The sequence below is a fragment of the Castor canadensis genome, chromosome 13 (assembly GCF_047511655.1).
Source record: "Castor canadensis chromosome 13, mCasCan1.hap1v2, whole genome shotgun sequence".
In the NCBI taxonomy this organism is placed as follows: Eukaryota; Metazoa; Chordata; class Mammalia; order Rodentia; family Castoridae; genus Castor; species Castor canadensis.
Genome location: NC_133398.1, coordinates 63997741 through 64241533, shown reverse-complemented (window position 1 = coordinate 64241533; position 243793 = coordinate 63997741). Strand labels below are relative to the sequence as shown.

The window sequence follows — 243793 nt, the reverse complement described above, 5'->3', positions numbered from 1 at the left end:
TTTTGCAGCCCTTATCTGCATGAGGGATGGAGGTTCCGCAGGGCTGAATGTTGGAGGCTCTTACAGGTATGAAAAACAAACATTTACTCATTGCTTCAGTACAGGTAGTCTTATTACAGAGATAAGATGGGAAACTCAGCCCGCAGCTGTGTCTCTCAGTGTGGAGGAAGGTGGTTCCTAGGAAGAATCTCAGCCTCATGGAAACAGCTGACAATGGGAGGTTCTTCATGTGACCTGCTTATGCTGTTGGGCCCTCACCCTCAGCTCACTGACCTTTAACATTTTTTAACATCTGCAATCACCTTCTTCACCTTTCTTTCGAAGGCCTCTGTTGCCACATGGCCTCTGCTCCTAATCAACCTTCTGTGTTTGATTTTTTTTCAGCTTCTGCTCCTAATACCACTCAGTTGACTCTAAACATCCAGGCAGTTAGAATGAAAGAAAGTGCGAATGGATACACAGGGAGATGGCTCATCCGCCAGCACAGCGTTTATTGTGGAGAAGTGGCCCTGCGGAGGGGGACCCCAGTCGCTTACAGAGTAGAGGTGGATAAAAGAGGTGGGTGGAGAAGCCTCAAGAAGGTCACTAAATAGGATAATCCTCAATGACCCTCTGACCTTCCTGAGATAATGACTTATGGGTGGGTCATGGCTTAAGGCAGATGTCTATTTTTCTGTAGGGCCGGTTGGAGAGTTTTCAGTAAGTCACCTTCAAGGGGTAGAAGGTCCAGTTCCAATATGGCTTTCTTTTGTTCACTCTAGCATTCTTGTCTTTTGATATATAGGAAATGGTGTGCCAATGTTCCTCTATCTGCTTCGTGCTGAGCGGGGGCATCACAGTCTTTTAAGGGAAAGGGATATCAGCAGGGTTTTCTTGCTTTAGGCAACTGTAGTGGACTTGTTGGAAGAATAGAACTGCATTGATCTGTTTGTGAGTAGTGTCCTGGACATAACAGCTCCAAGACACTGTTAGGAGTAGTGTCTGCAGCATCTGGAAAACAAAGTGTTTGAAGAAGGCAAGGCCATGATGGGCAAAAATAAGGGGTCCCAGCAGAGGGAGAACCCAGGGCATCCACTTAGCCCAGGAAGACCACTGTTTCCAAAGTTATCAGTGGAAAGTTAAGTCTTCCAGGTTATGGATTTTTTTCTCTTTTGTTTATTGATCTATGACTGAAACCAGAGTTTTGGACCCAAGTCCCAAACTCCAAAGATTCCATATGCCAGGTCTGGCTACCCACCCCTAAATACCAAATAAAGAAGCATGATGAAGGCAGAGAAAGGAAGTTTATTACACAGCCCAGGACATGCTGTAGGAAGAGGCATAGTAAGCACTCAGTTCATCTTCAGTTATCTTTGGGGTACAGACATGAGCTATAGGTTTAAGCAGACAAAAGAATTGGGGTTAGGGGCAAAGGTATGCGTAATTAAATAGTCCCAGTCACAGGTGTGTTCTGGTTGCCCATTATCTCAGTCCAAGGATTCCCAGAGAGGTTCCAGAGAAGATGTTATCACTGTCATCACTTGAGAGAAGCGATCTGGTTCCCATGAGACAAGTGCTCCTGCTCCAGGGTAGAGCCTCATCATTGTAGGTAATTGTCCTCATTTGGAGAGGTGGTTTGTCCTTCAGATCTCTGCATTCCTTATGTGAAGTTTCAGTCCCTTGTCATAAAGATGTTGTTCTGTTCTTTCTGGGATCCAAGGTGATTGCAAAGTGACTGCAAAGGGAATGGCTTAGAGCAAAGACAGGTACAAAATGGAGGCAGGGATGCCAAGCTTCTCCTGTTTTTAGTTAATGTGTATGTCCAAGGAAGGAGACAGTGCTTTTCAGCAAAAGCAATTTGAGGGCCTCTTTCTTACATGACTACTACTTAATAATTAATCAAAACTCTTGGACAAGTTATTTAGGCTTTCTATACCTCATGTTTTTTTTAACTTCAAAATGGAGATAATAATAGCAGCTAACTTATAGGATTGTTATGAGAATTAAATGAATTAATACTTGTAAAACATATAGATTCTGCCACAGAATACATGCAGTAGAAGTATCCCTTCATTAAGATTTTTTTAAAAAAGGTCTGTACGTACTTAGTGCTTAATAAATATATGTGGAATAAATTAAATAAATTTCTTGAAGAATGACATTGGCTTTCTTAATTGTCCTTTCCCTACTCGAGAACTATTATTACAGGTTGCCTCAGATTCTCCTTTAGCCTTTAACTGACTCCCCTTGGGTCAAGTTCCCACATTACATTACCAGCAGGATGACTTATACAGATGGGACTCCCTAAAAGAAGCACCTGGGGTATAGTTATGGAACCATGGCTGAGGACATCACACTACACTCAAGAGCATCGTTTTTTCCAATGATTGTGTACAAACGCATGCACCTGACTCCTGCCTTAGAACAATTCTTTCTCAGAGGGTTCTTGGTCTCTCTTGCTAAGATACATGTGGTGGTCTCTCCATTGGTTCTTCAAATAGGTTCAGTAAGTATTCTCTTACTCTCAGTGGTAAATAAAATGCTGAGACTCTTGTTATACAGCTCTCTTCTTCCTCCTGTCATTCTTTGACCTTCTGTAACCCACAGACCTTCAGATTTCAGAAAATAGGCTTCTTCCTCTGTGTGCTACTGTGCATTCATACACATATACCTGCTTAGATGCTAAGTCGCTCCCTCTTTCACCTAAACATATTTGGCTTTTTATTTCCTAGCCAGAAGGCCACCTGAGAGCTGGTGATAACAATTCTGGGGCTGCCAATCAGAGATGGAGTAGGGCTTTTTAATACTCTTTCCTTCTGGCTCTTAAGAGCCAAGTTCCATGATAAGTCTAAGTTATCAGGAAAGAAGTTTTTCAATTTAATTTTTTTCAGGAAGTTGAATCTCTGAAGTCTCCCATGTTGAAAGGGAGCAGTGGAAGGAGCTGACAAGGGAGTCTTCATTATGTCAGTGGGCAGACCCAGATAATGGGGACAGAAGTGAAGTCTGAGGAGGGTCACAGGAAGATATGCAAGAGATAGAGCTATTTGCTTTGACTGTGCAGGCTGGGAGAACTGCTATCTGGAAAGCTAAATTATCACATTCTGGGAACTGCCATTTGATTATCCATGCCTTGAAGCCTGGGGAGCCCTCCAGACCACTTCTGGGCCTTTCAGGGCAGTGGTTCTCAATCAAGCTACATACCAGTATCACCTAGAGAGCTATTAAAAAAATAGAGATTCTTGGGCTATACTGCAGACCTTATAAATCAGAATCTCTTGGAGTTGGGGGTCTAGGAATCATGTGATGCTTTAATCTACTACAGAGGGTATGAATGCTGTCACGGGCCAGTCTGTGCATTAGGAGGGAAACAAATCCAATCCCACTGGATAGGATGCCATTCTGAACTAAAAAGTCAGAAACATTGCGACTTGTGGAAATTATGGGCCAAAGAAAAGCACTAGCTTTGGCATTCCAAGAGCTAAGTTTGAGTCTCATGTCTGCCACTAAGTTGGACTGCCCTCGCTATGTCATTCAACCTCTTTGAGCCTTATACTGTTGGTGGGAATGTAAACTAGTACAACCACTCTGGAAAAAAATTTGGAGGCTACTTAAAAAGCTAAACATTGATCTACCATTTGATCCAGCAATACCACTCTTGGCTATATATCCAAAAGACTGTGACACAGGTTACTCCAGAGGCACCTGCACACCCATGTTTATTGCAGCACTATTCACAATAGCCAAGTTATGGAAACAGCCAAGATGCCCCACTAATGATGAATGGATTAAGAAAATGTGGTATCTATACACAATGGAATTTTATGCAGCCACGAAGAAGAACGAAATGTTGTCATTCGCTGGTAACTGGATGGAACTGGAGAACATCATTCTGAGTGAGGTTAGCCTGGCCCAAAAGAACAAAAATCGTATGTTCTCCCTCAGATGCAGACATTAGATCAAGGGCAAACACAACAATGGGATTGGACTTTGAGTACATGATAAAAGCGAGAGCACACAAGGAAGGTGTGAGAATAGGTAAGACACCTAAAAAATTAGCTAGCATTTGTTGCCCTTAACGCACAGAAACTAAAGCAGATACCTTAAAAGCAACTGAGGCCAATAGGAAAAGGGGACCAGGAACTAGAAAAAGGTTAGATCAAAAAGAATTAACCTAGAAGTTAACACCCACGCACAGGAAATCAATGTGACTCAACTCCCTGTATAGCTATCCTTATCTCAACCAGCAAAAACCCTTGTTCCTTCGTATTATTGCTTATACTCTCTCTTCAACAAAATTAGAGATAAGGGCAAAATAGTTTCTGCTGGGTATTGAGGGGGTGGGGGAGAGAAAGAGGGGGTGGAGTGGGTGGTAAGGGAGGGGGTGGGGGCAGGGTGGAGAAATGACCCAAGCATTGTATGCACATATGAATAATAAAACAATAAAAAAAGTAGATATATGAAGAGAACATGTAATATGAAAGGCAGAGACAAAATCAAATAAGTAAGATTTGATTGGAGAATTGTAACTCAAAAAGAGAGAGACTTAAAAACAAAACAACCAAAAAACCCTAGCATTACCATCCTCAGGAAAAAAAGAGAAGATATTACATCCATAAAACAACACCAACTGCTTCGAAAAGGAACATTCATAGAAGCCAATTCTTTTTTTTTAATTTTTATTTTTTTATTATTCATATGTGCATAAAATGCTTGGGTCATTTCTCCCCCCTGCCACAGTCCCTTACCACCTAACACATTCAGAAACTATTTTGCCCTTATCTCTAATTTTGTTGTAGAGAGAGTATAAGCCATAATAGGAAGGAACAAGGGTTTTTGCTGGTTGAGGTAAGGATAGATATACAGGGAGTTGACATACATTAATTTCCTGTGCGTGTGTGTTACCTACTAGGTTAATTCTTTCTGATCTAACCTTTTCTCTAGTTCCTGGTCCCTTTCTCCTTTTGGCCTCAGTTGCTTTTAAGGTATCTGCTTTAGTTTCTCTGCATTGAGGGCAACAAATGTTAGCTAATTTTTTAGATGTCTTAACTATCCTCAACCCTCCCTTGTGCGCTCTTGCTTTTATCATGTGCTCAAAGTCCAATCCCCTTGTTGTGTTTGCCCTTGATCTAATGTCTGCATATGAGGGAGGGAGAACATACGACTTTTGGTCTTTTGGGCCAGGCTAACCTCACTCAGAATGATGTTCTCCAATTCCATCCATTTACCAGCAAATGATAACATTTCGTGTTTTCTTCTTCATGGCAGCATAAAATTTCACATTCCACCACATTTTCTTAATCCATTTGTCAGTAGTGGGGCATCTTGGCTTTTTCCATAACTTGGCTATTGTGAATAGTGCTGCAATAAACATGGTTATGCAGGTGCCTCTGGAGTAACCTGTGTCACAGTCTTTTGGGTATATCCCCAAGAGTGGTATTACTGGATCAAATGGTAGATCAATGTTTAGCTTTTTAAGTAGCCTCCAAATTTTTTCCAAGTGGTTGTACTAGTTTACATTCCCACCAACAGTGTAAGAGGGTTCCTTTTTCCCCCGCATCCTTGCCAACACCTGTTGTTGGTGATGTTGCTAATGATGGCTATTCTAACAGGGGTGAGGTGGAATCTTACTGTGGTTTTAATTTGAATTTCCTTTATTGTTAGAGATGGTGAGCATTTTTTCATGTGTTTTTTTGCCATTTGAATTTCTTCTTTTGAGAAAGTTCTGTTTAGTTCACTTGCCCATTTCTTTATTGGCTCATTAGTTTTGTGTGAATTTAGTTTTTAAAGTTCCCTATATATTCTGGTTATCAGTCCTTTGTCTGATGTGTAGCTGGCAAATATTTTCTCCCACTCTGTGGGAGACAATTTCTTTTGATGAGCAGAAGCTTTTTAGTTTTATGAAGTCCCATTTATCTATGCTATCTCTTAGTTGCTGTGCTGCTGGGGTTCCATTGAGAAAGTTCTTACCTGTACCTACTAACTCCAGAGTATTTCCTACTCTTTCCTGTATCAACTTTAGAGTTTGGGGTCCAATATTAAGATCCTTGATCCATTTTGAGTTAATCTTGGTACAGGGTGATATACATGGATCTAGTTTCAGTTTTTTGCAGACTGCTAACCAGTTTTCCCAGCAGTTTTTGTTGAAGAGGCTGCTATTTCTCCATCATATATTTTTAGCTCCTTTGTCAAAGACAAGTTGGTTATAGTTGTGTGGCTTCGTATCTGGGTCCTCTATTCTGTTCCACTGGTCTTCATGTGTGTTTTTGTGCCAGTACCATGCTGTTTTTATTGTTATTGCTTTGTAATATAGTTTGAAGTCAGGTATCATGATACCTCTAGCATTGTTCTTTTGACTGAGTATTTTCTTGACTATTTGTGGCCTCTTGTGTTTCCATATAAATTTCATGGTAGACTTTTCAATCTCTTTAATGAATGTCATTGGAATTTTGATGGGAATTGCATTAAAGATGTAGATTACTTTTGGGAGTATAGACATTTTTACTATGTTGATTCTACCAATCCATGAGCATGGGAGATCTCTCCGCTTTCTATAGTCTTCCTCAATCTCTTTTTTCAGAAGTTTATAGTGTTCCTTAGGAGGTTATTCACATCTTTTGTTAGGTTTACACCTAATATTTGATTTTTTTTGAGGCTATTTTAAATGGAATGGTTTTCATATATTCTTTCTCAGTTTGTTCATTATTAGTGTATAGAAATTTTATATCCTACTATCTTCCTATAGCTATTGATGATGTCTAGAAGCTTCTGAGTAGAGTTTTTTGGGTCTTTAAGGTATAGGATCATGTCGTCTGCAAATAGGGATATTTTGACAGTTTCTTTACCTACTTGTATTCCTTTTTTTCCTTCTTCTTGCCTAATAGCTCTGGCTAGGAATTCCAGTACTATGTTGAATAGGAGTGGAGATAGTGGGCATCCTTGTCTGGTTCCTGATTTTAGAGGGAATGTTTTCAGTTTTTCTCCATTAAGTACAATGCTGGCTATAGGTTTGTCATATATAGCTTTTATAATGTTGAGGTACTTTCCTTCTAATCCTAATTTTCTTAGAGCTTTTATCATGAAATGGTGTTGGATCTTATCAAAGGCTTTTTCTGCATCTATTGAGATGATGAAGTGGTTTTTGTCTTTGCTTCTGTTAATGTGGTTTATTATGTTTATTGATTTTCGTATGTTGAACCACCCCTGCATTTCTGGGATGAATGCTACTTGGTCGTGGTGAATAATCTTTTTGATGTGTTGTTGAATTTGGTTTGCCATTATTTTGTTGAAATCTTTTTTTTTTAATTTTATTATTCGTATGTGCATACAAGATTTGGGTCATTTCTCCCCCCTGCCCTCACCCTCTCCCTTACCACCCACCTCACCCCCACCCTCTCCCCCCCACCGCCTCAATACCCAGCAGAAACTATTTTGCCCTTATTTCCAATTTTGTTGTAGAGAGAGTATAAGCAATGATAGGAAGGAACAGGGTTTTTGCTGGTTGAGATAAGGATAGATATACAGGGCATTGACTCACATTGATTTCCTATGCATGTGTGTTACCTTCTAGGTTAATTCTTTTTGATCTAACCTTTTCTCTAGTTCCTGGTCCCCTTTTCCTATTGGCCTCAGTTGCTTTTAAGGTATCTGCTTTAGTTTCTGTGCGTTAAGGGCAACAAATGCTAGCTAATTTTTTAGGTGTCTTACCTATCCTCACCCCTCCCTTGTGTGCTCTCGCTTTCATCATGTGCTAAAGTCCAATCCCCTTGTTGTGTTTGCCTTTGATCTAATGTCTGCATATGAGGGAGAACATATGATTTTTGGTCTTTTGGCCAGGCTAACCTCACTCAGAATGATGTTCTCCAATTCCATCCATTTACCAGCAAATGATAACATTTTGTTCTTGTTCATGGCTGCATAAAATTCCATTGTGTATAGATACCACATTTTCTTGATCCATTCGTCAGTGGTGGGGCATCTTTTGCTGTTTCTATACCTTGGCTATTGTGAATAGTGCCGCAATAAACATGGGTGTGCAGGTGCCTCTGGAGTAACCTGTGTCACAGTCTTTTGGGTATATCCCCAAGAGTGGTATTGCTGGATCAAATGGTAGATCGATGTCCAGCTTTTTAAGTAGCCTCCAAATTTTTTTCCAGAGTGGTTGTACTAGTTTACATTCCCACCAACAGTGTAAGTGGGTTGCTTTTTCCCCGAATCCTTGCCAACACCTGTTGTTGGTGGTGTTGCTGATGATGGCTATTCTAACAGGGGTGAGGTGGAATCTTAGCGTGGTTTTAATTTGCATTTCCTCTATTGCTAGAGATGGTGAGCATTTTTTCATGTGTTTTTTTGCCATTTGAATTTCTTCTTTTGAGAAAGTTCTGTTTAGTTCACTTGCCCATTTCTTTATTGGTTCATTAATTTTGAGAGAATTTAGTTTTTGAAGTTCCCTATATATTCTGGTTATCAGTCCTTTGTCTGATGTATAGTTGGCAAATATTTTCTCCCACTCTGTGGGTGTTCTCTTCAGTTTAGAGACCATTTCTTTTGATGAACAGAAGCTTTTTAGTTTTATGAGGTCCCATTTATCTATGCTATCTCTTAGTTGCTGTGCTGCTGGGGTTCCATTGAGAAAGTTCTTACCTGTACCTACTAACTCCAGAGTATTTCCTACTGTTTCCTGTATCAACTTTAGAGTTTGGGGTCTGATATTAAGATCCTTGATCCATTTTGGGTTAATCTTGGTATAGGGTGATATACATGGATCTAGTTTCAGTTTTTTGCAGACTGCTAACCAGTTTTCCCAGCAGTTTTTGTTGAAGAGGCTGCTATTTCTCCATCGTGTATTTTTAGCTCCTTTGTCAAAGACAAGTTGGTTATAGTTTTGTGCCTTCATATCTGGGTCCTCTATTCTGTTCCACTGGTCTTCATGTGTGTTTTTGTGCCAGTACCATGCTGTTTTTATTGCAACTGCTTTGTAATATAGTTTGAAGTCAGGTATCATGATACCTCTAGCATTGTTCTTTTGACTGAGTATTTTCTTGACTATTTGTGGCCTCTTGTGTTTCCATATAAATTTCATGGTAGACTTTTCAATCTCTTTAATGAATGTCATTGGAATTTTGATGGGAATTGCATTAAAGATGTAGATTACTTTTGGGAGTATAGACATTTTTACTATGTTGATTCTCCCAATCCATGAGCATGGGAGATCTCTCCACTTTCTATAGTCTTCCTCAATCTCTTTCTTCAGAAGTGTATAGTTTTCCTTGTAGAGGTCTTTGATTTTTTTTGAAGCTATTGTAAATGGAATTCTTTTCATGTATTCTTTTTCAGTTTGCTCATTATTAGTGTATAGAAATGCTAATGAGTTTTCTATGTTGATTTTATATCCTGCAACCTTGCTATAGCTATTGATGATGTCTAGAAGCTTCTGAGTAGAGTTTTTTGGGTCTTTAAGGTATAGGATCATGTCGTCTGCAAATAGGGATATTTTGACAGTTTCTTTACCTACTTGTATTCCTTTTATTCCTTCTTCTTGCCTAATAGCTCTGGCTAGGAATTCCAGTACTATGTTGAATAGGAGTGGAGATAGTGGGCATCCTCGTCTGGTTCCTGATTTTAGAGGGAATGTTTTCAGTTTTTCTCCATTAAGTATAATGCTGGCTATAGGTTTGTCATATATAGCTTTTATAATGTTGAGGTACTTTCCTTCTATTCCTAGTTTTCTTAGAGCTTTTATCATGAAATGGTGTTGGATCTTATCAAAGGCTTTTTCTACATCTATTGAGATGATCAAGTGGTTTTTGTCTTTACTTCTGTTAATGTGGTTTATTACGTGTATTGATTTTCATATGTTGAACTACCCCTGCATCCCTGGGATGAAGCCTACATGGTCGTGGTGAATAATCTTTTTGATGTGTTGCTGAATTTGGTTGCCATTTTTTGTTGAGGTTTTTTGCGTCAATGTTCATTAAGGAGATTGGCCTATAGTTCTCTTTTTTGGAGGTGTCTTTGCCTGGTTTTGGGATAAGTGTAATACTGGCTTCATAAAATGTGTTAGGCAGTTTTCCTTCCCTTTCTATTTCATGGAACAGTTTAAGGAGGGTTGGTATCAGTTCTTCTTTAAAGGTCTGATAGAATTCAGCAGAGAATCCATCAGGTCCTGGACTTTTCTTTTTGGGGAGACTCTTGATTGCTGCTTCAATTTCATTTTGTTTTATAGATCTATTCAGGTGATTAATTTCCTCTTGGTTCAGTTTTGGATGATCATATGTATCTAGAAATCTGTCCATTTCATTAAAATTTTCAAATTTATTTGAATAAAGGTTCTCAAAGTTGTCTCTGATGATTTCCTGGACTTCCATGGTGTTTGTTGTTATCTTCCCTTTTGCATTCCTGATTCTACTAATTTGGGTTTTTTCTCTCCTCATTTTAGTCAGGTTTGCCAGGGGTCTATCGATCTTGTTTATTTTTTCAAAGAACCAACTTTTTGTTTCATTAATTCTTTGTATGGTTTTTTTGGTTTCTATTTCGTTGATATCAACTCTTATTTTTATTATTTCTCTCCTTCTATTTGTTTTGGGATTTGCTTGTTCTTGTTTTTCTAGGAGTTTGAGATGTATCATTAGGTCATTGATTTGGGATCTTTCAGTCTTTTTAATATATGCACTCATGGCTACAAACTTTCCTCTCAGGACTGCCTTAGCTGTGTCTCATAGGTTCCAGTAGGTTGTGTTTTCATTTTCATTGACTTCCAGGAACTTTTTAATTTCCTCTTTTATTTCATCGATGATCCATTCTTCATTAAGTAATGAGTTATTTAGTTTCCAGCTGTTTGTATGTTTTTTGTCTTTACTTTTGTTGTTGAGTTCTAGTTTTACCTCATTGTGATCAGATAGAATGCACGGTATAATTTCTATTTTCTTATATTTGCCAAGACTTGCTTTGTGCCCTAGGATATGATCTATTTTGGAGAAGGTTCCATGGGCTGCTGAGAAGAATGTATGTTGTGTAGAAGTTGGATGAAATGTTCTGTAGACATCTACTAGGTCCATTTGATCTATTGCATATTTTAGATCTTGGATTTCTTTATTGATTTTTTGTTTGGATGACCTGTCTGTTGATGATAATGGGGTGTTAAAGTCTCCCACAACCACTGTGTTGGCATTTATATATGCTTTTAGGTCTTTCAGGGTATGTTTGATGAAATTGGGTGCATTGACATTGGCAGCATACAGATTGATAATTATTATTTCCTTTTGGTCTATTTCCCCTTTTATTAGTATGGAATGTCCTTTTTTATCTCATTTGATCAATGTAGGTTTGAAGTCTACTTTGTCAGAGATAAGTATTGCTACTCCTGCCTGTTTTTGGGGGCCATTGGCTTGGTAAATCTTCTTGCCTTTCATCCTTAGCCTATGCTTATTTCTGTCAGTGAAATGGGTCTCCTGTAAGCAACAAATTGTTGGATCTTCCTTTTTAATCCATTTCATTAAGCAGTGCCTTTTGATGGGTGGATTAAGTCCTTTAACATTAAGCATTAGTACTGATAGGTATGTGGTGATTCCTGTCATTTAGTTGTCTTAGTTTTTTGAAGGTTTGATTTGTGTATCCAAGTTGAGGTTACTCTCTACTGTCTTGCTTTTTCTTTTCCTGTGGTTTGGTGCTGCCTGTCTTTACATGGTTAAGTTGGGTTTCACCTTCTGTGTGCAGAATCCCTTGAAGAATCCTTTATAGTTGTGGCTTTGTGGTTACATATTGTTTTATTTTCTGCTTATCATGGAAGACTTCTATTGCTCCATCTATTTTGAATGATAGTTTTGCTGTGTATAGTATCCTGGGGTTGCAGTTATTTTCATTCCGTGCCCGGAAGATCTCACCCCATGCTCTTCTTGCTATAAATGTTTCTGTTGAGAAGTCTGATGTGATTTTGATGGGTTTACCTTTGTATGTTACTTGTTTTTGCTCTCTTACAGCCTTCAATATTCTTTCCTTAGTTTCTGAACTTGTTGTTTTAATGATGTTATGTCGTGGGGTAGTTCTATTTTGATCTGGTCTGTTTGGTGTCCTGGAGGCCTCTTGCATCTGTATGGGAATATCTTTCTCTGGATTTGGGAAATTTTCTGTTATTATTTTGTTGAAGATATTACACATTCCTTTTCTTGCACCTCTTCTCTTTCTTCCATGCCCATGATTCTCAGCTTTGGTGTTTTGATGGAGTCAGTGAGTTCTTGCATTTTCTTTTCACAGATCTTGAGTTGTTTAATTAATAGTTCTTCAGTTTTTCCTTTAATTACCATTTCATCTTCAAGTTCTGAGATTCTGTCTTCTGTTTGTTCTATTCTGCTGGATTGGCCTTCTGTTTTGTTTTGCGGTTCTGTTTCATTCTTTTTTCTGAGGTTTTCCATATCCTGGGTGGTTTCCTCTTTAATGTTGTCATTTTTTGTCCTGAGTTCATTTGTCTCTTTATTAATCATGTTCTCTGTTTCACTTTGGTGTTTATACAGTGCTTCTATGGTTTCCTTTATTTCTTCTTTTGCTGGTTCAAATTCTCTATTGTTGTTGTTTTTGAATTTCTTGAGTGTCTCCTGTACATTTTGGTTGACCACATCCAGTATCATCTCTATAAAATCTCATTGAGTACCTGTAGTATGTCTTCTTTTAAATTATTCATAAGGGCTTCATTGGGTTCTTTGGCATAGTTTATCTTCATTTTGTTGGAGTCTGGTTCTGAGTATCTGTTTTCTTCATTTCCCTCTGGTTCCTGTACTAATTTTTTGCTGTTGGGAAACTGGTTTCCCTGTTTTTTCTGTCTTCCCATCATTGCCCTTGGTGTTGTTATTTTCCCTGTACTGTGTAATTAAGTATTTTCTGGCTGTAATAATAGCACTAGTGATCTTTAGAGTGGAAGGGTTAGAGGGGATGGAACGCAAAGAAGTTAAAGGAAAAGGGAAAAACAAATAATGAAGTAGAAAGAAAGAAAACCAAACAAAGCAAAGAAGCAAACAAAAAAAGTTTCAAAGATATAAACAGGGAGAGACAGTGTACTAATCAACCGTAAGCTGTAAAGGCATTAGAGAGACAGAGAGAGGATTGAAAAGAAAAAATAAAAAGAATAAAGATAAGAATAAAAATAAAAAATAAGTAAATGAATGAAAAAAATATATAAAATTTAATAAAAATAAAAAAATATAAAAAAATAAAAAATAAATTAAAAAAACAAACAAAACAAAAAAAAACTTCCAAGTTCAAATGCAATGAAGTTTCAGTCTTAGTAATTTTGGTGTTTTTCCCTCAGCCTCCAATCCTGGAGATGGTGCCTCAGATGTTGTTCTGTAGTTGTCTCATGAAAGGGGTAACATAAAATAGAATAAAACCGCAGAAAACAAGAAAAACCCACAAAGTGTCCCAAGTTCAAATGCAATACCGTTTCAGTAAGTTTTTCAGCATGCAGGTGTAGTTTGGTTGTTTTCTCATCAAAGGTAGGGAGAGAGAAAAAAGAGTCTGGAGACAGGTCTGTGAATGGCTATCGGAGGTTGTGTCTTGCCTGCCTGCTGCTGTCAGCCTGCTGTTGCTGGAGGCATTATTTATGCAGATCTCTCGGTTGAGCTTAGCACTCACCTGGACCCTCAGGCTTTGTTTACTCAGAGTTCTGTGAGTGATGCCACTGCTACAAGCTTTCCCCTTTCCAAGAACATTGGGGGAGGTGACACTGCAGCTTTCTCAGTCTGGTGTGTTTATTTACAGCTCAAGTGGGAGGTGGGTCTTCCCCCCTCTCCTGTGGAGTTTTCCTCCCTCCGCCACTCTCACAAGTTTTCCCACTCCTGGTCGCTGGGCGTGTGCCCCTGCTCCCGCCCTCTCCAACCAGGCCTGGCTTGTTTATTTCCAGTTCCAAGAAGGATTCCCCTCCCCTCCTCTTTGGTGCACAGGGTGCTCCACCTCTTTGCTATGTGTACCTTTATTGTTCTTATTGCTTATTACTCAGTTTCTCTCTTTTCCCCGGGTGGGGGTTGGTCTGTCCAGGGGGCTTATGCTGATCTAGCCCAGGGTTGTCTGTGGAAGTATCACACACCATTTAGCTCACCTTGTGGTCCGCGTCTTCCAAGCCATCTGGGGGCCAGCGACTGGCGGTAGCCTGGGGGCCCTCCTGGTTTTCTGTTCAACATGAAGTGGAGATGCTCTGTGCAGGCTGGAGGATTGGAGGGGTCAAAGTTTTGCCTCTTCTCGGTGGCCTTTCCTGCAAGGTGTGTTTCCAGCATCTCTCCAAGATTTCACTTTAGGAGGCATGCTTTCTGCTTCCTCCCTCTAGCTGCCATCTTAGAAATCCCCCCCAAATGAGTTCTTAAAAGTTAATATAAGATTATCTGAATTTCTTTAAAAAAAAACCAAAAACAAAACAGAGTGATACAGAAGATAAAGTGAAAGAGGAACAAAAAGATTTTTATACAAATGAGTCTCAGAGTTAAACATTCAAATAATTAGAATTCTAGACAGGGAAAAACAAGTAAGAATTCACAGTTGAAATAATTCTAGAAAAATTTCCAAACTTATGGACATAAAAATTTAAATCCTAAGGTTTCATTGAGTACCCAACATTCAGTGAAAAAACACCTATACCAAAGTCATCATTTCAGAAATTTCAGAATTGTGGGTCTAAAAGTAAGCCCTTCTAGGTTTTACTCAAAGAATCAGCTATTAGAATGGCATGAACTTTTTCAAATGCATGAATAGAATCTCGAAGACAAGGACATAAAGAGGAGAAATTATTTCCAAACTTGAATTCTATATACAGCCAAACTATGAACTTGGTTTGATATAGGAAGGCATTTTCCAGCCATACAAAGACTTTAGCTTTATTTTTAATTATCGGGTCTCCCTATGTAGCCCAGGATAGCCTGGAACTTGTAACCCTCCTGCCCCAGCTTTCTGAGTGCTTGTATTATAGGTGTGCACTACCTTGCCCAGTAAGACTTTAGTAATTTGCTTCTCATGTGCCCTTTCTTAGAAAGCTACTGGAGACTATGCTTATTGAAACAACAGAGCAAGCCTCCTCCTCCAAAGACATGGTTTTCTAGTTGTACTTCATTTGCCTGTTCAGATCTCTTCTCTACCCTTCTCTGGATGGAAGGAAACATATCTCTATGGAGCACATTTCCTGGTCTCCCTTGCTGGCTGATCTACCCTTCGTTTTAATTAATAAAGGTAGTGGCAGAGAGCATCAAGATGGGACTTAGGCTGCTTCCTCCCTGCTGAACCTCAGAATGACAGATGCTGTTTCTACCTAAGACCATGATTCCTATAGGGTGACTCCTTTTCTATGGCTCCAGCTCTTAACAGGTTCAGATAACTGTCTCCTCCTTTTGCTATTATGGCTTTTCACTGCTGCTGTGTAGCAGAACTAGAGATCAACCAGTCCTGATTCAAATAAGCCAAAATGCTTTGGCATCTGAAAACAAAAGAATGCTCACTGTCATAGAAGGTCCTAAGAAGAAGACATAGCCAGAGGACAGACTTGGAGCTGAAATAGTAATCAGAATGTAAAAAAGAGCAATTGAGAAGTAAAAAAATTCTGAAAAGACAAAAAGTTGTACTAGAAAGGAAAAGCAATTGTAGTATATACTACATGGCTTAGCTATAACACTTCTATAGTCATTGAATGCCATTCTAGCCAAAATTACCGTATGACTCACTGGAAATAGAAGTGAAGAGTGATGTGTTTGTGGTGACAGCTGGTGATTATAGTGGCCATAACTGAGATTTACATCCTCATCTTTCACAATTAAATGTCAGTAATTTTAAAACTAAAATTAAAGTAATAGAATATACTATAGACAGCAGAAATAATATTGTTTAAAGTAACGCCAAAAGAATAAACTAACTGTCTTTGGGAAAAGCAAAGTAGTGCAATGAAGAATTGCTGGTGTGTGTGTTTTAAACAGACACACAAAACTATTTTCTCTACACTATTGTCAGGTGCATGTTCAATAAAAGCAAATCTTTCTTTAAAAGAGAAAAGCAACTAACTTACCAATTTTTTACTTCAAATATTAGAATCTCCCAAACCTTTAAGCTGCCTTCCAGGAGAATAGAACCTAAGACAAAAAAGGTTCAGCAACAAGTTGGCTTGGAGAATGGGAAGGCTTTGTTTGTGCCATCCTACTGGGATGGCTGAGGACTCACTAGTGACAGAGAGGGGCAGCAGATGGAACCTACACCCAAGAAAGCTCAAAAGAGAAATCAGCAAAGGACACGAGCAGAACAGGCTGAGCTGTTCTAGACATCAAGAGATAACCCCAGAGGAAGGAGCACAAGAATTGCACAGAAGGCAAGGTTCTGTTAACAGGGCCTCAAATCTGCTGCCAAACTCTCACAGCTAAAATCCCAAACTGGGGCACGAACTGTTACATAATCCTCATGATCACAAAGAATTATGGAACTTTCCTCAGGGGAGGAGGAAGAGCTTTTCTTAGCAGTAAATTCTGAAAGAAATATCTTCTGTGGGGTTGTTATAGGACACATTAAATGTTGTAAATGACAAGACCCACAGAGATTATGCTACAGTAAGTATAAGGATCAGTTTCCTATGGCTTCCTTTGACAAAATCCCAAGGCAGAGTTTTATAGGAATGCATGTAAAAACTAATAGCCTGTATATGGGCATGCAAGAGGAAGTGCTTAAGGATGTCTGGCTGTGGAGCTAATTATCAAAGGTGGAGATTATGTGTTTAAAATCTGAGGAACATGGAGACTGGTGTGAACAGCGATGAAGCAGATTCTGAGAGCAGTTGTAAAGCTAGAGAGGCAAAGCAGGAAAGTGAGAGGAGCATTATGTAGGAATGAGAAGAACCAGGATGTCTGAAGGCTGCTTGGAGAGGAGTCAATCTAAGGTTTAGACAGAAAGCCCTCTGCTTCCCCAGAGACTAAGAAGAAGCAAGGGAAACCACTGAAGGCTTAGCTGCTGTCTTGGGAATGAAGCACCGGGCTGGAACGGGCTGGGTCTACTGATTCTGCAGGGGTGGCTTAATTGTGTGCTGTGTCCTTTTCAGTGTATTCTTACGCACTGAGCATTCTAAACATGACAGAAAGGTTATTATGCCTTTGACTTGCTTGCACTTCAAAAGGTGACATAAGAAACCAGAGAGCCTTTTGGATTCATTAACCGTAAAAGTGTTGTGGGAGTTAAGAGGGTGATGTTTTATCCTGATTTGGAGGTTGGAGAGACTCCTGGAGGAGGTGGCTTTTTGATTTAGACTTGAGGGATTGGGAGTACATTGACACTAGTGGCATCCCATGTAATCCACAAGGACTCAGGGACAGGAAAGATAACAGTAGAGGCTGTAGTCAGGTATGAAGGAAGTGCACAGAGATGAAGATTGAAAACAAGACCAGGACATGCTCTGGAGGATGCCGAATTCTGGGCCAGACGAGCAATAGAGCACTCAGCGGTGGACACCAATTCTCATGGGTAGTGGCAGGGCTACAAATTCAGTAGCAGGGTGGTGGTGGTTGATGTGTGTTAGGAAGTTGACTTCTCTCTTTCCTATGTCCATTGCCTAAGTACCATATCTAGTGTCCTGATCAGCCAGACTGGAATCTCCTTAACAACTGCTAACTTTAAACTCACACTGTGAGTCCAGGCATTGTGTTGAAGGCCTTATATTTATCTTCATTCAATGAAGTAGATTCTGCTTTATTATACTTTAACATAAAGGCTGATAACCCAGGGCATTTTGCTGAAAACCACATAGCTGGTAATGGTGAAACTGGGATCAAGACCCACACATGCCCTTGTCAATTAGCCCTCAGTACTCTCCTTGAAACACCAGCCCGTTTTTTTTATGGACTCACTGAACCCAGCAATCAGGTGCCTCCTGACTGCCACCAATATGACATCTCTGGAGAAGGATGCTGGGAAGGTCAGCCTGCTCATGCAGAGGGGTTCCTTCGCTGGAGGCTGGCTGGGGATCAGCTGCTGGGGTAGCAGCAACTTTGGTCTCCTGATCTGTTCTATTTGCCCCTCTTAAGCTCTGGGAACTCACCCAGTTGCCTTTAAAGTCCTCTTTCTAAGGAAAGGGGCCAGAAGGACAGTTGGTGACTGGCTACATTTTGCTATGATATGAGAAGGGCCTCTGGCCCTCCTCTTGGCTTTTAGACATTGAGGTGAAGCAGGGCTAAGCTTTGCTGTTCTAGTTGAAATCTAGGAGTTGTTGTTCTTAGGGACCATGACCTCTGAAACTCTAAGTTTGTACCTGCTGAAGAAGGGATTCATGTCAGTGCAGACATTAACCATGAGATTTTCTGTTCTCAGTTTTGGTTTGGTTCAGGCTGGTATAGAAAGCAATAATATGAACTGTTTATGATAATTCCTACTCAGTTACAAGAAGCCTGACCACAGGACCAGCCTTATCAGGCAGACAGTGGGCACTGAAGTTTCCCTTCACTTCCTATCATGGCACCGAAAATTTGATAACTAGAAACCTGTAACATTTTTTGCCATTGGAGCGTCCTATTAAAAAGCAGATGCTCCTGGCAAAGACTATCTTTTAAATACTGATTGCCTGACTTCTCAGCTAGGAATATCTGTAAGAGTAGTTACGGGAAACCAGGAGTAAGACAGGTAAGTGTGTGGGATAGAGGAAGGTTGAAGAAGAATACAAGAAGCATGGAGGGAGGACATCAGAGAATCTTGAAGCCCCAGGGAGAACTCTATGTCACCATGCCAGTGAGAACAAGTGCCAAGATTGCAGAGGTTCTTGACCCGAAAAGGCTCAGGAAAGGAATGAACAGACAAGAGACAAATTAACAGGACCAGAAGGCTGATGAACAACTGGCAAATTTATTTTTTTTTTGCATCAGGCTTATAAGCAGTACAAAGTAGAAAGTTATACAATGTAAGAAGAACTTCTATGCCTGGGAAACAGGGCCCTCGCTCCAACCTCCCTGGTTTCGTAAACAAAACCCAGACCTCCCTAGTTTCACCTAGTTTCATATACACAAAACCCAGGCCTTGGTTGCCAAGGATATGTTGCCCTTTTCCTAACCTTTCTGTCTTGCTCATACTAAACAAATACCTTCAGGTTATTAATGTGTCTATTCTCCAGGCAAAGAAAGCCACTCCATGTTCCCTCAAGAATCCCAGTGAGAGATGTGGTACACCTGCAGTCTCTGACCTTGTCTGGATCCTGGATGATTGTGGATCATGGCTCCCAACAAACAAGGTCTAGGGTTTAAATAAAACAAAACAAATTAATCAAAAAAGTTATCAACCCAGTAATAGGAAGGTAATTCATCCATCCTTCAAACCTATAACACTAACCTGCTTCCTGACTTTGTGCCAGGCACTGGGCCAGGAGCTAGAGGACTTACTTAGAGAATTTGCATTTGTTCTTTTCCTTCCCTCAAGGAGTTTCTAGTTTTTGTGGAATTAAGAGAGAAGAGATGAGACTCGAGTAAAGATGACCCCCAAACAAGCTAGTAAGTGTTAAGGCTCACAAGAAACAGAAGCAGATAGTGCTATGGGAATTCTGAGGTGGGTGAGTGCAGCGATACCAGGCAAAGCTTCCTGGAGGTGGTGGCATCTGAACCAGGCCTTGAAGAATGGAGCTAAGGAAGAGCAGCTGGACATAGAAAGGGAATATGGAGAGAAAAGGAGACAGGAAATGGCAGAGAATATTAAGGGACTAGGCAATGACCTGGACTTTATGGAGCTATGAAGGAAACATTGGGAGATAAGGTGGAAGGGCTCTGGGTTTGACTCTGAGAAGTCTTGAGGGTTTTGGATCAGGATGGACTCTGTTCTCAGGAGGGAGTTTGCTTTGCTGTTGTTCTTGGGCAGTGCTCTATAAGACATACAGATGATAGAAAGGGAGGAGGAGGGAGGGATTTTTAAGAGTTAGACAGGCCTAAAGGGGATTTCTGGTTTGTTTTTATTTTGCTGAGAAATTTAGAGCAAGCTACTTTTTCCATTTCTAAAAATCTGTTGCTAGAGGAAAATATTTAACATAACTAGACCTAAAATGTTCTCAAATACCAGTGAACCCCATGGTACACTCCAAATTTTTTAGCCTTTGAGAGTTCCAGAAAGTGTAGAAGCAGTGTCCGTTTCAATTCTCCAGTGCCCTACCTGGCAAAGAAAGGCCAGATTCCTCTGGTTGGTGGGCCTGCAGTTGGAGGAAGTGACATGGAGGACCAAGTGATTCTTCCCACCTATGCTCTGTGTCTTGATTGTACAGAAAGATTCTAGTCTTAGTGGGGAGATGAAGCCCAGAAGAGGCTTAAGGTGACTTCTGTAAGAAGCTCACTGTCAAGGTATCAGAATTTAAGAACCTTACTTAGCCACGTGTAGTTTCACATGCCTTGAATCCCAACACTTGGGAGTTTGAGGCCACTCTGGGCTTTGGAGCTACATAGTAAGAACTTGGGGTGGGATGGGGAAAGCTGGCTTTTCGTTTTTCATAACAATGAAAACTTGGAAATATAACAGCCTCTCTGTCTATACAGATGACCTCAGCTTCTCTGTTCCTCTTGCATTCCACATCAATGCATCAGCAAATCCTGCTGGTGCTATCTGAACTCTGCTCTGAGTGCTGGTAACACCCTAAGGCATTCTCTGAATCTGACTCCTTATCACTCCACAGCTCTTAGCCTAGTTTAAGCTACCCACGATATTCTCTTTCTTATCCCACCCAGTCTTGCTGCCTCCTCCCCTGTGCTTTCTGCATAGCAGCCACACTTGTTCTTAAGCCATTCACCTCTGCTTACAGCTCTCTATTGCATTCTAGTACACAAAATAAACCTGAAGTCCTTACCCCACACATAAGGCCCTGTGATTGCGCCCCTCTACCTCTCTGACCTCACTCCCATCCCTTATCTCTTGCTTGCTCTGCTCTGCTCACACCAGTCCCTGTGCTGTTCCTTAGTCATGCTCCAGAACATTTCTGCTTAGGATTGTTTCATTTGCTATTCCTCTACTTGAAAGTCTGTCCTTTCAGATTCTTGCTGAACTCATTCTCTCTTGCTAGGTAACACCTAAACATTCCTTAATCAAGAGGCATTTTCTGATCTCCTATTCATAAAATAATATTCTTCCTGCCAGTTTATGTCTCCTATTGTGACTCATCATGTGTAGTACAGGTTGTGCATGGCCCAGCTTCTGGGGATGTCATTCACATTGACTGCAGTGTAATTGGCTCTCCTTGGAGTTCTACAGTGCACAACCTATGTAGCTGTTTATAGCAGCCCTGCTAACACACGTTATAATACAAATTTTGTATTTGTTTATTTTATGACTCCACTACTTGAATATAAGCTCTTCACAGATGACCATGCTATGCCCCAGCACATAGAACAGTGTTTAAAACACGTGCTCAAAAATTATTTGATGTATGAATGAAATGTGTGTGGTGTAGTGATGTGTCTACATGGATGCCGAGGGGAAGAAGATCTAAAAAGACATACCCCACGTGTGGATAGGATTTACATCTCAGCAATGAAATTACGTGTGATTTTTCACTATCTTTTTGTCCTTTCCTTTGGGCATGGATATTTTAATAAGAAGAATATTATTTTTACAAAGATGAACATATTTTACAGTCCAGATTGAGTTCTGGCTCTGCTCCTCACTTATTGTATAACCTCAGGCAAATGTCTTACGTCTCTGTGTCTCTTTAAAATGGAGGTGCTAGTTCACTGAGTTATTGTAAAGATTAAATAAAGCATGTATGTCAAAGCTTGACACAGCACCCACCTGAGAATAAGCTTTCAGTAGCTAGTATTCCTACTTCTCTTAATTATCATGTGTGTATAGAGGTCACAGAGATGTAAATAAAAGTCTCCAAACCTTGAGGGATGAACTGGTCTATATTTAACTCTCAATATCCTTCCCTGAAAGAAGGAAAGGAAAGATGCAAGTAGCAAGAAGGATAGCAAAGATGATCAGTGGCCAAAAGGTCTAATTAGCCAAGTGTCTTCAAACCAAAAGAAGCTTCGCCTCAAACCTTGAACCTACATGTCTCTCCTTAGACATAATTAATGACACATAAAGAAGACTTTGCTCCTGACCATCTACATGCATTCCCAGGGATCCTGTCTTTCAGTCTTTTTCCTTTCTGAAGAACAGGAGAGAAGATAAGGAAATGAGTGTCCTTCCTTGGCCTCAAAGCAGGGCATGCCAAAAATGTCTGTCATGGTGTCTGTCATATTCGTACCTTTTTCTGAAAGAAACTGCCCTACTGTAGCATTGTGTTTCAACCAGCATTAATGTTCCCACCACAGCTAGAGCTAGTTGTACAAGGAGTAGGGACCCAACCCAAAGGCAGTGGAATCATTGGTCCATGAAGTGGTGTGGTGTGAGAAACTCTGCTCCAACCGGAAGGAGCAGAGGCAGGGAGATTTTTACCCTCTGGAATTTTCAAGCCAAGTGGGGGTCATTAACCAGCTGACATTGGAATAAATCAAAATTATAAGAAGAGAGAAGGCATGATATAGAGGAGATATGCTAAAGGTGTTGAGGTAGTTGGTGGGCTGTTGGAAGAGGAGTGGAGGAGGAAACAAACACTGTTACTAGGGATCCATCATCCCCAGTAGAACTATTTGTGCATTGACAGTTTAGTAGTTGTAACGTTGAGCACCTCCATGAACTGACTCCCAGTCATGGAAGCTAGTTTTTCCAGACTTTCTTTCTGTAGCACAAAGAAGAGGTAGTGTCAGTGCCCTTGGGCCCTTAATCATCCAGCACACATTACCAGCACATTCTCAGTGTTAACAATCAGTCTTGGCAGTACACAAAGATATTTTCCACTGGACTCCTTTGGGCTTACATGAAGATGACATTAAAGATACTTTCCATTTTCCCTGTCTGGCTTGATATAGTTTTGAGCCACAGCCTGTACAATAAGACAGGCGGATTCTCTTACCTTTGAGTGTTCCCACATTCCTCCAGGGTGAAGCCCTGGTGGATTCATGGCCTGGCAAGCACATTTTACATGTGGTAATAGAGCCCCCAGGGATGATGTGTGGAAGGATGCAGCAGAGATAAAATCTCCTCAGACACTTTGGTGTCTTCACTCCCTGGTTTGTTTGGGTTTTTTTTGTCTTTAATTATGCCCATAAAATATCCTATGTGCTGCAACCAAGAAAATCAAGAGGGTCATTGGAGGTCATTTTATGACCTTCACCCTAATAGAGAAAAGATTAAAAGATTGTAGGAGTTGCTATAGTTCAAAGGTTTTCAAGAATACACATAAAAACATTTTATATCTTTCAAAAGCCAAAGAATTGCAAAATTTAATCAATTCATCTGGCAAGTTGGGTAGGTAGGTGGGGCCAATTTTTCTGAAAAGTTGAAAGAATTGGAAAATGGTCCCTATCATTGACACATTGGATGCATATGTCTCATCAATGTCGTGCATAAATTTGGTCACCATTCCACATAGGACTTCTTTGGTAGTTAATATGTCATAGCAAGAGGGGATGGAAACTTCAAAAATATTTAGGAAGATACCTCCAAATTGCGTGGGATTATATAAACTAGCATCTTTCAAATGCAGCTTTAGAATTAAGAGAATTTTTAAAGAAAATCAAATATAAATTATTAATATTTTGTATTAAAGAACATGTGCTTATTTAGTATTTTGTCATTTCCAAACTTAAAAGAACTTAGCCTATTAGAATAAAGTCTTGTTTGGTAATTTTAATTTTATATGTTTATTTGAGTACATTTATTTAAATTTGTGCTTATGTTGAAATTACTTCATAAATTGTACCAGCTGTGTGAAAATTAATATTTGTTCAACTTACAAATTTAAGTTATAGCTTTACAAGGGCTAAGTACTAAGTTTTGTATGCTAAATCAGAACACTGGTACACTTAAAAGACTATAAGATGCAATGATGAGGATTTAATATCCATATAGCTTCATTCCCTTTTGGAAAATGTACTGAAATTATAGCAAAGGGATTATTTTCTTAAAAAACAACAACCCATAAGGATGGGGAAAAAAGGCAAGGAGACAATGACAATAGATTTAGGAAGCCTAAAGTAGTATGACTACTTACTTTTAGTAAGTATGACATCTTACTAAAACAGATGTTTGAAATAAGAATCTTAAGCATGAAGCAGAGCAAGACAGGAATAACCTGATTTAAATTGCAGAACCCTCAAAAACACTTAACAGAAACTGAGCAGGAAGGTGGTAGTAGTGGCAGTATGGCGAAAAAGGGGGATTGGTTCAAAGTAGTGAGAGCCCTAGGTCTGACCCCCCACAGCAGTCCTGTAGGTGAGTGCCTATTTTTGGCAGAATAAATGTGGAGCTTTCTTTTCTGGGCTGAACAAACAGAGGGTCTTTAGAATGGACAACATCAAGCCACAGGTGGCAATGTGCCAAAGAAAGAATAAGTGAATGTGACAACTGTGTGTGGAGTGCTGAGAACCCTGCTCCCACACAAGCACCCATATTCCCACCCTACCCAGTCTTTCTTCTCCATGCAGATCCAGGAACACTGAGAGCTAAGCTTCCATTCCCTAGTGGGATAGGATGCTTATGCTCTGGAAACTGACCAACTCAAGAGGAACGACCTGGAGACAGTGGCATCATTCCTCATTAAATGGTTCAGCCCAAGCCATAAATGGAGCTTTGAGTTGACAAACACCACCCACAATGCTCAGGACTACCAAGTACCTTTTTATTTCCTCACTTTTAAACGTGAGCAGGTTAACAAGGCTTGATAAGGTCTGAGGAAAGAAACTACTGTGGAAGACAGAGACCAAGACAAACAGGAATCAGCTACTTGGAGGGATTAGAGACGACACAGGAGAAGAAAGCTTACAACAACCAAGATTATTAAAATAATCAATGAGATAATAAAGCTGTTGTCTCCATAAAACAAGAACACATAGTATAGAAAGGAAAATCAGGGAATGAAAAAAGCTCTTGGCACTGAAAAATACAAAAAGGTGAAACAAATCAAAAGAAGAGTTAGGACACAGTGGTGAGGACTTCCTCTAGATGATGAGCAAAGAGGTGAAAAAGAGAGGATAAAAGAAAGCAATAGTAGACCAGATTTAAAAGCCTACATCTAAATAATGGAACTTATAGAAAGAGAGGAATAGAAAAGGAAAACATAGGTGAGTTAATTATCAAAGAAATCGTTACAAAAATCCTCCAGATCTCTAAGACGTGTTTTGGGTTAAAAGAGCTCATCAAGTTTCCAGCACAATGGATGACATTAGTCTACACTGGGACACAGCGTGGTAGAACATCAGAATTGTGAGGACCCATAGGCGGTCTACTAGAAAGAAAACATTTTTAAGTTTTAAGAATGAACAACTGGAAGAAACTTTGCAACAGCTGGAAACTAGAGGCCAATTATACAATGGCTTCAACACTTGGAGCAAAAGTAATTAACAACTCAGAATTTTCTACCCAGACAGAACACATATTAAAATATATATGTCCCACGAACATGCTCCCAGGAAACTACTAGAGGATGTGTGTCGTTAAAACAAGGGAATCAACTATTTTCCCTATCAAGAAACTATTGGAAACGTCGGGTTCCAATACTGTGATTTATCTCTTAGTGTGAGAAAGTGGGCCACTTATTTCTGCATTTGAATGTTGGGCATTTGAAAATTACCAGGATTTAAATAGGCCAAGATAGAATTTCTTGTTATATAAATTATACACGTATAAGAAAACTGAAGGTTAGCAAAGGACTGAGGTAGAGTGAATCCCCAGATTATGTTGAAAGACAATGTCAGGAAGACTGCTGAGCTCCAGACTGAGAGGACCCCCACTCAAACCCAAGCAGCAAGACTTCAGAGGCCGTCAGATTAATGATTGTCCTCACCACATCATTGGCTATCATATGTTCTTTTTAAAATAGGCTTTACTTTTTAGAGCAGTTTTATGTTCACAGCAAAATTGAACAGAAGGTACAGGGATTTCCCATACAGCTCCCGCCCCTACACTTGCACAGCTTCTCTCATTATCAACATCCCCACTAGAGTAGTACATTACAATTTCAATTACATTTATTAATTTTACATTACATTTTCAATGTACACTAAAATAGAACATTTTTTATAATCGATGAATCCACACTGACACATCATTATCACTCCAAGTTCATAGTTTGTTAGGATTCACTCTTGGTACACCCAAATCTAAACAGTTTGGATGAATGGATAATGGCATGAATCTACCAACAGTAGGTTTCACTGCCTTAAAGATCCTCTGTGTACTACTGATTCACTCCTCCCTCTCCTGTAACTCCTGGCAACTACTGATCTTTTTCTGTCTCCATGGTTTTGCCTTTTCCAGAATGTCATGTAGTTGGAAATCACAGAATATGTAGTCTTTTCAGATTGCCTTCTTCACTTAGCAATATACATTTAAGGTTCCTTGCTATCTTTTCTTTTTTTTTTTTTTTCATTTTTCTTTTATTATTCATATGTGCATACAAGGCTTGGGTCATTTCTCCCCCCTGCCCCCACCCCCTCCCTTACTACCCACTCCACCCCCTCCCGCTCCCCCCCCCCATACCCAGCAGAAACTATTTTGCCCTTATTTCTAATTTTGTTATAGAGAGAGTATAAGCAATAATAGGAAGGAACAAGGGGTTTTGCTGGTTGAGATAAGGATAGCTATACAGGGCATTGACTCACATTGATTTCCTGTGCGTGGGTGTTACCTTCTAGGTTAATTCTTTTTGATCTAATCTTTTCTCTAGTTCCTGGTCCCCTTTTCCTGTTGGCCTCAATTTCTTTTAAGGTATCTGCTTTAGTTTCTCTGCATTAAGGGCAACAAATGCTAGCTAGTTTTTTAGGTGTCTTACCTATCCTCACCCCTCCCTTGTGTGCTCTCGCTTTTATCATGTGCTCATAGTCCAATTCCCTTGTTGTGTTTGCCCGTGATCTAATGTCCACATATCAGGGAGAACATACGATTTTTGGTCTTTTGGGCCAGGCTAACCTCACTCAGAATGATGTTCTCCAATTCCATCCATTTACCAGCGAATGATAACATTTCGTTCTTCTTCATGGCTGCATAAAATTCCATTGTGTATAGATACCACATTTTCTTAATCCATTCGTCAGTGCTGGGGCATCTTGGCTGTTTCCATAACTTGGCTATTGTGAATAGTGCCGCAATAAACATGGATGTGCAGGTGCCTCTGGAGTAACAGTCTTTTGGGTATATCCCCAAGAGTGGTATTGCTGGATCAAATGGTAGATCGATGTCCATCTTTTTAAGTAGCCTCCAAATTTTTTTCCAGAGTGGTTGTACTAGTCTACATTCCCACCAACAGTGTAAGAGGGTTCCTTTTTCCCCGCATCCTCGCCAACACCTGTTGTTGGTGGTGTTGCTGATGATGGCTATTCTAACAGGGGTGAGGTGGAATCTTAGTGTGGTTTTAATTTGCATTTCCTTTATTGCTAGAGATGGTGAGCATTTTTTCATGTGTTTTCTGGCCATTTGAATTTCTTCTTTTGAGAAAGTTCTGTTTAGTTCACTTGCCCATTTCTTTATTGGTTCATTAGTTTTGGGAGAATTTAGTTTTTTAAGTTCCCTGTATATTCTGGTTATCAGTCCTTTGTCTGATGTATAGTTGGCAAATATTTTCTCCCACTCTGTGGGTGCTCTCTTCAGTTTAGAGACCATTTCTTTTGATGAACAGAAGCTTTTTAGTTTTCTGAGGTCCCATTTATCTATGCTATCTCTTAGTTGCTGTGCTGCTGGGGTTTCATTGAGAAAGTTTTTACCTATACCTACTAACTCCAGAGTATTTCCTACTCTTTCTTGTATCAACTTAAGAGTTTGGGGTCTGATATTAAGATCCTTGATCCATTTTGAGTTAATCTTGGTATAGGGTGATATACATGGATCTAGTTTCAGTTTTTTGCAGACTGCTAACCAGTTTTCCCAGCAGTTTTTGTTGAAGAGGCTGCTATTTCTCCATCGTATATTTTTAGCTCCTTTGTCAAAGATAAGTTGCTCATAGTTGTGTGGCTTCATATCTGGATCCTCTATTCTGTTCCACTGGTCTTCATGTCTGTTTTTGTGCCAGTACCATGCTGTTTTTATTATTATTGCTTTGTAATATAGTTTGAAGTCAGGTATTGTGATACCTCCTGCATTGTTCTTTTGACTGAGTATTGCCTTGGCTATTCGTGGCCTCTTGTGTTTCCATATAAATTTAACAGTAGATTTTTCAATCTCTTTGATGAATGTCATTGGAATTTTGATGGGAATTGCATTAAACATGTAGATTACTTTTGGGAGTATCGACATTTTTACTATGTTGATTCTACCAATCCATGAGCATGGGAGATCTCTCCACTTTCTATAGTCTTCCTCAATCTCTTTCTTCAGAAGTGTATAGTTTTCCTTGTAGAGGTCTTTCACATCTTTTGTTAGGTTTACACCTAGGTATTTGATTTTTTTTGAGGCTATTGTAAATGGAATTGTTTTCATACATTCTTTTTCCGTTTGCTCATTGTTAGTGTATAGAAATGCTAATGATTTTTCTATGTTGATTTTATATCCTGCTACTTTGCTATAGCTATTGATGATGTCTAGAAGCTTCTGAGTAGAGTTTTTTGGGTCTTTAAGGTATAGGATCATGTCGTCTGCAAATAGGGATATTTTGACAGTTTCTTTACCTATTTGTATTCCTTTTATTCCTTCTTCTTGCCTAATTGCTCTGGCTAGGAATTCCAGTACTATGTTGAATAGGAGTGGAGATAGTGGGCATCCTTGTCTGGTTCCTGATTTTAGAGGGAACGGTTTTAATTTTTCTCCGTTAAGTATAATGCTGGCTGTAGGTTTGTCATATATAGCTTTTATAATGTTGAGGAACTTTCCTTCTATTCCTAGTTTTCTTAGAGCTTTTATCATGAAATGATGTTGGATCTTATCAAAGGCTTTTTCTGCGTCTATTGAGATGATCAAGTGGTTTTTGTCTTTGCTTCTGTTAATGTGGTTTATTACGTTTATTGATTTTTGTATGTTGAACCACCCCTGCATCCCTGGGATGAAGCCTACCTGGTCGTGGTGGATAATCTTTTTGATGTGTTGCTGAATTCGGTTTGCCATTATTTTGTTGAGGATTTTTGCATCAATGTTCATTAAGGAGATTGGCCTATAGTTCTCCTTTTTGGAGGTGTCTTTGCCTGGCTTTGGGATAAGTGTAATAGTGGCTTCATAAAATGTGTTTGGCAGTTTTCCTTCCCTTTCTATTTCATGGAACAGTTTAAGGAGGGTTGGTATCAGTTCTTCTTTAAAGGTCTGATAGAATTCAGCAGAGAATCCATCAGGTCCTGGACTTTTCTTTTTGGGGAGACTCTTGATTGCTGCTTCAATTTCACTTTGTGTTATAGGTCTATTCAGGTGATTAATTTCCTCTTGGTTCAGTTTTGGATGATCATATGTATCTAGAAATCTGTCCATTTCTTTTAGATTTTCAAATTTATTTGAATATAGGTTCTCAAAGTAGTCTCTGATGATTTCCTGGATTTCCATGGTGTTTGTTGTTATCTCCCCTTTGCATTCCTGATTCTACTAATTTGGGTTTTTTCTCTCCTCATTTTAGTCAGGTTTGCCAGGGGTCTATCGATCTTGTTTATTTTTTCAAAGAACCAACTTTTTGTTTCATTAATTCTTTGTATGGTTTTTTTGGTTTCTATTTCGTTGATTTCAGCTCTTATTTTTATTATTTCTCTCCTTCTATTTGTTTTGGGATTTGCTTGTTCTTGTTTTTCTAGGAGTTTGAGATGTATCATTAGGTCATTGATTTGGGATCTTTCAATCTTTTTAATATATGCACTCATGGCTATAAACTTTCCTCTCAAGACTGCCTTAGCTGTGTCCCATAGGTTCTGGTAGGTTGTGTTTTCATTTTCATTGACTTCTAGGAACTTTTTAATTTCCTCTTTTATTGCATCGATGATCCATTCTTCATTAAGTAATGAGTTATTTAGTTTCCAGCTGTTTGCATGTTTTTTGTCTTTACTTTTGTTGTTGAGTTCTACTTTTACTGCATTGTGGTCAGATAGTATGCACGGTATTATTTCTATTTTCTTATATTTGCTGAGGCTTGCTTTGTGCCCTAGGATATGATCTATTTTGGAGAAGGTTCCATGGGCTGCTGAGAAGAATGTATATTGTGTAAAGGTTGGATGAAATGTTCTGTAGACATCTACTAGGTCCACTTGATCTATTGCATATTTTAGATCTTGGATTTCTTTATTGAGTTTTTGTTTGGATGACCTATCTATTGATGATAATGGAGTGTTAAAGTCTCCCACAACCACTGTGTTGGCGTTTATATATGCTTTTAGGTCTTTCAGGGTATGTTTGATGAAATTGGGTGCGTTGAAATTGGGTGCGTACAGATTGATGATTATTATTTCCTTTTGGTCTATTTCCCCTTTTATTAGTATGGAATGTCCTTCTTTATCTCGTTTGATCAATGTAGGTTTGAAGTCTACTTTGTCAGAGATAAGTATTGCTACTCCTGCTTGTTTTCGGGGGCCATTGGCTTGGTAAATCTTCTTCCAGCCTTTCATCCTAAGCATATGCTTATTTCTGTCGGTGAGATGAGTTTCCTGTAAGCAACAAATTGTTGGATCTTCTTTTTTAATCCATTTTGTCAAACGGTGTCTTTTGATGGGTGAATTAAGTCCATTGACATTAAGTGTTAGTACTGATAGGTATGTGGTGATTCCTGCCATTTAGTTATCTTAGTTGTTTGAAGGTTTGATTGTGTGTACCTAACTTGATGTTACTCTCTACTGTCTTGCTTTTTCTTATCCTGTGGTTTGGTGCTGCCTGCCTTTTCATGGTTAAGTTGGGTGTCACTTTCTGTGTGCAGGATCCCTTGCAGAACCTTTTGTAATGGTGGCTTTGTGGTCACATATTGTTTTAGTTTCTGCTTATCATGGAAGACTTTTATTGCTCCATCTATTTTGAATGATAGCTTTGCTGGGTAGAGTATCCTGGGGTTGAAGTTATTTTCATTCAGTGCCCGGAAGATCTCACCCCACGCTCTTCTTGCTTTTAATGTTTCAGTTGAGAAGTCTGCTGTGATTTTGATGGGTTTACCTTTGTATGTTACTTGTTTTTTCTCTCTTGCAGCCTTCAATATTCTTTCCTTAGTTTCTGAACTTGTTGTTTTAATGATGATATGTCGTGGAGTAGTTCTATTTTGATCTGGTCTGTTTGGTGTCCTGGAGGCCTCTTGCATTTGTATGGGAATATCTTTCTCTAGATTTGGGAAATTTTCCGTTATTATTTTGTTGAATATATTACGCATTCCCTTCGCTTGCACCTCTTCTCCTTCTTCGATGCCCATGATTCTCAAGTTTGGTCTTTTGATGGAGTCGGTGAGTTCTTGCATTTTCTTTTCACAGGTCTTGAGTTGTTTAATTAATAGTTCTTCGGTTTTTCCTTTAATTACCATTTCATTTTCAAGTTCTGAGATTCTGTCTTCTGTTTGTTCTACTCTGCTGGATTGGCCTTCCGTTTTGTTTTGCAGTTCTGTTTCGTTCTTTTTTCTGAGGTTTTCCATATCCTGGCTGTTTTCTTCTTTATTGTTGTCTATTTTTGTCCTGAGTTCATTTATCCATTTATTCATTGTGTTCTCTCTTTCACTTTGGTGTTTATACAGTGCTTCTATGGTTTCCTTTATTTCTTCTTTTGCTTTTTCAAATTCTCTATTTTTATTGTCTTGGAATTTTTTTTTTTTTCTGTCTTTTTTTTATTTTTTATTTTTTTTTCATTTTCTTTTATTATTCATGTGTGCATACAAGGCTTGGTTCATTTCTCCCCCCTGCCCCCACCCCCTCCCTTACCACCCACTCCGCCCCCTCCCGCTCCCCCCCTCAATACCCAGCAGAAACTATTTTGCCCTTATCTCTAATTTTGTTGTAGAGAGAGTATAAGCAATAATAGGAAGGAACAAGGGGTTTTGCTGGTTGAGATAAGGATAGCTATACAGGGCATTGACTCACATTGATTTCCTGTGTGTGGGTGTTACCTTCTAGGTTAATTCTTTTTGATCTAACCTTTTCTCTAGTTCCTGGTCCCCTTTTCCTATTGGCCTCAGTTGCTTTAAGGTATCTGCTTTAGTTTCTCTGCGTTAAGGGCAACAAATGCTAGCTAGTTTTTTAGGTGTCTTACCTATCCTCACCCCTCCCTTGTGTGCTCTCGCTTTTATCATGTGCTCATAGTCCAATCCCCTTGTTGTGTTTGCCCTTGATCTAATGTCCACATATGAGGGAGAACATACGATTTTTGGTCTTTTGAGCCAGGCTAACCTCACTCAGAATGATGTTCTCCAATTCCATCCATTTACCAGCGAATGATAACATTTCGTTCTTCTTCATGGCTGCATAAAATTCCATTGTGTATAGATACCACATTTTCTTAATCCATTCGTCAGTGCTGGGACATCTTGGCTGTTTCCATAACTTGGCTATTGTGAATAGTGCCGCAATAAACATGGATGTGCAGGTGCCTCTGGAGTAACAGTCTTTTGGGTATATCCCCAAGAGTGGTATTGCTGGATCAAATGGTAGATCGATGTCCATCTTTTTAAGTAGCCTCCAAATTTTTTTCCAGAGTGGTTGTACTAGTCTACATTCCCACCAACAGTGTAAGAGGGTTCCTTTTTCCCCACATCCTCGCCAACACCTGTTGTTGGTGGTGTTGCTGATGATGGCTATTCTAACAGGGGTGAGGTGGAATCTTAGTGTGGTTTTAATTTGCATTTCCTTTATTGCTAGAGATGGTGAGCATTTTTTCATGTGTTTTCTGGCCATTTGAATTTCTTCTTTTGAGAAAGTTCTGTTTAGTTCACATGCCCATTTCTTTATTGGTTCATTAGTTTTGGGAGAATTTAGTTTTTTAAGTTCCCTGTATATTCTGGTTATCAGTCCTTTGTCTGATGTATAATTGGCAAATATTTTCTCCCACTCTGTGGGTGTTCTCTTCAGTTTAGAGACCATTTCTTTTGATGAACAGAAGCTTTTTAGTTTTATGAGGTCCCATTTATCTATGCTATCTCTTAGTTGCTGTGCTGCTGGGGTTTCATTGAGAAAGTTTTTACCTATACCTACTAACTCCAGAGTATTTCCTACTCTTTCTTGTATCAACTTAAGAGTTTGGGGTCTGATATTAAGATCCTTGATCCATTTTGAGTTAATCTTGGTATAGGGTGATATACATGGATCTAGTTTCAGTTTTTTGCAGACTGCTAACCAGTTTTCCCAGCAGTTTTTGTTGAAGAGGCTGCTATTTCTCCATCGTATATTTTTAGCTCCTTTGTCAAAGATAAGTTGCTCATAGTTGTGTGGCTTCATATCTGGATCCTCTATTCTGTTCCACTGGTCTTCATGTCTGTTTTTGTGCCAGTACCATGCTGTTTTTATTGTTATTGCTTTGTAATATAGTTTGAAGTCAGGTATTGTGATACCTCCTGCATTGTTCTTTTGACTGAGTATTGCCTTGGCTATTCGTGGCCTCTTGTGTTTCCATATAAATTTCACAGTAGATTTTTCAATCTCTTTAATGAATGTCATTGGAATTTTGATGGGAATTGCATTAAACATGTAGATTACTTTGGGGAGTATCGACATTTTTACTATGTTGATTCTACCAATCCATGAGCATGGGAGATCTCTCCACTTTCTATAGTCTTCCTCAATCTCTTTCTTCAGAAGTGTATAGTTTTCCTTGTAGAGGTCTTTCACATCTTTTGTTAGGTTTACACCTAGGTATTTGATTTTTTTTGAGGCTATTGTAAATGGAATTGTTTTCATACATTCTTTTTCCGTTTGCTCATTGTTAGTGTATAGAAATGCTAATGATTTTTCTATGTTGATTTTATATCCTGCTACTTTGCTATAGCTATTGATGATGTCTAGAAGCTTCTGAGTAGAGTTTTTTGGGTCTTTAAGGTATAGGATCATGTCGTCTGCAAATAGGGATATTTTGACAGTTTCTTTACCTATTTGTATTCCTTTTATTCCTTCTTCTTGCCTAATTGCTCTGGCTAGGAATTCCAGTACTATGTTGAATAGGAGTGGAGATAGTGGGCATCCTTGTCTGGTTCCTGATTTTAGAGGGAACGGTTTTAATTTTTCTCCGTTAAGTATAATGCTGGCTGTAGGTTTGTCATATATAGCTTTTATAATGTTGAGGAACTTTCCTTCTATTCCTAGTTTTCTTAGAGCTTTTATCATGAAATGATGTTGGATCTTATCAAAGGCTTTTTCTGCGTCTATTGAGATGATCAAGTGGTTTTTGTCTTTGCTTCTGTTAATGTGGTTTATTACGTTTATTGATTTTCGTATGTTGAACCACCCCTGCATCCCTGGGATGAAGCCTACCTGGTCGTGGTGGATAATCTTTTTGATGTGTTGCTGAATTCGGTTTGCCATTATTTTGTTGAGGATTTTTGCATCAATGTTCATTAAGGAGATTGGCCTATAGTTCTCCTTTTTGGAGGTGTCTTTGCCTGGCTTTGGGATAAGTGTAATAGTGGCTTCATAAAATGTGTTTGGCAGTTTTCCTTCCCTTTCTATTTCATGGAACAGTTTAAGGAGGGTTGGTATCAGTTCTTCTTTAAAGGTCTGATAGAATTCAGCAGAGAATCCATCAGGTCCTGGACTTTTCTTTTTGGGGAGACTCTTGATTGCTGCTTCAATTTCACTTTGTGTTATAGGTCTATTCAGGTGATTAATTTCCTCTTGGTTCAGTTTTGGATGATCATATGTATCTAGAAATCTGTCCATTTCTTTTAGATTTTCAAATTTATTTGAATATAGGTTCTCAAAGTAGTCTCTGATGATTTCCTGGATTTCCATGGTGTTTGTTGTTATCTCCCCTTTGCATTCCTGATTCTACTAATTTGGGTTTTTTCTCTCCTCATTTTAGTCAGGTTTGCCAGGGGTCTATCGATCTTGTTTATTTTTTCAAAGAACCAACTTTTTGTTTCATTAATTCTTTGTATGGTTTTTTTGGTTTCTATTTCGTTGATTTCAGCTCTTATTTTTATTATTTCTCTCCTTCTATTTGTTTTGGGATTTGCTTGTTCTTGTTTTTCTAGGAGTTTGAGATGTATCATTAGGTCATTGATTTGGGATCTTTCAATCTTTTTAATATATGCACTCATGGCTATAAACTTTCCTCTCAAGACTGCCTTAGCTGTGTCCCATAGGTTCTGGTAGGTTGTGTTTTCATTTTCATTGACTTCTAGGAACTTTTTAATTTCCTCTTTTATTGCATCGATGATCCATTCTTCATTAAGTAATGAGTTATTTAGTTTCCAGCTGTTTGCATGTTTTTTGTCTTTACTTTTGTTGTTGAGTTCTACTTTTACTGCATTGTGGTCAGATAGTATGCACGGTATTATTTCTATTTTCTTATATTTGCTGAGGCTTGCTTTGTGCCCTAGGATATGATCTATTTTGGAGAAGGTTCCATGGGCTGCTGAGAAGAATGTATATTGTGTAGAGGTTGGATGAAATGTTCTATAGACATCTGCTAGGTCCACTTGATCTATTGCATATTTTAGATCTTGGATTTCTTTATTGAGTTTTTGTTTGGATGACCTATCTATTGATGATAATGGAGTGTTAAAGTCTCCCACAACCACTGTGTTGGCGTTTATATATGCTTTTAGGTCTTTTAGGGTATGTTTGATGAAATTGGGTGCGTTGACATTGGGTGCGTACAGATTGATGATTATTATTTCCTTTTGGTCTATTTCCCCTTTTATTAGTATGGAATGTCCTTCTTTGTCTCGTTTGATCAATGTAGGTTTGAAGTCTACTTTGTCAGAGATAAGTATTGCTACTCCTGCTTGTTTTCGGGGGCCATTGGCTTGGTAAATCTTCTTCCAGCCTTTCATCCTAAGCATATGCTTATTTCTGTCGGTGAGATGAGTCTCCTGTAAGCAACAAATTGTTGGATCTTCTTTTTTAATCCATTTTGTCAAATGGTGTCTTTTGATGGGTGAATTAAGTCCATTGACATTAAGTGTTAGTACTGATAGGTATGTGGTGATTCCTGCCATTTAGTTATCTTAGTTGTTTGAAGGTTTGATTGTGTGTACCTAACTTGATGTTACTCTCTACTGTCTTGCTTTTTCTTATCCTGTGGTTTGGTGCTGCCTGCCTTTTCATGGTTAAGTTGGGTGTCACTTTCTGTGTGCAGGATCCCTTACAGAATCTTTTGTAATGGTGGCTTTGTGGTCACATATTGTTTTAGTTTCTGCTTATCATGGAAGACTTTTATTGCTCCATCTATTTTGAATGATAGCTTTGCTGGGTAGAGTATCCTGGGGTTGAACTTATTTTCATTCAGTGCCCGGAAGATCTCACCCCACGCTCTTCTTGCTTTTAATGTTTCAGTTGAGAAGTCTGCTGTGATTTTGATGGGTTTACCTTTGTATGTTACTTGTTTTTTCTCTCTTGCAGCCTTCAATATTCTTTCCTTAGTTTCTGAACTTGTTGTTTTAATGATGATATGTCGTGGAGTAGTTCTATTTTGATCTGGTCTGTTTGGTGTCCTGGAGGCCTCTTGCATTTGTATGGGAATATCTTTCTCTAGATTTGGGAAATTTTCCGTTATTATTTTGTTGAATATATTACGCATTCCCTTCGCTTGCACCTCTTCTCCTTCTTCGATGCCCATGATTCTCAAGTTTGGTCTTTTGATGGAGTCGGTGAGTTCTTGCATTTTCTTTTCACAGGTCTTGAGTTGTTTAATTAATAGTTCTTCAGTTTTTCCTTTAATTACCATTTCATCTTCAAGTTCTGAGATTTTGTCTTCTGTTTGTTCTATTCTGCTGGATTGGCTTTCCGTTTTGTTTTGCAGTTCTGTTTCGTTCTTTTTTCTGAGGTTTTCCATATCCTGGCTGTTTTCTTCTTTATTGTTGTCTATTTTTGTCCTGAGTTCATTTATCCATTTATTCATTGTGTTCTCTCTTTCACTTTGGTGTTTATACAGTGCTTCTATGGTTTCCTTTATTTCTTCTTTTGCTTTTTCAAATTCTCTATTTTTATTGTCTTGGAATTTCTTTTTTTTTTTTCCTGTCTTTTTTTTTTAGTTTTTATTTTTTTTTTCATTTTTCTTTTATTATTCATGTGTGCATACAAGGCTTGGTTCATTTCTCCCCCCTGCCCCCACCCCCTCCCTTACCACCCACTCCGCCCCCTCCCGCTCCCCCCCTCAATACCCAGCAGAAACTATTTTGCCCTTATCTCTAATTTTGTTGTAGAGAGAGTATAAGCAATAATAGGAAGGAACAAGGGGTTTTGCTGGTTGAGATAAGGATAGCTATACAGGGCATTGACTCACATTGATTTCCTGTGTGTGGGTGTTACCTTCTAGGTTAATTCTTTTTGATCTAACCTTTTCTCTAGTTCCTGGTCCCCTTTTCCTATTGGCCTCAGTTGCTTTAAGGTATCTGCTTTAGTTTCTCTGCGTTAAGGGCAACAAATGCTAGCTAGTTTTTTAGGTGTCTTACCTATCCTCACCCCTCCCTTGTGTGCTCTCGCTTTTATCATGTGCTCATAGTCCAATCCCCTTGTTGTGTTTGCCCTTGATCTAATGTCCACATATGAGGGAGAACATACGATTTTTGGTCTTTTGAGCCAGGCTAACCTCACTCAGAATGATGTTCTCCAATTCCATCCATTTACCAGCGAATGATAACATTTCGTTCTTCTTCATGGCTGCATAAAATTCCATTGTGTATAGATACCACATTTTCTTAATCCATTCGTCAGTGCTGGGACATCTTGGCTGTTTCCATAACTTGGCTATTGTGAATAGTGCCGCAATAAACATGGATGTGCAGGTGCCTCTGGAGTAACAGTCTTTTGGGTATATCCCCAAGAGTGGTATTGCTGGATCAAATGGTAGATCGATGTCCATCTTTTTAAGTAGCCTCCAAATTTTTTTCCAGAGTGGTTGTACTAGTCTACATTCCCACCAACAGTGTAAGAGGGTTCCTTTTTCCCCGCATCCTCGCCAACACCTGTTGTTGGTGGTGTTGCTGATGATGGCTATTCTAACAGGGGTGAGGTGGAATCTTAGTGTGGTTTTAATTTGCATTTCCTTTATTGCTAGAGATGGTGAGCATTTTTTCATGTGTTTTCTGGCCATTTGAATTTCTTCTTTTGAGAAAGTTCTGTTTAGTTCACATGCCCATTTCTTTATTGGTTCATTAGTTTTGGGAGAATTTAGTTTTTTAAGTTCCCTGTATATTCTGGTTATCAGTCCTTTGTCTGATGTATAATTGGCAAATATTTTCTCCCACTCTGTGGGTGTTCTCTTCAGTTTAGAGACCATTTCTTTTGATGAACAGAAGCTTTTTAGTTTTATGAGGTCCCATTTATCTATGCTATCTCTTAGTTGCTGTGCTGCTGGGGTTTCATTGAGAAAGTTTTTACCTATACCTACTAACTCCAGAGTATTTCCTACTCTTTCTTGTATCAACTTAAGAGTTTGGGGTCTGATATTAAGATCCTTGATCCATTTTGAGTTAATCTTGGTATAGGGTGATATACATGGATCTAGTTTCAGTTTTTTGCAGACTGCTAACCAGTTTTCCCAGCAGTTTTTGTTGAAGAGGCTGCTATTTCTCCATCGTATATTTTTAGCTCCTTTGTCAAAGATAAGTTGCTCATAGTTGTGTGGCTTCATATCTGGATCCTCTATTCTGTTCCACTGGTCTTCATGTCTGTTTTTGTGCCAGTACCATGCTGTTTTTATTGTTATTGCTTTGTAATATAGTTTGAAGTCAGGTATTGTGATACCTCCTGCATTGTTCTTTTGACTGAGTATTGCCTTGGCTATTCGTGGCCTCTTGTGTTTCCATATAAATTTCACAGTAGATTTTTCAATCTCTTTAATGAATGTCATTGGAATTTTGATGGGAATTGCATTAAACATGTAGATTACTTTGGGGAGTATCGACATTTTTACTATGTTGATTCTACCAATCCATGAGCATGGGAGATCTCTCCACTTTCTATAGTCTTCCTCAATCTCTTTCTTCAGAAGTGTATAGTTTTCCTTGTAGAGGTCTTTCACATCTTTTGTTAGGTTTACACCTAGGTATTTGATTTTTTTTGAGGCTATTGTAAATGGAATTGTTTTCATACATTCTTTTTCCGTTTGCTCATTGTTAGTGTATAGAAATGCTAATGATTTTTCTATGTTGATTTTATATCCTGCTACTTTGCTATAGCTATTGATGATGTCTAGAAGCTTCTGAGTAGAGTTTTTTGGGTCTTTAAGGTATAGGATCATGTCGTCTGCAAATAGGGATATTTTGACAGTTTCTTTACCTATTTGTATTCCTTTTATTCCTTCTTCTTGCCTAATTGCTCTGGCTAGGAATTCCAGTACTATGTTGAATAGGAGTGGAGATAGTGGGCATCCTTGTCTGGTTCCTGATTTTAGAGGGAACGGTTTTAATTTTTCTCCGTTAAGTATAATGCTGGCTGTAGGTTTGTCATATATAGCTTTTATAATGTTGAGGAACTTTCCTTCTATTCCTAGTTTTCTTAGAGCTTTTATCATGAAATGATGTTGGATCTTATCAAAGGCTTTTTCTGCGTCTATTGAGATGATCAAGTGGTTTTTGTCTTTGCTTCTGTTAATGTGGTTTATTACGTTTATTGATTTTCGTATGTTGAACCACCCCTGCATCCCTGGGATGAAGCCTACCTGGTCGTGGTGGATAATCTTTTTGATGTGTTGCTGAATTCGGTTTGCCATTATTTTGTTGAGGATTTTTGCATCAATGTTCATTAAGGAGATTGGCCTATAGTTCTCCTTTTTGGAGGTGTCTTTGCCTGGCTTTGGGATAAGTGTAATAGTGGCTTCATAAAATGTGTTTGGCAGTTTTCCTTCCCTTTCTATTTCATGGAACAGTTTAGGGAGGGTTGGTATCAGTTCTTCTTTAAAGGTCTGATAGAATTCAGCAGAGAATCCATCAGGTCCTGGACTTTTCTTTTTGGGGAGACTCTTGATTGCTGCTTCAATTTCACTTTGTGTTATAGGTCTATTCAGGTGATTAATTTCCTCTTGGTTCAGTTTTGGATGATCATATGTATCTAGAAATCTGTCCATTTCTTTTAGATTTTCAAATTTATTTGAATATAGGTTCTCAAAGTAGTCTCTGATGATTTCCTGGATTTCCATGGTGTTTGTTGTTATCTCCCCTTTGCATTCCTGATTCTACTAATTTGGGTTTTTTCTCTCTTCATTTTAGTCAGGTTTGCCAGGGGTCTATCGATCTTGTTTATTTTTTCAAAGAACCAACTTTTTGTTTCATTAATTCTTTGTATGGTTTTTTTGGTTTCTATTTCGTTGATTTCAGCTCTTATTTTTATTATTTCTCTCCTTCTATTTGTTTTGGGATTTGCTTGTTCTTGTTTTTCTAGGAGTTTGAGATGTATCATTAGGTCATTGATTTGGGATCTTTCAATCTTTTTAATATATGCACTCATGGCTATAAACTTTCCTCTCAAGACTGCCTTAGCTGTGTCCCATAGGTTCTGGTAGGTTGTGTTTTCATTTTCATTGACTTCTAGGAACTTTTTAATTTCCTCTTTTATTGCATCGATGATCCATTCTTCATTAAGTAATGAGTTATTTAGTTTCCAGCTGTTTGCATGTTTTTTGTCTTTACTTTTATTGTTGAGTTCTACTTTTACTGCATTGTGGTCAGATAGTATGCACGGTATTATTTCTATTTTCTTATATTTGCTGAGGCTTGCTTTGTGCCCTAGGATATGATCTATTTTGGAGAAGGTTCCATGGGCTGCTGAGAAGAATGTATATTGTGTAGAGGTTGGATGAAATGTTCTATAGACATCTACTAGGTCCACTTGATCTATTGCATATTTTAGATCTTGGATTTCTTTATTGAGTTTTTGTTTGGATGACCTATCTATTGATGATAATGGAGTGTTAAAGTCTCCCACAACCACTGTGTTGGCGTTTATATATGCTTTTAGGTCTTTTAGGGTATGTTTGATGAAATTGGGTGCGTTGACATTGGGTGCGTACAGATTGATGATTATTATTTCCTTTTGGTCTATTTCCCCTTTTATTAGTATGGAATGTCCTTCTTTGTCTCGTTTGATCAATGTAGGTTTGAAGTCTACTTTGTCAGAGATAAGTATTGCTACTCCTGCTTGTTTTCGGGGGCCATTGGCTTGGTAAATCTTCTTCCAGCCTTTCATCCTAAGCATATGCTTATTTCTGTCGGTGAGATGAGTCTCCTGTAAGCAACAAATTGTTGGATCTTCTTTTTTAATCCATTTTGTCAAACGGTGTCTTTTGATGGGTGAATTAAGTCCATTGACATTAAGTGTTAGTACTGATAGGTATGTGGTGATTCCTGCCATTTAGTTATCTTAGTTGTTTGAAGGTTTGATTGTGTGTACCTAACTTGATGTTACTCTCTACTGTCGTGCTTTTTCTTATCCTGTGGTTTGGTGCTGCCTGCCTTTTCATGGTTAAGTTGGGTGTCACTTTCTGTGTGCAGGATCCCTTACAGAATCTTTTGTAATGGTGGCTTTGTGGTCACATATTGTTTTAGTTTCTGCTTATCATGGAAGACTTTTATTGCTCCATCTATTTTGAATGATAGCTTTGCTGGGTAGAGTATCCTGGGGTTGAAGTTATTTTCATTCAGTGCCCGGAAGATCTCACCCCACGCTCTTCTTGCTTTTAATGTTTCAGTTGAGAAGTCTGCTGTGATTTTGATGGGTTTACCTTTGTATGTTACTTGTTTTTTCTCTCTTGCAGCCTTCAATATTCTTTCCTTAGTTTCTGAACTTGTTGTTTTAATGATGATATGTCGTGGAGTAGTTCTATTTTGATCTGGTCTGTTTGGTGTCCTGGAGGCCTCTTGCATTTGTATGGGAATATCTTTCTCTAGATTTGGGAAATTTTCCGTTATTATTTTGTTGAATATATTACGCATTCCCTTCGCTTGCACCTCTTCTCCTTCTTCGATGCCCATGATTCTCAAGTTTGGTCTTTTGATGGAGTCGGTGAGTTCTTGCATTTTCTTTTCACAGGTCTTGAGTTGTTTAATTAATAGTTCTTCAGTTTTTCCTTTAATTACCATTTCATCTTCAAGTTCTGAGATTTTGTCTTCTGTTTGTTCTATTCTGCTGGATTGGCTTTCCGTTTTGTTTTGCAGTTCTGTTTCGTTCTTTTTTCTGAGGTTTTCCATATCCTGGCTGTTTTCTTCTTTATTGTTGTCTATTTTTGTCCTGAGTTCATTTATCCATTTATTCATTGTGTTCTCTCTTTCACTTTGGTGTTTATACAGTGCTTCTATGGTTTCCTTTATTTCTTCTTTTGCTTTTTCAAATTCTCTATTTTTATTGTCTTGGAATTTCTTTTTTTTTTTTCCTGTCTTTTTTTTTTATTTTTTATTTTTTTTTTCATTTTTCTTTTATTATTCATGTGTGCATACAAGGCTTGGTTCATTTCTCCCCCCTGCCTCCACCCCCTCCCTTACCACCCACTCCGCCCCCTCCCGCTCCCCCCCTCAATACCCAGCAGAAACTATTTTGCCCTTATCTCTAATTTTGTTGTAGAGAGAGTATAAGCAATAATAGGAAGGAACAAGGGGTTTTGCTGGTTGAGATAAGGATAGCTATACAGGGCATTGACTCACATTGATTTCCTGTGTGTGGGTGTTACCTTCTAGATTAATTCTTTTTGATCTAACCTTTTCTCTAGTTCCTGGTCCCCTTTTCCTATTGGCCTCAGTTGCTTTAAGGTATCTGCTTTAGTTTCTCTGCGTTAAGGGCAACAAATGCTAGCTAGTTTTTTAGGTGTCTTACCTATCCTCACCCCTCCCTTGTGTGCTCTCGCTTTTATCATGTGCTCATAGTCCAATCCCCTTGTTGTGTTTGCCCTTGATCTAATGTCCACATATGAGGGAGAACATACGATTTTTGGTCTTTTGAGCCAGGCTAACCTCACTCAGAATGATGTTCTCCAATTCCATCCATTTACCAGCGAATGATAACATTTCGTTCTTCTTCATGGCTGCATAAAATTCCATTGTGTATAGATACCACATTTTCTTAATCCATTCGTCAGTGCTGGGACATCTTGGCTGTTTCCATAACTTGGCTATTGTGAATAGTGCCGCAATAAACATGGATGTGCAGGTGCCTCTGGAGTAACAGTCTTTTGGGTATATCCCCAAGAGTGGTATTGCTGGATCAAATGGTAGATCGATGTCCATCTTTTTAAGTAGCCTCCAAATTTTTTTCCAGAGTGGTTGTACTAGTCTACATTCCCACCAACAGTGTAAGAGGGTTCCTTTTTCCCCGCATCCTCGCCAACACCTGTTGTTGGTGGTGTTGCTGATGATGGCTATTCTAACAGGGGTGAGGTGGAATCTTAGTGTGGTTTTAATTTGCATTTCCTTTATTGCTAGAGATGGTGAGCATTTTTTCATGTGTTTTCTGGCCATTTGAATTTCTTCTTTTGAGAAAGTTCTGTTTAGTTCACATGCCCATTTCTTTATTGGTTCATTAGTTTTGGGAGAATTTAGTTTTTTAAGTTCCCTGTATATTCTGGTTATCAGTCCTTTGTCTGATGTATAATTGGCAAATATTTTCTCCCACTCTGTGGGTGTTCTCTTCAGTTTAGAGACCATTTCTTTTGATGAACAGAAGCTTTTTAGTTTTATGAGGTCCCATTTATCTATGCTATCTCTTAGTTGCTGTGCTGCTGGGGTTTCATTGAGAAAGTTTTTACCTATACCTACTAACTCCAGAGTATTTCCTACTCTTTCTTGTATCAACTTAAGAGTTTGGGGTCTGATATTAAGATCCTTGATCCATTTTGAGTTAATCTTGGTATAGGGTGATATACATGGATCTAGTTTCAGTTTTTTGCAGACTGCTAACCAGTTTTCCCAGCAGTTTTTGTTGAAGAGGCTGCTATTTCTCCATCGTATATTTTTAGCTCCTTTGTCAAAGATAAGTTGCTCATAGTTGTGTGGCTTCATATCTGGATCCTCTATTCTGTTCCACTGGTCTTCATGTCTGTTTTTGTGCCAGTACCATGCTGTTTTTATTGTTATTGCTTTGTAATATAGTTTGAAGTCAGGTATTGTGATACCTCCTGCATTGTTCTTTTGACTGAGTATTGCCTTGGCTATTCGTGGCCTCTTGTGTTTCCATATAAATTTCACAGTAGATTTTTCAATCTCTTTAATGAATGTCATTGGAATTTTGATGGGAATTGCATTAAACATGTAGATTACTTTGGGGAGTATCGACATTTTTACTATGTTGATTCTACCAATCCATGAGCATGGGAGATCTCTCCACTTTCTATAGTCTTCCTCAATCTCTTTCTTCAGAAGTGTATAGTTTTCCTTGTAGAGGTCTTTCACATCTTTTGTTAGGTTTACACCTAGGTATTTGATTTTTTTTGAGGCTATTGTAAATGGAATTGTTTTCATACATTCTTTTTCCGTTTGCTCATTGTTAGTGTATAGAAATGCTAATGATTTTTCTATGTTGATTTTATATCCTGCTACTTTGCTATAGCTGTTGATGATGTCTAGAAGCTTCTGAGTAGAGTTTTTTGGGTCTTTAAGGTATAGGATCATGTCGTCTGCAAATAGGGATATTTTGACAGTTTCTTTACCTATTTGTATTCCTTTTATTCCTTCTTCTTGCCTAATTGCTCTGGCTAGGAATTCCAGTACTATGTTGAATAGGAGTGGAGATAGTGGGCATCCTTGTCTGGTTCCTGATTTTAGAGGGAACGGTTTTAATTTTTCTCCGTTAAGTATAATGCTGGCTGTAGGTTTGTCATATATAGCTTTTATAATGTTGAGGAACTTTCCTTCTATTCCTAGTTTTCTTAGAGCTTTTATCATGAAATGATGTTGGATCTTATCAAAGGCTTTTTCTGCGTCTATTGAGATGATCAAGTGGTTTTTGTCTTTGCTTCTGTTAATGTGGTTTATTACGTTTATTGATTTTCGTATGTTGAACCACCCCTGCATCCCTGGGATGAAGCCTACCTGGTCGTGGTGGATAATCTTTTTGATGTGTTGCTGAATTCGGTTTGCCATTATTTTGTTGAGGATTTTTGCATCAATGTTCATTAAGGAGATTGGCCTATAGTTCTCCTTTTTGGAGGTGTCTTTGCCTGGCTTTGGGATAAGTGTAATAGTGGCTTCATAAAATGTGTTTGGCAGTTTTCCTTCCCTTTCTATTTCATGGAACAGTTTAGGGAGGGTTGGTATCAGTTCTTCTTTAAAGGTCTGATAGAATTCAGCAGAGAATCCATCAGGTCCTGGACTTTTCTTTTTGGGGAGACTCTTGATTGCTGCTTCAATTTCACTTTGTGTTATAGGTCTATTCAGGTGATTAATTTCCTCTTGGTTCAGTTTTGGATGATCATATGTATCTAGAAATCTGTCCATTTCTTTTAGATTTTCAAATTTATTTGAATATAGGTTCTCAAAGTAGTCTCTGATGATTTCCTGGATTTCCATGGTGTTTGTTGTTATCTCCCCTTTGCATTCCTGATTCTACTAATTTGGGTTTTTTCTCTCTTCATTTTAGTCAGGTTTGCCAGGGGTCTATCGATCTTGTTTATTTTTTCAAAGAACCAACTTTTTGTTTCATTAATTCTTTGTATGGTTTTTTTGGTTTCTATTTCGTTGATTTCAGCTCTTATTTTTATTATTTCTCTCCTTCTATTTGTTTTGGGATTTGCTTGTTCTTGTTTTTCTAGGAGTTTGAGATGTATCATTAGGTCATTGATTTGGGATCTTTCAATCTTTTTAATATATGCACTCATGGCTATAAACTTTCCTCTCAAGACTGCCTTAGCTGTGTCCCATAGGTTCTGGTAGGTTGTGTTTTCATTTTCATTGACTTCTAGGAACTTTTTAATTTCCTCTTTTATTGCATCGATGATCCATTCTTCATTAAGTAATGAGTTATTTAGTTTCCAGCTGTTTGCATGTTTTTTGTCTTTACTTTTGTTGTTGAGTTCTACTTTTACTGCATTGTGGTCAGATAGTATGCACGGTATTATTTCTATTTTCTTATATTTGCTGAGGCTTGCTTTGTGCCCTAGGATATGATCTATTTTGGAGAAGGTTCCATGGGCTGCTGAGAAGAATGTATATTGTGTAGAGGTTGGATGAAATGTTCTATAGACATCTACTAGGTCCACTTGATCTATTGCATATTTTAGATCTTGGATTTCTTTATTGAGTTTTTGTTTGGATGACCTATCTATTGATGATAATGGAGTGTTAAAGTCTCCCACAACCACTGTGTTGGCGTTTATATATGCTTTTAGGTCTTTTAGGGTATGTTTGATGAAATTGGGTGCGTTGACATTGGGTGCGTACAGATTGATGATTATTATTTCCTTTTGGTCTATTTCCCCTTTTATTAGTATGGAATGTCCTTCTTTGTCTCGTTTGATCAATGTAGGTTTGAAGTCTACTTTGTCAGAGATAAGTATTGCTACTCCTGCTTGTTTTCGGGGGCCATTGGCTTGGTAAATCTTCTTCCAGCCTTTCATCCTAAGCATATGCTTATTTCTGTCGGTGAGATGAGTCTCCTGTAAGCAACAAATTGTTGGATCTTCTTTTTTAATCCATTTTGTCAAACGGTGTCTTTTGATGGGTGAATTAAGTCCATTGACATTAAGTGTTAGTACTGATAGGTATGTGGTGATTCCTGCCATTTAGTTATCTTAGTTGTTTGAAGGTTTGATTGTGTGTACCTAACTTGATGTTACTCTCTACTGTCGTGCTTTTTCTTATCCTGTGGTTTGGTGCTGCCTGCCTTTTCATGGTTAAGTTGGGTGTCACTTTCTGTGTGCAGGATCCCTTGCAGAATCTTTTGTAATGGTGGCTTTGTGGTCACATATTGTTTTAGTTTCTGCTTATCATGGAAGACTTTTATTGCTCCATCTATTTTGAATGATAGCTTTGCTGGGTAGAGTATCCTGGGGTTGAAGTTATTTTCATTCAGTGCCCGGAAGATCTCACCCCACGCTCTTCTTGCTTTTAATGTTTCAGTTGAGAAGTCTGCTGTGATTTTGATGGGTTTACCTTTGTATGTTACTTGTTTTTTCTCTCTTGCAGCCTTCAATATTCTTTCCTTAGTTTCTGAACTTGTTGTTTTAATGATGATATGTCGTGGAGTAGTTCTATTTTGATCTGGTCTGTTTGGTGTCCTGGAGGCCTCTTGCATTTGTATGGGAATATCTTTCTCTAGATTTGGGAAATTTTCCGTTATTATTTTGTTGAATATATTACGCATTCCCTTCGCTTGCACCTCTTCTCCTTCTTCGATGCCCATGATTCTCAAGTTTGGTCTTTTGATGGAGTCGGTGAGTTCTTGCATTTTCTTTTCACAGGTCTTGAGTTGTTTAATTAATAGTTCTTCAGTTTTTCCTTTAATTACCATTTCATCTTCAAGTTCTGAGATTTTGTCTTCTGTTTGTTCTATTCTGCTGGATTGGCTTTCCGTTTTGTTTTGCAGTTCTGTTTCGTTCTTTTTTCTGAGGTTTTCCATATCCTGGCTGTTTTCTTCTTTATTGTTGTCTATTTTTGTCCTGAGTTCATTTATCCATTTATTCATTGTGTTCTCTCTTTCACTTTGGTGTTTATACAGTGCTTCTATGGTTTCCTTTATTTCTTCTTTTGCTTTTTCAAATTCTCTATTTTTATTGTCTTGGAATTTCTTTTTTTTTTTTCCTGTCTTTTTTTTTTAGTTTTTATTTTTTTTTTCATTTTTCTTTTATTATTCATGTGTGCATACAAGGCTTGGTTCATTTCTCCCCCCTGCCCCCACCCCCTCCCTTACCACCCACTCCGCCCCCTCCCGCTCCCCCCCTCAATACCCAGCAGAAACTATTTTGCCCTTATCTCTAATTTTGTTGTAGAGAGAGTATAAGCAATAATAGGAAGGAACAAGGGGTTTTGCTGGTTGAGATAAGGATAGCTATACAGGGCATTGACTCACATTGATTTCCTGTGTGTGGGTGTTACCTTCTAGGTTAATTCTTTTTGATCTAACCTTTTCTCTAGTTCCTGGTCCCCTTTTCCTATTGGCCTCAGTTGCTTTAAGGTATCTGCTTTAGTTTCTCTGCGTTAAGGGCAACAAATGCTAGCTAGTTTTTTAGGTGTCTTACCTATCCTCACCCCTCCCTTGTGTGCTCTCGCTTTTATCATGTGCTCATAGTCCAATCCCCTTGTTGTGTTTGCCCTTGATCTAATGTCCACATATGAGGGAGAACATACGATTTTTGGTCTTTTGAGCCAGGCTAACCTCACTCAGAATGATGTTCTCCAATTCCATCCATTTACCAGCGAATGATAACATTTCGTTCTTCTTCATGGCTGCATAAAATTCCATTGTGTATAGATACCACATTTTCTTAATCCATTCGTCAGTGCTGGGACATCTTGGCTGTTTCCATAACTTGGCTATTGTGAATAGTGCCGCAATAAACATGGATGTGCAGGTGCCTCTGGAGTAACAGTCTTTTGGGTATATCCCCAAGAGTGGTATTGCTGGATCAAATGGTAGATCGATGTCCATCTTTTTAAGTAGCCTCCAAATTTTTTTCCAGAGTGGTTGTACTAGTCTACATTCCCACCAACAGTGTAAGAGGGTTCCTTTTTCCCCGCATCCTCGCCAACACCTGTTGTTGGTGGTGTTGCTGATGATGGCTATTCTAACAGGGGTGAGGTGGAATCTTAGTGTGGTTTTAATTTGCATTTCCTTTATTGCTAGAGATGGTGAGCATTTTTTCATGTGTTTTCTGGCCATTTGAATTTCTTCTTTTGAGAAAGTTCTGTTTAGTTCACATGCCCATTTCTTTATTGGTTCATTAGTTTTGGGAGAATTTAGTTTTTTAAGTTCCCTGTATATTCTGGTTATCAGTCCTTTGTCTGATGTATAATTGGCAAATATTTTCTCCCACTCTGTGGGTGTTCTCTTCAGTTTAGAGACCATTTCTTTTGATGAACAGAAGCTTTTTAGTTTTATGAGGTCCCATTTATCTATGCTATCTCTTAGTTGCTGTGCTGCTGGGGTTTCATTGAGAAAGTTTTTACCTATACCTACTAACTCCAGAGTATTTCCTACTCTTTCTTGTATCAACTTAAGAGTTTGGGGTCTGATATTAAGATCCTTGATCCATTTTGAGTTAATCTTGGTATAGGGTGATATACATGGATCTAGTTTCAGTTTTTTGCAGACTGCTAACCAGTTTTCCCAGCAGTTTTTGTTGAAGAGGCTGCTATTTCTCCATCGTATATTTTTAGCTCCTTTGTCAAAGATAAGTTGCTCATAGTTGTGTGGCTTCATATCTGGATCCTCTATTCTGTTCCACTGGTCTTCATGTCTGTTTTTGTGCCAGTACCATGCTGTTTTTATTGTTATTGCTTTGTAATATAGTTTGAAGTCAGGTATTGTGATACCTCCTGCATTGTTCTTTTGACTGAGTATTGCCTTGGCTATTCGTGGCCTCTTGTGTTTCCATATAAATTTCACAGTAGATTTTTCAATCTCTTTAATGAATGTCATTGGAATTTTGATGGGAATTGCATTAAACATGTAGATTACTTTGGGGAGTATCGACATTTTTACTATGTTGATTCTACCAATCCATGAGCATGGGAGATCTCTCCACTTTCTATAGTCTTCCTCAATCTCTTTCTTCAGAAGTGTATAGTTTTCCTTGTAGAGGTCTTTCACATCTTTTGTTAGGTTTACACCTAGGTATTTGATTTTTTTTGAGGCTATTGTAAATGGAATTGTTTTCATACATTCTTTTTCCGTTTGCTCATTGTTAGTGTATAGAAATGCTAATGATTTTTCTATGTTGATTTTATATCCTGCTACTTTGCTATAGCTGTTGATGATGTCTAGAAGCTTCTGAGTAGAGTTTTTTGGGTCTTTAAGGTATAGGATCATGTCGTCTGCAAATAGGGATATTTTGACAGTTTCTTTACCTATTTGTATTCCTTTTATTCCTTCTTCTTGCCTAATTGCTCTGGCTAGGAATTCCAGTACTATGTTGAATAGGAGTGGAGATAGTGGGCATCCTTGTCTGGTTCCTGATTTTAGAGGGAACGGTTTTAATTTTTCTCCGTTAAGTATAATGCTGGCTGTAGGTTTGTCATATATAGCTTTTATAATGTTGAGGAACTTTCCTTCTATTCCTAGTTTTCTTAGAGCTTTTATCATGAAATGATGTTGGATCTTATCAAAGGCTTTTTCTGCGTCTATTGAGATGATCAAGTGGTTTTTGTCTTTGCTTCTGTTAATGTGGTTTATTACGTTTATTGATTTTCGTATGTTGAACCACCCCTGCATCCCTGGGATGAAGCCTACCTGGTCGTGGTGGATAATCTTTTTGATGTGTTGCTGAATTCGGTTTGCCATTATTTTGTTGAGGATTTTTGCATCAATGTTCATTAAGGAGATTGGCCTATAGTTCTCCTTTTTGGAGGTGTCTTTGCCTGGCTTTGGGATAAGTGTAATAGTGGCTTCATAAAATGTGTTTGGCAGTTTTCCTTCCCTTTCTATTTCATGGAACAGTTTAGGGAGGGTTGGTATCAGTTCTTCTTTAAAGGTCTGATAGAATTCAGCAGAGAATCCATCAGGTCCTGGACTTTTCTTTTTGGGGAGACTCTTGATTGCTGCTTCAATTTCACTTTGTGTTATAGGTCTATTCAGGTGATTAATTTCCTCTTGGTTCAGTTTTGGATGATCATATGTATCTAGAAATCTGTCCATTTCTTTTAGATTTTCAAATTTATTTGAATATAGGTTCTCAAAGTAGTCTCTGATGATTTCCTGGATTTCCATGGTGTTTGTTGTTATCTCCCCTTTGCATTCCTGATTCTACTAATTTGGGTTTTTTCTCTCTTCATTTTAGTCAGGTTTGCCAGGGGTCTATCGATCTTGTTTATTTTTTCAAAGAACCAACTTTTTGTTTCATTAATTCTTTGTATGGTTTTTTTGGTTTCTATTTCGTTGATTTCAGCTCTTATTTTTATTATTTCTCTCCTTCTATTTGTTTTGGGATTTGCTTGTTCTTGTTTTTCTAGGAGTTTGAGATGTATCATTAGGTCATTGATTTGGGATCTTTCAATCTTTTTAATATATGCACTCATGGCTATAAACTTTCCTCTCAAGACTGCCTTAGCTGTGTCCCATAGGTTCTGGTAGGTTGTGTTTTCATTTTCATTGACTTCTAGGAACTTTTTAATTTCCTCTTTTATTGCATCGATGATCCATTCTTCATTAAGTAATGAGTTATTTAGTTTCCAGCTGTTTGCATGTTTTTTGTCTTTACTTTTGTTGTTGAGTTCTACTTTTACTGCATTGTGGTCAGATAGTATGCACGGTATTATTTCTATTTTCTTATATTTGCTGAGGCTTGCTTTGTGCCCTAGGATATGATCTATTTTGGAGAAGGTTCCATGGGCTGCTGAGAAGAATGTATATTGTGTAGAGGTTGGATGAAATGTTCTATAGACATCTACTAGGTCCACTTGATCTATTGCATATTTTAGATCTTGGATTTCTTTATTGAGTTTTTGTTTGGATGACCTATCTATTGATGATAATGGAGTGTTAAAGTCTCCCACAACCACTGTGTTGGCGTTTATATATGCTTTTAGGTCTTTTAGGGTATGTTTGATGAAATTGGGTGCGTTGACATTGGGTGCGTACAGATTGATGATTATTATTTCCTTTTGGTCTATTTCCCCTTTTATTAGTATGGAATGTCCTTCTTTGTCTCGTTTGATCAATGTAGGTTTGAAGTCTACTTTGTCAGAGATAAGTATTGCTACTCCTGCTTGTTTTCGGGGGCCATTGGCTTGGTAAATCTTCTTCCAGCCTTTCATCCTAAGCATATGCTTATTTCTGTCGGTGAGATGAGTCTCCTGTAAGCAACAAATTGTTGGATCTTCTTTTTTAATCCATTTTGTCAAACGGTGTCTTTTGATGGGTGAATTAAGTCCATTGACATTAAGTGTTAGTACTGATAGGTATGTGGTGATTCCTGCCATTTAGTTATCTTAGTTGTTTGAAGGTTTGATTGTGTGTACCTAACTTGATGTTACTCTCTACTGTCGTGCTTTTTCTTATCCTGTGGTTTGGTGCTGCCTGCCTTTTCATGGTTAAGTTGGGTGTCACTTTCTGTGTGCAGGATCCCTTGCAGAATCTTTTGTAATGGTGGCTTTGTGGTCACATATTGTTTTAGTTTCTGCTTATCATGGAAGACTTTTATTGCTCCATCTATTTTGAATGATAGCTTTGCTGGGTAGAGTATCCTGGGGTTGAAGTTATTTTCATTCAGTGCCCGGAAGATCTCACCCCACGCTCTTCTTGCTTTTAATGTTTCAGTTGAGAAGTCTGCTGTGATTTTGATGGGTTTACCTTTGTATGTTACTTGTTTTTTCTCTCTTGCAGCCTTCAATATTCTTTCCTTAGTTTCTGAACTTGTTGTTTTAATGATGATATGTCGTGGAGTAGTTCTATTTTGATCTGGTCTGTTTGGTGTCCTGGAGGCCTCTTGCATTTGTATGGGAATATCTTTCTCTAGATTTGGGAAATTTTCCGTTATTATTTTGTTGAATATATTACGCATTCCCTTCGCTTGCACCTCTTCTCCTTCTTCGATGCCCATGATTCTCAAGTTTGGTCTTTTGATGGAGTCGGTGAGTTCTTGCATTTTCTTTTCACAGGTCTTGAGTTGTTTAATTAATAGTTCTTCAGTTTTTCCTTTAATTACCATTTCATCTTCAAGTTCTGAGATTTTGTCTTCTGTTTGTTCTATTCTGCTGGATTGGCTTTCCGTTTTGTTTTGCAGTTCTGTTTCGTTCTTTTTTCTGAGGTTTTCCATATCCTGGCTGTTTTCTTCTTTATTGTTGTCTATTTTTGTCCTGAGTTCATTTATCCATTTATTCATTGTGTTCTCTCTTTCACTTTGGTGTTTATACAGTGCTTCTATGGTTTCCTTTATTTCTTCTTTTGCTTTTTCAAATTCTCTATTTTTATTGTCTTGGAATTTCTTTTTTTTTTTTTCCTGTCTTTTTTTTTTAGTTTTTATTTTTTTTTTCATTTTTCTTTTGTTATTCATGTGTGCATACAAGGCTTGGTTCATTTCTCCCCCCTGCCCCCACCCCCTCACTTACCACCCACTCCGCCCCCTCCCGCTCCCCCCCTCAATACCCAGCAGAAACTATTTTGCCCTTATCTCTAATTTTGTTGTAGAGAGAGTATAAGCAATAATAGGAAGGAACAAGGGGTTTTGCTGGTTGAGATAAGGATAGCTATACAGGGCATTGACTCACATTGATTTCCTGTGTGTGGGTGTTACCTTCTAGGTTAATTCTTTTTGATCTAACCTTTTCTCTAGTTCCTGGTCCCCTTTTCCTATTGGCCTCAGTTGCTTTAAGGTATCTGCTTTAGTTTCTCTGCGTTAAGGGCAACAAATGCTAGCTAGTTTTTTAGGTGTCTTACCTATCCTCACCCCTCCCTTGTGTGCTCTCGCTTTTATCATGTGCTCATAGTCCAATCCCCTTGTTGTGTTTGCCCTTGATCTAATGTCCACATATGAGGGAGAACATACGATTTTTGGTCTTTTGAGCCAGGCTAACCTCACTCAGAATGATGTTCTCCAATTCCATCCATTTACCAGCGAATGATAACATTTCGTTCTTCTTCATGGCTGCATAAAATTCCATTGTGTATAGATACCACATTTTCTTAATCCATTCGTCAGTGCTGGGACATCTTGGCTGTTTCCATAACTTGGCTATTGTGAATAGTGCCGCAATAAACATGGATGTGCAGGTGCCTCTGGAGTAACAGTCTTTTGGGTATATCCCCAAGAGTGGTATTGCTGGATCAAATGGTAGATCGATGTCCATCTTTTTAAGTAGCCTCCAAATTTTTTTCCAGAGTGGTTGTACTAGTCTACATTCCCACCAACAGTGTAAGAGGGTTCCTTTTTCCCCGCATCCTCGCCAACACCTGTTGTTGGTGGTGTTGCTGATGATGGCTATTCTAACAGGGGTGAGGTGGAATCTTAGTGTGGTTTTAATTTGCATTTCCTTTATTGCTAGAGATGGTGAGCATTTTTTCATGTGTTTTCTGGCCATTTGAATTTCTTCTTTTGAGAAAGTTCTGTTTAGTTCACATGCCCATTTCTTTATTGGTTCATTAGTTTTGGGAGAATTTAGTTTTTTAAGTTCCCTGTATATTCTGGTTATCAGTCCTTTGTCTGATGTATAATTGGCAAATATTTTCTCCCACTCTGTGGGTGTTCTCTTCAGTTTAGAGACCATTTCTTTTGATGAACAGAAGCTTTTTAGTTTTATGAGGTCCCATTTATCTATGCTATCTCTTAGTTGCTGTGCTGCTGGGGTTTCATTGAGAAAGTTTTTACCTATACCTACTAACTCCAGAGTATTTCCTACTCTTTCTTGTATCAACTTAAGAGTTTGGGGTCTGATATTAAGATCCTTGATCCATTTTGAGTTAATCTTGGTATAGGGTGATATACATGGATCTAGTTTCAGTTTTTTGCAGACTGCTAACCAGTTTTCCCAGCAGTTTTTGTTGAAGAGGCTGCTATTTCTCCATCGTATATTTTTAGCTCCTTTGTCAAAGATAAGTTGCTCATAGTTGTGTGGCTTCATATCTGGATCCTCTATTCTGTTCCACTGGTCTTCATGTCTGTTTTTGTGCCAGTACCATGCTGTTTTTATTGTTATTGCTTTGTAATATAGTTTGAAGTCAGGTATTGTGATACCTCCTGCATTGTTCTTTTGACTGAGTATTGCCTTGGCTATTCGTGGCCTCTTGTGTTTCCATATAAATTTCACAGTAGATTTTTCAATCTCTTTAATGAATGTCATTGGAATTTTGATGGGAATTGCATTAAACATGTAGATTACTTTGGGGAGTATCGACATTTTTACTATGTTGATTCTACCAATCCATGAGCATGGGAGATCTCTCCACTTTCTATAGTCTTCCTCAATCTCTTTCTTCAGAAGTGTATAGTTTTCCTTGTAGAGGTCTTTCACATCTTTTGTTAGGTTTACACCTAGGTATTTGATTTTTTTTGAGGCTATTGTAAATGGAATTGTTTTCATACATTCTTTTTCCGTTTGCTCATTGTTAGTGTATAGAAATGCTAATGATTTTTCTATGTTGATTTTATATCCTGCTACTTTGCTATAGCTGTTGATGATGTCTAGAAGCTTCTGAGTAGAGTTTTTTGGGTCTTTAAGGTATAGGATCATGTCGTCTGCAAATAGGGATATTTTGACAGTTTCTTTACCTATTTGTATTCCTTTTATTCCTTCTTCTTGCCTAATTGCTCTGGCTAGGAATTCCAGTACTATGTTGAATAGGAGTGGAGATAGTGGGCATCCTTGTCTGGTTCCTGATTTTAGAGGGAACGGTTTTAATTTTTCTCCGTTAAGTATAATGCTGGCTGTAGGTTTGTCATATATAGCTTTTATAATGTTGAGGAACTTTCCTTCTATTCCTAGTTTTCTTAGAGCTTTTATCATGAAATGATGTTGGATCTTATCAAAGGCTTTTTCTGCGTCTATTGAGATGATCAAGTGGTTTTTGTCTTTGCTTCTGTTAATGTGGTTTATTACGTTTATTGATTTTCGTATGTTGAACCACCCCTGCATCCCTGGGATGAAGCCTACCTGGTCGTGGTGGATAATCTTTTTGATGTGTTGCTGAATTCGGTTTGCCATTATTTTGTTGAGGATTTTTGCATCAATGTTCATTAAGGAGATTGGCCTATAGTTCTCCTTTTTGGAGGTGTCTTTGCCTGGCTTTGGGATAAGTGTAATAGTGGCTTCATAAAATGTGTTTGGCAGTTTTCCTTCCCTTTCTATTTCATGGAACAGTTTAGGGAGGGTTGGTATCAGTTCTTCTTTAAAGGTCTGATAGAATTCAGCAGAGAATCCATCAGGTCCTGGACTTTTCTTTTTGGGGAGACTCTTGATTGCTGCTTCAATTTCACTTTGTGTTATAGGTCTATTCAGGTGATTAATTTCCTCTTGGTTCAGTTTTGGATGATCATATGTATCTAGAAATCTGTCCATTTCTTTTAGATTTTCAAATTTATTTGAATATAGGTTCTCAAAGTAGTCTCTGATGATTTCCTGGATTTCCATGGTGTTTGTTGTTATCTCCCCTTTGCATTCCTGATTCTACTAATTTGGGTTTTTTCTCTCTTCATTTTAGTCAGGTTTGCCAGGGGTCTATCGATCTTGTTTATTTTTTCAAAGAACCAACTTTTTGTTTCATTAATTCTTTGTATGGTTTTTTTGGTTTCTATTTCGTTGATTTCAGCTCTTATTTTTATTATTTCTCTCCTTCTATTTGTTTTGGGATTTGCTTGTTCTTGTTTTTCTAGGAGTTTGAGATGTATCATTAGGTCATTGATTTGGGATCTTTCAATCTTTTTAATATATGCACTCATGGCTATAAACTTTCCTCTCAAGACTGCCTTAGCTGTGTCCCATAGGTTCTGGTAGGTTGTGTTTTCATTTTCATTGACTTCTAGGAACTTTTTAATTTCCTCTTTTATTGCATCGATGATCCATTCTTCATTAAGTAATGAGTTATTTAGTTTCCAGCTGTTTGCATGTTTTTTGTCTTTACTTTTGTTGTTGAGTTCTACTTTTACTGCATTGTGGTCAGATAGTATGCACGGTATTATTTCTATTTTCTTATATTTGCTGAGGCTTGCTTTGTGCCCTAGGATATGATCTATTTTGGAGAAGGTTCCATGGGCTGCTGAGAAGAATGTATATTGTGTAGAGGTTGGATGAAATGTTCTATAGACATCTACTAGGTCCACTTGATCTATTGCATATTTTAGATCTTGGATTTCTTTATTGAGTTTTTGTTTGGATGACCTATCTATTGATGATAATGGAGTGTTAAAGTCTCCCACAACCACTGTGTTGGCGTTTATATATGCTTTTAGGTCTTTTAGGGTATGTTTGATGAAATTGGGTGCGTTGACATTGGGTGCGTACAGATTGATGATTATTATTTCCTTTTGGTCTATTTCCCCTTTTATTAGTATGGAATGTCCTTCTTTGTCTCGTTTGATCAATGTAGGTTTGAAGTCTACTTTGTCAGAGATAAGTATTGCTACTCCTGCTTGTTTTCGGGGGCCATTGGCTTGGTAAATCTTCTTCCAGCCTTTCATCCTAAGCATATGCTTATTTCTGTCGGTGAGATGAGTCTCCTGTAAGCAACAAATTGTTGGATCTTCTTTTTTAATCCATTTTGTCAAACGGTGTCTTTTGATGGGTGAATTAAGTCCATTGACATTAAGTGTTAGTACTGATAGGTATGTGGTGATTCCTGCCATTTAGTTATCTTAGTTGTTTGAAGGTTTGATTGTGTGTACCTAACTTGATGTTACTCTCTACTGTCGTGCTTTTTCTTATCCTGTGGTTTGGTGCTGCCTGCCTTTTCATGGTTAAGTTGGGTGTCACTTTCTGTGTGCAGGATCCCTTACAGAATCTTTTGTAATGGTGGCTTTGTGGTCACATATTGTTTTAGTTTCTGCTTATCATGGAAGACTTTTATTGCTCCATCTATTTTGAATGATAGCTTTGCTGGGTAGAGTATCCTGGGGTTGAAGTTATTTTCATTCAGTGCCCGGAAGATCTCACCCCACGCTCTTCTTGCTTTTAATGTTTCAGTTGAGAAGTCTGCTGTGATTTTGATGGGTTTACCTTTGTATGTTACTTGTTTTTTCTCTCTTGCAGCCTTCAATATTCTTTCCTTAGTTTCTGAACTTGTTGTTTTAATGATGATATGTCGTGGAGTAGTTCTATTTTGATCTGGTCTGTTTGGTGTCCTGGAGGCCTCTTGCATTTGTATGGGAATATCTTTCTCTAGATTTGGGAAATTTTCCGTTATTATTTTGTTGAATATATTACGCATTCCCTTCGCTTGCACCTCTTCTCCTTCTTCGATGCCCATGATTCTCAAGTTTGGTCTTTTGATGGAGTCGGTGAGTTCTTGCATTTTCTTTTCACAGGTCTTGAGTTGTTTAATTAATAGTTCTTCAGTTTTTCCTTTAATTACCATTTCATCTTCAAGTTCTGAGATTTTGTCTTCTGTTTGTTCTATTCTGCTGGATTGGCTTTCCGTTTTGTTTTGCAGTTCTGTTTCGTTCTTTTTTCTGAGGTTTTCCATATCCTGGCTGTTTTCTTCTTTATTGTTGTCTATTTTTGTCCTGAGTTCATTTATCCATTTATTCATTGTGTTCTCTCTTTCACTTTGGTGTTTATACAGTGCTTCTATGGTTTCCTTTATTTCTTCTTTTGCTTTTTCAAATTCTCTATTTTTATTGTCTTGGAATTTCTTTTTTTTTTTTCCTGTCTTTTTTTTTATTTTTTATTTTTTTTTTCATTTTTCTTTTATTATTCATGTGTGCATACAAGGCTTGGTTCATTTCTCCCCCCTGCCCCCACCCCCTCCCTTACCACCCACTCCGCCCCCTCCCGCTCCCCCCCTCAATACCCAGCAGAAACTATTTTGCCCTTATCTCTAATTTTGTTGTAGAGAGAGTATAAGCAATAATAGGAAGGAACAAGGGGTTTTGCTGGTTGAGATAAGGATAGCTATACAGGGCATTGACTCACATTGATTTCCTGTGTGTGGGTGTTACCTTCTAGGTTAATTCTTTTTGATCTAACCTTTTCTCTAGTTCCTGGTCCCCTTTTCCTATTGGCCTCAGTTGCTTTAAGGTATCTGCTTTAGTTTCTCTGCGTTAAGGGCAACAAATGCTAGCTAGTTTTTTAGGTGTCTTACCTATCCTCACCCCTCCCTTGTGTGCTCTCGCTTTTATCATGTGCTCATAGTCCAATCCCCTTGTTGTGTTTGCCCTTGATCTAATGTCCACATATGAGGGAGAACATACGATTTTTGGTCTTTTGAGCCAGGCTAACCTCACTCAGAATGATGTTCTCCAATTCCATCCATTTACCAGCGAATGATAACATTTCGTTCTTCTTCATGGCTGCATAAAATTCCATTGTGTATAGATACCACATTTTCTTAATCCATTCGTCAGTGCTGGGACATCTTGGCTGTTTCCATAACTTGGCTATTGTGAATAGTGCCGCAATAAACATGGATGTGCAGGTGCCTCTGGAGTAACAGTCTTTTGGGTATATCCCCAAGAGTGGTATTGCTGGATCAAATGGTAGATCGATGTCCATCTTTTTAAGTAGCCTCCAAATTTTTTTCCAGAGTGGTTGTACTAGTCTACATTCCCACCAACAGTGTAAGAGGGTTCCTTTTTCCCCGCATCCTCGCCAACACCTGTTGTTGGTGGTGTTGCTGATGATGGCTATTCTAACAGGGGTGAGGTGGAATCTTAGTGTGGTTTTAATTTGCATTTCCTTTATTGCTAGAGATGGTGAGCATTTTTTCATGTGTTTTCTGGCCATTTGAATTTCTTCTTTTGAGAAAGTTCTGTTTAGTTCACATGCCCATTTCTTTATTGGTTCATTAGTTTTGGGAGAATTTAGTTTTTTAAGTTCCCTGTATATTCTGGTTATCAGTCCTTTGTCTGATGTATAATTGGCAAATATTTTCTCCCACTCTGTGGGTGTTCTCTTCAGTTTAGAGACCATTTCTTTTGATGAACAGAAGCTTTTTAGTTTTATGAGGTCCCATTTATCTATGCTATCTCTTAGTTGCTGTGCTGCTGGGGTTTCATTGAGAAAGTTTTTACCTATACCTACTAACTCCAGAGTATTTCCTACTCTTTCTTGTATCAACTTAAGAGTTTGGGGTCTGATATTAAGATCCTTGATCCATTTTGAGTTAATCTTGGTATAGGGTGATATACATGGATCTAGTTTCAGTTTTTTGCAGACTGCTAACCAGTTTTCCCAGCAGTTTTTGTTGAAGAGGCTGCTATTTCTCCATCGTATATTTTTAGCTCCTTTGTCAAAGATAAGTTGCTCATAGTTGTGTGGCTTCATATCTGGATCCTCTATTCTGTTCCACTGGTCTTCATGTCTGTTTTTGTGCCAGTACCATGCTGTTTTTATTGTTATTGCTTTGTAATATAGTTTGAAGTCAGGTATTGTGATACCTCCTGCATTGTTCTTTTGACTGAGTATTGCCTTGGCTATTCGTGGCCTCTTGTGTTTCCATATAAATTTCACAGTAGATTTTTCAATCTCTTTAATGAATGTCATTGGAATTTTGATGGGAATTGCATTAAACATGTAGATTACTTTGGGGAGTATCGACATTTTTACTATGTTGATTCTACCAATCCATGAGCATGGGAGATCTCTCCACTTTCTATAGTCTTCCTCAATCTCTTTCTTCAGAAGTGTATAGTTTTCCTTGTAGAGGTCTTTCACATCTTTTGTTAGGTTTACACCTAGGTATTTGATTTTTTTTGAGGCTATTGTAAATGGAATTGTTTTCATACATTCTTTTTCCGTTTGCTCATTGTTAGTGTATAGAAATGCTAATGATTTTTCTATGTTGATTTTATATCCTGCTACTTTGCTATAGCTGTTGATGATGTCTAGAAGCTTCTGAGTAGAGTTTTTTGGGTCTTTAAGGTATAGGATCATGTCGTCTGCAAATAGGGATATTTTGACAGTTTCTTTACCTATTTGTATTCCTTTTATTCCTTCTTCTTGCCTAATTGCTCTGGCTAGGAATTCCAGTACTATGTTGAATAGGAGTGGAGATAGTGGGCATCCTTGTCTGGTTCCTGATTTTAGAGGGAACGGTTTTAATTTTTCTCCGTTAAGTATAATGCTGGCTGTAGGTTTGTCATATATAGCTTTTATAATGTTGAGGAACTTTCCTTCTATTCCTAGTTTTCTTAGAGCTTTTATCATGAAATGATGTTGGATCTTATCAAAGGCTTTTTCTGCGTCTATTGAGATGATCAAGTGGTTTTTGTCTTTGCTTCTGTTAATGTGGTTTATTACGTTTATTGATTTTCGTATGTTGAACCACCCCTGCATCCCTGGGATGAAGCCTACCTGGTCGTGGTGGATAATCTTTTTGATGTGTTGCTGAATTCGGTTTGCCATTATTTTGTTGAGGATTTTTGCATCAATGTTCATTAAGGAGATTGGCCTATAGTTCTCCTTTTTGGAGGTGTCTTTGCCTGGCTTTGGGATAAGTGTAATAGTGGCTTCATAAAATGTGTTTGGCAGTTTTCCTTCCCTTTCTATTTCATGGAACAGTTTAGGGAGGGTTGGTATCAGTTCTTCTTTAAAGGTCTGATAGAATTCAGCAGAGAATCCATCAGGTCCTGGACTTTTCTTTTTGGGGAGACTCTTGATTGCTGCTTCAATTTCACTTTGTGTTATAGGTCTATTCAGGTGATTAATTTCCTCTTGGTTCAGTTTTGGATGATCATATGTATCTAGAAATCTGTCCATTTCTTTTAGATTTTCAAATTTATTTGAATATAGGTTCTCAAAGTAGTCTCTGATGATTTCCTGGATTTCCATGGTGTTTGTTGTTATCTCCCCTTTGCATTCCTGATTCTACTAATTTGGGTTTTTTCTCTCTTCATTTTAGTCAGGTTTGCCAGGGGTCTATCGATCTTGTTTATTTTTTCAAAGAACCAACTTTTTGTTTCATTAATTCTTTGTATGGTTTTTTTGGTTTCTATTTCGTTGATTTCAGCTCTTATTTTTATTATTTCTCTCCTTCTATTTGTTTTGGGATTTGCTTGTTCTTGTTTTTCTAGGAGTTTGAGATGTATCATTAGGTCATTGATTTGGGATCTTTCAATCTTTTTAATATATGCACTCATGGCTATAAACTTTCCTCTCAAGACTGCCTTAGCTGTGTCCCATAGGTTCTGGTAGGTTGTGTTTTCATTTTCATTGACTTCTAGGAACTTTTTAATTTCCTCTTTTATTGCATCGATGATCCATTCTTCATTAAGTAATGAGTTATTTAGTTTCCAGCTGTTTGCATGTTTTTTGTCTTTACTTTTGTTGTTGAGTTCTACTTTTACTGCATTGTGGTCAGATAGTATGCACGGTATTATTTCTATTTTCTTATATTTGCTGAGGCTTGCTTTGTGCCCTAGGATATGATCTATTTTGGAGAAGGTTCCATGGGCTGCTGAGAAGAATGTATATTGTGTAGAGGTTGGATGAAATGTTCTATAGACATCTACTAGGTCCACTTGATCTATTGCATATTTTAGATCTTGGATTTCTTTATTGAGTTTTTGTTTGGATGACCTATCTATTGATGATAATGGAGTGTTAAAGTCTCCCACAACCACTGTGTTGGCGTTTATATATGCTTTGAGGTCTTTTAGGGTATGTTTGATGAAATTGGGTGCGTTGACATTGGGTGCGTACAGATTGATGATTATTATTTCCTTTTGGTCTATTTCCCCTTTTATTAGTATGGAATGTCCTTCTTTGTCTCGTTTGATCAATGTAGGTTTGAAGTCTACTTTGTCAGAGATAAGTATTGCTACTCCTGCTTGTTTTCGGGGGCCATTGGCTTGGTAAATCTTCTTCCAGCCTTTCATCCTAAGCATATGCTTATTTCTGTCGGTGAGATGAGTCTCCTGTAAGCAACAAATTGTTGGATCTTCTTTTTTAATCCATTTTGTCAAACGGTGTCTTTTGATGGGTGAATTAAGTCCATTGACATTAAGTGTTAGTACTGATAGGTATGTGGTGATTCCTGCCATTTAGTTATCTTAGTTGTTTGAAGGTTTGATTGTGTGTACCTAACTTGATGTTACTCTCTACTGTCGTGCTTTTTCTTATCCTGTGGTTTGGTGCTGCCTGCCTTTTCATGGTTAAGTTGGGTGTCACTTTCTGTGTGCAGGATCCCTTACAGAATCTTTTGTAATGGTGGCTTTGTGGTCACATATTGTTTTAGTTTCTGCTTATCATGGAAGACTTTTATTGCTCCATCTATTTTGAATGATAGCTTTGCTGGGTAGAGTATCCTGGGGTTGAAGTTATTTTCATTCAGTGCCCGGAAGATCTCACCCCACGCTCTTCTTGCTTTTAATGTTTCAGTTGAGAAGTCTGCTGTGATTTTGATGGGTTTACCTTTGTATGTTACTTGTTTTTTCTCTCTTGCAGCCTTCAATATTCTTTCCTTAGTTTCTGAACTTGTTGTTTTAATGATGATATGTCGTGGAGTAGTTCTATTTTGATCTGGTCTGTTTGGTGTCCTGGAGGCCTCTTGCATTTGTATGGGAATATCTTTCTCTAGATTTGGGAAATTTTCTGTTATTATTTTGTTGAATATATTACGCATTCCCTTCGCTTGCACCTCTTCTCCTTCTTCGATGCCCATGATTCTCAAGTTTGGTCTTTTGATGGAGTCGGTGAGTTCTTGCATTTTCTTTTCACAGGTCTTGAGTTGTTTAATTAATAGTTCTTCAGTTTTTCCTTTAATTACCATTTCATCTTCAAGTTCTGAGATTTTGTCTTCTGTTTGTTCTATTCTGCTGGATTGGCTTTCCGTTTTGTTTTGCAGTTCTGTTTCGTTCTTTTTTCTGAGGTTTTCCATATCCTGGCTGTTTTCTTCTTTATTGTTGTCTATTTTTGTCCTGAGTTCATTTATCCATTTATTCATTGTGTTCTCTCTTTCACTTTGGTGTTTATACAGTGCTTCTATGGTTTCCTTTATTTCTTCTTTTGCTTTTTCAAATTCTCTATTTTTATTGTCTTGGAATTTCTTTTTTTTTTTTCCTGTCTTTTTTTTTTATTTTTTATTTTTTTTTTCATTTTTCTTTTATTATTCATGTGTGCATACAAGGCTTGGTTCATTTCTCCCCCCTGCCCCCACCCCCTCCCTTACCACCCACTCCGCCCCCTCCCGCTCCCCCCCTCAATACCCAGCAGAAACTATTTTGCCCTTATCTCTAATTTTGTTGTAGAGAGAGTATAAGCAATAATAGGAAGGAACAAGGGGTTTTGCTGGTTGAGATAAGGATAGCTATACAGGGCATTGACTCACATTGATTTCCTGTGTGTGGGTGTTACCTTCTAGGTTAATTCTTTTTGATCTAACCTTTTCTCTAGTTCCTGGTCCCCTTTTCCTATTGGCCTCAGTTGCTTTAAGGTATCTGCTTTAGTTTCTCTGCGTTAAGGGCAACAAATGCTAGCTAGTTTTTTAGGTGTCTTACCTATCCTCACCCCTCCCTTGTGTGCTCTCGCTTTTATCATGTGCTCATAGTCCAATCCCCTTGTTGTGTTTGCCCTTGATCTAATGTCCACATATGAGGGAGAACATACGATTTTTGGTCTTTTGAGCCAGGCTAACCTCACTCAGAATGATGTTCTCCAATTCCATCCATTTACCAGCAAATGATAACATTTCGTTCTTCTTCATGGCTGCATAAAATTCCATTGTGTATAGATACCACATTTTCTTAATCCATTCGTCAGTGCTGGGACATCTTGGCTGTTTCCATAACTTGGCTATTGTGAATAGTGCCGCAATAAACATGGATGTGCAGGTGCCTCTGGAGTAACAGTCTTTTGGGTATATCCCCAAGAGTGGTATTGCTGGATCAAATGGTAGATCGATGTCCATCTTTTTAAGTAGCCTCCAAATTTTTTTCCAGAGTGGTTGTACTAGTCTACATTCCCACCAACAGTGTAAGAGGGTTCCTTTTTCCCCGCATCCTCGCCAACACCTGTTGTTGGTGGTGTTGCTGATGATGGCTATTCTAACAGGGGTGAGGTGGAATCTTAGTGTGGTTTTAATTTGCATTTCCTTTATTGCTAGAGATGGTGAGCATTTTTTCATGTGTTTTCTGGCCATTTGAATTTCTTCTTTTGAGAAAGTTCTGTTTAGTTCACATGCCCATTTCTTTATTGGTTCATTAGTTTTGGGAGAATTTAGTTTTTTAAGTTCCCTGTATATTCTGGTTATCAGTCCTTTGTCTGATGTATAATTGGCAAATATTTTCTCCCACTCTGTGGGTGTTCTCTTCAGTTTAGAGACCATTTCTTTTGATGAACAGAAGCTTTTTAGTTTTATGAGGTCCCATTTATCTATGCTATCTCTTAGTTGCTGTGCTGCTGGGGTTTCATTGAGAAAGTTTTTACCTATACCTACTAACTCCAGAGTATTTCCTACTCTTTCTTGTATCAACTTAAGAGTTTGGGGTCTGATATTAAGATCCTTGATCCATTTTGAGTTAATCTTGGTATAGGGTGATATACATGGATCTAGTTTCAGTTTTTTGCAGACTGCTAACCAGTTTTCCCAGCAGTTTTTGTTGAAGAGGCTGCTATTTCTCCATCGTATATTTTTAGCTCCTTTGTCAAAGATAAGTTGCTCATAGTTGTGTGGCTTCATATCTGGATCCTCTATTCTGTTCCACTGGTCTTCATGTCTGTTTTTGTGCCAGTACCATGCTGTTTTTATTGTTATTGCTTTGTAATATAGTTTGAAGTCAGGTATTGTGATACCTCCTGCATTGTTCTTTTGACTGAGTATTGCCTTGGCTATTCGTGGCCTCTTGTGTTTCCATATAAATTTCACAGTAGATTTTTCAATCTCTTTAATGAATGTCATTGGAATTTTGATGGGAATTGCATTAAACATGTAGATTACTTTGGGGAGTATCGACATTTTTACTATGTTGATTCTACCAATCCATGAGCATGGGAGATCTCTCCACTTTCTATAGTCTTCCTCAATCTCTTTCTTCAGAAGTGTATAGTTTTCCTTGTAGAGGTCTTTCACATCTTTTGTTAGGTTTACACCGAGGTATTTGATTTTTTTTGAGGCTATTGTAAATGGAATTGTTTTCATACATTCTTTTTCCGTTTGCTCATTGTTAGTGTATAGAAATGCTAATGATTTTTCTATGTTGATTTTATATCCTGCTACTTTGCTATAGCTATTGATGATGTCTAGAAGCTTCTGAGTAGAGTTTTTTGGGTCTTTAAGGTATAGGATCATGTCGTCTGCAAATAGGGATATTTTGACAGTTTCTTTACCTATTTGTATTCCTTTTATTCCTTCTTCTTGCCTAATTGCTCTGGCTAGGAATTCCAGTACTATGTTGAATAGGAGTGGAGATAGTGGGCATCCTTGTCTGGTTCCTGATTTTAGAGGGAACGGTTTTAATTTTTCTCCGTTAAGTATAATGCTGGCTGTAGGTTTGTCATATATAGCTTTTATAATGTTGAGGAACTTTCCTTCTATTCCTAGTTTTCTTAGAGCTTTTATCATGAAATGATGTTGGATCTTATCAAAGGCTTTTTCTGCGTCTATTGAGATGATCAAGTGGTTTTTGTCTTTGCTTCTGTTAATGTGGTTTATTACGTTTATTGATTTTCGTATGTTGAACCACCCCTGCATCCCTGGGATGAAGCCTACCTGGTCGTGGTGGATAATCTTTTTGATGTGTTGCTGAATTCGGTTTGCCATTATTTTGTTGAGGATTTTTGCATCAATGTTCATTAAGGAGATTGGCCTATAGTTCTCCTTTTTGGAGGTGTCTTTGCCTGGCTTTGGGATAAGTGTAATAGTGGCTTCATAAAATGTGTTTGGCAGTTTTCCTTCCCTTTCTATTTCATGGAACAGTTTAGGGAGGGTTGGTATCAGTTCTTCTTTAAAGGTCTGATAGAATTCAGCAGAGAATCCATCAGGTCCTGGACTTTTCTTTTTGGGGAGACTCTTGATTGCTGCTTCAATTTCACTTTGTGTTATAGGTCTATTCAGGTGATTAATTTCCTCTTGGTTCAGTTTTGGATGATCATATGTATCTAGAAATCTGTCCATTTCTTTTAGATTTTCAAATTTATTTGAATATAGGTTCTCAAAGTAGTCTCTGATGATTTCCTGGATTTCCATGGTGTTTGTTGTTATCTCCCCTTTGCATTCCTGATTCTACTAATTTGGGTTTTTTCTCTCCTCATTTTAGTCAGGTTTGCCAGGGGTCTATCGATCTTGTTTATTTTTTCAAAGAACCAACTTTTTGTTTCATTAATTCTTTGTATGGTTTTTTTGGTTTCTATTTCGTTGATTTCAGCTCTTATTTTTATTATTTCTCTCCTTCTATTTGTTTTGGGATTTGCTTGTTCTTGTTTTTCTAGGAGTTTGAGATGTATCATTAGGTCATTGATTTGGGATCTTTCAATCTTTTTAATATATGCACTCATGGCTGTAAACTTTCCTCTCAAGACTGCCTTAGCTGTGTCCCATAGGCTCTGGTAGGTTGTGTTTTCATTTTCATTGACTTCTAGGAACTTTTTAATTTCCTCTTTTATTGCATCGATGATCCATTCTTCATTAAGTAATGAGTTATTTAGTTTCCAGCTGTTTGCATGTTTTTTGTCTTTACTTTTGTTGTTGAGTTCTACTTTTACTGCATTGTGGTCAGATAGTATGCACGGTATTATTTCTATTTTCTTATATTTGCTGAGGCTTGCTTTGTGCCCTAGGATATGATCTATTTTGGAGAAGGTTCCATGGGCTGCTGAGAAGAATGTATATTGTGTAGAGGTTGGATGAAATGTTCTATAGACATCTACTAGGTCCACTTGATCTATTGCATATTTTAGATCTTGGATTTCTTTATTGAGTTTTTGTTTGGATGACCTATCTATTGATGATAATGGAGTGTTAAAGTCTCCCACAACCACTGTGTTGGCGTTTATATATGCTTTTAGGTCTTTTAGGGTATGTTTGATGAAATTGGGTGCGTTGACATTGGGTGCGTACAGATTGATGATTATTATTTCCTTTTGGTCTATTTCCCCTTTTATTAGTATGGAATGTCCTTCTTTGTCTCGTTTGATCAATGTAGGTTTGAAGTCTACTTTGTCAGAGATAAGTATTGCTACTCCTGCTTGTTTTCGGGGGCCATTGGCTTGGTAAATCTTCTTCCAGCCTTTCATCCTAAGCATATGCTTATTTCTGTCGGTGAGATGAGTCTCCTGTAAGCAACAAATTGTTGGATCTTCTTTTTTAATCCATTTTGTCAAACGGTGTCTTTTGATGGGTGAATTAAGTCCATTGACATTAAGTGTTAGTACTGATAGGTATGTGGTGATTCCTGCCATTTAGTTATCTTAGTTGTTTGAAGGTTTGATTGTGTGTACCTAACTTGATGTTACTCTCTACTGTCGTGCTTTTTCTTATCCTGTGGTTTGGTGCTGCCTGCCTTTTCATGGTTAAGTTGGGTGTCACTTTCTGTGTGCAGGATCCCTTACAGAATCTTTTGTAATGGTGGCTTTGTGGTCACATATTGTTTTAGTTTCTGCTTATCATGGAAGACTTTTATTGCTCCATCTATTTTGAATGATAGCTTTGCTGGGTAGAGTATCCTGGGGTTGAAGTTATTTTCATTCAGTGCCCGGAAGATCTCACCCCACGCTCTTCTTGCTTTTAATGTTTCAGTTGAGAAGTCTGCTGTGATTTTGATGGGTTTACCTTTGTATGTTACTTGTTTTTTCTCTCTTGCAGCCTTCAATATTCTTTCCTTAGTTTCTGAACTTGTTGTTTTAATGATGATATGTCGTGGAGTAGTTCTATTTTGATCTGGTCTGTTTGGTGTCCTGGAGGCCTCTTGCATTTGTATGGGAATATCTTTCTCTAGATTTGGGAAATTTTCCGTTATTATTTTGTTGAATATATTACGCATTCCCTTCGCTTGCACCTCTTCTCCTTCTTCGATGCCCATGATTCTCAAGTTTGGTCTTTTGATGGAGTCGGTGAGTTCTTGCATTTTCTTTTCACAGGTCTTGAGTTGTTTAATTAATAGTTCTTCAGTTTTTCCTTTAATTACCATTTCATCTTCAAGTTCTGAGATTTTGTCTTCTGTTTGTTCTATTCTGCTGGATTGGCTTTCCGTTTTGTTTTGCAGTTCTGTTTCGTTCTTTTTTCTGAGGTTTTCCATATCCTGGCTGTTTTCTTCTTTATTGTTGTCTATTTTTGTCCTGAGTTCATTTATCCATTTATTCATTGTGTTCTCTCTTTCACTTTGGTGTTTATACAGTGCTTCTATGGTTTCCTTTATTTCTTCTTTTGCTTTTTCAAATTCTCTATTTTTATTGTCTTGGAATTTCTTTTTTTTTTTTCCTGTCTTTTTTTTTTATTTTTTATTTTTTTTTTCATTTTTCTTTTATTATTCATGTGTGCATACAAGGCTTGGTTCATTTCTCCCCCCTGCCCCCACCCCCTCCCTTACCACCCACTCCGCCCCCTCCCGCTCCCCCCCTCAATACCCAGCAGAAACTATTTTGCCCTTATCTCTAATTTTGTTGTAGAGAGAGTATAAGCAATAATAGGAAGGAACAAGGGGTTTTGCTGGTTGAGATAAGGATAGCTATACAGGGCATTGACTCACATTGATTTCCTGTGTGTGGGTGTTACCTTCTAGGTTAATTCTTTTTGATCTAACCTTTTCTCTAGTTCCTGGTCCCCTTTTCCTATTGGCCTCAGTTGCTTTAAGGTATCTGCTTTAGTTTCTCTGCGTTAAGGGCAACAAATGCTAGCTAGTTTTTTAGGTGTCTTACCTATCCTCACCCCTCCCTTGTGTGCTCTCGCTTTTATCATGTGCTCATAGTCCAATCCCCTTGTTGTGTTTGCCCTTGATCTAATGTCCACATATGAGGGAGAACATACGATTTTTGGTCTTTTGAGCCAGGCTAACCTCACTCAGAATGATGTTCTCCAATTCCATCCATTTACCAGCGAATGATAACATTTCGTTCTTCTTCATGGCTGCATAAAATTCCATTGTGTATAGATACCACATTTTCTTAATCCATTCGTCAGTGCTGGGACATCTTGGCTGTTTCCATAACTTGGCTATTGTGAATAGTGCCGCAATAAACATGGATGTGCAGGTGCCTCTGGAGTAACAGTCTTTTGGGTATATCCCCAAGAGTGGTATTGCTGGATCAAATGGTAGATCGATGTCCATCTTTTTAAGTAGCCTCCAAATTTTTTTCCAGAGTGGTTGTACTAGTCTACATTCCCACCAACAGTGTAAGAGGGTTCCTTTTTCCCCGCATCCTCGCCAACACCTGTTGTTGGTGGTGTTGCTGATGATGGCTATTCTAACAGGGGTGAGGTGGAATCTTAGTGTGGTTTTAATTTGCATTTCCTTTATTGCTAGAGATGGTGAGCATTTTTTCATGTGTTTTCTGGCCATTTGAATTTCTTCTTTTGAGAAAGTTCTGTTTAGTTCACATGCCCATTTCTTTATTGGTTCATTAGTTTTGGGAGAATTTAGTTTTTTAAGTTCCCTGTATATTCTGGTTATCAGTCCTTTGTCTGATGTATAATTGGCAAATATTTTCTCCCACTCTGTGGGTGTTCTCTTCAGTTTAGAGACCATTTCTTTTGATGAACAGAAGCTTTTTAGTTTTATGAGGTCCCATTTATCTATGCTATCTCTTAGTTGCTGTGCTGCTGGGGTTTCATTGAGAAAGTTTTTACCTATACCTACTAACTCCAGAGTATTTCCTACTCTTTCTTGTATCAACTTAAGAGTTTGGGGTCTGATATTAAGATCCTTGATCCATTTTGAGTTAATCTTGGTATAGGGTGATATACATGGATCTAGTTTCAGTTTTTTGCAGACTGCTAACCAGTTTTCCCAGCAGTTTTTGTTGAAGAGGCTGCTATTTCTCCATCGTATATTTTTAGCTCCTTTGTCAAAGATAAGTTGCTCATAGTTGTGTGGCTTCATATCTGGATCCTCTATTCTGTTCCACTGGTCTTCATGTCTGTTTTTGTGCCAGTACCATGCTGTTTTTATTGTTATTGCTTTGTAATATAGTTTGAAGTCAGGTATTGTGATACCTCCTGCATTGTTCTTTTGACTGAGTATTGCCTTGGCTATTCGTGGCCTCTTGTGTTTCCATATAAATTTCACAGTAGATTTTTCAATCTCTTTAATGAATGTCATTGGAATTTTGATGGGAATTGCATTAAACATGTAGATTACTTTGGGGAGTATCGACATTTTTACTATGTTGATTCTACCAATCCATGAGCATGGGAGATCTCTCCACTTTCTATAGTCTTCCTCAATCTCTTTCTTCAGAAGTGTATAGTTTTCCTTGTAGAGGTCTTTCACATCTTTTGTTAGGTTTACACCGAGGTATTTGATTTTTTTTGAGGCTATTGTAAATGGAATTGTTTTCATACATTCTTTTTCCGTTTGCTCATTGTTAGTGTATAGAAATGCTAATGATTTTTCTATGTTGATTTTATATCCTGCTACTTTGCTATAGCTATTGATGATGTCTAGAAGCTTCTGAGTAGAGTTTTTTGGGTCTTTAAGGTATAGGATCATGTCGTCTGCAAATAGGGATATTTTGACAGTTTCTTTACCTATTTGTATTCCTTTTATTCCTTCTTCTTGCCTAATTGCTCTGGCTAGGAATTCCAGTACTATGTTGAATAGGAGTGGAGATAGTGGGCATCCTTGTCTGGTTCCTGATTTTAGAGGGAACGGTTTTAATTTTTCTCCGTTAAGTATAATGCTGGCTGTAGGTTTGTCATATATAGCTTTTATAATGTTGAGGAACTTTCCTTCTATTCCTAGTTTTCTTAGAGCTTTTATCATGAAATGATGTTGGATCTTATCAAAGGCTTTTTCTGCGTCTATTGAGATGATCAAGTGGTTTTTGTCTTTGCTTCTGTTAATGTGGTTTATTACGTTTATTGATTTTCGTATGTTGAACCACCCCTGCATCCCTGGGATGAAGCCTACCTGGTCGTGGTGGATAATCTTTTTGATGTGTTGCTGAATTCGGTTTGCCATTATTTTGTTGAGGATTTTTGCATCAATGTTCATTAAGGAGATTGGCCTATAGTTCTCCTTTTTGGAGGTGTCTTTGCCTGGCTTTGGGATAAGTGTAATAGTGGCTTCATAAAATGTGTTTGGCAGTTTTCCTTCCCTTTCTATTTCATGGAACAGTTTAGGGAGGGTTGGTATCAGTTCTTCTTTAAAGGTCTGATAGAATTCAGCAGAGAATCCATCAGGTCCTGGACTTTTCTTTTTGGGGAGACTCTTGATTGCTGCTTCAATTTCACTTTGTGTTATAGGTCTATTCAGGTGATTAATTTCCTCTTGGTTCAGTTTTGGATGATCATATGTATCTAGAAATCTGTCCATTTCTTTTAGATTTTCAAATTTATTTGAATATAGGTTCTCAAAGTAGTCTCTGATGATTTCCTGGATTTCCATGGTGTTTGTTGTTATCTCCCCTTTGCATTCCTGATTCTACTAATTTGGGTTTTTTCTCTCTTCATTTTAGTCAGGTTTGCCAGGGGTCTATCGATCTTGTTTATTTTTTCAAAGAACCAACTTTTTGTTTCATTAATTCTTTGTATGGTTTTTTTGGTTTCTATTTCGTTGATTTCAGCTCTTATTTTTATTATTTCTCTCCTTCTATTTGTTTTGGGATTTGCTTGTTCTTGTTTTTCTAGGAGTTTGAGATGTATCATTAGGTCATTGATTTGGGATCTTTCAATCTTTTTAATATATGCACTCATGGCTGTAAACTTTCCTCTCAAGACTGCCTTAGCTGTGTCCCATAGGTTCTGGTAGGTTGTGTTTTCATTTTCATTGACTTCTAGGAACTTTTTAATTTCCTCTTTTATTGCATCGATGATCCATTCTTCATTAAGTAATGAGTTATTTAGTTTCCAGCTGTTTGCATGTTTTTTGTCTTTACTTTTGTTGTTGAGTTCTACTTTTACTGCATTGTGGTCAGATAGTATGCACGGTATTATTTCTATTTTCTTATATTTGCTGAGGCTTGCTTTGTGCCCTAGGATATGATCTATTTTGGAGAAGGTTCCATGGGCTGCTGAGAAGAATGTATATTGTGTAGAGGTTGGATGAAATGTTCTATAGACATCTACTAGGTCCACTTGATCTATTGCATATTTTAGATCTTGGATTTCTTTATTGAGTTTTTGTTTGGATGACCTATCTATTGATGATAATGGAGTGTTAAAGTCTCCCACAACCACTGTGTTGGCGTTTATATATGCTTTTAGGTCTTTTAGGGTATGTTTGATGAAATTGGGTGCGTTGACATTGGGTGCGTACAGATTGATGATTATTATTTCCTTTTGGTCTATTTCCCCTTTTATTAGTATGGAATGTCCTTCTTTGTCTCGTTTGATCAATGTAGGTTTGAAGTCTACTTTGTCAGAGATAAGTATTGCTACTCCTGCTTGTTTTCGGGGGCCATTGGCTTGGTAAATCTTCTTCCAGCCTTTCATCCTAAGCATATGCTTATTTCTGTCGGTGAGATGAGTCTCCTGTAAGCAACAAATTGTTGGATCTTCTTTTTTAATCCATTTTGTCAAACGGTGTCTTTTGATGGGTGAATTAAGTCCATTGACATTAAGTGTTAGTACTGATAGGTATGTGGTGATTCCTGCCATTTAGTTATCTTAGTTGTTTGAAGGTTTGATTGTGTGTACCTAACTTGATGTTACTCTCTACTGTCGTGCTTTTTCTTATCCTGTGGTTTGGTGCTGCCTGCCTTTTCATGGTTAAGTTGGGTGTCACTTTCTGTGTGCAGGATCCCTTACAGAATCTTTTGTAATGGTGGCTTTGTGGTCACATATTGTTTTAGTTTCTGCTTATCATGGAAGACTTTTATTGCTCCATCTATTTTGAATGATAGCTTTGCTGGGTAGAGTATCCTGGGGTTGAAGTTATTTTCATTCAGTGCCCGGAAGATCTCACCCCACGCTCTTCTTGCTTTTAATGTTTCAGTTGAGAAGTCTGCTGTGATTTTGATGGGTTTACCTTTGTATGTTACTTGTTTTTTCTCTCTTGCAGCCTTCAATATTCTTTCCTTAGTTTCTGAACTTGTTGTTTTAATGATGATATGTCGTGGAGTAGTTCTATTTTGATCTGGTCTGTTTGGTGTCCTGGAGGCCTCTTGCATTTGTATGGGAATATCTTTCTCTAGATTTGGGAAATTTTCCGTTATTATTTTGTTGAATATATTACGCATTCCCTTCGCTTGCACCTCTTCTCCTTCTTCGATGCCCATGATTCTCAAGTTTGGTCTTTTGATGGAGTCGGTGAGTTCTTGCATTTTCTTTTCACAGGTCTTGAGTTGTTTAATTAATAGTTCTTCAGTTTTTCCTTTAATTACCATTTCATCTTCAAGTTCTGAGATTTTGTCTTCTGTTTGTTCTATTCTGCTGGATTGGCTTTCCGTTTTGTTTTGCAGTTCTGTTTCGTTCTTTTTTCTGAGGTTTTCCATATCCTGGCTGTTTTCTTCTTTATTGTTGTCTATTTTTGTCCTGAGTTCATTTATCCATTTATTCATTGTGTTCTCTCTTTCACTTTGGTGTTTATACAGTGCTTCTATGGTTTCCTTTATTTCTTCTTTTGCTTTTTCAAATTCTCTATTTTTATTGTCTTGGAATTTCTTTTTTTTTTTTCCTGTCTTTTTTTTTTATTTTTTATTTTTTTTTTCATTTTTCTTTTATTATTCATGTGTGCATACAAGGCTTGGTTCATTTCTCCCCCCTGCCCCCACCCCCTCCCTTACCACCCACTCCGCCCCCTCCCGCTCCCCCCCTCAATACCCAGCAGAAACTATTTTGCCCTTATCTCTAATTTTGTTGTAGAGAGAGTATAAGCAATAATAGGAAGGAACAAGGGGTTTTGCTGGTTGAGATAAGGATAGCTATACAGGGCATTGACTCACATTGATTTCCTGTGTGTGGGTGTTACCTTCTAGGTTAATTCTTTTTGATCTAACCTTTTCTCTAGTTCCTGGTCCCCTTTTCCTATTGGCCTCAGTTGCTTTAAGGTATCTGCTTTAGTTTCTCTGCGTTAAGGGCAACAAATGCTAGCTAGTTTTTTAGGTGTCTTACCTATCCTCACCCCTCCCTTGTGTGCTCTCGCTTTTATCATGTGCTCATAGTCCAATCCCCTTGTTGTGTTTGCCCTTGATCTAATGTCCACATATGAGGGAGAACATACGATTTTTGGTCTTTTGAGCCAGGCTAACCTCACTCAGAATGATGTTCTCCAATTCCATCCATTTACCAGCGAATGATAACATTTCGTTCTTCTTCATGGCTGCATAAAATTCCATTGTGTATAGATACCACATTTTCTTAATCCATTCGTCAGTGCTGGGACATCTTGGCTGTTTCCATAACTTGGCTATTGTGAATAGTGCCGCAATAAACATGGATGTGCAGGTGCCTCTGGAGTAACAGTCTTTTGGGTATATCCCCAAGAGTGGTATTGCTGGATCAAATGGTAGATCGATGTCCATCTTTTTAAGTAGCCTCCAAATTTTTTTCCAGAGTGGTTGTACTAGTCTACATTCCCACCAACAGTGTAAGAGGGTTCCTTTTTCCCCGCATCCTCGCCAACACCTGTTGTTGGTGGTGTTGCTGATGATGGCTATTCTAACAGGGGTGAGGTGGAATCTTAGTGTGGTTTTAATTTGCATTTCCTTTATTGCTAGAGATGGTGAGCATTTTTTCATGTGTTTTCTGGCCATTTGAATTTCTTCTTTTGAGAAAGTTCTGTTTAGTTCACATGCCCATTTCTTTATTGGTTCATTAGTTTTGGGAGAATTTAGTTTTTTAAGTTCCCTGTATATTCTGGTTATCAGTCCTTTGTCTGATGTATAATTGGCAAATATTTTCTCCCACTCTGTGGGTGTTCTCTTCAGTTTAGAGACCATTTCTTTTGATGAACAGAAGCTTTTTAGTTTTATGAGGTCCCATTTATCTATGCTATCTCTTAGTTGCTGTGCTGCTGGGGTTTCATTGAGAAAGTTTTTACCTATACCTACTAACTCCAGAGTATTTCCTACTCTTTCTTGTATCAACTTAAGAGTTTGGGGTCTGATATTAAGATCCTTGATCCATTTTGAGTTAATCTTGGTATAGGGTGATATACATGGATCTAGTTTCAGTTTTTTGCAGACTGCTAACCAGTTTTCCCAGCAGTTTTTGTTGAAGAGGCTGCTATTTCTCCATCGTATATTTTTAGCTCCTTTGTCAAAGATAAGTTGCTCATAGTTGTGTGGCTTCATATCTGGATCCTCTATTCTGTTCCACTGGTCTTCATGTCTGTTTTTGTGCCAGTACCATGCTGTTTTTATTGTTATTGCTTTGTAATATAGTTTGAAGTCAGGTATTGTGATACCTCCTGCATTGTTCTTTTGACTGAGTATTGCCTTGGCTATTCGTGGCCTCTTGTGTTTCCATATAAATTTCACAGTAGATTTTTCAATCTCTTTAATGAATGTCATTGGAATTTTGATGGGAATTGCATTAAACATGTAGATTACTTTGGGGAGTATCGACATTTTTACTATGTTGATTCTACCAATCCATGAGCATGGGAGATCTCTCCACTTTCTATAGTCTTCCTCAATCTCTTTCTTCAGAAGTGTATAGTTTTCCTTGTAGAGGTCTTTCACATCTTTTGTTAGGTTTACACCTAGGTATTTGATTTTTTTTGAGGCTATTGTAAATGGAATTGTTTTCATACATTCTTTTTCCGTTTGCTCATTGTTAGTGTATAGAAATGCTAATGATTTTTCTATGTTGATTTTATATCCTGCTACTTTGCTATAGCTATTGATGATGTCTAGAAGCTTCTGAGTAGAGTTTTTTGGGTCTTTAAGGTATAGGATCATGTCGTCTGCAAATAGGGATATTTTGACAGTTTCTTTACCTATTTGTATTCCTTTTATTCCTTCTTCTTGCCTAATTGCTCTGGCTAGGAATTCCAGTACTATGTTGAATAGGAGTGGAGATAGTGGGCATCCTTGTCTGGTTCCTGATTTTAGAGGGAACGGTTTTAATTTTTCTCCGTTAAGTATAATGCTGGCTGTAGGTTTGTCATATATAGCTTTTATAATGTTGAGGAACTTTCCTTCTATTCCTAGTTTTCTTAGAGCTTTTATCATGAAATGATGTTGGATCTTATCAAAGGCTTTTTCTGCGTCTATTGAGATGATCAAGTGGTTTTTGTCTTTGCTTCTGTTAATGTGGTTTATTACGTTTATTGATTTTCGTATGTTGAACCACCCCTGCATCCCTGGGATGAAGCCTACCTGGTCGTGGTGGATAATCTTTTTGATGTGTTGCTGAATTCGGTTTGCCATTATTTTGTTGAGGATTTTTGCATCAATGTTCATTAAGGAGATTGGCCTATAGTTCTCCTTTTTGGAGGTGTCTTTGCCTGGCTTTGGGATAAGTGTAATAGTGGCTTCATAAAATGTGTTTGGCAGTTTTCCTTCCCTTTCTATTTCATGGAACAGTTTAGGGAGGGTTGGTATCAGTTCTTCTTTAAAGGTCTGATAGAATTCAGCAGAGAATCCATCAGGTCCTGGACTTTTCTTTTTGGGGAGACTCTTGATTGCTGCTTCAATTTCACTTTGTGTTATAGGTCTATTCAGGTGATTAATTTCCTCTTGGTTCAGTTTTGGATGATCATATGTATCTAGAAATCTGTCCATTTCTTTTAGATTTTCAAATTTATTTGAATATAGGTTCTCAAAGTAGTCTCTGATGATTTCCTGGATTTCCATGGTGTTTGTTGTTATCTCCCCTTTGCATTCCTGATTCTACTAATTTGGGTTTTTTCTCTCTTCATTTTAGTCAGGTTTGCCAGGGGTCTATCGATCTTGTTTATTTTTTCAAAGAACCAACTTTTTGTTTCATTAATTCTTTGTATGGTTTTTTTGGTTTCTATTTCGTTGATTTCAGCTCTTATTTTTATTATTTCTCTCCTTCTATTTGTTTTGGGATTTGCTTGTTCTTGTTTTTCTAGGAGTTTGAGATGTATCATTAGGTCATTGATTTGGGATCTTTCAATCTTTTTAATATATGCACTCATGGCTATAAACTTTCCTCTCAAGACTGCCTTAGCTGTGTCCCATAGGCTCTGGTAGGTTGTGTTTTCATTTTCATTGACTTCTAGGAACTTTTTAATTTCCTCTTTTATTGCATCGATGATCCATTCTTCATTAAGTAATGAGTTATTTAGTTTCCAGCTGTTTGCATGTTTTTTGTCTTTACTTTTGTTGTTGAGTTCTACTTTTACTGCATTGTGGTCAGATAGTATGCACGGTATTATTTCTATTTTCTTATATTTGCTGAGGCTTGCTTTGTGCCCTAGGATATGATCTATTTTGGAGAAGGTTCCATGGGCTGCTGAGAAGAATGTATATTGTGTAGAGGTTGGATGAAATGTTCTATAGACATCTACTAGGTCCACTTGATCTATTGCATATTTTAGATCTTGGATTTCTTTATTGAGTTTTTGTTTGGATGACCTATCTATTGATGATAATGGAGTGTTAAAGTCTCCCACAACCACTGTGTTGGCGTTTATATATGCTTTTAGGTCTTTTAGGGTATGTTTGATGAAATTGGGTGCGTTGACATTGGGTGCGTACAGATTGATGATTATTATTTCCTTTTGGTCTATTTCCCCTTTTATTAGTATGGAATGTCCTTCTTTGTCTCGTTTGATCAATGTAGGTTTGAAGTCTACTTTGTCAGAGATAAGTATTGCTACTCCTGCTTGTTTTCGGGGGCCATTGGCTTGGTAAATCTTCTTCCAGCCTTTCATCCTAAGCATATGCTTATTTCTGTCGGTGAGATGAGTCTCCTGTAAGCAACAAATTGTTGGATCTTCTTTTTTAATCCATTTTGTCAAACGGTGTCTTTTGATGGGTGAATTAAGTCCATTGACATTAAGTGTTAGTACTGATAGGTATGTGGTGATTCCTGCCATTTAGTTATCTTAGTTGTTTGAAGGTTTGATTGTGTGTACCTAACTTGATGTTACTCTCTACTGTCGTGCTTTTTCTTATCCTGTGGTTTGGTGCTGCCTGCCTTTTCATGGTTAAGTTGGGTGTCACTTTCTGTGTGCAGGATCCCTTACAGAATCTTTTGTAATGGTGGCTTTGTGGTCACATATTGTTTTAGTTTCTGCTTATCATGGAAGACTTTTATTGCTCCATCTATTTTGAATGATAGCTTTGCTGGGTAGAGTATCCTGGGGTTGAAGTTATTTTCATTCAGTGCCCGGAAGATCTCACCCCACGCTCTTCTTGCTTTTAATGTTTCAGTTGAGAAGTCTGCTGTGATTTTGATGGGTTTACCTTTGTATGTTACTTGTTTTTTCTCTCTTGCAGCCTTCAATATTCTTTCCTTAGTTTCTGAACTTGTTGTTTTAATGATGATATGTCGTGGAGTAGTTCTATTTTGATCTGGTCTGTTTGGTGTCCTGGAGGCCTCTTGCATTTGTATGGGAATATCTTTCTCTAGATTTGGGAAATTTTCCGTTATTATTTTGTTGAATATATTACGCATTCCCTTCGCTTGCACCTCTTCTCCTTCTTCGATGCCCATGATTCTCAAGTTTGGTCTTTTGATGGAGTCGGTGAGTTCTTGCATTTTCTTTTCACAGGTCTTGAGTTGTTTAATTAATAGTTCTTCAGTTTTTCCTTTAATTACCATTTCATCTTCAAGTTCTGAGATTTTGTCTTCTGTTTGTTCTATTCTGCTGGATTGGCTTTCCGTTTTGTTTTGCAGTTCTGTTTCGTTCTTTTTTCTGAGGTTTTCCATATCCTGGCTGTTTTCTTCTTTATTGTTGTCTATTTTTGTCCTGAGTTCATTTATCCATTTATTCATTGTGTTCTCTCTTTCACTTTGGTGTTTATACAGTGCTTCTATGGTTTCCTTTATTTCTTCTTTTGCTTTTTCAAATTCTCTATTTTTATTGTCTTGGAATTTCTTTTTTTTTTTTCCTGTCTTTTTTTTTTATTTTTTATTTTTTTTTTCATTTTTCTTTTATTATTCATGTGTGCATACAAGGCTTGGTTCATTTCTCCCCCCTGCCCCCACCCCCTCCCTTACCACCCACTCCGCCCCCTCCCGCTCCCCCCCTCAATACCCAGCAGAAACTATTTTGCCCTTATCTCTAATTTTGTTGTAGAGAGAGTATAAGCAATAATAGGAAGGAACAAGGGGTTTTGCTGGTTGAGATAAGGATAGCTATACAGGGCATTGACTCACATTGATTTCCTGTGTGTGGGTGTTACCTTCTAGGTTAATTCTTTTTGATCTAACCTTTTCTCTAGTTCCTGGTCCCCTTTTCCTATTGGCCTCAGTTGCTTTAAGGTATCTGCTTTAGTTTCTCTGCGTTAAGGGCAACAAATGCTAGCTAGTTTTTTAGGTGTCTTACCTATCCTCACCCCTCCCTTGTGTGCTCTCGCTTTTATCATGTGCTCATAGTCCAATCCCCTTGTTGTGTTTGCCCTTGATCTAATGTCCACATATGAGGGAGAACATACGATTTTTGGTCTTTTGAGCCAGGCTAACCTCACTCAGAATGATGTTCTCCAATTCCATCCATTTACCAGCGAATGATAACATTTCGTTCTTCTTCATGGCTGCATAAAATTCCATTGTGTATAGATACCACATTTTCTTAATCCATTCGTCAGTGCTGGGACATCTTGGCTGTTTCCATAACTTGGCTATTGTGAATAGTGCCGCAATAAACATGGATGTGCAGGTGCCTCTGGAGTAACAGTCTTTTGGGTATATCCCCAAGAGTGGTATTGCTGGATCAAATGGTAGATCGATGTCCATCTTTTTAAGTAGCCTCCAAATTTTTTTCCAGAGTGGTTGTACTAGTCTACATTCCCACCAACAGTGTAAGAGGGTTCCTTTTTCCCCGCATCCTCGCCAACACCTGTTGTTGGTGGTGTTGCTGATGATGGCTATTCTAACAGGGGTGAGGTGGAATCTTAGTGTGGTTTTAATTTGCATTTCCTTTATTGCTAGAGATGGTGAGCATTTTTTCATGTGTTTTCTGGCCATTTGAATTTCTTCTTTTGAGAAAGTTCTGTTTAGTTCACATGCCCATTTCTTTATTGGTTCATTAGTTTTGGGAGAATTTAGTTTTTTAAGTTCCCTGTATATTCTGGTTATCAGTCCTTTGTCTGATGTATAATTGGCAAATATTTTCTCCCACTCTGTGGGTGTTCTCTTCAGTTTAGAGACCATTTCTTTTGATGAACAGAAGCTTTTTAGTTTTATGAGGTCCCATTTATCTATGCTATCTCTTAGTTGCTGTGCTGCTGGGGTTTCATTGAGAAAGTTTTTACCTATACCTACTAACTCCAGAGTATTTCCTACTCTTTCTTGTATCAACTTAAGAGTTTGGGGTCTGATATTAAGATCCTTGATCCATTTTGAGTTAATCTTGGTATAGGGTGATATACATGGATCTAGTTTCAGTTTTTTGCAGACTGCTAACCAGTTTTCCCAGCAGTTTTTGTTGAAGAGGCTGCTATTTCTCCATCGTATATTTTTAGCTCCTTTGTCAAAGATAAGTTGCTCATAGTTGTGTGGCTTCATATCTGGATCCTCTATTCTGTTCCACTGGTCTTCATGTCTGTTTTTGTGCCAGTACCATGCTGTTTTTATTGTTATTGCTTTGTAATATAGTTTGAAGTCAGGTATTGTGATACCTCCTGCATTGTTCTTTTGACTGAGTATTGCCTTGGCTATTCGTGGCCTCTTGTGTTTCCATATAAATTTCACAGTAGATTTTTCAATCTCTTTAATGAATGTCATTGGAATTTTGATGGGAATTGCATTAAACATGTAGATTACTTTGGGGAGTATCGACATTTTTACTATGTTGATTCTACCAATCCATGAGCATGGGAGATCTCTCCACTTTCTATAGTCTTCCTCAATCTCTTTCTTCAGAAGTGTATAGTTTTCCTTGTAGAGGTCTTTCACATCTTTTGTTAGGTTTACACCGAGGTATTTGATTTTTTTTGAGGCTATTGTAAATGGAATTGTTTTCATACATTCTTTTTCCGTTTGCTCATTGTTAGTGTATAGAAATGCTAATGATTTTTCTATGTTGATTTTATATCCTGCTACTTTGCTATAGCTATTGATGATGTCTAGAAGCTTCTGAGTAGAGTTTTTTGGGTCTTTAAGGTATAGGATCATGTCGTCTGCAAATAGGGATATTTTGACAGTTTCTTTACCTATTTGTATTCCTTTTATTCCTTCTTCTTGCCTAATTGCTCTGGCTAGGAATTCCAGTACTATGTTGAATAGGAGTGGAGATAGTGGGCATCCTTGTCTGGTTCCTGATTTTAGAGGGAACGGTTTTAATTTTTCTCCGTTAAGTATAATGCTGGCTGTAGGTTTGTCATATATAGCTTTTATAATGTTGAGGAACTTTCCTTCTATTCCTAGTTTTCTTAGAGCTTTTATCATGAAATGATGTTGGATCTTATCAAAGGCTTTTTCTGCGTCTATTGAGATGATCAAGTGGTTTTTGTCTTTGCTTCTGTTAATGTGGTTTATTACGTTTATTGATTTTCGTATGTTGAACCACCCCTGCATCCCTGGGATGAAGCCTACCTGGTCGTGGTGGATAATCTTTTTGATGTGTTGCTGAATTCGGTTTGCCATTATTTTGTTGAGGATTTTTGCATCAATGTTCATTAAGGAGATTGGCCTATAGTTCTCCTTTTTGGAGGTGTCTTTGCCTGGCTTTGGGATAAGTGTAATAGTGGCTTCATAAAATGTGTTTGGCAGTTTTCCTTCCCTTTCTATTTCATGGAACAGTTTAGGGAGGGTTGGTATCAGTTCTTCTTTAAAGGTCTGATAGAATTCAGCAGAGAATCCATCAGGTCCTGGACTTTTCTTTTTGGGGAGACTCTTGATTGCTGCTTCAATTTCACTTTGTGTTATAGGTCTATTCAGGTGATTAATTTCCTCTTGGTTCAGTTTTGGATGATCATATGTATCTAGAAATCTGTCCATTTCTTTTAGATTTTCAAATTTATTTGAATATAGGTTCTCAAAGTAGTCTCTGATGATTTCCTGGATTTCCATGGTGTTTGTTGTTATCTCCCCTTTGCATTCCTGATTCTACTAATTTGGGTTTTTTCTCTCTTCATTTTAGTCAGGTTTGCCAGGGGTCTATCGATCTTGTTTATTTTTTCAAAGAACCAACTTTTTGTTTCATTAATTCTTTGTATGGTTTTTTTGGTTTCTATTTCGTTGATTTCAGCTCTTATTTTTATTATTTCTCTCCTTCTATTTGTTTTGGGATTTGCTTGTTCTTGTTTTTCTAGGAGTTTGAGATGTATCATTAGGTCATTGATTTGGGATCTTTCAATCTTTTTAATATATGCACTCATGGCTGTAAACTTTCCTCTCAAGACTGCCTTAGCTGTGTCCCATAGGTTCTGGTAGGTTGTGTTTTCATTTTCATTGACTTCTAGGAACTTTTTAATTTCCTCTTTTATTGCATCGATGATCCATTCTTCATTAAGTAATGAGTTATTTAGTTTCCAGCTGTTTGCATGTTTTTTGTCTTTACTTTTGTTGTTGAGTTCTACTTTTACTGCATTGTGGTCAGATAGTATGCACGGTATTATTTCTATTTTCTTATATTTGCTGAGGCTTGCTTTGTGCCCTAGGATATGATCTATTTTGGAGAAGGTTCCATGGGCTGCTGAGAAGAATGTATATTGTGTAGAGGTTGGATGAAATGTTCTATAGACATCTACTAGGTCCACTTGATCTATTGCATATTTTAGATCTTGGATTTCTTTATTGAGTTTTTGTTTGGATGACCTATCTATTGATGATAATGGAGTGTTAAAGTCTCCCACAACCACTGTGTTGGCGTTTATATATGCTTTTAGGTCTTTTAGGGTATGTTTGATGAAATTGGGTGCGTTGACATTGGGTGCGTACAGATTGATGATTATTATTTCCTTTTGGTCTATTTCCCCTTTTATTAGTATGGAATGTCCTTCTTTGTCTCGTTTGATCAATGTAGGTTTGAAGTCTACTTTGTCAGAGATAAGTATTGCTACTCCTGCTTGTTTTCGGGGGCCATTGGCTTGGTAAATCTTCTTCCAGCCTTTCATCCTAAGCATATGCTTATTTCTGTCGGTGAGATGAGTCTCCTGTAAGCAACAAATTGTTGGATCTTCTTTTTTAATCCATTTTGTCAAACGGTGTCTTTTGATGGGTGAATTAAGTCCATTGACATTAAGTGTTAGTACTGATAGGTATGTGGTGATTCCTGCCATTTAGTTATCTTAGTTGTTTGAAGGTTTGATTGTGTGTACCTAACTTGATGTTACTCTCTACTGTCGTGCTTTTTCTTATCCTGTGGTTTGGTGCTGCCTGCCTTTTCATGGTTAAGTTGGGTGTCACTTTCTGTGTGCAGGATCCCTTACAGAATCTTTTGTAATGGTGGCTTTGTGGTCACATATTGTTTTAGTTTCTGCTTATCATGGAAGACTTTTATTGCTCCATCTATTTTGAATGATAGCTTTGCTGGGTAGAGTATCCTGGGGTTGAAGTTATTTTCATTCAGTGCCCGGAAGATCTCACCCCACGCTCTTCTTGCTTTTAATGTTTCAGTTGAGAAGTCTGCTGTGATTTTGATGGGTTTACCTTTGTATGTTACTTGTTTTTTCTCTCTTGCAGCCTTCAATATTCTTTCCTTAGTTTCTGAACTTGTTGTTTTAATGATGATATGTCGTGGAGTACTTCTATTTTGATCTGGTCTGTTTGGTGTCCTGGAGGCCTCTTGCATTTGTATGGGAATATCTTTCTCTAGATTTGGGAAATTTTCCGTTATTATTTTGTTGAATATATTACGCATTCCCTTCGCTTGCACCTCTTCTCCTTCTTCGATGCCCATGATTCTCAAGTTTGGTCTTTTGATGGAGTCGGTGAGTTCTTGCATTTTCTTTTCACAGGTCTTGAGTTGTTTAATTAATAGTTCTTCAGTTTTTCCTTTAATTACCATTTCATCTTCAAGTTCTGAGATTTTGTCTTCTGTTTGTTCTATTCTGCTGGATTGGCTTTCCGTTTTGTTTTGCAGTTCTGTTTCGTTCTTTTTTCTGAGGTTTTCCATATCCTGGCTGTTTTCTTCTTTATTGTTGTCTATTTTTGTCCTGAGTTCATTTATCCATTTATTCATTGTGTTCTCTCTTTCACTTTGGTGTTTATACAGTGCTTCTATGGTTTCCTTTATTTCTTCTTTTGCTTTTTCAAATTCTCTATTTTTATTGTCTTGGAATTTCTTTTTTTTTTTCCTGTCTTTTTTTTTTATTTTTTATTTTTTTTTTCATTTTTCTTTTATTATTCATGTGTGCATACAAGGCTTGGTTCATTTCTCCCCCCTGCCCCCACCCCCTCCCTTACCACCCACTCCGCCCCCTCCCGCTCCCCCCCTCAATACCCAGCAGAAACTATTTTGCCCTTATCTCTAATTTTGTTGTAGAGAGAGTATAAGCAATAATAGGAAGGAACAAGGGGTTTTGCTGGTTGAGATAAGGATAGCTATACAGGGCATTGACTCACATTGATTTCCTGTGTGTGGGTGTTACCTTCTAGGTTAATTCTTTTTGATCTAACCTTTTCTCTAGTTCCTGGTCCCCTTTTCCTATTGGCCTCAGTTGCTTTAAGGTATCTGCTTTAGTTTCTCTGCGTTAAGGGCAACAAATGCTAGCTAGTTTTTTAGGTGTCTTACCTATCCTCACCCCTCCCTCGTGTGCTCTCGCTTTTATCATGTGCTCATAGTCCAATCCCCTTGTTGTGTTTGCCCTTGATCTAATGTCCACATATGAGGGAGAACATACGATTTTTGGTCTTTTGAGCCAGGCTAACCTCACTCAGAATGATGTTCTCCAATTCCATCCATTTACCAGCGAATGATAACATTTCGTTCTTCTTCATGGCTGCATAAAATTCCATTGTGTATAGATACCACATTTTCTTAATCCATTCGTCAGTGCTGGGACATCTTGGCTGTTTCCATAACTTGGCTATTGTGAATAGTGCCGCAATAAACATGGATGTGCAGGTGCCTCTGGAGTAACAGTCTTTTGGGTATATCCCCAAGAGTGGTATTGCTGGATCAAATGGTAGATCGATGTCCATCTTTTTAAGTAGCCTCCAAATTTTTTTCCAGAGTGGTTGTACTAGTCTACATTCCCACCAACAGTGTAAGAGGGTTCCTTTTTCCCCGCATCCTCGCCAACACCTGTTGTTGGTGGTGTTGCTGATGATGGCTATTCTAACAGGGGTGAGGTGGAATCTTAGTGTGGTTTTAATTTGCATTTCCTTTATTGCTAGAGATGGTGAGCATTTTTTCATGTGTTTTCTGGCCATTTGAATTTCTTCTTTTGAGAAAGTTCTGTTTAGTTCACATGCCCATTTCTTTATTGGTTCATTAGTTTTGGGAGAATTTAGTTTTTTAAGTTCCCTGTATATTCTGGTTATCAGTCCTTTGTCTGATGTATAATTGGCAAATATTTTCTCCCACTCTGTGGGTGTTCTCTTCAGTTTAGAGACCATTTCTTTTGATGAACAGAAGCTTTTTAGTTTTATGAGGTCCCATTTATCTATGCTATCTCTTAGTTGCTGTGCTGCTGGGGTTTCATTGAGAAAGTTTTTACCTATACCTACTAACTCCAGAGTATTTCCTACTCTTTCTTGTATCAACTTAAGAGTTTGGGGTCTGATATTAAGATCCTTGATCCATTTTGAGTTAATCTTGGTATAGGGTGATATACATGGATCTAGTTTCAGTTTTTTGCAGACTGCTAACCAGTTTTCCCAGCAGTTTTTGTTGAAGAGGCTGCTATTTCTCCATCGTATATTTTTAGCTCCTTTGTCAAAGATAAGTTGCTCATAGTTGTGTGGCTTCATATCTGGATCCTCTATTCTGTTCCACTGGTCTTCATGTCTGTTTTTGTGCCAGTACCATGCTGTTTTTATTGTTATTGCTTTGTAATATAGTTTGAAGTCAGGTATTGTGATACCTCCTGCATTGTTCTTTTGACTGAGTATTGCCTTGGCTATTCGTGGCCTCTTGTGTTTCCATATAAATTTCACAGTAGATTTTTCAATCTCTTTAATGAATGTCATTGGAATTTTGATGGGAATTGCATTAAACATGTAGATTACTTTGGGGAGTATCGACATTTTTACTATGTTGATTCTACCAATCCATGAGCATGGGAGATCTCTCCACTTTCTATAGTCTTCCTCAATCTCTTTCTTCAGAAGTGTATAGTTTTCCTTGTAGAGGTCTTTCACATCTTTTGTTAGGTTTACACCTAGGTATTTGATTTTTTTTGAGGCTATTGTAAATGGAATTGTTTTCATACATTCTTTTTCCGTTTGCTCATTGTTAGTGTATAGAAATGCTAATGATTTTTCTATGTTGATTTTATATCCTGCTACTTTGCTATAGCTATTGATGATGTCTAGAAGCTTCTGAGTAGAGTTTTTTGGGTCTTTAAGGTATAGGATCATGTCGTCTGCAAATAGGGATATTTTGACAGTTTCTTTACCTATTTGTATTCCTTTTATTCCTTCTTCTTGCCTAATTGCTCTGGCTAGGAATTCCAGTACTATGTTGAATAGGAGTGGAGATAGTGGGCATCCTTGTCTGGTTCCTGATTTTAGAGGGAACGGTTTTAATTTTTCTCCGTTAAGTATAATGCTGGCTGTAGGTTTGTCATATATAGCTTTTATAATGTTGAGGAACTTTCCTTCTATTCCTAGTTTTCTTAGAGCTTTTATCATGAAATGATGTTGGATCTTATCAAAGGCTTTTTCTGCGTCTATTGAGATGATCAAGTGGTTTTTGTCTTTGCTTCTGTTAATGTGGTTTATTACGTTTATTGATTTTCGTATGTTGAACCACCCCTGCATCCCTGGGATGAAGCCTACCTGGTCGTGGTGGATAATCTTTTTGATGTGTTGCTGAATTCGGTTTGCCATTATTTTGTTGAGGATTTTTGCATCAATGTTCATTAAGGAGATTGGCCTATAGTTCTCCTTTTTGGAGGTGTCTTTGCCTGGCTTTGGGATAAGTGTAATAGTGGCTTCATAAAATGTGTTTGGCAGTTTTCCTTCCCTTTCTATTTCATGGAACAGTTTAGGGAGGGTTGGTATCAGTTCTTCTTTAAAGGTCTGATAGAATTCAGCAGAGAATCCATCAGGTCCTGGACTTTTCTTTTTGGGGAGACTCTTGATTGCTGCTTCAATTTCACTTTGTGTTATAGGTCTATTCAGGTGATTAATTTCCTCTTGGTTCAGTTTTGGATGATCATATGTATCTAGAAATCTGTCCATTTCTTTTAGATTTTCAAATTTATTTGAATATAGGTTCTCAAAGTAGTCTCTGATGATTTCCTGGATTTCCATGGTGTTTGTTGTTATCTCCCCTTTGCATTCCTGATTCTACTAATTTGGGTTTTTTCTCTCTTCATTTTAGTCAGGTTTGCCAGGGGTCTATCGATCTTGTTTATTTTTTCAAAGAACCAACTTTTTGTTTCATTAATTCTTTGTATGGTTTTTTTGGTTTCTATTTCGTTGATTTCAGCTCTTATTTTTATTATTTCTCTCCTTCTATTTGTTTTGGGATTTGCTTGTTCTTGTTTTTCTAGGAGTTTGAGATGTATCATTAGGTCATTGATTTGGGATCTTTCAATCTTTTTAATATATGCACTCATGGCTATAAACTTTCCTCTCAAGACTGCCTTAGCTGTGTCCCATAGGTTCTGGTAGGTTGTGTTTTCATTTTCATTGACTTCTAGGAACTTTTTAATTTCCTCTTTTATTGCATCGATGATCCATTCTTCATTAAGTAATGAGTTATTTAGTTTCCAGCTGTTTGCATGTTTTTTGTCTTTACTTTTGTTGTTGAGTTCTACTTTTACTGCATTGTGGTCAGATAGTATGCACGGTATTATTTCTATTTTCTTATATTTGCTGAGGCTTGCTTTGTGCCCTAGGATATGATCTATTTTGGAGAAGGTTCCATGGGCTGCTGAGAAGAATGTATATTGTGTAGAGGTTGGATGAAATGTTCTATAGACATCTACTAGGTCCACTTGATCTATTGCATATTTTAGATCTTGGATTTCTTTATTGAGTTTTTGTTTGGATGACCTATCTATTGATGATAATGGAGTGTTAAAGTCTCCCACAACCACTGTGTTGGCGTTTATATATGCTTTTAGGTCTTTTAGGGTATGTTTGATGAAATTGGGTGCGTTGACATTGGGTGCGTACAGATTGATGATTATTATTTCCTTTTGGTCTATTTCCCCTTTTATTAGTATGGAATGTCCTTCTTTGTCTCGTTTGATCAATGTAGGTTTGAAGTCTACTTTGTCAGAGATAAGTATTGCTACTCCTGCTTGTTTTCGGGGGCCATTGGCTTGGTAAATCTTCTTCCAGCCTTTCATCCTAAGCATATGCTTATTTCTGTCGGTGAGATGAGTCTCCTGTAAGCAACAAATTGTTGGATCTTCTTTTTTAATCCATTTTGTCAAACGGTGTCTTTTGATGGGTGAATTAAGTCCATTGACATTAAGTGTTAGTACTGATAGGTATGTGGTGATTCCTGCCATTTAGTTATCTTAGTTGTTTGAAGGTTTGATTGTGTGTACCTAACTTGATGTTACTCTCTACTGTCGTGCTTTTTCTTATCCTGTGGTTTGGTGCTGCCTGCCTTTTCATGGTTAAGTTGGGTGTCACTTTCTGTGTGCAGGATCCCTTACAGAATCTTTTGTAATGGTGGCTTTGTGGTCACATATTGTTTTAGTTTCTGCTTATCATGGAAGACTTTTATTGCTCCATCTATTTTGAATGATAGCTTTGCTGGGTAGAGTATCCTGGGGTTGAAGTTATTTTCATTCAGTGCCCGGAAGATCTCACCCCACGCTCTTCTTGCTTTTAATGTTTCAGTTGAGAAGTCTGCTGTGATTTTGATGGGTTTACCTTTGTATGTTACTTGTTTTTTCTCTCTTGCAGCCTTCAATATTCTTTCCTTAGTTTCTGAACTTGTTGTTTTAATGATGATATGTCGTGGAGTAGTTCTATTTTGATCTGGTCTGTTTGGTGTCCTGGAGGCCTCTTGCATTTGTATGGGAATATCTTTCTCTAGATTTGGGAAATTTTCCGTTATTATTTTGTTGAATATATTACGCATTCCCTTCGCTTGCACCTCTTCTCCTTCTTCGATGCCCATGATTCTCAAGTTTGGTCTTTTGATGGAGTCGGTGAGTTCTTGCATTTTCTTTTCACAGGTCTTGAGTTGTTTAATTAATAGTTCTTCAGTTTTTCCTTTAATTACCATTTCATCTTCAAGTTCTGAGATTTTGTCTTCTGTTTGTTCTATTCTGCTGGATTGGCTTTCCGTTTTGTTTTGCAGTTCTGTTTCGTTCTTTTTTCTGAGGTTTTCCATATCCTGGCTGTTTTCTTCTTTATTGTTGTCTATTTTTGTCCTGAGTTCATTTATCCATTTATTCATTGTGTTCTCTCTTTCACTTTGGTGTTTATACAGTGCTTCTATGGTTTCCTTTATTTCTTCTTTTGCTTTTTCAAATTCTCTATTTTTATTGTCTTGGAATTTCTTGAGTGTCTCCTGTACATTTTCGTTGACCCTATCCAGTATCATCTCTATAAAATTCTCATTGAGTACTTGTAGTATGTCTTCTTTTAAATTATTCTTGTAGGCTTCATTGGGTCCTTTGGCATAGTTTATCTTCATTTTGTTGGAGTCTGGCTCTGAGTTTCTGTTCTCTTCATTCCCCTCTGGTTCCTGTACTAATTTTTTGCTGTGGGGAAACTGGTTTCCTTGTTTTTTCTGTCTTCCTGTCATTGTCCTTGGTGTTGTTACTGTCCCTGTACTGTGTGTAATTAAGTATTTTCTAGCTTGTAATAATAACAATGGTAATATTGAGAACGGAAGAGTGAGCTGAGATGGAAAGCAAGAAGTTAAAGAAAAGGGGAAAACAAATATACAGACAAGAGGGAGAAAGCAGAACAAGGTATCAGACAAGAGAGTTTCAAAGGTATAAACAGGGAGTGTTAGTGTACTAATCGACAGTAAGCTGAACAGACAATAGAGAGACAGAGAGAGGATTGAAAATCAAAGATAAAAAAATAAAAAATAAGTATATGAAAGTAATATCTACTTATAAAAATGAATTAAAATAAAATGGAAAATAGGAAATTAAAAAAAAAAAAAAAAACCAAAAAACGTCCAAGTTTATATGCAATGCAATTTCAGTCTTAATAATTTGGATGTCCGTCTTAATCTCCAGTCCTGGAGTTGGTGCCTCAGATGTTGTTCTGTAGTTGTCTCATCAAAGGGGATGCATAAAGTAGAACAAAACTACACTCACACACACACAGAAGAAAAAATAAAAAAAAAGCCCCACCAAGTGTCCCCAGTTCAAATGCAATAGTTTCAGTAAGTTTTTCGGCTTGCAGGTGTAATTCGGTTGTTCTCTCATCAAAGGTAGGGAGAAAAAGAAAAAAAAGCGTCTGGAGGCAGTTCTGAGAGTGGTATCTGCAACTGTGGCTTGCCTGCCTGCTGCTCTCAGCCTGTAGCTGGCGGCGTTATTTATGCAGATCTCTGGGGTGAGCTTAGCACTCACCTGGTCCCACAGGCTTTGTTTGCTCAGAGTTCTCCTGTGCGGGGGAGGGGGGCCTCTGCTACAGGCTTTTCCCTTTCCAAGCACTGGGAAAGGCGACACTGCCCCACGTTGTCAGGCCTGCGTGTTTATTTACAGTTCACGTGGGAAGTGGGTCTTCCCTCCTCTCACAAGCATCCCCGCTCCTGGTTGCTGGCGCACCCCGCTCCCGCCAGAGCCTCTCCGGCCCGCCCGGCTCGTTTCTTTACAGTCCCGGGAAGGCTTCCCTTCCCCCAATCTTCAGCGCTCAGGGCGCCCCACCCTCTTTCCAGCGTGTCTTAACTGTTCTTATTGCTTAGTACTCAGTTTCTCTTTTTTTCCCGGGTGGAGGTCAGTCTGTCCAGGGGGCTATGCTGCTCTGGCCCAGGCTTGTCTGTGGGGGAACCGCGGTACCGCGAAGCTCACCTGGTCCGCGTCTTCCCAAGCCGTATGGGCGCCGGCCACTGGCGTCCCCGGGGGCCTCCTCGGTTCTCCGTTTAACGTGAAGTGGAGATTCTCTGCACCGGCTGGAGATGTGGAGGAGTCAAAGTTATGCCTTTTCTCGGTGATTATGCCTGCAAAGTGTGTCTCCAGCGTCTCTCCAAGATTTCACTATAGGAGGGTCGCTTTCTGCTTCCTACCTCTAGCTGCCATCTTGGAATCTCTGTCTTGGAATTTCTTGAGTGTCTCCTGTACATTTTGGTTGACCCTATCCAGTATCATCTCTATAAAATTCTCATTGAGTACTTGTAGTATGTCTTCTTTTAAATTATTCTTGTGGGCTTCATTGGGTCCTTTGGCATAGTTTATCTTCATTTTGTTGGAGTCTGGATCTGAGTTTCTGTTCTCTTCATTCCCCTCTGGTTCCTGTACTAATTTTTTGCTGTGGGGAAACTGGTTTCCTTGTTTTTTCTGTCTTCCTGTCATTGTCCTTGGTGTTGTTACTGTCCCTGTACTGTGTGCAATTAAGTATTTTCTAGCTTGCAATAATAACAATGGTAATATTGAGAATGGAAGAGTGAGCTGAGATGGAAAGCAAGAAGTTAAAGAAAAGGGGAAAACAAATATACAGACAAGAGGGAGAAAGCAGAAGAAGGTATCAGACAAGAGAGTTTCAAAGGTATAAACAGGGAGTGTTAGTGTACTAATCGACAGTAAGCTGAACAGACAATAGAGAGACAGAGAGAGGATTGAAAATCAAAGATAAAAAAAATAAAAAATAAGTATATGAAAGTAATATCTATTTATAAAAATGAATTAAAATAAAATGGAAAATAGGAAATTAAAAAAAAAAAAAGAAAACCAAAAAACTTCCAAGTTTATATGCAATGCAATTTCAGTCTTAATAATTTGAATGTCCGTCTCAATCTCCAATCCTGGATTTGGTGCCTCAGATGTTGTTCTGTAGTTGTCTCATCAAAGGGGATGCATAAAGTAGAACAAAACTACACTCACACACACACAGAAGAAAAAAAAAAAAAAGCCCCACCAAGTGTCCCCAGTTCAAATGCAATACAGTTTCATTAAGTTTTTCGGCTTGCAGGTGTAATTCGGTTGTTCTCTCATCAAAGGTAGGGAGAAAAAGAAAAAAAAGCGTCTGGAGGCAGTTCTGAGAGTGGTATCTGCAACTGTGGCTCGCCTGCCTGCTGCTCTCAGCCTGTAGCTGGCGGTGTTATTTATGCAGATCTCTGGGGTGAGCTAGCACTCACCTGGTCCCACAGGCTTTGTTTGCTCAGAGTTCTCCTGTGCGGGGGGCCTCTGCTACAGGCTTTCCCCTTTCCAAGCACTGGGAAAGGTGACACTGCCCCGGTTGTCAGGCCTGCGTGTTTATTTACAGTTCATGTGGGAAGTGGGTCTTCCCTCCTCTCACAAGCGTCCCCGCTCCTGGTTGCTGGACGCGCCCCGCTCCCGCCAGAGCCTCTCCGGCCCGCCCGGCTCGTTTATTTACAGTCCCGGGAAGGATTCCCTTCCCCCAATCTTCAGCGCTCAGGGCGCCCCACCCTCTTTCCAGTGTGTCTTAACTGTTCTTATTGCTTAGTACTCAGTTTCTCTTTTTTTCCCGGGTGGAGGTCAGTCTGTCCACGGGGCTATGCTGCTGTGGCCCAGGCTTGTCTGTGGGGGAACCGCGGTACCGCGAAGCTCACCTGGTCCGCGTCTTCCCAAGCCGTATGGGCGCCAGCCACTGGCGGCCCCGGGGGCCCTCCTTGGTTCTCCGTTTAATGTGAAGTGGAGATTCTCTGCGCCAGCTCTAGCCGCCATCTTGGAATCTACCCCTTGCTATCTTTTCATGGCTTGATAAACTCATTTCTTTTTAGTGCTGAATAATATTCTGTTGTCTGGATGTGTCATAGTTCATTTAACTACTCACCTGCTAAAGAGCATCTTGGCTGTTTACAAGTTCTGGCAGTAATGAATAAAGCTGCTATAAGCATCTGTGTGCAGGTTTTTGTGAAGATATAAATTTTCAAATCCCTTGAAGAATGATTGCTAGGTCAAATGGTAGGAGTATGTTTAGTTTTGTTAGAAACTGCCACACTGTCCTCTAAAGTGGCTGTATCATTATGTACTCCACCAGCAATGAATGAGAGTCTTTCTGCTCCACAACCTTGCCAGCATTTGGTGTCGTTAGTGTTCTGGACTTTGGTCATTTTAATAGGTGTGTAGCTCATTGTTTTAATTTTTCATTTCACTGATGACACATGACCATTTCCTATGCTTATTTGCATTGTATCACTGCTTAAACTAGATAAGCTACTAGATAGTGTGCTTCAACAAGATGAGATCCAAGAAACAGGACGTCCTCCTCATAAGACAGAGGGAATTACTGGGATGAGGGCAGAAGAGCAGTTAGAGGGCTGACAGTATTTGGCTGGTCTTCAACAGCTCTGGAAAATGAAACTCTGGGAAGATCTCCAAGGGGGAAAAGTCCATTTGTGTCATGTTAGATCCTGACCTGATAAAATTTATGTAATATTTTGGGAAATTTGTGGAATATTGAGAGATTCATGGAAATTATGGGAATAATTTGCAATATGTGAAAACCAAACATACAGCAAACCTACCAAAGCAAATAAACAGGGCAAGTCATTGTCTACTTCAGAAAAAAATGAATAAAATCATAGTGCCCTATAATGTTCAGTTTAGAATAACATTAACATAGACAAATAACATGATCAACAAGGATTGCTTTAAACAAACATCTCAAAAAAATCAAAGTTCCCTCATATGTGGAAGCTAGACCTTAACTTATAAGTTAATTGTATATATAGAAACATATATGATCATATATGCACACACACATACACTCACACGCAGTAAGAAAGAGAACAAAATTGTATTAGTGGGTCTGTCTGCGGAGGCTATGGAAGGTAGGAGAGATAAAGAAAATATTAGAGAATGAAAAATATTGCAACAACCCATCAATATATTAATATAATATAATGCACTGTACAGCAAGCTGTTGAATATTATGGGAGCATGGTGATAGGGAATGAATAAATAACAGGAAGAGGGCGTTAATTTGATTAAAGCAGGATAAATACAGACCTGAAGTACCAAGGTGAAACCCCCTTGGACTATCAGTATACACTTAATTTAAAAAATGAGGAGTAGGAGGGAAAATAAATCTTTTCCATGAAAGGGTACCAGTGGGAGGTGGATTGGCACATGGGGGGAATGAATGTGAACATAGTAGATGGAGCGTGTATCCATATATGAAAATAGAAGAATGAAATCTGTTGAAATTGTTCTAAGAAGGGGGTAGGGGAGAAGAGGGAGAATGATGGAGGGGGCAAATCTAACAAAGATATGTTGTAAGCACACTTGTAAATATCACAATGTATCCCCCTGTACAACTATCATATGCTAATAAAATCATAAAATAAAGATCTTGATGTAGCTACAAGGATTCCATGGGTTTGAGAAACACAGGGGAGGTGGGGGATGAAAGCTAAATCCTCATCTGATGGGTTAGGAGAAAGGGTCAAAACTAGTTGCATCTGCAAAGGCAGAGAGGGACAGTTGGAGAGGTGCATCAAGGAAGTGATGGCTTGAATATTTCTTGTTCCCTGTGAAACTCAGGTTGAAATGTAATCCTCATTGTGCGATACTGTGTAGTGGTGCCAGGTGAGATCTTCAGGAGATGATTGGGGGTTCTGCTTTCATGAATGGATTAATCCACTCCCATGGTTAATGGATTAATGGACTAGTGAGTGATATCAAGGTGAGAATCTACTATAAAAGCCACTTCGGCTACTTTTCTCACACTCCTGTCTCTTGCTGGGTGATGCCCTATACCATCTCAGAACTTATGTCAGCAATGAGGTCACATGTGGTCCTGTGGTCCTGAGCTAGAACCACAAGCCAAAATAAACAACTTGCCCAGTCTGTGGTATTGTGTCATTAGCTACAGAAAGCAGACTAAGACAAGACTTCTCATGGTTTTTGTGAATTAAGTACATGTGCTACTTTAGCAAATATACAAATTAATTCAAAAAACCAAAATGGAATATACTAAATTTATAAATGCTATTTAAAATGCTTAAGTTTGTAGAATGAGACCAAGTTTAGTCAAAGGCCCTAAAAGGCCTTTTCAGGCTTCCCAGAGTTATATATAAAATGATAAAGTTTAAAAGTTTGAATTTAAAAGCTTAAGGAAGAATTAGTTTCAATTGGCTTAAATAAATTGAATATTATTTTTAAAAACCAAAGTAACTCCTTTCCTATGCCCCAAAACCAGTCTTGTAGATATAAAATTCCTTCATATTGGTAGATTTAAAGGCCTGTGTTGGGCTGAGCACAGGGGTTTGAGCCTATAATCCTAGCTACTTGGGAGGCAGAGAGGGGGAGGATTGTGGTTTGAGGCACAGGCAAAAAGTTTGTGAGACCCCGTCTTAACCAACAGCTGGGTGCACTGGTATTGCACCTGCCATTCAAAGCTACTTGGGGAAGTACAAGTAGGAGGATTGTGGTCCAGGCTGGCTTGAGCAAAACCCAAGACCTTATCTCAAAATTAATCAAAAGCAGAAGGGGTTGTCAATGCAGCTCAAGTGGTAGAGTGCCTATCGAGCAAGCATGAAACTTTGAGTTCAACCTCTAGAATGCTACAAACAAATAAATAACAAAATCCAAGCCTGTACTGGATGCTGGAGGAGGGAGGAGAGATGTGCAGAGTAATGCAGGTGACTGCTTTGGAAAAAGCCGAGTCTACAGCTGTGGGCTTTTCTCCCCATGCATGAGGAGATGGACTGAGGTGGGCACCGCAATGGCTTCCCCCAGCCAGGAAGGGAAGCTGGCCCCCTCCAAGCTGGTCTCCATCAAGTATCCACTAATGGTGGGAGCAGGGGTGGTATTTGATGTCAAAACTGTGTCTGGTCACTCTGTGAATCAGATTCAGAACTGAGCAGCCTTCTGCACAGTTCTTGGCAATTTTCTATGGGATATGTACTGAGGCTGACAAATTGCCTTCTCAGTCCTCTTAGTGACTTTCCCTGCCTCACTGTCATCCTGCTTTGGGGAAATGAACAGTGGCTGCTAATTAGGAATAGACTTGGTGGGCAGGGGAATAGGAAAGCAGCAGGGGATGGGTGATGAACTAGAACATGGCTCAGAGATTTCTTTCCAAAGAAGTCCACTAGAGAGGGTCTCCAGCCCTTCTTCAGGATGTGTGATGGGAAAGGCTGAGTGTGAATGTACAGGGCAATGCGACAGCACTATCTTGAGGACTTCAGAAGGACTCCTTAGATCAGAGTTCTGCAAATATGTTCTTCAAAGGACCACATAAGCTGGGTGCCAGTGGTGCACGCCTATAATCCTAGCTATTCAGGAGGCAGAGATCAGGAAGATCACTGCTTGAAGCCATCCCGGGTAAATAGTTCTATGAGACCCTCTCCTGAAAAAACACTTCACAAAAAAGGGCTGATGGAATGACTTAAGGTGTAAGCCCTGAGTTCAAGCCCTAGTACCATTTAAAAAAAAAAGGACCACATAGGAAGTATTTTAACATTGTGAGCTCTGTCCCAATGTTCAACTTCTGTCATTTTAGTCCCAAAGTAGCCATAAACAGTAAGTAAACGTTTCATTAAAACTTTATTTATAAAAATAAGTGGTGGTCCAGAATTGGCCAGAGGAGTGTAGTTTGCTGATCTCTGATGTATGAAACCACATGAGAAGGTAGAAATACTAAACAATGCGTCTCTAGTGGTGGGATTTCAGGCTGTTTGGCAAGTGGGTGAGTTTCAGTCAGAATCTTTCCTAACTTGGTTAAGCCAAAGAAGGGAGTTTATAACTGAAAATTCAGAGGGAGATTAGTTTTGGGAGTTGCTGGTTATAGGGACTTGAGTGACTTTTTATCACATACTTTTTTGCTGAGCACATGCTCAGTCAGCTTCTCTTCTGATTTTAAGAAGAGAAGCTGGCTGCTGCCAAGGCTGAGTCCTTCCAGATTCACATCCAGTAGACAGAGCATCCTGTAGAAAGAGCATGGAATTCCTGGCAGAAGTCTTGAGGTACACTCACATTACCTTAGCTGAAGTCAGGTGCCTCCTCCATCTCCCTATTGGGACAAGGCTCCCTTCTCTTCCTTTCTTCAGAAAGGTTCTGGTTACTTTAATGTCATACTTATTCCTCCACATAAACATCACAATCATTCATCAAGCCTCATTAAAAAAAAAACACCTCACTGGAGTTTTGACTGGAAAGATATTAAGTCTGTAGACCAATTTGAAGAGACCAAGATCTCAACAATACTGAGTCTTCATATTAATTAATGTGGCATAGCTTCTCCATTTACTTAGGTTTTCCTTAATAACTCTCAATAATGATTTATAATCTTCCCTGCAGAGCTCTTTGATATGTTTTGTTAGATTTTCCCAAGATTCTTGATATTTTTTGATATGACTGGAAATGTTATCTTTACTAGTTATCTATTGTTGGGTACCACTCCAAAACATAGAGACTTAAAACAGTGATAAACATTTTTTATACTCATAGTTTCTGAGGGTCAGGAATTTGGGAGAGCTTAGCTGGGTTTTTCTAACTCAGATTTTTTCTGACAACTCTGTCAAGGTCTTGGCCAGGGCTGTAGTCAGCCAAAGGTTTAACTGAAATGACAGCATCACTTCCAAGGTGGCCTGCCCACATGGGTGTAGGTGGGAGGCCTCAGCTTCCCTCATACTAGGTTGATTTTCAAGATTGGGGAATTAGGTACCATACTTTGAATCTCAGATGGAAAAAACACAACATCGCTACAATCTTTTTCCTCTCTTTGTTCTAAACATAGATATCATTTTCTCTGGGAAGCTTATCCTCAGCTGAGTCTGGGTAGGGTCCCATTGCACCTATACTTCCCATTGCACCTATACTTCCACCTTCAGAATGTTAACTGTACTATAGTGCAAGGGTTCTTAAACTCTTGACCTTGGGCAGTGTCAGCACCACCAGTACATTTACTAGAAATGTATATTCTTGGTCCCCACCCATAGTCTCTGAATCAGAAACTGTGAGGTGGAACCCAGAAATCTATGCTTTAATGAGTGCTCCTGTTGACTGTAGTGTTCACAAAGTTTGACAACCACTGCTCACACTAATGTGATTGCCTGTTTACTGTTGGGATCCCAATACCAAATGTTAGCTCCATGGGGCAGGTCCTGCACCTATCCTATTCACCATGCCAAGCCCACAGTAGGTGGTCTGTCAAGTGTATGTTGTGGAATTCAAAAGATAAAGGCAAGAAACAGTGAGGTGATACAGTCAGAAATAGCTGCCAAATGTCAGACCTGTGCCTTTGTGCTTCCTCTTTCTTCCACCTATCTCTAAAGTCAGCCATCTGAGATGTTCCAACCTTTTTGTTTGTTGGCTTGCTTGTTTGTTTATTTATTTATTTATTCCTTTTTTTTTTTTTTGCAATGCCTTGGGATTCATTACTTCTCAAATAAATTTGTCTTTGAAGAAGCCAGAGAGCAGTCTGGGATCCTAGACAGGCACCATTAGCTTGAGGAAGCACCCTGAGACAGGGCAAATTCCCATACAGGCTGGGGCGAGTGGTGAGCTCTATGTTAGCAGCAGGATTTGGCAGAACTCTCTCTGGGCACATCTGACAGCTTGTGGTGGGCAGGTGCATTCTCTTCTCCATGGGACCCTATAACACAGCACAGGAAGAACAATGAGGCAGGGCAGAAGCCAGATGACTAAGAGAGAACTAAGAAGACCACCAGGGGAACAGAGATGGCAACAACCAGGGACAACGGCTAGGTTGCCGCAGCAGGACTTTTTTTTCTAAATTTTTTATTAGTATACATTCATTGTACAGGGGAAAATTTGTAGTGACAATTCCAATTAGTCTTATACTGTACATTATTTACATTGCCACTATCATCTCCCTCTCAGCCTCTCCCCACCTTACTTAAAGCAATTTTTCTGTTTCATATAGATATGTGAAGTCCATCAACCATTTACCATCACCTTAATCTCCTTCCTTCACCCTCCCCCTCACACTAGTTACCCCTCCACACACACACTGTGCCTATTCTATAGTCCTGGTTTTCATAATTAATATTTGAGTTGTCGTTCAAAAGGGTGTCTCAATGTATGCCCACTGTGGGTGTGCTTTACTTTGGTCTGTTCAATCCCTTCGAATACTCTCCCTTACCCCTTTACCTCCCACCCCCTGTTTTTCAACTGCATTCAATATACATCTTTATGTCCTCTACCTTCCCATCTTATGGTATGTGATCTTCCTGATGCTCTATCATTCTCTTTTCCTTTTCCTCTTTCCCCAAGTTCCATAGAGTAGTTCCACTGTTACAAACATGTTCTACATCTGAGTTTGTATTTTTGTGTATATGTTAATCTTTGGTTCTATCTTCCACATATAAGAGAAAACATGTGTCTTTTGTGTTTCTTATCCTAGCTAACTTCACTAACATTATGTCCTCCAATTGCATCCGTTTACCTTCAAACCCCATGTCATTATTCCCCGTGGCTGAGTAATACTCCATTGTGTGTATATAAGCCACAATTTCATGATTCCTTTATCAGTTGTAAGGCATCTGGTTTGTTTCCAGAGCTTGGCTATTGTGAATAGTGTTGCAATGAACATCAGTGTACAGTTGTCTCTACTGTGTCCTGTCTTATGTTCCTTTGGGTAGACTCCCAGGAGTGGTATCACTGGATCATATGGCAGTTCTACCTGTAGTTTTTTGAGGAATCTCCATACTGCTCTCTGTAGTGGTTGGACGAATTTGCATTCCCACCAGCAGTGTATGAGGGTTCCTGTTTCACTACATCATCTCCATCATTTTTTGTTGTTATTACCCTTGATTATGGCCATTATAACTGGAGTGAAATGAAATCTAAGTGTTGTTTTGATTTGCATCTCTTTTATAAACAGGGAAGTTGAACACTTCTTCATGTATTTACTGGCCGTTTGTACCTCTTCCTTTGAGAATTCCCTGTTAAATTCATGTGCCCATTTCTTCATAGGCATGTTCATTCTTTGGGGTTGAGTTTTTTGAGTTCCCTGTAGATTCTAGATATTAGTCCCTTATCAGATGAGTAGCTGGCAAAGATTTTCTCCCATTCTGTGAGTTGTCTCTTAAGTCTGGTGACTGTTTCCTTTGCTGTGCAGAAGCTCTTTAGTTTGATGCAGTCCCATTTGCTCATTGTTTCTCCTAGATGCTGAGCCTTTTGAATTCTGTTTAGGAAGTCGTTCCCTATACCTATCTGTTCCAGTGTATTTTCTACTGCTTCTTGGAGTTGTTTCAAAGTTTTAGGCCTTATATTAAAGTATTTTATCTACTTCGAATTGATTTCAGTACAGAGTGGAAGACAGGGATCTAGTTTCAGTCTTCTACATGTGGATATCCAGTTTTCCCAGCAGCATTTGTTGAAGAGGCTACCTTTTCTCCATTGTGTGGCTCCTTTGTTGAAGATCAGTTGGCTATAGATCCGTGGGTTTATGTCTGGAACTTCTGTTCTGATGTATTGCTCTTCCTCTCTGTTTTTGTGCCAATACTATGCTGCTTTTATTGTTATGGCTCTGTAGTATAGTTTGAAGTTGGATCTTATGATGCCCCCAGCACTGGACTTTTTGCTCAGAATTGCTTTGGCTATTTGAGGTCTTTTGTGTTTCCATATGTATTTCAAAACTGATTTTTCTATTTCTGTGTGGAATGTCATTGGAATTTTGATAGGGATTGTGTTGAACATGTAGATTGCTTTTGGTGGTATGGCCATTTTCACAATGTTGATTCTACCATTCCATGAGCATGGAAAGTCTTTCCAACTTCTGATGTCTTTTTCAATTTCTCTCTTCAGTGGTTTATAGTTTTCATTTAAAAAGTCTTTGGTTTATCTTGTTAAATTTATTCCAATGGATTTTATTGTTTTTGAGGCTATTGTATCTGGGATCGTTTCCCTGATTTCTTTCTTAGTCTGTGCATTGTTGCTATATAGGTCCCGGGGTCTTCTTTGTAGGGAGACTTTTTAGTACTGCTTCAATTTCATTGCAGGTAATAGGACTATTTAGGTGGTTAATACTGATTTCTGTATGTTAATTTTGTATCCTGCTACTTTACTGAAAGAGTTTATGATTTCTAGTAGTTTTTTGGTAGAGTTTTTGGGGTCTCTTAGGTATAGGATCATGTAATCTGCAAATAGGGATAGTTTGACTTCTTCCTTTCCTATTTGAAACTGTTTTATTTCTTTTTTTATTCATTTATTCACATGTGCATACATTGTTTGGGCCATTTCTCCCCGCCCCCCCGTCCCCACCCTCTTTCTCTCCTCCCACCCTTCTTGCTTCCAGGCAGAAATTGTTCTGCCCTTATCTCTAATCTTGTTGAAAAGGAAACATAAGCAATAATAAGAAGGACAAAGTAGTTTTGCTAGTTGAGGTAAGGATAGCTAAACAGAGAGAATCCTAGCATTGCTTCCATGTACGAATGTGTTACAACCCAAGTTGATTCATCTCTACCTGACCTTTTCACTAGTTCCTGATCTCCTTCTCATATTGACCTCTGTCAAGTTTCTGTATCAGTTCCTCTGCAGTGGGGACATCAAACACTTTAATATTTTGGGTTTCTTACCTATCCCCATACCTCCCATATGTGCTCTCTCCTTATTATGTGACCCAAGTCCAACCACATTGCTGTATTTGGCCTAGATCTAAAGTCCACATACGAGGGAGAACATATGATTTTTGGTCTTCTGAGCCTGGCTAACCTCACTCAGAATAATACTCTACAGTTCCATCCATTTACTTGCAAATGATAAGATTTCATTCTTCTTCATGGCTACGTAAAATTCCATTGTGTATAAATGCCACATTTTCCTAATCCATTCGTCAGTAGTGGGGCATCTTGGTTGTTTCCATAACTTTGCTATTGTGAATAGCGCTGCAATAAACATGGGTATACAGGTGCCTCTGGAGTGTCACATTCCTTTGGGTTTATCCCCAGGAGTGGGATTGCTGGATCATATGGCAGATCTATGTTTAGATTTTTAAGAAGCCTCCAATTGTTTTTCCAGGGTGGTTGTACCAGCAGTGTATGAGGGTTCCTTTTTCTCCACATCCTCCCCAACACCTGTTGTTGGTGGTGTTTTTGATGATGGCTATTCTAACAAGGGTGAGATGGAATCTTAGTGTGGTTTTGATTTGCATTTCCTTTATGGCTAGAGATGGTGAGCATTTTTTCGTGTGCTTTTTTGGCCATTTGAATTTCTTCTTTTGAGAAAGTTCTGTTTAATTCAGTTTCCCGCTTCTTTATTGGTTCATTGCTTTGGGGAGAGTTTAGTTTTTTAACTTCCCTATATATTCTGGTTATCAGTACTTTGTCTAATTTATAGCTGGCAAATATTTTCTCCCACTCTGTGGGTGGTCTCTTCAGTTTAGAGACCATTTCTTTGTTGTGCAGAAGCTTTTTAGTTTTAGTTTTATGAAGTCCCATGTGTCCATCCTTTCTCTTAGTTGCTGAGCTGCTGAGGTTCTATTGAGGAAGTCCTTGCCTATACCTATTACTTCCAGAGTGTTTCCTGCTCTTTCCTGTACTAACTTCAGGGTTTTGGGTCTGATATTAAGGTCCTTGATCCATTTTGAATTGATAACTAGTACAGGGTGATAAACATGGATCTAGTTTCAGTTTTTTGCAGGTGGATAGCCACTTTTCGCAACAACATTTGTTTAAGAGGCTGTCTTTTCTCCATTTTATATTTTTAGTGTCTTTGTCAAAAATAATGTGGGCATGATTGTGTGGATTCATATCCGGGTCCTCTATTCTGTTCCACTGGTCTTCATGTCTGTTTTTGTGCCAGTACCATGTTGTTTTTATTGCTATTGCTTTGTAATATAGTTTGAAGTCGGGTATTGTGATACCTCCAGCATTGCTCTTTTTGCTGAGTATTGTCTTGGCAATTCACAGTCTCTTGTGTTTCCAAATGAACTTTACGGTAGATTTTTTAATCTCTGTGATGAATGTCAATGGGATTTTGATGGGAATTGCATTAAACATGTAGATTGATTTTGGTACTATAGGCATTTTTCCTATGTTGATTCTACCAATCCATGAGCACGGGAGATCTCTTCACCTTCTGTAGTCTTCCTGAATCTCTTTCTTCAGGGGTTTATAGTTCTTCTTATAGAGGTCATTCACACCCTTTGTTAAGTTTACACTTAGGTATTTGATTTTTTTTTGAGGCTATTGTAAATGGAATTGTTTCCATATATTCTTTCTCAGTTTGTTCGTTATTGGTGTATAGGAATGCTAATGATTTTTGTAAGTTGATTTTGTATCCTACCACCTTGCTATAGCTGATTATGGTGTCTAGGAGTTTTTGGGTAGAGTTTTTTTGGTCTTTAAGGTATAGGATCATATTGTTTGCAAATAGGGATATTTTGACAGTTTCTTTACCTATTTGTATTCATTTTATTTCTTCTTCTTGCCTAATTGCTCTGGCTAGGAATTCCATTACCATGTTGAATAGGAGTGTGGATAGTGAGCACCCTTGTCTCATTCTTTTTTTTTTTTTTCATTTTTCTTTTACCTTGTCTCATTCTTGACTTTAGGGGAAATGGTTTCAGTTTTTCACCATTAAGTATGATGTTGGCTGTAGGTTTGTCATATATAGTCTTTACAATGTTGAGGTACTTTCCTTGTATTCCTAGTTTTCTTAGAGCTTTTATCATGAAGTGGTGTTGGATCTTGTTGAAGGCTTTTTCTGCATCTATTGAGATGATCAAGCGGTTTTTTGTCTTTGCTTCTATTGATGTGCTTTATTACATTTATAGATTTGCATATGTTGAACCACCCCTGCATCTTGGATGAAGCTGACTTGGTCATGGTGTATGATCTTTCTGATATATTGTTGGATTCAGTTTGCCATTATTTTATAGGGGATTTTTGCATCAATATTCATTAAGGAAATTGGCCTGTAGTTCTCCTTTTTGGAGGTGTCTTTATCTGGTTTTGGGATGAGAGTAATATTGGTTTCATAAAATGAGTTAGGCAGTGTTCCTTCCCTTTCTATTTTGTGGAACAGTTTAAGGAGGGTTGGTATTAGTTCTTCTTTAATTGTCTGATAGAATTCAGCAATGAATCCGTCAGGTCCTGGACTTTATTTTTTTGGGAGACTCTTTATTGCTGTTTCAATTTCATTTTGTGTTATAGATCTATTCAGGTGATTAATGTCCTCTCAGTTCAATTTTGGATGGTCATAGTATGTAGAAATCTGTGCATATCTTCAAGATTTTCAAATGTATTAGAATATAGGTTCTCTGATGATTTCCTGGATTTCCATGGTGTTTATTGTTATCTCTCCTTTTGAATTTTTGATTTTGCTGATTTGGGTTTTTCTCTTCTCATTTTAGTCAGGTTTGCCAGGGGTCTGTCAATCTTACTTATTTTTTCAAAGAACCTACTTTTTGTTTCACTGATTCTTGTGTGTGTGTGTGTTTGTTTGTTTCTACTTCATTGATTTCAGCCCTTATTTTTATTATTTTTCTCCTTCTATTTGTTTTGGGATTTGCTTGTTCTTGTTTTTCTAGGATTTTGAGATGAAGAATTAGGTCATTGATTTGAGATCTTTCTGTCCTTTTAATATATTCACTTATGGCTATAAACTTTCCTCTCAGGACTGCCTTTGCTGTGTACCATAGGTTCTCGTAGATTGTTTTTTCATTTTCATTAATTTCCAGGAACTTTTTAATTTCCTTTTTTATTTTATAAATGGCCCATTGATCATTGAGCAGTGTGTTGTTCAGCTTCCAAATGTTTGCATATTTTTTACTGTTGTTTTTGTTGTTGAATTCTAGTTTTAATGCATTGTGATCAGATAGAATGCACGGTATTATTTCTATTTTCTTATATTTTCTGAGGCTTGCTTTGTGTCCTAAGATATGATAAATTTTGGGGAAGTTTCCATGGACTGCTGAGAAGAATGTATATTGTGCAGAAGTTGGATGAAATATTCTGCAGACATTGGCTAGGTCCATTTGATCTATAGTGTGATTTAGATCTAGAATTTCTTTATTGATTTTTTTCTTTGGATGACCTATCTATTGGTGATAGGGGGGCATTAAAGTCTCCAGTACCACTGTGTTGGAGTTTATATATGTTTTTAGGTCCTTCAGAGTATGTTTGATGAAATTGGGTACATTGGCATTGGGTGCATATAGGTTGATAATTGTTATTTTGTTTTGGTGTATTTCCCCTTTTATTGGTATGGAATGTCCTTCTTTATCAATGTAGATTTGTCTGAGATAAGTATTGCTCCTCCTGCCCATTTTCAGGGGCCATAGACTTGGTAGATCTTCTTCCAGCCTTTCACCATAAGCCAGTGCTTGTTTCTGTCAATGAGATGGGTCTCCTATAAGCAACAGGATCTTCCTTTTTAATCCAGTTTGCCAAACGGTGTCTTTTGATGGGGGAGTTAAGTCCATTAACATTCAGTGTTAGTATTGATAGGCATGCAGTGACTCCTGTCATTTAGTTGTTTTTGTTATTTAAGGGTTTGATTGTTTGCAGCTGAATCAGTGTTACTCTCTACTTTCTTGTCTTTTCTTCTCCTGTGGTTTGGTACTGCCTATCCTTTCATGGTTTTGTTTGCTTTCATTTTCTGTGTTCAGAATTCCTTGAGGAATCTTTTGTAGTGGTTGCTTGGTGGTCATATATTATTTTAATTTCTGCTTATCATGGAAGGCTTTCACTGCTCCATATATTTTGAATGATAGTTTTGCTGTATAGAATATCCTAGGGTTGAAGTTCTTTTCATTCAGTGTCCAGAATACCTCACTCCATGAACTTCTTGCTTTTAAGGTTTCTGTTGAGAAATCTCCTGTGATTTTGATGGGTTTACCTTTGTATGTTGTTTGTTTTTTCTCTCTTACAGCCTTCAATATTCTTTCTTTATTCTCTGTGCTTGTTGTTTCAATGATAATATGTCATGGGATAGTTCTATTTTGGTCAAGTCTGTTTGGTGTACTGGAGGCTTCCTGTACATGAATGGGCATAGTTTCCTCTTGGTTTGGGAAATTTTCTGTTATTATTTTGTTGAATATATTATGAATTCCTTTGCTTGCACCTCTTCAACTTCTTCAATGCCCATGATTCTCAGGTTTGGTCTTTTGATGGAGTCAGTGAGTTCTTGCATATTCCTTTCACAGGTCTTGAGTTGTTTGAATAATAGCTCTTCAGTTTTTCCTTTAATTTCCATTTCATCTTCAAATTCTGAGATTCTGTCTTCTGCTTGTTCTAGTCTCCTGGAGTGGCCTTCCATTGTGTTTTGTATTTCTGTTTCATTCTTTTTTCTGAGGTTTTCCATGTCATGGGTCACTTCCTCTTTAATATTGTCAATTTTCATCCTTAATTCATTTATCTCTCTATTTATGGTGTTCTCTGTTTCACTTTGGTATTTACTTAGGGCTGCTATGAATTCATTTATCTGTTTTTGTGTCTTCTCATATTCTTTGTTTTTGTTGTCTTGGAATTTCTTGAGTCTCTCCTGTATGTTTTGGTTAACCCTTGTCTAGTAACATCTCCATGAAATTCACAGTGATTTCTTCCAGGATTTCTTCTTTCAGAGTGTTCTTATGGGCTTTGTTGGATTCCTTGGGATAGTTTATCTTTGTTTTGTTGGAGTCTGGAATTGAATATCCATTTTCTTCATTTCCCTCTGAATCCTGTACTAATTTATTTTTGGATAGAGAATTGTTTTCATCCCTTTTTCATCTTCCCATCATTCCACTTGGTGCTGTTTCTGTACCTGTTCTGTGTGTAATTTAGTATTAGCTAACTTACAATAGTAAAACTAATGAAACCAAGAAATAAAGAGAAAAAAGAAAAAGAAAAAAAAGAGAGAACCAAAGAAATCAACAGGGAGAGATGGTGGAAAAACAAACAGCAAAAAAGACAAACAAACACTTAGAGAGAAAAAAAAATTCCAGGTTCAGGAACAATAGAATTTCAGTCTTAGTAGTTCTGGTGTTATTCTTTCAGCATCCAGTCCTGGTGTTGTATTTAAGCAGAAGCTCTGTCTTAGTCTTGCCAGGTGGTTGGGGAGACTGGCTAGTTTTTTGTTTGTTTGTTTGCTTTGTTCTTTCAGTGGCAGCTGCTTAGTCAGCTCCTCCTTCAGTGAGATGTGGCTTGTCCTCAGGTTTCGGAGATCAGCTCTGAGGTTCACTACCCATCCTGTTTTGGAGTTGGGTTCTTGCTGTGTTGGTTTATTTGGGGCTTGTTACTTTGCTTTATGCCTTTTCTCCGGGGCAAGGTCAGAGATCCATCAGCCAACTCTCTGCTGTCCATGTGTTATGCTGGTTTGTTGATTGTTTTTCAATTTTGCAATATCTTTTGACTTTGGATGTAGCTCACTGGTTTGGGAGATGAGCTTTGTGGACTGTTATCTGCCCTATTTCAGGCAGCGGCTCATCACCTGCCCACTGTCAACCCATCTGCCTTTCCAGACTTTGTTTACTGAAAGTTCACGTGGAGATCAGCTCCTTGCTCCTCCCCACTTCTTTGATGCAGTGACTTGTCAGCCTGTCTTCCTTTCCAGGCTTTGTTTACTAACAGTTCTTGCAGAGATCAGCTCCTTGCTTCTCCCCTCTTCTCCAGTGCACTCAGTGCACCCTGCCCCCTCTGCTATGTGTTCCTTTTCAGTTCCTTGTTTATTATTCAGTTTTTTTTTGGGGGGGGGGGCAGAGGTCAGTCTGTCCAGGGGGCTATGCTGGTTTATCCCAGGAGTAGCTGTGGGAATACTGCGTGTTGCTTATTTGGTCACCTGATGGTCTGGCAGGTTTGGAGTGGGCGTCTGGTGGCATGGGAGCCCTCCTGTTTTTTCAGTGTAATGTGGTGTGGAGAAGCTTTGTATGGGCTGGGGGTTCAGGGTGTTGGAGTTTTGCTTCTTCTTGGTGTTTTTTTCTGCCAAGTGTGGCTCTTGCATCTCAGCAAAATTTTTTATTTATGGAGCTCACACTGTCTGCTTCCTCCCTCTAGTCACCATCTTGTGTTCCTCCCATCTCTTTTTTTTCTTGCTCTATCTTATTGCTATGGCTAGGAATTCCAAATTGAGTAGGAAGTGTGGAAAGCCTGACAGCCCTGTCCCATTCCTGACCTTAAGGGGACAGGTTTCAGTTGTTCTCCATTTAGTATGATTTTGGCTGTAGGTTTGTCATGTATAGCCTTTATTATGTTGAGGAACGTTCCTTTTATTTCTAGTTTCTTCCATGCTTTTATCATGAAAGGGTTTTGGATTTTTCCAAAGGCTTTTTCTGCATCTACTGAGAGGATCATGTGGTTTTTGTCCTTGCTACTGTTATATACTGTATTCCGTTTATGGATTTATGTATGTTGAACCATCTTTGCATCCCTGAAATGAAAGTGACTTTTTCATAGTGTATGATGTTTTTGAGGTGTTGTTGAATTCTTTTGCCAGTATTTTGTTGAGGATATTTGCATCTATATTTATTAAAGATATTGGTCTACAATTCTCTTTTCTGGTTATGTCTTTATCTTTGCATCCCTGAAATGAAAGTGACTTGGTCATAGTGTATGATGTTTTTGAGGTGTTGTTGAATTCCTTTGCCAGTATTTTGTTGAGAATATTTGCATCTATATTTATTAAAGATATTGGTCTATAATTCTCTTTTCTGGTTATGTCTTTATTGGGGTTTTGGAATGAGTGTAATGTTGGCTTCATAGAATGAATTTGGTAGGGTTCCTTCCTTTCTATTTCTTAGAAAAATTTGAAGAGTATTGGTGTTAGTTCTTCTTTAAGGGTTTGGTAAAATTTGTCCATGAATCCATCAGGTCCTGGGGTCTTATTTATAGGGAGACTTTTTATTGCTGCTTCAATTTCACTGCATGTAATAGGACTATTTAGGTGGCTAATATCTTCTTGGTTCAATTTTTGGTATTTTTCGTTTCTAGGAATTTATCCATTTGGTCTAGATTTTCCAGTTTACTTGAATACAAGTTTTCAAAATACTCTCTAATGATTCTCTGTATTTTGTATGTATTTGTGGTTGTGTTCCTTTTTTCATCTCTGATTTTGTACATTTGTGTGTTCTCCTTCCTCCATTTTGTCATGTTGGCTAAGGGTTTGTCAATATTGTTATCTTTTCAAAAAACCAACTTTTTGTTTCATTGATTCTTTGTATAGTTTGTTTGTTTTTGATTTCATTAATCTCAGCCCTGATCTGTATTATTTCTCAGCATCTGATGGTTTTGGGTTTGATTTGTTATTGTTTTTCTAGGAGCTTAAGGTGCATGATTATATTATTTGAGAGGTCTTTTTTTTTTTAGCGTAGGCACTTCTAGCTATAAACTTCCCCATTAGCATGGACTTTGCTCTGTCCCACGGATTATAGTAGGCTGCATTTTCATTTTCATTGGATTCCAGGAACTTTTTGATTTTTTCCCTTATTACTTCAGTCACCATTTGGGTTTTTAGGAGTGTGTTTTTTAGTCTCCATGTTTTTGAATATTTTCTGGGATTTCTTTTGTTGTTGAGTTATAGTTTTATTCCATTATGATCTGATATGATGTAAGGGGTTATTTTGATTTTCTTTAATTTGTTGAGACTTGCTTTGTGTCCTAAAATGTGATCTATTTTGGAGAAAGTTCCATGAACTGCAGAAAAGAATGTGCATTGCCTGGTTGTTGGGTGAAATACTCTGTAGATATCAACCATGTCTATTTGGTCTAATGTGTGGAGTACTCTGAAGTTTCTTTGTTGATCTTTTGTCTGGATGACCTATCTATTGGTGACAGTGGGGTATTCAGATCTCTCACTATCTCTGTGTTAGTGTCTATCTGTGCTCTTGGGGTCATTAGAGATTTTTTAAAATGTAGATGAATACCCCTGTGTTTGGTGCATAGATGTCAAGGATTGATATTTCCTCATGATGAATTGTTCCTTTCCTTAATGTGAAATGACCTTTATTGTCTCTTCTGGTTGATTTTAGTCTGCAGTCTACTTTGCCAGATATGAGTATAGCTACTCTTGCTCATTTATGGGGTCCATTTGCTTGGAGAACTTTTTTCCCACCCTTTCACTCTAAGCTAGTGTTTATTTTTTTCCATTAGATGAATCTCTTGTAAGTAACACCTGGTTAGTTCTGTTTTTTAAATCCAGTTTGCTATTCTATGTCTCTTGATTGGGGGCATTGAAGCTATTTACATTCAGTGTTAATATTGAGAGGTGCCTGTTTTTTCCAGTCATTTTTGCTTGCCTGTTTAGTTTTACCTATTCCTTGTTTACTGGTCTGCTTGCTCAAAAGGATTTATTCTTTCTCACTCTAGTTTCTTCTTCTATATGTAAAGGTCCTTTAAATATCTTCTATAGTGCTGGCTTGGTGGTTGCAAATTCTTTTAGTTTTTCCTTGTTGTGGAAAGTATTAATTTTTCCTTTAATTAGGAAGGATAGTTTTGCTGGGTAGACAAGTCTAGGTTGAGCGTTGCTTTCTTTCAGGGCCTGAATTATGTCTTTCCATGACCTTCTTGCATTTAGAATGAGTTAAGAAATCTGCTGTTATTCAATGGGTTTGCCTTTATATGTGACTTGTCTTTTCTCTTTTGCAGCTTTCAGAATTCTTTCTTTTTTCTGTGTGCTGAGTATTTTGATTATGATGTGTCTGGGGTGTTTCTCTTTTGGTTCTGATGGTTTGGTGTTCTATAAGCTTCCTGTACCTGGGTGACTCTTGCTTTCTTGAAGTTAGGAAAGTTCTCTGTATTATTCTGTTGAATAGGTTGTCAGTGCCTTTAGTTTGTATCTTTTCTCCTTCACCCATGATTCATAGGTTTGGTCTTTTTCATGGTGTCCCAGATATCTTGCATGTTCCAATTGTATTTTCTTAGCATTCTTTCATGATCTTTTACTGTTTGGTCTAATTCCTCTACTTTGTCTTCTGTTCTGATACTCTATTATCAGCTTGCTCTACTCTGTTTGTCCAGCTTTTGATTGTGATATTTATTTGGGGTATTGAGTTGTTTATTTCATATTGATTATTTTTCAGGGTTTACATACCTTTATTGATTTCCTCTTTCATATTTTGGATAGTCTTCTTGATTTAATTCATCTGTTTGTATTTTCTTTTAGATCACTTAATTGTTTATTCACATCCTCTTTGAGGTCAGATACTAACTTTTGTGTTTTTTCTTTGAGGTCATTAATTATTTTTTACTACTGTTTTTTGGAATTCATTATTTGATAGCTCTTCCTCCATGCAGGTGTTTGGATCCTTAGTGGTGGAATTGGCTTTTAATGGAGAGCAGTTGTCTTGCTTTTTCACTTTGCATTGAGATTTACACATCTGGAGTTGGTTTTGGTTTTAGTCTCTTGTGTCCCTATTGTTGGCGTTTTGAGTTATTTTTTTTCTCCTGGAGCTCCAGCAGTGTTCCTCAGAGAGGGGTATGCTTGATATGTTACCCCTTGCAGAGTTCTTGTTGCAGTGCCAGTTGCCTCCTTTCTACCCTCAGTGAGGAGGCTAGTGTTCCCATTCTTTGATGGGGGCACAAGGGCTCTCCTGTAGTCACAGTGGGAAGAGCTGGGTCTCTATGCACTGTGGGGGGAAGGCCTCCTAGCACCAGAAGTGTAGCAGATTGCCACTTGGTGGAAGAGCTGGGATTCCTACTCTTCGACAGGATAGACATGACTTTCCTGCAGGGAGGTACAGTGTGAAGTTCTGGGTTTCTGAGTACCTTGGGGGAACAGGGCTTCTGGTGCTGCCTGCAGATTAGCAGGTTATAGCTTTCCTCTCTTTAGTGGGGAATCTGGCATTCTTGCTCTTTCATGGGGGAACAAGGACTCTCTTGCTGTCAGGGACAATGAGGAGTGCTGAGCCTCTGCTATGTGGGGAGGGAAGCCTCCTGGCACCAGCATATTAGCAAGGTCTAGAGCCTGGGGTTCACTTGGGTGTATAGTGGCAGGCTCCCAGCACTGCATAGCAAGTTGAGTGTACCCATGGGACAGCAAGGCCAGCAGGCTTGACTCGTATAGTGCCCACTAGGCAGCAGAGGCCCTGGGGTCTACTTGCATTGGGGAGCAGACTTCCAGGAGCCATGGCAGCTGCTGCAGGCTAGGAGAACAAAGCCTGAGAGCAGCAGGAGTTTGGGGGCCTGATTTCCTGCAGGGGCTTCAGGGACTGCAGTTCTGTGGCATTGCTGCCCACTTGGGAGAGCCAAACCTGCAGGTAGCAGGACTTTTGGGGCCTGATTTCCTGAATGGACTTCAGGAAGCACAGTCCTGTGGCATAGGTCTTGGCTTAGGAGAACAAAGCTTGTGGGCAGGAGGAGTTTTCTGGCCTGATCTCCCACAAAGGCTTCAGAGAGCTCAGTTCTGTGGCACTGTTGCTGGGTGAACAGAGCCTTCTGGCTTATTCCTTTGGTTACCTGTGGAGCAGTGGGAGCAGTGGATCCTGCTTACACAGGGGCACCAGTTTCCTGGCATTTCAAGGTGAAAGTAGCAGGTCCTATATTAGGGCAGAGTGTGGAGTTCCAAGTTCCCCTGTGTGCCAGGAAGCAGAACTTACTGCTGAGTAATGGAGCCTGGAGCCATGTGGTGACTTCAGGCATGGTGGATCGGGAGTGTTGAGTTGCAAATCATTCTTCCCATTCTCCCCGTGGTTAGTTGTTTCTCTATTTGCAGATTTGGAGAGGGCTTTGCTTCTTGCTGGTTATGTGACTCCATGGGTGCCTTTTGGGGTCTTCTGACCTTCCCTTTTTGAGTACTTGGTCACTGCTGGACTGTAGGAATATGAACAATCTCCCATCTCGCTCCCTCCCCTCTGGACTTTTAACTTTGTTCATTCTGAGTTTTTTCCCTTGTCTGCTTGCTGTCCTACTCATCTCTCATTGTTTCTCTTTCTGTCCATTCTTGATATCCCCATCATCTGTGATCATTTTAAGATAGGACACTGGAATATTTAATGAGGCAAAATATTCACTGTGCAGTTTTAGATTGTGATTTTTGAAGAGCAGGCTTCCCTGGGTGTATGGAGGAACAAATTCCCTCTTTTCATTTCCAGACTGGTATCTGTGATACTATTCCTGTCTACTCCCATGTGAATATAAAGGTTATCGTGTGCATTCTTATAGATGTCCAGTGGCAGCCTGTGGAGCAGGAGGCCATCTCTTTGATTTCTCCTGAAGGGAGGCTATATTATTGTTTTCAATCACTGTGAATGCACTGTGGTGAGGATGCTACAGGGTGTTAGGTGTTAAAGACAGAGTCCACCATTGAAGGCCAGGCTTCCCCAAATGAATTGGAGTAAGCCAGCTCCCACATGCTCAATTATCTAGTTCAGGGGCTGGCAAACTATGGCCTGAGAGCTTCTGTTTATAAACAATGTTTTATTGGTACATAGTTGTGTCCATTCATTTATATATTCTCTATGGTTGCTTTAGTGCTATAAAGACCAAGTTAAGTAACTTCAACAGACCACTTTGAGTTTGCAAATATTCTGAAATAGTCTTGAAATATTTATTACCTGTCCCTTTACAAAGCTTGCCATTCTGCTGGTGGAATGCTGATTTCTTCTTGGTATCTCCAGCCCCTGGGTATGTTTAAAGGGTCTAGCTTATTTTATTTTAATCTATGCTAGTGGGCTTAAATATTTAAAAAATCTTTTACTTAGAAATAAGATAAAATTTGTAGAAAAGTTATAAGAATAATATACTACAAAGAATATTATATGCCCCTTATCAAATTACCATATTATTAACATTTTATGCTTTTTGCTTTATAATTTGTACTCATCTTTATATATATATATATGCATAGAATTGGGATAGTCTGTAAGAATTGAGACATTCTTTTTTATAATAAAGGAGTTTTCAACTTTAGTAGAGTTAATATTGATACAATACTTTTATCTATTCTACCATCTAATTCCAGTAGATGTCTTCTGAATCATTTCCCCCCATCCACACAAGATTCAGGGACAATAATTGCATTTAGTTGCTATAAGCTTTAGGCTTTTCTGGTTTGTCTATTAAAGAATGAATCACTTCTGCTATAGTTCAACTCTCAGAAAAGTGTAAGGAAAGCCTAGCCTTCTCTCCAGTCCTTTAGAGGTTATACATCAGGAGTACCTTGAATAGCCAGGGAAATTTCTAGGTATAAGTTCATAGCGCAGGACTTCTAAAAAGCCAGGTTCCTACACTGATGTTCCCATCATCTGAGTGAAGTGGAAATATTTGGAGAACAGATGGGTATCCAAATGACCCCAGGGAGTTGGATTTCTAGCTGAACTGCTCCATTCTATCTGCGATAGACTATAGAAACCTCTTACCATGATGGACTCCTGCTCCACATGCATATTCTATGCATGTTCTCAGAAGACATGCAAATTCTCATTTTGAGAATTTGGAGAAATGGGATGACCAAGGAGCCTAGAAACTGTATGGGTTTGGAAGCTGTAGATCTGGGAAGAATCAGAGCATGGAAACTTAGTAAGGAGCAAACATTCGGACAAATTAAAGTGGATTTTCTCAATCAAAGCTACCACTTAAAGCACAATTAGTGATCCTTTTAGAATAAAAGGAGATACTTTTTGTTTATATAAATAAGTTAAGTAAAAGTGTGCTTCTACTAAATGCAATAGCTTGTTTTTACATATGTGTAATATATATCCAGGTAATCTTATAGAAGTGAATATATATATATACAAGTACCATTCATTTAATCATTTATTCATTGTTTTCATCAATGATTTATTGAGTCTATTGTGTGCTAAGGACAGGGAATAGAGAAATGAATCACACATTCCTGGGTCCACTGGAAAGAGCCATTTTGTTGTATTCAAGAATTTGTACTTACCTTTCAGAAAGCATAATTCTCACTGGCTCTGGCCTGGACTAAGTGCCTGCAGGTTTGAAATTTTGAGCTTTTGGGGGAGGTGGCAATGGTCTTTTGCAAAACATGAGGCCTGGCAATTGTCTGCAGCTGAACTGAAAACATTGGTAAAGGGTTTAAGACTCTTAATGACTCTTCCAGAACAACCACCCTGACAATGAGTAATATGCAGTTTGATGTGAAAATTAGAAAACTGGCAGAAGAACCTGCAAGAGGGAAATTGGATTTCCAGAGAGACGAATGGGAGGCCATGCGGCTGAATAGAGTTCATAAGATGCAAACACATGCAGGGGGGTCACAAACCTCCCTCCTTCCAGCGTGCAAAATAAGTCCCTGCGCTGTGTGCCTATTATTTATTTATTTATTGGTGAAAAGCCAAAGTTCCATAGTCTTGGTGTTTGTTATCAGAATGGATGGATTCAACATCAAGCAATGATGTGTTCAAAATGAAAGCCACACCATTAAATGCCACAGGTGTTTATTAACAGTTTCCTCCTTAGTTGAATAAAACCGACATTATCCCACCAGGTCTTACATGATTCTCTCTTGCCTTTTTTTTTTTTTGTCAGAATTTGGCAGAGTCTCACTTTCTGGGAGGCAGCTTGGCCGAAAGCAAATCTGGGAAAAAGCAGAGGTACACAGGGCAGTTAATGAGAAATGGAAAACACCTAAGTGGTGGTTTTAACCTGAAGAGCTCTATCTTCTGAAAGTCTAAGTGTAGTCTGTTACTTACTGCTCTCTCTTGTGGTCCTCCCTCACCTGTACCTTAGCTTTTAGCTTACCCATTTCCTGTTTCTTTTTCTCCTCTCTCACTATATAGTATTGAATCAAAAAACAACTTCCATTTTCATAAGCTGTGTCTTCTAACCGAACGTGACAATAGGTAGGAAAGGGATAACTTTCATCTCAGAGGATCCTCTAACTTCTTCATACCCAGAGCAACACTGTGCTGAAAAGGAGTTGAATGTCCATACTAAAATGACACAAATTCATTATTACTGCACTGAAACTTCTTTCTGCTCCAGGAAGAGAAGAAAAATTACTACCCACGTGAAATAAAGTTAGTTGAATATTTCATTGGATCAAATGAAACATGATATCTGAAACCACTCCCCTTTTAAGTTATAGCTGAAAAATTGTTATCAGGCCAATAATAGACATGATCATTTGCATACATTTCATTGCAGGAGACTTTTGAAGTTATGCAATACTCAAGTAGTTAATTGTTCTTCATACTTCAGACATATCAAATTAAGGCTCAGATTAGGGAGGAACCCATTGTTGATGGGTATGATTGACAAGTGCCTACAAAAGGAGTGCATTCTTAAGGTCTCGAGGGTATCTCTTCTGACTTCTGTGGTGACCTTGGAGACCACAGCTTCTAGACAGGTTCATCATAAGATAATGGAGGCTTCGTACTTTGTGTTCCCAGATGAGTGTGGAATAGTTTCCTCAATAATTGGATTGTAATTATAATATGAAAGAAAAATAAACCTTTATTATATTAAGCTCTTGAAAAATTAGAGTTAATTTGTAACCTTAGCATAGCAAATTCTGACAAATTCCTGCCCAGCAGATTTTTCTCTTCTATTTCATTGGCCAAATCTAAATTATAGGTCACTCAGAGCCACAAGGAAGCCTGGGAAAAGTGGAAGAAGATTGCTAAGTTGGTTGAAGGGAATCATGGTTTACCTTCTGAGGTACTTGTGCCCCAGAAAAAAGCTGAGGTTCTATTACAAGGAACAAGTAAGAAAGACTTTGGAAACCAACTCTCAGTGTCTGCCAAATCAGCAGACACTATTCAGGCTAAACAAGGACAAAATTAAAGCCAAAAAGGCAGATGTGGCTATCCAGGTATTTCTGTAATTCCATGCCTCAGACTAAGTGTCCCAGAAATGTCTGCTCCCAAGTGGATCCTTTTCCCTCTGAGTTGTCAAGATGCCTGGTTAAGTGACTGTTAAACAGCCTTGGCTTCCTACCTCCTACCTCCCACTGCCCAAAAGGCTGCCCTTGAGGTAGGGAGGGAAGTGATCCTGCTATCCCTTGGCAAAATCTCTCAGACAGGTTATGAGGCTGAACAGATTTGTGTTTGAAAAGGGCTTTGAGGCTCTCTGGCTTGAAAGATACCACAGAAGTGCAAATGCCTGCAATTCATTGGCCTGCTGAATGGAGCAGAAACTGAATTGCTTTAAACTAGAATTTCAGGGCCTATGGTTGGTGTCTGGGATCTGCACAATGGTTTTTTGAAAGCATTTTCTTCTCTGAAGACTGCTATCTGTTCCCTTGGTTCCTCACCCAAGTTAACCCTCAGTGCTCTGCAGCTGGAGGAAGGCACTGAGAACTTCTGTCAGTACTTTCTCTTACCTTTTGTAGTATTCACTCCTGCCACCATTCAACAGTTTCCTCTCTCCTCAGGCCTTTCCTGTTGGGCCAGATTAACCCTATGAGCTAGGCCCAGGAATTAGCCCTACCTGGGCAGGACAGTGAATTCTGAGGATAACATCTGTCCCACTTCAGCAAACCACTTGGAGGGTTTGTTAAAAGTGCATATTCTGCCGGGCACCGGTGGCTCACGCCTATTATCCTAGCTACTCAGGAGGCAGAGATCAGGACGATCTCAGTTCAAACCAGACTGGGCAAATAGTTTACGAGACCCTATCTTGAAAATAGCCAGCACAAAAAAAAAAAAAAAAAAGAAAAAAAAAAAGAGCAGGTGGAGTGGCTCAAGTTGTAGGCCCTGAGTTCAAGCCCTGAACTCAGCTCAAGGCTACTTATCTGGGATCTTCAAGGGTGAATTCTAAAAGCTTGCATTTTTTTCAAGCTTGTATTTGCCAGAGAGAAAGAGCTCAATAATGATTCCTTATATGGTGCAAGAACTCTGGAACTTTCATAGTGTTCAAATCCTGTGTTCTCCATTCCAGTTCTTGTTTTGTCTTCTCAGAACTGTAGGAGGCACTTATAATCCTCAGCATTCCTCCATTTTCCCAAAGAGAGAAGCTTGGCCAAGAAACTAAGCCACAGTGAACCAGGTTCAACATTAGCACCACAGCATGATCAAGTTCTCTTTTCCCCTCACCTTGAAGATTCATATTTTTAAATGGACTTCAGGGAATGAATCTCTAGGGTTGGGGCCTGGGGTGGCAAAGCTGACTACCCAATGTTCAGGTATCATAAGTCTGATAACTCAATGGTTTTTTTTGCCCAAATAGCACCTGTTAAGGTCAATAGAGCTTATAATTTAATTGTATCTGCTTGCAAACAATCTCTTTCATTAGAGATTGGGTAGAGCAATGACAGGACTTTTCTAGACATACAGTTTATTTTCTACAGAGGCACTGCTCTAGTACACTCGTTATTTTCTGTAGAGGGAGAGAGAGAGAGAGGTATCTCCTAAACTTCCTATAATGAAGAAGCAAGCATTTGAGAAAGGAGAGGGGGTGGGAGTAGTAAGAATGAGAAGGGGGCAAGCTGCGTATGGAGTTCCTAAGAGACTGCTGGCTCTTTTCCCTCCATGATCCCATCTGCAGGCTCATCGTTATGTTCAGCAGAGTCAAAATATTTCCATTATCCAAATACCAAGAAGGTGGCCTTTTCATTTATTAGCGATGAATGCACAGAGTGGGGATGGAGGACTTCTGTTTTCCACTGAGCTAAATGGGCCCTTCAGTTCAATAATAAATGTGATGATGGTTATCATAACCAGTAACAACAGTACTAGTAATAGTTATGATTTGCTTGCTACTGCACTAGGTCTATTGCATACATTTCTTTACTTCTCACAACAGCCCTTTGAGGTGAAATCTTATGCACGTTTTATAGGAGAGAATACTGAGAGTTAGGTAACTCTTCAATGTCACATAGTCAATAGTAAAAGAGCCAAAACTGGAACCCAAATTTATGTGTACCTTTTTTTTTCTTTTAACTACTGCCATGTCAACCATCTTCCAACTGAGTTTCAGTAATGAGATAAAGACTGCATGTTCCCATCAATCTCTGTGGATCAGAACTATATCCATGACAACCGCAAAACATTGTACATTTCATCTTGAGAATTGAGAACATTTAGACACTCCTCTCTTTTTTCCCCAGGGAATTTCTTAGAGAAACTGGTGGGGGGGATACTGTTGGAGATTTCATTTTCTTTTGTGAGTTATTTGTGATAGGGTGTACGTGTGTGTTTGCATGTTCTGGAAATACTGGTGTCTGACATGTGACCTGTTTTTTTATTAAAGTTATAGCTTTTGCAGGGAGTCAGGGTTATTACTGATGCTTTGGGAAATCAGGTGTCAAAGTTGTACTCATTCTGGCATGCAGAAGGTGATTTCCAGTTCTTTGCCCAGGAGATGTACATGCTAATAGGAAAAATGCTCTTTCTTCTCTTCAGGCCAACTTCTGAAAGATTATACTAGCTCTGTGTATTGAAAAGGAAAATAAAAGTACAGATGGCTCTGACAGGCAGATATGGGAGGAAAAGAGAAAAGAATGGAAAGTAGTGTGGCTAAAGAAGGCAGACAAAAGGGAGTAGTGTCCTTCGCTGAAGTGCTATGGATGGTGTGTTGCATAGGGTGAACACCTTGCACCTGCCTCTTCCTTCATGTAAATATTCCTTTATCTTCATCTCACCTGAACATCAGATGTTTCTTTCCAATCCAGCTTCCCTTGTTCTCATCCAGAAGACTCCTATCCCCTAGGCTCAGTACCCTTATTCTTGGACTGCGTTGAGATTCATGCTTTCTTGGCTCTCTGCTGCTTCCAGACTCTGCTTCCACAGTCAGGATTGAGCAATTCCCTTTTGTCTTGAAAAATCTACCTGTTGCCTAAACTCTGGCCTTCTGTCCCCCACCTATGCCTTCCAAGTTCCCTGTTCTGCCTCTTGTTCTAAGCCTCCTCTTCTCTAGTACCAGCTTTCAACCTGCATACCTTCAGCATCTCATTGTCAACTCTTCCTGTGCGTAACTTCTTCGATCTCAACATCCTCCATCTTAGAGATGTGGTTCCTTTCTGTTCTTTCAGTGTCATGCAGTTTCATTCTGGACCTTGATTCTGCTTATAACTTCTTTGCTTCTTGTTTTACCAAAGATTTTGCAAACTCCTTGAGAGCAGGAACCTAGTTTAATTTGGATCAACTCGCCATTGTCTCCTTTTATCTCCTGACTTCACAGAACAGTCTTGTATCTAATGAATGCCACTGTATTTTACTAAATGAATAAATTGTGACATTGAGTTTAAAACGTTATTAGAGTTTAATGCTATGAAAAAAATTCAATTCATATTCTTAGTTTCCCTTTATCTAATTTCATGTTGAACAGGAACCTTCTGGTGATCTTGTCTCCTGTCCATGCTGTACAGTGGACATTTGTCAAAATCATGAACACCCTTTACCTTTTGGACTCCCATTTTACATTTTGGTGAAGTGATTTTTTTTCTCGTTGAGATTTACACCTTTAAAGTCAAGTTCCATGCCACTTTTAATGCTAAAGCCAGACATGTGAACTAGGTTCCAGCAGGAAAATGGGTCTCCTCCCTTCCTTTCTTCCTTCCTTCCAATACACTCATGTACAAGTATTGTGAAGTAGTAGAAAGCAAGGCTAGGATTTTCTAAAAGATCTATCATAAGAAGATCTGAGCTGGGCGCCAGTGGCTCATGCCTGTAATCCTAGCTACTCAGGAGGCAGAGATCAAGAAGATTGTGGTTCTAAGCCAGCTGGGGCAAACAGTCTGTGAAATTGAGACCCTTTCTTGAAAATATCCACCGCAGAAAAGGACTGGCAGAGTGGCTTGAATGGTAGAGTGCCTGCCTAGTGAGTATGAGTCCCTGAGTTCAAACCCCAATACCGCAAAAAAACCCCAAAAAACAAACAAAAAAAACCCCTGAGTTTATTCAATGAGCCTCGGCTGAGACTCTTCCCTGTGCTTGTTGCTGCTACAGCCTCTTCCTCTTCATTATGATGAATTTTCATCAGGCTGCTTCCCAAGTGAGGATAGATTTAAAAACAGCCAGGTATAGTCTCATTCCCATGGTCTAGCTTTGTACCAGCCAGGCCTGGAGCAGGGCAGGACATTTTCTCCTCATTATCACCTCATCACTCATTTCCCCTTGTCTGAGTTGGGTCACGAGGTGGGGCTGGGAGCTGAGTGCAGGGACTGAAGTGCTAATGAGGAGAAAGTGTTCAAGCATGGACACTGCTTGACTCTCACTCAGGCCTCATTGAAAATAGTAACATCATGAGCTCATCTTTCTTCTTACTGCTGAGTTCAAATGGATTTTAATGCTGCTGTGTTCTGGGGTGAGTAGAATCTATCTAGTGTGCTTTAGTTCTCAGCACTAAACTGTCCCAGGGGGAGATAAATTAATCAAGTATTAGTTTGGTGCAGAAGGTTCTTCTCTTTGTAAAAAGAAAGAAGTAATTTCTGTTGCGGAAATGTTTAAGAGTGCAAGACACAGCAATCAATATGATATAAAAATCAAGTTTCTGTTGAACAAACATTGTTGGAGCACTTGCTATATGTTAAGCTTTGGGCTGGGTGGTAAGAATGCAAATAAATATTTAACATTTATTAAATACTTTCTTAAAACAGGAATTATGAGCTTTGAGCCTTTTAGATGGGTTCTATGTTGTTGACTTATCTAAAGTAGAGCACCGTTTTCCAGATTCCTCTCCTGGCATGGTGCTGGGTGAGTCTGGACTACTAGGTAGGCTGGTAAAGCAGAAGGGAAGCAACAGCAAGCCTGCTCTGAAGGTCGGGCCAGGGCACCAGGAGCTGCCTTGGCTCATGCCTGTCCTCACGAATCTGCTGCTTATCTTCTGGTCAGGGGACAGATCTTCTGGAAGATCTGAACCTGCAGATCTTCCAGATTTTGCAGAATTTCCTCCTTTAGCCTCCTGAACCAGGCATGTGATGAGGGAACATGCATCTTTGAGGTAGAGGTGATGAGAGTCAGATGTGAGTTTCAGTATGTCCTTATGCATTTCATTTTTTCCTCTATCTTCCCATTTCACAACCAGGTTTTCCTCCTTACCACTAGCCCTGTGACCTATTGTGACACCAAGCCCACTGCCAGATATTGAAACAACAGTCCTCCACTGACTCACCAGCTCTCATTTGTGATGCCTGTTAATGACCTTTCAGAATCCTCCAACTTCACTAGTTTCTCCTGTGGTTATGTAAGCTCCATAGTGCTAGAAAAAACCATGAGGCAGAGATACAAAGACACAAGGTTGCTCTTGGCTTAATAAACCCCCTATCCCATATCACTCATATGGCACTGGTTTTGGGACTGGCAGAGGCTAAAATGTTCTCAAGGTGACAAGTAGTGAAGGCTTAAAAGATAGTCAGTTAGGAAGCTGATGGTGGAAGCTAGAGAAAAGGATACCTAACCATGGTATGTGGTGGTGAAAAGTTTGGCAACACTGTTGTCTGTAGTAATGTGAAAAATAGAAAACACATCCAATGAACAGGTAGCTTTTGTTAAGGAGATTACTAGGAAGAATATTGAAAGTGCCAAGCGGTATTTTTTTTTAAAAAACAATGCATGGGAAGGTAGCATTAAAAAGAGATGAGCTTAAAAGGAAACTTGTTTCCAAGCACAATTTAGAAGAAATATAGAGGCTGCAAGATAAAGCCAGCAGAAAGACCTCAAGGTAAGAGTTGTCTTAGGGAAAAAATTAAACTCAACACATGAAAACATTGTCTTGGGGTAAAAATAGTCAAGGTTGTGACTATAAAACCTGATGTTAAGAAGTCAGAAGTATGTATTTTATAAACACCAAGTAAATAGTAGTACTCATAAGAATTTTCATGGTATGCCTCAAACGTTTTTTGCTCGACAGCAGAGTATCTAGGAACTTACTCTGAAGGACTTTGTTGCAAAGTGGCTTGACACCTTGCATGAGACAGAAAAAGGCCAATCTCAGAAGAAATCTGGATGTGGCATTTGCCCAGTGAAGCAGAATATAGCTTGATATATTTAAAAAAAAACCCCTATATTTTAAAAGTGGGTTGAAATGAACAGAGATAATTCAAAATGAAAAGAAGCCTCTGGGTCTTCAAGCTTCCAGTTCCAGAAGTAGGCTAGGAAAGCTACTCAGCTGTAGCCTCAAGCCTTTTCTGATAGCAGAAGAAAGTGACTCCGAGTGGGAAGCTGAGCAACTTGTGTTTGCATCTCTACCTTGTGGCTTTTCACCAGTGCCATGGATCTTGCACTGATGTTTCAAGAAATCCAAGACATTCTACACACTTAATATCCTTAAAGGCAAACCCCAAATGATGAGGAATAGGAGTCAGTGGGTGGATACTCCAGTGCCTATTTTCCTTGTGAACATCTTCTTCATGGTGTCCCAAGAACTTCCCTGTGGGAATGGGAAGCTGTGATACCTCATTAACCTACCTTACTGGCTTTTCTCTTTCACTTTCACTATTCCTTCATTTATGCTTCCTAGGGATCATCCTCCAAATAAACGACCTCACCCAAAGCCTGTCTCAGGGCTTGCTTTTGGAGGAATCTAAATTAAAACAAGGAGGAAATGATTACCTCTGACTGTGAATGTGTGAGGATACATCCGAGAAGAGTTGTTCTGGATTGAGGAATGTTTACCACAGCAGCAAGTGAGTGGGGTGAACATTTGTAGGAGGGGTGCCTGGAGGTGAGAAATGGGACACTAAATCTGGAGAACTGCTAATAATCTATATTTCTACCCAATAGAAAGCCTTTGTGTGGGACAGAAAAAAGTGCCCTTCTCTGGGCAGCTTAGCGATCAGAGAGTACATTTGTCTGAATTTTACAAAGGCGCCCAAGCTATCCCCTTTTCCAGAAGATGCAGCCTGTCACCAGAGATCAAGGCTTGACAAGTGGAGATGGGCTGGATTTCAGCTTCTTCATAACCCTTGGCCAAGTTACTTTGTGTACTATGAGGAAATGAGTCTGGACAGGTGGGCTGAGCTGATGTGAGATGGACTCATGGGTCATGCTAAGAAAGGTATCCTGTAGGTGATTGGATCTGTTAAAATGTTGTAGGGAGCCAGACACCAGTGGCTCATGTCTGTAATCCTGGCTACTCAGGAAGCAGAGATCAGGAGGATCATAGTTCAAAGCCAACCTCAGGTGAATAATTCTCAAGTCCCTATCTTGAAAATAGCACACACACACACAAAAAGAGCAGATAGAGTGGCTCACGTGGTAGAGTGCCTGCCTAGTAAGTGTGAAATTCAAATCCCAGTACCTCTCCAGCCCCCACTACATAAATGTTGTGAGGAGGAGGACTGACACTATTAGATATCTGTTTCAAGAATGTTATTATGTCTGTTGAGGGTGGCGGACCTTTGCCTTAGAGTTAATACTGAAGGCAATGGTGAGGAGGACTTGAAATGAGCAAGATCTTTGGGAGCTGGAAGGAATAGCCAGGATTTATAGAAGTGGAAAGTTGTGGTAGACAGGAATTGGTGACAGAAATATCACGGGTTAGAAGGAAATATGGCACACATTCTGAGCAAATGGTGGTCACTTAAAATTCCATTTGGCCCCTGAATTTCCCAATCCCCTGCAGTTAGGTAGATCTCTGAGGCTAATCTTTTTTATTTATTTATTTTTTGTTATTCATATGTGCATACAATGCTTGGGTCATTTCTTCCCTCTGCCCCAACCCCCTCCCTTATCACCCACTCCACCCCCTCCCTCTCCCCCCACCCCCTCAATACCCAGCAGAAACTATTTTGCCCTTATCCCTAATTTTGTTGAAGAGAGAGTATAAGCAATAATAGGAAGGAACAAGAGTTTTTGCTGGTTGAGATAAGGATAGCTATACAGGGAGTTGACTTGCATTAATTTCCTGTGCATGTGTGTTACCTTCTAGGTTAATTCTTCTTGATCTAACCTTTTCTCTAGTTCCTAGTCCCCTTCTCCTATTGGCCTCAGTTGCTTTTAAGGTATCTGCTTTAGTTTCTTTGCGTTAAGGGCAACAAATGCTAGCTAATATTTTAGGTGTCTTACCTATCCTCACACCTCCCTTGTGTGCTCTCGCTTTTTTCATGTGCTCAAAGTCCAATCCCCTTGTTGTGTTTGCCCTTGATCTAATGTCCACATATGAGGGAGAACATACGATTTTTGGTCTTTTGGGCCAGGCTAACCTCACTCAGAATGATGTTCTCCAATTCCATCCATTTACCAGCGAATGATAACATTTCGTTCTTCTTCATGGCTGCATAAAATTCCATTGTGTATAGATACCACATTTTCTTTTTTTTTTTTTTTTTTTTTTTTTCATTTTTCTTTTATTATTCATATGTGCATACAAGGCTTGGTTCATTTCTCCCCCCTGCCCCCACCCCCTCCCTTACCACCCACTCCACCCCCTCCCACTCCCCCCCTCAATACCCAGCAGAAACTATTTTGCCCTTATCTCTAATTTTGTTGTAGAGAGAGTATAAGCAATAATAGGAAGGAACAAGGGGTTTTGCTGGTTGAGATAAGGATAGCTATACAGGGCATTGACTCACATTGATTTCCTGTGTGTGGGTGTTACCTTCTAGGTTAATTCTTTTTGATCTAACCTTTTCTCTAGTTCCTGGTCCCCTTTTCCTATTGGCCTCAGTTGCTTTAAGGTATCTGCTTTAGTTTCTCTGCGTTAAGGGCAACAAATGCTAGCTAGTTTTTTAGGTGTCTTACCTATCCTCACCCCTCCCTTGTGTGCTCTCGCTTTTATCATGTGCTCATAGTCCAATCCCCTTGTTGTGTTTGCCCTTGATCTAATGTCCACATATGAGGGAGAACATACGATTTTTGGTCTTTTGAGCCAGGCTAACCTCACTCAGAATGATGTTCTCCAATTCCATCCATTTACCAGCGAATGATAACATTTCGTTCTTCTTCATGGCTGCATAAAATTCCATTGTGTATAGATACCACATTTTCTTAATCCATTCGTCAGTGCTGGGACATCTTGGCTGTTTCCATAACTTGGCTATTGTGAATAGTGCCGCAATAAACATGGATGTGCAGGTGCCTCTGGAGTAACAGTCTTTTGGGTATATCCCCAAGAGTGGTATTGCTGGATCAAATGGTAGATCGATGTCCATCTTTTTAAGTAGCCTCCAAATTTTTTTCCAGAGTGGTTGTACTAGTCTACATTCCCACCAACAGTGTAAAAGGGTTCCTTTTTCCCCGCATCCTCCCAACACCTGTTGTTGGTGTTACCACATTTTCTTGATCCATTTGTCAGTAGTGGGGCATCTTGGCTGTTTCCATACTTGGCTATTGTAAATAGTGCTGCAATAAACATGAGTGTGCAGGTTTCTGAGGCTAATCTTACCTTGTGGTCTGTAATTAGAAGTAATATATGAAGTATTTATAAGTTCTCAACTGATCTATCATGGTCACATAGTTAAATGAAAATAAACCTTTTCATTTGGTAAGTCATTTGGTTTGTAATCACAACACAGCCTAGATTATCCTGAGTTAGTTAGGAGAGTTCAGGATGATGCCTGATTTCTGATTGGATGACTGGGTAGATGAGTAGGTCACTAAGGAAACTTGGGTGGGGAGGTGGTATGGCAAGACAAAAAAAAGATACATTTTCAGGTCACTAAAGGAGAGAAATGTTAATGAATTCCCTGAAATAAAAACATCATGACAAGAGGAACAAAACTGCTCACTACCAGTTTCATTGAACATCTATTCAGTGTCCTGGCAGTGCTGACACTGTGAGGGAAATGAGAGTGGTTCAGGATAGTTTTCCTCCTATTGATTTATAGCATAATAGGAAAGAGTCAATCAAAGCATCAAGGAGAGAGAGGGGAGAGAGAGAGAGAGAGAGAGAGAGAGAGAGAGAGAGAGAGAGACCTGCCCCTTTAGATGCAAGAAGGGAGAAATATCTGAGTAGGAGAATTAGGGTTAAGTTTTCCTTCAGAGGGCATGAAGCAGAGGGAACTCACTAGACTCATTTCTCATTTTACTCCAACAGGAAAACCACACTCAACATACATGTTTGTACATGAAAAGTCATAGGGAACTAGAAAATATTGTCTAAGCTTCATGTATATTTTCCCCTAATGAAAAAAAATGAAATGAACATGAACCCATGCAAATTAAGCAGGGCAGTCCAACTATTTAAAATTTTCTCTGGTCATCTGTCTTATATCCCAAAGACACTGTCCTGGATGGTCAAGTGACAAATACCTCCAATAGGCCACTATTGGTAGAAGGTACCAGTGCTGGGGACATGGACTAGCTTAGATAGAAGAATTAATATTTTTTGGCAGTACTGGGGATTGAACTCAGGGCCTTGCTATCACTTGAACCACATCCCTAGTCTTTTTGCTTGCCAACTTGTTCTTCATATAGGATCTCCACTTTTGTCTGGGCCACCTTCAGACTGCAAGCTTCCTATCTCTGTATCCTGAGTAGTTGGGATTACTGGCATATTCTATTGTACCTGGTGAAGAATTAATAATTTTTGATCCGTTTTTTATTCCTTCTCCTCATTACCCGTCCTCCACTGACAGGAACACGTACACTACCCACAACACAAACATACATACAATCACATACACGCTCCACCCCAGTCAGGAGGCACAGAGTTCCAGCCACAGAAGAGAGGGTCTTGAACTCCTTCACTCATGTTAGGGATCACTTTCTAGGAAGGTGAGGAAAGGCAGATTTTTCCCTTAGAGGGCCATTTTTGCTGATTGGATGTTAGCAGAAGCATCTCTAGGATTTTTAACCTATGTGCTTATTTTATTTAATGCCTGGATGTATGGCTCTGTCAGTGCTAACTTTCCTCACTTGGGTTGTCTTTCAGCCTCCTCCCCACTCCTGTGAACATCCGAACATCCGGCTTCCCAGTGCTATGGAGGCTATTAAATTAGCTTAGACAGCAGGTGGGCACAAAAGAAATTGGAAAACAATAGCTGATGTAAGTCACAGTGCATATGGACTCCTGTGAAGGAGATATGAGATATAGACTCTCTCATTCAGCAAGGGACCATCTCCTCCCTGCAGCTTCAGAAACTCCAGCTCTAAACCATCTCTGAGGAGTAGACAATGGAACCGTACTGAGCTCCCTTTGCAATCTCTTCATGGTATCTCCACAGGAGCCACTCAGCCTCAGAAGGCTGTCTGGGTCTGTGTGTGTGTGTGTGTGTGTGTGTGTGCGCGTGCACGTGTGTATTGCACGGGTGGTTAGAGAGTGGTGATCTTGTTTCCTGTTGGTATTAAAATTAAGCAACTCTTGTTTTGAGAAAAAAGTAGATGGGGACGGAAATATTGTTCAAGTGGAGTGCTTGCCTAGCAAGTATAAGGCTCTGAGTTCAAACCCCAGTTCCTCCAAAAAATGACAACAGTAACCAAACCAAGACAAACAAACAAAAACCAGGTGAGTGCTGAGCATCAGTGCATCCACTGAAGAATGTAGATTAAGGATGGAAGGAAGAATATAATAGAAACTGGAAATGTAACTCAGTCATTGAGCATGCTTAGCAAGCATGAGGCCCTGACCACCAAAATCAAAAACAAAAGCTAATAAATCATAGAAACAAAAGCTAAGAAATAAATCAAAAAAATTTGTTGAGTATCCACTCATGTGCAAGACACCACACTCTACTCCCAATGTTTGCATATAAAGACTCATTTAGTTTTCCTATAAGCCCATGATACACTATAACTTACATGTGTACACTTACATGTACACAGAGAAGGAGACTAATGCACAGAGAAGAAGACACAACCTTGGAAATCACACTACAGAGCTTGTCTTTTTCACTACTGTGTTGGCACAGTTAAAATGAAGAGGGGGAGGAGGAAATAAGAAGTGCTTAGAGTGGGACCATACTAATGGGCATGGTTAAACATGTCTTCATACCTGGAAAAATGCTAAAGCAGACGCTAGAGAGTTCCACAGAGTGGAGCAGGGAGAACCTCTACTGTCTTGGGCTCATTGGCTCAGATGGCTGGTGGAGATAAGGGCTCACTGGCTCTGCAGAAATGATTCAGCATTAAATTCTCTGCTTACTGAAGATAGATGATTTGGAGTAGGTGGGTGTGGAAAGAAGATTTTCAAGCAGCAGCTGCAGCAGTGCAGGGGAGCAGAAGAGTGGTGGCAGGGGCCACAGAAGGCCAGACCCAGTTCCTGCTATTGTCATCATTGGTCCTTCTGATGGGTATCAAGTTCCTATTGGCAAATCCTGCCATAGTAGTAAAGCTTCTGTGTGTGTTCCTAGATGCTGGCACTATTCTAAGTGTGCCACCATATTACTGACTTAATCTTGACAGTGACCCTATTGTTATCATTTCTACTTCACACTTGTGGAATCTGAGGCACATGGAGATTCAGACCTGCCTAAGTCAGGTCAGGTTCAGACTTCCCTAGTCAGAGACAAGCAGAGCTAAGTTTTGGCTAGGGCAGTCTACTAGTGAAGGTCAAGTCTACTACAAGCCACATTCAGGGAGTTGTCTTCTGAGAGATGTCACACATGTGGGTGGCAGTGGAGTCTTTGTATCTATTTAAAGAGCCATGCAGGTAAGGGGAGGACAGGAAACATTTATTCTGCATTTAAATCAAGAAGATTGCTGGTGCAGGTCTTGACACATGAGTGGAGGGCTATAGCTGCAAATCTCTGTGGTCCCTGGGGATCTTCAGGGGTAAATAATCTCTGCTTTCTAGAATAGTCCTTCTTTCAGGATTCTGCTTTGGTGGCTGTCTGGGGAAATAACTTCTCTTAGTCCACATGTTGTCATTTTGAGCAGTGGTGTGATCAAGCTCTAAATATACCATCTTGCTGCCCTACTCTGAGCCTCTGTCTGCTCTCTGTCCTCTGGGCAAGTTGTTGAAACACAGAAGTCTGAGAGGCCAAATGACCAAGTGTCCCACTTGATCTGTCCTTCCCAGGGAGAGGAGGGGACCACCGTCACCACTACAGTGATTCTGTGCATCATAGAAATTTAACAGAGCATGTGAAATAAAAGTTCTATGGGCAGAGGAGCAAGGGGGTGGTGAAGCTAGCCAGAGCTAGGGAAACCTTGCAGAAGGTACAGAGGTGCTACTATGCCCATGTCCACAAGAAGGAAGGGAATGAACGCTTACTGTACTCCTATCCATGCCAGCAAGCATGCATGGGTTGTCTCATCCTATCTTCTCAACTCTCATGTATGGATGTTGTTCTCATTTTACAACATAAAGAAACTAGAGCTCAGAGAGGCTAAGATAATTACCCTAAGCTAGATGGGCAGAACTGGGGTTTAAAACCAGTTCAGCCTGCCTTGAAAGTTGGCAATTGACAGTGTATGCTAAGCCAGTGTGCACCCTGAAGCATACTTGCAAGTAAGATGACATACTCACTGATCTGTGAGGTGGCCCAAAACCCCTCAGGTATTGTGATCTAACTGGTGGATGCAATTTTACAGGGTAGGATATAGCAGACAGAAACCAAAATGCTAACGTTGGAAAGTTAGCAATTTCACTTCTGTGCATTTATTTATTCCAGAGAAATTAAAACTTAGGTTTACACAAAAACCCATACTTGAATGTTAGTGGTAGCTTTAATTGCAGTAGTCCAAATTGGAAAAAATCCAGATGTTCTATGATTAAACAAACTGGTATATCCTCATTATGGATATAACTTAGCAATGAAAAGAATAAACTATTGATAAATGCAACAGCTTTTCAATTTTTCAGGAAATCTTATTGAGTGGGAAAAGACAATTTTACTAATTAACTGATTGATTAATTTTTGCAGTATTGGGGTTTGAATGCAGGACCTTATACTTGCTAGGCAGAAGCTGTACTACTCAAGTCACTCTGCCAGCCCTTTTTTGTGTTGATTATTTTTGAGGTAGAGCCTTATAAACTCTAGCAATCTGCTAAATTAAATTTGTCAATATCAAATTTTAGTGACTCTTAGTAACTCACCTAATGAATTATTGTTAAAGAACTCTTTCAGATAAATATTAGAAGTTTCTGGAATTGAGAAGCAAGGTACTGGGGTTTTGAACTCAGGGCTTTCTACCACTTAATGCATGCCTCCAGCTCTTTTGTTTGTTTGTTTGCTTTTGCCCCAGCTAGCCTTGGACTATGATCCTCCTAGTTCTACCTCTTGCATAGCTGGGATGACAGGCATGTGCCACCATGTCCTAGTTGAGAAATCTTGATGTGCAGGACCTAGTCAGGGTTGCTGGGCAGATGATTTCTTCTGGTACTCTCTCTGGAGAATCCCTCAGGGTTCGGTAAAAACTACTGCCTTAGAAGTTTTACTTTCAGCCAGAGACAGGAATCTACTCAGCTAATAACAAATAAACAAAAACAAAACAAAAAATTCAGTGCAATTGAGTTGCTGACTGAAATGCAGCCATCTTCCCTAAGGAGTCTAACTCATTCAAGACCAGGTCTTGAATTTAGTTTACCCATGTAGGCCAACAGTCTCTGACTTTGCATTCTTGGAGGGCTGGGGACAGTGCCTCACTAATAGCTTGATTATATTTTCCCCAATGCCTGGAGAGACCCTCATGACATACAGTATTTAAATAGAGATGGTTTCAGGCTCTTGTTAGGAGAGGGCTTCAGTAATTAAGAAAATAGGAATTTTATTCAGATTCAACATTTCCCATTTGTAATTATCCTCTTGAAGTCCCTTTGTAATTATTCTTTTTTTTAAAACATCTTCTGTATTAACATATTCAATCTAAATTGTTTAATGAGATGATGGTGTTCTCATATTAGAGATTAATAAGCTTCCCTCATAACTCTTAAAAAGACTATTTTATGCTTTGATTGAGAGAACCCTCCCCACCCCTCCATCCTGGCCCAAAAGAAAGAGAAAGCAAGGAAATGCTATATGTGGTGGTACACACCTGTAATCCTGACTCAGGAGTTGAAGGCAGGAAGATTGAGAGTTCTAAGCCAGCTTGGGCTACACAATGAGACCCTATCTTAAAAAAAAAAAAAAAAAGACGCAAGGATGAAGGCAAGATTGCATAGACATTGCCTTGTAAAATGATGCAAAATTCACACCTACACTTTAAAACTTTTAAATTTCTCTGGTTTTATGTCACAGGCAACACCAAATTTGCCACTTTGCATTTCACCAGCTGCCCCTAGCTAGCCTGTATGTCAAGCCATTGAGCATCTATGATGTGCTACACAATTACTACGAGCTGGAACATGGTGGAACAAAAATTACAGGTTTCACAAGCTTGCAGTCTTGTGGACAGACATTAATCAAGCAATCACACAAGTGAGGGTTTACTTCTAAACTGAAAAGAGCACTAGGAAGCAAAGTAACATAGTTCCAAAAGGGACTACAGCAAAGGAGACAATTTTCCATGGGTTATATCTTCACACAGAAAAATCAAAGGAAAATTTTAGAACTGAAAAATACAACATCGAATAACAATCTCAATGCAGAGGCTTAGCAGCAGAATCAGGGCCATAAGAAACAATAAGTGAACTTTGAAGATAAAATGATAGAAATTCTGAAGAGAGAGAAAAACAGACAGAAATAAAACAAAGGAATGGTACCTGAATGATCTGTGGAACTGGCAACAGAAAACCTAACATTCATGTCATCTGAGTCCTGGAAGGAGAAGAAATTGAGTGTGGCTCTCTTGGGGATATACCCAAAAGGATTTGACTCAGGTTACTCCAGAGGCACCTGCACACCCATGTTTATTGCAGCACTATTCACAATAGCCAAGTTATGGAAACAGCCAAGATGCCCCACTACTGACAAATGGATCAAGAAAATGTGGTATCTATACACAATAGAACTTTATGCAGCCATGAAGAAGAACGAAATGTTATCATTTGCAAGTAAATGGATGGAACTGGAGAACATCATTCTGAGTGAGGTTAGCCTGGCCCAAAAGACCAAAATTTGTATGTTCTCCCTCATATGTGGATATTAGATCAAGGGCAAACACAACAAGGGGATTGGACTTCGATCACATGATAAAGCGAGAGCACACAAGGGAGGTGTGAGGATAGGTAAGACACCTAAAAAATTAGCTAGCATTTGTTGCCCTCAACGCAGAGAAACTAAAGCAGATACTTTAAAGCGACTGAGGCCAATAGGAGAAAGGGACCAGGAACTAGAGAAAAGGTTAGTTCTAGAAGAATTAACCTAGAAGGTAACACACACGCACAGGAAATCAATGCGAGTCAACTCCCTGTATAGCTATCCTTATCTCAACTAGCAAAACCCCTGGTCCTTCCTATTATTGCTTATACTCTCTCTTCAACAAAATTAGAGATAAAGGCAAAAAGTTTCTGCCTGGTGGTGAGGGGTTAGTGGTGGTAAGGTGGGGGGATAATGGAGGGGGCAGGAGAAGGGGGAGAAATGACTCAAACATTGTATGCACATATGAATAAAATAAAATAAAATAAAATAAAATAAATAAAAAAAGAAATTGAGTGTGGCTGAAAAATATTCAAAGAAATAATGACTTGGAAAACTTTCCAAATTTGGCATGCACATAGAACTGCAGACTCAAGGTGAATGAACCTCAAATAAGGTAAATCAAATCAATCCATGTCTAGACGAGCATAGCCAAATTTTCAAAAACTGATTTTCAAAGATAATATTTTCAAAGACAAACACTTAAAAGTAGTGAGACTCTTATTTATGGGGGAAGAATCCAAAAGACAGTGACTTTTCTCATAACCACATAAGCTGGAGGAAGTGGCACAGTATTTTTCAAGTGCTGAGAGAAAAGAATTTTCAACTTGGAATTCTAGAGTCTACCCTTTTCCTCAGCCGCCTCCTTTCCACCTTGTCTCTGGTGCAGCAGCTGCAGCTCAGGTGCTGCCGCAGCTCTCTCCCCTCTTTCCCTCCCCGCCAGATCCCGGAGTTCGCCTGGCTCTTGGGATCCAAGAATGCATCCTGTCTTGTTCTTGCTGCTTGGCATGTTAGTGCTTCTATGAATTTGAAAGATGTACTGGCCAACCTGATACCTAAAGAGCAAGCCAGAATTAAGTCCTTCTGGCAGCAACATGGCAAGATGGTGGTGGGCCAAATTACTGTGGACATGATGTATGGTGGCATGAGAGGGATGAAGGGACTGATACATGAGACATCAGTTCTTGATCCTGACGAGGGCATCCGTTTCCGAGGTCACAGTATCCCGGAATAACAGAAACTGCTGCCCAAGGCAAAGGGTGGGGAAGAACCCCTGCCTGAAGGCTTATTTTGGCTGCTGGTAACTGGACAGATCTCAACAGAGCAACAGGTATCTTGGCTCTCACAAGAATGGGCAAAGAGAGCTGCTTTGCCTTCTCATGTGGTCACCATGCTGGACAACTTTCCTACCAATCTCCATCCAATGTCTCAATTCAGTGCAGCCATTACAGTCCTCAACAGTGAAAGTAACTTTGCCCAAGCATATGCAGAGGGTAGCAACTGAACCAGTACTGGGAATTGATTTATGAAGACTGTATGGATCTGATTGCAAAGCTATCCTGTATTGCAGCAAAGATCTACCAGAATCTTTACCGAGAGGGCGGCACTATTGGGGCCATTGATTTTAAGCTGGACTGGTCCCACAATTTCACCAACATGTTAGGCTATACTGATGCCCAGTTCACTGAGCTCATGCGTTTGTACCTCACCATCCACAGCAACCACGAGGGTGGCAATGTAAGTGCCCATACTAGCCACTTGGTGGGCAGTGCCCTTTCAGATCCTTATCTGTCCTTTGCAGCAGCAATGAATGGGCTGGCAGGGCCTCTACATGGATTGGCAAATCAGGAGGTGCTTGTCTGGCTAACACAACTACAGAAGGAAGTTGGCAAAGATGTGTCAGATGAGAAGTAACGAGACTACATCTGGAACACACTTAACTCAGGATGGGTTGTTCCAGGTTATGGTCATGCAGTTCTAAGGAAGACTGATCCACGATATTCCTGTCAACAAGAGGTTGCTCTGAAACACCTGCCTAATGACCCCATGTTTAAGCTGGTTGCTCAACTGTACAAGATCGTGCCCAATATCCTCTTGGAGCAGGGCAAGGCTAAGAATCCTTGGCCCAATGTAGATGCTCACAGTGGTGTGCTGCTCCAGTACTATGTCATGAATTTACACAGTCCTGTTTGGGACCTCATGGGCACTGGGTGTGCTGGCACAGCTCATCTGGAGCCGAGCCCTTAGGCTTTCCTCTAGAAAGGCCCAAGTCCATGAGCACAGATGGTCTGGTGAAGTTTGTGGACTCTAAGTCAGGGCAAAACTGGAGGTTGGGGGAAAACTAACTATAAGAAAATGAGGAAGCTTAAAAATAAAGTACACTTTTGCTTCAGGGGGCCTAAGATTTAAGATTAAATTGTATCTGAGGCACTGAAAATGTTTGAAGTTAAAATATTAAAGATGAAAGTGACCCCTTCGTCCCTAACCAGTTCCCTTCCCTGCCTGGTGTGAGTTTCCCATCCAACTGTAGGATGACCAAGACTAATGCATGTGGTATGGGTTAGATTTGACCACTTACCATCTCTAGAGTGAAAATCTGGCTCTTCTTTCCTTAGGTCAAAGTAAGTTACAGAGAAGCTGCAATCTCTCTGGGGCTTTTCTCTTTCTCTGTCCAGCCCTCTAGACAAAGAAGCCAGAAGTCTGCCCCTTCCCTTTTCATAGGACATGTTGGGTTGTCAGCTGTGTCAAGCCCCAAGGCCCTCTCCTGTGCACACAAACACTTTCTAGGAAGACTGGATATGCTTTGATGCTTTGGCAATTTTTTTTAATGCTACCAGGTGACCATAAAAGCATGGCATTTGTTGTGACTGGTGCCCAGTGTTTGATTTCTTTTTAAAATTAGCTCATTAACATGAAGGTCTGGGAGTGTTCTCTCTCCCACTACTTTAACACCTCCTTCCAGACTTTCTATAAATGCTGTTCCTTAAGCTGAAAATGCTCTGGGTCTTCCCCTCTTGGTTCCTACTAGAGATCTCTTTCAGCAGGTCTGTCTGATCTGTAGTTTCCCCCATTATTAAGCTTCATTAGTGCTTAATGTGAACTAAGCACTTCTGTTCCACAGAACATAAGCCACTACCCTCTATCTTTTTTCTCTTCTGTTAATATATGGTGGCACATAGAACAGGGGCTCAGGAATGACCAAACCACTGTCTGGTGCAGAGCTTCTAGCATTTCTTTTTGAATAGAGAAATGATTCAGTATTGAAGGTATCAGGTCCTAGGGCTGAGGACTTTCAAAATAGTAAGCTTCTCCTCCTAATTCCCTGCCATAAGAAATGTTCCCTTATTTATCAATGTGTGTCTCTGCCCCCTCCTCAAGAGCTCATAGAAAGTGTTCTTTTTGGCAGCCCCATTTGCACAGGTTTTCAGTGACTCAGAATGTTCTGCTTTTTCTTACAGAAAGGATTGAGATACACTCCTGCTGGGCCCCCTTCTTCCAAAACTCCTGCCTGTGTTTGTGTGGAACCCAAACCCCAGAACCAGACTGTTGAGGTGGACACACTGTAAATCCCTGGGTAACTGTTAAGTCATGATGCAGACTTCAGGTTGTTCTGTATAAAATAAAAAATAAATGTTTTTATTAACAATGAAAAAAAAAAAAACTTGGAACTCCAAATCCAGCAAAAATATCCTTTGGGAATGGAGGGAGAATTAAGACCTATTCAAAGGCAAGAAAAATACAGCAATTGGTCAACAGCAGACCTACCCAGAGAAAATGGCTTCAATGGGGCTGCGGTATAGCTCTGTAGTAGAGTACTTGCCTACCTACCATAAATGAGGCCCTGGGTTTGATCCCAGGCACTGCAAACAAACAAACAACACTCCTGTTTTTTCTAAACAGAAAGAAAATTATAAAAAAAGGAATTTTGAACATCAGAAAGGAGGAAGGACACAGTAATGAAGTAAGAATGTAATAAGGAAAAATATGAGTAAATACAATAGACTTTTTCCTCTTGAGTCTTCTAAATTATGTTTGACTATTGAAGCAAAAGCTACGATACTACCTGATGTGAGTATGAATGTAAAGGAAACACTTCAGACAATTACAGAATATTGCACATGGAGGAGGGTAAAGGATGTAGAGCAGGTAGGGCTTCTACGTCATGGTGTAGGAAATGGCAGACACCACCAGCCAAGGCCTTTTGCACTTTAGTAGTACTTCAACACCAGGTGAAGAACCTTGTTCTCTATACATACTCAAAAAATATTTTGTGAATAAAACAGTGAGGGGGAAAAAACCAAAAACAATCTTCAGGTCACAACTGAGTGAGTTTGTTGTTTCTAATATCTATCTGTCCATTAGGTAGTGATACCCCAGACAGACCCTTCAAAGACTCCTCAGAACTTACCCTCAGGTGTCTAGCATATATTGTTTTCTGTCCTTAAGGCATTATATCCTTTGTTCCAGAGAAATAAAAACCTTAGAAGGGCTGGTATTAGGAGACAGATATTGATTAGGCCCCCCTAGAGCAAATGACCCTTCTTTGGTAGAACTTCTCAGAAGCCTCTACACGTTCACAGCAGCACAAGGAAACCAGGCCAACTGCTTTGGGTACATTTCATCCTGGGCCCAGCAGAATTTTCCTTCCCTCCTTTCCTTCCTTTTTCAATATGGTGATTGAACCCAGGGCTTTGTGTTCTACCACTTGAGCCTCCAGACCTTTGTTTCCATTTTGTTTTTGAGACTCGGTATTTCTAACTTTGCTTGGGCTGGCCTCAAACTCTCAATCTTCCTGCCACTGCCTGCCAAGTAGCTGGTATTACAGGTATGTACCACCATGCCCAGCTTTCATTTCCTTTTCTTTATTTTTAATACACATCTCCAACAGTTTTTTTTTAAAGGAATGTATTTTGGGGACAGAAAAATGTGGGCCAGAAATATGGAGAATAGAGAAATAGCAAATGAATAAATATGTAAGCTATTTTGTTAATTGTTTTATAACCACAGTGAACTTGTGCAGAGAGCACCCTGTACAAATTTTTGTGATAAAGGTTTAAAGATGGAGGTGTTCCCTTACCACCACTGATGACTCCTGTTACTGTTATTTGGAATTTAAGCTTAGTCCTCATTTTTAGATGGATCACTGGGTATGTAGCATCCAGTTTGCTCTTGCTGTGGCTTTGTCTAAGAACAACTGATGGAACCTCAACACCCTGTTATTGGTACGATCACATGCTCTTCTGTGGATATCACTTCTGTTCCCTTCTGGGGAAACCACCCAGCATTCTCACGTTTCTGGTGTGGATGGAGAAGTTCTGGCCTGGTTTCTAAAGCTTAGTCATAGAACTTTATAGTTATCAGGACCTCTTGCTTCTTGGTGCAAGTGTTTATAAACTTCTTTTTTGTAGGGTAAAACACATATTTGATGTTTGCTGGGAAGTACTCAGCTCTGGTGGCAAGACCCTTCTAGAGGTAACTTGGAGCAGGCTAAGAGAAGAAACTAAACTGAAGGTTGTCCATAATATGTCACTGAAAGCCACCTCTAGTCCTGATATAAATATTGAACTGTTGGGCCCCCAAGTTTAAGTCCCTGGCAGTCTGGGAGACTGAGCAGATTACTTAAATCTCTATGAAGCTTGGTTTCAGTCTTTGAAGTGGCCCATTCAACAGGGATGGGTGCAAGGAGCTAAAACTTACAATAGTAGATGTATAATGATTAGCAGCCCCAAGTTGTTATGGCAGTGCCACTTGGGGAACTCAAATACCCTACTTTGCTGCTCCAGCCTGTTTATATGTGTCTGTACTTTCCACTGTTTTCTTGGTCTAGGATGGCTGCTGGAACCCCAGTCCTGTTCTCTAGCAGGAAAGAGAAAAGAAGTGGGGGGAGGGGAGAGCAAAAAAGGTCATATCCCACCCAAATCAGCTTAAACTATCCATATTAAGAAGCGAGTCAGGGAAACAGAGCCTTTTAGTTACCTATGGCTGTACCCAATTACACAGCTGTTCTGATAGTAAGAAAGAGAGTTGTGGTGTGGGAAGATGGTACTGAGCAGATTACCAGCAAGTCCATGGGCAATGATCTGGCCTTGATGTGGTAGAGAATGGTCATCAAGGGCTCAAAGGGCAGGAGTTGTCCAAGAGAAGGTGATCTGTTTTTCTACAGCAACTTGGTGTTTTGATTTCTATTCTCTCAGTTAAGCATGAACATATTTTTCCTGCAGAAAGGACTTTTTCACGGCTCTGTTCGGTCCACTGTGGAAGATAGGAGGTTTATATGGGAAACAAATAACCCAGCTGGCCACTGGCCACACCCAGTAAATTACTGCTGGGTTGTGGGTAACAGCAATGCTTCTCTGAGCAGTATTTCTCATCTTTCTTCCTCTTTTACAAACACAGTGCCCTTCACAATGACTGTTGGTTTAGCACCAGGTTTTTAGTGGCTGACTTGTTTGAAATTTCAGAGTAGAATGCTATTTGCCATTTCTCTTATCTGGAAGATATGCTAGGGACAAGATAGTGATATTTTAGGTGGGAATTTTCAGCTATAAGGGTTCAAGATCTTTTCTACTCTCTCATTTATTCTCCATACCCAATCAATAAAGTTAGTAATCTTCTTTCTTTCAAATGCCTTCTACCTTCATCTTTTCTTCTCTGGTCACTGGATGATGGTTCCAGCCCCCTCTTAGCCAACCTCCACCCTCATCTATTCTTTTTGCTAAACTACTCATTCAGCAGACTACTTATTCAGGTAGATCTGAATTAAATACATTTTTCATTCTGTTTCCTATCTGCTCAAAACCTTTCTCCTACTTCTTTTCTATCCATGTAATTATCCACTTATTAATAGTCATGACAATAAAAATTGTTGGGGCATGAAGGTACAGATGACTCAGACATTAGAGTTATATTTCTCTGTAAGATGGAACACCTATGACTTATTTTCTATGTGGATTTCTTAAAGAAGGAGTAGTATTTAACATTTGTCCCCAGATTTGTCTTTCATGTAGTTTATTTTCTGTACTTTGTACAAACCTGTCATCTTTCTGCACATCAATGTGTGTGTGATTGGGTATGGATGTGCTCTCTTTCCCTATGTGCCACTCATCTTTCATTCCTCCAGTTAATTATTCTAACAAGTATTTTTGTTTTGAGAATTTTCTGCTCAGCAGGCATCATGTTGGCTGCTGAATTTATATTTGTATTTTGGTGACAGTGCTATTACTCTTCATTTTGGTTATCTCAATTCTATCATCTTTCAAGGCCCAATTCTAGTTTAAATGCTACCACAAAGAAATTCCCTTACCCCCTTCACCTTTACAGACTGGTTCTGTAGGTCTATAGAATTGTGATGCAACTGTGTTGTCAGAGCTTTTTGAATGTGAGTGACAGAAACCCAACTCAGTATAGATTAGATTAACCCAAAAGGGATCATAAAGACTTTCACAGCCAAATTATGGAAAGGGTAGAAACTGGTCCTTTGGGTCATGCTGAGCTATGGGTATAAGCACTAAGGAATCCTGACCCATAGTAGTTATTATTACCAGTGTTTTGCCTGAGTACTTGGGCAATACCGAATTACCAGTCTCCCTCATGGGGCATTTCCTATGGCTAGAGTCACCCAAAGGCCAATCTTCTGTAAGATAGTTCGTAGAGTTAGTTCCCAGAGCTAATCATGGCAGGAAGGCAATTTAGGATGAGCCTTCCACTGAGCGTTTTCATGTTGAGACTGTGAGGAATAGGAGCTAAGTACTAGGTCCAGCTAAACTTGTATCTATAGCTTATTAACTTTGAGATCTCTAATAAATTACTTTAGTTTTGTGTGCTTCAGTTTTCTTACCAGTAAATTAAGGATAATCTGGCATATAGTTAAACCAAATAATCTTCATGGCCACCAATCACAGAAGACATATGGCATAGCCCTGGAGCAAGGAGTTGGGAGTTCTGTGCTAGTCCTTTAGTGACTGAATATGGGGAGATGTGGGGGGGGGGGTAGATTTCTAAGGGATGGGCCTGTTACTAGAATGTCTGAGAACAAACTCTTACTTTCTATTTTCTGAAAGAGTTTGTGTTCACTCTCATAGTACTTTTTTTGTAAGCCTTAGATGGAATTCACCAGTGAAATCATCTGGGCCTGAAGTTTTCTTTGTGGAAATTTTTTTGATACCCATTCAATTTCTTTAATACGTATGAGAATATTTATATCTCTATTTCACTTATATCACTTTGGGCTCAAGCCTTGAGTTTTTATGAGCATTGAACAGTTCAATGTTATAAACAACTGGTACTATTATACGATGGGACCAGCTAAAAATAAATTCCAAGGATAGTCATTGTCTTTGAAGAGGGCTCATGTCAGGACTACTGGTTGCTGTTGTATAGGTCATGTCTTGCTCAATCCCTGGTATATCATCTCCTGTGAGCTGTCATAGATGGGTGCAGTCATAATGACTGTTTTCCTGAGCACAGTAGTAAAGTATCCTGAGGAAAGAGTACCTTCTCTAATTTGCAATGCATTGTTCTATGAGACAGTGGGCAGAGGCTGCTGTGAAGATTAAACAAGCTAACCCATCTCATGTGCTTAGAATAATGAGTATATAGTGAGGCCTTTGTGTAAGTTAGCTATTGCTGTCTATGAATGAAGTGATACTGACTCACTGACAACAAACTGAGACAGAGTTTATCATTCAACATCAGACTTCCTGCACCATATTGTTTACCATGCAATATGAATTCACATTAAAAAAAAATTCTTGGGGCTGAGGATGTAGCTCAGTGGTACTTAGCATGTAGAAGGCCCTGGGTTCAATCCCCAGCATGAATTAAAAAATACAAAAATAATTATTATAGTCTTCTCTTTTCTCATCAACAGTGCAAAATCTGAAACATTCAGAAAAGTTTAAAGAATTATACATCTTTGTTGTCCAAAAATCTAGATTTTAATGTTAACATCTTGCCGTACATACTTTTTTCATGCATCTCTCTATCAATTCATTTAGAAATGGATTTCAAAGTAAGTTGATGGTATCAGTATACTTCATTCTTAGACATCAGCACACAATCATTAATTAAAGTTATTTATGGTTCTTTTTAAGTAAAACTTATATACAGCAAAATGTGCAGAACTTAGATGTATCATTTGATAGTTTTTCACAAATGCATTCACCTGTGTAACCCAAGCCATATCAATGTTCAGAACATTATCATGACCCAGAAGTTTGCCTCAGGTGTCACTCAATGACCATTGTCACAAGCCCTGGAGGTAATCACCGTTCTCATGTTTTTCCATAGATTAGGTTTCCCTGCTCTAAAACTTACATGAGTAGATCAGTATGGTATTCATTTTTTTATCTAAGACTTCTCTTATTCCATATAATAATTATTTTTGAGATTTATCTTTGTGATTTATAGCAGTAGGTCTATTCTTATCAATTGATGAGTAGTACTACATGGTATAAATATAGCCCAGGTTTTTTAAAGCTCTTCTGTTGATAGACACCTGGAATGTTTCTGGTTTGGGAAACTGTTATGAATAAAACTGCTTCTAAATAAACAATTCTGTGACTAGAGACTATTTTACTTATTCCTTTCTGTTTTCTAACATTGAGAAGTCAATGTAATTCATATTAACAGATTAAGGAAGAAAAACTATTTGAACATTTCAAAATGCTCACAAAAGAACACAAGAGAAGCACTTGACAAAATGCAATTCTTATTATGCTAGAGTCTTACAGAAAATTAAAAATAGAAAGGAAGTACTTCAATCTGATAAAGAGCATCTTTAAAAAACATAATATTCAATGGTAAAACATTGAATGCTTTTCCTATGCAATCAGGTAAAAAGCACTTTTATTATTCCTGGTGTAACTCCAGTTGAAAATCATGTATCACCATTTTAATACATTGCTATATTTGATTTACTAATATCTCATTGAGTATTTTTTTGTGTATGTCCATGAAGGATATTATTATGTAGCTTTTTCTTATAATTTCCTGTTCAAGTTTTATCTCAAGGTTATGTGAGCCTCATAAAATGAGTTAAGAAACAATCTCTACTTTTTGAAAGAGTTTGTGTTAACACTCATATTACTTCTTTTGTGAGTCTTAGATAGAATTCATCAGTGAAATCAGCTGGGCCTGAAGTTTTCTTTGTGGAAAAATTTTGATACCCGACACAATTTCTTTAATAGATATGATAATATTCATATCTCTATTTCATTTACGTAATTTTGGTAAATTTTATTTTTCACAGAATTTATACTTGCATGTAAATTGTTATGGTTTGAACCTAGAATGTCATTCAGAGGCTTGTGTGTTGACTGCTTGGTCCCTAGAAAACAGTGTTCAGAGGTGGAGCTATTGATTGGATCTTGAGAGGCTAACTTCCATTGATGAGTTCATGGTTTTGTTTTTGTTTTTGTTTTTTGAGATAGGGTCTCATTATATAGCTTAAGCTAGCTTTGAACTTCTTATGTATCACGTGCTGGCCTGAAATTTGTAATCCTCTGCCTCAGTCTCTTGAGTGCTGAGATTACAGGCATGAGATCCTGACTTAATGGTCTTTTCAGGAATGGAGCCTCGTTGGAGGAAGTAGGTCACTGAAGGCATGACTTGGAAGGTTAGATTTTTCTTCTGGTCCCCTCTCCTCTCTTTCTGTTTCCTGGATGCCATCAGGTGAGCTGCTTTGCTCTACTGCTGGCTTCCTGCCTCATTGCAGCTGGGTGACCATGATCTGAAAATGTGAGCCAAAATAAACCTTCCCTCCTATAAGTTGGGTATCTTGGCATAGCAACAGAAATCTGACTAACACAGTTGTAAAAACTATTTTCATAAAGTTGTTCATAGAATCCATTTTAATGTCTGTAGTATAAGTAGTGATATGCCTTCCTATACTTTCATTCCTGATATTGGTAATTTGTGTTCACTCTTTCATTGTAAAAGAATTCATGTCTTAAAGGAGCATTTTAGGTTCACAGTAAAATTGGGAGAAAGGTGCAGAGAATTCCCATGTACTCTCTTCCTTCATTATCCTGTCACCATCCCTTACCAGAGTGATAAATTTGTTACAGTTGTGTCCTTGACACATCATAATTACTGAAAGTCTGGTGTGTCCAAATTCAACACATTTTCCACATTCATATGGGCAAATGTATAATGACATATATCCATATTACAGCATTAGACAGAATGCTCTACTAAAAATCCTCTATGTTCCACCTACTCATCTCTCTCCTGATCTTTTTACTGTCTCCACATTTTTGCTTCTTCCAGAATGTTATAGAGTTGAGATCATGTAGTATATGCCTTTTCAGATTTACTACTCTCACTTAGTAGTATGTATTTTAGATTCCTTCATATATCTTTCTTTCCCACCACCACTCTCCTCTGGTACTGGGGATTGAACTCAAGACCTTCTGTGTGCTAAGTAAGTACTCTACCACTTGACTCATGCTCTCATTCCTCCTCCATGTCTCTTCATGATTTGAAAGAACATTTCTCTTTAGTGCTGAATAATATTCCACTGTCTGGTTTACCACACTTTATCCATTCATCTACTGAAGGACATTTTGATTGCTTACAAGTGTTGGTGTATTGGCCATTATGAATGAATGTGCTGTAAACATCTGTGTGCAGGTTTTTGTGTGGACAAAAGTTTCACTCAGCTGACTTCAATGTGTTTGAATCATTTATATTCTTGTTAATAATGAACAAGAGTTCCTGTTGCTCTACATCTGCACCAGCATTTGTTGTTGTCGGTGTTCTGGAGTTTAGCCATTCTAATAGGTTGTTTGAAATTATATTTCCTTTAGGACATATGATGTGGAATACATTTTCATGGCTTTATTTGCTATCTGTATCTCTCTCTCTCTTTCTCTTTGTGGCAGTACTGGGGTTTGAACTAAGGGCCTCATACTTGTTAGCAGGAGCTCTTCATCTTCAGCCTCTTCACCAGCTGTAGATTTCTTTTGGTGAGGCATTTGTTAAGGTCTTTAGCTTAATTTTAAATTGTGTGGCTTGCTTTCTTACTGTTGAATTTTAAAAGTTCTTTGTCTATTTTGGATAACAGTTCTTTATTAGATATGTCTTTTACAAATGTTTTCTCCGAAGATTGGAATGTTTTGTCATTTCTTGACATTGTCTTTTGTAGAGAGAAGTTTTTAATTAGAATGAAGTCCAGCTTATCAATGATTTCTTTCATAGATTGTGCCTTTTTTGTTTTCAAAAAACACGGCCATATCCAAGGTTACCTAGGTTTTCTCATGTTAACTTCTAAGAATTTTATAATTTTGGGTTATATTTAGGACTATGACCCATTTGAGTTAATTTTTTGGAAGAGTTTAAGGTACATGTATTGAGATTCATTTATGGCATTTGAATGTTCAATTGTTCTAGCACCCATTTGTTGAAAGGAGTTTCATTGCTCCATTGTGTTGCCTTTGCCCCTTTATCAAAGATCGGTTGACTATATTTATATGTATCTACTTCTGAGTTCTGTATTCTGTTTCATTGACCTATTTGTCTAGTCTTTCAACATACCACACTGTTTTGATTACTGTGGCTTTATTGTAAGTCGTCTTTTTTTTTTTTTTTTGAGGTTCTTTTGAACTTAGGGCTTCACACTTGCCAGGCAGGTGCTCTAATGCTTGAGCCATACCTCTAGCCCTTTTTGTTCTTGTTATTTTAAAGATAAGGTCTCACTTTTTGCCCAGGCCAGCCTGAACTGTGATTCTCCTATTTTATGCCTCCTGACATAACAGAGGTGATAAGCTTGTGCTACCACACCCAGCTTTTTTTCCATTGAGAATGGGTCTTGCATACTTTTTTTTTTTTTGCCTAAGCTAGCCTGGAACCATGATCCTTTTTATCTCAGCCTTCTGCATAGCTTGGGGTGGCAGGCACACACCATTGCACCCAACTATTGGTTGAGACTTTTTGTTATGATGGCCTTGAAATTATCTCAGTCACCCAAGTAGCTAGGATTACAGGTGAGCCACCAGCACCTAGTTTATAGTACATCTGACTTTGTGTATTGTCAGTAGAAGATGACATGGTCATCACATAGGAAATTTAAAAGAATTGACTATGAAATTTTGTGTTGCATATTCTGGGTCTTTTGTCTCTGCATACAAACTTTAAAATCAGTACAATGCTGAAGAATAGTAGTGAGAAGGGACATCCTTGTAACTGGTCTTAATATAAAAGCTTTCGTTTCTTATCAGTAAGTATGATGTTAGTTGTAGGTGCTTTGTAGATATTCTGTATCAAGTTGAGGAAGTTCCCTTCTATTTCTATTTTAAAAATTATTAATGGGTGTCATAAACATTTTGTCAAATGCTTTTTCTGTATCCATTGATATGATCATATGATTTATTTCTTTTAGTCTATTATATGATAGATTATGTGAATTACTTTTTGAATATTGAAACAGCCTTGCATACCTGGGATAAATCCCACTTGGTTTGGTATATAATTCTCTATACATTGTTAGATTCAATTTGCTAACATATATTGTTTCTTACAATTTTGTTTTTGTTTTTGTTTAGAATTAGTTAGGAAGTATTCCTTCTGCTTCTGTTCTTACAGAAATAAGCTGTAAAGAATTCATATAACTTCTTCCTTAATCATTGGGTGGAATTTGCCAACATATCCATCTGGGCCTGGTACTTTATCTTTTGGAAGGTTATTTAATAATTCAATTTGTTTAATAGATACATGCCTCTTCAAACTGTGTATTTCTCCAGCTTTGGAAACTTGTCTTTCGAGGAATTGATCCATTTCATCTAAGTTATTAAATTTCTGAGCATGGGGTCATTCATAGTATCCTTTTTGTTATTCTTTCACTGTGCATGGAATCTATAAAGATGTCATTCTCCAGTAGCAGTTTCCACTGCTCAAGTAGCCTCTGTCTATATTTACCCTGTACTCACCTATCTGTCCGCCCAATCTTTTTTTGTGTGGTATTGGAAATTGAACTTAGGGCCTTGTGCTTGCTAGGCAAATGGCCTCCTACTTAAACCATGTCCCCAGTCCTTTTGCTTTTAGTTTGTTTTTCAGATAGGGTCTCTTGCTTTTACCTAGGCTGGCCTCAGAGTTCAATCCTCCTACCTCTGCCTCCTGAGTAGCTGGGATTACAGATATGAACCACCATGCCCAGTCCCTGACTAAGTTTGAGCACAGTAGTTTATTATGTCCTCACTTCTCCTCAGATTCTAGAAGACTTATTTATTTTTCAGTCTGATAAGCTTTTTATTTATTGTTAGGATGGAGTGGTGACTTCTAAGCTCCTTATATGTAGAACTGGAAAATGAAGTCTGTTCTCTCTTTTCTCTTTGGTAGAGCTAGAGAGTTATTGATTTTGCTATTGTTTTTCCAAACAATGAAGTTCTGGGCTTTCAATTTTTCTGTACATTTATTTCTGCCCTTTATTACCTTCTGTAGTCTACTTATTTTGGGTTTATTTTGCTTTTCATTTTTAAACTTTCTACTGTAGAATCTTATGTGACTAATTTTGTACAGATTGCATTTCCAAAGATGGTCGTCATAGTGTCTCTTATCCCAACTGTTCTTCCTGAGCTTCACTGGACTCCATCAAGAGTGAAGTCTGGGATGGGTGTGGTGGTGGACACCTGTAATCCCAGCTAGTTGGTGGCAGAGGCAGGAGGCTTATGAGTTCAAGGCCAACCTAGGCAAAGTTAGTGAGACTCTATCTCAAAAACAAAAAATACATACAAATGGACTGGGGCATAGCTCAAGTGGTAGTGCTCATGCCTAGCAATCATGAGGCCTTTAGTTCAATCCTCAGTACTGAAAAAAAAAAAAAAGAGTGAAGTCTAACTTCTCTCCCTTTGAATTTGGGAGGGCCTGTTATTCACTTGTAACCAGTATAAGAGACACTGGGTGACTTTTGAATTAGGTTATAAAGAGTGATGCAACTTCTGCCTTGTCAACTGTAAGTTTTGTGCTTGGAATCCGGGTCTCCACATAGGAAGCCACAGTGCCATGAGATACATGTGGGAGTACTGCGGTTAGCAGCCCTAGCTTTAGAGTCCTCTCAGCCCAGCAATCAGACATCTAGGAGAATGAGCTGTCAGATGATTCTAGTTCCAGCCATCGACAAATCCCCAGCCTACAGGCCTTTGCACAGGTGATGCCTCTCCACTTCCCACATTCTATAGTAGCACTAAATTCAGCACCCGTGTATACTTCCTGAAGCCTCCCTCCAGCAAAAGACTGCACAAAATAAAACTCACCCAGCGCAGCCCATTCTTCTGAGTGTCAACTCTCCTCAGATTTCTGTCTGCTTTGGCGACTCCAGTGCTTTAAGTTGGTTGGTCTGATAGCTCCTTGGTCAAAAGAGAACTCAGCACATAAATTTTAAAGCCATGAAAGTACAATATCTGGTATATTAATGGAGTTAATTTATTTAATGCAGATATGTAGTATTTATCACAATTTTAGAAAACTTGTTTAGAATTTTTTTCATTTCTAAATATATTAGGAGTCTCACTCCTGAAAAGCCCCAATACCCCCTGAACCTAGGTCTTCATCAGTTCTCAGCCTGGGGATAATCTGAGCTCAACTGCTATTCTCTGCTTCTGACTTCTCTGAAGGCCCTCTGTCCCATCCTAGTTAATAGGCCTTGGACACCTTAGCAGACTTCTCTTTGGGAATAATTTACTAGAGTAGATAAAACCCAATAAACCCAACAAATAAACAAGGAGAAAAAAGAAGTCAAGTCTTCTCAGACTCAAGATAAAGAAAACAAACTATCAACTTCAACAGATCTTTAAAGCTACCAGCTGCCCTGACTGGGGTAGGCAGGAGAGGTCCAACCTCTGGTCATAACTTTTACACCAGAAGAGCATTTGTCTCTGTATTCCCACCCCTGTATACTGCCCTGAGCCTGTTTTAGCAATGCCTGATGCTGTCTGCTTCTCTATAATGTCTTATTTTTGCTTAGGATATTTTGGCTAGGGATAGAACATTATGTCCAGCTCTTTTCCAAGAGGTGGGGACAGAGATGGTTTTGTGGGAAACAAAAAGTGAAGCTTATCCTCTGAAGTCAACTGGAGTCTACTGTTAGAATTTATTAGAAAGCCAATTCTCTTCAGAATCTGAAATGGGGATAATGGCTTAATAGGCACATAAATGAGAGCTGAATCATGCACAGCTGAAAAAGGACCCAAGATAAAAGTGGAGAAAGAGTAATGATGCAGACAGAGGTCCAAAGTTTCTGATTAAAGTCATACCTAATCAACTGTGAAGGTTATTGCCAAGGATTAGAGAACCTGTCCTCTCATGGGGATTTCTCTCTCTCTCTCTCTCTCCCCCTTCTCTCTCCCTCTTCCTGTCTCTCTCTCTCTCTCTCTCTCTCTCCTTCTCTCTTTCTCTTTCTGAATATGTGTGTGTAAGGGGCAGAGTGGGTGTGGGAAGATGTGTGACTTGAGGGAACAGGCTAAATATAGAGATCAGGGGGAAACCTGGGAACTTTTTCACTTCTTTTTCTTTTCAGTGTTTACACTCATTTTTAAAAAAAAAACTAAAAGCACCAATCTAACTGCAAGTAGATGCAAGTAGTCAAGGTTTGGATTTGAGCAGCTCTACCATGTTCTAGCTATGTATCCTTGTTTTTATAATTTGAATAATGATAAAATGATAAACAAAGCACAAGGATTCTTGTGACAAACAAGTGAGATAAATTATCCCAAAGCAACTCATGTAGTACCTGGCAATAGTGACTGCTGAAGCTGGCTTAGTTTACTCTCCTTTTACCTTATCTCCTACTGAACTAGGGCCATTTCTTTTATCCCTAATTCAGGTATTAATTGGGCTTATAGTTATGGTGCTAGCATTTCTGTGGTGCATAGAATCACAGATTCATAATCTTTGCTGTGGAAGGGATCATAGGATTTAAGAAACTTGCCCACCATCTTTCAATTTGTTATTGAGTCAACAAGTATTTATTTATAGTTTTTGGTGGGACTGGGGTTTGAACGGGCTTCAGGCTTGCAAAGTAGGCACTCTGCCTCTTGAGCCAAACCTCTAGTCCATTTTGCTTTGGTTATCTTAGAGATGGTATTTCCTGAACACCTGGGCTGGGCTCAAACCATGATCCTCTGGATCTCAGCCTTCCAAGTAGCTAGGATTATAGGCATGAGGCACCAGTACCTGGCTCAACATGTATTTATTCAACACCTTCTATATACCTGTCACTGGGCTAAGCTTTGGGATAAATCAGTGAATCATATTGACACAGTCTTTGCTATTTATGAAGCTTATAACCAAGTAGAGGGAAAGAGACTTTAAGCAAAATATCCCAGAGATAAACAGTCAATCAAGACAGAGCTACATGGCTAGAAGTGAGGAGCTCAGTAAGAGGGATCAAGAGGGAATTTGGTATAGATTTGGGTGTGAGAGAAGGGAGCTGTTGAGAAGTGGCTTTGGGTTTAGACCTGGAGGATGAGCAGGAGTTAGCTTGGTGAAGAATGAAAGGAGAGGAGGTGACATACATTTGAAGGACTGAAAAGAATCATAGCAGCTTGACGGGGACAGAATGGGTGAGGAAGGGTTGAGGGGATTGTGGAGTTGGGTGGTTGGGAGTTTTAGGGGAAAAGCTCAAATGCTAGAGAGGAGGCCAGACATGCTGTAGAGCATATCAAGGTAACTGACAGTACAAAGCAAGAACAACCTACAGAACTGCTTTTCCTTTCCTAAGACTTCTGGATGTGAATCTGCCATTCTCAATGGAAATCCAGAGCTGTGAGATACTATGTACGATAATCACAGAACTGGTTGAGTGCTAACATTTTAAAGGGGTCAAGATTAAGTCATTTCTTTTGAAATGAGTTAATGAAATGCCAGACAATGAATCCCAGTGCTCTTGGAATATCTTTCTAGTTGGGAACTGGCCAGAGTGGAATATTGATACTAAATTGTAGAGATTGTTATTTTCCTTAAAAATAACTTAATCTCTTTCTAAGAATGGCCTCAAAGAATGCTTCTTTAGAATCTTTGTACACAGTTCAAGCTAACTGCAGGGAATCCCTCACAGAAACCCGTAAATAAGCAACTCTGGAATTAAATTAGCCTCCAGCTATCTTAAGCAAATATCCTACAAGGGAAATTGTGTTATCTAACTGGCCAGTTGATTCTTGGCTCTTTTCAGCTTCAAGAAAGAATTTAAATGGCATCCCTGTGTGTTACTCTCATTTCAAATCCTCTGGAGCAGATAAACATTATCATGAAACTGGCCAAGGATGAAATTTAAATACGTAGTGATTGGAAAGGATGACAGTAAGAGTTTCCACCCCACAAAAACAGACAAATTAGTTTAATTAACTGCAAAATTTGGAGGACAAAGATAGGGGGGAACTATTTATGCTGATGTGTAATGCATACTTAATATTTTTATCAACAAATATGTTAGGGGAAATGAACCTCATCAATATAATTACCCTTTTAAAATGCACCCCTAAAGAACAATTTGGAGCCAAAATATGATTTTTTCCTTATAAGTTAGTATCCTTTTGCATGTGTTAGAGATAACGGACTTGTCCTAAGCAAAGCAGGTCTTTGTCTGTTGTGCCATCATACTGTGCTGTCAGACTGGCTTCCACCACTGTGTGTTTGTGTGGAGATCATGATGGCTTCTCATGTGGCTGAATCATTGTCTAATACAGGAAATAGAAGATCCCTTCATGCTAGAAGCAGCCATCCTCCCCTGAAGATTAAGGGAAAAAGACTTTAAATAGAGAGTGAACATACCATGGCGTGCCAGAAAGTCTAATATTGCCCCAATAGGTTGTTAGCAAGAGATGCCTTCAAAACAAGGTGAACAGCTAAAGTATACAGCTCTTCCTCCTGCATTGTGAAGCCAGGTTGTTGTTTAAGTAATTCTGTTACACACATACATGTTACATGTGGACTCTAATTTGCTTTCTGCTACTTTGGTTGTGGAGATATGTTTTGATATAGTAAATAAGAGATTGGTGTGCTTTAAATCTAGAGAACTAGGAAAGCCGTCTGGCAAGGCTAGGATGCAATATAGTTTGTAGAAAAGATATATTGACACTGTCTGTCCATCAATCTTTTATTTTTTAAAAAATTCCCCTTTCCTCTTCCTTCCATCTATATCCCTCTTGTCTTTCTCCCTTCTCCTCTCCTTGTATCACCCACTATCATTCTCTGTGGATCTCTTAGATCGTCAATCACAATGGTACCCTGGCTATGGACTGAAATATAGACCCCGACAATCACAATAATCTTTTTTTTCTAGACATGATGATTATTTCATAGTTAGGTCTATGATCCAAGAAAAGGCCATCAGAATTCATTTCTAGAGATTGTACACAAACATTAAGTGAGAAGGTAACTTTCTGTTGGGGAAGATTAAGCTGAGAGGAAGTAAACCTAGGCCTTCTGCTGCATTCTGTTTTGCAAACTGCAGAGATGCTAAGCTGAGAAGAGTAAGACTAATAATTTTGACAAGTTGAATGCCTACTTTCAGTCTCTGAGAGCTCTGATTCTCACAGCCCTCCTTCCCTCCCTCCTTTCCCTCCCTCCCTCCCTCTTTCCCTTCCTTTCTTCCTCCCTCCTTCCCTTCCTCTCTTTCTCCCTCCCTCCCTCCCTCTCCTTTCTTCCCTCAATTATTATTGAAGGTACTTTTCTAAGGGTGGGGAGAATTATGGTGACAGACAAGTTCCTTGTTCTCTTGGTCCTTATATACTAGGGAGAGGAAACTGGCAACAAATTAGAAGGCAAATAAATAATTGCAATAATTACCAATAGTGATAAGTGCTATGAAGGAAATAAAACAGAGGGCGATGTAATGGAGCCTGACTCAGGGTAAGGAGAATAGGATAGCTAATTTAGCTGGAGTGATCAGGGAAATCTGCTTTGAGAGAGTGGCAATTGAGCTGATACCCAAAGGACAAGAAAGAACACACTATGTGGAGACCTGGAAGTCAAGAAGTCCAATAGAAGGAACAGCAAGAACAAAGCCTCTCAGAAGGAAAAACTTAGGTCATTTAAAGCAGAAAATATAAGCAATGGAAGAATTTTTTTAAAGGGGAGAAATAGGAAGGAGAAAATAAAATGAGTGGGAGTTTAAGTGAGACTTACCTTGTAGATGAAATTTTATACTAGAAACTGAGGGAAGACTTATTTTTATTTTTATTTGTTATTTATGTTTTGAGACAAGGTCTTGCTATAGAGCCCAAGATGGACATGAATTCATGATCTGTCTGCCTCAGCCTCCTGATTACTAGTATTACAAGCTACCGGTGTGCACAATCATACCCAGTGAGGGAAGGCTTTTAATAGCCAGAAGATAACATTATCTAGTTTGAATTTTAAAAGGACTACTTTGTCTATCATATGGAATAATTATAGGGAGAAAAGGGTAAAAGCCAGAAAACCAGTTCACTATAATTCATATGGTGTTTCCCCAAATGGTCATTGAACAACATTTCTTGACCAATGAATCCTCTTTTGTCATCTTTGGGTGAAATGGGACCAAAACATGGTGACTCAACAGTGCACGTGACATTGTTTCTGTTTGTGGGGTGGTCTTTCTGCAGCTGCTGTGAGTTTGATTCAAATCATTACTCTCTCGGTCCATTCCCTCATCCTTTGTTTTTTTCATTTTGGAATCGACACATCCATCTTCATCTTTATAGTTAGTGACTAGCTAGATCCTCCTCTGAAGAAAAGTGGCATCATATTTTTTCTGATTATCCTTGCTGTGGATTACTTTGGTCAAAGTTCTTGTTCTGCAATTTTGTCATGTAGCTTTGCCTTCTATCATTGCCCTCACTGCTATGACTGACCCTTGGTACCACATTTTTTTTATCATCTATTTGGCTAGAAGAGGTTATTTCTTAAGGGCATCCAGATAGCAGCCCTGGATTCCTTTCCAAAGCCAAATTTCTCCTTTTATCCATGGGCTAGCTCATTGTCCTTCATAATAGAGCCAACATAGCCATTTCTTACTAAAGCTAGTTTGAGTTTGATTTCTGTCATTTGCTGCCAATGTTCCTGACTAAATATACTTGCCATGTATAGACTGCATTCTAGATGCAGATAGGAAGATAAGTATAGATAAGTAAGGCTTAAAAAGGAAGATTGCCTTGTCCTATTTAATCAGCTGAGTCAGGGACAGTGCTGGATAGAATTTTCTTCACTTTAGTGATCTTTCCACTTTCTAGAAGTATATGAAATTTCCTTCTCTAACCAGCCACAGTATTTATTTAAAACCATACAAATCATCGTTGCCATGCTCTCTCAAGGGAGGAAGGCAATGGTATTGTCTTCTATTGTAAATAACTACAGAGTCTCTTATGACATTTTTTTTACTAAGCTTCCTAACCAGAAATCCCCTTTTACTGGATCCTGGGTCTGACATTACAGACTAATGAGGCAAGTAGCTACTCAATGGGAGAGATTCAAGAAACAGTTACAAGACCGTGTTGCTTTCCTTGTCTTCACAAACAAATAAAGTTATAACATCTCTAAAAGAAACAAAATTCAGTTGTCATTTAGGGAGGACAGAAGAAGGAATATAGCGACTCATTATCATACCAGCTGGAATTTATTTGTCATTAGCTGATAAATGAGTCAGTGGATCACTGACTGGGTAAATTTTTACAAGGCTGCTGGTTGAATGAAATGCAGTCCAAGACAAGATCACAGATTTTGAAGTTAGGAAGAGTCTTCAAATTTGTCTCATTTTCTGCCTGAAACCTTGAAGTGTAGAGATACTTAATCTGGGTATAGGCTTTAGGTCTTTTTGTATTTTCACAAACAGCCAAAAATAACATGCAAACTTTATGTGTCTAAGAGAGTTAATGGTTTTCATGAGATTCTCAAAATGAGTCTGTGGCTAAAAAAGGTTAAAAGTCATTGAGTTCCAACCTCACCCCATCCTATCTGTGAATTCTTTTCAGCATCAGATCCCCATAGATGAACAACTCCAGTACAGAAAAATCTTCCCTCCTTCCTTCCCTTCTTGCCTCATCCCTCCCATGCCCCTCCTACTACCCTCTTGGAAGGCAGCAAGTTTAGTGCCACCTTTTCAAATTGGAGTATTACAGATCCATGAGGGAATGTGAAGAGGGATGGGAGGCCCTAGGATAACATGGGTCCTCATACTAGAGTGATATTTTCACTAGAAGATTTTGATGAAGATCTTGTTTTTTGTATACTGGGGAGTTGAACGCAGGGCATCACATAGACTGGGGAGGTATTCTACCACATGAGCCGGGCCCTCAGTACCAATTTATTTTAATACTTGACAAAAAACTCATACAAGATAACAGAACAAATGTGTAAAGTGGACATGAATTTGAAAGCTAAAACATCAGTCTTACACTCAGCAGAGTCTTTGGGCTCTGCCCATTCACCTTGAAGTGGAATTTCATTCTTCCCAAGGGATATTGAGTGATATCACAGTAGAAACCTTACAGAAGCACCAATGTATTAAAAAGGGCACAGCTTCTAGAGCCAAAAAACCTGGGTTCAAAATCTGGCTCCACCTCTAATTAGCTCTGTGTCCTTGGGAAAAAGTCTGTGCTTCTGGAGCTGCCCATTCTTGAGAGACAAGTGTAGTAAAACCTTCCTTACCTAATATTGTGGGTTTCAAGTTGGTGGGGGCTGAGGGGCCACTGGATCACAGTAGGCCTGCTCTAAATGGTATTTTCCCCTGTACTTACATGATGGGCTGAAACCTGCTTCCAGGAAACACTCTCACTAGGCTTAGTCCTGACTCTTGGGGCTGGGGAGTAAGTGTATCCAATTACCCACCCCCCCAACTCAGTACTTCAGTTACTTTTTTATTGTAGCAAAATATAAATAACATTGAATTTACCATTTTATCCATTTTAACGGACTCAGAGACATTTAGTACATTCACAGTATTATATAACCATCTCTGCCATCTAATAATTGACATCCATGCTCATTAAGTAGTGACTCCCCATTCCCCAGTCCTCAACTGCTAACAACCAATCATCTGTTTTCTGTCTCTATAGGTTTGCCTATTCCAGGTATTTCATATAAATGGAATCATACAATATGTATCCTTTGGTGTCTGGCTTCTGCTTTCCAAGGAAAGCTAACACCAAAGAAAGGCAGGAGTAAGAAGGCCAAGGACAAACATATTGACTTCACACAGTAGCCTCAGCCCCTCTGCCCTCGCACCTGGCAGTAAAAGTCCAGCCATGTTGTTACAGGCCACAGGCCTGGCACTGGCGCCTGCATCGTTCATCTGAATGGCAAGTCTGAGGCCATGGGCACTGTCAGATCCAAGGTCGGCTTGGGTAGCAGGTGCTTGGGAAGCAATCGTTCAAGCTGGCAGAGTCCAGCTGGATGCCGTGTGCTGTTTATCCTTGTATGGCACAACAGAGCCTCGTTACAGAAGCAGCACTTGGCCAAACATTCACAGGAAAGGCAAACCAGACTGGCCTGGCCATGGTCTTTGGAAAGGCAGTGAGGCTGCTAATGTGTGCAGCCAGTGAGCTGCATGGATAATTAAATTGCTCCCAAGGAAAACCTTGTTTGAGCACTAAAGGTCATGGCTATGATTTGTCTGTGATTCTTTGTCAATACGTTTTTCTAACCAAGTACCACATAAAGAGTCTATTATATGGGCTTCGGTGCTGCTTGTATGCCCAGGGATGGGAACAGAAAAATTTGTGGGCAGCCTCTGATAAATGCACCATTTAACACCACACAATCACTCTCCATCCTCAAGTCTGCCTTTTGTTTACTCAAGTCCTAATGCACGTGTGGGGGGAAATTAGTGTAACTAGAAGTTTAGGGTCTCATAAAAGCCTTTAACTAGTTTCACAAAGATATTCACAGATGGCTGCACAGTAAACATTGTAAAGACCCAGAGCTGGTGAGAAGTTGGCAGAATGGAGTCCTAAATTGTGTTTGCTTTAATGGTTCCAGGTTGATTACAGTAAATCACCAGGTTAGGTGCAGGAAGTTCTGCTCTTCCCCTGGGTCCTTTCTTGTTCTTACAGAGAAAACCTGGAGAAACTGCTGCATCATGCTCCGGCTTACAGCTTGATTCTTGAGAGCATTTCCATGGGGTTCTTAAGGAAGCGAGGTGATGGATAATAGCTCAAGCCAACAAGCCCACCTGTGGCAGCAAGCATGCTCTGTTATCACAAACAGCCTTGACCATGGCAACCAGAACTCCACAGGGAACTCCCAGTTGCTTAAGGAACAGCATAAGGAGAAAAGAGTGTCTCCTCCACACCAGCTGATGGAAACTTGAATTCAATCCCATCTCTTCCATGGATCCTTAAATAATTTAGAAGTTGTATTTTCCTCTCAATTAGTTAGATCGTGACAGGTGTGGCAGCTTCAGGGCTAGATAGCATCAGTGACCTAGATCCTTTTGGTCTTTGTCTTGCCTTCTTTAGTGTGTGGTTTCTTTTTTAGCCGGGACTAGATTTGTTGCATTTAATTTAAAAGATGAAAATAAATACTTCAGTTCCTCTTAGAGATGAATGAGGTCTGGAGGTGACTCCTGGATGTCATCATGGGCCAGGCTCCTTCTAGATTACCATTCTACTGTGCCCAGAGTGGGGCTCTTGCCCCCAGGGACTAGAATGGCTGTCCCAGCCATAAAATTTGAGTTACAGGCAACAAAATGAAGAAGGAAGGAGACATTGAATCTTGTAAAGCACACTTACTAGGAATCTCACATTCATTGGTAGAACTTTCTTCCATGGTTACGTTTAGCTGAGAGAGAAACTGAAAAAGCCTGGAGGATGGACTCATTGCTGGATCCAACAACATAGGTGTTTTGTGCTTTGGAAGACAGAATGGATTGAGGCAGGCAACTAGACATTTCTATTTCAACTCTTGCAGTCTTGTCTCACTAGTTTGCCAAACATTTCTCAACATGTCTGAATCATTAGGAGTGAATAGTAGAAGAATTTGGCTCAAAATATGTTAGTTAGATGTGTAATATATGAATTATAATACCTAACCCAAAGGAAACACAAGACAAATTTTGGTTTCCTTTTTATCCTTTTCATAATATAAGGAGCAGAGGTTAACGCTTGATCTCCGCTTTCTGTTTGGTTGACACCTTATTCTAAACAAACTTTACATAGCAGTTCTTCCCTAGAATCCTTTTCACCACTGAACCTCTTCAGTGGTTCTTTTTGAAGACAGCTCTTTTGTTTATCTTTGCATCTTCAGTACTAGGATAGTTCGGTGTGTGTTTTAATATGTGCATGGGCACATGGAAAGGAGGGAATTCAGGAGTCCACCCACTTTAAATTGACCAGGGGCTAGAACTGCACCAAGGCTAGGAAAGAAGAAAAAAGCCCTGAGTTCTGGGGCCAAGAAGATGAGAGAAAAGGACAGTAGTTGAGATCAAACAAAGATGAAGTAGTAATTTTATTAATTTGCTCAAATGGAAATGAATGGTTTAGTCAGAACTAAAAACTGTGGAGATTTTTCTGAGAGTAACGGTGCTTATCTGGGTCTGAGAGATCATCTTTGTGTGATGATCTGGTATGGGGAAGGGAACATGAGGCTGAGGAATGAGCAAAGACAAAGAAATATTGCAGAAAAATAAGTATTAGACTTTTAAATTCCACGGAAATTTTTCTTTGTTGTGAAAGATAGGTGATTTAAAAAAATACTTCCTGAGAATACTAAGAATTATTCAGATACTCTTAAGCAAGCAAAATCAAGTGTTTGCTTCCAATTTAAGAAAAAAAAACAACTTATTTAAGCTTTCCTTGAACTAGGAATTCAAACAGTAGTTCCAATGCAGAAATCACTGGGCTTTTTACCCAAATTTTCATTAACTTTTAACTTTTCTGTGTGGCATGTATACCAGCTTTTTTTTTTTTTTTGGTACTGGAGTTTGAACTCAGGACTCAGGGCCTATACCTTGAGCCACTCCACCAGCCCTTTTTTTTGTGATGGGTCCCTTGAACCATTTGCCCTGGCTGGCTTTGAACTGCGATGCTTCTGCTATCTGCCTCCTGAGTAGCTGAGATTACAGGAGTGAGCCTCCAGCACCTCACTAAAATGTATTTGCTTTTTTATTTTATTTATTTATTTATTTTGCTGAGGGCCTTGCTTGCCAGGCAGGCACTCAACCACTTAAGCCACATCCCCAGTCCTTTTGCTTGTAGTTTTTCAAATAGGGTCTCAATACTAACTTTGCTTGAGTTGCCTTTGGATCCTGGGGTTATAGGCATGCACCATCATGCCTGGTTTGTTTGTGAAAGAGGATCTTGATAACTTTAGTCCAGGCTGGTCTGGAACCATAATCATTCTGTTTCTGCCTTCCAAGTAGCTGGGCAGTCAGGACTTCTTAAGGGAACCTGGTTCAACACACTCTGCTGAGCTGCACTGCAGTCAGCTGGGCTGGAGGGAATTTCTTAGTGTGATGGGAAAATCTGAGGGAAGTATGTTTCAGACAGAATGAAAGGGCATTTTTGTTTGCTTCTTTCTTATATGTCTGTAACTCTATCAAAAAATAGAAACAGGAAATACTTTGGCAGTTAGATAGTTCTCTTTCCACTTGGACTCAGTTTATTAGAATTATAACAGGGAGAGTTATACACTTTTTTTTCACATTAGCAAAAAATCCACCTTGTTGACACAGTAAACAGGAAATGAGTAAATAGGAAATATGATTCAAAATATGAATCATATTTTGAAGGTTAAAACATTAATTAATGCTAATGACTTCAGATATATTAATTTAACTCAAATTACAGTTTAAAATGTGTAGAGAAGGAATACATAGCAGGCATGGTGGTATGCTTCTGTAATCCTTCAGATATTGTGGTAGGAGGATTGAGTTTGAAGCCAACCTGATTACATAGTGAGACTGTCCCAAAACAAACAGCAACAACAAAAATTGCTGTAGGTATGGCTCAGAGGTATAGTGCTTGCCTAGCAAACACGAGGCCCCACATTCAACTGCAACACTGTCAACAACAACAAAAATACTTAAAAAGCTGTGTGTCTGTGGCTCATGCGGGTAATCCTAGCTGCTTGGGACACTGACATTGGGAGGATCACAGTTTGAGGCCAGTCCTGGCAAATAGTTTGGGAGACTCCTAATTGCAAAATAACCAGAGCAAAATGGACTAGGGGAGTGGGTCAAGCAGTAGAGGGCCTGCCTTGCAATCACGAAGCCCTGAGTTTCAAACCCCAGTCTCAGCAAAAAATCCAAAAAAAACCAAACTTTAAAAAACCCCTAAACCTCAAAGAAACCCATATATTTCTCATAATCTACAAAGTTTTCAAAAATAATTTTAGGAAGACATAGCATCTATAATCTTATCAGCATTTTCTTTAATGGAGAAAAGCCAGTGATCAGGTCAAGGAAAAGCTTCTTGTTTTACAGAATATGTTATTTCCTTTCAAGTTGCCAGGAAGACATATGAGTGAATTAATAAATAAAAAGTGATCTGTGTTTTCAGGATGACAGTATATACAGAAAACTATAGCACATGGCTGCCGAGGATGAATATCAAACAAGAAGCCTCAGTTCTGCCTGATAACCCAGGAATGCAACCTGTAGTAGCCTTTCCCTTGGTCCTTGTATGTGTTCCCAACTCTTGGCCTTTATCTGTACTGATTCCTTGCTCTGGAACCATCTCTGTTTCATTCATCCCATCCCTTGAGACTTGGGTCAACTGCCATCTCCTGCCCAAACTCTTCCCTGATGTGCTCAATATCAAGTATCTCTGAGGCTTAACCTACTGGAAATGTTCTAGTGATTCAGGAGACCACATGGGGGAGTCTTTGTCTATGCTGGAGAAAGGGGGAAGCCAAAGAGGTTTTGATTTTATCCTGTAGATCCAGACCTGAACTGGTTCATTGACTCCACATTAGGCATTTCCAGGTCAGTTTTTCATACTTTCATACCTTGACTGTTGAGCAGGAAAAATAAGAAGTGGTGGTTGTGCAACTCCTCAAAAGAGTGCTGGATCTCTGACCCAGATAGTCAGAGAGGGTGAGAGGGCAAGAGCAAGAGTGCCAGGCTCACTCCTGAGCGGGAGTAGGCCCCAACCATTCTATTTCTTCAGCTTCAGGATAGCCACCAATGTGGCAGGATAAAAACTGACAGTATTAACTGCTGTGTTTTTTCTGAATTAATCCTATGACCTTAGACTCTTCCCCATTCAGTCAGTGGCTGACCTTGTGCTTTAGGGTTGCAACAGATGGGAATTTTAAAGAACACAGAAACAATACTTGGCATTTTGAAACTCATGACAGAAATAAGAGTCATGATTGGTGGAGGTGGGGGTAATCTTTAGAGCTGTAAGAACCTGAGCTTTGTGTGTGTCAGAAACAAGGTGGGAAAGATGAGCTGGTTTTATGCACCTGTACAGCCAGAGAATGGCCCCTGGGCAGGAGGCAGCTGACTTGTGGGGAAGGCTGGGTGGTTGGATGCTAGGCAATGACTGAGGCCGTTCCCCTTCTTGGAGTAGATCTGTGTCAGTCTTCTCAGGTGAAGCCCAAGAGGGTGATCGCTTATTGATTTTCTTATATGATCCAGCTTGGCATTGGTCTCTCAGATAGCCCCCCTGAGTTTCCCAGAGCTCTAAGATAGTATGTGAGAACATTCAAAAGCTCTCATGCTACCTTAGAAGAGGCTTCTCACAGCCTGAGAGAGGACTAATTGGCCAAGTCCCAGGTGCAGGTGTCAAGCATATAGGGAGCTTGACACCTTCAGGACAGATGCAGATAGACACAGGTAACCGGGGCCATTGATGACACACATTCATCTCACGGAATGCCTCTGTGGAGAGGGGGTGATGACTGAGGATGAGGCCTCTCCTCATCAGAGGAGTGCTGTACAACTCAGCAGGCCAGCATCTCAACCAAAGGCATAGAAAGCAGCCCCTAGGCTGCCTGAGTTTATCCTAAAAAACATTGATTTTCTCCCCTCAGTCTGTGGCCTAAAGAATTTGTACCTGTTTCACAAGTGTGGAAAGAGATATGTGTATCATTTACCTTGAGTGTCATGAGTGTCCCCTAATTTTTTGGCACAGTAACAAACCCTGCTTTTAGTCAAATGCTAATAAAATGTCCTTAAATCTGATCATTCTTACTTATTGTCTTTGGAGCCGAACTGGACTGGGGGTGGGACCTCCACTAGAGGCCACTACACACCACAAAGCAGCAAGCTCCATGGTCCAATTCAACACCAGCCACTTTTCTGTGTTCCTACAGTCCGCTCAGCAGACAAGAGTGTCATACTGAGTCCTAGCCTGAACTTACACCCTTTCCTTTATATTTGCACTAAAACTTTGGGTGTGGGACTAGGAGGGGATTTGCTTTTGATGGGAGATTCTGCAAAAAAAGAGCAAATGCTGCATAGCTAAGAACTGTTTTTCCAAATTATTCTTTTCTTACAGAGAAGCTGATAACTTAACTCTCACTTGGCATAACTGGGTTCTCAATGTGAACTCTGCAGCAGTGTCTTTTGTGTGAGACTCAGATTGGGAACAGCTGGAGAGATATATTATCTTTGTCTGTTTCCAGGATATGTGGGACCTAGTACTTTTTTTGGCATGGTCTCTGAGTCTTAGGTGTTAGATACAATGAAAGTGATGGACAGCTTTGAAATGTTCTCCTGTCCTCCTATAGTGAACAGTCAGCATTCTTTTTGTGGCAGACATAGGCCTGCCACTTGGCCCAAAAGTCACCCCATCTTAAAAACAGATTGAAATCCTTCTGTTGTTCCCCAGAGCCCTAACTCCTTAACAGGCACCTGAGGACTTCAGTGTAACTCTACTTTGTTGCCACCTCTTGCCTAGCACCCTGTCCTAGCTGATAGATATTCCAGCTACAGAAAAATGCTTATAGTTCAAGATCATAGCAGGCTGTTTCATGCCTTTGTGCCTTTGCTTATCCTGGTACCCAGAATATCTTTCCTCTTTCCATTTGGTGAATACCCAGTCATATTTTAACCCTCCCTTCCAGTGTCTTCTCTGAATTTCCAAATAAAACCTACCTCTATAGCACTCCTGCATCCTTTGAGGGAGTTTTACAGCCTGTTTAGCATTTTAGTGAACTGATATAATTCCTGTCAACCCTTTTAGATTGTAAGGACTTGAAGGTAAGTAGTATGTTCTAGTTAGCTCTCTGTGTTTCTAATGACTCATGTATTAATAACCCTCAAGAAATATTTACTGGGTAAATTAAATCTACTTTGATTTCTTGTAAAAGTCTTGTGGTACTGCCAGTGTCAGAAAGCTCTTTTCCAGTATGCTGAAGGTGGCTGTATTGAGGGGAAAGAAAGAAAAGAATTCGAGTTCAGGTCAGAGGGACCACAGACTCACAAAAGTATTTCTTAAAGCAAAGAATGCATCAACCAAAATTGGGTAAGGATTTTATTGCAATTCATCATTTATGGTCTCTACCAATAGGGACTTCAGAACAACACCACACACCATCCGAGGGGCTCTAAAGAAGTTCTTTAAATTATGTCCTGGAGAAGTCTTGTTCAAATGGCAACTTCCACATAAACAAAGCACAGAGGACATTTGTCTTTATCTCGTTCTTTGTCCTCTTTCTGGTTTGCCCTCTGGTCTCTCAGACTGTAACTGTGAGGTTTGAAGTGTCCTATTCACATCCTATTCAGACTGAAGCTGTCTGAACATCTTTGATCACTGATATACTTCATAGTGTATTACAATCACAGGTGTGTGCTAAGACCTTGGTTATTGGAGGCCAGGAAAGTGTATCCTATTTACCTTACTATCTTTGGATACAGTGAGACAATAGTTAGAATGAGTGCCTAAGTAAAAAGCCATATAGATTTCCTACCTCCTCCTTTGTTTTGAAATTTCCTTTAATAGAGGTGGACAGAATTGTCTGGAAATGACTATGTTGCTATAGTTTTTAAACTAAGTTGAAACAGAAAACTTAACATGAATCTTAAGATTGTCCTGAGTTCATATCTACATTTGTAGAGTACCTTACATTTTAAAAGTTACAGTTACCACCTTCTCTCTTATTTGACCTTTCTGACAAATGCTGTGAGATGTGTTAGTATCAACATTTTACCAATGAGAAAATTGGGCTCAGAGATGGTGACATCCCAGAAGTTGCACAGCTAGTAATTTCCTGAGCTACAACTAGAATGTCAGTGCTTTGAAGCTAACTTGGTGTTATTTTCATTTTAGTACATAGTCTTCCCAGCTCTGTCACCTCTGGACCTCATTAGGTCTCTGATGGGAAGGCATTCACAATTTTGGATGCAAACTTAATGGAAATGTTTTAAAACATGAGACTCAAGTTAGTGATTCTTATTGTTGTAAGAATTATGCAGTAAATCATAGTAAATATGCTTATATTTCAGACATTATGCTAATAGCACGCATATTGCAAAACAGAGCACTAAAATGCTGTTAGCGCTTGGCTGATTCAGTGCATACAAAATATACTATACACTCCCAACTTTTCATTTAAACCGAACACAACATAGGACTGATGGAAAAATTCAGTAAGGGAAGATATGTGTAACCTATCAATGTGTGTCCCTGTTCCTTCTATAGTATTGGGTCATTATGAAATGTTGTCCTAGCTATGCAGTGTTTAACAAAGAAATGCTTGGGAAAATAGCAACCAAATGCATGTTGTACCATAAATTTGGAACTCTAACTTTTTATAACCTTAGGCATTGTCAGATTCTCTATGGTTCCTCTAAATTCATTTCCTTTATGGTTTTCATATATCTGAAAAGATAAACATATGGAAAATTGGATATTCTCCAAGCAATGTGTCTTTAATTTGTAGTTCTTAGAGAGCTCAGCTATATGTGTAAGGTATTTATATTTTAGGATGCTGACTATGGAATAAACTATTATACTTAAGTATACAATACCTCACCCAACATTCCCTAAAATGTTTGGATAAATGTGGTTATGACTTTTATATAATTTACTGTGTTCTGTCAAATCATACCCATAACTCTTACTTTGTGTTTTTAAAATTTGAAAACATATCTTATTCCTATCATTAGAGTAATAGTTCCTTGCAGGAAGTTAGTATATCACTTTGGGTTGTATTTAGCTAACAGTAGCAAAAACTTTACTAAGGGGGTGAATTATTTCCTAGAATTCCAGAGGCAGCCAGCTTCTGTGGCCAGTTTGGTGGTTTAGTGATATTGGGACAATTTTCTTGCTCTTCTCCTCATGTTTGTTGCCTCCTGGTTATAAAGGGGCTGCTATCCCTCCAGTCATCAGCAGGAAGGTCAGGAAAGAAGTAGAAGGAGAGAGCATTAGCTGTTTATATCTTTTTTCCCCTTCTCATTTGATTTGCTATATCCTCAGCCATTGCCGTGTACCTGCCCACTTCAAATTATAACAAATCCTGGTAAAGTAGCTTGTATTTAACTCTCTTGGCTTTCATAGAAGCAGGAAAGTGTCAAGGTAGAAGGTGGTTAGGAATGGCTGTTTTTGGGTCAGTTAGTGAGCAGCTTGCCATGGAGACACTTTTTCATCTCTCTCAATCTCCTATCATCTTAATACAGCACCTTGTACAGCACCATTATTTGAAATGGATGAAATCTCTTGGTATAATCCAGTTTAGAAATGACTACATTGGCCTTGTGGATGGTAGGTTTTTAAAGGGAAAGGATATAAGGTGAGTGCCTATACTGTGTTAGTACTTTGAGGCAATTTAATCCTCAGAACAATCCCCATTTTGCAGATAAACAAACTCAAGTTTATGTGGATTAAGTAGTTTGAGGTTGTAGCTAATGAGTTAAAGAGAACTTTTTGCAGACATTGGTCTGTCTGATGCCCAAACCCATACTACTTCTGCCCTACACATTGAGTGTTGAATTATTCATATTGCCCCGAAGATTATTTTACTAAAGAGATACATTCTTGATATTCCTAATAATTGTGAAGTGGAAAGTATGATTCAAAACTGTCGATATACTTCTATGAGAATTTTTTAAAAAAATCATAGGCTGTGATGTCATTAGTTAGGTGTTCCAAACTGCAATTGCTTTTAAAAAGGACATCTGTTTAAGCAGACTTCCAAGAGAAGTCACTGAGTGGAGTCAGTGCAGCATGTGGCATGTTTAGAAGACCTCTGGCTACAAGGAGTGAGTATGAGTGGAAAGCAGAAGCTCTAATACCAGACCAGTCATCACTGCAGCATGCAGTTCTGATAGACTTAGAAAGACCAGTCCTTGTCTGTGACATCCTGTGGCTGTGGAAACAGCAGCAGAAATGGACCACTGACATCTTCAGTTCTCCGTGTGCCTGGGCTTTGGTCACAAATCTCCTTTGTGAACTAAGTGAGATGAGGGGCTTTGGGAAGAGATATGAGAAGTCAAGAGGGAAATTGCCAGTTTTCAGTAACTATCAGAGTCTGAAGTCATGTTCAGCAAATGAAGCTGAACCTTATAGTGAGTAAATAGGTTACATCTTCAAGGTCAGTGACATTGAACCACTGCTGAGTGGAGACTGTGCTGAAGAGCTGATGCATTTCTGAACCTTCAGGTGGAGGTAACTAAATCCACTGCTAGATGATTTGGTGTACAATTGTCTGGTTTGGGACAAAAAGGCACAGAAGACTGTTAACGGAGACATCTCTATAATGACAAGTGATTCCTGATGCTTATAGACAAGACAGTAACAAAGGTGACAGAAGAAGATCCTGGGGGGTCACAGTGTGCCTACACACAAAAACTGGAGTGATTAAATTGATGAGAAACCAAGATGGGAGAGTTGGGAACAGAGATTAAGGGGGCCATAAGACCATTTATTTGCTTTTCAATAGGTTACATATTCCCATGATCAAAATTCAAAAGGTTTTAAAGTGTTGAAGTGTCTTTATTCCTGTCCCCACCCACTCAGTGCCCTGCCTTACAGGTAACCGAGGTTATAAGGCCCTCATATTCTTATTGAGATAGATTTTATGCATATACCAGTATGTGTGTACATGTTTGTGGATAGCCTCATTTTGTTATACAACTGGTTTTCTAACATATACTCTCTCTTCACCTTGTTTGTTTTTTTTTTAAATGAGCAATCTGACTTGGAGATCATTTCATGTTAGCATAGAGAGATCTTTGTCATTCATTTTTCTTTTCTTATCCCTGCTAGCATTCCATTACTGGATGTGCCATACTTTATTTAATTAATTCCATCTTAAGTTGTATCTAGTATTTTGTTGCTACAATGATTAATTTTATATGTATATAATTTGTGTATGTGGGCATTGTTACGGGGGGGGGGGTTGGGGAAGAGAGAGAGAGAGAAAGATTTTATTGCTAGGATAAATTTTGAGACAGCCATGAATTTTAACATGTGAAGACCTATTTATAAGGTTCTATATATCCCTAAACAGACCAAGAACACATTGGTTTGGATTAATGGTTCAGTTGAACCCAACAAACTCCATTATAATGAACAAGAAGCTCTGAATAGCCATGTGTGTACCCTATTTTGCTTCTGTGGGACTAATTTTCCTTCACAGCCGCATTAGAATTTCAGGTTGCAACAAGACATCAGCCCAAGTAGATCCTCTAAGATGGGTTCATCTCACTTTCCCATAGTCTCTACAGGGAAAAAAAAAGGCAAATGCATGCTTGATTTCAAATATTCCTACTCCAAAGGCGCTCCTTTCATTTAGCTACACTTGGTATAGGAAAGTGCAGATACAGGCAAAGTGGAAATTTTTGTAACAAAGGAGGTTGGGTTTTCAGAGCAGATAATCAGGTCAATGAGAAGTTAGAATTAAGATTTGTTATGCCAAATCCAACTTGTAGATATTTGAGAGTTGGCTGTAATTGAACTTTTATTGCTCCATCAGAATGCAATACATCCACAGGCCTTTTAAAATTTTAATTGAGGGAACATGTTTAAAGTTTTAAATTACTGGATCTATTTTGCTTTGATTGGCCACTATATAAAACCAGACAGAGTCCATCTATAGTAGCACCTAATAGTTCTGTACCATCAATCAAATTGTGTTTCTCCATTTTATTTCCTGCCTCTACTATTAACTTGTCACTACCAACCTGCTTTTATTCTTTCACATGGTGTGTGATGGATTAAACTAGTTAGCTGGCCAGATAGATTATACAGTGTATATTAACACTTAGTGTTTTTGATGGAGCACTGGGCAAAACAAAAGCCATTCCTTACGGAAGACAATTAAGCCTGCTCCTTGCTGTGTTTCAGACTTTGTGGTTCTCACTTTCTCTGTGTGGGCAGATAATAGCCATGTAATCATTTTAGTGCAGGTGCATTTAATTAGTTCCTTTCTTAAGAGACTTCTATTAAAGCATAATGGTCAGTCCTCTGAGTAACCAGCATTTTTTTTAACATTTTATTCACATTTATTTTTCTCTTTTAGTGTGCTCACAGAAAATTAAAACACCTTAAGCTTGAGTTTAATAGCAATTTTTGTAAGCAAAGTTACATTCCATCTCTAAGTCAAATTGGTCAAAGCTTCTCCAGTATTTACAAAACACAGTAGAAAAGATGAGTAGCCAGTATTCTTGTACCAGGTTTTCCTCTTCCCTTCCTCCTGGATTTACTTTTGGCAGAATGACTGAGAACCTCCTAAAGCAAACTAATTCTATGAGGTTTTTGTTTCTAAGAGATGGGCCTTTGGGATTCTGGGCACATAGGTCAAGAGGTTTCTCTGATTCTCAGTGCTTAATTGCACCAAGTTCCTTATGTTTTATTTCTTGCTATTTGGAGCTGAATCATCCCAACCTCATGATCAGAGGCCTCCCTTGGCAAGTACCCATTATATACCTCTGGGGATCCTACCAGCTAGATGCTACTTACACACCCATGAGTCTGGAGCCCAGTGTTATCTGTTTCACCAAGTAAGACAGGTAGCCTGTGTTGGCCCTGGTCAGTTCCCCATTCAACTCAGGTAACTAATTGTGTCACCATTTGATTCCTGTAGGATTGGCTTTATAAATCTCCACAGAAATGACATACACTTTCTTTCAGTACTCCTGTGGGAAGGATAGAGAACATCTTTTCCTGACTCTGGTTCCCTGCAGTCCTATCACTGCTCCTGAGGTATACTAACACCTTCAGTCCTCTTAACACATGTCTTTGGTAATGTTTGGTATCTGGACTCAGGGTTCAGCTGTGTTTTCTTGTTTTCTCACAGCTATGTCCATTCTAAGCTCCTGGTGAAACTAGTATAGCTTGCTGGTTCACTTGAATCTGGGAAAACATGGAGAAAAATCTGGGGGAAAGTCTGGTTCTCTGTTTCTGTATCACCCTTGCAATGTGGGGACTATCCTGTTCAGGGGACTTCAAGCTGGGACTGTAAACCTGTTGACTTTCTCTGTGGCAGGCTGGCAGTCACTCAAATGAAAATTGATCATGAACAAACTCTCCCAGAGGATGGCTCGTCTCCATCAGGAGCAAGGTGTGGTCTCTGGGGACTGGGAGAGGACAATGAGACTTCTCTTTTCTTCCTTGCTTGCATTTTATAAGTGAGATCTGGATCATATATGTCTCTAGTTACCCCCAGAATATGAGCATAGTAGTTGGCAGAGGCAGTTGCTCAGCCATCACACCGCAGCACTGCTACTTCTGCTAATGATACTAATGGGGGCAATGATAGAAACACACAATGGGAATCAAAACAGAGCCTCTTGCCAGGATTTAAAAAATACGAGTTATCCCAATCCTGCCTTTGTCTTGAAAAATAGCCATAACCTCCCTGAGAAGTTAAATCATAGGATCTCATATTATTGATCTTCTACCATGTGCAGGTGCTTTACATACACTCTTACTACTACTGCCAGCATGGTGAGCCTGCCTGTACTTGTCACTACATGCCAGGTGTTGTTGGAGGTCACATACATCATCCAATCCTCTAATAACCATGTTCTGTCGGTGCTCCTTTCTCCCTGTGGCAGCAAATTCAACAACCTTTTTAGATCAAGAATGTCTGATGAAGTAACAGTAGCAGAAGCTAATACTGGCTGAGTACTTACTATGTACCTGGCACTGTTCAAAGCCCTTTGGTATATTAATTAATTTAATTACCATGAAACCTTACAAACTATATGGTCAGTATTATTCTTTATATTCATTTTACAGATGAGACACAGAGTTTAAATATATTTTCCAACTTTACCCACTGATAAAGATTTCTAGGCATCATTATTTCATTTAAAGCACTAACAATAAGAAAAGCAATGGTATTTTAAGAACTGATTGAATTTAAGCAGATTGAGCCAAGAGAAAGGCAGAGTTCTTTCAGAGACAGAATTGTTCTTTCATTTAGAAAACTGTTTTAATAAGTCTGTGGTGCTGAAAGCAAGGTAGCTAGATATTTCTGAAATAGAAGTTTCAGCAAAGATGAGGTCAGTGCTTTCTGTTGTAAAATAACAGAGGATATGAAGTTGTACACCACCTAGAGATGCTCGAAGAATCTGAAAGAGAAGAGGTAATTATGGGACAGTGGCTCAGTAACATGGTGGTAAGTTAGGATCCTAGAGGGAGTGTGTGACAGATTACCTGTGGAGGGATCAAGGAATAGATCTCTTGTGATAGGGATGACTGACTCCAATGTGAAGTTTTCCTATATATAGCCCCAAAATTTTAATTAAAATTTGATGTTCAGAGACTAGTGTTGTTGTTTTGGAGGAGTCAAGGGAGAGGACATGGGCCAGGCTTCCAGGAAGGGACAAGGAGATTCAGAAACTTGCACCAGACCAAGTTAGGTAGCAGCAGATGAACAAATGGAAGTTTAGACTCATCTGGAAGTAGGTGCAAGAACACCTCAAGCTTTCTTTCCTAAATATACTCAATGGAAATGAATCATGTAAGGTAGGGGAAGAGGAAGCGGTTGGTGACTTTTGTAATAATCTCACCTTCCAAGTTTGAGGATGTTTATCTTTTAAGGACTCAGTCTCAAGCAGCAAAAAGTTGTCTCAGATAGCACTAAACAACAAGGGGATGCTTTATCTCCCTTAACGGGAGGTCCAGAGAATTTCTTTGAGGTTGCTTGGGTCATTGACTGAGGATTCAAAACCTTTTATTCTTCTCTGCTGCCTTCAGGGTCAAGGTCATCCCTAGGATGGAAGCAAGATAGCAGTAGAATTTCCAAGAGTCACATCCAGGGATTTCAAAATACAGAAGGAATATTTTCTCTTCTAGTGGCTGTCCTAGGAGAGAAACTCCCTCAATAGACTTTTTCTCATTGAGTCTCATTGGCCAGGAACATGGTCATTTCTTAACTCATCTCTGGCAAGTAGCTTGAAATTGGTCTATCAGTTGGGCCCATCCTCAGAGCTGTGCTGCCTCTGAGGCACATGGCTGTGAGTGGGAGCAGTAGAAACCTGTAGACAGAATTTGGGTTGTTAGGCAGAAATTCCAAGTTCCAGGCTACTTGATGGTATAGAGGTAAAATAAGCAGGGTGAGGAAAAAGTTGAAGTTCTGACTGCATGTTTCTATTGTTTTTCTAGCCCTGTAAGAGAAACTGTACATTTTTGGTCTTACATAGCTAAAAGAATCAGCTAGGGTGTGGTGCTCTTGCACAATGGCGTACTATGTAACTAGAAAATGAGTGGAAACAGCTGTATGTCTAATATAATCTTCGAATATACTTCTAAGTAAGCAAAAGCAAGGTTTAAAGTAATATACAAGCTTTTTCAATGTAAGAGAAAAATATACCATGGTAAAATCAAAGAAGTATTGCTGTCATCCTAACTTTGAATTTGGAAATATCAGTCTGAATTTTTTATATATTTTCTAATAAGCAAATAGTTCTTAGAAATTTCTGTGAAAAAAAAGGCCTAGACTAGACCTTTGAGCACCCATAATATGGTCTATAAATACCAATATGCAGGATATTTAACAGGGTTTGTGGCAAAATGATGAATTCCATGTTTCAGAGAGTAAATGTGAGGAGAGAAGGAGTCTGGAAAGTCTTGTCATTATAGAAAGGAAGAAAACTATCAAGATAATAGGGAGTGTATTTAAAAGATTCAGGAGCAAACCTGAAGTATTTCCACTGACCAAAGATGGAACAAAATGAAAATAAAAGAAAACATGCAAATGGATTGAAATGCATATGATACATTAATATTCATCAATTTATAATGACATAAAAATAATTGACCACTGAAGGATTCACATTGAATAAAGATGGAATGATTTGAAAATAAAAAAGAAAATGATTGCAAATGGATTAAAATGCATAATATATTAATATTTGTGAATTTATAAGGATATAAAAATAATTGATACTCTTTGTAGTATACTATGGAACAAATCATTATTCTTAAAAGATATAAATGACACCAAAGAATCCAATCTTTGATTTGCTTTTCCTGTATGAAGTGTACCTCAGAACAACCAAATATTTGATGAAAGTTTTTCTTTATAGAAAAATTCTAATTAATAGATGAAGAGAAAATGATAGATTTAAAGCATCAACATTTCAACCCTTAATGAGGTAATTGATCTAAGCAATTAACATCAATGCCTGCTAAGACCATTAGTTGAAAAGCTGATAGGGAAGTTCATAATGGAGGATTAGGCTGGCGACACCTGAACTCGATCAATATTAACATCAGGCATTGTGTACCTCCTGATGTGATGGAACAGGAAGTACACAGCACCACCCATGAAGTCTTCTTGCAAACCCCTCCCAAAAAAATCCCCCCAAATCCAGAACCTAAATATAATCAAGCCTTGCAGTTTACAGGAAGTTTTGAGGCATATTAAAAAAAAAGCATATATTGACTTTTTGAATGGGATTCTGATGTAAACAAACTACTACTTAAAGATATGAGATAATAAGAGATATTCAAACAACGTCTATTTGATATTAAGGAATTATTGTTAACTTTTCAAATATGATAATGGTGTTAAAGGATCTGATTTTTTGGCAGCTATGTAATGAGATATGTACACTTGAAGTAATATTACATCTGGGGTTTGTTTCAAAATAATGCAGTGTACGTGTGGGAGTAGAGAGTAGTAGATTGAAAGCCTAACTATATATTGATAATTCCCGAAGCTGGGGGATGGATAGTGGAACTCACTCTCGTATTCTCTTTGATATGTGTTTGACCTTTTGTATAATAAAATGTTTTCAAATACAAGAATCAGGTATGGTAAATCACTTTTGAATTATTGCAATTCTTTCTTTTCCCATTTGCACTGTAGCAGGGACCTTTGATGCAAAGGCTCTGGCAAACACTGCCATGGTCATGCAGAGGCTGCTTTGGGAGTGAGGATCAGCATTGTCAGGGCACTCTTAAATACAGGGGACTCTGGCTTTCCATGTCTCACCTACGCTGGTGCATTAAACTGTTAAAAGACAAAACTGTAACAGATCTAGTTTTGAAGACCTTAATTGGCTTTATCTGTGATTTAAGAATTGGGTGGTAGTTTGGACCAAAAATGATTCAGAACATCCTTCTCCACCACACGGGTTGGTTATATTTATAGCCAGAGGAAAGGAAGTGAGATGCAGCAAACAGAAATGAGGTACAGAGATACCTGATTGATTACTCATGTCTGTCTTACTTGAACGTGTTTAGAAGAGTTGGCTGCTTGTGATTGACTGAGATTCAGTTACTTCTTACAAGAGTAGACTATGGTCTACTTACACATCAAGTTAGGTTGCAGTTTTAGGTCAAACAATTCAATTTAAAAGATCTTACTCTTCCCTTCCTCTCACATCTGCCAGGTTCTAAACTGGTGACAGAATTCAGTGGAACAATCTTGCTGACATATACCGTGGAAGATTTATTCTTAGGAATTGTGGCACTGCCTCTTAAGTGGCATACTTTTTTTGCTTACACTGGGATTCTGAAAGTAACTATGAGCCACAAAACAAAAATCTGTCCTTTTCTACTAGTGGCTAAGATACAACATCACTTCTTCCTTGCCAAACACAAAGTCTTATACCTTTGAATTAGTATAATTCAAAGTATATTGAAAAGTTAAGCCCATGAAGAAGAGGATGACTCTGTAACCCATTCCTTGTTAAGTTTCTAAGAAAAAACTCCTCAGGGAGTTCTGCTGTTCATCTGAATATGGCTGTTTTCACTTACTCTACTAAAAAAAAGTGAAGTCAAAGGATGGGATGTTATCAGCAGCAAAGTTTTTTCCACTCAACACTTTATATTCTTGGTATTTGCCACTGTTTGTATATATTAGAATCTGAGATGGTATTTGATTTAATATAAATTCATGCAACTTTTTTTCTTTTTGGAGTTTGTGCTCAGGGACTTGTTCTTGCTAAGCAAGTGTTCTACCACTTGAGCCATGCCCCCAGCCCTTTTTGCAGATAGGGTTATTTATCAGATAGGGTTTCACTTTTCACTCTGGGCTGGTCATGGACAGTGATCCTCCTACCTATAACTTCCTGTGCAGTTGAATGACAGGTATGTATCACCATGCTTGGCTTGTTTGTTGAGATGGGGTCTTACTAACTTTTTGTCCAGGCTGGCCTTGAACTGTTATCCTTCAGATCTCTGCATCCCAAGGTGCTAAGATAACAGGCATGAACCACCACAGTGGGTTTCAGCTTAATTTTTTCTTTTTTTGTGGTACTAGAGTTTGAACTCAGGGCCTCATGGTTGCTAGCAGGCACTCTACCACTTGAGCCACTTGCCAGGCCTTTTTTTGTGACGGATATTTTTGAGATAGGGTCTTGTGAACTGTTTGCCTGGAGCTGACTTTGAACTGTGATCCTCCTGATTTCTACCTCCTGAGTACCTAGGATTATAAGCATGAGCCACCGGTGCCTGGCTTAAATTTATTTTTATATGCTAACTTCTCATGGTATTCTAAGAACACCATGATATTCAGAAGGCTCTGTTACTTAGTCAAATCTGAGAATATAGTGCTGTGGGAAAATTATTATTTAGCATGAGTGAAGGTTCTGAGGGTGGCTTTGATGGGAGGCAAAATAGCTTCATTTTGGGTGAAAAATAAGAATCAAACACTTGAGCCTATTTTGTCTGGTTTAAAAATGTATTTCCTTGATAGAAAATGATTTAAATCAAAGTTAAACTCTTATGAGCAGCACTCAAACTGGGAGAGATGATATCTTAGCTTACCTCTATGTGTGGGTTCATGAAAATTAGTGACTCAGCCTGCTAGGTCATAGGCTACAAGATTTATTTCTTACTGTAGAGGATATGACTAGTTGTAATGACATAGAAATGGAAATTAATCAGAAAGTTTTCTTTCATTGCTTCTTATCTTTAAGTAGTTTAAGATCTTAGCCAAGGGATGGAGACAACTGCTGGCAATAAAGAAAGCTTTCTGCCTGGACACGGAACTTGAAACCCTGAATAAGACTGAATACAGGACCTCTTTTATTTAATTCACATGTTTAATCTGAAAAAATAGAAGCAAGGGCAGAAGCATTTAGCCATCAGCTAATTAACTCTTATTTTCTTAGGTCTCTTTCAACCCAAGTTAGCTGGGGTACTTGTAATCCAAGTGCTGCCAGAGGGATTCATGTAAATATTTAGTAACTTGAACCCCTAAAGTACTTGGTGTCTTCCAGGACATCAATTATCTACAATTATGATCTCTGGATAGAATTAGTCATTTTTCCCTACAAGGATGAAAAGGATAAAAAATATTTCCCATTCTAGTTGGATCTGTAATTTCTGTAATATTTCCTCTCCCTCCGTCCTTTCCCCACACCTCTCTGCCAAATCATATTTCTTACCATGTCACTTCTCTTACAATATGCACAGTTGTGGTGCTCACTGGCTACATGTGACTGTTGAACACTTGGCATATGGTTAGTCCAAATGGAGATGTGAGTATTAAACGCAAAATTTGAAAGACTAAGTATGAAGAAATGAATATAAATATCTCATCAATATTTTTAAAAAGATGTTAATTACTTTTAGATATTTCCAATATATTGGGTTAAATTCAGTATTATTAAGATCAATTTTCACTTTTTAAAAAATTTTAATATGACTATTGGAGCACTTAAAATTACTATGTGGCCCACATTTTATTTCTGTTGGATACTGCTGTGCTAAGAAACATTTGTGAGGTTTTTTTTTTTTTTGGCAGGACTGGGGTTTAAACTCAGTGCTTCATGCTTACAAAGCAGGTGCCCTACTCCTTAAGGCATACCATACCTCCAGTCCATTTTTGCCCAGCTTATTTTGGAGATGGGCATCTCAAGAACTATTTGCTTAGGCTAGCCTTGAACTGCCATCCTCTTGATCTCAGCCTCCCAAGAAGGTAGGATTATAGATGTTAGCCACTGGTGCTCGGCTTATTTGCGTTGTGTTTAATTTGTGGTATCTTGTGAAGAAAAGCATGATATTTGAAGTTGGATTCTTAAGTTGGAATTCTGGTTCTCTACTTTATACATGTCACCAATCCTCCACATCCTCATCTATGAATGGGGAGAGTAAGACTGCCTCTGCTGCTTCTCATGGGGTTAGTAGATTGCCAGAAGCCAAAGTTGGGCCAGACCTAGCTATGAATATTACTCATTTCTTCTAGTGATATTCCTGCTCAGTTGTTCACACTGCTAACTCTTCTCTTACTGAAATCACAGACCGTTGAAAGGAGGCAGAGGCAACAGAGCTTCCCCATTTCCCTCAACTCTGTAGCTTAAGTACATACTCATTTAGACTTCCATTCAGCCTCAGACTTCCATGCCCTGCTATGGTCTGAATGTGTTCCCCAACTTTATGAGTTGGAAACTTGATCCCAGCATGGTAGCCTTAGGAGGTAGGGTCTTTGGGAGGTGTATGAGTCATGAGGGTTCCATCTTCAGGAATGAGTTAATGATTCTATTAAAAAGAGCATGTTGGTGCTGAGCACTGGTGGCTCATGCCTGTAATCCTAGTTGCTTGGGAGGCTGAGATTGAGAGAATCATGGGTTGAGGCCAGTAGGGGGAAATAGTTTGAGACCCCATCTCCAAAAATAACCAGAGCAAAATGGACTGGAGGTATGGCTCAAGCAGTAGAGCACATGCTTTGCAAAGATGAAGTCCTGAGTTCAAATCCCAGTCCCACCAAACAAAAAAAACCAGCTTGTTGGAGTGGGTTCTCTCTCCTGTTTTTCTGTGATGCAAAGACAAAGTGGACTTCTCCTGTCCTCCTCCTTTTCTGCCATGTGAGGATGCAGTGAGAAGATCCACAGAACCACTCAAGGTTGCTGGTTCTTTAATGTTGGGCTTCTCAGCCTTCAGAACTGTGAAGAAATAAACTTACCTTCTTTATAAGTTTCCAAGTCTGAGGCATTCTGTGAAACAGACAAACAGACAAAGACATGCTCCCTGAACATTTGAAGGCAGGGATTACACTTTTTTTGTTTTACCCATGCTATTCTACATGTAGAAGGTGGTCAATAAATAATTGTTTAAATCATGGAAAAAGGAGTAACTTATCCAGGAAATACAGATTTGGTGATTGAAACAAGTTTGAGGTGTATCTTCAGAAACATGCTGAAAGCCTATGACATGGAAACCTGTAGAATTATCACGTGGACTATTGACTGCTGCTCTAAAGCATCATGTACCAAGCGTTCCCTCCCAGAAGAAAAGTCATGAATTTTTCAAAAGGGAAACGAATGTGTAATGTCTGAAAATTTTTGTTATAAGTCATTCTTTGTTCTAAAACCATGCTTGCCTGCTTGCTTTTCTGTTTCTGTTAATAGTAAAAGCGTGTTCGTTTCTGCCTCAAATGAGGTAAGATAATGGTGATAAGGTGTCACTGTTAAACCTGTCCCGTGAGGTAAGAGTGAGGATTAGGTAGCTCACAGAGCCCACATCTTTGAGGAAACAATCGGAAAGGGAAATGCACGTCTTTTTAGCTAAGAGAAGCTTAGCTGTAGACATCAGGTTACCCACCCCCTCCCCACCCCATTTGAGATACTGGAAGTTGAATTCAGGTCCTTACACTTGTTACCACTTGAGTCTTGCCCATAGTTATTTTGTTTTTAGTTTGTTTCTCAGATAGGGTTTTGGGCTACTTTGCTACTCTGGAGTAGCTGAAATTATAGGCATTTATCACCACGCCTGCTCCGGGTGCCCCCCTCTTTTACCTATCCTCAAAGCTTAAATGAACTGATCATAATCTGGGGTTCCAAGCCCATATGGATAAATAAAAGCTACAAACTTCAAGCAAAGAACAGTTGCATTGCAGATTTGATGGCTTGGCTTTCTATTCTTCCAGGGGCTAAAAAAGAATGGCAAACTCTCCCCTATCTTGGTCAATCTCTGTTTATAAATATCATTACCTCATTGAGATTAAATAAATGTGAATGAGTCCTGGCCCAGGCTGTGGTAGAACTCTTGATTCTGCCACCATAACATTGCATAGAATGTTGTCAATCCATTATTATGAGGTACAAGAGACCATTCATCAGTTTACTTAGATGAAATTTACCTGTATCTTACCCATGTGCACTATGTTGCAAAGTGTGAAAATAGCCCCAACTCAGAAGAACCTCAAGGTAAGGCATACTCAGGAAGAACTGCATAGATTAGTCTCAAATGTTAATTAAAAGGTTTTTTTTATTTGTGGTATCTGTTCTATAGGAATTCTGTTTTCTGAATTATGGAGCTAAGAAAAATACTTCATCCCCCTAGGCAAAATGCAGAGAACAAATAATTTTACACAAATCTCAGAAGCTACACTACAGAAAGAAACAGGTGACTAGAAGGCTACTTGCTTCTGGCAATTTCTTCAGACAAATTTGTAAAACAAGTAACAGTTGACTCACCCACCACAGGCCTTGGTTTTGTTTCAAATCCTTCTTCTTTGGAAATGGTCCTTTGCCTAAATCGTGTTTTAGACCAGTACTATTCTGTTTCCATTTTCCTGTTCTGGGTGAAAGAAAACACCCATTTGCTGCTCAAATAAAAAGTGCTCTTGTGAGAAAGAAACTAATAATGCTTCAGTGACCTTTGGAGGCTTCCTGGTTCCCATCATATCAATTTCAAGATCCTTTGTCAAGTTTTCAGGACCCTCTGCTATCACCAAACAAGCATCCTTTTCCCCATGAGTGCATTCCATGCCCTTATTCCTCCTGTTTATCTCATCTAAAATTACTTTCCTACTCCTCATGTTCTGGCTGACATTTAAATCTGCATTTATTTCTGTCTCCTCTGTGAAGGCTTCATTGTTTCTTTCAACTATTCTGAGTACATATAACCCCATGAAGACACTACCCTGCATTGTTCACTATTATGACAGGTGTGTAAACAGGACCTCCCTGCTAGAGTGTCAAGCTTCACTTGACACTTGGCTTTTCACCCCTATCCTGCTGAGGATACTGAGGCTCTCTCTACAGGAGAGAAGTTTCTGACAATTATAACTACCCAAATAGAATGAGGTTCCAAGGATGCTTGGAGCTCCTTGTCATTGCAGGTATCACCTAGAGGTCTCTTGAAAGGGCCTTCTGTAATGTACAGATCTTAGTTGGTGTTTCATACATAAACTCATCAAATGATCAATGAATGAATCTAGGGCACTGAAAAAAATATTTAAATATTCAGTTGGCATCTGACAAGTTAACATGAGTTTCTATTATTCCATAACTGGTTGCTCGTTAACGAATAAGCATTTGTCAAATTCATGGAAGTCTTTTCTCATTCAAAACAATTTCACATTTGTTACCTCATTTGACTTTTAGCAAACTTGTGAGAGGTGTGAATCTTCCCTAGTATTTAAGCATCACATATGAAGAAAATGATGGAAACAGAACAAAGATGTGTATAAAGTACATGAGAGGAGTGACACAAAGTAACCAGAACGCATTGATTCCATGCTCAGGCCTCCTCCTTCCAGTGGCGGAGGACTTGCGAAACAGGAAGGGTTACGATCACTTCATATGCTTAGATCTGTTGGACTACCTATTAAATCAGGACACTATGCAAAAGCTGCTGGCTTCATTCTTGAACAGTTAGAATTGTGATTCAGGTGAACATCTTTAGCTGTTGCCTTTTTGTTACTTAGCACAATCAGAAAATTAGGAAATTGCAAACCACGTGTCTTCAGTTTTATGCATCTATATCCATTTCTATATATATCTATCTCCGTCTCTATCTCTATCTATCTACAACTTATTTCTTGCTTTGAAAATGATACTTGAATAGAGTGGTATATAGTAAGACGTCATACAACAAGCAATGCATATTTTAAGAGTAGAATATGTTAAAGGGCTGGTCAACCATAATAGTATTTTGCTAAAACTGTCTTGTAAACTATGACAGTATAATATCAATCCAGTGGCAAAGTTATCCATCATACATTATGTGCAAATCATTTTGCTGAGCACCTGTCAAAAGCTTCCGTTATGCTTCCCATTGAAGAAGACATCATGAAAAGTCTTGGGTAGCACTGTAAGCGTGAAGTGGGAGAATGACAAGTTGATCACTGTGCATTATATGCAACTGTTTTACATTGCTGCATAACACATTATCATAAACAGCAGATTTAAATGACATATCTTACAGTTTCTGTGGGTCAGTAGTCTGGGCACATCTGGGTTCTCTGTTTAGGATTTCACAGGACTGAAATCAAATTATTGGCCAGGTTGAGTTGCTTTCTGGAGCTCAGTGTCCTTTTCCAGGTTGTTGACAGATTGCAGTTCCTTCTAGTTGTAGGACTGAGGCCCTGTTTTGTTCCTGGCTATTAGCTGCTTTCAGCAACCAGAGGCCACTCACTTCCTTGCCATGTGGTCTCTCATGTGTCCTCTCAAAACATGGCAAGTGATGTGTTCTATACCAACAGAAGAATCTCTGATTTCCTTCTTTCTACCTTCTAGATCTTCTTTTAAATGATTTATTTTAGTAGGCCAAGCCTACTCAGAATAATCTCATTTTGTTTAACTCAAATTCAATTGATTAGAGACTTTAATTACATTTATAAAATCTGTTTTGCCCAATATCATAATCTAATTATGGGACTAAAATCCCATCATATTCTCAGGTCCTGACCACACTAAGAATTCATCTCAGAATTTTGCCTACACATTGGCCAATCAGAAGGAAAACATATCATTCTGATAGTTAGGGGATAGGGTGGGGTCATGGGAGGGAATATTTTTGGCACACTGATTTTACGTCAGTTGAGTACCCTTCATTTCAGTCCAATTCTGACATTAACTATCTGGGGTGCACATCGGATCCTACTGGTTAAGGGTTTAGTCTAACTAGACTGTGCTCACTTCAGCTGCCATCTGCAAGTCCTGGTGACCAGCCACATTGTGCCTGGTGAACCACAAATTTGAGTGTTCTTACAATACCTCTCAGTTCCAAACATGGCTAGAATAATTCACAGAACTTATCAAAGCACTTTATTTAGGGTTACTGGTTTGTTAGAAAGGATACAAATGAATAGCTAGGTGATGAGATACATAGGATGGCAAGGCTTTGGGGTTGGGATAAGGCATGGGGGCTCAGTGTTTCATGCATTCTGTTGGTATGCCACCTTTCAGTGCATTGTTGTGGTCACCAACTCAAAACTCTCCAAACCTTGTTCCAGGGTTTTTAAATAGAATTTCATCATATAGGTATTATGGAATGAATATTTGTGTCCACTTATGTGTTGATACCCTAATCTCTAATGTGATGGTGTGCAGACAAGGGGCCTTTGGAAGGTGGTTAAGGTTAGATTCAATCATGAGAATGGGGCCTTCATGATGGAATTAGTGGATTTTATTTTTTGCTTTTTAAAAGTATTTATATTTTATTTGGTATATAATAATTGTACTTATTTTTGGGGTACAGGATGACTTTTTTTAAAAATTATTTTTTAATGGATGTGTTTTTTGAATTACAATTTGGTAGATTTTTATTAAAAAGATTTTTTAAATTATTGTTATACTGGGGGTACATTGTGACATTTACCAAAGTTCTTACAATATATTATAATTGAATTCACCCCCTCCATCATTCTTGAATTAGTGGTTTTATAAGCAGCAGAAGAGGTATCTTTGTCTTTCTCTGTGCATGTACCAAGAAAAGGCTATGTGAGGACATAGTGAGAAGGTGACCATTTGCAAGCCAGGAGAATCCTTACCAGGAACTGAATTGGCTGGTGCCTTGATCTTGGACTTCCCATCCTTAAGCCTGTGAGCAGTGCATTTCTGTTGTTTAAGCCATTAGTATATTGATAGGGCAGTCCAAGCAGAGTAAGACAGTAGGTATGACTGATTAAATTATTGGCCATATTACTGAACTCAGTCTTCAGCCTCTATTCCTTCCCAAGGACCTTCTTGGTGGAATAGGGGTGAAAGTTTCCACCGTATTATAAGGTGGTAAATTCCTCTTGTGTCAGTGATAGCCTGTATACAAGAGGTGGGTTCTTCTTGTGGGCTTTCACACTAGATAGCCCACCCTGAGGCTATCTAGGTCCCTTCTGATCCATGAGTCATCTCATTAGCATAAACTCAGGTTTGGTCAAAGGTGCTTGTAATGAATAAAAGCACCTATCCTATCACCTATTTCTCCTATCACTTAGAAATTCCAAGGAGTTTAGAAGCCAGAAAGTCAAGATAAAAACTTTAAATAGATTTTTCATAATATTGCAGACAGTATAACCAACTTTGTGTACCGATATTTTGATGACAAGTGCCAAACTAGGCTCAATCAATTTAGGGCCTCCTATGGTTAGGATAAGTGTCCGCTAGAAAGCCTTTGTGTTAGAAGCTTCATCCCCAGTCTGCGGTGCTATTAGAGGTGGTAAAATCCTTACGGAAGATCTGCAGTCATTAGGCCCTTAAAGGGGTTGGTGGGTGCCTGTCTTTTCTTTCCAACTGTCATGAAGTGAGTAGCTTGTTCCAACATGTGGTCCCTGCCATGACACACTGCCCAAAGGTATGGGGGCCAAGTGACTATGGACTGAAACCTCTGCAACCATGAGCCCAAGTAAACCACTCCTCCTTATAAATTGATTATTTCAGTAACAGAAAACTGACTAGCATGGGCACTTTTTGGCAATGCCTAAAAATTTTATACAAATCTAATATATATATATATATATATATATACACATATATATAAATCATATATATATTACATACATATTATGAGTTGTGGTGTGTGTGTGTATATATATACACATATATACAATACTCAATACCCACTTATCTATCTATGTGTCTATCATCTATCTACCTATCATCTACCTAGCTATATGATTTTGGTGTTCCCATAGCACAAGGAAATGGTTAACAATGTTATTAAGGGAATATCTGTCTTCCCTGTTTTGTTCTAAATTTTCTTTCTCAATGCATTTGTAGTTATTCATGATCTAGCCTTCGTCTACTTCTGACATGGATCCATGGTATACTGGAAATCTCATTTGGGAGCCAGGACTGTGATAAAAGATGGAGAAGTCTCACTCTGTTTAAGCTTTGTAATAGAGTCTTTGCCAGCTGGGTGTCTACAGGTGTAGTTAGTCCTGTTTACATTTATAATTGCATTCCTTGCCAGTGCTGAAGTCAGGCACGTTGCTGTCAGCTGTTGCCTCGTACAGAACAGAACTGCTTTTTCTCACTGTTATTTTGGTGGGATTTTACAATCTATTTTTGCCTTGAGGACAAGAAGAGCAATCTTCATGCAGAGAAATGCTTTCAAAATCTTTGCAGTTTTCCTGTGGGTATGTCCTATATTGCACTCCCAAATGTACCCCTAGCTGCAGCTGTGTGTGTTTTTCTGTATCACCATTCTATTTCCATGTATGCTTGTGCTAAGATGTAAACTACTTTAAACTGCTCCTCAGTGATTTAACATAACTTTGACTGACACTGTGTACAGTGTGATGAGTGTCCTTTTATCTTTGAAGGTCATCTGGCATGTAAGCTATGCATGTGGATCTCAGAGACAGGTTCAGAGCCAAGCATGGTAGCAATCCCAGGAGTTTGGGCCTTGGGTCTAAAACTTGGGTTTCAAAAGTAGCCTACCCTAGGCCCCAAAAGGGCTAACCTATATACAGAACCAAATGGTGCAGAGAAACCAGTGGAATGAGAAGGCAGGGTTCAAGAGAGCCTGCAAGAAATGCCAAGGTGGAGTACAAGACAACCATGGTGCTGCTAATGGGGGCAACAACTTGCTTCAGGTCCCAGAGTTAGAGGTGACAGAGTAGAACCTAGAACTGGGTTTTCTGACCCCACTGTGAAGTCCACTGATCTCTACAGCTCCTCCATGGAGGAGGGCAGCACATCTGATTATGAGTCTGTGACAAGATGTCAGAGAAATGAAAACAAATGGCTGAGCGGTCTCCGGGGGATAAAGAGTTCAGTTATTAAGCTCCCTGACCAGAAACATTGCGATTTAGTCATCTAAGATGATTTTATTCCATCTTCTATTATAGGCTGCACCACATAAATCTGTGTTTTATTGCTGGAGTGAGATGCCGGAGAATTTCAAGATTACTTTTGGCACTGTCTGAGTTGGCTCACTGCTGTGCGACAAGTGCTTGTGGAAAATTAGCAGCAGTGATATTAATCACCTTCTTTGAGGATTTTATTCCCCCACCCAGCTAGAGCCTTGTTCTGGCCTTCTTCTTTTGTCAAAAAAATCTCCCCAAACAAAAACAAAAACAACAAACAAAAAATACTCTATTAAAATGCAAGTGTTTGAAGTGGAATTTGAGAGTGGGATGGGGTTGGGAAGCTGGTTGGTGACACCTGGGGACACATGAGGAGCTGTTGCAATGAGGCGTTCATTGTGTGATGCTATTGTAATGTTGTATATTTGTTCCTGGAATCCCCTAGGCTGTGGCTGCTAGGAATGGGAAGGAAAACAAGGGATAGTGGTTTTGAAGAGCAAAACAGAATGGCTAATATATTAGTTTGTTTCCTGTTACAATAATGAACTAGTCAAGGCTAGAGAACTTACAAAGAAAGAGGTTTATTTAGCTAACAGTTCTAGAGGTCTAAGAGTAGGGCACTGGCTTCTGCTTAGCTCTGCCCGAGGGCCTTGTGATTTCAACACAATGAAGGCAGTCCATGATATAAAGAGATCACATGACAAGATAGGAAACTAGAGAGCCTGAAGGACCAGTGATAACTCCCAGTAGACTACACCTCTTAAAGGTACCACTACCAACAGTGTAAGAGGGTTCCTTCCCCACCCCCATCCTCACCAACACCTGTTGTTGGTGGTGTTGCTGATGATGGCTATTCTAACAGGAGTGAGGTGGAATCTTAGTGTGGTTTTAATTTGCATTTCCTTTATTGCTAGAGATGGTGAGCATTTTTTCATGTGTTTTTTGGCCATTTGAATTTCTTCTTTTGAGAAAGTTCTGTTTAGTTCACTTGCCTATTTCTTTATTGGTTCATTAGTTTTGGGAGAATTTAGTTTTTGAAGTTCCCTATATATTCTGGTTATCAGTTCTTTGTCTGTTGTGTAGCTGGCAAATATTTTCTCCCACTCTGTGGGTGTTCTCTTCAGTTTAGAGACCATTTCTTTTGATGAGCAGAAGCTTTTTAGTTTTATGAAGTCCCATTTATCTATGCTATCTCTTAGTTGCTGTGCTCCTGGGGTTCCGCTGAGAAAGTTCTTACCTATACCTAGTAATTCCAGAGTATTTCCTACTGTTTCCTGAATCAACTTTAGAGTTTGTGATCTGATATTAAGATCCTTGATCCATTTTGAGTTAATCTTGGTATAGGGTGATATACATGGGTCTAGTTTCAGTTTTTGCAGACTGCTAACCTGTTTTCCAAGCAGTTTTTGTTGAAGAAGCTGCTTTTTCTCCACATCTATTTTTAGCACCTTTGTCAAAGACAAGTTGGTTATTGTTGTGTGGCTTCATATCTGGGTCCTCTATTCTGTTCTACTGGTCTTCATGTCTGTTTTTGTGCCAGTACCATGCTGTTTTTATTGTTATTGCTTTGTAATATAGTTTGAAGTCAGGTATCCTGATACCTCCAGCATTTTTCTTTTGACTAGTACAACCACTCTGGAAAAAAATTGGAGGAACATTGATCTACTATTTGATCCAGCAATACCACTCCTGGGGATATACCCAAAAGACTCTGACACAGGTTACTCCAGAGGCACCTGCACACCCATGTTTATTGCAGCACTATTTACAATAGCCAAGTTATGGAAACAGCCAAGATGCCCCACTACTGATGAATGGATGAAGAAAATGTGGTATCTATACACAATGGAATTTTATGCAGCCATGAAGAAGAACGAAATGTTATCATTCACTGGTAAATGGATGGAATTGGAGAACATCATTCTGAGTGAGGTTAGCCTGGCCCAAAAGACCAAAAATCGTATGTTCTTCCTCATATGTGGACATTAGATCAAGGGCAAACACAACAAGGGGATTGGACTTTGAGCACAATATTAAATTAAGAGCACACAAGGGAAATATGAGGATAAGTAAGACACTTAAAAAATTAGCTAGCATTTGTTGCCCTCAACGCAGAGAAACTAAAGCAGCTACCTTAAAAGCAACTGAGGCCAATAGGAGAAGGGGACCAGGAACTAGAGAAAAGGTTAGATCAAAAAGAATTAACCTAGAAGGTAACACACATACACAGGAAATTAATGTGAGTCAACTCCCTGTATAGCTATCCTTATCTCAACTAGCAAAATCCCTTGTTCCTTCCTATTATTGCTTGTACTCTCTCTTCAACAAAATTAGAAATATGGGCAAAATAGTTTCTGCCAGGTATTGAGGGGTGGGAGGGAGCGGGAGGGGGCATGGTAGGTGGTAAGGGGTGGGGTGGGGAAGGGGGGAGAAATGACCCAAGCATTGTATGCACATATGAATAATAAAAAAATTAAAATTAAAAAAAAAGGTACCACTACTCTTCAGCATCACCCATACTTGGGGTCAAGCTTCCAATACACAAACCTGTGGGGGACATCACATCCAAATGATAGTGGTTAGTTTTCTTCTTTGATCAGCACATTCAACTGGTGCCATACAAGGGTATAAAAGAAGGTAAGAAATGGTGTAGGTAGGTGGATGGGTGGGTGAGGGATTTTAACACACAGACACACACACTTATACACATAAATGCTCATGGTGCTGTAAAAAGGGAAATTTATTTGGGGTCCAACTACCTTGACAATTAATCAAGGAACTCATTCTCTGTCCCATAAAGACCCTATCACCATAACTGCCCAGGTACCCTCAAACACTCCTACCAAACTCTGACTTCATGAGAGTTCCCGATCTCAGGTCAGGAATCATTAGTTTAAGTTACTGTGTTGTCTGTCTCAGGGCTGAAATGGGCCTTATTCAACATTGTCATCTCAGCACCTTGCATAGTGTCTAGCATTTAGTAAGTGTTTTGTAAATGTTTATATTGAATTGAATTTACCTCTTATCTAGATTTATTGAGGAAATAGGATTTTCTTTGTTCTACAGAAAAATCTGGTGTTAAGTAAACCACATAGCTGGAGTAATATGAATAAGCAGACAACTGGGATTTCTTTGAAATCAATCTTAGATGTTACCATGAATTGCCTATGAGCATAGCTGGATCTAATTTCTATTAATATGTACAACAACTCCATTTAAACACTACTCACTGTGGGCCAACAGCGCCTGAGAGAGATTTTAAGCCATCACTCTCAGTATCACTGCTTCTGTATTTCTTTATTTTGCCTCATACTCCCTTCATAGCTATTCTGTCCTAAACTGCTGCTTTGTTCAGTGAGATAGTCTTCCTCTTTCCTATCCCTTTCCTATTCTGGATGTTCTGTGTTCTGCTCAGTGCCTTGGGACATTGGCCTGTCTGGAAAGCATTATCTGGGTTCTTTTGGTTAGGCTTAATCCTTGGGAATCACCACAGGAGCCACCAGGGAGACCAGAGTGAGGGGGCTGGGTGTTCCCAGTCTCCCTTGTCCTTTCCTGTCTTCCTCAGTTATCGCAGTGGTTGTGATCCTTTACAGCAAGTTTCCACTGGCTGATCCTCCATCTACAGTTTCAGTGCTTGCAGGGTTCCATCACACTATTTATTCCCTTTGTCCCCCTGGGTAATGGTTCCCCAGTAATGCATGTTGTTGTGGTCCTTATCTATTGTTGATTTCCTTAGATTTACCCACACTTCTATAAATGGTCTCTTCATTAAACTTTTTAGTGAACCCCTTTGAATATTCTGCCTATTTCTAGTTAGAACCCCAATCAACATAACTGGTTTTCTTTTCTTTTTCTTTTTTTTTTTTTTTTTTTGAGACAGGCTCTCCCTAAATTTCTAAGTTGCTCAGTTTGGCCTGGAATTCACTATCTAGCTCAGGCTACCCTCAAACTTGAGATTCTCCTACCTCAGCCTCTTGATTGCTGGGACTGTAGGTGTGTGCCACCCCCCCCCCAGCACCATGTCTTTTAAACTCCCTTTTCTTGTCAATAAATTCCCGCATAGTCTCCCCAACCATATTTTCCCCCTGAAACACCCTCTATCTTTTTACCTAAACTAAAGCCAGTTTATTCCATACAGATCTCACATGCCTTGTAATTCAAAAGAAGGCTTTTCTTTCTCCCGTGTACTTTTTCTTGGGACGAAGGGGGTGATGGTGGGTGTGTTCACTGCACCATTTCACGCTTCCAGAGCTTTATTCTACCTCTGCATTGAGGGCAACAAATGCTATCTAGTTTTTTGGGTGTCCTACCTATCCTCATACTTCCCTTGTGTGCTCTGGCTTTATCATGTGCTCAAAGTCCAATCCCCTTGTTGTGATTGCCCTTGATCTAATGTCTGCAAATGAGGGAGAACATACGATGTTTGGTCTTTTGGGCCAGGCTAACTTCGCTCAGAATGATGTTCTCCAGTTCCATCCATTTACTTTTCATGGCTGCATAAATTATTCTGCCTCAGACCTTCAACATGCCCTTTTCTACTGGAGTCCCATTGTCCCATTACAGTGACTGGCTTCCTAGCACTAATTTTATCACCTGCCACTCGCAGGCTATCCAGGATTCTGCTCTGGCTAATGCCCTTCCTAGTTACTGATCTCTTACTTCCTGCATGTTGTAGGAACTAAGTAAATAAGAGCAAATATCATTATGAGACAGAAGGGCCCCTGGAAATTCCATTATGAACTCCCTGTGATCTTAAAGGATGGAAAGAAGGAAAAACAGGACAAACCAGATAAGGGCAGGATGAGGATTAGGGCATGACCAATCAGAATGTTGTAAGCACAGCCAATCAGAATTGCCACTTTCTGCTACCTAATTAGCATAGAGATTGAGCAATGCCCTGGAGAAAATGGATAAAAACCTCAGGCCACATTATTTCTCTGGCACCTCTCTTGGGACCCTTCCCAGCTCTGGGAGCTCTACTCTTTGCTACTTTCCTGATTCTCCTTGTATATGAAGTTCATTCTTCAGCTTTGTGAGACAAGAACCTGGAACCTAGACTCTCCCTAGGGCTAAACACCTAAGCCAGCAAGGTCTAGTGGAGGGTTTCGGTTCTACACAGATCTTCCATTTCAATTATTCTTCTTAATCTGAAGACATTCTGACATATTTTCCATTCTTAAGAAAACTATAATCTTTTCCTTGAGTGTCCAACCCTTTGCTTTCTGTTCATTTTTGTTATTCCCTAAAATCTTACTTTCATTGTTTTATTGAAAGGGCTCCTTTGAAGGTTACCACTGAAATCTTAGTTGCTAGATATAATTATTTATTTTTAGTTCCATTCTACTTTCTGCCGCATTAAATTCAACATTACAAATATTTTTAAATGTGGTTTTGGTGCCTGGTATTGTGCTAAATGACCCTGTAGGTCAAAACTCCTCATATGATTTTCATAATCTGTATTATTTTTTTATCTTCCCTCTTCAAGTACTGTTTCCTGGTTCTCTATGTTTAGTTCCAGTTTTATTCTTTCCTCATAAATTATCTCCTCACGGTTTTGCCCTTGCCCTTCTTGGGTCTGTTTTTGGATAATTATTTCTGTTCACTTAGTTTCAAATGTCATCTCTTTGCTGATGTCTTCCAAATTTATATATCAAGCTCTGATCTATTGCTTATCTAGGTTTATTTGGGACAGGATGGTAAAATGCATGGAAAGAACAGTCCAGAGTTTTCTCTATGATTTAATGCCCTCTACACCCTGAATATGACTGATTTGGTCTGATCAAATTAAATGAGGTTGGGCCTGGAAAGAATTTGGAATGGTGGGTAGGAAATGATTAGTTCAGCATAGTTGTTACCGGAGAGTTTAGTGCTGTGATGCAGTGGTCTTATTAATGGTGCTGGTGCAGTCTGTGATCGGAATACTTCCAAATTCTTTGCATCCCATGGAACAATCCACTGCAGGACACATGGGTATAAATGCAGTTTATTAAAAGTAAGGAAAGGAGAATACAAAGGGGAGCATGGTGGGGTCCAGGTGGAAGCTGGAAGCTGAGAGAATGTGTTTCTGCTCTTCAGGTGCTTTTAAAACCTACAATAACCTATGGGGAGGGGAGAACCAGGTGATTCCCACTGAGTGGGTACGGGCATGGGTGATTCCCAGCCAGGTGAGGGCAGTTCCTGAGCCAAAGCATGGTTAATCTAAGATGTAATATTTTTCTATGAGTCCTGAACTTTTCTTAATTTTAGCTACCTTAGTCTTGCATATGCTGTAGAAGTTGCTGGGAACTTTGTCTCATGAAATTGAAGAATGAAAGTAACAGAGATGGCAGAGGTTTGTCAGCCAGAGAGGAAAAGAAAAGAAAAACCCTTGTATGGGAAGGGTCTCAGAAAGGCTGAGCCACTTGTGGCTCCTTTGTCTAGGGGTTTTACAAATATTCTTCTCTCCTGTTTGAAAGGAAGCCACCGTGTCCCAATACTATTGGCTCTTTAGAATTGTCCACCATGTATGCTTTTCTGTCCATCTCTGACTGGTCCTGGGGTTCAATTGCATGTGGTTCACAGGCTGCAGCAGTTTCAGGGTGCCTGGAGTGGTTTCAAGATGCTTCACATCCTGCTTATCTTGCCTTTGGACCAAGGGTACATTCCACTGAGTCCCCCTTTCCTAAGCTGCCTAACCAGTCCCTACCTCCTAGCTTCCAGTCTTACTTGGTTATTGTGTTCAGTCAAAGAAGAATTCAGGCAAGATGTGAAAATGTAGTAAAGGTAATAGTAAAGCTTATCAGGAAAGGGATTTAGTATAACAGGATAAAATTGTGGAGAAATGTAAAATAAAAGGAGAAATATTTCCTGCTCTCCATTCAGGAAATGGGAGAAAAGACTCAAAGTGGTGGTTTCCATCTCTAGCCTTATACTTTCCAAGCTGGGGGAAAGTATAAGGAGAATGGATCTTGGTGGGTAAGGTGGGTGCTAAGACAGAAAGGTGTCATCCAGGCCTACTTAAATCACAGGGGACAATAGGTGGGTTTTAGGACTTCCCTTTGAAAGGAATGCCTTTCTTTCTGTCCATATACCCATCCAGAAGCCTTGCAGCTTGTTAATACCTCAAAGAGGAAGGCAGATGTAGGTAGCTTTTTAAATCTCCCAGTTCCTGTAACTTAGTATCTAAAAGGAGATGGGAGGAGTGCACTGGTGCTCTGGCTTTTTAGTTTTTACTTTCTAGTTTCAATATCTGAGTCTTGCCCTTTTAATATTTATTAAAATAATTTCTGTGTTTCCTCATCTATCTGTCCTGCCTCACCCATTACTCATGGCTAACTGCTACCTAACATGTTGATTAACACAAGCTTGGGAGACAGAATGCTTGGATTTAAATCCTGACTGCCAGGTACTCATATGCTCTTGCTAAAGCTTGGGGAATAGTTCTCTGGAGCTCCAGTTCCTTATATGCAAAAGGGGATAACATTCATACCTCTCCCAGAGGATCACCAGGAGAATTAAATGAGATAATGCATGTAAAATGCTGAGCCCTGCCACATAGTAAGGACTCACTAAATCTTAGCTGTCTCAAACCCTTTGGCTTATTTCTCTCCCAAAAGAAAAATGTCTTTGTCCAAGAAGCCCATGACAGAAAGCAAAAGGCATTAAAGTGAAAAGCTCTGTCTTTTGTAAAGCAAAAATGTAGAGCCCAGGTCTGGGGCTTTGTAACAGGAATTCATTTATTGCTCATTATGAATAGGTTGATGAGAAGTAGGTGGGGTAAAAATGAGTGAAGTGCTTTACGATGGGGTTTATCCTGTTTTCTGGGCCCAGCTTTAGGAAAGCTGATTAAATGATGCTGGGGCCGAGCAGAGCTGCCCTACTTAAGGCTTTTGTCAGCACTTTCTTTGTAGATTCTAATTTCCAGGGTCTAGAAATGGTTGCATTAAAAATATTCTCTGAGGGCTTGAGCTTAGTATGGAAGATCTTTATCAAGCACCAAATAATCTTTTCAAGTTTTAAAAGAGGAAGAGAGAAAGAAAGAACAAAATGTATAGAAAATAAAATAGTAAGAAGGGGAAAAAGAAAAAAAAGATGGCAGGAGAGGTAGAAAGGTGAGGAAAAAAGAAAGAGAATTTGTTTTAAAGTGTTTTGAGATGTATATTTGAAAATAGCTCCTCCATCTCAGGCAATTCTCCTTTTTATAGCATCCTTGTTCAGGACCTCTGCTGTTATAATTAATTAGAAAGACCTGTACTACAGAGCTTCCTGCTGTCTGTCTGTCTCTATGGTAAGGTTCCTGTTCCCATAAGATGAACACACTCTCAGCTGTCTGCTCTTCATTCCTGCAAACATGGAATTTACTATACTCCTTTTCCATCAAAGACTTCACCAACTTGTTCTCTGACTTCTTTTAAATTTTGGATCAATGTTGTTGGTTCCCTACAAGGATCTTTGATTCTCTGTTGGAGACTACCAAGTGGGTTCAGAACTAAAGGCACTACTTGAGCAAGGACCTACAAAGGGAAATAGGATCACAGGCAGGCTTCAGATTTCTGGAAAGTTCTGAGTATGAGGACTCCCAAGCCCTGTACAGAGCCTGTGGTGACTCTTTAAGAGGGTTTAGGGTTGGGTTTGCCTTAATGGGTGGGCATTTGCAAAAGAGTTGTGGGTGACAGTGTCTCCTCCCCTATAGGAAAGCTGGAGTTCTTTTCATGCACTGAAGGAGAATCACTGCGGATGCCTTCTTCTCCTCTGAGAACTGTGGATATGGATGGTCCATAATGTGTAGAGAAGAGCTGAATTCTGGAGACCCCTTGTTCCCTCCAATTCTTGGTCTTGTTCCTCAACACTGGAAGAGATACTGCTGAAAGGGAAACCTGAAGACACTCTAGATGACTAATTTCCTTTCCTGTCTCAAACTCCACTGCAATTGAAGAGCAATGTGACAGACAAACCTGCAAGCACACAGAGAAGAACAATGTCAAAAGTAGATGAAAACTCTCCACATATTTTAGGAAGATGGGACATCTAGATGAGACTAGTAGCTGACTGGACAAAGTGGAGTAACAAACAAAGTGTGCCAAAACCCACAATAAAGCCAGAATAGAGAATGAACCAGGGACCCCATGACAAGGAAGAAGCTGCTGCTACCTCTCCTGGCTCTGCTGGTCAGTCTGACCTCTCCTAACTGTCACTGCAGAGAGGACTCGAAAAGCCTGGCGCTGGCAGTGTGGAGAACTGTGGAAGGCAGGAAGACTGAGGCAAACTCTCAGAGTAGATAGTAACTCACCACTTCTGGAAATTCAAGGAGTGCTGGAAATTTTTTTTTCTGCCACATGTGGGAAGCCATGTCAAAAAGGTAGTGGAGATGGTATCCCATTTTTGGTTTTCTCCCCCACACCAATGTGAGGGTTGTTGAATTGGGCTCAGCAATGGACAAATAACCCTCCTGGGGGGAGATGTGAGTGAAAGGAAGAGAAAGAAACAATAGCATTTTATTTGATTACTGCTATCACCCACAGGATGATACATTGGCTCCTGTGGAGACCTAGAGTAGAATAAGTCTCCCCAAACAACGACTGTGGGGTAAAGGAAATCCTAGCACTCAGGAGGCTAAGGCAAGAAGATTGCCAACCTGGGCTACCCAGTGAGACCCTGTCTAAGAACAATTATGATAAAATACATGTAAAGAAACCACTATGACCAATTAATTGTTGGTAGAAGAAAGCTGGGAAGAAGAGGGTCTGGAAAATTTGACCCAAACAATCTGGATGAGGGGGTCAGACCTTGGTCTGTTTTAGTGGTACTGAGGTTTGAACTCAGGGTGTCACACTTGCTACAAGGCACTCAGCTATTTAAGCCATGCTCCCAGCCCTCCTTGGTCTTTTAACAGTAGGTAACATCACCCAGGTTAATATCATTATCACAGGAAGAAATTAGCATGTATTTCTAGTCAGGAAAACCAGTTCCAATTTAAACTCTTCTAACCTTAGTAGCTTTGTGACTAAGAAACTCTGTAGCTTCTATGGGTCTTAGTTTCTCCATGTATGAATTATTATTTGGAATTGTTGCAGCAATTAAATGGGAATTCATTCACTTCATTCATCTGACAAGTCTTATGTAAGCTTCAGAATTTTTGGCACCTGTCATGGGTCAGGTGCTATGCTATGGATGTATTTAAAGAACTTGGCACTACACAGAAGTTAACGAATGCTAGCTTCCCCTCTCAGATGATTTTAGCTCTTTCACTGTTCAGTATCCCTAGTTAGGACTTCATGAATCAGAGCCTTGGTGTACAGGGATAGGATTGGCTGTTTGGAAAGCAGCTGAAAGTGATTATAGATCATCACTCTCTGGCATTAAGAATGTTCTGGCAGTATTTTCATCAGTGCTGTCAAGGTTGGTTTAACTGTTTTGAACTCTGAAGCCACCTTCCACATAACAACCATTTCCTCCCAATCTGCCCAACCCTGGCACTTCTAACCAATGCTCAGATCTGTCTTGGAGACACTGTTCATGGTGGCAAGAGGTCCTTTAGTGTTGTGGCCTTTGTACTATGGACAATTGGAGCTGAGGTCACCTGTTATTCTTGGAGGCAGAAATGGTCTGATGAGGTGCTGTGGGTCATGGGGTAAGCAGCTGTCTGCTTAGAACTTGACAGAAAGCAGCTGAGTAAGGATGACTAACCACTTAATGGGTATTAATTACTGCTTGCAGAATCCCTGTAGGTCAGAGGACAGAAGGATTCTGATGTCAGGTCTGACATGCTGTGGCTGGCAGCAGGCTTGCATATACATTTGATTAGAGTTGTGGTTAGTTTATCACAGCCAGAGGGAACCAGATGGAAAAGTAAGAGCTTGCATAACTTGCAGAAAGACAGTTCATAGTTACTTCTTACTTCAGTGGTATTTTCATGATAAGCCTTGGCCTCTGTTTCCTCTATCCCCAACCCTACCCTGTGCAATTGATTTAAACTAGGACTCCCAAGAGTTGTAGAGTCTAATTTCTGAGCTCCACCTTCCTTGATGGTATTAAAACCAGTAAGTCTAGAGAGTATGGCTTTATTGCAATTTCTCATTTACCAAATCCCTGCATTGTAGCTTTGTAATGCTTCCATTTAGGTAAGAATCAGTCTAAAATAACATACAAATAATTAATAGTATTACAAATTGAAGAAGCAAATGGCAGCCCTTTTAATGCTAACCTCTGGTTCCTGCAATAAAGCAGAGATTTGTAGAAGCTTTCACGCAGTGCATCATTTTAAAACATCATCTCCTTAGTGCTCGTTAGTTCCGTTTTAGCCTAGGTGGCATATGGAAGGTGTCAGTTCTGAATATTTATGGGTTTTAAAATGTACTTGTAAGAGGTGAATGCTGAGGAGAAGCATCTTTTAATATTAACAGAGCCCATATGTGTCATCCAGAGGATGGCTGAGGGGCTGGCCCTCCCCTCTGCAGTAGCTGGGTAACGGTTCTTTCTGAAAGTGATGCGGAACAGTGTGGATTGCGGCAGCCCTGCATCATTTCTGGCTGTATGGAATTTAGACACTTGAATTCAAGTGCAGGTTTGGGAAATGTTACCTGGCAGAGAATATGAGGCAGATTTTCCCTCTTGCTAAGAGAGAATTTCAGCATTGTAAAGAGAGTCTTCAACTTTGGCAGTGTCAATGAGACATGCTTGACCTCTCTCTCCATTTCCATCATAAATCCATCATGAAGAAAGGACTCTCATCTCAAAGAAAGGACTCTCATGGTGAAGATGGTGAAGCCAAAGGAAGAGTTTTCATTTTTGACTCCACAAATCCATAGAATCAGCTGAAGACTCTGCTGGTACCTTGGACTTTTGTGTTTAAAGAAGGTGAAAGGGCAGGAATTTACATGTTTGTCAACAGATACAGTGTATTATGTATCAATTCCTACTGAACTAATTGCACTCCTGTTCACATTGAGGAGCTAGTTGAAAAATATTTTAAATTTAGTAGCAAAAATAATAATTTTAATCTTTTATTAAGGTATAATTTACAATTAGTTCTGCCAGTTTTGAAAAATGCATACCAACATCCAACCAAAATGTACAATATGGGAATCACCTCCCCAAATTTGTGGACTCCAGGTCTGACTTACCCAGACCCTGAAAACCACTAATGTATTTTCTGTTTGTGTAGTTTTGCCTTTTCCAGAATTTCCTATAAATGGAATCATACACATTTTAGTCTAGATTTTTTGCCAGTACTGAGGTTTGAACTCACAGCCTCATACTTGCTAAGCAGGAGCTCTGCCAGTTGATTCATACCCCCAACCCTTTTTGCTTTATTACATTTAAAGTAGGTCTTGCTTCATGCTCAGGCTGGTGTGGACCTCAAATCTCCTATTTATGCTCCCTGAATAGCTGGAATGACGGGTGCATGCCACTAACCCCAGCCATTGGTTGAAATAAGGTGCTGAGAACATTGTCCCCAGGCTGGCCTTGAACTGCAATCCTCCCCATCTCCACCTCCCAAGTAGCTAGGGTCTTGGGCTTGAATCACCATTAACTGGCCTAGCTCCACTTCTTTCACTTAGCATTGCATTGAGACTCATCCATGCTGTTCAATATACCAGTCATTGGTTCCTTTTTTTTTATTGCTAAGTATTCCATTCTGTGGATGTACCACAGTTTATTTATCCATTGCCTAGGTGGGAGATGTTTGGATTATTTCTAGTTTTTGGCACTTCCAGAATTTATGCATAAAGCCACCTACCAATGGGTTCCCAAGTGACCATAATCTTTTTGTCACTTGAGTCAATACCTAGACTACAACTCAAGACTGAGTTGTATGATGAATACAAGCTCACTTTCTAAGAAGTCACCAAACTATTCCAAAGTCAGAGTATACATTTTCTTTCCATCAAAATTGAAACGATTTCTGTGTTCCATATCCTAGACAGCACTTAATATTATTAATTTTTTAATTTACCATTATAATAGGTGTTTGTTGGCATTTCATTGTGGTTTTAATTAGTATTTTTGTAGTGACTATGATGAAGACATCTCTTCTTGTTTTTATTTGCAATCTGCACATCATCTTTAGAGTGTTTGTTCATCTTAGCCATTTGAAAATGTTAATTTGATAGAAAAATGTTATTTTATTTTTTGGTAATTTAAATTGAAATTTTAAGCTGTCTATTAGCCTGACCAGCTTAACTTCTCACCCTTCCCCCAAAGCATTTAGCCACCTGAAAGACATTGAGATCAACATTAGTGTGGATAAAGTTACATTTCTTCCAAGTCAGATAGCAGAAAATTATACATGGAACATTTTTTTAGATGACTTTGGAAATAATAACTAACTGCTTCCATTCTCTCTGGAGGAGCTATCCCATCCAGTGAAATGGGTTCATTAGGCCAAGTTTCTCTTTAAAAGAGAAGAAACAACAATAGACAGTTCTTTTAATGGGTAACTTGTTTTTCCTAGAACTTTAAGACACCAGAGAATTATAGGATTCTAGTCTTTAAAACAGCGTTAGGATTTCCTCAGGGCAAATATTGATTATTTGTGACTTGATGTCTTAAATCAAGAAAGACAACATGCTTCAGATATTACTTTAAAAATAAGAAGTTGGTATACCTGTAAGATTGACATAGTTTCTTTAGATATGATACCAAGAGAAGCAATAGGCAACCTGCACTATTTATCCAATTGAGGAAAAAAAGAAAACCTTAAAACGTTTTGTGGTTTTGGTGGAATGTACTTGTCATGGGCGTCTTGTAGCATTTTCCTCAGGTCCTGGTGGGTCCTTTCTTATTGATGTCGTTTCTCATCTTTCACAGAATGAGCCGAGCAGCCGTGCTTGTGGTACAGAATCCCACCCCTTGGCCAGAATAGATCTGATCAGGAGTAGGCACCTGACTCTATCTGGGTCACTCGGATCTTTTCAACTGCTGCTGAGTCTGAAATGATGCAAATTTGGGAGGCATGGCATTTCTAGCCCTGAAGACATGGAATTAGAGAAACCCAGGCTTTAAAAAGAAATAAAAATGAAGCTGATTCTTGGAAAGACTAGATTAAAGACAGAGGAAGAACACTGCCTAGATAAAGAGCACTTTCCTAGATCATCCAGGTCTCCACTTTTGCTCCTCTACACTGAAGAACCATGAAATACTTTGATATGCTTCTTTTTAATTCCTTCTGAGATTAAAGGTAGTTTAAGGGCTTCTCAAATTGCAATCAAGAGAATCTCACCTGGGATAGACCTGGATGATCTTGGTTAGGAAACCTTTCCCTCCAAGTTGGTATCCTTCAGGAATTCTTGCTGATGATTAATACACCATTAAATTCTGTAACGCCACATGAATAACAAATTGAGAGCAGCACAGTCAATTAGAGGGTAGGTTTAAATAAAGAAATGGAATCACTTTAACTTCAATAAATATTGTAGATATTTTTTGCTGGCAGCATTCCAATTTGGATTCAGAATCACTGATCATATCTACTTTTGTTTTCCTGGTTGTTGATGAATGATGCTCCCAAACTACCTTATCTCTGATCTTTCCTGTGCATTGTAGTTTGTGGATTGAAAACTGTGTGTGGGGGGGCAAGGACATTTTTGACAATATGGAAAGACTCACCTCATATATATTCCGTTTGTTTCAAAAGAGACATCTCTGCTCTTTGGGGGCTCACAAAGACTAATGATGAGAGGAAGACAAGAAGGAAATTATGGTGGTGTCTGCCCATAAAAGATGGTCAACTTGTTTGGTGAACTTAGTCAAAGCCATTCCACGTACCTAAAGGAAAGCAGCCTTGCAGTTTGTGATTAGATTTCTCTCTCCTCACTTCAGAACAATAGTTAGTGTAAAGTCTTCATGAACAGCAGCATTTTATAGCTAGTTTTAAAGTGTCACAGACCAGCTGGATTTGGAGGTTCTCAGAACTCTAAATGTGTTGGGCTGTGTCAGACTGATGAATTATGTAAAACCTGTTTTCCCTGAGTATTATTAATCATCCTCAAGCAAATGAAGACATGCTAATTAATTTGTGGTGGTTTTCACCTGTAAATGCCAAGGGAACTAAACCAAATTAAATCTTTTATTCTCTTCAGGACCAGTACCCTGTTAAATACCCTATGACTTACTCAATTCAATTTGAAAGACATGGTTCTTCGGAAACTTAGTTTGTCAGTGGTTTCAAAATCTTAAAGGCTCTTTTTCGAATGTGTAACTCAAAAGTTTTACACATAAGGACCTGGAAAATGAACGGATGGATTTCAATGCTATGACTTACAGAGGACTCGGCAAATATCAGAATCTGTGTTAGCTTATCTGTTACCTCATGGGTAGGTTTACTAAAGCCTAGAGGTAGATATTATCATTCTAGTTATACAAAGGAAGAAATAGTCTGCTAAAGACACTTCATGTAAATTTCCATGCCACACAGCTTGTAAGTATGGAGTTAGGATGCAAACTGAAGCCTGTTCAACTCCAGAGTCTGCACTCCCAAGGAGGCAATCCACTGTGTATGTGAACTTTCACCAGTGAGATACCGAATCACTAGGCATTATAGACTTTGCACTGTACTTTAAGAATTAGGATTTCTCCGCAGAGAAACTAAAGCAGATACCTTAAAGCAACTGAGGCCAATAGGAAAAGGGGACCAGGAACTAGAGAAAAGGTTAGATCAAAAAGAATTAACCTAGAAGGTAACACCCACGCACAGGAAATCAATGTGAGTCAATGCCCTGTATAGCTATCCTTATCTCAACCAGCAAAACCCTTGTCCCTTCCTATTATTGCTTATACTCTCTCAACAACAAAATTAGAAATAAGGGCAAAATAGTTTCTGCCTGATAGTGAGGGGGTAGGGGGAGAGAGGGAGAGGGCAGATTGGGTGGTAAGGGAGGGGGTGGGGGCAGGGGGGAGAAATGACCCAAGCCTTGTATGCACATATGAATAATAAAAGAAAAAGGAAAAAAAAAAGAATTAGGATTTCTCATAGTATTTCCTCCATTGGAAAAAAAGTCTCAGAGAAAAGAGCTTTAGAGACTGCTAATTGTTTTCACTGGAACAGCCTCACGGGCCGAACTACCACACTATTACCCATGACTCCATGTGTGCTTTGATAATTCTGAGCCAGTTCATTTTCCTTTGGTATCAACTAAAATGTTGTTGCTTAGATGAGACATACCTTTCTATCCATGGACACGGATTTACCATCTAAGCCATGGTTAATGTGTCTGTGAAAGCAAGGGGTCTCCAAACATCCAAGCAGGGCTCTGAAAAGACCAAGAGAAAGTAGTGGAGTCTGACAGACCACACATGGTTTGCAAGGGATGGCAGTGGGCATCTTACATCCCTGTGTAGATCAATTCCAGATTTTCTTTCCCACTACTGTGACTATAAATAATTTTTGCCTTTTACATGAATGTAAAAGTTAACTTAAAGATTTATTTGGGGGATGTTTACTGCCATCACTGAGGTTTCTCCTGACAATTACCTGGCATGCCCACAAAGGTAAGAGCTGGTCATACTCCAGGGAAGAATCCAGGAAACAGGATCCTGGCTGAAGTGTTTTGAGTCTTTTTTTTTTTTGGAGGGGGGGGTGGCTGGAATTTGCTTTCATTTATGCAGGTTGGTTTTATTAGTGCTCTTTTAAGGACTCAAAAGCATTACAACTGCCAATGGGAAGAGAAAGGTGTATGGAACACTTTGCTGAAGAGAAAGGCATTATGCAGACTGTGGTGCACTGGTCTTCTTTTTATGATGATGTAAAATTGTTTTCACCCTTAGTTGTTAGCTTATTTCAACCTCCTCAAATTATAGAAATACTGGTTCTCTCCTAAAGATTTCTGATGTAAGCATTTCTCTTCTTTCCATTTTAAGCAATAGATGTCCATCCCTCTTTTGTCAGAGTCAGTGAGACCTATAAAAGCACGTACTTCTGAATCTTGACTTTTGTGTCTGTCACTAATGGTCATGTAGGGCAAGTTCTTATTCTTTCTAAGCTACATTTTTCTTTCTCACCTGTCAAATGGGATGATCATATCTGTCTCGCAGGGTTATTCTGAATGAAAATTAAATGTGAATGAAATTAGCACAGTCTGGCCTACAGAGGATGCTCAAAAAGGTTTGTTTTCTTCTGCTAAAATGAAGACCATTACTCTTTATTTATGAAAGTCCTTGGAGCATTCCTTTGTTACCTTCTCCATGCTACACACACACACACACACACACACACACACACACACACACACACAATGATTTCTGTGTGTGTTTCCAGGTAAACATTTCAATATTATGTGGTAGTGCTTGCAAGTTACAGTCATTAAGTTAAAAATTTCCTTATATTTATTTTTTCCTGTCCTTCTCCATAGTACAAACAAAAGAAATAGAATGAACATTGGGTTATATATTACTCATCTCTTCCTGGACTTCTCATTAGAATCCTCTTGCACATCCATGCACTTGTATACATGCACTTGTGTCCACACACACACACACACACTTTGCATTTTGTTTTCCACCCTCTGTGTTTTCAGATGTCTCCATTGACATATTTTCCATTGTGGATGTACTTCTACCAGGATCAGAAATAGTGAAATTGTTCACTGTGTTATGACACAGCAATGTACGTGTTGGGTGGCATTGTCAAACTCTCATGAAAAGTGAGAAAAATGCTCTTACCTCTAGATGAATGGAAAAGTGACAAAGTTGTTGGGGGAAAAGTGACAAATTATTGTTGCTTTCTCTAGGAAAAAAGGAGGAAGAATAGTAGCAATGGGTGAGTCTTTATTTTCATTAAGACTGGATTGAGTATGTGAACTATCTCAGAAAGTAAAGCAAAGCAAATTCTCTAGGTTGTACTGTCCTTCATAGAGAAAAAGTACTAAATTGGTCCTCTTTGGGTAAGTCCTCTCCAAGATTTATACCCCTACTGAAATATTTTTCTTGGAGCCACTTTTAAAATTCCTAAATTCTCTCTTTTCTTCCTGGTCATTTCTGCAATAATTCTATCTCCTCTTAGCTTTAAATCATCTGGTAAGGCCACCCAAGTTCCCTGTAAGTGAGTGTGTACAGTCTCCAAGATGGCCCCAGTAATCCTTATCTCATGATATCACACCCTCAAGTAGTTCTCTTCCATGATGTGCTGTGGTTTATCTATGTAGCCAACAGAACATGATGGAAGTAATGGTGTGCCACTCGGATACTAGATTATAAGCGATGCTATACTTTCATTTCAGCCATGTCTTCCATGGACCAATCGCTCTGGGAAAATCCACCTGCTATGTGGATACTCCCACAGCTCTGTGGAGAAGCCTAGGTAGTGAGGAACTGAGGCCTCCAGGCAAGATCCAGGTGAATAAGGCTTCCTGAAAGTGGACCTTCCAGCCCACATTAAACCTTCAAATACCTACATCCCAGCTAACAGCTTCACAGAAATTTTATGAGAGACCCTGAGCTAAAATCACCCACCTAACCCAATTCTAGATTACTGACTCTTAGAAACTGTGAGAAAAACAAATATTTGTTGTTTGAAACCATTGTCAAAGCTGAGAAGAATCTGTGATTTTACTCTTCTTGCAATCTAACAATTGTTTTTGTTTTATGCCCCAACAAATTTATGAATACTTGATCAGAACTCATGGTAGTTCTGATCAGACACTTGTCCTCAGCACTGCAGTCAACATGAACTTATGTTTGCATTGGTTCCTTTTGCTCCCAAGGTCATATGGGCTTATGCAGGGTAGTACAGGTGCATGTTGCATACACAGTTGGTTTGCCTCACAGTTGAGAAACCCTAAACTTAGGAAAACCTAATATTTTATAAGAGAACATCAAGAAAAAGCTGCTCAATCACTGCTCTGCAGGGAGAAGCTATCTTCATTAAATTGAATGCTAAACAAATGTGACTTCTTCTCTAAAGGAAAATACTATATCTTCAAACACTGTTTGCTATATAAATATCCTGGGAAAGATAGTCTGGTCCAAATGCTGTCAGTGCTTCTGCTTACCAGAAATACAAAGTGACCAATGGAGGCTTCTCTGCTAACAACCACTGAGTTTCAGAATAATTTTCTGTGCAGCAATAGAGAACCAGTTCAACAGGTGTGCAAGTGTCTGTGCCTCACCTGTTGAAGTCATAGTGCTCAGGGCATGTGTAGTAGAGTTGTGTCTGTTGACAGAGTATAAGGGTCTTAAGGTGCATGTAGGTCCTGTGGTTTTGGAGCATTAAAAAGGGGGAAAGAGTAAAAAAGACATATGGAAGGGACCGAAAGGTAGATTTGACATGTTTATCATCCTCTAGAAACAAAACCTTTAACTTAGAGAACAGTTAGATTCGTAAAATAAGAACATTTACTACTTAGCATTTTGCTGTGCTTAAACATTTGTCTTCACTAGTAAACTGCCTTTCTGCAGAGTGGGGTATTGCTAGTGGTTATTTTTCACACTTTCCCTCCCTAGTGAAGGAAAATGAGGTGCAGTTAATTTCTAGCCAATCCACAGAAGCCAAACAGAGAAATCTCTTTGAAAGACACATGAAAAAAAGCACTAAAAGGTTATTTTTATTTGCTTTATTCTGTGAAAATGAGGGATCAAATTAAAGATATCTTGGGTTTTGTGCCATTCAGCAACATCTTTCATTCTCTGCATGTAATCAAATAAAGGGGCAAAGAGTTGAGAGTGATTTTAATTTGAAATGATATTTAGTCATACATTTCATTCAATTTTAGAAATATTAAACAGCCTTCCAGTCATCTTTAGAAACACAGAATGAGTATGAGTAAGAGTTAAAAAATAGGTTGTCAGAGGGGCTCAAGTGGTAGAGTGCCTGTCTAGTAAGTGCGAGGTCTTGGGTTCAAGCCCCAGTACCACCAAAAACAGAGTTTTAAACCAATGAATTTGGCTATGTAAATTAAAAGATTTGTGCATGACAGAAGACATCAAAGAGTTACAAAATAAAACCAAAAATGCAAATGAGATTCCATTGGCCCATAAGAAAAAGATTGCTTAAGATTGCTTTTCAATGGATGATTTTACTCTAGGTTTCCATGGCTAGGTCCTGTTGATCAAACAAGGCTAGTTTTTCAATAAAGGAAATGCAAATTAAAACCACACTAAGATTCCACCTCACCCCTGTTAGAATAGCCATCATTAGCAACACCACCAACAACAGGTGTTGGCGAGGATGCGGGGAAAAAGGAACCCTCTTACACTGCTGGTGGGAATGTAGACTAGTACAACCACTCTGGAAAAAATTTGGAGGCTACTTAAAAAGCTACACATTGATCTACCATTTGATCCATTAGATCTACCATCTATCCACTCTTGGGGATATAACCAAAAGACTGTGACACAGGTTACTCCAGAGGCACCTGCACACCCATGTTTATTGCAGCACTATTCACAATAGCCAAGTTATGGAAACAGCCAAGATGCTCCACCACTGATGAATGGATTAAGAAAATGTGGTATCTATACACAATGGAATTTTATGCAGCCATGAAGAAGAACGAAATGTTATCATTCGCTGGTAAATGGATGGAATTGGAGAACATCATTCTGAGTGAGGTTAGCCTGGCCCAAAAGACCAAAAATCGTATGTTCTCCCTCATATGTGGACATTAGATCAAGGGCAAACACAACAATGGGATTGGACTATGAGCACATGATAAAAGCGAGAGCGCACAAGTAAGGGGTGAGGATAGGTAAGACACCTAAAAAATTAGCTAGCATTTGTTGCCCTTAACACACAGAAACTAAAGCAGATACCTTAAAAGCAACTGAGGCCAATAGGAAAAGGGGAACAGGTACTAGAGAAAAGGTGAGATCAAAAAGAAGGTAACACATACGCACAGGAAATCAATGTGAGTCAATGCCCTGTATAGCTATCCTTATCTCAACCAGCAAAAATCCTTGTTCCTTCCTATTATGGCTTATACTCTCTCTACAACAAAATTAGAAATAAGGGCAAAATAGTTTCTGCTGGGTATTGAGGGGGTGGGGGGGAGTGGGAGGGGGCGGAGTGGGTGGTAAGGGGTGGGGGCAGGGGGGAGAAATGAACCAAGCCTTGTATGCACATATGAATAATAAAAGAAAAAAAAAGTTCAGGCACTAAAAAAAAAATAATTCCATAGTTGTTATCAAGGTTTGCAGGAGGATCTCTTTATAAAGTCACCCAGGGCAAGTTATAACTTTGATTATAGTTTGGAAGCTTTAAATGCAGGTGACATGTGTGTTCTTTATTTCACATTTTCTTCATCTCTTAGTGGGATCTATGATACTTATCTGAATGCTGTTATGGGGTTTAAATATGCTAAAGAAGATAAAAGAGTTAAGCACTATTCTTGGCTTATAATAAATTCTTAATAAATTAAGGCTTACATTATTAATCCTCAAAGATCTGAAGCATGTTCCTTCTTGGGTTATATTATGTCATTTCAAATACAGTAGAGTTCCATTAGATGACATCTGGCTCTATCATGTTCAATCTGATTGCATTACAGGTTTATTTATAATTCTCATTTGTACAGAGGTCTCATTTATACAATGTTATGTATGTGTCTGTCTTCTTGGTATATGGTAAATTTTCTCAATAAATGTCCCTTGATTTTGTCATTTGACATAGCAAAGAAATAAATTCTACCCAATGACCAGACTTAGCAAATCTGGCTGTTCTCAAAGTATATTGATTTCAACTTTTTTCATAAACAGGAAACTGTTGAAGGAAAATCTCCCTAGAAGCTGAAATTCCAGCGGGTTTGACCTGTTTTGTGTCTTAAAACCACAAAACTGGTCCACGAGGAGGCCAGGATGGTGAGTTGTCCTGCCAGTATGAATAGGAATGTAGTGCCTGGACTTTTTACCCTTCAGATAGGATTTTTTCATAGGGCTCCTGTGGTGTATCTAGCAGGTATCATCACATGCGATATTCCCAGGGGTAATAATGGTATGAAGAAAATCATCTTGCAGCTCAGGCAGTTAGAAGGCCTTTCATATCCAAGGCACCCTACTGTGTGTTGAGAAAGAGACTGGACCTGTGACAGGTGCTGTCAGGCCCCAGGTACATTCTCTTGTTACCTTGCCATTCCTGGGTATGACAATCCTATGGTCTTGAGTGTCAGGGCTTGCTAAGGGCTTTCTCCAGGTATGGGAGACTTCTCAGTGTAGGTGAAGGGCAATTAACTCTTGGAAATAAAGGACCTGATGGGTAAATTCCAAACTCCCTTGATTTTCAGGTGAGAAAACTCCAATGCACCTCTACACTGTCTTCCAGATTTCCCCAATGTGATCAAGCCCCCACTTCTCCATAATGGTACTGTGCTTGATAATATTCTCCCTGTCAGCCTTTTCTCTTTCCTCTCCTACTTTTCCCTTAACAATGCTTCCTGGGACGTCTGCTGAACAAACTACTCCAATGGACAGCTATATCTCAGAGGAGTCTGTTTTGGAGGAACCCAACTGAAAACAAAGATTCCACTTACATTACATCATTTCTTCTAGCAGAATTATAATGTGTTCTGTGTAGGCACATTATCCCCAGAATCCCTCCTTTTTGTATCTATCTCCTGTTCTTCATAGGAATGAGGAAAAAGAAAGGGGTGGGGGGTCAGATTGACATTCTAATACCTACAATTGGATAATTTCAAATCCCTTAGCTAGTTTGTATATTATTTCAGGACCATTATGGGTGCTTCTATTTTACAGATGAGGAAAAGGAGGCCAGAGTCTTAAGTGTCTTGATTTAGATAAGGCAGCATCTATACAGAAGACTTAGGATTTGGTCCAGATTTTGTTCTAAAATATTCTTATTTTCAATTTATTTCTGAAGGTGAACAGATGAGGGAAGGAATAATGTTTATCTCCTTGTAGGTCTCTTTCTGAATACATTAAGAAAAAGATGTGTGGGATAGCACGTCAAAGGTTTCACACAGGAAATGGAATAAAATTCCCATTCTGTCCTGTGAATTGTATGGTCCTACTTGATCTGCCTCCTGCTGGAGTCTCTAATCTCCCCTTGTACCACTTGCTCCCCATCTCACACTGTTCTAGTTGACCTTTAGTATGTTCCATGCATGCACAAAGCTCTTCCCACCTCATGGTCTTCATCCTTGCTGTTTCCTCTTCCAGGATTATTCTTCAGATCTTTTCAGGGTCACCTCAGTGCAAATGTGACTTCTCCAGAGGGTAGCCCCTGGCTAGTCTAGCTAAGCTATCTACTTCCTGCTTTCGTCTCCCTACTTGGCTTCAGGCATTCCCTATGAAGATTTTTTTAATATTATTATTATGCTCAGTGTATCTATTTGTTTTTTATGCTTTGCCTAGCTCCAGCAGCATATTATCTGCTAGAGGGCAAGGACCTTGCCTGTCTTGTCCATTACTGTTTGTATAGGGCCTACAACTGTGCCTGGTACATAGATTTTTGTCAAATGCATGCAGAAATAAATCAGGGTTAGGCAGGAGAGAAGGAAAATTCTATGCATCTATCTGATAAGACCTTAAAACACATTTTTGTGTATAACTAAGATTTATTTATCCAACTCTTTGTAATCAGATGAATTAATATAACTTGAAAGCAGATGTATCTTGCTGACATTTTGGAGGCTGTGGGCATGCATTAGTACCAATCAATTTAAGTGTGTGTTTCACAGCATGCCGTTGGGATGAGAAATGCTAGAAAGGGAGACGGTGGACAGCTTTTTTAACTTCTTTTTTCTGGCACATTTAACATCATTCCAGTAAGCCAGGCTCTGGGTTTAATTAAAGATTTCTAGGAGTATGAAGAAAGTCTGAACTGTAATTTACATTTTGGACTTAAGAAAACAAAAAAATGCTATGGCTAAAAGGTCTACAGTTTAAGCCCTCTGAATTATAGTTTTTTTGTTTGTTTCAGTTTTTTTATCCTCTTTGTTTTGACTTTTATATTTTTTTAAGAGAAGGTAGGACATTGAAAGTGACATGCTTATGCTCATATATTTATAAAATAGCATTCCTCACATTTCCTAATCAGGAAATTCATTTAAAAAATTGAAGAAAACATAAAGAAAATGGTAAAAATCTATTTCTTAAGAATAATAACTGCCAACATTTTGATGTTTCACTTCATTTTTTCTGTAGTTGTGAATACCAATATGTGATATAGATCAATTCTAAGATATTAGCTATTAGAAAACACAATCTGGCTTATTTACTATATTTGAAAGCAACAAATCACTTCTGGGCAGCCAGAGTTACACAAATCATCCCTGCTAGTACTGCTTGCCATAGTGTGTACTTTACATCTTGACCCCTTTGACATCTTTATCTACAGTCTAATGTCAAAATATATTAAAAATAATTAGATTTTATCTGAATTTTCTGTACAGTTAAACTCATTTTTTTCTGTACTGAATTGCACATCACAAGTTTCTCTTGAAATACAGTCAAGAGCTTTTATTCATGAATAGCTAGTGTCCAAATAGTAGTCCTTCATAATACGTGAATCAGTCACACCACACCATCCCAGCTTTAAAGACTGCATGATATATTTGGGAGATTATGAGTATGTCATAGCTTAATCTAATTGATAGGGTGTAAATTCTTTTGATATAAATTATTGAATGCATCCTAATTTTAAAAAACTGATAAAAATATAGACTTAAGGATATGTGGTGTATGTGTAACAATATGAGTGTCCTTTATTTTAGCATGGTGGTTTTCAACTCTGCTGTACATTAGAATTATGTGGGTATTAAGAATAAATTTGCTAGAGATTGGTGGCTCATGCCTATAATCCTAGCTACTTGGGAGACTGAGATTAGGAAGATCAAGGTTTGAGGACAGCCTAGGGAAATAATTCACAAGACTCCATCTCCAAAATAACCAGAGCAAAATGGACTAGAGATTGACTCAAGCAGTAGAGCCCCTGCTTTGCAAGCATGAAACCCTGAGTTCAAACCCCAGTCCTACCAAAGAGGAAAAAAGAAAGAATAAATTCATTTCAAAGTCATACTCTCAGACCATTTATAGGAACCAAGGGACTAATATTTGCCTATAAAGCAAAACAAGCTTCTCAGATTTCAGTGCATAGCTTGATTTGAGGGTGAAAGATTTAATAATTAGGATTAGTTTACTAGGATTATTCTTAGATGGGAACTGACTTTGGGAAATACCTTGATAAGCAGCATAGAATAGAGGGTAGGATCCAGAGGGAACTACTGTCTAAGAACTTCATCTATAAAAGAGAAACTTCAGTGACTTTGTAGGGGAAATGAGAGAATTTATTTTATTGCTCTAAAGGAGGAGAAGTATAAAAAAAAGGAAAGTGAGGAAAGATGTGCCTTGAAATATGAAGTCAGTGACCTAAAGTGAAAATTGGTCAGTGGGATTTTTTTCTGTGGTTAAAAATAATTTTTAAAATGAAATTGTTAAAAAAAAAATGGGATATTTAATGTTTAGTTTTAATGGTTTGCACATTGTCATATGAGCTTCTCTATCTTCCTTCCAAATGCTTGATTCTATTATACTCTTGAATGTTTTATGTGATTTTTTTTCCTTAGTTGAAATTAAGGAGCTGAACCAAACTCCTAAAATCTAGGTTTATGCATGACAGAAAAGAAAGGATTGTAAAATTTAGATATCCTTCAGGAAATCTTAGAAAGGGTTTTGCTTTTTCATAAGGTATGGAATTAGTGGGTTATACTAATTTAATTCAATATGCAAATCCAAGGAATCTTGGCATGCAATTCAACATATAGAAACATACCCCTATATTTCTGTGTTCAACTTTGGATTTAGTATGAATTGAGATCATACTGTATACCCAGTTTTGTGTCCTGATTTATTCACTTAATATAATGCAATAAACATTTCCTTATATCATTAATTATCTTTAGCATAAATTTTAATGAATAGTCCATGTTATAATCATACTGTGACTATTTTAACATTATCTTAGAGGATATAATATAGGGTAGTGTGAGTATTCAGATTCTGAAGTCAGATATTCTGCCTTCAGTATACCAGCTATGTTGCTTGGGCAGGCATTTCCATATCACCTCTGAGCTGGCACAATATGATCTTTTCCACAAACAATTAACAGTTTCTAGGGCTAAAAATTGTTCATAATTGTTTTAAATTTATGTATCTTTGATGATTATTGAATTTCAACCCCACTTTACCAGCTATTGTCATTTTACCAATTTTCAAATCAGTTCTTTAGAATTGGAATGTGAATTTATTTGAATGGATGTGTGTTCGTGTTGCTCTGTGCAGCAAGGAAAGTTATCAGTCATTGGAGAGAAAGATATCTGCCATGAAATGATCTTATTTCATTTGTATAATCAAATAAATTACATACCTACTTCTTTGAGAGCAAAGATTTCAAAGTTGTTGCCTACCAACTGTGATCAGCACCATCTGAAGATATCCAGATTAAAAAATCTAATCCAAGAATAAGGTAGAGAAACACTTATAAGCTCAAAAAAAAAAAAAACCAAGAAGAGCAATGAGCTGCTAATTTCTGAGAACATCATACTAAACTCTTATTTAGAATGAGATTTAGGATAACTGTACATCATCATCCGCTTCATAATAGTGATGAGGAGGGACTAGATGCCCCTCCTATTAGACAATCTGGCCAAGTTTACCAGGCTTATCTGAAAATCATGGAAAAAAGCTTATATTCAGTCTTAATGGCCACTTCTTAGCAGATCATTTCCTTAAAGTCAGCATAATAATTATAATTGATGAATTTTTGAGTGGCAGGGGGTAAGGTTTATTGAAAACAACAACAAAAACAATAATAGTGGTGTTCCTTACTTTCACCCTTTAAAGGAAACAAGATGGTATTGTTTGAGTGCTTTGAAAGGCAAGTGTCATTCCTAATGACTGACAAAAGCTATCAAGGTTGACAGCAATTATCAGACAACTTGTTTATCTTCAGAGTTTTGAGGAAGTCAAAGGTCTCTTTAGGGACTGGGTATGGCTGATGTCATGATGTTTCCTGAGAACTAGAGTAACTGGAGCCAGGAGGTATAAAGGTGTCAAACTTTCTCAATATACATATTTAATAGTAAGCATTAAAAATAATCTTTAATTAATTAACTAAATTAAGATTGATACATATATCTATTCCAGTGATGAATTAATTAATCTTTTGTCTTTAGGACTTTATTAAGGAAGAAGCAAGACCCAACTTGCTGGGCATGAAGTCCCTGGGTACGTAGGGAGTAGCTCTCCATTGAGACATAGCAGGCCTTTTTTCTCCTCATATTAGTAGGGAGAATAAACTTTTCATTTATTATTGCTTCATAGTGTGTGATAGATCTAAATGAGCTCATTGTATTTGCAAGAAAGAAAAGTGGTCTGACTCCAAATGGTCAGGTGGAGAAAGAGCCTGCTGGAGTTGGTTGGAGTGTAAGAGAGGAATATCAGAAGCTGAGACTTGGAAAGCCCATCAAGGACCACTTTTAGCCCAGCTTAGCATTGAGTGGAGCTGTCCTTTCTTAGAACAGACTAATGATCCATGAGGCTTCCTTCTCTTTTCTGTAGACGGTTAATAGTAGACATCAAGAAATAGCTTAAGAGGAAAGAGCCTGCTAATTTGAATTATCATCTGTTTATTTGAAGGATTTAATATTGTATGATATAGTATATATAATATATATGCCATTGTATATATGATACATTTGGTAATATATGATATATATGATGGGAGCCATTATGATAGATAGTATTGTTGCTAAAATTTCTGTAACCTCCTAGAATTGGGAAAAGAAGGTACTGGGGAGCTAGAATTGAACAAATTTGTTTTTATGCTCAAAAACTATAATCTGAAAAATGTGAATAATTTTGTATCTGTTCAATATTGAGCAGTGCCTTGCATGGAAAAGGCACTCAGAAATATTGGCAAATAAATCCCAAATTTATGGATGGAACAACTGTGTGATACACTTATGCATTTCTGAACCCCCCCTTTAACATAAAAATAACATTTGTTATATTGTCTTTCCCACCTTGTTTCTCCAGAAAATAACACATCCTGAAAATCACTGAATACCACTTTATGGATATGGATGACCCCAGAGACTATCTACATCCTTTTATACAGGTATACATACGTCATTGAGTAGGTGTGCCATAATTTATTCCATTTACTCTTATGGTGTAGGTGTTTAGGATGAGTCCAATAGATTGCTATTATTGATAAGGTTGCAATGAATAGCCTTGTACTCATGTAACATGCTTTTGGAGGTGTGTTTGATTACTGGTTATGCAGATAAAATCTCTCTGTGAAAATTTATGCAACTGAACAAGTATGATTTATGTAAATTTGATGCATAAATAATAAGAAATAAGAATGCATAAGCCTGTTATTAAAAGCACACATATACACAAAAACAACAAAAAGCAAAGAAAAGGGCAGGATAAATCGGAAATAAATGAAAATGGTTACTTAAAAAGGTAGGAATAAGGGAGAATGAATAGAGCTACCTGTAAGACTTCTATGACTATTACATTTCATGTGGTTTTGGTTTCTAAGCAAGGAAAATATTTTACATGTTCAAGATATAAATTTTAATAAAAAAGATAAAAAATAGTCAACCCAAAACAGAAAAAACAGATAAAAATAGTCAAGCAAAAGATCTTTAAGTATATTGCAAATCGATAATGTAAGCACACAGAGAAATTAATTTAATGACTTTTCAATAGAGTATTATAAGATTACCCTAAGTGGGATATATTCTATGGAGAAAAAAAGGACTGCAAGGAATATTGAATGGTAACATGGTAGGTTTATTATTGGTGGTGATATTATTGGTGTCATATATATTGTGAAGAAGATTGAAAAAGTAGAAGCTTCCTAAATATTAAGAAATAGGAGAATGGTGAAATAAGCTTGTGTATAACCTCAAAATGGAATTCTGTATAGTCATTAAAAATAATGCTGTAGAAGACTGTACTATATAATATGTTCATATATAAGATTTAAAAATAATATACAAATATATTTTATTCAAAGAATATGTAAAAGGGAAATGGTCAAAAGGAAAGCCCCATGCCTCTCTTCACCCAGGCTCCTTCTTTTCTGAATCCCTTTCCTACTTACAGTAGGCTCTCCTTCTTCCAGCTGACATAATTTTGCTCTTGACCTACTGAAGCCCCTCCTAGGGAGGGGAGTAATGGGGGTGGAATCTTGATTTCCCAAAGAGGACAGAATGGGTCAATCACAACCAGGCACAGGGGTAGAGAGAGAGAGGAGGGGGGATCCCAAGAGAGGAAAACTATGGGGACAAAATAATTATGGGGCAGAAGAATAAACCTTTGGAACAGAGCAGAGCAGAGTATGTGTGAGAGAGCTGGGTTAGGAAGATAAGTACCTACTAGCCTTGATTTCAGAATTCTCCAGTAAGAAGTGGAAAAATGATTAAAATATAAAGGGGACAGCTTTTCACGTTAAGGTGTTTTCAGGTTTTACATCAGAAAGACTGAATGGAAAATTTGAATTGACAAGGAGAAGGGTTTGTGGAAGATACAGGTTTTACCTCTTCAGAGAAAATTATGTTGTTAATAATAAAAATAACGCACCTACCATTTTTGGATGAGCCAGTCATTGCACAAAATATTTTCCAGTCATAATTCTATCCTTAAAACAATCCTGTGAAGTAGGATAATTATCCTCAACTTACACATGGGGAAACTCTTAGGTTATTTGCTCAAGGTCAGGGTTCCTAACCAGACTATTTCCTGAGCCCATGCTCTTCCAAGTGACACTGCCTTTCTCTCCACAAAAGAGGGAAGGCAAGGAAAACAATTTTTGCCTCTTTTAAAGTTGAACCCAGAGTTTAGCTAGTACATTTTCCCAGGGCATGGCATGAGAGCTAATAATGCCTTTTATGTCATGTGTGCGTGTGCGTGTGCGTGTGCGGGCGTGCGTGTGTGTGTGTGTGGGGGGGGGGTGGTTCTGGGGATGGAACCCAGGACCTTGCACTTACTAGGCAAGTTCTACCATTTAGCTATACCCTCAGCCCTGGTTTTTATGTTTTATATGTAAACTACAAAAGACTATTAGCTGTTTTGTAAGAAGAGCTGATCAGTTTTGCTTTTTGACCTTCAAAGTCTAAAATATTTACTCTCTGGTCCTGTGCAAAAAAGGTTTGTGGGTTCCTGTATGATGCCCCTATCACACCGTGTCCATATCATGCTGCAGGATATTTCTGTGTTCCTCTCAGATCTCTCCACTTGAAACCTCCTATTCACCTAGACCATATCTAAAACAATACTCTGATGAGAAAGGATCACATCTAGTATATCTCTGAGCCTCAGAATGAGGTGAAAGGAGAGAGTTTAACAGATTTTAAGTGAGACAAACACCAGTGGAGGAGAATCCAAGGATAAGAAATTTATGAGATGCTAGAAGCAAAGCCCAGCCTGACCCAGCTGGCTACACAGCAGAGTCCAGGAATTGAATAGAGGAAGAGATGCTGAATGATCTTCCAGTTAAACCAGGAGGGCTGAGGGCTGAATGTGGAGCTTTTTAAAGAGAAGGCAAATGGTCTCAGAGAGACCTCCATATCAGTTGACTCTGTTAAAGACACTTGGAGAACATGGATTATACTTAAAAATAGCAAAGCTGTTCAAGTCAGGTTTTGGCTCAGGAGAGAGGAAAGAGAAGGGAAATGGCAGAGATCATCAGCCTTGGAAGCAAGTACTTTCTAGGCAGCTGCGAGGCATGATTAGAGAATAAGAAGTGAAGCAAAGAGCTGCAAAGGGTAGAAACTACTGAAAGAGTTGGAGATGGGTCAGCAAACGACAACCTGCACTGAAAAGTTTGGAGGTGGGGCTGGGTGCAGGTGTATAACCTTGAGATTTAGCCAAAACCACGCATTTTTATTTTGAAATCTTTCAAACCCACAGGAGAGATCCCCTATTCCATCTTTCTTTGTTTAAATGCATTCACTTCTCTTTTTCCAGTGTCCAGAGCAAGGCTGTGGACATCCTGCTTCCCTTAAATACATCAGCATGTACCTCTCAAGAGCAGGGGCAAATTCTAAGTAACCACAGCCTATTTCTTGCACCTGAAAAAAAATTACTAACTCAATAATGTTATCAACAGACAGTCTAAAGGCAAACTCTCCCAGATGACCCTAAAATGTCTTTACCAAACCCCAAGCAATCCAGGATGTCATCAGGGTTCATAGCATTTGGCAGTTTTTTCTTCTTAGACTTCTCCAGTCTAGATGAGGTCTATTACCTTTCTCTTGCTCTCTCTCTCTCTCTCTCTCCCAAGGTCAGATTTATTGATGTATAATTTACATAATTAGAAAATATTTTAAAATTTACTATTTTTAATATGCAGTTCAGTAAATTTTGATGTATGCATTGAATTGTGTTAGGACCTTCACAATCTAGATAGATGTGGAATGGTTTATCACCTCCCAAATTGTTCATGTCTCTTTGCTGTCAATCCCTCCCCTATCCTCAGTCCCCAATAACCATGGTAATGCTGATAACCCTGCAAACTGTTTTCTGCTCCTATAATTTTGCCTTTTCTAAAATAGCCTGTATATTGAAACTTGCAGTATGTAGTCTGCTTATTTCACTTAGCACAGTGCATTTGAGATTGATCCATATTGTTGCATGTCATTTGTTGCTTTGATTTTTTTAATTGTTTCTTTAAGCTTTTATGAGACAGGGTCTCATTATGTAGCGTAGTGTGGCCTTGAACTTGTGATCCTCCTGCCTCTACCTCTGGAGTGCTGCGATTATAGACATGTTATTCTACCGTTGGATAGATGCACCACAGTTTATCTGTTCACTAGGTGAAAGGCATGTGGGTTGGTTTCGGTTCTGGATGATTAAGAATAAAACCATAATAAACATCCAGCATAAGATTTTAGTTAAGTTATATTTTCATTTCTCTTGGGCAAATACTTAGATTTGCTGCATGATATGACTAAAACCTCTCTTTAAATGTAGCTGCCATGCTTTTTTTCCACAGTAGTTACTCTATTTTGCATTTTTGCAGCAACATTTGAGGTTCAGCTGCTGAGCTCCTTTTGCTTCTAGTGATATCGATTCCTTTTGGAGAGACATTGTTGTGGTCGTGCACAGGATCCAACCTTCTTGTTTTCTTTTGGTGGTATTGGGGTTTGAACTCAGGGCCTTGAACTTGCGAGACAGGTGCTCTTTCACTTGAGCCATGTCCCCAGCCCTAATATTCTTGGCTTTTTAGGCTATCAGACTCAGTAATTTTAGTATTCCCACCACTTAGGTGATGTTGTGTCATTCCTACTAAGTGACGTCGGGAGGCCTACAACATCAGGCTGTATTCCACTTTTAGAGATGCCAACCTTGTTCACTTAAAGTTGTGACCAGCATATTTCTCCACTTTAAAGATAAGATTCTTCTTGGATTTCTTTCTTTAGTGTTTTGTAGATTTCCTTGTAGAGGTCATTTGCACCCTTTGTTAAAAAAGTTTATTCCTAGATATTTGATTTTTTTTTTGAGGCTATTGTAAATGGAATTGTTTTCCTATGTTCTTTCTCAAACTGTTTCATTGTTAGTGTATAGAAAGGCTACAGATTTTCGTAAATTGATTTTGTATCCTGCTGGTTTGCTGAAGTTGTTTATGGAATCTAGTATTTTTGGTGAAGTTCTTGGGTTTTTTAGGTATAAGATCATGTCGTCTGGAAATAGGGTAGTTTGACTTCTTCCTTACCTATTTGTATTCCTTTTATTTCTTCTTCCTGTTTTATTGTTTAGCAAGGAATTCCAAGACTATGTTGAATAGTAGTGGAGAGAATAGATACCCTTGCATTATTCTTGACTTTAGGGGAAGTGGTTTCAGTTTTTCCCCAGTAAGTATGATGTTGGCTATAGGCTTGCCATATATAGCCTTTGTTATGTTGAGGTACATTCTTCTATTCCTAGTTTCATCAGAGCTTTTGTCATGAAAGGATGTTGAATTTTACTGAAGGCTTTTTCTGCATGTATTGAGATGCTCAAGTGGTTTTTGTCTTTGCTTCTGTTAATATGCTGTATTACATTCAATGATTTGTGTATGTTGAACTGTCCCTGCATCCCTGGGATGAAGCTGACTTGGTCATGGTGTATGATCTTTTTGGTATGCAGTATAAAGTTGGATTTTAATCATTTAATTTTTAATTTCCATACCCAATCCATTTCTCTTTAATGTTACTAAGATATTTGGGTTTAAATCTATCATGACTTCTATTTTTTGAAGTGGTTCTATGTTTCTTTGTGGCTGTTTCTGCTGTCTATTTTTTTCTGCTTGTTTTATTACATTGATGTAATTTTCCCCAGTCTCTGTCAACTGGTTCTTCAGTACATAAGAATAGAAGGTTTCCTGTTAGAGTTTGATTTTTTATATGTTATACAGTGATTTTCTCTCAATATAAAGCTAAGAAATGGAAAATTCACCTGTCTCTTCTTCATATGCTTCTGCTCACTTTGCAGAGCCTTTAAGTCATTATTATCTGTGTGAGGATTGGTCTATCAATTCACTCCATCATGTCAGAAGGGGAACACTGCCTTATCTTACTTACTATAATTAACTTCCTGAAAAAGCTGATCTAAAGCGATAATGCTACTGATATTTAAAATATCAAGAGCTACAGATTTTTGAAGGGACCTAGTGTAACATTGCTACTTATTTCCTGATGAAGAAATAGAAATCTTGTGATGCTAAATTAATTTATTCATTCATTAAATAGATACTTTTTGAGCACTTAATATATGATACACTTACTGGATACTGACACAATAGAAATGACTTCCCTAATGGCATCCAGCCTTTGGCAGACTGTGATTGGGATTCCTAGCTTATGCTTTTCAGGTTTTTTTTTTCTTCCTGCTATTTCTGGGGAGAATAAGAGAGGAAGAAGGGAATAAGAAGCCCACAAAGACTAAGTTATGGTTCCGTAAATGGCCAAAATTTGGCATCTTAAACCAGCTAACTCCTCTTCAGCAGCCTTAAATTCTTACACACCTTTCCTGCTAGGAGCTTAGTGACTTGAGTCACATGTATAGAACGCTTTCTCTAGGCTCTCTGTTGGTAGAATAAGTGTGTGAGAGATATCTCTAAACTATAAGTCCATCAAAGCTTGCCCTACAGAGAGCTGTCTAATGCCACTTGCAAAATGGCAGGTTTGTAGGTGATGGAGTTACTATTATTTGCCACAAAACAGAATTGCCTGGCTTTACACATTTATTTCTTGAGCTCTGAATCTTGGCTAAGGAGTAAGTACCAGGTTCCGGTCCCCACAGAGACAGAGCCAGGGAGGGGAAGGGAGGGGAAAGAAGGGAGAAAGGGAAAGAAAGATACACGTAGAGAAAGGAGAGTTTAAACCTTTTTGTTGGGTGTTTTCAATTATTCATGGAAAATCTATATACTCTGTTATCAGCTTTAAGCAAAGCAATTTTGTTGTTTTTATTGATCATGCAATTTATTACCTTTATTTAAACTCTTCAGGCAATAAATAAATAAAAAGCAGTTTGAGAGAAGGAAGCTTCTCAGAAGAAAGTAATTTCCCAGGAAAGTAGTTTAATCCTTTTAAAATTAGGCTTACAAACTTAAAGATAGTATCTGATTATTCTATTTGATCCCTTTTAAAAACAACGCTAGTCTTAGTCTCTGTTTTAGTTGAAACCTGTTAATTTCTATTTTTTCTCACAAAATTATCTTTCCATTACACTAATAAACTAATCTAGAAAGAGAGAAAATTGCAAAATGTATTACAATTAGACATAAGAAAGCTTCTATGAGTAAGGGTCTTTACCAAATCTCATTAAGCCTTATTTCTACATGAAGATTACACAAGATAACCATGATGATGAAACACTATTACATAGTGATTCACTGCTTATTAAAATACTTAACATTTTAAATTTTCTCTCTGTCTTGTGATACCAAATCCAGTATTTTTACAAGATAGAATATGCATCATTAAAAAAATGGAAGGTTGAATGAGATAATTGCTAAATTATTTTTTTGTTTAGATTTACAATTTGGTGACTTTATTATACCTTTTCACACAAGGTTGTTTCAGTGACTTCTGTTGTGACTCCCCCTGAGTCCTGGGTAAAAGTGTCCTGGAGAGGACCACTTCCAGGGCAAGTGAGTATTGAGTCTTGCTTGTTCTCCCTCTGCGGGTCTGTACCCCCTGCCTCTGGGTCCCTGTGTTTATTGTGGATTGCTTTGTTTTTCTTTATCTGACTCCTTGTTCCATCACAGTGAATTTCTTCCACTGTGGTCTGTGTTAGGTAATTGTGCCTCACCTGGAGCCAAGTGACATTCTTTTGGTTTGCTGCTCTCGTGTCTCCTGGTCTTTGCTCTCAGTGGCTCTTTGAGACTGGGTTTCTCTCTCTCTCTCTCTCTCTCTCTTTCTCTCTCTCCTTTTGGTGGGACTGGGGTTTGAGGGCTTCATGCTTGGTAAGCAGGCACTCTACCATTTGAACTGCACCATGACTCATGCCTCCAGCACTTGTGGTGGAATTTCTCTTCCTACCTTTGCTTCTTCCTTTGCCTTTACTGGATTGCTATCTTTATGTTTTCTTCATCAGTGAGAAATTCTTTTCCTAAGAATTGAAAATCTTTTGCTTAAAAAGCCCCAAATATGTCAATTTCTTGTGTGTGTGTGTGGTTCTGGGACTGAACCCAGGACCTTGTGCATGCTAGGCAAGTACTATACCACTGGGTCACATCCCTAGATTAATAATTTTTTTTGGTTGGACTGGGGTTTGAACTCAAGGCTTCATGCTTGGAGATTCCAAGATAACGGCTAGAGGGAGGAAGCAGAAAGCAAGCCTCCTATGGTGAAATCTTGGAGAGACGCTGGAGACACACTTTGCAGGCATAATCACTGAGAAGAGGCATAACCTCGACCCCTCCACACCTCCAGCCAGTACAGAGAATCTCCACTTCACGTTAAATGGAGAAACAAGGAGGGCCCCCGGGCCGCCAGTCGCTGGCGCCGAGATGGCTTGGGAAGACATGGACCAGGTGAGCTTTGCAGTACTGCAGTACTCCCACAGACAAGCCTGGGCCAGAGCAGCATAGCCCCCTGGACAGACCGACCTCCACCCAGGGAAAAAAGAGAAACTGAGTAATGAGCAATAAGAGCAATAAAGACACACGGGAAAGAGGGTGGGGCGCACTGACCGCTGAAGATTGGGGGAAGAGAACCCTTCCTGGGACTGTAAATAAACAAGCCGGGCAGGCTGGAGAGGCTCTGGCAGGAGCGGGGTCGCGTGCCCAGAAACCAGGAGTGGGAAAGCTTGTGAGAGTGGCAGGGGGAGGAAAACTCCACAGGAGAGGAGGTAAGACTCACTTCCCATGTGAACTGTAAACAAACATGGCAGCTGGCAGGAGCAGCAGCAATGCCCAGTAATCAGGAGCAGGAAAGCTTGTGAAAGTGGCAGTGGGAGGAAAACTCCACAGGAGAGGGGGGAAGACTCACCTCCCACATGAACTGTAAATAAACATGCAGGCCTGACAACGCAGGTGCAGTGTCACCTTTCCCAGTGCTTGGAAAGGGGAAAGCCTGTAGCAGAGGCTCCCGCACAGGAGAACTCTGAACAAACAAAGCCTGCAGGACCAGGTGAGTGCTAAGCTAACCTCAGAGATCTGCATAAATAATGCTGCCAGCAACAGCAGGCTGACAGCAGTGGGCAAGCAAGCCACAGCTGCAGATACCACTCTCAGAACTGTCTCCAGACTATTTTTTTCTTTTTCTCCCTACCTTTGATGAGAGAACAACTGAATTACACCTGCAAGCGGAACAACTTACTGAAAATGTATTGCATTTGAACTTGGGACACTTGGTGGGGTCTTGTGTGTGTGTGTGTGTGAAGTTTTGTTCTACTTTATGCATCCCCTTTGATGAGACAACTACAGAACAACATCTGAGGCACCATCTCCAGGATTGGAGACTGAGACGGAAACCCAAATTATTAAGACTGAAACTTCATTGCATTTGAACTTGGAGGTTTTTGGTTTTTTTTTTTAATTTTCTATTTTCCATTTTATTTTAATTCATTTTTATATATAGATATTTCTTTCATTTACTTATTTTTTATTTTTATTCATATCTTTATTATTTGTTTTTGATTTTTCAATCCTCTCTCTGTCTCTCTAATGTCTGTTCAGCTTACTGTCAATTAGTACACTAATGCTCCCTGTTTATACCTTTGAAACTTTCTTGTCTGAAACCTTGTTCTGGTTTCTCCCTCTTGTCTGTGTGTTTGTTTTCCCCTTTTCTTTAACTTCTTGCTTTCCATCTCAGCTCACCCTTCCATTCTAAATATTACCATTGTTATTATTACAAGTTAGAAAATACTTAATTGAACACAGTACAGGGAGAGTAACAACACCAAAGACAATGACGGGAAGACAGAAAAAACAAGGAAACCAGTTTCCCCACAGCAAAAAATTAGTACAGGAACCAGACGGGAATGAAGAGAACAGAAACTCAGATCCAGACTCCAACAAAAAGAAGATAAACTATGCCAAAGGACCCAATGAAGCCCACAAGAATAATTTAAAAGAAGACATACTACAGGTACTCAATGAGAATTTTATAGTGATGATACTGGATAGGGTCAACCAAAATGTACATGAGACACTCAAGAAATTCCAAGACAACAAAAATAGAGAATTTGAAAAAGCAAAGAAAAAATAATGGAAACTATAGAAGCACTGTATAAACACCAAAGTGAAAGAGAGAACATGATGAATAAATGGATAAATGAACTCAGGACAAAAATAGACAATATTAAAGAGGAAACCACCCAGGATATGGAAAACCTCAGAAAAAAGAATGAAACAGAACTGCAAAACAAAACGGAAGGCCAATCCAGCAGAATAGAACAAACAGAAGACAGAAACTCAGAACTTGAAGATGAAATGGTAATTAAAGGAAAAACCAAAGAACTATTAATTAAACAACTCAAGACCTGTGAAAAGAAAATGCAAGAACTCACTGACTCCATCAAAAGACCAAACTTGAGAATCATGGGCATCGAAGAAGGAGAAGAGGTGCAAGCGAAGGGAATGCATAATCTATTCAACAAAATAATAATGGAAAATTTCCCAAATCTAGAGAAAGATATACCCATACAGATACAAGAGGCCTCCAGGACACCAAACAGACAAGATCAAAATAGAACTACCTACCCCATGACATATCATCATTAAAGCAACAAGTTCAGAAACTAAGGAAAGAATATTGAAGGCTGTAAGAGAGAAAAAACAAGTAACATACAAAGGTAAATCCATCAAAATCACAGCAGACTTCTCAACAGAAACATTAAAAGCAAGAAGAGCGTGAGGTGAGATCTTCCGGGCACTGAATGAAAATAACTTCAACCCCAGGATACTCTACCCAGCAAAGCTATCATTCAAAATAGATGGAGCAATAAAAGTCTTCCATGATAAGCAGAAACTAAAACAAGATGTGACCACAAAGCCACCACTACAAAAGATTCTGCAAGGGATTCTGCACAAAGAGAGTGAAACCCAACTTAACCATGAAAAGACAGGCAGCACCAAACCACAGGAAAAGAAAAAGCAAGACAGTAGAGAGTAACCTCAACTTAGATACACACAATCAAACCTTCAAACAACTAAGACAACTAAATGACAGGAATCACCACATACCTATCAGTACTAATGCTTAATGTTAACAGACTTAGTTCACCCATCAAAAGGCACCACTTGACAAAATGGATTAAAAAGGAAAATCGAACAATTTGTTGCTTACAGGAGACCCATCTCACCGACAGAAATAAGCACAGCGTAAGGATGAAAGGCTGGAAGAAGATTTACCAAGCCAATGGCCCCCGAAAACAGGCAGGAGTAGCAATACTTATCTCTGACAAAGTAGACTTCAAACCTACATTGATCAAATGAGATAAAGCAGGACATTCTATACTAATAAAAGGGGAAATAGACCAAAAGGAAATAATAATTATCAATCTGTATGCAGCCAATGTCAATGCACTCAATTTAATCAAATATACCCTGAAAGACCTAAAAGCATATATAAACGCCAACACAGTGGTTGTGGGAGACATTAACACCCCATTATCATCAATAGATAGGTCATCCAAACAAAAACTCAATAAAGAAATCCAAGATCTAAAATATGCAATAGATCAAATGGACCTAGTAGATGTCTGCAGAACATTTTATCCAACCTCTACACAATTTACATTCTTCTCAGCAGCCCATGGAACCTTCTCCAAAATAGATCATATCCTAGGGCACAAAGCAAGTCTTGGCAAATATAAGAAAATAGAAATTATACTGTGCATACTATCTGATCACAATGCAGTAAAATTAGAACTCAACAACAAAAGTAAAGACAAAAAACATGCAAACAGCTGGAAACTAAATAACTCATTTCTTAATGAAGAATGGATCATCGATGAAATAAAAGAGGAAATTAAAAAGTTCCTGGAAGTCAATGAAAATGAAAACACAACCTACCAGAACCTATGGGACACAGCTAAGGCAGTCCTGAGAGGAAAGTTTATAGCCATGAGTGCATATATTAAAAAGACTGAAAGATCCCAAATCAATGACCTAATGATACATCTCAAACTCCTAGAAAAACAAGAACAAGCAAATCCCAAAACAAATAGAAGGAGAGAAATAATAAAAATAAGAGCTGAAATCAATGAAATAGAAACCAAAAAAACCATACAAAGAATTAATGAAACAAAAGTTGGTTCTTTGAAAAAATAAACAAGATCGATAGACCCCTGGCAAACCTGACTAACATGAGGAGAGAAAAAACCCAAATTAGTAGAATCAGGAATGCAAAAGGGGAGATAACAACAAACACCATGGAAGTCCGGGAAATCATCAGAGACTACTTTGAGAACCTATATTCAAATAAATTTGAAAATCTTAAAGAAATAGACAGATTTCTAGATACATATGATCATCCAAAACTGAACCAAGAGGAAATTAATCACCTGAATAGACCTATAACACAAAATGAAATTGAAGCAGCAATCAAGAGTCTCCCCAAAAAGAAAAGTCCAGGACCTGATGGATTCTCTGCTGAATTCTATCAGACCTTTAAAGAAGAACTGATACCAACCCTCCTTAAACTGTTCCACGAAATAGAAAGGGAAGGAAAACTGCCAAACACATTTTATGAAGCCAGTATTACACTTATCCCAAAACCAGGCAAAGACATGCCAAAAAGGAGAACTATAGGCCAATCTCCTTAATGAACATTGCTGCAAAAATCCTCCACAATATAATGGCAAAACGAATTCAACAACACATCAAAAAGATTATTCACCACGACCAAGTAGGCTTCATCCCAGGGATGCAAGGGTGGTTCAACATACGAAAATCAATAAACGTAATAAACCACATTAACAGAAGCAAAGACAAAAACCACTTGATCATCTTAATAGATGCAGAAAAAGCCTTTGATAAGATCCAACATCATTTCATGATAAAAGCTCTAAGAAAACTAGGAATAGAAGGAAAGTTCCTCAACATTATAAAAGCTATATATGACAAACCTACAGCCAGCATTATACTTAATGGAGAAAAACTGAAACCATTCCCTCTAAAATCAGGAACCAGACAAGGATGCCCACTATCTCCACTCCTATTCAACAGAGTACTGGAATTCCTAGCCAGAGCTATTAGGCAAGAAGAAGGAATAAAAGGAATACAAATAGGTAAAGAAACTGTCAAAATATCCCTATTTGCAGACGACAGGATCCTATACCTTAAAGACCCAACAAACTCTACTCAGAAGCTTCTAGACATCATCAATAGCTATAGCAAGATAGCAGGGTATAAAATCAACATAGAAAAATCATTAGCATTTCTATACACTAACAATGAGCAAACTGAAAGAGAATGTACGAAAACAATTCCATTTACAATAGCTTCAAAAAAATCAAATACCTAGGTGTAAACCTAACAAAAGATGTGAAAGACCTCTACAAGGAAAACTATACACTTCTGAAGAAAGAGATTGAGGAAGACTATAGAAAGTGGAGAGATCTCCCATGCTCATGGATTGGTAGAATCAACATAGTAAAAATGTCTATACTCCCAAAAGTAATCTACATGTTTAATGCAATTCCCATCAAAATTCCAATGACATTCTTTAAAGAGATTGAAAAATCTACTGTGAAATTTATATGGAAACATAAGAGGCCACAAATAGCCAAGGCAATACTCAGTCAAAAGAACAATGCAGGAGGTATCACAATACCTGACTTCAAACTATATTACAAAGCAATAACAATAAAAACAGCATGGTACTGGCACAAAAACAGACATGAAGACCAGTGGAACAGAATAGAGGACCCAGATATGAAGCCGCACAACTATAACCAACTTATCTTTGACAAAGGAGCTAAAAATATACGATGGAGAAATAGCAGCCTCTTCAACAAAAACTGCTGAGAAAACTGGTTAGCAGTCTGCAAAAAACTGAAACTAGATCCATATATATCACCCTATACCAAGATTAACTCAAAATGGATCAAGGATCTTAATATCAGACCCCAAACTCTAAAGTTGATACAGGAAAGAGTAGGAAATACTCTGGAGTTAGTAGGTATAGGTAAGAACTTTCTCAACGAAACCCCAGCAGCACAGCAACTAAGAGATAGCATAGATAAATGGGACCTAATAAAACTAAAAAGCTTCTGTTCATCAAAAGAAATGGTCTCGAAACTGAAGAGAACACCCACAGAGTGGGAAAAATATTTGCCAACTAAACATCAGACAAAGGACTGATAACCAGAATATATAGGGAACTTCAAAAAGTAAATTCTCCCAAAACTAATGAACCAATAAAGAAATGGGCAAGTGAACTAAACAGAACTTTCTCAAAAGAAGAAATTCAAATGGCCAAAAAACACATGAAAAAATGCTCACCATCTCTAGCAATAAAGGAAATGCAAATTAAAACCACACTAAGATTCCACCTCACCCCTGTTAGAATAGCCATCATTAGCAACACCACCACCAACAAGTGTTGACAAGGATGGGGGGAAAAAGGAACCCTCTTACACTGTTGGTGGGAATGTAAACTAGTACAACCACTCTGGAAAAAAATTTGGCGGCTACTTAAAAAGCTAGACATTGATCTACCATTTGATCTAGCAATACCACTCTTGGGGATATACCCAAAAGACTGTGACACAGGTTACTCCAGAGGCAACTGCACACCCATGTTTATTGCAGCACTATTCACAATAGCCAAGTTATGGAAACAGCCAAGATGCCCCACCACTGATGAATGGATTAAGAAAATGTGGTATCTATACACAATGGAATTCTATGCAGCCATGAAGAAGAACGAAATGTTATCATTCGCTGGTAAATGGATGGAATTGGAGAACATCATTCTGAGTGAGGTTAGCCTGGCCCAAAAGACCAAAAATCGTATGTTCTCCCTCATATGTGGACATTAGATCAAGGGCAAACACAACAATGGAATTGGACTTTGAGCACATGATAAAAGCGAGAGCACACAAGTAAGCGGTGAGGATAGGTAAGACACCTAAAAAATTAGCTAGCTTTTGTTGCCCTTAATGCAGAGAAACTAAAGCAGATACCTTAAAAGCAACTGAGGCCAATAGGAAAAGGGGAACAGGAACTAGAGAAAAGGTTAGATCAAAAGGAATTAACCTAGAAGGTAACACACACGCACAGGAAATCAGTGTGAGTCAATGCCCTGTATAGCTATCCTTATCTCAACCAGCAAAAACCCTTGTTCCTTCCTATTATAGCTTATGCTCTCTCTACAACAAAAATAGAAATAAAGGCAAAATAGTTTCTGCTGGGTATTGAGGGGGTGGGGGGATTAGGGAGGTGATCGAGTGGGTGGTAAGGGAGGGGGTGGGGGCAGGGGGGAGAAATGACCCAAGCCTTGTATGTACATATGAATAATAAAAAAAAAAAGAAAGAAAGAAAGTCAGGAGAAGAAGGGGTTACAAGGCTAAGCTCCCAATAAAGAAAAAATGATATTTTTAAAAGAAAAAAATGTAATGCTAGCTTCATTATATAAATTAAAATCCCAGTGGGACTTGTCAGTAGTTACTGTTCGTATCTATAAGGAGAAATTTCAATAAAAGGGTGTAGGTGGTAAAATAAAAAAAAAAAAGGCTTCATGCTTGCTAGGCCGGTGGTCTACCACTTCATCCACTCTGATAGCCCTTATATGCCAGTTTCTTAATACTAGAAGTGGTTTAGTTCCCTAGGGTAATTTATAGAACTTTAATACGTTTCTGTAGGAGCATGAGTAGTCAACAGGCAAGGTTGTTATTTTGATGTACACACGCCTAATTATAGTTATGTTCTTTACCCTTAGGAGTATAACATGATAACCCCAACATGTTCAACGCTTCCATTAATCCTTTTCTTGACTTATTGTCTCAACGTTTTGTGTTAGCATAGGTACTTTTGAATTTAAATGCATCTGAAACCCAAATCCTCATAAAGATTTGTAGCAAGTGATACTATTAAATGACAAAGAGACCCTAACATAGTTGCATGTCACGGTGACATGGTGCACTTGAAAGATCATGGATTTTAGAGTTATATGGACTTAAGTTTGAATCCTACCTCTGGAAATTTTTTAATTTTATGAGTTTGGAAAAGTTATTGAGCCTCTCTGTACTTCAATTTCTTTGTCTCTAAAATTAGGTGATAATAATAATACAACCTCCATGGTTTCTCAGAAACCAAGGAAATTTACCCATGAGTGAGTAATCCTGGTAAACTGATTAGTAGAGGATAAGAATTAATAACTACCATAGGGTCAGTTATGGTTGACTTAGTAGATAATGAATAAGGGGAAAAAGAGATGGAATGGGAGACGAGGAACACAGAAAGATGGTAAAGAAACACCTAAACCTTACAGAATTTAGAAAAGATGGAAAAACACTAAAGACAGTTCAGAAAGAGTAGATTGTGATGGCTTTTATACTCTTATTCCTAGACCAGCTCATGGGAGGGAACTTACTTTTTAAAAATTGTGTGTATTAATTGTACCAAGGGATTTCATTGTGGTACATTTACATTTTATCCATACATGCATATAATATACTTTGATCAAATTTACCCCTTCTTTCTTATCCCTTTTCAAACAATTTTAATGGGTTTCATTGTTCTATTTTCAAAAATGTTTATGAAGTTCTTTGATCATATTCACCACCCCCTTTCTTTTTTTTTTTTTAACAAAACAATTCAAGTTTATTTTACTTTTTTTTCTCATTTTTCTTTTATTATTCATATGTGCATACAAGGCTTGGTTCATTTCTCCCCACTGCTCCCACCCCCTCCCTTACCACCCACTCCGCCCCCTCCCTAATCCCCACCCCTCAATACCCAGCAGAAACTATTTTGCCCTTATTTCTAATTTTGTTGTAGAGAGAGTATAAGCAATAATAGGAAGGAACAAGGGTTTTTGCTGGTCGAGATAAGGATAGCTATATAGGGCATTGACTCACATTGATTTCCTGTGTGTGGGTGTTACCTTCTAGGTTAATTCTTTTTGATCTAACCTTTTCTCTAGTACCTTTTCCCCTTTTCCTATTGGCCTCAGTTGCTTTAAGGTATCTGCTTTAGTTTCTCTGCATTAAGGGCAACAAATGCTAGCTAGTTTTTTAGGTGTCTTACCTATCCTCACCGCTTACTTGTGCGCTCTTGCTTTTATCATGTGCTCATAGTCCAATCCCCTTGTTGTGTTTGCCCTTGATCTAATGTCCACATATGAGGGAGAACATACGATTTTTGGTCTTTTGGGCCAGGCTAACCTCACTCAGAATGATGTTCTCCAATTCCTTCCATTTACCAGCAAATGATAACATTTCGTTCTTCTTCATGGCTGCATAGAATTCCATTGTGTATAGATACCACATTTTCTTAATCCATTCATCAGTGGTGGGGCATCTTGGCTGTTTCCATAACTTGGCTATTGTGAATAGTGCTGCAATAAACATGGGTGTGCAGTTGCCTCTGGAGTAACCTGTGTCACAGTCTTTTGGGTATATCCCCAAGAGTGGTATTGCTAGATCAAATGGTAGATCAATGTTTAGCTTTTTAAGTAGCCGCCAAATTTTTTTCCAGAGTGGTTGTACTAGTTTACATTCCCACCAACAGTGTAAGAGGGTTCCTTTTTCCCCCCATCCTTGTCAACACTTGTTGGTGGTGGTGTTGCTAATGATGGCTATTCTAACAGGGGTGAGGTGGAATCTTAGTGTGGTTTTAATTTGCATTTCCTTTATTGCTAGAGATGGTGAGCATTTTTTCATGTGTTTTTTGGCCATTTGAATTTCTTCTTTTGAGAAAGTTCTGTTTAGTTCACTTGCCCATTTCTTTATTGGTTCATTAGTTTTGGGAGAATTTAGTTTTTGAAGTTCCCTATATATTCTGGTTATCAGTCCTTTGTCTGATGTTTAGTTGGCAAATATTTTTCCCACTCTGTGGGTGTTCTCTTCAGTTTAGAGACCATTTCTTTTGATGAACAGAAGCTTTTTAGTTTTATTAGGTCCCATTTATCTATGCTGTCTCTTAGTTGCTGTGCTGCTGGGGTTCCACTGAGAAAGTTCTTACCTATACCTACTAACTCCAGAGTATTTCCTACTCTTTCCTGTATCAACTTTAGAGTTTGGGGTCTGATATTAAGATCCTTGATCCATTTTGAGTTAATCTTGGTATAGGGTGATATATATGGATCTAGTTTCAGTTTTTTGCAGACTGCTAACCAGTTTTCTCAGCAGTTTTTGTTGAAGAGGCTGCTATTTCTCCATTGTATATTTTTAGCTCCTTTGTCAAAGATAAGTTGGTTATAGTTGTGCGGCTTCATATCTGGGTCCTCTATTCTGTTCCACTGGTCTTCATGTCTGTTTTTATTGTTATTGTTATAACACCAGTACCATGCTGTTTTTATTGTTATTGCTTTGTAATATAGTTTGAAGTCAGGTATTGTGATACCTCCTGCATTGTTCTTTTGACTGAGTATTGCCTTGGCTATTCGTGGCCTCTTGTGTTTCCATATAAATTTCACAGTAGATTTTTCAATCTCTTTAAAGAATGTCATTGGAATTTTGATGGGAATTGCATTAAACATGTAGATTACTTTTGGGAGTATAGACATTTTTACTATGTTGATTCTACCAATCCATGAGCATGGGAGATCTCTCCACTTTCTATAGTCTTCCTCAATCTCTTTCTTCAGAAGTGTATAGTTTTCCTTGTAGAGGTCTTTCACATCTTTTGTTAGGTTTACACCTAGGTATTTGATTTTTTTTGAGGCTATTGTAAATGGAGTTGTTTTCATACATTCTTTTTCAGTTTGCTCATTGTTAGTGTATAGAAATGCTAATGATTTTTCTATGTTGATTTTATACCCTGCTATCTTGCTATAGCTATTGATGATGTCTAGAAGCTTCTGAGTAGAGTTTGTTGGGTCTTTAAGGTATAGGATCCTGTCGTCTGCAAATAGGGATATTTTGACAGTTTCTTTACCTATTTGTATTCCTTTTATTCCTTCTTCTTGCCTAATAGCTCTGGCTAGGAATTCCAGTACTCTGTTGAATAGGAGTGGAGATAGTGGGCATCCTTGTCTGGTTCCTGATTTTAGAGGGAATGGTTTCAGTTTTTCTCCATTAAGTATAATGCTGGCTGTAGGTTTGTCATATATAGCTTTTATAATGTTGAGGAACTTTCCTTCTGTTCCTAGTTGTCTTCGAGCTTTTATCATGAAATGATGTTGGATCTTATCAAAGGCTTTTTCTGCATCTATTAAGATGATCAAGTGGTTTTTGTCTTTGCTTCTGTTAATGTGGTTTATTACGTTTATTGATTTTCGTATGTTGAACCATCCCTGCATCCCTGGGATGAAGCCTACTTGGTCGTGGTGAATAATCTTTTTGATGTGTTGTTGAATACAGTTTGCCATTATTTTGTTGAGGATTTTTGCATCAATGTTCATTAAGGAGATTGGCCTATAGTTCTCCTTTTTGGAGGTTTCTTTGCCTGGTTTTGGGGTAAGTGTAATACTGGCTTCATAAAATGTGTTTGACAGTTTTCCTTCCCTTTCTATTTCATGGAACAGTTTAAGGAGGGTTGGTATCAGTTCTTCTTTAAAGGTCTGATAGAATTCAGCAGAGAATCCATCAGGTCCTGGACTTTTCTTTTTGGGGAGACTCTTGATTGCTGCTTCAATTTCATTTTGTGTTATAGGTCTATTCAGGTGATTAATTTCCTCTTGGTTCAGTTTTGGATGATCATATGTATCTAGAAATCTGTCTATTTCTTTAAGATTTTCAAATTTATTTGAATATAGGTTCTCAAAGTAGTCTCTGATGATTTCATGGACTTCCATTCACTACCCCCTTTCACCTGCCACCTTTCTGCTGGTTTCCACCCCCAAACAATCCCTTCCTCATTTTACAGTTGTGTCATTCTATTTTTTAGGTCTTGATTCTGCATATGAGAGGCAACATGGAATGTTTGTCTTTCTCAGTCTTGATGGTTTCACTTAACGTGATAATATCCCATTCCATGCATTTTCTTGTAAATGACATAGTTTCATTCTTCATTATGGCTGAGCAATATTGTGTATGTATACACACCACATTTACTTTACCCATTCATGAGTTGATGAATCACCTACACTGATTCTATAGCTTGCTTATTATGAATATTGCTGCTGTGGACATGAAGGTATAGCTACCTCTATTGTATGCAGACTTACAGTCTTTTGGATATATGCCTAGAAGTAGTATAAAGTCTTATGGTAGCTCTATTTTTAATTTTTAGAGGAACTTCCACCCTGATTTCCGTAGTGCCTGCACTAATTTATAGTCCTAGTAATGGTTTATGAGGGTTCATTTTGAAAGGGCACTTTTAAGGAAAGAGAGGACAACCTGAAATACCAGGTCAACATGGAAGGTAGGAAGGAGAAAGTGTAATGAGAGGGGTAGAAGAATGAAAAAAAGAAGAAGGAAGAGCTAATAAATTCTCGTAAGAAATTCTTGTGTCCAGAAGAGGGAGCTGGAGGCAGAAGGTAAGTCATTAGTTCAATTGGAAAAGTTGTTTTATTGTTTTTCAAGAAGTATCTGCTGAAATCAAGGAACATAACTGTAGGAACCAATATTGATGAAATCCAAAGTTTGAAATGAGCTTCAGTTTAGAAGATGAAGTTTAGTTTTATAATATGTCATGAGAAAGATTGTTGAGAGTATAGTATGAAAATGTTACTTGAGCTAATGACCTAAATAACCTGTACATTTTTTATAGGAAATTCTTAACCTGTTTTTTCTCTTTAAGATTGGAAGGTAAATTAGGAAATGGTGTGACTTGATTACTGCTCCAATAAATGTAGTGCTTAAGTTGAGCATTCCTTCTAAGAAGTGTGAAAGAGGACTCTGGTGATGGATAAATGAGGCCAGTCATCTGTTAAGTGCCTGTTGTTTATGCATAGCATAGAGTTTCAGCCAGAGCACTGGGACAAAGACCCTTCACCTATATGGATTTTGTGATTTCCTATGCATGCTTCATGAGGCAACTCTTTTGCAAAGTGAGTTAGAATGGCTTCTTAGGGTCCCTGAGGGACAAATGACTCAAATTATCATCATGAATGGCTTAAAATGGGAGAGTAAAATACTCAATTGTTGTATGTATAAATGTTTCTGCTTCAAATACAAAGAAAGAGTTTAGAGTACAAAATAAAGTCTCTAAAAAAATAATCAATGTAGAGCTGGGTGTGGTAGTGCCCAGGTTGAGGCCAGAGGATCATGAGTTTGAGGACAGCCTGGGCTACAGAATGAGGCCCTGCCTCAACAAAATAATGATTATGATAATAATAATAAAGTAAAACACTGTTGAAACCAATCCACTTATTTGTGAGAAGTCCATTCTTATCTTGTTCTTATCTGTTAATTCTAAGAAACCTCAGATGTTTCTTCAGCCCAGTGGAGCCAGAGAACCACAAAATCAGGGCAGATTACCCAAAGCTGCCATTTTTTTCTTTTTGCTCCTGTCTCTCTCTGGTCTCCTGAAAGGTTGTGGTCAAGGCTGTTTGCTGTAAAAGCACCATGGAAATCCAGACATCATGAGAAACAGACTTCCCCCTATTCAGGCTTCAGGAAGGGGATTCCTCTTCCTCCCTCAGGAGGAATTTCTTTCTTGAAGCACTCTGTTGACCTCTCCTGATAGTTGGCTTCTGTCTGGCCCACCCCAGGCCATCAGTCATATTCTAATAAATTAAACCTCAAAAGAAAGGGGCTTTGATTCCTGCTCTATCTTTTTGTATCCTATATATATATATTCCAGATGGAAAAAGATGTATGAGTATAGGACCTTGACTAACTGTACCCATGACTTTCAGCGAAATTAATTTCATTCTAAAGAGAATGAAGGGCCTAGGTATTATATATGGACTTCAAATTCCAGGATTATGAGGTAGGGGAAATGTAGTAGTGTTTAAAATAAAAGAAGAGCCCACTAATACTGCCCCAGCCCTTACCCTCAGTCCTGAATTCTCTGTCACATCAAAAGGGAAGGGAAGTGCAACCTGTGAGAGTGGCTTGAAAGACTCTGCCATTCCTCACACATCTGGAGAAAACTTATCATAAGGGAAATGAGTTGGCCTCAAAAAGCTTCAAAGAGAGGCTGGTGGAGTGACTGAAGTGAGAGCGCCTGCCTAGCAAGCATAAGGCCCTGAGTTCAAGCCCCAGTATTGCCAAAAAAACCAAACCAAAACAAAACAAAAAAGCTTCAAAGAGAACATACAGCATCTATAACTCGATTCCATTCCATATAATAAGTAAAGCTAAATGTTGAGAAAAGAAATTTATTTCTTATAGATGGTTGTCATTGAAGCTTTTTGTATGGGTCAATAATCAATAAGTCATAATACAGCTGAGTTGGAAAGAACATGGTCATGATGTCAATTTTAGAGGACAAAAAACTGATTTGGAAGTTTATATTTCCCCAAATTAATATGAAAAAAATGTAACAATAAGTGATATTACAAAGGGATTTTCCACTGCAGTTTAGGAAAGATAACAGAATTGGAAATAATTAAGTTACTTATGCATTTTAACATTTAGAATAAAATGTAAGAATACAGAGTAAAATAATCTATAAAAACTTACATTAACAATCTGGCTCAAATTACAAAAATTAGAATTAAGAGAATTTATATTTACAAAAGAAGGGGAGTAGTGAGTTGCAAAGTATCTTTTATGATGGTTTTCTGTACTTGCTAAAATTACTTTCTCAGAAGTTGGGAGATCTGGCAGAAATGTATGAATATAAACAACTTCCTATTTGAAACGGAAGAAATGAAAACCAAGACATCAGAAGCTGGAGGAAGAACTCTGACCCTGTTTTTAGCTGTTCACATGATGGGACATTTTGTAAAAGAATGTTTCAAGAAAAGCCTTTGGAATGAGGGGTAGAGTCAGCAGCAAAGCAAAATATATGTTCTGAATGGTAGTAGAATCCCTCTTAGGACACATAAAGAGAAGACATACTAACAAAAGATAGGTGAAGATAATAGAGCAGAAACAGGGAGTTCCAGGAAAAATGAGAGGAGTCTTCCAGTTTGAGTCAGAGTGATGAGTGAGAGAAGTCAGGCAGGCTTAGAGAGGACAGAAGGTGAACCAAGGACACGTGGAGGGACTGGAGATGACTTGCAGATAAAGGTGACTTTGCAAGAGAAATGGCTGATCATGGAACTGTGTCAAGCTCCTGGGAAGCTGGCCATGGGAGGATGGAGAGAAAAAGGGAGGGAGGCTGTGGAATGAGAATGGACAGCAGAATATTTGCCAAAGGGCAGTGAAACAGCAATCTGGCAGCAGGAGAGACAATTTCTGGAGGAACTGAGTTGAACAAGTTCTTGAGGTATAGGCTACTGTACCTCAAGAGACTGGCTTGAAGGACACTGCCATTCTTTACACATCTGGGAGAAACTCATCGTAAGGTAAATCAGTCATTGTCAAGATGCTATAAAGAGAACAAATAGCACTTACATCTAGATTCTTAAAACATTTTGTGGGTTGACTGTTTTTTAGTGACACTGGGAAAAAGGCAATTTGACAAAGGGGGATAACAAAAACCAAAGACTACTGTTTAATTTTGTTGTTTTTACATTTATTCACATGTGTATACATTGTTTGGGCCATCTCCCCCCAACCCCGATGTTGTTGAAGAGAAAACATAAGAGATAATAAGAGATAAAAGCTCTAAGAAAACTAGGAATAGAAGGAAAGTACCTCACATTATAAAAGCTATATATGACAAACCTACAGCCAGCATTATACTTAATGGAGAAAAACTGAAACCATTCCCTCTAAAATCAGGAACCAGACAAGGATGCCCACTATCTCCACTCCTATTCAACAGAGTACTGGAATTCCTAGCCAGAGCTATTAGGCAAGAAGAAGGAATAAAAAGAATACATATAGGTAAAGAAACTGTCAAAATATCCCTATTTGCAGATGACATGATCCTATACCTTACAGACCCAAAAAACTCTGCTCAGAAGCTCCTAGATACCATCAATAGCTATAGCAAGGTAGCAGGATATAAAATCAACATAGAAAAATCATTAGCATTTCTATACATTAATAATGAACAAAGTGAAAAAGAATATATGAAAACAATTCCATTTACAATAGCCTCAAAAAAAAAATCAAATACCTCGGTGTAAACCTAACAAAGGATGTGAACGACCTTTACAAGGAAAACTATAAACTTCTGAAGAAAGAGATTGAGGAAGACTATAGAAAGTGGAGAGACCTCCCATGCTCATGGATTGGTAGAATCAACATAGTAAAAATGTCGATACTTCCCAAAGTAATCTACATGTTTAATGCAATTCCCATCAAAATCCCAATGACATTCATTAAAGAGATTGAAAAATCTACTGTGAAATTTATATGGAAACACAAGAGGCCACGAATAGCCAAGGCAATACTCAGTCAAAAGAACTATGCAGGAGGTATCACAATACCTGACTTCAAACTATATTACAAAGCAATAACAATAAAAACAGCATGGTACTGGCACAAAAACAGACATGAAGAACAGTGGAACAGAATAGAGGAACCAGATATGAAGCCACACAACTATAACCAACTTATCTTTGACAAAGGTGCTAAAGATAGATGATGGAGAAAAAGCATCCTCTTCAACAAAAACTGCTGGGAAAACTGGTTAGCAGTCTGCAAAAAACTGAAACTAGATCCATGTATATCACCCTATACCAATATTAACTCAAAATGGATCAAGGATCTTAATATCAGACCACAAACTCTAAAGTTGATACAGGAAAGAGTAGGAAATACTGTGGAATTAGTAGGTATAGGTAAGAACTTTCTCAGTGGAACCCCAGCAGCACAGCAACTAAGAGACAGCATAGATAAATGGGACTTCCTAAACCTAAAAAGCTTCTGCTCAACAAAAGATATGGTCTCTAAACTGAAGAGAACACCCACAGAGTAGGAGAAAATATTTGTCAGCTACACACCAGACAGAGGACTGATAACCAGAATATATAGGGAACTTCAAAAACTAAATTCTCCCAAAACTAATGAACCAATAAAGAAATGGGCAAGTGAACTAAACAGAACTTTCTCAAAAGAAGAAATTCAAATGGCCAAAAAACACATGAAAAAATGCTCACCATCTCTAGCAATAAAGGAAATGCAAATTACAACCACACTAAGATTCCACCTCACCCCTGTTAGAATAGCCATCATCAGCAACACCACTAACAACAGGTGTTGGTGAGGATGCGGGACAAAAGGTGTTGGTGGGAATGTAGACTAGTACAACCACTCTGGAAAAAATTTTGGAGGCTACTTAAAAAGCTAAACATTGATCTACCATATGATCCAGCAATACCACTCTTGGGGATACACCCAAAAGACTGTGACACAGGTTACTCCAGAGGCACCTGCACACCCATGTTTATTGCAGCACTGTTCACAATAACCAAGTTATGGAGACAGCCAAGATGCCCCACTACTGACGAATGGATCAAGAAAATGTATCTATACACAATGGAATTCTATGCAGCCATGAAGAAGAACGAAATGTTATCATTCACTGGTAAATGGATGGAATTGGAGAACATCATTCTGAGTGAGGTTAGCCTGGCCCAAAAGACCAAAAATCGTATGTTCTTCCTCATATGTGGACATTAGATCAAGGGCAAACACAACAATGGGATTGGACTATGAGCACATGATAAAAGTGAGAGCACACAAGGAAGGGGTGAGGATAGGTAAGAAACCTAAAAAATTAGCTGAAGATGATGTTCTCCAGTTCCATCCATTTACTTGCGAATGACAAAATTTCTTTCTTCATTGTGGCAGAATAAAATTCCATTGTGTATAAATAAAATTCCATTGTGTATAAATCCCACATTTTCTTAATCCATTTGTTGGTAGTGGGCACCTTGAATGTTTCCATAGCTTGGCTATTGTGAATAGCACTGCAATAAACATGGATGTGCAGGTGCCTTTGTAATAATCCAAGTCACCGTCCTTCTGGTATATCATAGGAGTGGTATTGCTGAAGCATATGTCATATCTATGTTTAGTTTTTTAAGAAGCCTTTATATTGTTTTCCATAATGGTTGTACTAGCTTACTTTCCCACCAGCAGTGTATGAGGGTTCCTTTTTCCCTGCATCCTCACCAACATTTGTTGTTGGTGGTGTTCTTCATGATTGCTATTCTAACAGAGGTGAGGTGGACTCTTAGTGTGGTTTTGATTTGCATTTCCTTTATGGCCAGGGATGATGAGCATTTTTCATGTGTTTTCAGCCGTTTGGACTTCTTTCTCTGAAAACTTCTGTTTAGTTCAATTGCATCCTTCTTTAGTGGCTCACTGACTTTTGAGGAGTTTAGGTTTTTGAGCTCTTTGTGTATTCTGGTTATCAGTCCTTTGTCTGATATATAGCTGGCAAATATTTTCTCCCACTCTGTGGGTGATCTTTTCAATTTAGAGAGCATTTCTTTTTTTTGTGCAGAAGACTTTTAATTTCATGTAGTCCCATTTGTCCATCCTTTCTCTTAGTTGCTGGGCTGCTGGAACTCTGCTGAGGAAGTCATTGCCTATACCTATTGCTTCCAGAGCGTTCCCTGCTATTTCCTGTTCTAACTGCAAGGTTTTGGGTCTGATATTAAGATCCTTAGTCCACTTTGAGTTTATACTAGTACAGGGTGATAGGCATGGATCTAATTTCTGTTTTCTGCAGGCAGATAACCACTTTTCACAGTAACATTTGTTGAAGAGGCTGTCTTTTCTCCATTGTATGTTTTTGGCACCTTTGTCAAAAATAAAGTGGGCATAGCTGTGTGGATTCATATCCGAGTCCTCTGTTGTGTTCCACTGGTCCTCATATCTGTTCCTGTGCCAGTATCATGCTGTTTTTATTGCTATGGCTCTGTAGTATAGTTTGAAGTCAGGTACTGTGATACTTCCAGTGTTGCTCTTTTTGCTGAGTATTCCCTTGGCTATTCATGGTCTTTTGTGTTTCCAAATGAACTTTAGGGTAGATTTCTCATTCTCTGTGATGAATGTCATTGGGATTTTGATGGGAATAGCATTGAACATGTAGATTGTTTTTGGTAAAATAGCTGTGTTTACTATGTTGATTCTGCCAATCCATAAGCATGGGAGATCTTTCCACTTCTGTAGCCTTCTTTGATCTTTTCAATGGTTTGTAATTATCTTTGTAGAGGTCATTTACATCCTTTGTTAAGTTTATTCCTAGGTATTTGATTTTTTTGAGGCTATTGTAAATGGAATTTTTTTCCTATATTCTTTCTCAATTTGTTAATTGTTGGTGTAGAGAAAGGCTACTGATTTTTGTAAGTTGATTTCTGTATCCAGCTACATTGTTGAAGGTTTTTATGGTGTCTAGGAGTTTTTTGGCCCTTTGAGGTATAGGATCATGTCATCTGCATTTAGGGATACTTTGATTATTTCTTTACCTTTTTGTATTCCTTTTATTTCTTCTTCTTGCCTTATTGCTCTGGCTAGGAATTCCAGGACTATGTTGAACAGGAATGGGGAGAGTGGGCATCCTTGTCTTATTCCTGACTTAGGGGAAATGGTTTCAGTTTTTCCCCATTAAGTATGATGTTGTCTATAGGTTTGTCATTTGTAGCCTTTACATTGTTGAGGTACATTCCTTCTATTCCTAGTTTTCTTAGTGTTTTTATCATGAAATGGTGTAGAATCTTATCAAAGGCTTTTTCTGCATCTATTGACATGATCAAGTGGTTTTTGTCTTTGCTTCTATTAATGTGCTGTATTACATTTATAGATTTGCATATAATTGAACCACCCCTGCATCCCTGGGATGAAGTCAACTTGGTCATGGTGAATGTCCTTTCTGATTTGTTGTTGGATTTGGTTTGCCATTATTTTATTGAGGATTTTTTTTATCAGTGTTCATTAAGGAGATTGGCCTACAGTTCTCCTTTTTGGATTTTACTAATTTGGGTCTTTTCCTTCCTCATTTTAGTCAGATTTGCCAGATGCTTGTCATTCTTGTTTATTCTTTCAAAGAATCAGCTTTTTGTTTCATTGATTCTTTTATGGTTTTTTACACTCTATTTCATTAATTTTAGCCCTTATTTTTATTATTTCTCTCCTTCTACTTGTTTAGAGTTTTGCTTGTTCTTGTTTTTCTAGGAGTTTGAGATGTAACATTAGGTCATTTATTTGAGATCTTTCTGTCCTTTTAATATGCGCACTTATGGCTATAAATTTTCCTCTTAGGACTGCCTTTGTTGTGCCCCAGAGGTTATGGTAGGTGGTGCTTTCATATTCATTAACTTCCAGGAAGCTTTTGATTTCCTCTTATTTTTTCTATGACTCACTGAACACTGAGTAATGTGTTATTCAGCCTCCAATTATTTGCATATTGTCTGCTGTTGTTTTTGTTGTTGAGTTCTAGTTTTATTGCATTGTGATCACATAGAATGCAGGGGGTTATGTCTATTTTCTTATATTTACTGAGGCTTGATTTGTGCCCTAAGATATGATATATTTTGGAGATAGTTTCTTGGGCTGCTAAGAAAAATGTATATTGTGCTGTTGTCAGCTGAAATATCTGGTAGACAGCAGTTAGGTCCATTTGATCTATGCTATGTTTTAGTTCTAGGATTTCTTTGTTGATTTTTTGTTTGGATGACATATCTATTGGTGATAAAGAGGTATTAAAGTCTCCAACTACCACTGTGTTGGAGTCTATATGTGCTTTTAAGTCCTTTAAGTGTATGTTTGATGAAATTGGGTGCACTGACATTGGGTGCATATAGGTTGATAATTGTTATTTCCTTTTGATGTATTGCCCCTTTTATTAATATGAGGTGTCCTTCTTTGTCTCTTGTGACCAGTGTAAGTCTGAAGTCTACTCTATCTGATATAAGTATTGCTATTCCTGCCTGTTTTGGGGGCCATTGGCTTGGTAAATCTTCTTCCAGGCTTGCACCCTAGCAAGTGTTTATTTCTGTCAATAAGATGGGGGTCTTGCAAACAACAAATTGCCAGATCTTCCTTTTTAATCCAGTTTGCCAGATGGTGTCTTTTGATGGGGGAGTTGAGTCCATTGGCATTCAGTGTTAATATTGATAGGTATGTGGTGATTCCTGCCATTTAGTTGTTTAAGGGTTTGATTGTGTGAAGCCAAATCAATGCTGCTCTCTAACCACTTGTCTTTTCTTCTCCTGTGGTTTCATGCTTCCCATCTTCTTGTGGTTTTGTTTGCTTTCACCTTCTGTGCGCAGAATTACTTGTACAATCTTCTGTAGTGGTGGCTTTGTGGTCATATATTTTAGTTTTTGTTTATCATGGAAGATTTTTTAGCTCCATCAATTTTGAATGATAGTTTTTCTGGGTAGAGTATCCTAGGGCTGAAATTATTTTCACTCAGTGCCCGAAATACCTTAATCCATGCCCTTTTTGCTTTTAAGGCTTCCATTGAGAAATCTGTTATTTTGATGGGTTTACATTTTTATGTTATTTGTTTTTTTCTCTCTTACAGACTTCAGTATTCTTTTTCAGTTCTTTGTGCTTGTTGTTTTAATGATAATATGCCATGGGGAGTTTTTATTTTGGTCAAGTCTGTTTGGTGTCCTGGAGGCTTCCTGTACATGAATGGGCAAAACTTTCTCACGATTTGGGAAATTTTCTGTCATTACTTTATTCAATATATTATATATCCCTTTTGCTTGCACCTCTTCTCCTTCTTCAATGCTCATGATTCTCAGGTTTGGTCTTTTGATGGAGTTGCGAGTTCTTGCATATTCCCTTCACAGCTCTTGTGTTGTTTGACTATTTATTCTGTTTTTTGTTTAATTTCTATTTTATCTTTAAGCCCTGAGATTTTGTCTTCCACTTGTTCTACTCTGCTAGAGTGACTTTCCACTGTGTTTTTTGTTTGACTAAAGGGACTTTTTATTTCTAGGACTTCTGATTTGATTCTTCTTTCTGAGGTTTTCCATATCTTTGTTCAACTCCTCTTTTATGTTTTCTGTTGTCATCTTTAATTCATATCTCTCTTTTTTTAAATAATGTACTTTATTTCACTTTTGTTTCTTTAAGTCCTCTCTGAGTTCATTTATTTGTTTCTGTGTCTCTCTTGTTCTTTTTTTTTTGGGGTCTTGAAATTTCTTGAGTGTGTCTTGTACATTCTGGTTAATCATGTCCAGTATCTTCTCCATGATTTCTCAGTGATTTCTTCCAAGATTTCCTCTTTGAGGGTTTTTGTTTGTTTGTTTGTTTTGTGGGCATCACTGTGATCCTTAGTGACATTTATTGTTGTTTTGTTGGGGTCAGGACTTGGTATCCATTTTCTTCATTTCCCACTGAATCTTGTATTGAATTATTTTTATTTGAGGAGAATAGTTTCCATCCCTTTTTCTTCTTCCCATTGCTCCACTTGGTGCTGTGCTACTATGTTCTTGATAGGCTAGTTTTCTTTCCCTTGATTTAGTTGTTGTATTGTGATTGACTTGGTTATTAGCTAGGTTTATGTGCTCTTTCTGTCCCTGGCATGAAGGTATAATTTAGCAATAACAACTTCACAGGTTCAATGCCGGAGCAGTTGTTTGCATATACAGAAAACCCCTTGGTGATAATATCTATAAACAGTGGGAGTTTGGGGGGGGTAATCATTATTAAGATAGATATAGAAATTTAGGGAATTGGTAAAGGTGACACTAAAAAGGAGAAGTGGGAAAAAGGGTAGGTGGGTGGGAGAAGAGACACAAAGGCTGCTGGGTTTTGTGGCTCTTGTGCATGTTTGGGTATATTTCTGTTGTTGCAGTGGAGGGTGCTTATGTCAGGGATTGCAGGGCACTGGGGGTGTGCACAGTTGGCTAGTCAGCAGGTGGTGAGTGTGTAGGAGGGAGAGGTAGTGTGGTGACAGGTTGGGGGAGGATAGAAGGCAGAGGTGAAGATGGGGTAGAGAGTGGATGCAAAGGAGCAGGTAGAGTAGTTGGGAGGGAGAGCAATGGATTATAGCACAGGAAAAGGTGAGAAAGTGAAGGGGTAAGAATAGCAATAAGAAAATAGTGATGGTAAAGTTAATAATACAGAACTGCCCCCACAGACAAAACAACACAACAAAAAACACTAGGTACAACAACAGCAAAAGCTTTAGTCTTTTGGTAAAAT

At 38.8% G+C, this 243793-nt stretch overlaps 1 pseudogene; it reads left to right on the top strand.

Annotated features, from left to right (window-relative positions):
* Positions 1-338: 338 nt before the first annotated feature.
* Positions 339-136197, top strand: LOC109677787 (citrate synthase, mitochondrial pseudogene; annotated as a pseudogene).
* The last annotated feature ends 107596 nt before the right edge of the window (positions 136198-243793 follow it).